Source organism: Pleurodeles waltl, chromosome 9, assembly GCF_031143425.1.
Source record: "Pleurodeles waltl isolate 20211129_DDA chromosome 9, aPleWal1.hap1.20221129, whole genome shotgun sequence".
Taxonomy (NCBI): domain Eukaryota; kingdom Metazoa; phylum Chordata; class Amphibia; order Caudata; family Salamandridae; genus Pleurodeles; species Pleurodeles waltl.
The window spans coordinates 777501902-777768893 of record NC_090448.1 but is presented as its reverse complement, the minus strand read 5'-3'; the positions used below and the strand labels follow the sequence as shown (position 1 = coordinate 777768893).

General features: G+C 47.2%; 1 protein-coding gene across 1 annotated transcript; it reads right to left on the bottom strand.

Annotated features, from left to right (window-relative positions):
* Window positions 1-27924: 27924 nt before the first annotated feature.
* LOC138258720 (Bardet-Biedl syndrome 1 protein-like) lies at window positions 27925-262980 on the bottom strand. The gene is made up of 6 exons (XM_069206001.1): window positions 262870-262980; window positions 157327-157461; window positions 118576-118662; window positions 103764-103805; window positions 88498-88539; window positions 27925-30417 (listed from the first exon to the last, which is right to left on the bottom strand). Exons 2-6 carry the CDS (start codon window positions 157345-157347, stop codon window positions 30331-30333), a joined length of 279 nt encoding a protein of 92 aa, XP_069062102.1. The 5' UTR covers window positions 157348-157461; window positions 262870-262980; the 3' UTR covers window positions 27925-30330.
* Between the last annotated feature and the right edge of the window lie 4012 nt (window positions 262981-266992).

The following is a 266992-nucleotide window of genomic DNA, read 5'->3' as shown; positions in this document are numbered from 1 at the left end:
TGTCAGCGGTGGCAAAGATCGTGGCTACTTAAGGAATCTCGAGATTACCAACCTACACTTGCCTCAAATGTAATGGTATGTAAAATGCTCCAGGATGAAGCCAGATAATGTTCCCATAAAATCTATTAAGGAGAGGAAGAATCCCTCCCAGGATAGATTACCCCAATGCTTTTGCCTCTTCTGCTGGAGCTGGCATGAAGGGGTGATTGCTCAGAGGGAGATGTGGGAGTAAATGAACCCTGAGCTCACTTTCTTGCACAGCACCTGTCAAGCCCCAATTGTGCAATCAGGCATGGGTTGGACACCTTCACATTTAGTAGAGGGAGTGCCAATGAAAGAGGAAGGAGGTATTGGTGCCATGGAGTCCACTTCCACCACCAGATGGAGCAGAAAGGGCGTTGGTGGATGCCAGTCTATATAGCAAAATGAGCTTGAGTGCATAAATAGTATGTCCGGGGCCTCAAATCCCCCTCGATGGAATGGCAACACAAGAGTCTCACATTTCATTCAAGGAGCCAAGTGAGTCCTGGGAGAGGAGAAAAAGGCTGATGTGAGGTGGGAAGGCATGTTAAGGAATATGCAAAGCAGGTTGGGGACTACTACCATCTTAATAAGAGTAATACGACATGTGAGCGACACTGGAACTGATATCCATCACGTGACTTGATCTGTGATGGTTCTAAGTGCAGAGTCGTAGTTCGCCCATGTGACCGCTTCCTTATCTCTATGAATTCGAGGCCACTCTCTTGAGAGAAGTGCTTCCCCCTGGGGTGGGCTCATCTGGATACAACTATGGCTTTTATGGTGAAACCTCATCACCACACCTAGCTACAGCCCACTGTTTTGTCGGAGGATATTCAATCTTCATTGATTAACATGCCCTTCTATGGCTCTTGCTTATTTGGCAATAAGGCTGAGGCAGCACTCAAGTACTTTTCCAATAGCAGGGTCACTGCCAGATGCACTGGCCTTTCCCTCTTGACTTGGCAACAACAGCAGTTGTTTTGCCCCTAGAGTGGACATGGAAGGGGCAACTTTGGGCATCCGCAGTAGTAGCCATACTCAGTCCAGCAGTCTGGCGATGCCTTTCAAGGACCGGGCCACAGAGCCCAAAAAGGACACTGCAGCCAGTCCCAGCATGCTGTCCATCCCCCGCTCCTCTGGCTGCTGCAGCAGCTTCCAAGCCTGTTAAGCATGTCTTCTACCCAGCTCATCTACAATTTTGACCGCGTAATAAGGCACCACCTGCCCCAGTCTTTGAGGATTACCTCACACAAATGGGTGCTTCAGATCATGCAGAATCGATAAGTCCTACCATTTGAGAAAACACTACAACCTCTCCCACCATCCCCAGAATGGTTGAGAGGGGCCCATACCTCTTTGCTCTGCTGGGAAGTGTAGGCTCTTTTGGCCAAAGGAGTCATTGAAAGGGTGCCTGCACCGAAAGTAGAACGTGTTTGTTACTCCATCTACTTTATGATGCCGAAGAAAGAAGGATTTTCCATCCTATATTAGATCTACACTGTCTCAGTGCCTTCCTGAGAAAAGATGAATTCAAGATCCTCATGTTGGCTCTGGTTCTGTGTGCCATGGATCCTGGAGACCGGAGGGTAGCATTGGACCTGCTGGATGCATATTGCCACATCGTCATCCTTCCAGTCCAGAGGCATTACCTGCAGTTCACACTGTGCCGCAAACATTTCCAGTTCGCTGTGCTCCCCTTTGGCCTTTGTGCCCCTTGAATGTTCACGAAAGTGACGGGTGTGGATGCAGTCCATTTGCCGAGATTCCCCTCAGTTACTGGCTGTTGAAGGTGGGCTTGACAAAGAAAGTCATCTTCCACCGCCAGATGATGGCGAACCTTCTGCATTTGCTGGGGTTCACTTTCAACATGTCGAAGTCAAACCGGACTCCCTCTCAGACTCTCCCTTTCATCAGAGTCATTCTGGACAGAGTGCAAATCCATGCCTATCCTTAGGAATGTCTAGTCTGGGGTAGTCAGGCTGTGATTCCAATGTTTCAGCCTCTATCTTGGAGTTCGGTAAGGATTCTGGTTCTCATGCCTTCCGCAACCTGCTGGTACAACATGCCCAATGGCATATGTGGGTCCTGTAGTGGGACATGAGTCCCAGTGGGTGCAGGCAAATCTTTCTGACTTGATCCAGATATCGGAGTGAACTGCAAAAGATCTGCAGGTGTGGCTGACAAACTGTGATTGTGTCAGCTGCAGACCCCCCTACGTTGCCCACCCTGAGCTCACAATGGTGACAGATCTCCTGGGTTGCAGCGGTCAATTTATTTCTAGGTCAACTGTAGCATTATAATCCTGGAGGGTCTGAGCATGTTTCCTTGTGGCTAATCTTTGTATCTGTTGCTCTGTGTTGTGCAACTGAGTACCTAGTGCTTTAAGGATACCTGCTTGTTTACCAATGTATTTTGTCCTAGAAGTATGCTGGACTGTATTTGATACCGAAATAGAGGGTCTGTCATCTCCACTGCCTGAAACCTCCACAGGAATTGGGTGGGCGGTTGATGTCTATAAATCGAACTTAAAAATCTGGGTACCAGAGGTTAAGGTAGTGCTAAAAAGTGCAATTTGTGGGCTCTTAGAACAAACTTGGGAGGAGTCCACAATAGTCCCAATCTTTAAAAAGAGGGATAATAGGCAACCCAAATGCTATTGATCATTTGTGCTTTTGGATAGCACAGTAAAGATCTTCGGAAGGGTGCTTTTGGCGAAACCGGAAAGTTGGGAACGGTAGAGAATCATGGGTTTTCTGATGTGGGGTTTGATTTCGGTCCATGTCCTGTCACAGTTGAACAGGCTTTAAATTTGTCCTTAATAATAAGTATACCAAGGTGGGGACAGGTAGCCTACACTTAGCTTTTATGGATCTGACTTGTGCGTTTGACTCGTTGATCATGCTAAACTCAGGGGGATAATGTCACAGATGGGCATCGATAGTGTTATCATTGCTCTACATGCACATACCTCAGCTAGAGTAAGGTCTTCCAGGCAGGGAGATCTTACGGAAAATTTCCCAACAGTAACTGGAGTGAGACAAGGTTGTGTTCTGGCCCCATTTCTCTTCCTGCTTTATATCAAGAGACTGGATGGTCATTTGGTTGGGTCTGGAGCAAGACATTCCTAAACTTGGTGCCCGGGAAATACCAGTTTTACTCTATGCACATGACACTGTTTTTTTGGCACATACAGGCAATGGTCTACAGGTCCTGTTAAATGCCTTTCACTCCTTTATGGACAATCTAGGCCTAGCAGTCAATCATACTAAGTCGTTCATCATGAGATCCGGTCCCAGCTTGACTAAGACAAAGAGAATTTGATCGCAGGGGAAGAAATTTAGAAAATCCTCATTTTACTTACTTACTTACTTAGGGATTCAGTTTGATAATGGCCTTAACTGGAGGTTTCTTATGAAGATAAGGGTTTTGCAACTTCAGAGGTCTATTGACGCTGTCTTTAGGTTTTCGAACAGACTTTGTCACAAGCCCATAACAGAGCTATTATCTGTATATAGGAGTAAATGTGTGTCCATCAGTTCATTTGGAGCTGGTATATGGGGACACGTTAATTGCACTTCATTCCAGACCACACAAAATAAGATTATACGCAGGCTACTGTTGATCCCCCAGTTTACAGCTATTTCTTTGTGCCATCAGGGGGTGAATATGTTACATTTGATTATCTATAAGGCTTGGTCAATGTAAATGTGATTAAGACAGTATTGAACTTAATTTTAAGCATTTAAAAAGCTTGATCTATTTATCCATAACTTAAAGCAACCTCTTCTTTTAAATGGTACATTTTATTGGTTGATATTTATACTTTATTTAACTATCGCAGCTTTGAGGGAAGCCAGTTTTAATCCCCCTTTTGTGATATTTGAGCATTTATTAGGTCTGTGAGCAACTCAAAATGTAATTTCATTCCAAGCACTTTAAAAACCTGTTTTATTTATTGGCAATTTAATGTAACATTTCCTTATTTATATTTGGTAAATGTTATTGTCTGATATTCATATTGTATGTAATTTTTATGGTTCGTTGCAGCCGAATAAAGCATTTACTGACAAGATGAGTGCATGTGTGGGGATCACTATCGTGAGTAGGAAAGGTGCGTGGTCTGATAGTGTTCTGGGAAGGTGTGTGTGATAGCCCGTGTCCATTCATTTAAATTTCAAGTCACCAGCCAGCAATCCAGAAGAGACCATGTGTTATGAACAGAGGACATGAATGTGCCTTCATGCTTGGTGGGATATTTCGTTCTCCACAAACCTACCATTCCATGATCTACCATGCTGGACAGTAAAGCTTTAACAACACACAAGGATGATGGATGGAGTGTTTAAACTTTTCAAACACTCACCCCAGTCACAGATCTGGGTTTATTCCATCGTTCTTTTGCTCACCATGCCACCCCAGTTTGGACCCAGCCATATGCAAATCAGTCTTGACCCTGTCCCCCATGGGAACAATCCAGCCCGAACTGCCAGACCAGGTCCTCCCTGGACTGGAAACAAGCATCCTAGGACCGGTTTCAGGGTATCACCCTTCATCAGCTAGGCTAGCTTGAACCCAGTGGCACAGTGAGCAAGGGACCCACGTGTGCATACCCTTGAGTAAAGCTTGAGCAGACTGTTTATCGTTCCAGTGCATGGAAGCTGATCTATTAAGAGTGTGGTACATGCAAGTATTGAGGTCCCTCCCATAGAACGGTACATGTCGTTTTTGTTTGTTGCTAGTTCCACACCACCTTGTAGACTGCTGCGTCATCAGTATTCGGGCCGTATGTGTTCACTAGAGCTATTTGGATACCATGAATTGCACATTGTACAATCACATAGCAGCTCTGGTCATCAAAGCATGCATATATGGGCTGGAAAGGGACCCCTTTTCTGACTAAGAACAAGACGTCCCGTGAGTTGGAAAAATACGACGAAGCGTATCTATATGTTGCCCATTTGTCTGCCACCCTTTTCTTGTTGTCTGAGGCCAGGTGCATTTCCTGCAGCTAGGCACAATCAATTTTCCGGCAGTCTAGGTAGCCTATTACGTGTCTTATTTTCCATGGATCATTAAGGCCCCTAACATTCCAAGACTGGAACGATATATGATTACGTCCCACGTCTGTTCCCATTGCCACGTGTTATTTGGTGAGAGAATACTGTATGAGTGTGCATGTGTGTTCCTAGCTTAGATGTTGTGGATTGTTGTGTGTCAACAGTGTGTGACATCCGTGTTAGTATGTCTTGTGAAACATCCCATTACCCCTACCCTCACCCCTCCCACATCAGCGTTCCAATCATGCCAACAACGTTCCTTTGTCTGCAAACATAGGTACATTGAGAAGAAAATAAAAAACAATAACTTAACATCGAATGAATCATCATGAAAGTCAAAAAAGGTTATGGGGAACACTGGGGTGACTAGGTTACTGGTGGGTACTTTCTATAGCGGCAGAGTTGGTCGAGATGTACAATATAAGACGTCATGGGGATTTCTGAGTACTTAGGCCTTCTTTTGGTGAAGGTGAGCGAATGTTTCAATAAAGGCAGGGGCCTGGTGTTGCGTTAGTCTGAATCGCTGTTCTGTGAACACCTCCCTGACCTCGCAGGGCCAGGCTTGGGCACTCTCTGCAGCTGGGCCTTTTCTCAGGAGACAAGCAGCCTTCGTGGGGTCTTGAAAAATGTGTTGCTTGCTCTCCAATAAGAACCTGAGCCTAGCCAGATATAGCATTGCACATTTTATACAGGTGTGCTTAAGCACCTTTTTCACTGGCAAGAACTCCTGTCACGCCTTTTGCGGTGCCAGCGTGAAGTCAGGGAAGAAATTGATGCTGTTGTCTTTGTGTTATGGCTCCTTTTTCCCCGCATGAGTCTGAGGATCGTGTCCCTGTCTTGAAAGTTCATGTGATGTGCTATTGTGGGTTGGGAGGGGGCTGTAGGGCCAGCAATCTGTGTGCTATCTCTATAGCAAAGAGAAGTACAAACTGGTCTGCATCAAATACTGCCTGGAAGTGGTTCTCCATTACGTTTTCCAGCTTCCCCTTGTTATTCGTTTACGACATTCCAAGAATACGCACGTTGTTTCTCCATGACCTGGCCTCCAGGTCCTTTGATTTTGCTTTAAGTGACATCAGTTCCTTTTCAACATCATCCAGTCTGTGTGCCTTACTTTGCACTTCATTCTCGACATCCGAAATGTGTTGTCCTGCAGTTGTGACGGTAGAGCCTGTTTGTCCTGCTTGGCCATATGGTCCATTCTGATGGTGAGCAAATCTAGTTTGGTGCTGATAGATGACAGGCTTTGCTGCGTGGTGTGCAGCAGTGTTTTGAGATATGTAGAGACATCCTGGAGGCAGTCCAAGATCGTGGGCTCAGTGTAGTCTTGAAGCATTTGTTCTCCCATCCAAGATCCACGCTTAGACTCAAGGTGCAGTGTTGACTGCCTGTGGTCAGCTTTCGTCATGGTAGCCATGTAGCCCTGCGGCGTATTGCCCAGTCCAGTCACTGTGCGGTGAGGCTTAAATTAGCACGTTCATGTTGTATAGGCTCCTCAGGGTGTCAGAAGTGCTGCCGCAGTAGGAGTATGGCAGGAGGCAGATAGAGCCAATGCTGGTCGTTTGCCCCTATCTCCCTCTAGAAACCACCCGCATCCACTGCTGCAGGGTTGTGGGCCCCTCCTCCCTTTTCCAGGGTTGCAGACAAAGCGTCACATGCAGACCCAGGTGTTTAATGCAGGGTGTCCCAGTATAGTGCATTCCAGCTAGTACTGTTCTGCGGCATCAGCACTTCTATCTTAAGGTGGTAGTTCAGCCAGTGTGGGTGAAGGACAGCGCTGCTGTAGTATCTAATATCAGAAATGTCAGTGGTCAGTCCTTCAGCCCCATCAGAAAAAATGGCATCTGTGCCCCCACAGCAGTGTTGTGGGTCCCGCCTACAACCCCAGAGACGCAAGTGGAGTGGCACAAGCAGACCCAGGTTATCAAGAGAAAGGCATTCTGGGGAGGATGGGAAGGGGATTTGCGACAAGCCCCCACCCTACAGGTAATCCAGCTCTACCGTAGCCCCCGGCTATTAACGGTCACGAGGGAGGAGGCCAAGCAAAAGGGCAGCTGCCAGCCAAGTCTGCAGCAAATATATGTTGGTTGCTGGCTCTCAAATCCACCAGCCCAGCGTCCCAATTCGGCACAAGTTTTCACAAGCTCTGGTTCCAACATCTCACCGGGTGCTCTCATTTTGCCATCCTGGCTCCTCTGCCGTTAATTGTTCTCTCTGATCGCAGAGCCCCACTAAAGTGAGGGCATCTTGTGCACGGGCTCTCTGGTGTCCCCTCTAATTTGGTATCTTTTTAGATGGAGAAGGGTTCATTCCACATAATGGAGAGGCCTCCTTATGTAGTGAGGAATCTGCAGGTAAATACAATATTCACCACAAGGATTGCTATCGAAGGTAAGAAGCTTGTTCTTCTAATCTAAACTCATAACTGCAACTTCCTCATATTTGAAATATATACCAGAGCTGTACCTATACCATTGGTGGGTCTGTGGAGTGACTAAGACCAAATTGTCCTGAAGGATCGCAAGGCTAAAATGCCCTTCACCTCAAACCTTGTTGCCTAGGCAGTTGAGCTTCACAAGTGCATGCACGGCTGTCTAACTGACAGGTGTCAAGGACAGGCACTCTACAAGAGAACACAGTGGTAGCTGCCTTGGCCCAGGTGTAGAATGCCCTCAACCCTGGAGGTTGCTTCTTGGTCATCATGTGGCAGTTCCTAAAACAGAGCACTGTCCCTCTGGACAAAGTCAGTTTCTGCACCGATTCACCTTTCTTTGCTCCAGAGAAACCCACAAAGAACTGATCGCCCAGATCATGTTCTTTGGTGTGAACGATGTAAAAGCTGAGTGCCCTTTTAGGGTCCAAACAGTAGAGTTTCTCCTCTTTTGAGGAATGAGAAGGAGCAAAGAATGTCAGGAGAGTGACAGACTGACCCATGTGAAAGGAACTCAAAACTTTCAGAAGAAAGGACACTCTATTCATCAGCACCACTTTGTTCAGAAAGAAGGTGGTGAAATGGGGTAGGACTGGCATCACAAAAGGTTTGGGGTAAAACATGTGGCCCAAGCCTTTTAGAACATGCATAACAGGTGATGTGAGCAAGGATAGTTGATCAGTAAACACAAAATGGATGAAAAGGCTGACAAATAACCTTTAACAGTGCCTGCTGCAAGTCCTTGATGGGCCAAAGACAGAGCAAACTGTAACAGTTCAGATAGTTTAGCCTTCTATAGGTCCGTGTTATGGGTGTCACACCAAACCTCACACTTGTCCCAGGTTCCATCGTACACACATTTCATAAATGGAAACCTGATTACAAGTATTACATCCATTATGTCATCACATAGATTGAATACAGTCTACTGCTGCTGTTCAATTTCCACACATAAAGGTGAAGATTGCGCAAGCCAGTGTGCAGGACCAAGTCCTGCTGCTGGGACAGAGATCCCCCTCAAGTGGCAGCCTGAATGGAGAGCAGAAGCTTATGCTCAAAAGAACAAGTTGCTTACCGGCGGTTACACATTATCTGGTAGAGACTCTAGCTGAAGATTCCTTGCCTTTGATTTTCCCCAGGTCTTAGACTGGATCCAGAAATGTTTTCTTGAGCAGAATCCCTTGTGTGTGCCGCCAGGTGGTTCCATTCAGATCCGCGTGGCGTCGTTGGCGGAAGTGATGTCGCTGTCACCTATATAGGTGCCACAGAGGCATGATAAGAACTGGCTCATATGTGTGTCCAAACTAGGGCCCTGAAAAAGGGATCACCCTAACCCTAGTAAACAAGTCCACAGAGTGGGGAGGCATTGGTGGGTGTTAGGAATGTGCAGCGAGATTCTCTACCAGATAATGTGTTACTAAAAGGTAAGTAACTTGTTGATCTGATAGAGACTTCTAGCTGCAGATTCCTTACCTTTGATTAGATACCCAAGTCATATCCTCATGGCGGTGGGCTGCAGACAAATGTTTTCATACTAGAAATTCCTGCAGGACTGACTGGGAAAAATGCCCCTCCCTGTGGACCTGAATGCCCTTGCAGTAATTTTGGGCAAACTTGTGCAGTGACACCTACATGAGCCTGACAGATGTCCAGAACTGACACTCCACGAGCTAACACAGTGGTCGCAGCTTTTCCCGTGATTGAATGGGCTCGCAAGCCCACAGGAGGCTGCTTCTTAGCCAGGACGTAGGAGATCTTTATACAGAAAATGAACCACCCCGAAAAGGTTTGTTTCTCTACTGCCTGACCCTTCTTTGCTCCCACATACCCCACAAAGAGTTGGTTGTCCACCCAGAACTCTTTTGTGCGGTCAAGTTAGAACAACACCACTCTTTCTGGGATAGTTGAGGGTGTTGCTACTCTACCTTAGGTGGATGTGGGGGAGCAAAGAAGGTGGGCAGGTTGATAGTTTGACCCAGATGGAATGGGGTCACCACCTTTGGAAGGAAAGAGGCACATGTGTGCAGCACTACTTTGACTTGAAATATCGTGAAATATGGGGGCCTGGATGACAAGGCCTGTATTTTACTTACCCTCCGGGCAGATGTTATTGTTACTAAGAAGGCTGTCTTGATGTTAAGTAGCCAGAGGGGACAATTGTGCAGTGACACAAAGGGAGCACACTTGAGGTAAGTGAGAACTAGGTTAAAATCCCACTGAGGAGTTATAAAGGGTGTAGGAGGAACCATATGTACTAGACCTTTTAGAAACCTATTCACAACAGGGGACTTAAACAGAGAGGGTTGGTCAGGCAGCTGCAGAAAGGCAGACAGAGCAGAGGGATAGGCCTTAAAAGTGCCCAGAGTAGAGCCCTGCTGCGCATGAAAAAGAATCAAAAGAAGAATATCTGATAGAGGAGCAGCAAGAGGATCTATAGACTTATCTATACAACATTTTACAAATCTTTGCCAATGGCAGGCATGTACCGTTTTTGTGGAGGACCATCTGGCTGCCAAGATAACGTTAAGGACTTAGGGAGGAAGGTTGAAAGCTGTCAACTGTCGCCACTCAATCTCCATGCATGAAGGCAGAGTTGATAGGTTCAAGTGGGGAACCCTCCCCTTCTGCATCGACAGAAGATCCTCCAGAGGAGCAGCCTGATCGGAGGACTGAGGCTCATTTTCAGAAGCTCGCGATACCAGACTCTCTGTGCCCAGTCCGGAGCCACAAGTATAATATGGGCCCGGTCGTTCTCGATCTTCTTGAGTACTCTGGGCAGGAGTATTATGGGTGGAAAGGCGTACAGGAGGCCTTAGATCCACTCACGACGAAAAGCATCACCGAACAATTGCCGCCATGGAAACTCCAACGTTCAATACTGCTGACATTGCACGTTCTCTTCTGAAGCGAACAGAACTAACCAAGACTCTCCCCACTGCTGAAAGAGACCTTGCACCACCTCCGAATGGAGGCACCACCCGTGATAAGCTAGGCATTGAAGGCTCAGTTCATCCACCCTGGCAATTGGATGCCTTAACATTATTGACACTTAAGTGGGAACCTCACTTTGTAAATGGGGGACTAACGTCCATTTCCCCCGGTTTAAGTTCCCATGTCTATCCAGCGAACTGGCATTCTGTACGGGAAGTAATATAACTGGACCCTTACTTACCTTGAACTTACCTTGAACCACAAGGGTTATGCCCTGCTGCTTCAGCTATGTCCAGAGACGCAGGGCCTCTTGACAAAGGGTCCACGACCCCATCCCGCCCTGCTTGTTCAAGTACCACATGGCAGCAGTGTTGTCCATGAACATCTGCACCAATTTCCCCTTAACAGAGGGACGAAATGCCTTCAATACTAGTCGGATCGCACAGAGCTTCAACATGTTGAAGTGGAGTCTGGAGGTGGAAGACGACAGCCTGGGGCGAGCCACCTTCAACAGCCAGTCGTCGAGGTAGGGGAAGACTGAAACCCCTGACCTGCGCAGATGAGCTGCGACCACCACCATCACCTTCGTGAACATCCAAGCGGCACTTGTAAGGCCAAACGGCACCACAGTGAACTTTAAGTGTTCGTGACTGACCTTGAACTGTAGGTAATGCCTGTGGTCCAACACAATGGGAATATGAAAATATGCATCCTGTAAGTCCAGCGCTTCTTACTAGTCTTCTAGGTCTAGGGCAGACAAGACCTGAGCTAACGTGAGCATCTTGAACTTCTCCTCCTTGATGAATAGATTTACAGTCGATAGGTCTAGAATAGGGTGAAGTCCATTGTTCTTTTTGGGCATCAGAAGCAGGAATAACTATCACTGCCTATTTCTGATATCGGGACCCTTTTAATTGCTCCCTTGGCCAAGGGAGCCATAACTTCTTCTTGAAGCAGTGACAAATGATCCTCCGCCAGCCGTCTGAACATTGGCGGTGTGGAGGGGAGGAAAGGTTTAGAAAGGTAGGGCATAGCCCTTTCTGATGATCTGCAGTACCCAGATGTCTAATGTTATAAACTGCAAGTGGAGGAAATGATGTTGTATTCTCCCTCCAACTGGGCCAGCATGGCCCTATAGAACCAAAGTAGGAAGGTTTGAGGCTGCAGCTGCCGGGTGCTCTGTGGCAGATGACTTCTGGTCTGCAGACCCTCTAGGTCTGAAGGAACTGCACCCACACCCTTGCAAAGCCTGGGTTGGTTGCAGAGGACAGTGACCAGCATAGGGCTGGCACGGTACCATGCCCCTTCCGCAGCGACAAAAGGGGTGCCTGTGTTGGTGCTAAGCTGCCGAAACAGTGCCAGAGCAGAGGAAAGGACAGGAAACTATATTGCATAAACGCACTGCATTCCAGCCCTTTCACTTTGGCATAGGGAAGAACATAGGGCAGCACAGCAAGGTGACTTGCTGCACTGTACAATGGCAAATCCCCATAAATGAGGGCCTACACTCTTAATTCCAGTAAGAGATATAGGATGAGTAGTGGGAGTCATAGGCAACTCAAATTTGCTTTATTGTGGCAAACGTGTGAATCTTACTGAAAGTCTGATGACACCTAGGCCCATATTTATGAGAGGTTTGACCCACCATAGCATCATTTTTAGTGACGCAGCGGTGGCGCAAACCTCTCAACCATATCCATGAGGCTACACAAAGCCACATTGCGTGACTCTGAATGGCTGTGAATGGCCTCATAGATATGGAGTAAGGCAAGGCAGTGCAAATCGCTATGTTGCCTTACTCCGCACCAGGGAGGAATTCCATGAGCACTGAAGTGGATTTTCGCACGCAACACCCATGGATTTTGACACATTCCCAGATTCCCAGATTTACAAGAAGCCTGTAAAACTGAGGATGCGCCAAACCCTTACAATTCTCCTGGGGAGGCACAAAGAGGATACATATCATTATTTCTCCTCGTTTTTTCTTCTTTCTATATGTGCTGCATTCTGTAGCACACGTAGAATGAGGAAAAATCTTTGTAGGATTGTTTTTGTGCCGGAAGTTGCAGCTTCCTGCACAAAAACAATCCCGTCAACAATGCAGACACCCTTGCATCAAGATGACTTGCTGCACTGCCCTGCGCCAAATTCTTGTAAATGTGTCCCTTTGTGAGTTACTGGTTCTAAATTACTCAAAAATAAACTTAGGGACAAATTTATTAAACAGTCATGCAGAGCAGTAAGTCATATTTCTGTGCTGCACGAAAGGGAAAGGATAGGAATACTGTAGAATGCAGCAAACAGAAAGAAGGAAAGAGGAGAAATAAACAAATTTCTTCTCGCTATGCCTTACCTGGGAAGGCGTAGCAGTTATGGCGCATTACCATGTCTACCAATTATGGTAATTCTGGGTATGCATCAAAATCCATGGTTGTTGCAAGGGAACACCCATGCACTGCCCATGGAACACCTCTCTGGGGCAGAGTAACGCAATGCAGCGATTTGCACTGCATTGGGTTACTCTGGATCTATCAAGCTAGTCAGGGCCACACGTGCATCACTTTTGCGTCCTGTTGCATGCTGGAAACGCAATGCAACCCTTTGATAAATATGCCCCTTAGTGTGTTGGGCTAAGATTAAAGATATTTTATGACCAAAAATCAAAATTACGCTTTATACAAAGCAAATGAGATACTTCCTGTGTGTCAGTGGCCCAGAGGGAGTAATGTTAATCTCACAAAACACCTGTGGACTTGATGTTCTACACAACTCAAAAATATAGAATTATATAAAGTAATAGGAAACAAAGACTTTAATTATCTTGGATTTTCAACAAAGAACTTATTAATGAACTTCCAACTCGAGACCCTTTAATTTGATGTCTGTTTTTGATTTGAGTACATGAGTATACAAGGTGGGCCAATTTATTGGGTTATATTAATAGTCAAGGCATTAATTGACCTAAGTAACATCAAAACACCACTTAGAACTCAGACTGTACCCTAGATGTTCACCACACTAGGGAGTTTTTGGCCTGGGCTCCTGCAGCTAATACAACCTAATCACCTGCCAGAGTTTCAGAACTGACCCTCCCTGATCTTAGTACGGCTGCTGCATATTGGAGACTAAAGCAGTCATTACAACATTGGCGGTAAAAGCCGCTTACCGCCGTGCACAAGACCGCCAACACACCGCCGCGGAAATCCGCCACAGCTATTATGACCCACAGCATGGAATCTGCCAAAATTCAGACACCCACACAAGTCCGCCACACCAAAGGTCAGTGATAAACTGGCGAAAACAAAACCTCCACCGTCACGCCAACAGAAATACGCCCACACTATCACGACACATGAATCCACCCGGCGGTCTTTCAACCGTGGTATTCCATTGGCGGTACACACCGCTGCGCTCAAAATACACACACATACAAAACACAGCCACATTGGACAAATCGAAATACACACACCTGATACACATACACACACCACTCCCACACACCCAAAATAATATAAAACACACACCCACATCGCCCACAAACCCCTACGACCACAATTACTGAGAGAAGGCCAGAGAGAGACACCACCATCAACAATACTAGCATCCACAGGCACACAACACCATCACCCACATAACTTCTACACACCTCACACTACACACCTCACACTACACACCACTACATATCAGCACACTTATCACCCCACACACCACCCCACACATCACCTACACCACCCCATGGCACGGCAAAGACACCCCAGGTTCTCGGAGGAGGAGCTCAGGGTCATGGTGGAGGAAATCGTCTGGGTAGAGCCACAGCTATTCGGATCACAGGTGCTGCACACCTCCATTGCAAGGAAGATGGAACTATGGCGAAGAACAGTGGACAGGGTCAACGCAGTGGGACAGCACCCAAGAAATCGGGAAGACATCAGGAAAAGGTGGAGTGACCTACGGGGGAAGGTGCGTTCCGTGGTCTCAAGCCATCACCTTGCAGTTCAGGGGACAACATGGGAGGAGCAGGTCTTGGCGATTCTGCATCCTGAGGGCCTCGCAGGAGTAGGTGGAGGAATCGACTCTGGTAAGTTACATCTTAACTATTACATCCCCCACCCTACCTGCATGCCAGCACATACCCCCACCTTCACCCTCACCCCCATCACTCTAACTCCTCACAAATGTCCCAACATCACAAACCACACATCCTAACACCAAGCCCTGCATGCAAAAAACAAAGCATGGACACCCATCACTAAAGCATGGCCACTGCACATACCCATACACCCCCCTAAACCATCATCACACAAGGTCCCACACAGGAATGCAAGCACTGGGGTACACGGCCACCCCCCATTGCACACCATGGCACACACAGATGTAATAAACATCCTTTTGTACCCCTGCAGGACCCCCACCCAACATCATTGGACAGGAGGGTCCACACATGTCCACACCACCAACAGAAGAGGCCCAGAGTGATGACAGCACCTCTGTCCAACTGTTCTAGATGACCAGCCCGGCCCATCGGGGACCTCAGGACAGTCGGTTCTCCTCACCCAGTCACAGGCCACCACAGAGCTTCCCCCCTCTGGAAACACCAGCACAGCACCCACGCAGCAGGACCATACCTCCGTCTCCAGGACATGTCAACCAGCAGTGTGTCCACCACTACAGGGAACCCAGGCTAACTCACCACCCCAACAACAACAGGGCCCTGGGGGCAGTGGTAGTGGGCACACGGTCCAGGGGACGGAGGCCCAGGAACACAGGGGAAATGGGAGGGCTGCTGTGCGACAGGGGGCGGACAGGCCCAGGGAACCCACTCTCCACGAGGCCCTCTCCAACATCATGGGAGCCTACCACCACTCCCAGGAGACGATGGCAATGGTACTGTCCAAGTTTCAGGAGACCCAGCGCCTGCAGGAGAAACAGTATTTGGCCTTCAGGGAGGAACTCAGAGCCCTCAATTCCACCCTGGGCACCATCGTAAGGGTGCTGAAGGAAGTACTCAACACTAGGAGGGACACTGTGGCACTACAAGGGGCCCCTGACACTAACCTGGACGATGAACTGCCCACCACCTCCGCCGGCGCTAGTGGACAGGAGGCACCGCCACAGGACCACCACACCAGCACCCCACCCCCTGCAGAGGGAGAACCACCTCGCAAACGGTCCCTGAGATCCAGGACAAAGACAGAGAACGATGCCAAGACCCCCGCCAAGAAAAGAATGTCATCCTTCTCTCCCACTTTGTCACCCTGTCCATCCTTAAACTGCCCGAGCTCCACTACCTATGCCCATTTGGGCAATGCACCTGTGAGACTAATAGACTGGACTCTTCCATGGACATTGCTCCGCCATCACCCCTCACCATTTTGCTACCCCCACCAATATTGAGCACTAAAATAAACACCCTTAAAGCACAAAACAATCTGGAGTCAGTCTGTGATTTCGGAATACTGTATTAGCAATTACTGTGGCAAAAAGCTCTTTCATTTGTAATGTCAACATACCTATGTCACACAGCTCTAGTCCATGAGGAATCAAAGCAGATGTCACACATTGGGACCCACATCTGTGAAATCGTAAGGGAAAGTGACAACTCAGTGACCATACACTGGGTGAAAATGACAGACAGTAGAGAGGTAGTAGTGTTGAAGTACATGTAGTAGGCAGGTTTGTATTCTTACCTTTCTTACCTGTGTTTTACTGGAAATATTGCTGGATCACTGAGTCCCTGTTGTCCATGTCTTCTTCTTCTGCTTCCTCGTCTTCACTGTCCACAGGCTCCACAGCTGCAACAACACCGCCATCTGTACCATCCTCCTGCAGAAAAGGCACCTGTCATCGCAAAGCCAAGTTGTGAAGCATCCAGCAGGCCACGATGATCTGGCACACCTTCTTTGGTGAGTAGAATAGGGATCCACCTGTCATATGGAGGCACCTGAACCTGGCCTTCAGGGGGCCGGAGGTCCATTCGATCACCCTCCTAGTTCGCCCGTTGGACCTCATTGTAGCGTTCTTCTGCCCTTGTCCTGGGATTCCTCACTGGGGTCAGTAGCCATGACAGGTTGGGTTAACCAGAGTCACCTGCAAATGGCGAGGGACAACTGTTAGACATACACTAACCTGTAGGGATATCCCCAGACCGAGACAACCATTCCCTCTGTCTTGCTTCCAGGTGCTCACCTAATAGCCACACACGGTTCCTCTGGAGTTGACCCATCACATAAGATATGCTGCTATTGCACAGGATGCAAGCGTCATGCACTGAGCCAGGGAACTTGGCATTCACATGGGAGATGTACTGGTCGGCCAAACATACCATCTGTACATTCATCGAATGATAACTCTTCCGGTTTCTGTACACCTGTTCACTCTTGTGGGGGGGGGACCAAAGCCACATGTGTCGTATCAATAGCACCTATGATGTTGGGGATATGTCCCAGGGCATAGAAATCACCTTCCACTATAGGCAAATCCTCCACCTTAGGGAAAACGATGTAGCTCCGCATGTGTTTCAGCAGGGCAGACAACACTCTGGACAACACGTTGGAAAACACAGGCTGGGACATCCCTGATGCTATGGCCACTGTTGTTTGAAATGGCCCACTTGCACAGAAATGGAGCACTGACAGGGGGGATTCCTGTGGGATGGCGGATAGCTGAAATCAGGTCAGGCCCCAGTTGGGTACACAGTTCCTGGATTGTGGCACGGTCAAGGTGTAGGTGATGATCACATGTCTTTCCTCCATTGTTGACAGGTCCACCAACGGTCGGTACACCGGAGGATGCCGCCATCTCCTCACATGTCCCAGCGGACGGTGCCTATGAAGGACAACAGCGAGCACAGAGTCAACCAACTCAGAGGTACCTACCCACAGCTTACACAGAACACGATTCCCAATCCAAAAAGTGGCCTTTATGTGTGTTGAGTCCAGGCCTAGGTATGTGTGACGCAGTTAAAAATGAAGCCATGTGGGTCCCTGAAATGGCGGCTGCCTGACCTGTAAAGTGGGACAATTGGATGTGAGGTAACTGCGCTGGCGTTGTACACCGTTGCGGTAGGCGGTCGAAGACCGCGCCGCAATGCTGCATTGGTTAACATTGGACCCTATGGGTCCCAGGAGCCAATGACAATGTACGCCGGCGGTGACGGTACGCACCGCCGCAGACGTGACCGCCATTTTCTATCTGTTCAATCACTCGATACCTGATCTTCGACAGGAGAGGACCTACACTGCAAGTGCTGCTGTGACCTCGGTCTGGAAGAGACAATGGCTCGAGTGTCTGGGGAAAGGGCCCCTGCATTCACATCGGAGGAGTTGGAGAAACTCGTGAATGGGGTCCTCCCCCAGTACACGCTACTCTACTGTCCTCCAGTCAAACAGGTAAGTACACTGGGAGCATGCTGTATGGGCTATTCCTGTGTGGAGAGGGGTGGATGTAAGAAGGAAGGGGGGAGAGTGTAGCGTGCCTGAAACGACGGTGAGTGCATGTGCCACATGCCAATGGTAGGGATGGGGGCCAATGACTGTGACGGTGCAGTTGGTAATAAGTTTCTCTTCCCCCTGTACAAATCATGTAGGTCAGCACCCACCAGAAAAAATATATTTGGCGTGCCATCGCCAAGGACGTCCGGACCCTGGGGGTCTACCACAGACGGAGCACCCACTGCCGGAAAAGATGGGAGGACATTCGCCGCTGGAGCAATAAGACGGCGGAGGCTCAGCTGGGGATGGCCTCCCAACGTGGGAGGGGTGCCCGTCGCACCATGACCCCCCTGATGTTCAGGATCCGGGTGGTGGCGTACCCGGAGTTGGATGTGCGCTTGAGGGCATCACAGCAGCCACAAGGGGGTGAGTACACTCTCATCCAGCTGATTTTGCATGCAGTGGAGGGGTCTGGGTGGGGGAGGTGGGCTGTGGGTTTCCCTAGGCCAGGGCGGTTTTAGTAGGCAAGGTCCCTCCGTAAGGCAGGCCATGTGGCACCCCACCCCACCTCTGTAGAGTGCCAAGTACACCTAGTCATGCCCCTGTGTCATCCATGTGTGCAGATGTCGTCCATAGCCTAGTAGGCCATTTCCCAGGAATTGAACAGTGTAGCCCAAGAGCGCGGCGTAACGCAGGGGGCTTCTGTGTCTGTCGTGTCCGCCAACGGTAGCGGTAATGCATGCACTCAACATGTCTTGCTTCTGTCACCCCCCCCCTTTTTATGGTCTCCCTATTCTTGTGTGCATTAGCATCATCAGGCGGAGGAGCAGTGGCACCGGAGAAGGAGGGAGCTGCATCCCACATGGCCCTGGAGGGCGAAACTACGGACTCGGAGTTCACCAGTGGGACGGAGGGCGAGGAGAGCTCCACGGCGGGGACAGGAGCTGAGACCAGTGATACGGACTCATCCTCTGATGGGAGCTCCCTTGTGGTGACGGCCACATTTGTGCCCCCCGCATCTACAGGTACAGCTGCCACCCCCCCCACCATCATACGTCCCATGTGTCTTCTCCCTGTGTGTCTGTGACGACACCTCCCAAGATACACAAAGGCAGGCACACACCCACCCAACAGCCATCCACCTCACGACAGCCTCCAGCGCATGCATCTTCACCCAAAGTCACCAAACGAACACCTCCTACAACAACAACCTCTTCCTCCACTCCCAAACCTCCTCCAGCTACCCGTCCCAGTGTCTCCAAAAAACTTTTCCTGTACAACCTTGACCTCTTTCCCACACCTTCCCCACCCCGTCAGTCTCCTAGGTCCCAACTAGCATCTCAGCCACAACATCTCCGGGACCAGTGGTGCCTGTAGTCACCGGAATCTGGAGTGCACCGGCCACCATGGCAGCCAGTGTGGCACGGAGCCACAGCACAGACAGTGCACCACCTGTGAAGCATCAGAAGTTGGCCAGTGCTGGGCGGGAGAGGGGGAAGACTCCAGCAACCAAATCCGCTCCCAGGGGTCCCAGTGGGAGTGTGGAGTCAGCAGCGACACCTTCTAAGGTGGGGAAGGGCCACAAGAAAGCAGGAAAGTCTGGGAAGAGCAGCACGGCGGAAGAGACCGCCATCATCCCCGCTGCCCAGGAGGCCACAGCCATCATCCCCGCTGCCCAGGAGGCCACAGCCATGATCCCCGATGGGCCAGAGATTACCACCAGCACTAGCCCCGCTGGGCTAGAGGGGACCGCCAGCACAAGGCCCGCTGGGCCAGAGAGGACCGCCAGCACAAGCCCCGCTGGGCTAGAGAGGACCGCCAGCACAAGCCCCGCTGGGCTAGAGAGGACTGCCAGCACAAGCCCCGCCGGACCAGAGAGGACCACCAGCACAAGCCCCACTGGACCAGAGAGGACCGCCAGCACAAGCCCTGCTGGGCCGGAGAGGGCCGCTAGCATAAGCCTTGCTGGGCTAGAGAGGACCGTTAGCACCAGCCCCGCTGGGACATGAAGGACCGCCAGCACAAGCCCCGCTGGGCCAGAGAGGACCACTAGCACAAGCCCGCTGGGCTAGAGAGGACCGTTAGCACCATCCCCGCTGGGCTAGAGAGGACCGCCAGCACAAGCCCCGCTGGTCTAGAGAGGACCACCAGCACAAGCCCCGCTGGGCTAGGGAGGACCGCTCGCACCAGCCTTGCTGGGCCATGAAGGAACGCCAGCAGCTGAGTCACTGCAAAGGAGCCCGCTGCTCCAAGCACCGCTGAACAGGGCACCGCCGCTCCAAGCACCGCTGAACAGGGCAGCGCCATCTCAAGCACCGCTGAACATGGCACCGCTGTCTCAAGCACCGCTGAGCAGGGCACCACCGCTCCAAGCACCGCTGAAAAGGGCACCGGCGTCTCAAGCACCGCTGAACAGGGCACCGCCGTCTCAAGCACCGCTGAACAGGGCACCACTGTCTCAAGCACCGCTGGCCCATGAGCGCCGAGGGCACTGATGCTACTGAGTCACGAGCAGAATGAAGCCCTCTGGGCACAAAGACCCCTCCCGAACCAGTGGAGAGATACATCCACTACCTCCGTCCTTAGCAGGATGAAGCACTCTGGGCACAAAGCCCCCTCCAGAAACAGTGGAGAGATACATCCACTACCTCTGTCCTTAGCAGGATGAATCACTCTGGGCACAAAGCCCCCTCCAGAACCAGTGGAGAGATACAGCCACTACCTCTGTCCTTAGCAGGATGAAGCACTCTGGGCACAATGCCTCCTCCAGAAACAGTGGAGAGATACATCCACTACCTCTGTCCTTAGCAGGATGAAGCACTCTGGGCACAATTCCTCCTCCAGAACAAGTGGAGACTGATATCCACTTGAGAGACTGTGGCTTTGCACTCCCCAGGATATGGCAGTGGGCAACCCACTCACTGTAGAGACTTGAGAGACTGTGGCTTTGCACTCCCCGGGATATGGCAGTGTGCAGCCCACCCACTGTAGAGACTTGAGAGACTGTGGCTTTGCACTCCCCAGGATATGGCCGTGGTTAACCCACCCACTGTAGAGACTTGAGAGACTGTGGCTTTGTACTCCCCAGGATTGACCAGTGGGCAACCCACCCACTGTAGAGACTTGAGAGACTGTGGCTTTGCACTCCCCATGATATGGCAGGGGGCAACCCACCCACTGTAGAGACTTGAGAGACTGTGGCTTTGCACTCCCCAGGATTGAACAGTGGGTGTAAGGAAATGGCACCCTGTTGCAGTTACCCCCCACTTTTTGCCTGATACTGATGCTGACTTGACTGAGAAGTGTGCTGGGACCCTGCTAACCAGGCCCCAGCACCAGTGTTCTTTCACCTAAAATGTACCATTGTTTCCACAATTGGCACACCCCTGGCACACAGATAAGTCCCTTGTAGAAGGTACCAGTGGTACCAAGGGCCCTGTGACCAGGGAAGGTCCCTAAGGGCTGCAGCATATGTTTTGCCACCCTAAGGGACCCCTCACCTAACACATGTACACTGCCATTACAGATTGTGTGTGTTGGTGGGGAGAAAAAGGCAAAGTCGACATGGCATCCCCCTCAGGATGCAATGCACACAAAATGCTGCCTGTGGCATAGGTAAGTCACCCCTCTAGCAGGCCTTACAGCCCTAAGGCAGGGTGCACTATACCACAGGTGAGGGCATAGCTGCATGAACAATATGCCCCTACAGTGTCTAAGTCTATTCTTAGATATTGTAAGTACAGTTGTGGCCATATTAAGTATATGGTCTGGGAGTTTGTCAAAAACGAACTCCACAGCTCCATAATGGCTACACTGAATACTGGGAAGTTTGGTATCAAACTTCTCAGAATAATAAACCCACACTGACTGATGTAACTATCATGTATAAATATGTATTAGTGTGTGTTATAGTTGGTGAGGGTGGGGGTGTTGCGTGTGTGTGTCCCTGTTTTTTCCCTCCGCCCTCCCCTGTGTCGTAGGTGCATTACTCACCGTGGTCTTCGCCGCCCACGTCCGTGCTCCTGGTAGAGGAGCAGAAAGACTATCGCCGGGAGAATTTGGAGTTCCGGCTCCATGGTGTCCTAGTTCCTCGTGGGATGTGTAGAGGTGAGCGTTTTCCCTTCGGAATACTGTTTCCGCAGTGTTTTTATCCGCAGTGAATCCGCCCCGGAAAAGGTGGCGGATTGGCCTGTTGTGATACTGTGGGCGGTACTTTATTCTCCGCCTGTCTGTTGGCGGTGTCCGCCAAGCTGTTTGTCTGTACCGCCGTGGCGGTCGGAGTGTTAAAGTGGCTGTCTTTGTTGGCGGTTTCTGCCACGGTCAGAATTGCAAATATTTTACCGCCGGTCTGTTGGCGGTCTTACCGCCGCTTTAACACCGACCGCCAGGGTTGTAATGACCACCTAAATCTCCATACAGCACATCCTCGTTGATGAAAGGCTCTATGATTGAGGCCAACAGTCTCGAGTGTAGAAATCTGCTGTTATAAACCACTATTTCTTCAATGAGCCTTGTAAAGAGAACAGCCCTGTCAGCTCCTAGACAGATTTCTTTCAGTGTTTTCCGCTTCCTCAGGACAATGGGGGTCATTATGAACATGGCGGTAAAGACCGCCGACCACCTTGGCGGCGGTGAACAGAATCCCGCCGCCGGCGGCGAATGGAAACCCGCCATATAATGAACAAAAAACCCAACACCGCCAAACATTCCCACACCACGACTCCCCCGCCAGGACCCTGTCGGTGGGAATCACGGCCCACCCCACCCCGCCACCGCCAAGCACACCTACATCCCACCCTCCAAATAAAGATGCACAAATCACCTCGGCGGACAGTGGAGGCCGGATGACCATTGGCAGCTGCAACCGCCACAGGCAGCATGTGGGCCCAACAGCAACCACTGCACACATAGGCTAGGCTTAGCACCCACACACCTGACACACATTCAGAACACCATAGAACACCCCCAGACACACCCCACAATCCCTTGCAACGAAACCAGGACCAGAAGACAGAGAGCACCAGAGCTAGACAGAGAACACCAGCAGACAGGACACGCATAGTGACCCACACAGGAGCACCCAAACACCGTCCCCAGTCCCGACGCCATCCACCACCCTCACAATGTCCCCCTAAAAAGGGAGCTAAGGACAAGATCCTAAAAGTTGAGCCACAAATATTCGGCTCCGAGGTGCAGCACACACCCATCGCCTGGAAAATGGAGCTGTGGCAGACCATTGTCAACAGGGTGAATTCAGTGGGACACCATCCACGCACCAGGGACATCCGCAAGAGATGAAACGACCTGCGGGGGAAGATCTGGGCCATGGCATCCAGGCACCACATCGCAGTGCAGAAGACTGGGGGAGGGCCGCCACCAACACCACCCGACTACACCAACTGGGAGGAGAAGGTACTCGCCATCCTGCACCCAGAGGGACTCACTGGACGAATGGACTCGGATAAGTCATATACATTTACCTCATATACACCATACCTGTAATGCATGCACCACCCCACCCCACCCACACCCACCTAGACCCACACCCCTCCCAGCCATTACCCACCACCCTGCATCACCCACAACTCACTACCAGGCCCACATCACTCCAGCTGTGCACAGCCACCCACCCCTGCACGTTCCCACAATGGAATAATAACCCCCACCACAATGTAACCCCACCACTGCCGCTAGATGCTATGTCCACCTCACAAAGGCACCCGAAGGCCACTGAAAGGCACACCAGCACTAAATTGTACAGTACTGCCCACCTCAAACCTTCATGCATATATAAAAAACAATTCTATGTCCCCCAACAGGCACCACCACCCATGCAACCCCAATGGAGGGGACAAGGAGTGCCACAGCATTCCAGGGAGACAGAGGCACATCACAGGACACTGGTGAAGGATCCCTGGACACTGATGAGCAGGCAGGCCCTTCACACAGCCCTGGATCCTCACCATGCAGCAGCCCCACCCAGGAAAACACTGGCACCCCTAACTCCCAGTCAAGACCAGCAGGCCAGGGGAGGCGTGCTCACACCAGTGGACCCAGGGCACAAACAGGTGGAACACAGCAACAGAGGCCACAGTCTCCCACCCCCAACATGCAGGAAGATGAGGGCCCCAGTACTAGTGGCACGTCCAGACCTGAGCAGGGGACACAGGCACAGGGGGCCAGGGCAAGGTCAAGTGCTCCAGTGGGTCAGGGGGTAGGGCACCGGATAGATGCAGCAGCCTAGGATGTCATTGCAGAGGTGTTGGGGCATACTAACATACCCAAGACAGGTTGGCACAGATTGCAACCACCCTGGAGAAAAGTCAGAGAATGCAGCTGGAACACCACCAACAGGCCATCGAGCAGTGGAAAGAACACAATGCCACAATGGCCACCATTGCTGGAACACTGCTGCAGTTGGTCAACACACTCTGAGACACCCACACCGGACAAAAGGCCCCCACAACAGCCCTGGACAACCAGCAACAGTTGTCCCAAGCAGCTGAAACTGCACAGGAAAAACCCTCCCAGGAATCACAAGGGCCGACCGTGTCACCCCAAGTAGCTCCACAGCAGGCACCCAAACGTAGCCTCAGGCCAAGATATGGCACTAGAAACCCAGCAAAGAACAAGCCCCCTACCAACAATTGACACTGCTGCAACTGCCAAGCAACCAACACACCCATTCATAAACTGCACTTCGCTGAAGGCTAAATGATGAGCAGCACTACGAATAGGACCCACCTATGAAACCAAACAGGCCTGCCACCAAGTCGGTTTTGAGGACAACCAACTATAACGACTTCCAACACTGTACATAGCACATTTCAGTGTATTCCACCAATAAACAACATATCTCACCTGTAATACTGTCCACTGTCTTCAATGTTGAACAAAGTGGAGTAATGATGCAACAGGCAGGGATACACTTTATTGTCAAATTGTGCATGCTGCTGGTACAGTGTGTTTCTAAAAAGTCAAGAAGGGAATGCTCATGTTGCCTGTCTGTACCATGCTGAAGAGGTCCATGACTCGCATATCATGACCAATTCCCCCTAGTTGACATGGCACACTTACAGTATCAGTCACTAACCACATATACAGGCTGAAGTCCCAGACAGTTATTGGAAGTTGTATCAGTTAGTTTCTGGAATTTACATCTTCCCCTTTCTCATCCTCACCATCACTCTCCTCACCTCTCTGAGGTAACAGATCAGGACCTATAGCACCCTCCACCTCCAAGAGGGGGATTGAATGTCTCACTGCCACGTTGTGCAGCATGCAGAAGGCCACCACTATCCTACACACCTTATCAGGCCCATAGGCCAGGGAACCCCCAGAGATATGTAGGGACCGAAATCTAGCCTTCAGGAGACCTATGGTACGCTCTATCACCCTCCTAATACGTCCATGGGCCTCTTTGTATTTCCTCTCTGCATCCGTCCTGGGATTCCTCACTGGTGTCAGGAGCCAACGCAAGTTTGCATAGCCAGAATCACCTAGAGAAATGGTCAATACGGAGTCGTCATTAGAATGTCCTTAGTCTGACAGGCTGTTTTCCAGCAATGTGTCAGTTAGTGACAGGCACACTTACCTATGATCCACCCTCTGTCCTCTTGGAGTTGTTCCATCTTTTGTGGCACACTACTGTTCCTCAAAACAAATGAATCATGGACTGAACCAGGAAACATGGCATTCACATGGGATATGTACTGGTCTGCTGTACATACCAATTGGATGTTCATGAAGTGAAAGTTCTTCCTGTTTCTGTACACCTGTTCACTCACTCTTGGGGGGGTGATGGGTATGTGGGTTCCATAGATGGCACCAATAACATGGGGAATGTTTGCAAAGGCGTAGAAGTCAGACTTGATGGCAGGGAGCTCAGCACTTTGGGGGAATCGCACATAGGATTGCAGATGTTGTACAAATGCATTTAGAAATCTTGTTAAGTACCTGGCTAAACATTGGCTGTGAGAAATCAGCACCCATGCCCACTGTCACTTGAAAGGAGCCTGTGGCCAGGAAATGGAGTGCGGAGAGCATCTGCACCTCAGTTGGAATGGCATGCTGATTACGATTTCCGGGAGTCAGTGCAGGATCTAGTAATGCACATAGGTCCTGAATAGGTGCACGTGTGAGTCTGTAAGTGATAATGATCTGACCCTCCACCATGGTCCCCATATCCCCAAGTGGTCTGTACACAGAAGGTGCCCTTCCTCGCCAAAAGGGTCTGTACCTGTGAGGAGTAAGAACAAGGAGTCATGTGCACACATACACAGGAATATTTGCTAAACACATTCACTGCATTCTTCATAGTAGTGTCTGTACAATTTCTGCTCCTCTTCCTGCCCTCACCACAATAGCAGACAGCCATACATGCACCGCATACACCACACCTGCACTCACCACCTCCACTGTAGTTGACACATGCAGCACACTCACCCGACTTGCAGACACACACCCAACATACATCCACACTAGCTGTCTGTCTTCTCCCACTGTGTCCACCCCCACCTCCCAAAACACTCAAACGCAGCAAGACACCCACCCATCAGACATCCACCACACCACAGCATACTGAGCAGTCACCGGCACCCACTACACGCACACCTACACCCCATACATCAACTAACTCTGCCTCCACTCCCATGCCCTCATCCACGCCCACCCCACCTGCTCCCAAGAAACCTTTCCTCTCCTGTGTAGACCTGCTCGAACCCACTGGCCCACCGCCTCTTGTCCCGAAACGTGCCCACCTCCTTGCCCTTTCTGCACCTTCCACATCGCAGCCCACCCCGGTCCAGCCTTCCCCTTCCCGTAACCCTTCTCCAGTGAAGAAGAAGGCCCGCTCGGAGCCTAAGGCATCCAGCTCCACCCGAGCCAAAAAGCCCCCACCCCCTTCAAAGGAGAAGCCCACCCCCTCCAACCTCCTCCCGCAAGTCTAACTCCCAACCCCGTCGTATATCCCCACCCTCACCCCCACCCCCATTCTGTGAGGTGCCTGGATCCCCCTATGGTGCCCCGTTTTGTGGAGTACCCAGCACTTGTGGGAGTCAGGTGTGGCCAGTTGTGGCCAGGGACAATTGAATCTTGTTGGACTGGCCATTGGCCCTGTTTTCATAAATTTTCTCAGTGAGCTTACTAATAAAGTTTCGGTGTGGCCTGTGTTTGGGCTGCACGCAGTTCCACTAATTTATGGCTGTGGTGCTATTGTATGTCCTGTGGGCACGTTGCAGTGGCCTTCGGTCGGGTACGTCCCTCTTGATGTGGGGTTTCTGACTATTGCTGCTGGGAAGGGTTGGGGGGGCGTTGCAGGGTGGGTGGAGTGGGTGGGTATGTAAGTTTGCCCTTTCCTCCCTTGTTTTGTAGGTTGCGGTACCTACCGTCGTCGTCTTCGTCGGCGGTTTCAGTCGTGTAGATATATGACAAGGAGCAAGGCTGGCATGATCTGCAGCTCTCTGTCCATGGCTGCTGCTGCACGTTTTGTTGAGCTCCGGTGAGTGTTTCCTTCTATTTGTTTAATTTCCGCCTGGCTTTGTGTGGCGGTGGTTTCCGCCACAGAACTGGCGGCGGAATGGTGGTTCATAATTTGATGGGCGGGTTGGGCATTTCCGACAGCCTGTGGGCGGCCTCTGCCGTTGTCAGCGGGAATCCTTTCTTGGCGGTGGGAGGTGCGCGGGATACGCGAGTTTCGTTTGGTTCATTATTTGGCGGTCCGGACCCTTCCTCCTTTGGCAGTTTCTGCCACCACCGCCGGCGGTGCGGAACGGACCGCCATGTTCATAATGAGGGCCAATGTGTTTTGCAAAGAGCAGAGAGAATAGTCCAGGAATGGAGTTTGTGGCATTAAAACCGTTATCAAGGTTAGTAGTCATAGTGAAACACTCTGACATCCATGCATCCCCAGAGAAAAGTATTCTCAAGTATTGCAACGAGACGGAGGGAACAAAGCTGTTAATTTCTGTATATTTCGGCCAGAAAGCCCAGGGTACCGTTTAATAAGATTCAGAAGACTGGGCTCTGATTGTCACAGAGCTAAAATACAGAATGGTTTCTCTGTATGTTAAAATGATGGTTACAGATACAGAAAACTGATAAAATTGACACACTAGATTAATTTAATGTTAAACATTTCCTACGTTTCTTCTAAATAGAACTCGAGGATTGTTCCTTTCATAGAATTTTTGTTTTTAACTTAATTGGTTTAGTTAAAAAGCTGCAGATTCTTGTGAAAGGAGAGATGAACTAATGCAAGACATTCTATGACACAGGTAGCTTCCTGTCACAAATCGTGCCTTGCCATGTAGCACCTTTGATTTACCAGCAGAGCTCTAGGTTTACTTACAATATTCACTATTTCAATTTTGGTACTTCACACACAACCTTGCCACAATAACTTTATTCTACTCCACCCAACTGCTCCTGCACTGGTAACTCCCATATATTTTATTTATGCACCACTTCTGACATTTAGTACCTCTCCCAACACCCACTTGTTTCAATACTGGGATATCACACATAGCTCTGCAGTGCAGTTCCCCTTCCCTTCATTCTAATTTGCAGACTGCAGAGTTCCATGATGGTTGCCTAGTCGGTAGGTCGCCCAAGTGCATTGCTCTTCCAGTCATTTTCAGTAATGATCTGCACCAGCTGGCCATGACATGCCTCCAGAGAACATCTGCACCCCTTTGGTGGTCTCCACCCTTGGTGCTGTGATCGGTGTTATGCCCGTCTTCATGCGATAGATGGCATATTGTTCTAGGGTGGCATCTGCTGTGGTGGTGCAGAAAAGATGTTGCCAGATGGTGAGGGACAGCTGGTGGACAGAGTAGGGGTACATCAATGCACAATCCGAGGACTGACTGTCTTCTGCCTGAGCTCTGCTGTTTTTCTGAACCCCATGTTTCAGTTTTGTTGCCTCTTACAGGAAATTCTGGTCACTACGGCTTGCTCCATTAGATATGGAGGGACAGTTTGCTTGCAGTAGTTTGATCCCTATTCTGCTAGCTGTCTTAGAATCTAAGGTCTACGTCTTTGGCGTGTTCTCTGCATTTTACTTGAGAGCTAAAATTGAAGGTGACTGGATATACTTTTGGCCTAGAGACCTTAGCCATACATTACTGGCTGTGCTGGCACAGATTGGTCTTCCTGGATGGCTCGACAGGGTAGAACAGACACAATGACATGATCGATGCTTCAAGGGTCCACATATTTACTGGGGACTACTCCATTGCCATAGTGTAAAGAGGTACACTATGCTGTGCAGACATTTTTGGACAGTATGCTTTAGAACAGTTTTCCTGATTCTCTGTGGCCATTATTTCTCCCATACTCATGTCACTCCCTGGCTTATGTCTGTGCTATGATGCTGGTACCTGGTCCTCTTCCTAGGGAAGTTCTTCTGCAGCCATTTTCGTCAGCGCATTTTTCAGTTTGGATGCCTGACGTCTGCTCCTAAGTTCTTGCAACTGTTAGCCTCTTAGGGATGCCAGCCAAGAGCAAAAAGACGTCCAAGAGAACTTATAAGAGAATTGTAAGCAATTTCTCCCACTGGCAGCAGAGATCCATCCAAAACCCTTGATTTGACACAGAAACTAGGATTTCAGAAATGCGAGTTATCAACAGCTTTGCTAGTGCCCCTCAATAATGCTATATAAATCCGAAAGCAGCTCCAACAACACACCAACATACCTGTGATGATGTTTCTTAATTCTGAGCTGCAAGAATCCATGTTCAGTCACTTGTTGACAAAATGTCTTTTGTGTCCACTACCATCTTCACTGCTACTATTGCTGGAAAAGTTCCGAAATAGCTTTGCTAATGCAAGAAACTTACTGATTCACGTGCTAATCTGAAATTAAGGAAGTGCACACATATGTGTAAATCGGCTAATGTTCTCAGGTTCTAATATTCAACAACATCCGCTGTTATAGCAACAGACCCTCCTTGCTCCATACACATACGCTCATGCACGCAAAATGAACACATCTGCCACTGTACCTAAACACGTAAGCCTACAGCATGTGGTATTCTTGTCTCTTCCTTCAGTACTAGTGCCCCACAACTTTAACAATCCTGTTCTATCTTGACCTGCTACAGGTCTTCCTAATCTTGTAATGTACCTCACTCAAAGCATTTCTGTTCATTTTGAGCCAATAGACGACTGAGTAAAAGAGGGAGTGACTTTAAACATTTCTATAACTTTGATCTCCAGATACAGGCTAAACGGCATCATAGGGCATCTATTCCATCTAGCTTTCTGTATTAAATTGAGTGCTTCTAAACAGGTCCAGACCAGTCTCAACTGAGCCGCAGTGCCCCAAGGATGTTAAGGCATGCTCTTCAGGGCTGAAAGAGACGGGAAACGTCTGGTTGCTGGTACTATAATGGCTCCATGTGATCCAACTGGCCTTCTCTGGTGTCCCACGTCGGGTTCCACTTAGACTCTACTCAATCATGCTGCGATGAGTCCTTCACTCACAGGCATGCTAATGTGGGTGGTGAGAAGAGGGGTACTCTTTCCTTCTCTCAGAACAAATACCTGCAACAAATTAAAAGATACAATTAACCTACTGCATAATATGGTTCTCCATGGCTGCATATTAGTGGCCCTTTTCTACAGCTTAGACTCTCGGCAGCACCACACCTCATTTTAGCTCTCAAGCTCCTGGAACCAGGTGACAACAGATCTCTGCTACTTCTCTTCCTTTATGCTTTGCCAGCATATGCTGCAATGTATTTATGTAGGGTGTGATTGCTGAGATGTTTCATGCTCTAAAATGTATTTCTGGTTGGCATGTAAATCTGGCATAAAAGAACAAGTTACTTACCTTCAGTAATGTAATATCTGATAGAGACAGGATCTAGCTGCAGATTGCTTACTTTGGAATCCTCCTCAGGGAAGAGACTGGATCTGGAAACTTTTTTCCCACACCACGTCCACGTGTCGGAAGAGGGCGTTGCACGACCAAATGTGATGTCAACAGAGTTCACATACCCCCTCGCCAACACCAGTTTCTTCTGTGACCATTTTCCATGCTCAAAATGTGGCGTCACATATAGAAACTGACAGGGTGCTAAGATAAGAGACACCCTTGCGTCAAATAGTCACTGAATTCTCAATTCAGGATATGAATTTTCACAATGAAATCTTGGAGATAAAGAAGGACTCACTTCGCAGAGCGGGGAGAATGGAAAGGTGGATAAGGAGTCTGGGGCTAGATCCTGTCTCTACCAGATAACGCGTTACCAAAGGTAAATAACTTGTTCATCTGATTGAGACATCTAGCCACAGTTTCCTTACTTTAGAATCAGATACCAAAGTCATACCATCCGCAGAGGATGATGGTATGTGAACTGATTTCATTGGGAGCCTGTAATCAGAACAAAACCGGTCTAGAACCGGAGAAATAGAGCATACGTTCATAAGAGTTCATATGAGTAAACACAAATTCTTTACTAAAAGAACTGTGTAAAGAAAAATCATAAACACATTGAAAACAAGGAGATAACATCACCCATGACGAGACCATTAAAAATCTCTCACTAGAACAAAACTGGTGGAGCAAAATTCAAAATGTCTGGACATTCATAATCATGTAGGTGAGCCATACCATATTCCACAACAGAAAAACTTGTGGAATGGACAACAGGTAACGATGTCGTAAGGCTTTTAAAAAACATGAACATAGAATATCCACGTTACTATGACCAATCTGTGTCAGGGGCAAACTAGCAATATGAATATAAAACTTTCACACCCACAATGGGATACAAACCCATGCATGAACAACCCATAAGTACTGTGGAAAGGACCACGGCAATGAAAGTCTAAAAAGACAAATTAAAAATGGAGGGAAAATAAAAAAAACTCTACCCATGCCAGAACGACAATTTTGCCAAATGACCTAATGAAGATAAATCTATTTCTTCTTTTATATATATATATATATATATATATATATATATATATATATATATATATAGACCCAAACTGAATGTTCTACACCAGTGGTTCCCAACCTGTGGGCCAGGGACCCCTAGGGGTCCGCGAAGACTCCTCAGGGGGTCCGTGACTGCTCAGAAAATATAATAATAACAGGTTCCAACTAGCAGTAATGACTCAGTGGGGGTCCCCGGATTCCAATAATGATTCAGTGGGGGTCCCGGGGCTCCAGTATTGATGAAATGGGGGTCCACAGAAGTCAAAAAGTTGGGAACCACTGTTCTACACTTTTGAAACATGGAGCAGCACAACATGCCGTTGAGCAATACCTTCTTGCCATATAAATGTATATCCTAACTAGGCTTACTCTATAATAAACAGAGTGTCTATCTCTTGTGAAGAAAACAACAAATTGCCCTCTTTAAAAAGAAGTTGAAGACAACAATAGTGACCATTTGGCATAGGAATAGACTTTTCCTCGGGAAAAGTAACTAGAGCTGATAAAAATATCTTTAAGATATCCTTAATATATACTGACGTAGGAGAAAACAGTCACCTATGTAGTAACAAACTATATATATATATATATATATATATATATCATTGATAAGAAAAAGCAGAATAACATAGCAAGTATGAAAAATAAACCTTGGTGGTGTGGCGGAAACCAAGGTGACCAAGGTGAGTATATGACCCACACATGAATAAGACCCATCGATAGATAAAATAGAAGATTACTCAAATACTTACAAATTTAAAATGTAAAAGATTCTGAAATAAAAAACAATTTGATCGATTTTGTATATTCCGTTTAAAGACAACACTTCACAAAGTGTGAGCACAACCTATGACAACTAGAATCAGATTAACGATGAAAACAGATATGAGCATCTTAATAGGGCAGAAAAATTAGTCTGCAAGAGGGTAAAACCCTTCAGAAAAGAAGTAAATATTAAATACAAACGCAAAAACGCAGAACAACTATGAAACAGTCCATAATATTAATGAATCTATACAAAAGAGTGAACAGAATCTACAGAGAGATACTTCTCAATGGAGACTCATGATAACATGGCATATAGCGTGAAAATGAAAGAATAATGTTCAAAGAACATATCGAAACCATACAAATGCGTACACAAAAGTGTAGAATATCCACCACAATGTGGTGTCTAAAGAAAACCTTTAAGACCAAAACAAAGAAAGTCTTAAAGTCCCAAAGATAATACTTTCTGGTTTCTAAAGTATCAAATCTAGCAGAAGTAAAAAAACTGATAATACCATATCAGGGTTAAAAGTAGAACACACATAGCAAACAGAGTAGATCAACATCTACTTTTTTGAGAAGTACAAGAAGGACTTAGTAACAGACCCCCTTACTGCTGTATAAACCCATAAAAAACATAAGGTCACCAATTACCAATTAGAAGAAGAATAAACATGTCTTTGCAAGGACCATGATTAATAAGATTATCTTAAACAACTCTGTAAGGAAATGCCTCCTTGGCATGGTTACCCCCTGAATTTTTGCCTTTTCTGATGCCAAGTTATTATTTGAAAGTGTGCTGAGGCCTGCTAATCAGGCCCCAGCACCAGTGTTCTTTCCCTAAAACTGTACCTTTGTCTATACAATTGGCACACCCTGGCATCCAGGTAAGTCCCTTGTAACTGGTACCCCTGGAACTAAGGGTCCTGATGCCAGGGAAGGTCTCTAAGGGGCTGCAGCATGTCTTATGCCACCCTGGGGACCCCTCACTCAGCACAGCACACTGCTTGCCAGCTTGTGTGTGCTGGTGGGGAGAAAATGACTAAGTCGACATGACACTCCCCTCAGGGTGCCATGCCAACTCACATTGCCCATGGCATAGATAAGTCACCCCTCTAGCAGGTCTTACAGCCCTAAGACAGGGTGCACTATACCATAGGTGAGGGCATAGGTGCATGAGCCCTATGCGACTACAGTGTCTAAGCAAAACCTTAGACATTGTAAGTGCAGGGTAGCCATAAGAGTATATAGTCTGAGAGTCTGTCATACACGAACACCACAGCACCATAATGGCTACACTGAAAACTGGGAAGTTTGATATCCAACTTCTCAGCACAATAAATGCACACTGATGCCAGTGTACATTGTATTGTGAAATACACCCCAGAGGGCATCTTAGAGATGCCCCCTGAAAACATACCCGACTTCCAGTGTGGGCTGACTAGTTTTGCCAGCCTGCCACACACCAGACATGTTGTTGGCCACAGGGGGAGAGTGCCTTTGTCACTCTGTGGGTAGTAACAAAGCCTGTACTGGGTGGAGGTACTTCTCACCACCTCCTGCAGGAACTGTAACACCTGGCGGTGAGCCTCAAAGGCTCACCCCCTTTGTTTTACTGCGCCACAGGGCATCCCAGCTAGTGGAGATGCCCGCCCCCTCCGGCCACGGCCCCACTTTTGGCGGCAAGGCTGGAGGAGATAATGAGAAAAACAAGGAGGAGTCACTGGCCATTCAGGACAACCCCTAAGGTGTCCTGAGCTGAGGTGACTCTGACTTTTAGAAATCCTCCATCTTGCAGATGGAGGATTCCCCCAATAGGATTAGGGATGTGCCCCCCTCCCGTCAGGGAGGAGGCACAAAGAGGGTGTAGCCACCCTCAGGGCTAGTAGCCATTGGCTACTAACCTCCCAGAACTAAACACACCCCTAAAGTGAGTATTTAAGGGCCCCCAGAACCTAGGAAAGGAGATTCCTGCAACCTAAGACGAAGAAGGACTGCAGACCTGAAGCCCTGCAGAGAAGACAGCGACACCAACTGCTTCGGCCCCAGCCCTACCGGCCTGTCTCCCCACTTCGAGAAAAACTGCAACAGCAACGCGTCCCCCAGGGTCCATCGACCTCTGAAGCCTCAGAGGACTACCCTGCATCTAAAAGGACCAAGAACTCCTGAGGACACCGGCCCTGTTCCAAAGAAACTGCAACTTTGCAACAAAGAAGCAACTTTTAAAGAAAACACGTTTCCCGCCGGAAGCGTGAGACTTTCCACTCTGCACCCGACGCCCCCAGCTCGACCTGCGGAGAACCAACACTACAGGGAGGACGCCCCGGCGACTACGACCCTGTGAGTAGCCAGAGTTGACCCCCCTGAGCCCCCACAGCGACGCCTGCAGAGGGAATCCAGAGGCTCCGTCTGACCGCGACTGCCTGCTTCCAAGAACCCGACGCCTGGTAAAGACCCTGCACCCGCAGCCCCCAGGACCTGAAGGATCCACCCTCCAGTGCAGAAGCGACCCCCATGTGGCCCTCTCCCTTGCCCAGGTGGTGGCTACCCCGAGGAGCCCCCCCCCTTGCCTGCCTGCTTCGCTGAAGAGAGACCTGGCTCTCCCATTGAAACTAATTGTAAACGCGACGCCTGTTTGCACTCTGCACCCGGCCGCCTCTGTGCCGCTGAGGGTGTACTTTTTGTGCTGACTTGTGTCCCCGCCGGTGCCCTACAAAACCCCCCTGGTCTGCTCTCCAAAGTCGCGGGTTCTTACCTGCTGGCAGACTGGAACCGGGGCACCCCCTTCTCCATTGAAGCCTATGCGTTTTGGGCACCACTTTGAACTCTGCACCTGACCTGCCCTGAGCTGCTGGTGTGGTAACTTTGGGGTTGCCCTGAACCCCCAACGGTGGGCTACCTTGGACCCAACTTTAAACCCTGTAGGTGCTTTACTTACCTACAAAACTAACCAATACTTACTTCCCCCAGGAACTGTTGAAAATTGCGCTGTCTAGTTTTAAAATAGCTTATTGCCATTTTTGCTAAAACTGTGCATGATATTGTCTTGATTCAAAGTTCCTAAGATACCTGAGTGAAATACCTTTCATTTAAAGTATTGTTTGTAAATCTTGAACCTGTGGTTCTTAAAAGAAACTAAGAAAATATATTTTTCTATATAAAAACCTATCGGCCTGGAATTGTCTTTGAGTGTGTGTTCCTTATTTATTGCCTGTGTGTGTACAACAAATGCTTAACACTACCCTCTGATGAGCCTACTGCTCGACCACACTACCACAAAATAGAGCATTAGAATTATCTCTTTTTGCCACTATCTTACCTCTAAGGGGAACCCTTGGACTCTGTGCATGCTATTTCATACTTTGAAATAGTACATACAGAGCCAACTTCCTACATTGGTGGATCAGCGGTGGGGTACAAGACTTTGCATTTGCTGGACTACTCAGCCAATACCTGATCACACGACTTAGGGCCAGATGTAGGAAGGAAGCAATTTGCGAGTTGCAAATTGCGAGTCCTTCCGACTCGCAATTTGCAACTCGCAAATTGCTATGCAGTACGGTGTCTCAGACACCGACTGCGACTCGCAATGGGGTCGCAATGACCCACCTCATGAATATTCATGAGGTGGGTCGCAAATTGCGGCCCCATTGCGAGTATAGGCACTCGCTAACATGGAGGCCTGCTGTAGTCAGCAGGCCTCCATGTTAGCGACCTGCTTTTCAATAAAGCAGTTTTTTTTTTTTTTTTAAATGTAGCCCGCTTTCCCTAAGGGAAAACGAGCTGCATTTAAAAAAAATCCGAAACCTTTTGTTTCGGTTTTTTCAGGGCAGGTAGTGGTCCCTTGGACCACTCCCTGCCCTGAAAAAATATTTTGGGGTCCAGTCTCAAACTGGAAGGGGTCCCATGGGGACCCCTTCCAATTTGCGAGTGGGTTACCATCCACTTGAAGTGGATGGTAACTGCGACTCCATTTGCGACCGCGTACGCGGTCGCAAATGGAGTTGCATACCACTGCGACTCGCAAATAGGAAGGGAACACCCCTTCCTATTTGCGATTCGGAAATGCATTTTGCGAGTCGGTAACGACTCGCAAAATGCATTTCTGCATAGGAAACACGCATTTGCGAGTCGCAAACGGCAGATTTTGCCGTTTGCGACTCGCAAAGTGTTTCCTACATCTGGCCCTAAATTCCAAAAATTGTCATTAGAAACTGATTTTTGAAATTTGAGCTATTTTTCTACATTTTTAAAAGTGCTGCTAGGGCTTTGTGTTAGTCCCTGTTAGCATTTCTTTTAGAGTTTAAAAGTTTTTGCAAAGTTTGAATTAAGTTCTAGAGATAGTTTTAGATTCTTAAAAAGTATTCCAACTTTTAGAAACAAAATGTCTACAGAAGAGTTAGTGATGGAACACAACCTCACCCCTTACCTGCATCTTAGGATGTCAGAGTTAAGGTCTCTCTGTAAAATCAAAAAGATAAAGACTGGTTCAAACCCTACCAAAGTACAGCTCCAGGAGCTCTTGGCAGAGTTTGCTAAAAACAACCCTCTGATGATGCCTTCACAGAGGGGGACACTAGTGAGTTGGAGGAACTCCCACCTCCAACCCTAGGTAGGGAGACCAGGGTTCCTCCGATCCTGACTCCAAGTGTGAAAGTCAGAGATGCTGCTTCTCTCACAGGAGAGTCCAGCAACTCTGGAAGCATTGAGGACAGCCTCAATGAAGATGACCTCCTGCTAGCCAGGTTGGCCAAAAGATTGGCTCTGGAAAGACAGATCCTAGCCATAGAAAGGGAAAGACAAGAGATGGGCTTAGGTCCCATCAATGGTGGCAGCAATATAAATAGGTTCAGAGATTCTCCTGACATGCTAAAAATCCCTAAATGGATTGTAACTAAATATGAAGATGGTGATGACATCACCAAATGGTTCACAGCTTTTGAGAGGGCTTGTGCAACCAGAAAAGTAAACAAATCTCACTGGGGAGCTCTCCTTTGGGAAATGTTCACTGGAAAGTGTAGGGATAGACCCCTCACACTCTCTGGAAACGATGCAGAATCCTATGACCTCATGAAGGCTATCCTGATTGAGGGCTTTGGATTCTCAACTGAGGAGTACAGGATTAGGTTCAGGGGGGCTCAAAAATCCTCGAGCCAGACCTGGGTTGATTTTGTTAACTTCTCAGTCAAAACACTGGATGGTTGGATTAATGGCAGTGGTGTAAGTGATTATGATGGGATTACAATCTGTTTATGAAAGAACACCTGTTAAGTAATTGTTTCAATGATAAACTGCATCAACATCTGGTAGACCTAGGACCAATTTCTCCCCAAGAATTGGGAAAGAAGGCGGACCATTGGGTGAAGACTAGGGTGACTAAGACTTCCATAGGGGGTGACCAAAGAAAGGGGTCACAAAGACTCCCCAGGGAAAGAGTGTTGAGACATCCAAGGGAAAAAGTAAAGAGTCTTCTACAGGGCCCCAAAAACCTGCTCAGGAGGGAGGGTCCAAAGCCTCTTCACAATCCAATTTTGGGTACAAGGGTAAAAACTTTGATCCCAAGAAGGCCTGGTGTTATAGCTGTAATCAGCAGGGACACCAAACTGGAGACAAGGCCTGTCCCAAGAAAGGTTCCACTTCAAACTCTACTCCAGTTAGCACTGGAATAGCCAGTCTCCAGGTGGGATCAACAGTGTGCCCAGAGCAAATCAGGGTTCACACTGAGGCTACATTAGTCTCTGAGGGTGGGGTGGACTTAGCCACACTGGCTGCCTGGCCCCCTAATATGCAAAACTCCAGGCAGCAACTCTTAATTAATGGGATTAGTGTAGGAGGCCTGCGGGATACAGGTGCCAGTGTCACCATGGTGACAGAGAAACTGGTTTCCCCTGGTCAATACCTGGCTGGACAAACTTATCCAGTCACCATCGCTGACAATCAGACTAAAGTACATCCCATGGCTACGGTAACTTTAGAATGGGGAGGGATCAATGGCCTGAAACAGGTGGTGGTCTCCTCAAATATCCCTGTAGACTGTTTGCTTGGAAATGACCTGGAGTCCTCAGCATGGGCTGAGGTAGAACTCAAAACCCATGCAGCCATGCTGGGTATCCCTGAACTGGTGTGTGTCAAAACAAGGGCGCAGTGCAAGACTCAGGGTGAAAAAGTGGTGTTGAAGCCTGGAAAAATGGCCCAACCCTCCAAGAGGAAATGAAAGAAGACTGGAGAACCAGCTTCAACACAACAACAGAAAGGGAACATCTCTTCCCAGGAAGAAGTTCTGCCCTCTGAGGGAACTGAGCCCATGGAGTTAGAACCTTATCAGGTTGAGCTCCTAGGCCCAGGGGACCCACAAGGGAACAGTTGTGTAAGGGGCAAGAAACATGTCCCTCTCTTGAAGGCCTTAGGCAGCAAGCTGCTGAAGAGACCAAAGGGAAAATCACTGGAAAACATAGAGTCTATTGGGAAGATGGACTCCTCTACACTGAGGCAAGAGATCCCAAACCTGGTGCCACTAGGAGAGTGGTAGTGCCTCAGGAGTTTAGGAAGTTCATTCTGACCTTAGCTCATGATATTCCACTTGCTGGGCATTAGGGACAAACCAAGACTTGGGAAAGGTTAGTTAACCATTTCTATTGGCCCAACATGTCCCAGAAAGTAAAGGAGTTTTGTGTCTCCTGTGCCACCTGTCAAGCCAGTGGTAAGATAGGTGGACACCCAAAGGTCCCCCTCATTCCACTCCCAGTGGTGGGGGGTCCCCTTTGAAAGAGTGGGTGTGGACATAGTGGGTCCACTTGAACCTCACACAGCCTCAGGGAACCAGTATATCCTAGTGGTAGTGGATCATGCCACTAGGTACCCTGAAGCAATTTCCCTTAGGTCCACTACTGCCCCTGCAGTAGCTAAAGCACACATAGGTATCTTTACCAGAGTGGGATTTCCTAAGGAGGTGGTGTCTGACAGAGGTACCAACTTCATGTCAGCATACCTGAAGCACATGTGGAATGAGTGTGGGGTGACTTACAAATTCACCACATCATATCATCCACAAAGCAATGGTCTTGTAGAAAGATTTAACAAGACATTGAAAGGCATGGTCATGGGGCTCCCTAAAAAACTCAAAAGAAGATGGGATGTCCTCTTGCCATGTCTGATTTTCGCCTACAGAGTGATGCCTCAGAAGGGAGTAGGGTTTTCCCCCTTTGAACTTCTGTTTGGCCATCCTGTAGGGGGACCACTAGCTCTTGTAAAAGAAGGCTGAGAGAGACCTCTTCATGAGCCTAAACAAGATATAGTGGACTATGCCCTAGGCCTACGTTCCAGGATGGCAGAGTACATGGAAAAGGCAAGCAAAAACCTTGAGGCCTGCCAACAACTCCAGAAGATGTGGTATGACCAAAAGGCTGCTATGGTCGAGTTTCAGCCAGGGCAGAAAGTCTGGGTTTTGGAGCCTGTGGCTCCCAGGGCACTTCCGGACAGATGGAGTGGCCCTTACCCAGTACTAGAGAAGAAGAGTCAGGTCACCTACCTGGTAGACCTAGGCACTAGCAGAACCCCCAAAAGGGTGATCCATGTGAACCGCCTCAAACTCTTTCATGACAGGGCAGATGTGAATCTGCTGATGGTGACAGATGAGGACCAGGAAGCTGAGAGTGAACCTCTCCCTGATCTCCTCTCCACAGACCCTAAAGATGGCTCAGTAGATGGAGTGGTCTATTCAGACACCCTCTCTGGCCAACAGCAATCTGACTGTAGGAAAGTCTTACAACAGTTTGCTGAGCTCTTTCCCTAACCCCTGGTTAGACACACCTGTGTACCCATGATGTGGTCACAGGAGACAGCATGCCTGTCAAAAACAAAATTTTCAGACAGTCTGACCAAGTTAAGGAAAGCATCAAAGTGGAAGTCCACAAGATGCTGGAATTGGGAGTCATTGAGCACTCTGACTGTCCCTGGGCTAGCCCAGTGGTCTTAGTCCCCAAACCTCACACCCAGGATGGTAAGAGAGAGATGAGGTTTAGTGTGGATTACAGAGGACTTAATTCTGTCACCAAGACAGATGCCCATCCCATTCCAAGGGCAAATGAATTAATTGACAAACTAGGTGCTGCCAGATACTTAAGTACCTTTGACTTGACAGCAGGGTACTGGCAAATCAAAATGGCACCAGGAGCAAAAGAAAAGACAGCATTCTCTGCACCTGATGGGCATTATCAGTGTACTGTTATGCCCTTTGGCTTAAAAAAAAAGCCCCTGCCACCTTCCAAAGGTTGGTGAATCAAGTGCTTGCTGGCTTGATGTCCTTTAGTGCAGCTTATCTTCTCGATATTGCTGTCTTTAGCTCCAGCTGGCAGGATCACCTGGTCCAACTGAAGAAGGTTTTGAAGGCCCTGCAAGCAGCAGGCCTCTCTATCAAGGCATCCAAATGTCATATAGGGCAGGGAACTGTGGTTTACTTGGGACACCTTGTAGGTGGAGGCCAAGTTCAGCCACTCCAACCCAAGATCCAGATTATTCTGGACTGGGTAGCTCCAAAAACCCAGACTCAAGTCAGGGCATTCCTTGGCTTGACTGGGTACTACAGGAGGTTTGTGAAGGGATATGGATCAATAGTGACACCCCTCACAGAACTTACCTTCAAGAAAATGCCTAAGAAGGTAAACTGGACTGTAGAATACCAACAGGCCTTTGACACCCTGAAACAAGCTATGTGCACAGCACCAGTTCTAAAAGCTCCAGATTATTCCAAGCAGTTAATTGTGCAGACTGATGCCACTGAACATGGGATAGGGGCAATTTTGTCCCAAACAAATGATGATGGCCTTGACCAGCCTGTTGCTTTCATTAGCAGGAGGTTACTCCCCAGGGAGCAGCGTTGGAGTGCCATTGAGAGGGAGGTCTTTGCTGTGGTTTGGTCCCTGAAGACGCTGAGACCATACCTCTTTGGTACTCACTTTGTAGTTCAAACTGACCACAGACCTCTCAGGTGGCTAATGCAAATGAAAGGTGAAAATCCAAAACTGTTGAGGTGGTCCATCTCCCTACACTGAATGGACTTTATAGTGGAACACAGACCTAGAACTGCCCATGCCAATGCTGATGGCCTTTCCAGGTTCTTCCACTTAGAAAATGAAGACTCTCTTGGGAAAGGTTAGTCTCATCCTTTTTCGTTTGGGGGGGTTGTGTAAGGAAATGCCTCCTTGGCATGGTTACCCCCTGACTTTTTGCCTTTGCTGATGCCAAGTTATGATTTGAAAGTGTGCTGAGGCCTGCTAACCAGGCCCCAGCACCTGTGTTCTTTCCCTAAATCTGTACCTTTGTCTCCACAATTGGCACACCCTGGCATCCAGGTAAGTCCCTTGTAACTGGTACCCCTGGTACCAAGGACCCTGATGCCAGGGAAGGTCTATAAGGGCTGCAGCATGTCTTATGCCACTCTGGGGACCCCTCACTCAGCACAGACACACTGCTTGCCAGCTTGTGTGTGCTGGTGGGGAGAAAATGACTAAGTCGACATGGTACTCCCCTCAGGGTGCCATGCCTACCTCACACTGACCATGGCATAGATAAGTCACCCCTCTAGCAGGCCTTACAGCCCTAAGGCAGGGTGCACTATACCATAGGTGAAGGCATAGGTGCATGAGCCCTATGCCTCTACAGTGTCTAAGCAAAACCTTAGACATTGTAAGTGCAGGGTAGCCATAAGAGTATATGGTCTGAGAGTCTGTCATACACGAACTCCACAGCACCATAATGGCTACACTGAAAACTGGGAAGTTTGGTATCAAACTTCTCAGCACAATAAATGCACGCTGATGCCAGTGTACATTTTATTGTGAAATACACCCCAGAGGGCATCTTAGAGATGCCCCCTGAAAACATACCCGACTTCCAGTGTGGGCTAACTAGTTTTGCCTGCGTGCCACACACCAGACATGTTTCTGGCTACATGGGGAGAGTGCCTTTGTCACTCTGTGGCTAGTAGCAAAGCCTGTACTGGGTGGAGGTGCTTCTCTCCCCCTGCAGGAACTGTAACACCTGGCAGTGAGCCTCAAAGGCTCACCCCCTTTGTTACAGCACCACAGGGCATCCCAGCTAGGGGAGATGCCCGCCCCCTCCGGCCACGGCCCCACTTTTGGCGGCAAGGCCTGAGGAGATAATGAGAAAAACAAGGAGGAGTCACTGGCCATTCAGGACAACCCCTAAGGTGTCCTGAGCTGAGGTGACTGAGTTTTAGAAATCCTCCATCTTGCAGATGGAGGATTCCCCCAATAGGATTAGGGATGTGCCCCCCTCCCCTCAGGGAGGAGGCACAAAGAGGATGTAGCCACCCTCAGGGCTAGTAGTGATGACACAGTAAAAGAAAGACTAACATATATTCATATATCATGTAATCAAAATCGTATAAGGTAGTGTGATTTTAGCAAAGAAAATGACGTACGTGGGAAATTGTGCCCACGGGGTAGTTCGCCATTATTGTAAATGAGCTTAATTAATCATGAAGAATCGACAAATGTAGTAATCCGTCATATTTGCAAATGTATTCTATGATTTTCTTGTCGAAACTGTTTTATGCTTAGCTTAAATTTAGCAGAGGCTTTGGCCTAGTTGCCTGGTCTCAAATTTAACTGTGTGGTTTTCACTTGTATTAACAAAGACATATTCTTTTACTTTAAGGTTTTATTTTTCCAGTAGAAATGACCAATACACTTATCTCAAGGTTTCGTGCTAGGCTAATTTCATCCCTTTTTAAAGCAAGGTCAGTTTCTGCAGGTGCGGACAATAAAAGCACTGATACCGAAATAATTGGCAAACCTTGTTGCAACTTGTGTTCCAAGGCTCCAAGGACACCTTATGCAAAAATGAGTACTAGGAGAAAGACACTATTCATTGGTCAAAAGGAAGCCACCCTATGAACCCTCCAATGGAAGACCCTGAAGAACTTGGAATGTTTCTTACTTAAACCCACAGGACAAAGTGAAGTCAGGCATTTTCTACGATGCCATTTTGAAGCCTGATTCAAGACGCCATTTTGGAATGAGCCCTTTGATACCTTTCTCTGTCGCAGAGAAAGAGACTTTAAGAATTCTCACCCTAGAGACTTTAACTTTAATTTTGCCCCGTCTTGCCCATGCAGTAACTTTGCCCCGTTTTCCTTGCTGCAGCAAGGAAAACTTGCCTTAACTGTGCCCCTTTGAAACCTGCCCCATGCTGATCGAACCAGTACCTGAAGGACGAAGACTTTTCCTTGAATGCTGATTGTATTTGGTGAATATGAAAGGATAATTGTATTATGCATTGTGTTTTCCTTCTTAGGTACCAACTGCTTATTTTGATAGGGCCCAAGCTAGAAGTTTTCTAAATTTGTGTTGACTAAATTCGTTTTGCATGAAGGCCCACATGCCAATGCTAATTAGAGGCTAGTTGAGGTATTCATCTGATGCACCATGCTGAATTGAAATCTTGTTATGCTGACCGATGTATGCAATTAGTCAAATTCAATTGCTTATATTAGTGATTTGCATTGCTATAACCGAGTGCATTATAATCCAGATGTTGCGTAGATTGCGTTTCTTCCGTTGCTATGGACAGCTAGTAATGTTCGTATACATATACCAGTTGATTTTGAGACTTACTTATATTGTGCTAGCTTTGTTAATATAGGGAAATAAACTCATTAACTTTTAATAAACTGGTGTGGTTATTCATGACTGAAAGGTCATGGTGTGTCTAATTACTGATTTTCTGTTTCACTAAATTGTTGATTGATTATTAATTGATTATTGGTTATTGATTATAAATGGTTATTGATGATTGATTTGAGTGATCCGAATATTCTTGGATGAGGAGAACCCAACTCGGTTAAAAGGTTCACCGACCACCAGCGTGTCCAAGTACAAGTAATTTATTAAGACTGGACGCGCTATCAGTGGTCATTGGCTATTAACCTCCCAGACCTAGACACACCCCTAAATTGAGTATTTAGGGGCCCCCAGAACCTAGGAAAGGAGATTCCTGCAACCTAAGATAAAGAAGGACTGCTGACCTGAAGCCCTGCAGAGAAGACGGAGACACCAACTGCTTTGGCCCCAGCCCTACCGGCCTGTCTCCCCACTTCGAGAAAAACTGCAACAGCAACGCGTCCCCCAGGGTCCAGCCACCTCTGAAGCCTCAGAGGACTACCCTGCATCTAAAAGGACCAAGAACTCCCGAGGACAGCGGCCCTGTTCCAAAGAAACTGCAACTTTGCAACAAAGAAGCAACTTTTAAAGACAACACGTTTCCCGCCGGAAGCGTGAGACTTTCCACTCTGCACCCGGCGCCCCCAGCTCGACCTGCGGAGAACCAACACTACAGGGAGGACTCCCCGGCGACTACGACCCTGTGAGTATCCAGAGTTGACCCCCCTGAGCCCCCACAGCGACGCCTGCAGAGGGAATCCAGAGGCTCCCCCTGACCGTGACTGCCTGCTTCCAAGAACCCGACACCTGGTAAAGACCCTGCACCCCCAGCCCCCAGGACCTGAAGGATCCGACCTCCAGTGCAGAAGCGACCCCCAGGTGGCCCTCTCCCTTGCCCAGGTGGTGGCTTCCCCGAGGAGCCCCCCCCTTGCCTGCCTGCTTCGCTGAAGAGACCCCTGGGTCTCCCATTGAAACCAATCGTAAACCCGACGCCTGTTTTCACTCTGCACCCGGCCGCCCCTGTGCCGCTGAGGGTGTACTTTTTGTGCTGACTTGTGCCCCCCCCGGTGCCCTACAAAACCCCCCTGGTCTGCCCTCCGAAGTCACCTGCTGGCAGACTGGAACCGGGGCACCCCCTTCTCCATTGAAGCCTATGCGTTTTAGGCACCACTTTGACCTCTGCGCCTGACTGGCCCTGAGCTGCTGGTGTGGTAACTTTGGGGTTGCCCTGAACCCCCAACGGTGGGCTACCTTGGACCCAACTTTGAACCCTGTAGGTGCTTTACTTACCTGCAAAACTAACCAATACTTACTTCCCCCAGGAACTGTTGAAAATTGAAGTCTAGTTTTAAAATAGCTTATTGCCATTTTTGCTAAAACTGTGCATGATATTGTGTTGATTCAAAGTTCCTAAGATACCTGAGTGAAATACCTTTCATTTAAAGTATTGTTTGTAAATCTTGAACCTGTGGTTCTTAAAATAAACTAAGAAAACATATTTTTCTATATAAAAACCTATTGGCCTGGAATTGTCTTTGAGTGTGTGTTCCCCCATTTATTGCCTGTGTGTGTACAACAAATGCTTAACACTACCCTCTGATAAGCCTACTGCTCGACCACACTACCACAAAATAGAGCATTAGAATGATCTCTTTTTGACACTATCTTTACCTCTAAGGGGAACCCTTGGACTCTGTGCATGCTATTTCTTACTTTGAAATAGTGCATACCGAGCCAACGTCCTACAAACTCCCTCAACAGAAATCAAATAATATATTGAGACTACCACGGAGCTGTTAATATCACCTGTTCCCTACACGGGGTACTAAATCTTATAATTTTATGAACTAACAAGTTAGAAAAATAAATTTCAGCAGAGGAAGCAACTGTGCACCCTCAAATGAAGGTGTAATAGCTCACAAGCTAAGGAATCCCAACGTACAAGTTACTTACCTTCGGTAACGAACTATCTGGTAGAGACATGTTCTAGTTGCAGATTCCTTACCTTAGAATTTCCCCCCAGGTGTCAGACTGGATCCGGAGATTTTTTCTTTGAGCAATACCCTTGAGTGTCGGTAGGTGGCGTCAGTCGACTCCACAGGCGTCGTAGGCATCGTGGTCACCATGATGACATCGGTAGTAGTACATAGACGCCGCCCTCGCGCAGTGACATCAGTTATTTTCTTTCCGTGCCACGCGCTAATCTGAGGGAGAGCTACCCTCAGCTATTTTTTGGCCAAATTCAACCATTTTGTCGATATTTTTTGGTGCGACCTTTGGTGCGTCGAGGATGTCCCCGAAGACAGGGTTCAAGCCGTGCGAAGACTGCCACCGCATGATGTCGGTGATGGACCCTCATCATGTCTGCCTGTGGTGCCTCGAGCGCAACCGCGACCCGAAGTCGTGCTCCGAGTGCTGGGCAATGCATCCGAAGGCTTTGAGGGAGCGGTCCCTAAAGCTGATGGCGGCCTGGCACTCGACTCCGCGTAGATCCCGATCTCGCTCGAGAGGAAGTTCTCGAGATCGGTCGCAGAGCCACCACCACTCATCTTCTTCGAAATCTTCGGATCAAGGTAAGAAGAAGAAGAAGTCGATGAAGTTCCATCGCTCTCTGACTTCGCCCCGTCGCTCGGCTGACTCGACGCGGGACAAGCGTCCACGAACTAGGCCTCCATCCTCGGAGCCTACGTCTGGGTCGACTCCGCGCTTACCTGAGTTTCCCTGAGCCGGAGCGACCCCCTCCCAACTCAAAGAGTTCTACGAGGCTGTTAGAATTGGGGTCTTTGGTTGACAGTCAGGTTACCCCCTGTTCAAGCAAGGACCCTCACTCTAGTCAGGGTAAAAGAGAATCACCCTCAGCTAACCCCTGCTTACCCCCTTGGTAGCTTGGCAGAGCTGTAGGCTAAACTTCAGAGCGCTAGGTGTAAAGTGTTTGTACCAACACACACAGGGGGTCATTCTGGGTCGGCGGGAGCACCGCCGACAGACCGGCGGTGCCCCGCAGGGCATTCTGACCGCGGCGGTTCGGCCGCGGTCAGACAAGGAAAACCGGCGGTCTCCCACCGGTTTTCCGCTGCCCTTGGAATCCCCCATGGCAGTGCAGCTTGCTGCGCCGCCATGGGGGATTCTGACACCCCCTACCGCCATCCTATTCCTGGCGGTTCGCCCGCCAGGATCAGGATGGCGGTAGGGGGTGCCACGGGGCCCCTGGGGGCCCCTGCAGTGCCCATGCCAATGGCATGGGCACTGCAGGGGCCCCCGTAAGAGGGCCCCACTGTGTATTTCAGTGTCTGCAATGCAGACACTGAAATACGCGACGGGTGCAAACTGCACCCGTCGCACCCCTGCAACTACGCCGGCTCAATTCTGAGCCGGCGTCCTCGTTGCAGGGGCATTTCCTCTGGGCCGGCGGGCGCTCTTTTGGAGAGCGCCCGCCGGCCCAGAGAAAATGTCTGAATGGCCGCCGCGGTCTTTTGACCGCGGTGCGGTCATTTGGCGGCTCCCTCCAGGCGGGCGGCTCCCGCCGCCCGCCGGGCTCAGAATGAGCCCCACAGTAACTTAATGAAAACACTACAAAATGACACAACACCGGTTTAGAAAAATAGGAAATATTTATCTAAACAAAACAAGACCAAAACGACAAAAATCCGACATACACAAGTCAAGTTATGAATTTTTAAAGATTAAACTAAAAAAAAACGCTTAGAAACAAAAATGCTTCGATGAGATGTTAACACGCCATCGTGACGGAGTCGTTCCCAACAAGCCAACACCAGTGGCGCCGGACACGGAGTCGTTTAGACCCCCAAGTACAGTACCTTTGGTGAAGAGTGAAAACAAGCCGATGCGCGAAGTCGGGGATCGCGGCGTCTGTGCGAAACATTGAATCCACGCGCTTCGAGCGGCGTCAGTCACGACGGGGTGGGGTGACTTCCACGGAGCTGTGGACTTCAGCGGGGCTGCAGCGGCGGCGGGCCTGCGAAGAGCGTTGCGTTCCAGCGAAGGTCACGGCGTCAGGTGCAGGCGGCGTTACCGGATTCAGCAGCGGCGTCGGTCCGGAGTCGTCCTAAGTCGATTTTCTTGGATTTCTACCAGCTTTCCTTTCAAGGGCCCTGGGACTGGATAGGGCACCACTTGTCGTGGCAGGAGTCTCTCCAGAGACTCCAGGTGCTGGCAGAGAGAAGTCTTTGCTGTCCCTGAGACTTCAAACAACAGGAGACAAGCTCTAACTCAAGCCTTGGAGATTTCTTCACAAGATGGAAGGCATACAAAGTCCAGTCTTTGGCCTCTTACTCTGGCAGAAGCAGCACTGCAGGAAAGCTCCACAAAGCACAGTCACAGGCAGGGCAGCACTTCTTCCTCAGCTATCAGCTCTTCTCCAGGCAGAGGTTCCTCTTGGTTCCAGAAGTGTTTCTAAAGTCTGTAGATTTGGGTGCCCTTCTTATACCCATTTTAGTCTTTGAAGTCACCTTTCTTCAAAGGGGACTCACACCTACTTGTGAAATCCTGCTTTGCCGAGGCAAGGCCTCAGACCCACACCAGGGGGTTGGAGCCGGCATTGTCAGAGGCAGGCACAGTCCTTTCAGATGAGAGTGACCACTCCACCCCTCCCTCCTAGCAAAGATGGCTAATCAGGAAATGCAGGTTACACCCCAGCTCCTTTTGTGTCACTGTCTAGTGCGAGGTAAAAAACAACCCAACTGTCAAACTGACCCAGACAGGAAATCCACAAACAAGACAGAGTCACAGAATGGTTTAAGCAAGAAAATGCTCACTTTCTAAAAGTGGCATTTTCAACCGCACAATCTTAAAATCAACTTTACTAAAAGATATATTTTTAAATTGTGAGTTCAGGGACCCCAAACTCCACATGTCCATCTACTCTCTAGGGGAATCTACACTTTAATCATATTTAAAGGTAGCCCCCCATGTTATCCTATGAGAGAGACAGGCCTTGCAACAGTGAAAAACGAAGTTGGCAGTATTTCACTGTCAGGACATATAAACCACATTACTATATGTCCTACCTTATCCATACACTGCACCCTGCCCTTGGGGCTACCTAGGGCCTACCTTAGGGGTGTCTGACATGTAAGAAAAGGGAAGGTTTAGGCCTGGCAAGTGGGTACACTTGCCAAATCGAATTTACAGTTAAAACTACACACACAGACACTGCAGTGGCAGGTCTGAGACATGATTACAGAGGTACTTATGTGGGTGGCACAACCAGTGCTGCAGGCCCACTAGTAGCATTTCATTTACAGGCCCTGGCACCTCTAGTGCACCTTACTAGGGACTTACTAGTAAATCAAATATGCCAATCATGGATAAACCAATTACATACAATTTACACGGAGAGCATATGCACTTTAGCACTGGTTAGCAGTGGTAAAGTGCTCAGAGTTCAAAAGCCAACAGCAACAGGTCAGAAAAAAATAGGAGGTGGAGGCAAAAAGATTGGGGATGACCCTGCATAAGCAAAAAAGTCCAACAGAGGCTATGCGGATTACAAACCAAACACTCCACTCAGAGTAAGGTACATACCATTAAGGTATCAACTCTTGCGCTCATGCTCCTCTTCACAGTAAGGAAACAGTATCACCTTTAGATCAGGCATTGTTAAGAATCAAAAGGAGATCAACAGCTAAAAGCTGCCATTGACAAACCTGCAGTGAAGAACTACCACTTTCACACTATGGCCCTCATTAGAATCCTGGCGGTCAGCAGAGAAGCGGCGGTCTTACCGCCAACAGGGTGGGGGTAAAAATGTTGGAATTATGACCATGGCGGTTACGGCCATGGTCATCCGCCACTTCTCCGATCCGACCGCCAGGGCGGAGACGACCGCTGGGCTGGAGACCTTGGTCTCCAGCCCAGCGGTTGTCACAATACCGCCGGTGGTATCATGACCCGGCTGACCGCCATGGATGTCATGGGGTTTGGAACCGCCATAAAATCCATGGCGGTGAGCAGTATCAGTGCCAGGGAATTCCTTCCCTGGCACTGATAGGGGTCTCCCCCACCCCGAGTCCTTCCCCTACACCCCCCACCACCCCTGCCACCCCCAAAGGTGGCAGGACCCCCCTCCCCACCCCTACCCCTAACATTACATTACACATTCACACCCGACATGCACACAGGCACCACCAACACACATACCCGCACACACACCAACATACATGCCAACAGCCACACACACAGTCATACGCACACACCCACATTCAGACATACACGCACACTTCCATACAGACATACATACAGACAGACACGCACTCATTTCCAAACACACAACACCCCCGCATACATACACACACTCACACACCCCCTCTACATACACACACGCACACCCCCATGCACGCACACAACACACAACATCTCCCCACCCCCTCCCCTAACGGACGATCAACTTACCTGGTCCGTTGATCCTCCGGGAGTGGACGGGATCCATGGGGGCTGCTCCGCCGCCACCACACCGTCAACAGAACACCGCCACTCCGAATCACAGAATGTGATACGGTGGGCGGTGTTCTGTTGACGTGGCGGTGGAGGTGGAGCAACCTCCACTTCCCCGGTGCCCGCCAGTATGGCTGCTGGTGGCTCTCCGTCCGAAAAAGGACGGAGGGCTGCCAGCAATCATAATATGCAGAGCGGAAAACCGCCACCACTGGTGGTCTTCAGCACGGCGGTCCCTCAGCGGTCTTGTCAAAAGACCGCCAAGGTCAAAATGACCCCCTATGTAATAAACAATAATAATAATGAAAGTAGCCTTGAAGCAGCAGGTATGACAACCTTCATTGGGTCTCTGGATAATAAATACCCCAATAATCTATGCTTGACAGTTTAAGGAAAAATAACACCTGCTGAAAGCAGGAACACCCCACCAGGTGCCACCATTAGGTGGCACAAACATAGAACAGAAAAGCCTCACGGCACTGCCAAAGCACAGCTCATCTATGAAGTATGTAAAGAATAATAAAAGCCCTACAAGCCAATACAGGAGGTATTAACTAGGCAAAGGGTAGAGAGGAACAAAGCTAATTCTCGGTTCCACGCCTACTTTTGTGAAAATGCCTTAAAGCAGAGTCATCCTGTGCACCAAATAAATGGGCACCATCAATAGGCATGTCAATCAATGTGGTCTGAACTGCCTCTGAAAATCCGGAGGTACAGAACCAGGCACGGCAACGTAGGACAATTAAGGAAACCATGTTCCGACCCACAGAATCAGTAGTATTCATACCACAGCGAATGATTAATTTAGCTGCCTGCTAGCCATCTTGAATCATAGGGGTAAGAGTGTTCTGAAGATCATCCAAAAGAGTAGGCAAGATGCTTTCAAATGAGTCCCATAATGAATGTGAAAAACGTCCAAGAATGCAAGACATATTAACAGAGCGTACAGCAGAACTTGTAGAGGAAAAATATACCTGCCACAAACGTCCATACTCCTGGAATCTTTGCCAGATGGGACATGTGGGAGAGACTCAATAGCATGGGTCTAAAGCAGCCTGTACCTCCAAACTACAATGAGTAGGTTGTCCACGTAGACAAGTCGGATCACTTAAGCAGGTCGGTGCCTGTGAGATATAGCCCAATCAACAGAAGCCCCTGTATCAGTCTTAGTCCAAGCCCCCAACAAAATGTCATAAAGGGTTACCCTGTAAGGAACCACTGGCTCAACCCCTGTTTGGCCTTGATGGAGAACGTCAATCAGAGGATCACAAGTTAATTCCACTGAAGGAAGTGTTAGATCCAAAACCACAGCAACCCGTCCCAGCATGTCAGCCAGAGTGGAACTCTGCTCTGTAGCAAGGCCAGGAGGTAAAAGTACGCCTGAGGCTGGGGAAGAGTCCAAACCACTAGCTGTAGCTAGGGCAGCTATCCAGCTGTCCTCTATATGAGGCTGAGTCACATGTGAAATGTGTGGTTTATCTTCATCAGCCTCTTCACTACATCCTTCAGAAATACAAATATGAGGTGACTCTCCAGAATGTGGAGGGAGGATAGGGATAACCAGCATGACTGGCGCCGTAACTGACGTAGACCGGTGCCAAGAAGAGGAATCCTCGATGTTGACTTCAGACAGGGAGAGGGATGCATTTCGATCGGCGCCACCAATGGCGTCGCCGGAGTTGCCTGATCGGATACAGGTGCTGTAGGAGGAACCCCTGGAGGGCTGTGCTCTGGCACTGTAACAGCTTTGTTAACAGAAACCGAAGGTCTAACTGAAGCCGAGGACGAACCTGCCGGTGTGGACTTAGTCAAGACCTCTTGCACCTCCTTGGGACCCACAGGCACTCCAGGAAAATGTGATTTCTCGAAGATAGCATTAAGTGAATCATAACATTCACACCTCTTGGTCACCGTCGGTCCGGCCTCAGGAAAGGCTTGGTGGAAAGGCTGGGTAACTCGGAAAGATTCCCTCAACCGAGGAATGGTGGGAGGCCGTATGTGGGGAAGTCAGCAACTTCCACGACTTTGACTGCTTACGCAGTGACTTACCTTGTGACGTCAATGGAGATGATGTCCAAAAGAACGACTCCTTGAACGGGCCCGAGAACAGACCTCAGTGCAAGAAGGAGAACATGATCGGTGTGAAGACTGGGACAGCTCTGACATCCGTGCATCTAAAAGCTTCATACAGTGCTCCTGCAGCACCTTCAGCCGGAGACGATGACAGGAGTTGTACTCTCCAGCATCGTGGTGCTCACCCAAGCACCACATATAAATCGAGTGGGGGGTTTGTAGCTCACATTTGTCGTCCACAGGACCCACAAGGTTTGAACCCTGAAAACATGGACAGGAAAAAGCACACTGTTCCTTTGACGAAAATATCGAAGTAGGCCGAAAATGGCAGAACTAACCATTACGGGATCAGCATTGCAAGGGCGGAAAAGAAGGAACTGACGTCAGCACATCTGCAAGGGGGTTATATGGACTGCATTGATGTCACATCCAGTGGTTGATATCAATACGAAGTAGTGCGACACCCTCCTACGACACACAAACGTGCAATGGGAACGAAGATTCCAGATCCAGTCACGGTCCAGGGGAGGATTCTAAAGTATGGAATCTGAGGCTAGATGTCTTTATCAGATAGTCATTTCACTAACAACCAAACACCAACTCCCACAGACATAAATTCAGTAACCCATTATAATTACCAACCTGTCACTTGCTGCTACGGTCATCACCCGACGCAAGGTACATGCACTGAACAGCAGCCATAAAAGTATATCTTTTGTTTTCTTAAATTCTTTTAACATTTGTGTAATCAATTCTAATATAAGCAAGCGCAATGATTATGTGCACCTTCTAAAAAGATTGCACAGACAATTCTCAATTATTGTACCTTTTTACAGTGTAGGCTACCATCCAGTCGCCTGGTGCATATTCAAGGCAGACAGAATCTGGGCCAGCATGGGGATTTTTAATCTGCCCTTCCGTAGGAATGCATTCAGGGGGTGAAGATCTAAGACAGAGTGAAAGCCTCTATCCTTCCGCACTCGGAAATAGCGAGTGTCACCTGTCCCCATCTCCTAGTACAGAACCTCCTCCATGTCTTCTTTGGAGAGTAAAGCTCACACTTCCTGCATTAGAATGGATAGATACTCCTCTGATAGCCATTATGGTGTGGGAGGAGGTGCTTTGGGGCACAAAGAAATGGCAGGACAATCCTGATGAATGATCTGGACGACACATCTTTTGGATGTGATGGATCACAATCGTGGGAGAAAGTCTATGATTCTGCCTCCCAAAGGGTGGTTGTGCGCTGCAAATGGCAAGATAAACTGGCCTGGCGTCTGTTGCCACAGCAGAGGGGGATTGGGAGGATTTATGCCCAAGACTACCTGTGTGCTGTCTTCCACATCCAAGTCTCCAGCCTTGAAAGGACTGGGGTGACTCAGTAAGGCTGAGGAGACTGGCGATTCCTGCACACCAACCCGCTAGTGGAGCCTCAGACTTCCTAAATTTGTCAGGAAAATGTTTGGTGGGGGCCAAAAGGCCCTGGGAATGTGCCATAGCTCTACTCTCCTTGAAAACGTCCGAGGCAGAATAAACTTTCTCGCCACATAGGTATGAGACAGCAAAGGCATATCCACAAGGGAAGCCTGTACATTTTCTTAAAAACCCCTGTGGAACACATCCACGCATGGCGACAGCACACTGCACTGGTGCCAGCTGCCAGTCCCAAACAATTAGCAGTTTCAGGGTCAGCACTAATCACACATTTGGCTGCATCCTGACCATCTTAAAAGGTTTAAGCCTAGGAGGCCTAAAGTTCCTTTGGGACTGCCAGCAATATCTCCCAGAGCATGTCCGAGAGGGTGTGCTTATATAAGCACAATAAACAAACAGCACTGCCTGACCTCAGTCTTATGGTAGCTGCAGAGAACATTCATTTTCCAAATGCCTCAAGCCTCTTTGACTCACTGTCCAGGGGAGTTGCAGTGAATGAACTGGGGTTCACCTTGCTGGTTGGAGCCTGGACCATTAGACTCTCTGGAATATGTTATGTATAAAAAAAAGAAAAAAAGGAGAAAAAAAAGAAAGAAATCTGGGTCACCAAGTACCGGTCTGTGGCAGCTGGTCGCCTGCCTATGCCCTAGGGATCAAAAATAGGGCTTAGACCACGTGCCCATTAAGGTGTCAGTCAGGACTTCATTAAAAAGGGCTCAGATGAGCTAGGCCCAAGTTGCAAAATTTCGGTGGGGACATTTGCCTTGACTTCCACATAAGGCAGTTGTAGGTCCAGGACCTCTGCTGCTAGTCGAATTACCACACCAAAGGAAGCACTCTCTTCCGTTGGAGGTCCGAAGGTTGAATGTAACCCTGTATCAAGGGAGCAGCCAAGCTCACTGGCCTCCTGCAGGTTCCAGAAACAAGTATTGGCAAGGCCAATCGGTCTCACCTACGCAAGAGTTATTGACTTGGCAATGTGTTTTTGCCATGTTGTACACCAGTGTGACTGCTGTTCAGCATGGCTAAAGGTTGGTGGCGTGGAGTGTCAGAGTGGAGTGGAAGAGAGTGTCAGAGTGGATTTTTTGGAGTACAGTGTCGTAGAGTGAAGTAGGGGGAGTAAAGTGTTGCAGAGTTGAGGAGAGTAGAGTTCAGTGGTTCAGAGGCAGAGAGTGTTGTAGAAAGCGTGTCAGGGTGTGGTGTAGAGTGAAGTGGAGTGAGATGGAATAGGGTGGAGTGTTTGGAGTGGATTGAGGTAGTAGGCTGCATTGGATTGGAGTAGGGTGAGATGGACTGGATTGGGGTAGAGTGGGGTGGATTGAGTGGACTGGCATGGATTGGAGTGGGGTGGATTGAAATGGGGTGAGGTGGACTGGACTGAGGTGGCTTGGAGTGGGGTGGATTGGATTGGGGTGGATTGGAGTGGAGTGGATTAGATTGGGGTGGGGTGGGGTGGGTGCGCTGAACTGGAGTGTGGTGGACTGGGTTGGGGTGAGGTGGATTGGAGTGGGCTGCTTTGGAGTGGAGTGGATTTGAGTGAGGTGAATTAGACTGGAGTGGGGTTGATTGGACTGGAGTGGGATGGATTGGAGTGAGGTGGATTGAACTGGGGACGGGTTGACTGAACTGGGATGGGGTGGATTGGATATAGGTAGAGTGGGGTAGATTGGAGTGGGGTGGGGTGGAGTGGAGTGAGGTGTCCTGGAGTGGAATGAAATGGGATGGGGTGGACTGGACTGGAGTGGGGTGGGGTGATTGGATTGGGGTGAATTTAATTGGAGTGGGGTGAACTGGATTGAGTGGGATAGATTAGATGGGGTGGATTGGATTGCAGTGGGGTGTACTGAAGTGGGGTGGAATAGATTTGAGTGAGGTGGACTATGCTGGATTAGACTGGAGTAAGGTGAATTGCTTGAAGTGGGGTGGATTGAATTGGAGAGGGGTAGACTTTTTGCAGTGGGGTGGACTGGGTTGGGGACGTGAACTGTATTGGTGTGGGGTGGATTGGACTGGAGTGGACAAGATTAAGGTTGTTTGACTGGGGTGGATTGGTTTGAAGTGGGGTGGATTAAGGTGGACTGGAGTAGGGTGGATTAAGACGAACTGGATTGGAGTGGGGGTGGATTGGGATGCAGTGGACTGGATTAGAGTGGGGTGGAAAGGATTTAAGTGGGTGGGTTGGATTGGACTGGAGTAAATTGGATTGAAATGGGATGGATTGGACTGGAGTCGGGTGCACTGGTGTGGAGTGGAGTGGATTGGGATGAGGTGAGGTGGATTGGGGTGGGAAGGATTGAAGTCAGAAGATCGTAGTGGGGCAGATTAGGATGGGGCTAATTAGAGTGGGGCAGACTGGAATGTACCACCATGGAGTTGGGCAGATGTTTTGGATTGGAGTGGGGGAGATTGGGGTGGGGTGGACTGGAGTGGGGGAGAGTGTTTTGGATTGGAGTGGGGGTGATTGGGGTGGCGTGGACTGGAGAGGGGAAGATTGTTTTGGATTGGAGTGGGGCAGATTGTTTTGGATTGGGATTTTGGATTGGAGTTGGACAGATTGCAGAAAAGCCGACTAGAGTGGGGCAGATTGTTTTGGACTGGAGTGGGGCAGGTGGTTTTGGATTGGAGTAGGGCAAATTGTTTTGGATGTGATAGTGGCAGAGTGTTTTGCATTGGAGTGGGGCAGATTGTAGTGGAGTAAGGCAGAAAGGAGTGGGGTAGATTGGTTTAAATTGGAGTGGTGCAGATTGTTTTTACTGGAGTGGGGCAGATGGTTTTTGATTTAAGTGGGCAGATTATTTTGGATTGGGGTGTGACAGTGTTTTTCACTGGAGTGGGACAGATTATAGTGGGGTAGGTTGTTATGTATTGGAGTAAGGGCAGATTATTTTAGATTAAAGTGGGGAAGGTTGTTTTTAATTAGCGTGAGGCGGATAGGCATGAGCAGATTGGAGTGGGGCAGAATGTTTTGGAATGGAGTAGGGCAGACTGGAGAGGGGCAGATTGTTTTGGATTGCAGTGTGGCAGATGGGAGTGGGGCAGATAGTTTTGGATTGGAGTGGGGTAGCTTTTTTTAGATTTGATGAACAAGTTACTTACCTTCGGTAACGCTTTTTCTGGTGGATACACTAGCTACCTGCGGATTCCTCACCTTATGAATTCTCCCAATGTGCCAGCATTCAACGTTAAATCTTCTTCCCAGCTCTCCACGTCGACGAGGATGTCACAATTGCATGGCTCTGCACAAGACACTGTCTGATGTCACCGTGATAATAAGATGTCCTTGCCGGCATGCTGACGTCAGTTTCACCCATTTTTGACGTGCCTTTGAGGCGAACAGGTAAAAAACCTGACCTCACGATAGTTCAAATTGAATACATACATAAAACCATATTGATGTAACACAATTACAACAATCATTTATATATAAAATTATCAAAACATATATACACTTGTAATACAAAAGTCTTGGTATGACCAGACAGGCAATGTGGAGGCAGGTGGGACTGTGAGGAATCCACAGGTAGCTAGTTTATACACCAGAAAAAGCATTACCGAAGATAAGTAACTTATGAGTAGAGTCCCAAAGCAGTACCGCATTCGAAGGTAGGTGGGTGCCTGACAGGTCAGACCGAGAAATCCTGCAACACAGAACGTGCAAAATGGCCATCCCTCCTAACTTCTGAGTCCAAGCAATAATGCTTTGCGAAAGTGTGGAGGGATGCCCAAGTTGCTGCCTTGCAAATATCCACCACCGGAACACCTCTAGCCAAGGCCAAAGTGGCACACTTAGCCCTGGTCAAATTGGGCTCTAATACCCTCACGAGGAAGCCTTCTTGGCCAACGAGTAACAGATCTTAATTCTAAGAATGACCCACCTGGATATAGTTCTTTTATGGACCGCTCTGCCCTTCCTCTTTCCTACATATCCAACGAAGAGCTGGTCCTCCAACCGAAAGTCCTTTGTTCTCTCAATATAAAAACAGAGAGCCCTTCTGGGGTTAAAACGATGGAGTTTCTCTTCCTCCTTTGAAGGATGAGGAGGAGGGTAGAAAGATGGAAGGGTAAGAGACTGCCCCATATGGACAGGAGTGACAACTTTAGGGAGAAAAGACGCCATGGTTTTCAACACCACTTTGTCAGCAAAGAACGAAGTAAAGTGAGGTTTAACACTAAGGGCCTGAAGCTCACTCACACGCCTAGCAGACGTAATAGCTATCAGGAAAACTGTCTTAAGAACTAATAATCTTAACAGACAAGAGTGCATGGGTTCAAACGGTGAACACATTAAAAAAAGTCAAAACCAGATTTAAATCCCACTGAGGCATAAGAAACGGAGTAGGAGGAAATGTATTTGTCAAACCTTTTAAGAACCTAATAACAATAGGCGATTTAAACAAGGAGGGTTGATCTGGAAGGCAAAGAAAGCTGACAGTGCCGACAAATAGTCTTCAACAGTAGCAACTGCACAACCCTTCTGTGTTAAAGCTAATGCAAACAACAGAACATCAGACAGATGGGCCCTCAAGGGGTCAATTTGTTTCTCTCCACACCAAGCCATGAATTTTGCCCACCTGCCGGCATAAACAGTCTTAGTGGAGTGTAGCCTGGCTGATAAAATATAATTTACTACCTCTGGTGGGAGAGAGAAAAAACTCAGATTGCCCAGTTCGATCTCCAGGCATGAAGGTGCAGGCTCTAGAGGTGGGGGTGTAGAACCTGCCCCTGCGACTGCGAGAGGAGATCTGCCATGAGAGAGCGACGGAGCGGAGGGCACAGTGAGAGTTGGAAAAGGTCCATGTAACACACCCTTCTCTGCCAATCTGGAGCTATTAAAATGACTTGAACCCGATCTTGGCGAATCTTCCTCAGAACCTGAGGAATCAAGGGTATGGGAGGAAACGCGTAAAGCAACTGGTCGCACCAAGACATCTGGTACGCACCCCCCAAAGCTCCTTGCACCCGATACTGTAGGCTGCAGAACGTCAGGCAGTGTGCGTTCTCCAGAGTGGCAAACAGGTCCACCTGCGGAGAACCCCACATCCGAAAGATGTGAAGGAGCACATCCGGATAGAGACGCCACTCGTGATCAGCCAAGACATGCTGACTGAGACTGACCGCAAGTATGTTGAGAACTCTGCCAAATGATTCGCTATCAAGCAAACCCGATGGTCCTGAGCCCAGGCTCAGAGCCGCAGAGCCTCTCTGCAGAGAAGGTATGACCCCACTCCTCCTAGCTTGTTTATATACCACTTTGCGGTAGAGTTGTCCGTCAAGGCTTGAACTGACTGACCACAAAGGGACGGGAGGAAGGCCTTAAGTGGCAGACGTATCGCCCGCAATTCTAACAGATTGATACAAAATGTTTGTTGTACTGGAGACCAAAGACCTTGGATCTCCAGGTCCCCCAGATGAGCTCCCCAACCTAGAGTAGAAGCATCCGTTATGACCGTGGCCACCGGAGGAGGCAGTGAAAACGGCCTTCCTTGGGAAAGGTTGCCATCCACAGCCCACCATCGTAGATCTGCTGCAGCGTCTCTGGAGATCAATATTGACTCCTCGAGATCCCCTTTGTGTTGAAACCACTGCTTGTGGAGGCACCAATGGACAGCCCTCATGTGCAAATGAGCATGAGTGACCAACAGGATGCAAGAAGCGAACAGACCAATCAGGCGCAGGACCTTGAGGACTGGAACAACCGCTCCATTTTGAAACATTGGAATCAACCCCTGAATGTCCTGAATCCGCTGAGGCGGGGGATAGGCCCGATTCAATGTTGTATCCAGTACTGCCCCTATAAACAGGAGGCGCTGAGAGGGCTCCAGGTGAGACTTGAGACTGAGTTGTCATCTGCAAGTGATGCAGCACGAGCTCTGGAGACTTGACTTTGATCAACTAATCGACAAGGTAGGGGAATACCGATATTCCCTTTCTTCTGAGACTTGCTGCAACCACCGGCATCACCTTTGTGAAGACTCGAGGTGCTGAGGTAAGACCAAATGGAAGGACCACAAACTGGTTGTGTTGCGACCCCTTCACAAACCGGAGATACTTCCTGTGCAACTTGAGAATAGGGATATGAAAGTAAGCATCCTTCAAGTCGACAGACACCATCCAATCCTCTTTGTTCAAGGCCAGAAGTATCTGCGCTAGAGTCAGCATCTTGAATTTCTCCTGTTTGAGGAACCAATTCAAAATCCTCAGATCCAGGACAGGTCTCAATCGACCATCCTTCTTGGGGATCAGGAAATATCTTGAATAACAACCCTGATCCCTTTCCTGCTCTGGAACCAACTCCACTGCACCTTTTAGTAACAGGATTTGAACCTCCTGCTGCAACAACAGGAGATGGTATTCTGAACAAAATGAGGGACGGGGAGGGAATGGAAGGGGGGAACTCATGAAAAGGAAAAGCATATCCTTTCCTCACAATATTTAGAGCCCAGGAGTCTGATGTGGTTAACTCCCACTCGCGGGGAAAAAGATGTAACCTTCCCTCTACCAGAGAATTGTGGCTCAATATGGGCAGAAAACTAGGGCTGCTTCCCTTGTTGCTGTCAGAGGAAGAGGATGATGCAGGGTGCTGCAGGGTGGCCCCTCTTGTCCGAACCCTCCCCACCCTCTAAAGGATCTATATGGGGAGCTGGTCGGCTGTTGGACTGAGGACGGGGTCTCCCACGGTAAATGGTTCCATGCCCAAACCCCCTGAACATCCGAAAAGACCTGAAAGGGGTAGTAGTGGAAGCCTGCAGACCTCAAGACTTTGCTGTGGCCCTACTGTGCTTGAAGTGCTCTAAGGCAGAGTCAGCTTTAGCTCCAAACAGCTTATTTCCATTGAGAGACAAGTCCAATAGAGTGGTCTGGACATCCGTAGAAAAGCCAGAGGACCTCAACTATGCATGCCTCCTGGTAGCGATTGAGGTACCTATCGCCCTGGCCACTGAGTCTGTAGAATCCATACCAGACTGGATAATCTGCTTCGCCACAGCTTGAGCATCTGACAGGAGCTCACAAAATTATCCTTACATCTCCTGCGCCTCCTCTGTAAACTGCCCTGGAGATGAAAGATCCCACTCCGGGGAAGTGTCTAGCCCACTGGCAGAGTCTAAGCCCTAATATTCCCCCAAGGGCTCAGCAATCTCTCCTTCTTCCAGTAGCTGTCTGATACTCCAGTTCCTCTAAAAGCCTCAGTGCTTTTCTGCGTGACCTCAACCTAGCCTCCAACCTCAGTGTCGACATAGAGTTAGCGGACGTTGATGACACCGGCTTCAAGACTGATAGACGCGGACCAGTAGAAGAAGGAGACACACTACGATCCAGCCGGGATCCATCCGGCGCCGGTGCTGATCCCATCGGCGCCGTAGGCACCTGAGGCTCCGTCTTCAGCGTTGACTGATAAGGCAATGTCATCGGCGCCGCAGATCTATAAGGCGATGTCATCGGCGACGTAGGCCTTTGAGGCAAAATCATCGGTGCCCAACCGGCACCCTCAGCCGAATAAAAGGGCATAAACGGCACTGCCTTGTAAGGGGCCAGGGAGCCCAATGTAAATGCCAAAGGACCCGTGGGACTAGCCGGTGCACCAGCAGGGGCCATAGCATTAAACATGTTAAACATGGCATTTAAAAATGCTGCTGGATCCGCTCCCGGAGCCGGGAAGGCAGGATACCGTTGATCTTCATGTGGCACTTGTGCCGGCTGGGCATCAGAATCCTGCACACCAGGGAAAAGCGAGGACTCTCGAGGCGCAACCACCTCGAAGACAGATGGCGCTGGAGAAGCCTGAGGGCTTTGAGGCTGTGGAGTCACTGTAATACTAACCTCCTGCGTCACATGGCGCCATCTAGATGGAGACCTGGACCTTGATCAGCTTTGAGCCGATCAACGCCAAGAGTTGTTTTGGCACCGCTTCTTATGTTTCTTCGAAGAAGTGTGAGAAGAAGATCTACAATGACTTCTGTGCCCTTTCTTCGCTTTAGCCAACAAGAGCTTGGCTTCTCTCTCCTTCAGCACCTTTGGAGTCATGCTTTGGCAGGACACACACTGCTCGACGTCATGCTCCGAACTTAAGCACCAAAGACAATCATTGTGAGGGTCCATAACCGACATGCAACCCCCGAACTCCCGACAAGGCTTAAACCCTGAGTCCTTAGGAGGAGACATAACTAGAGACACAACGGAACACCTTCGAAACAGTAACAAGAGCTAGGAGAAAAACATTAGCGTCGAAGGCACGGAAAAAAGGGAACTGATGTCAGCGAGGACCTCTTACTGTCACAGTGACGTCAGACAAAGTCGCATGTGGAGCCGTGCAATTGTGATGTCCTCGTCGACGTGGAGAGCCAGGAAGAAGATTTTCTGATGAATGCTGGCGCATTGGGAGAATTCATAAGGTGAGGAATTCACAGGTAGTTGTATCCATCAGAAAGTGGCAGAGTGTTTTGCCCTGGAGTGGGGCAGATTGTTTTGGTGTGGGGCTGACTGTTTTGGACTGGAGTGGGGAGGATTGTTTTGGATTGACATGAGGCAGATAGGAGTGTGGTAGATTGCTTTGAATTGGAGTGGTTCAGATTGTTTTTATTGGAGTGGGGTGGGGTAGATGGTTTTTGATTGAAGCGAGGCAGATTGTTTTGGATTGGAGAGTGATATAGGGGGTCATTCCAACCCTGGCGGTCTGTGTTAAAGCGGCGGCCAACCCGCCAACAGGCAGGCTGTCAAAAAAATGGAATTCTGACCCTGGCGGGAACCGCCAACACAGAACGCCACTTTAACACTCCAACCGCCACGGTGGGACAAACAAACAGCGCGGCGGTCACCGCCAACAGGCAGGCGGCAGACAATGTACCGCCCACCCTATCACAACTCACCAATCCGCCACCTTTTCCGGGGCGGGAGCCCCGCCAATAAAAACACGGCAGAAACAGACTACGAACGGGAAAACGCTCACCTCTATACACTCCACGAGGATTCTGGACAGCATGGAACCCGAATTAAACATCCTACCAGCTATTGTCTACCTGCTCCTCTACCAGGAGCAGGAACGCCGGCGCAGACGACAACGGTGAGTACTGCACCTAGGACACAGGGCAGGGGGGAGGAGAAAAGGTTACGGGCACACACATACGCGACACACCCATCCCCCCACCCCCGCAAATACCTACACACCAATGCAGAGCGACAAGTCAGAGTGACACCCCCCAAACCCACTGGAAGAATGCAAAGACAAAATAAAATGATCATTAAAATTGAAGTATATTATAGCATATTTGAAGTTAAGTGAAATATTAAATATATAAATAAAATATATTACAACATGAACAATATATGCATAGCTCAAAAGTCCGGCACATATTGGCTACCTTCCATTGTTCGTGGGCCAATGTGCATAAACACATGGGCAAAGACCACACACGAGACCCGATTCCATTGGAGAGAACACTGCTGGGGCATCAGATAATAAAACTACAGGCACCTCAGGGGGAAGGGGGGGCACCTCAGCCACATGAGTCCACGACGCCAGATCCACGAGGGGCCTTCATGCCCACTGTACCATCCAGGGGAGTGCAAAGCCACAGTCTCTCAAGTCTCTACAGTGGGTGGATTGCCCACTGCTGCATCCTGGGGAGTGCAAAGCCACAGTCTCTCAAGTCTCTACAGTGGGTGGATTGCCCACTGTTACATCCTGGGGAGTGCAAAGCCACAGTCCATCAAGTGGATTACAGACTCCACTGGTTATGGAGGAGGCATGTTGCCCAGAGTGCTTCGTGAAGCCCTGCCCGACACAGATCCGGCCCTGCCAATGGGCCAGCGGTGCTTGAGATGAAGGGCCCAGCGGAGCGGTGCTTGACAGGAATGGCCCAGCGGAGCAGTTCAGAGACGGCGGTGCCCGGCGGTGCCCAGGGGAGCGGTGCTTGACAGGAAGGGGCCAGCGGAGCGGTGCTTGACAGGAAGGGCCCAGCGGAGCGGTGCTTGACAGGAAGGGCCCAGCGAAGCAGTTCAGAGACGCGGTGCCCAGCGGAGCGGTGCTTGACAGGAAGGGCCCAGCGGAGCAGTTCAGAGACGACGGTGCCCAGCAGAGCGGTGCTTGACAGGAAGGGCCTAGCGGAGAAGTTCAGAGACGGCGGTGCCCAGCGGAGCGGTGCTTGACAGGAAGGGGCCAGCAGAGCGGTGCTTGACAGGAAGGGCCCAGCGGAGCGGTGCTTGACAGGAAGGGCCCAGCGGAGCAGTTCAGAGACGGCGGTGCCCAGCGGAGCGGTGATTGACAGGAAGGGCCCAGCGGAGCGGTGCTTGAGATGAAGGGCCCAGCGGAGCAGTTCAGAGACGGCGGTGCCCAGCGGAGCGGGCTTGACAGGAAGTGCCCAGCGGAGCGGTGCTTGACAGGAAGTGGCCAGCGGAGCGGTGCTTGTCAGGAAGGGCCCAGCGGAGCGGTGCTTGACAGGAAGGGCCCAGCGGAGCAGTTCAGAGACGGCGGTGCCCAGCGGAGCGGTGCCAGACAGGAAGGGCCCAGCGGAGCGGTGCTTGAGATGAAGGGCCCAGCGGAGCAGTTCAGAGACGGCGGTGCCCAGCGGAGCGGTGCTTGACAGGAAGGGCCCAGCGGAGCAGTTCAGAGACGGCGGTGCCCAGCGGAGCGGTGCTTGACAGGAAGGGCCCAGCGGAGCAGTTCAGAGACGGCGGTGCCCAGCGGAGCGGTGCTTGACAGGAAGGGCCCAGCGGAACGGTGCTTGACAGGAAGGGCCCAGCGGAGCAGTTCAGAGACGGCGGTGCCCAGCGGAGCGGTGCTTGACAGGAAGGGCCCAGCGGAGCGGTGCTTGAGATGAAGGGCCCAGCAGAGCAATTGAGAGACGGCGGTGCCCAGCGGAGCGGTGCTTGACAGGAAGGGCCCAGTGGAGCAGTTCAGAGACGGCGGTGCCCAGCGGAGCGGTGCTTAACAGGAAGGGCCCAGAGGAGCAGTTCAGAGACAGCGGTGCCCAGTGGAGCGGTGCTTGACAGGAAGGGCCCAGCGGAGCGGTGCTTGACAGGAAGGGCCCAGCGGAGCGGTGCTTGAGATGAAGGGCCCAGCGGAGCAGTTGAGAGACGGCGGTGCCCAGCGGAGCGGTGCTTGACAGGAAGGGCCCAGCGGAGCGGTGCTTCAGATGAAGGGCCCAGCCAGGCGGGGCTTGTCTTGGCGGGGCCCTGTTCAGCGGTGCTTGTCTTAGCGGGGCCCTGTTCAGCGGTGCTTGTCTTGGCGGGGCCCTGTTCAGCGGTGCTTGTCTTGAAGGGCCCTGTTCAGCGGTGCTTGTCTTGGCGGGGCCTGTTCAGCGGTGCTTGTCTTGGCGGGGCCCTGTTCAGCGGTGCTTGTCTTGAAGGGCCCTGTTCAGCGGTGCTTGTCTTGGCGGGGCCCTGTTCAGCGGTGCTTGTCTTGGCGGGGCCCTGTTCAGCGGTGCTTGTCTTGGCGGGGCCTGTTTAGCGGTGCTTGTCTTGGCGGGGCCCTGTTCAGCGGTGCTTGTCTTGGCGGGGCCCTGTTCAGCGGTGGCTGTCACGGCGGGCACTGTTCAGCGGTGCTTGTCTTGTGTTCCTAGGGAACCAGATCTGGCCAATATTTCCCGCTCAGTCGCCATCCGACCTTTCGCTTGCGGGGCCCTCCTGTGCTGGAGTCCTGGGCCCGTGGGTGTCCTCCGTCACACCCGAAATGGGGCTGGTGGGGCCCTCCTGGGCAGCTCGCCTGCTGCCGGACTTGTCCGCCCTGCTGCCCTTGCCCTCCTTCGGCGAATCTCTGGGGCCCTTGCCTCCCTTTGTGGATGTGCCAGGTGACGGTGAAAGGGTAGTGTCCTTGGGGGCAGCCGTCTCAGGCCTGTCACGCCGGCCCTTCCCTTTTTTGGTTCTTTTCCCAGGGGGTGGGCTGCCTGTCCCCTTGCTGCTGGCCGATGTTCCTGCCCTAGGAGCTGGTGGACTCCAATAGCCCTGAACTATGGTCCTATTAGGTGCAGGGCTTGTGGTGGCTGAGGTGCTGTTTGGACTCTTACGAGATGGAGGGGGTGGGTCAGGTGATGCAAAGAGGTTAAGCTTGGAGAGGAAAAACTTTTTAGGAGCAATGGGAAGGGTAGGTGCAGTGGGTATGGGAGTGGAGGAAGAGGATGTGGTTGTAGGAGAGTCAAGTGTGCTGTCTTTGGGTGCAGGTGCTTGTGACGGAGGCTGTCATGAGGTGGATGGCTGTTGGGTGGGTGGCTGCCTGCGTTTGTGTGGTTTGGAAGAGGGGGTGACAGACACAGTGGGAGAGAACACAGGGGACGTGTAAATGGCAGTGGGGGTGGTGACTGCACGTGTGCGGAGTGTTCTGGTGGGTGTGCTGGTGATGGACGTACTGGCTGATGGTGGTGTGCATGCAGGTATGAGTGGAGACGTCACACGGAGGAAGGAGGGAGACAAGGAGGAGGGGGACACAGAGGAGGCAGTGGCTGTTGGCATGTCTGCATGTGGATGTTGCTTGGGTGAATGCTTGTGTGATCTGTGGTGCTTATGTCTGAATGAGCTGCCCTTGGGTGTTGAGGTGTGTGCAGGCTGGTCTGTAGGTGTGTCTGGGATAGGCAGAGGAACAGGGGAGTGGGACTGGGTGGAGGGAGTTGGAGGAGGGAGGCTGGAGACAGGGACAATGGCTGCCGTCAGTGCTGAGGCCAGAGCGTTGAACGATCGCTGATGGGCAGCCTGACCCGAATGAATGCCCTCCAGGTATGCATTGCTCCGGTGCACCTCCCTTTCTACACCCTGGATGGCATTCAAAAGGGTAGACTGCCCAACAATGAGCGTCTGGAGGAGGTCCATGATCTCCGCACTGAGGGCAGCAGGGGTAACTGGGGCAGGGCCTGAGGTGCCTGGGGCGAAGGAGATGCCCGCCTTCCTGGGTGTGCGGGCACGGGGCGAACGCTGAGGGGCTGCTGGGAGGGCGGTGCTGGTGCGCTGGGTGGTGGCTGTACCTGTTGTTGCTGTGGGCACGGATGTTGCCGCCACCACAAGGGAGCTCCCATCCGAGGACGTGTCTGTGTCGCTGACGTCCCACGGGTCCCCGTTGTGGAGCTCCCCTCGCCCTCCGTCTCACTGGTGAACTCGGAGTCGGTTGCATGGCCCTCCGGGGCCATGTGAGATGCAGCTCCCTCGTGCGCCGATGCCACTTCTCCTCCGCCTGATGATGCTAATGCACACATGAACAGGAAGACAAAAAAAAAAAGGGGGGGAGAAATAAAGACATGTTGAGTGCATGCATTGGCGACACCGTTGGCGGAGAGGACAGACACAGAAGCCCCCTGCACTACGCCGGGCACTCGGGGTACACTACTCAATTATTGTGACTTGGCCTACAAGTCTATGGACGAGAAATGCACACATAGGTGAGCCCGGGCCATGGATAGCTGTACTTAGCACCCTACAGAGGTGGGGTGCGGGGGCACAGGGCCATGCCTTACGGAGGGGCCTAGCCTACAGAAACCGCCCTGGCCTAGAGATAGCCACAGCCCTCCTCCCCCACCCAGACACCTCCACTGTGCGCTAATATAGCAGAATGTGTTGATACTCACCCCCTTGTGTCTGCTGTGATGTCCTCACGCGCCCATCCAAATCGGGGTAGGCCACCGCCAGGATCCTGGACATCAGGGGGGTCAATTGCCGTGTGGCACCCCTCCTAGGTTGGGAGGTCATCCCCAGCAGAGCCTCCGCGGTCTTTCTGCTCCCGCGGCGGATGTCCTCCCACCTCTTGCGGCAGTGGGTGCCCCGTCTGTTGTGGACCCCCAGGGCCCGGACGTCCTTGGCGATGGCACGCCAAATGTCGATCTTCTGATGGGCGCTGACCTATGTGACATGTACAGGGTGGGAAAAGAAATATCATCACTTTTCTGCATGGTCGATGTGAGTGGCCCCCCCTCCCCAACCTTGCCATGTGGCACATGCTCTAATCTGTCGTGCGATGCATTCCTCATTCGCTCCCCTCACCACTATCGTTCATTCACCCACTCAACCCAGGCATTGCCCACTAAGCATGGTCCCAGTGTACTTACCTGTTGGTCTGGAGGACCGTAGAGTAGCGCATACTGGGGGAGGACCCCATCCACGAGTGTCTCCAACTCTTCTGAAGTGAAGGCAGGGGCCCTTTCCCCAGTCGCAGCAGCCATTGTCACTTCCAGACCGAGGTCACAGCAGCACTTGCAGTATAGGTCCTCTCCTGTGGATGATCAGGTCTCGAGTGATTAAGCAGATAGAAAATGGCGGTCACGCCCGCGGCGGTGCGTACCGCGGCGGTGTGTACCGCGACCGCCGGCGCACACCCTCATTGGCTCCTGAAACCCATAGGGTTCAATGTTAACCAATGCGGCTTTGCACCGCGGTCTTCGACCGCCTACCGCCACGGTGTGCCACGCCATCGCAATGAGCTCACATCCCATTGTCACACTTCACAGGTCAGGCACCCCCCATTTCAAAGGCCCACATGGCTTAATTTCTACTGCGTCACACAGGCCTAGGCCTTGCATTGCCACTCATACAAGCCATTCAATGCATTGAGAATTGTGTACTATGCAAGCTGTGTGAACGTACCTGTGGGTTGATTGACTCTGTGCTCCATGTTGTCCTTCCTAGGCACCGTCCGCTGGGACTTGAGAGGAGATGGAGGAATGTTCCAGTGTACAGACCGCTGGTGGACCTGTCGACAATGGAAGAACGACATGTCATACTCACATACAGACTTGACTGTGCCACTATACAGGAACTGTGTGCCCAGCTGGAGCCAGACCTGATGTCACCCATCCACCAACCCACAGGGATTCCCCCTCTAGTGCAGGTTCTGTCAGTACTCCATTTTTTGGCAAGTGGATCATTCCAAACAACAGTGGCCATTTCATCTGGGATGTCTCAGCCTATGTTTTCTAAGGTTTTGTCCAGAGTGTTGTCTGCCCTGATGAAATACATGCGGAGCTACATTGTTTTCCCTGAGGTGGAGGATTTGGCTACAGTGAAGGGTGATTTCTATGCCCTTGGACATATTCCCAACATCATAGGTGCCATTGATGGGACCCATGTGGCTTTTGTTCCCCCCAGAGGAAGTGAACAGGTGTACAGGAACAGAAAAAGTTATCATTCGATGAATGTCCAGGTGGTCTGTTTGGCAGACCAGTACATCTCCCATGTAAATGCCAAATTCCCTGGGTCAGTGCATGACGCGTACATCATGCGAAATAGCAGCATCCCTTATGTGATGGAACAGCTACAGAGACACCGTGTGTGGCTAATAGGTGACTCTGGTTACCCCAACCTGTCATGGCTACTGACCCCAGTGAGGAATCCCAGGACCAGGGCAGAGGAACGGTACAATGAGGCCCATGGGCGTACTAGGAGGGTGATCAAGCGGACCTTTGGCCTCTTGAAGGCCAGGTTTAGGTGCCTGCAGATGACAGGTGGATCCCTAATGTACTCACAAAAGAAGGTGTGTCATATCATTGTGGCCTGCTGTATGCTTCACAACCTGGCTTTGCGACGCCAGGTGCCTTTCCTGCAGGAGGATGGTCCAGATGGTGGTCTTGTGGCAGCTGTGGAGCCTGTGGAGAGTGAAGAGGAGGAAGACGACGGGGACGACACAGACAACAGGGACAGAGTGATACTACAGTATTTTCAATAACACACAGGTAAAATACAACACCAGCATTTTACAATTACTTACAGTCTCCTGCCTCTCTACTGTCTGTCCTATTCCCCCAGTGTATGTTAACTGAATTGTGACTTTCCCTTCCAATTTCAGAGATGTGGCCCCCACTGCGTGACCTCTGCTTTGTTTCCCCATGGACTACAGCTGTGTGACAGTGGTATGTTTTCATCACTGTGTAACTGGACATTTTGGCAGCATTATCTTTAATACATTTGTTCACAATACAGGCAGACTCCAGATTGTTTTTGTGCAATACGTGTTTTTATTAAAATGCTGAATTTAGGGACATGGTGGGAAATCGGTGATGGGTGATGGTGGAGGAATGTCCATGGCAGAGTCCAGCTTTTCAGTCTCACAGGTGCATTGTCCATATGCCTGTGGAAGGTGGAGCAGGGGCAGTTAAAGGATGGACAGGGTGACAATGTGGGACAGTGGGATAACATCAGGGGGTATCCTTTTCTGGCGGGGGTCTTGACATCCTACTCTGTCTTCTTACGAGATCTCAGGCCCCGCTTGCGGGGTGGTTCTTCTTCTGCAGGAGGTGGGGTTCTGGTGGCCTGTTGTTGTGTGGGGGCCTCCTGTCCACTAGCGCCGCCGGAGGTGGTTGCCTGTTCTTGGTCCATGCTAGTGACAGGGGCCCTTTGTGGTGCCACATGGTCCAGCAATGTGGGGACAATCTGGTTGAGTGCCCCTACGATGGTGCCCATTGCGGAACTGATGCTTCTAAGTTCTTCCCTGAACCCCATGTACTGTTGCTCCTGCATGACCTGGATCTCCTGGAACCTGGCCAGTACCGTCGCCATTGTCTCCTGGGAGTGGTGGTATGCTCCCATGATGGAGGAGAGGGCCTCGTGGAGAGTGGGTTCCCTGGGCCTGCCCCCCCCTGTCGCACAGCAGCCCTCCCAGTTCCCCTGTTTCCCTGGGCCTCTGTCCCCTGGACCGTGTGCCCACTACCACTGCCCCCAGGTCCCTGTTGTTGTTGGGGTGGTGGGTTAACCTGGGTGCCCTGTAGTGGTGGACACACCGCTGATTGATGTGTCCTGGAGACAGAGGCATGGGCCCGCTGGGTGGGAGCTGTGCTGGTGTTCCCAGAGGGGGTTGGGTCTGCTGTGGCCAGTGGCTGTGTGAGGGGAACCGACTGTCCAGAGGTCCCCGATGGTCCGGGCTGGGCATCTGTGTCCAGGGAGACAGAGCTGCTGTCATCACTGGTGGCCTCTTCTGGGGGTGGGATGGACATTTCTGGACCCTCCTGGGCGATGTGGTGGTGTTCGGGTCCTGCAGGGGTATAGAGGTATAGTTATTGCTTCAGTGTGTGCCATATCGGTCAATGGGTGGGTGCCTGTGTACCCCAGGGCTGGCATTCCTGTGTGGGGGCTTTTGTGAGGGTGGCTTGTGGGGGAGATTTGTATGTGCAGTGGGCATGCTTTGGTGATGGGTGTCCATGCTTTGTGGACGCATGCAGGTCTAGGTGTTGGGATGGGTGGGTTGTGATGGTGAGACATTTGCAGGGAGTGTGAGTGATGGGTGTGGGGGTGAGGGTGGGGGTATGATTTGGGATGCAGGTGGGGTGGGGGTGGGAAGAAGTAGTTAAGATTTGACTTACCAGAGTCCATTCCTCCAGATACTCCGGCGAGGCCTTCAGGATGCAGGATGTGCAAGACTTCCTCCTCCCATGCTGTAAATTCGGGGGGAGTAGGTGGGGGTCCGCCGCCAGTCTTCTGCACCGCGATGTTGTGCCTTGATACCATGGAACGCACCTTCCCCCCGTAGGTCGTTCCACCGCTTCCTGATGTCATCCCGATTTCGTGGATGCTGTCCCACAGCGTTGACCCTGTCGACTATCCTTTGCCATAGCTCCATCTTCCTGGCAATTGTGGTGTGCTGCACCTGTGTACCAAAGAGCTGGGGCTCTACCCGAACTATTTCCTCCACCATGACCCGGAGTTTGGCGTCTGAGAACCGGGGGTGTCTTTGGGGTGCCATAGGGTGGTGTGGATGAGGTGTGGGGTGGTGTATGTGTTGTAGAGTGTGGTGAGTGTGGTGATGTGTGGTGTTTTGTGCGTGGATATTGTGTGGGTGATGGTGTGGTTTGCCTCTGTGTGATGGTGTTGTCTAAGCAGTTCTGTCTATCTCTGGCTTTCTGTCGTTTTTTTTTGTCGTAGGGGTTTGTGGGTGATGTGGGTGTGTGTTTTATATTGTATTGGGTGTGTGGGTGTGTTGTTTGTATGTGTATCAGGTGTGTGTATTTCAAATTGTCCAATGTGGTTGTGTTTTGTAAGGGTGTGAGTATTTTGACCGCGGCGGTGTGTACCGCCAATGGAATACCGCGGTTGAAAAACCGCCGCGTGGATTCGTGGGTCGGAATGGCATGGGCGCATTTCTGTTGGCGTGACGGTGGAGGTTTGGTCATCGCCAGTTTTTCGCTGGCCGTTGGTGTGGCGGACTTTTGTGGATGTCGGGTTTTTGGCGGTTTGCCAGTTGCGGGTCAGAATGACCGTGGCGGTTTACCGCGGGCGCGGCGGTGTTATGGCGGTCTTCTGACCGGCGGTAAGCGCCTTTTACCGCCGAGGTCAGAATGACCCCCATAGTGTTTTTCACTGGAATGGGACAGATTGTAGTGGGGTAGATTGCCCTTACTCCAGTATAAAACAGATTATTTTAGATTAGAGTGGGGCAGGTTGTTTTGAATTAGCGTGAGGCGGATAGGCATGGGCAGACTGGAGCGGGCCGAATGCTCTGGATTAGAATAGGGCAGATTGTTTTGGTTTGGAGTATTGCAGATTGATTTTGCTGGAGTGGGAAAGACTGGTTTGGATTGGAATTTGGCAGATTGTCTTGGATTGGAGTAGGGCAAAAGGTTTTTGGTTGGAGTGGGGCAGATTGTTTTGGTTTGGAGTGGGGAGACTGGAGAAGGACGGGGTGTCTTGGATTGGAGTGGGCAGGTTGTTTTGGATTGGAGTGGTGCAGATTGTTCTTACTGGATTGGAATGGGGAAGATTGTTTTGGACTGGAGTGGGGGAGGATGTTTTGCACTGAAGTGGGGCAGATTGTTTTGTATTTGAGTGGGGCAGATTGGAGTGGGACAGACTGCTTTAGGTTGAAGTGGAGCAGATTGTTTTGGATAGGAGTGGGGCAGATTGTATTTGATTGGAATGGGGCAGATTGGAGTGGGGTAGATTGTTTTAGATTGGAGTGGGTAGATTGGTGTGGGGCAGACTGATGTATGGCAGATTGCTTTGGATTGGAGTGGTGATGATTGTTTTAATTGGAATGGGGCACATTGTTTTGGATTGGAGTGGGGCAGATTGTTTTGTATGGGAGTGGGGCAGATGGTTTTGGAGCGAGGTAGATTGTTTTGGATTGATGTGGGCTCACTGGAGTGGGGCAGACTGTTTTGGATGGGAGTGGGGTAGACTGTTTTAGACTTCAATGCTGAAGATTATATTAGATTAGAGGGAGCAGATTGTTTTCGATTGGCGTGGGGCAGACTGGGGTAGGGCAGACTTTTTTGGACTGGATTGGGGAAGATTTTCTTCTTTATTGGAGTAGGGGCAATTGTTTTGGACTGGAGTGGAGCAGATTGTTTTGGACATGAGTAATGTTTTGGATTGGAGTTGGGCAGAGTGTTTCAGATTGTAGAAGGGCAGTGAGGCAGAATGTTTTGAGTTGGAGTGGGACAGACTCTTTTGGAGTGAGGTAGAATGAGTAGGGCAGATTGTTGTGGTTTGGAGTGCGGCAGATTGGAGTGGTGTAGACTGTGTTGGATTGGTGTGGGGCAGATTGTTTTCGATTGGAGTGGGGCATATTGTTTAGATTGGATTGGGGCAGATAAATTTGGACTGGTGGGGACCAGATTGGATTGGGCAGATTATTTTGGATTGCAGTGGGACAGATTGTTTTGGACTGGAGTAGGGCAGATGGTAGTGGGGCAGATTTGAATGGGGTAGGTTGAGAGGGTTGGATTGTGGATTGGAGTGGATTGGGGTGAGTGGTGTAGACTGGAGTGAAGCGGATGATTTGGTCTGGGGTAGATGGCATTGGTCTAAGGTGGATTGGATTGAGTGGGGTCGAATGGAGTGAGTGGGGTGGATTGGTTGGGGTGAGGTGAGGTGGACTGGAGTGAGGCGGATTGGACTGGAGTGTGGTGGATTACAGTGTACTGCACCATTATGTGTTAAAGCATAATTTTTTAAATTACACGTAAGAAATAAACAATGCCGCTTTCCAATACCTATAACAAGATATTCTTAATCATTTGAGAACAGTGCTCACGAGCAAAAGCATAACGTGTGCAAAGTGATAAAAGAAGACTTGGCAAAATTAAAGTAACAAGTTAACTATAGAAAATAAAACTTTGCTATTTTGGTGGTTCTGCTGGACACATTTGTAACAGTCACTCACCTTCTTTTTGCTGGGCCTTAGAAGTTAAAAAGAAGTACATCAAACAAGTCAGGAGCAGCAGAAAGCCACTGATTAAGTTGAATCAATCAGTGCTTGGCCCTTGTTCCACTTCTCTAGTAGAGACTCTATCTAGCTGCAGATTCCTTAACTTAGAATATTCCCCAAGCATCAGACTGGATCTCAAAAATCTTGAGCAGTAGCTCTGGGTGCTGGTAGGTGGCGCCGAATGGCTCCACATCAGCAGAACCAGATGTGACGTGTACAGTGCCTATATAGCCGTCTCCTCAGCACCCTGACCTCAGTTTCTATGTAACTGTTTCTGTTCCAGAATCATGGAGTCACATCAAGGTGTTCTGTCTAGTGTGCTAGAACTACGGGCCAACAAGGACCTTGCAGGCAAAGAATTACAGTTCAAAGAATGGGGAAGATAGGAGGATCAGTAAGGAATCTGAGGCTAGATAAAGTCCCTACCAGAAAAGGCGTCACCAAAGGTAAGTAACTTGTTCATCTGATTTAGTCTTCTAGATGTAGTCTCCTTCTCTTAGAATAGATACCAAAGCAATCCATTCTGGGACATGGGTCTGCGAATTAAGTCATACCAAAAAGTCCTGGAGGACCAAATTGGCAAACTGCCTGTCACAATGGATCTCACTGCCAAGTCAGTAGTGTTGAGTGAATGTGTGCAAAGAAGCCAACATAGCAGATGTCAAGGACAGGGACTCCATGAGCTAACACAGTGGGCACAGCTTTGTTTCTGGTAGAATAAACCCACAAGCCCTCAGGAGGCTGTTTCTTGGCTTAGCGATTTTTAATGCAGAGTACAATCCATTTGGAGATGGTCCACATCTGCACTAAATTCCCTTTCTTTGTACCAGTGAACCCCACAAAGGCTGGATGTCTACTAGATGTTCTTTTGTGCATTCAAGATAAAAGATAGAAGGAGAATGCTCTATTCAGGTCTAGATGGTGGAGTCTCTCCCACTGCATGGAGAGGTGTGGCAGAGAGAAGCATGTCAGCGGTATGATGCTTTGGCCGACATGGAAAGGCATTACCAGCTTCCGTAGGAAAGAGGCACGGGTACTGAGAAGCAGTTTATATGTGAAGAAGCTGGTGTATAGAGTTTGCACAGACCAAGCCTGTTACTTGCTGAACCTCCTAGCGGATTTGATGGCCACAAAGAAAACAGTCTTGAGTGTCAGGAGTTGGAAAGGACAACTATGTATGGGTTCGAGGGGGTAACGCATGAAATGAATCAAAAACAAGGTAAGGTCCCACTGGGGCTTGGGAGGAAACATTTGTTGAAGACCTTTCAGGAAACATGTCAAAACAAGTGACATGACTAGGGAGGGTTGATCCGGCAACAGCAAGAAAGCAGCTATGGCCGAAAGATACCCGTTTGTGCCCAGTGCAAGGGCTTGCAGCGCTAAAGACAAAACAAAAAACACTTCCAGATAGTGGATCAATATGTTTGTCAGCGCATCAAGCTACAAACTTGTTCCAAAAGCAGGCTTATACAGTCTTTTTCGATAGCTGCCTGGTGGCCAGGATGACATCACAAATCTTAGTATGGAGGATGGATACCCTGAACTGTCACCACTCAATCTACATTCATGAAGTGCTGACTGTGCATTCTATTCTGTGGCAAATAGCCACGGTTCTTCCCCAGTTCTGAAAGAGACCTTGAGCCACCTCTGGATGCAGTCGCCATTTGTGGTTGGCAAAACATGTACAGCAGATTTTGTCCACACTGGCATTTAGAGATCCGACCTGGTGTTGTACGACCAGGAAAATGTTCTGACTTCCAGCCATGTCCGGAGGCGCAGAGCCTCCTGACACAGGGTCCATGACCCCACTCCACCCTGCTTGCTGCAGTACCGCATGGAAGTAGTACTGTCTGCGAACACCTGGACTAGCTTCCCTTCATGGAGGGCAAGAAAGCTTTCAATGCCAAGCAAGTTGCCCTTAGCTCCAGAAGACTGATGTGGAGCGGAGTCTCCACCAGAGACCAGAGGTATCTGATCTCCCCCTCTCCCAGATGGCTGCCCCAGCCCAGAAGCAGTGCATCGGTCACTACTGTCAGCTCCAGATTGGGAAAGGAGAGGAGGGGGTCTACCCCTGACTCAGTCACTGCCCATTACCACTGCAGATCTTTCACAGTCACCTTCAAAATCTGGACCAGGTCGAAGAGATTCCCCTGGTGTTGTGCCAACTGGGACTTCAGATCCCACTTCAGTGCTTGCATATACCATTGAGCGTACTTCACCAGAAGGAGGCCATCAGATCCAACAGTCTCAAAATCAGTCTCATCAAAATCCAGGATTTAGGTTGAAACATCAGGATCATAGCCTGAATGTCCTGGTCTCCTCGCTCCGGAGGGTAGGTGCAGAATTGCATTGTGCCCAGAATGGCTCAGTTAAAAAGGAGCATCCAAGGAGTCAGGTGGGACTTTCGCAAGATGATAGTGAACCCCAGTGAAGGCAGGCCTGCAGTGTTGTGCAGGTAAGAGATGGCTGCCTGGGACAAGCCCGCCTTCAGCAGCCAGTTATTGAGGTAGGGAAGCTTGGAACCTCTGACCTCTGCAGATGTGCTGCAGCCATCGTCTTGGTAAACACCCGAGAGACACTGGTGAGACCCAAGTGGAGAATAGCGAACTATAAACATCTGTCCCACTGAACTCTGCAGGTAACACCAAAGGGTCTGGAGGATGGGGTTATGAAAACAGGTGTCCTGCAGGTCCAGCTCTGCCAAACAGTCTCCAGGGTCGAGAGCAGGCAGGACCTGAGCAAAAGCAAATATCTTGAATTTTTCCTTTCTCTGGAAGGCATTGAGTGGGCGCAGGTGTAAGATAGGGCAGAAGCCTTCGTCCTTCGTGGGCACCAGAAAGCAATGGGAATAGCAACCACAACCTACTTCTGACTGTGGCACCCTCTCATTGGCTTCTTTGGCCAAGAGAGCCTGTACTTCCTGGTTTAACAGAGAGAGGTTGTCTCTGTCATTTGATCTGACGACAGTGGTGGGAATGGTAGGGTTTCTGTAACTGCCACTACCAGACAATTTGAAATACACACTTATACAAAGTTTTCAATGTGGTACTTGATCCTGCCAACAGGGGGCCTGTGTAAGTGCAGTTCATACTAAAGAGGTTTGGAGGCAGCACCTGTCAGGGGGAGGGGAAGCATATTGGGCAGATATCTGGCTTTGAGTCTAGTGGGAACAGCAGCCATGAAAACGATGGGAAGCCTGTTGGCTGGAGTGGTTGGGTTGGAAGGGATGCAGGTGGTAGCCCATACTGTAGCCACGGAAGGAGAGAAAAGAAGAGTGTGGCTAGTGTGGGATCATGGTGAGCCCTAATGACCGTACAGTGACCCTACTCTCCCTTAAGGTGCTCAAGCGCTGAATCAGCCTTATGGCTGACCTGGACATCCCCTGAGAAGCCAGTTGATCTCAGCCAGGTACCGCAGAGAAGCTCCACTGATGAAGCAATAGCCCTGCCCAATAAGTTTGTGTATCGAACCCGCATCTGATGGTCAACATGGCGGCATCACTGCCGTCTGCAATAGCCTGGGTCAGTACGGCTAAGGCCTTCCTCCGAGACCATGGGCAGCGCTTGCGCACGAGTCCCACACAGTGGCCCAAGAGGCACACAGTGTTCACTGACCGCAGTACAAGGTTTATGGAAGAGAAAATTCTCTTCCCAAAGATATACAGCCTCTTGGACTCCCTATCTGGCGGATTGGTAGGTAGCACGCTGGGATTAACCTTAGAAGTAGAGGCCTGCACCACCAGGCTTTCAGGGGGTGGGATGCTGGGTGAGAAAAGCGGAGTCCGAAGGAGAGGGGTGGCATCCAGTTCTCCTATGCACAAGAGTGCCCGTGCAAGTAGGACATCACAGAGAGCTTTAGTGAAGGTCAGAAGGGGTTCTGTGTGGGACACCCGAGGCTGAAGCACTTCTGCCACCCAGAGTGGCATGAGGTCGAGGACTTCGGCCTCACTCTGCAGCACCATAGAAAAGGAGGACCCTTCCTCCGTGGCCACTATAGGAGGAGCGACCAGGCCAGTGTCTGGAGAAGTGTCCAAACCACTGGCATCCGCCAGGTCCTCATACCAGTTGTTATCGGTCAACTGAGGTGTCAGGGTAGCAGCAAACATCCTCAGATCCACCCCAGTCATAGTCCTCACAGGTCCTGTGAGGGAAAGGAGTCACTGTCCTTGACCCTGAATGTCATGGTCTGGTGGGCACCAGGGTCGACGTCAGAGTACGCCAGTCCGGCTCGGTATCAGAGTCGAGAATGACTATTGGATCAGTGCCACCAAAGGGTGTCAATAGTGCCAGGAACACCATCGTGCCACTGAACCGAACCCTGGCAAAGGTTGTGGATTCACATCTGGAGTTGATAGGGATTCAGGAATGGATCAAGGGGGCCTGACTTGCGCAAAGGCAAACCTGCCAGCGGTAACGCAGTCGGGGGACCTTTTGAACCTTTGGGGCCCAATGGCAAAGATGAGGTGCATGGCCTTACAGAACTCTTAGGATTCTGCAGGAATTGCTCTGGCTCCAGGAAATGCAGGGAGGCATGGAGCAGACCCAGACTGTGGCTCTGCAGGGGACGTGTGGGAGTGGGGGCTAGACCTTTGATGTTGTTCCCATGTCTCGTCTGAAGACTTGGACCTTGAACCTGGCAAAGTCGAAGAGTATTTCGACTTCTACGTTTTCTTTTTTCTTGTGGGACTAACCTGATGACTACTTCAACCTCGACGACAACCAGCCAGAACAGCTCTGACAGGGGATCTGGGACCTTCCAAGCGCCCAGGACCTGGAGAAGTGTTGAGACCTCCGGTATCGAGCGGCCAGGAGCTTGAATGCCCATTCCTGGATTGCTTTGGGGTTCATTATATGGCAGTCTGGGCAAGAGCTGGAGTCATGATCTGGCTTCAGGCACAACAAGCAAACCAGTTTGGGGTCTGTCACAGACATCTGTCTGTGACAGGCTCCACAGGATTTTAAACCTAAAGGTTTCTTGACGGACATCCCCAAGGCACACAATGAGCAAAAAGGCTCTAAAAGGTTGACAAACCATCAACAAAATGGTAAAAAATTGACCGAGTTAGCTATTCTGGACAGAAAAGGAACTGAGGTCAGTGAACTGTCTTAGCACCTATATAGGCACAATGCACGTCACATCTAGTGATGAAAATGTTGACACAGAGTCATTCAGAGCAACCTACCAACGTGCAGAGGTATTTATCACGATTTTACAGATCCAGTCTGATGCCTGAGGAATATTCTCAGCTAAGGAATATGCTGCTAGAGTTATCTATCAGACCTAAGCAGCACAGCCTTCCTAAAGTTCTTAACCTACTAAGGCATCCATGGGCCATCAGTGACATCAGGTCACATCTTCCTCAACTTTTGAATAGATTCCACAGCAGTACCTCCCAGATGGTAGGTCTGTGAACTGGTTCAAATATCTTGCTTGACTGAGCTGGCAAAGTTCCTTTCTCGTTGGACCTGGCTGTCCAGACAGAAGTGCTTCATGAAGGTGAGGAGCAACGTCTATATAGCAGCCTGACAAATATCCAGAAGATGCACTCCAACTTAATGCTAGGAGCCTTAGGTCTAGTGGAATGAGCCAGCAGGCTTTCTTGAGGTTGCTTCTTGGACAGTGCATAGCAGATTTGGATGCAGAGAACAGTCCAGCAAGAAATAGTTGTTTTCTGCCTTGCCCTTCGTTGCTCTAGTGCAAAAAACAAAGAGCTGGTCTTCCACACAATGTCCCCTGGTACAATCAATATAGAAGCTAAGAGCTCTTTAGGGATCCAGCTGATGTAGTATCTTCTCCCCTTAGAGGGGTGAGGTAAAGCAAAGAAAGCTGAGGGTGATGCTTTACCCGACCATAAAAAGTAGTAACCCCTTTTGGGACGAACAAGGCTTTGGTCCTCAACACCAGCTTGTCTGTAAAGAGTGTTTTGTATGGTAGGTTGACAGAGAGAGTCTGTAGCTCACAGACCCACCACACCACTGTTATGGCCATGAGAAAAACAGTCTTTAGAGTGAGGAGCTGCAACTGACACCTGTGTAGCGGTTCAAAGGAAGTACACATTAGGAATGTGCAGACTTCGTTCAGGTCCCACCAAGGCATATGGAAGGTGTCGGGTGGAAACTTATTCTAAAATGCTCACAATAGGTTACTTAAAGAGGGCTGGCTGGGCAACCACAAAAACATAACTTGTAACTGTCCCTAAAGCAGGTTTCTTGCTGGGCTGGAGACACCACAAAAAGCAACACTTCAAATAGTATCAATATGCTGAGTACCGCATTTAAGCCACAAACTTGCCCTAACAACACGCGTAGACTAATTTAGTGGAGGAATGTAGGAGGCTTGCTCTCCATGATGTACACCAATAGGTGATGCACCCTGTACTGAGTCCAGCAAACCCTTAGTGATCATATAGGAGGTTCTAGATAACCAGAGCTCTCAGAGGGGTAGCTGTGGTGAGCAGCTAAGGCTTATATAGGAGGGTGTAAAGCAGCTGCAAATACCATACAGGTCAGTCAGTGATGTACACACAGGAAAGAACCACACCAGTGTTAGATAAATAGTCTATGTTTATTGTAACACACACACACTAGAACTAACTTTGGTATATCTTCTAACCCATGATATGATGATCATACAAAAATATTCTTTGAAAATGGTATGTATAGGCATATAATGACATGTGCCCCTACTGGAGGATGGCGGGAGGGGGGGAGCAAACCATGTACTAAGTAAATTGAATGCAAGAATCACTTCGACCCCAAACTACCACCCAAGGAGCCTTAGGAGCACAGGAACACCGAAGGTAAGTAGACAGGATTCCTCAGGCACCAGTGTGCAGAGTTGTAACCCTGGGTCAGTGTCCATAGGATAGCAAGGGGAAGTGGTAGTTGGAGTTTTCAAGTTCTAGGATCTTTCCCAGAGGAACCAGAGGAAACCCGTTGGAACAAGGGAGGTTAGACAGTGCCCCACCCATGGATATCCAGAACAATTGAGTACCTACATCAGGGAGCCCAGGTGCATAGGAGTGAAGTAGTGTTGGAACCTCTCGTTCAAGTCACTGGGGACCTCTGTGATCCTGCTACTGTTGTGTCCCATGGACCAGATAGGAGGAATCCAGGTGTAGATTCCGGAAGAAGAGGACCTAAGGAAAGAGTCCATACCACCCAGAGGTGCCGAGGTCGTGCAGGAGGGCAATGCCCACCCTAGCAGAAGATGCTTTCCTGTGGGACAGTGGACGAAGAAGTGCAGCTGTAGAGTCCAGGCGATGCAGGAAGAACCCTGAGTTGACTAAGAGCTATCTGACGCCAGTCGTCGGATTGCAAAGGGGTCAGTGGTCAGCACGACCACCAACAAGCCTTGGCAAATGCAGGGAAGCATTGCCGAGGTTTGCAGGATTTGTGGGGACCAGCAAGGTGACCTAACCTTTTCAGGTAGGTCTGGGCCAGCCCTCAGCAAGCAGGAGAACCAGCAGGAATCATTGGAGCCCCAAGCAGGACCCTCTGGCAGCAGGCACAGGGAGGTCTCACCTGCACAACAAAGAGGGCTGCCCATGTCACAGTAGTTGCAGAGAGGACATCGTTCCTGGATCTGGAGAGTGCTGGAGGCCGGTGCTCGTTGGAGCTAGGAGGTCTTCGGACTGAAGAGCCAACAAGCCTTGGTAACGACAAGCAGACCAGGTGCACAGGGGTTCCAGCCAAGCAGCTCCATCGAGGGACCATAGACTTCTCAGGTGCAAGGAAGATGGGTCAGACCTCTGGAGAGCCACAGAACCACCACCTGTGTTGCAGAGCCTTGAAGAGTCCATGGAACAGCAGGGTGCAGGGGAGGGACTCCTTCACTCCAAGGGAGATTCCTTCTTGGTTCCTAAATGCAGAGAGAGTCCTTGTGACTCTGAAGGATGCACGGCCATGGAGCCCTAAGTAACCCAGGAGGGGGTTGGACACTTACTGCAGTGGCTCACCTATCAGGGATGCCAGCCTGTAACCAGTCGATGCTCCCAGGGGCCTCTGCTCTTCTTATTTCCAAGATGGAAGAATCAAGTGGCCACCTGGCAGAGCTCTGTGCAACTCCGTAGGGGAGGAGCTGGACGGGGGGGTGGTCACTCCCCTGTCCATTCTGTGGTTTCGTGCTAGAGCAGAAACTGGGGGTTCCTGCACTGGTGCAAACTTGTTTATGAGAGGAGGGCACCAAATGTGCTCTTCAAAGCAGTCTGGTGGCGTTCAGTTGCACTTTCACCCCAGCTCAGACACCTATTTCTAAAGAAGAGGTGGTCACACCTCTATCCTACAGGAAATCCTTTGACCTACTTTTCCCTGCCCAAGTTAACCTCAGTAGTAGGAAGGCAGAACAGTGTCTGGGCTCGGCAGCAGCACAGGCTGGCATGCAGACCCTGCAAGGCTGTACAGGTAGACTTAAGGGGAACCCCTAGGGAACCCCCAGAGTACATGGTATCATGTAACTAACACTGGAATCGGTGTAGTTGCGTGATTCCAACATGTTTGATCCCAAACATGCCTTGGTTCAGTGACACCATTATTGAGTTGGACAACTCATGTTGACGAGTGTCCACTATATACCTTAAGATGGCTTCCCCGCACTTACAAATCCCAGGAAATGGAGTCTGGGGTTTGTAGAGGCACCTTTGCTCATGCACGGGTGCCCTCACACCTAGAACCATGCATCCTGCCCTTGGGCTGAAGGGCCTTCATTAGGGGTGACTTACAGGGTCAGAGTACAGTGGCCATGATATAAAGTAAACCATATAGTTTTACTGAAAGGTGCATGCACTATTTCCACAGGCTGCAATGGCAGACCTGCAGTCCCAGTTTGCACGGGCCCCTATGGGTGGTACAATACATGCTGAAGCCCATGGGGGACCCCAGATGTACCAATAGCCTGGGTACCTAAGAACCATATATTAGGGACTTACATGGGTGCACCAGTATGCCAAGTGTGGGATGCAAAAGTTACCATACAACTAAATTTAGAGGAGAGAACACTGCCACTGGAGTCCTGGTTACCAGGATCCCATTGCACTAGTCTAAACGTACTGACACTAGTCAAAAAGTTGGGGTAACTATGTCCGGAAGGTGGTACTTCCCTACATGGAACCCTTTGGTGCCAGAATGACATCAATTACTTCCAGAGGAAGGTCGAATTAGGTCAATTAGCATTGTTCAATCTCCAAGCATGGAAATAAGGATTGGGTAAGTCCGGGCGCAGGACATCGCCTTGCTGCTGAGACAGAATGTCCTCCCAATACTACACCCTTATCAAAGGAGTGATGTTCATGTCCAAATGTACACAATCCCCTCGCCCAATATGGTGCCATGAGGATAACTTGGTTGTGGTCGTTCCTGCTCTTTTTCAAACCTCGGGCTGGAAAGGTAACACTGTAAAGGCATACAAGAGCCCTGAGCTGACTCTAGGCAGAATGCATCTCAAAGAAAGTTCTGACTTGGGAACTCCAATGTGAAAAGCTGTGCACACGGTGCATTCTCTGCAGTTGCAAAGAGATCGAGCCAAGGTTGACCCCATTCGCTGAAGGGACCATACAACACTTCCGGGTGTAGCTGCCATTAATGATCCATTAGTTCTGTTTGGCAGCTGAGTTTGTCCGCCCTACCGTTCAAAGATCCTGCAAGGTATTGTGCCACCACGAGAATTCAATGGTGGCCGCTGATACAGGGTCCACCGCCCCAGCCTGCCCTGCTTGGTGCAGTACAACATGGCGATGGTGTTGCCCACTAGCACCTGCATTATCCGCCATTTGATGGATGGCAGGAAGGATTTCAACATCAAGCGAATAGCCCACAACTACAGGAGACTGATGTGAAGCCAGGCCTCCACCAGAGACCAGATGTCTCTGATCGCCACCTCACCCAGATGGCCTCGCCAACACAGAATTGATGCATCGGTCACCACTCTGATCTCCGGGTGGGGAAAGGAGAGGGGTTTGCCACGGCTCCAATCACATCCAAGAGCGACCACTGCAGGTCTCCTCCGAAATCTACACATACTCAGAGAGACTCACCTGATGCTGTGCCCACTAGCACTTCAGATTCCACTACAGAGCTTGCCTATGCCCCCCAGAATGTTGACCAGCAGGATGCAGGCAGTCATCAGCTCAGTAGCCTCGATGACATCCTCACTGGTATCTAGGATAGAGGTTAAATCATCGGTATCACAGATCAAATGTCCTGGATTCTCTGCTCTGGGTGAAAAGCATGTCACTGCACTGTGTCCAGAATAGGTTGATGAAAGGAGTACATGTGAAGTACTCAGGTGTGACTATGGCATGTTAACAGTGAACACCAAGGATGTCAAGAGGTTTGCTGCAGTCTGTAGGTGGGTGACTACTGCCTAGGGTGAGCTGGCTGTAATAGCCAGTTATCGAGGTAGGGGAAAACTGGAACCCTGCCCTCCATATATGCAGTGCAACCACCAACATCACTTTTGTGAACACCTGAGGGCCACTGGTGAGACCAAAGGGGAGTACAGTGAACTGAAAGTACTCTATTGCCCGAACAAGGCATCCATGGTATCAAGCCCAAAGCCAACACTGCTGCATCACTACCATTGTGAATGGCTACAGTAAGAGTGGGGACCAAGTCCTCTAGTAATGCAGAAAGTACCTGAGCGTCAGAGTCCCAAATGGCAGGAGCATAGTGGCCAAACAGGCAGTTGAGGTTGATGGACGTTAGAAGTAGACATGGGGAAGTGAACACGTGTTTTTCAAGTGTATTAAGCTGCTTTAATTCTCTATCCATATGAAGTGGTAGGGAAGGCGTTTGGATTTCCTCTGCTTGCGGACGCTTGCACCACTAAACTTTCTGGGGTCGGGTGCTGAGAATCTGGGCAAGGTGGTGTGCCTTCTTATGTGCCTATTTACCTGCAGTCAGGAAAACAGCTTTGCCCACATCCTGGAAAGGTGTCCTTAAGGGTTCTGTTAAAAACGAAATAGTGACTCTGTAGTGTCCTGTCCGGCTTGAAGGACGGCAGTAAATACATTCGTTTTCATCTCCATAGTATGAAATTAGAGGACAAGGACCTCAGCCACACCTCCTTCCGTATCACTACACGAAGTAGGCACTTTCCTCAATAGGTGGCCCAGGTGTGGAGATCAGTCCACTGAGTGGAGAACTGTATAGCCCTCTGGCATCTTGAAGCTCATCATACCAGCTGTCCTGAGATCATTGTTGAGCAAACTCATCACCTTCATCGTAGCGATCACTAAGATATTATAAGAGTCAATGCTGAAAAGATTGTGAATGATCACAGTGCTTCCATGGAGTAAGGGCAAAGTGTCTGACTCTGAGTTGATTTCGATCAAGGCCGTAGTCTGATTTCTCTAGGCCACAGCATTTGGGTAACCCATCAGACACTGTGAGCACTACAGGTTGCACTTTGTTGTCCGGCGTTGATGCTCTGAGGTCTGGTGTGGTTGTGGTGCCAAGACCAATGTCAGACCCGAAACAGGTCCAGAGGTTCCAACTGGTGCTGGAGGTGGGTCCGCCAGTGGAGTCCCAGTTGGAGGTCCTCACCTGACGAGCACCAGTGGGAGCCGGCAGCATGCCAAAGAGGAACAGCATGCCGTCACAGAGCTGCGGTGTAGTTGAAGGCCATGGAAACTAGTGTTGCTCTTGGATGAGTTGGAATTGGCTCCAAAGAAGACTAAGAGCCTGATTATGACCCTGGCGGACGGCGGAGGCCGTCCGCCAAGGTACCGCCGCTGAATGACCGCACCGCGGTCAAAAGACCACGGCGGCCATTTAGACATTTCCTCTGGGCCGGCGGGCGCTCTCCAAAAGAGCGCCCGCCGGCCCAGAGGAAATGCCCCTGCAACGAGGACGCCAGCTCAGAATTGAGCCGGCGGAGTTGCAGGGGTGCGACGGGTGCAGTTGCACCCGTCGCGTATTTCAGTGTCTGCTTAGCAGACACTGAAATACTTTGCGGGGCCCTCTTACGGGGGCCCCGCGGCACCCCCTACCGCCATCCTGTTCCTGGCGGGCGAACCGCCAGGAACAGGATGGCGGTAGGGGGTGTCAGAATCCCCCATGGCGGCGCAGCAAGCTGCGCCGCCATGGGGGATTCTAAGGGCAGCGGTAAACCGGCGGGAGACCGCCGGTTTGCCTCTTCTGACCGCGGCCGAACCGCCGCGGTCAGAATGCCCTGCGGGGCACCGCCGGCCTGTCGGCGGTGCTCCCGCCGACCCTGGCCCCGGCGGTCTTAGACCGCCGGGGTCAGAATGACCCCCTAAGTTCTGGAGCCAGTCGTAATGGTATGTTACACCCTAGAGCCTTCTCAGGAGCTTGCGAGTGGTAGGAAGGGGTAGAGTCCTGCATGGACTTTAAGAGTTTCTTTTTGGACTTGCCTGATGGCTTTGATAAAGATCTGTGGCATGAACAGGACTTTCCGTTCGACCAGTCACTGTATTGACAATGTCTGACAGCTTCATCTCGCAGTTCCAGATGGCATTAGATTAATCAAAGCACAGTCACAACAGACCTTAGAGTTGTGGTCCAACTCCAAGCACCAAGGAGGAATCTAGTGCGGATAGGTCTTAGAAAGGAACTGATGTCAGTGCATTTGGGTGGCTTTTAGATGCATTTCCACAAGTCATTTCTGGAGTGAAACAACATTGGGACGGAGCAACCACATGCCATTTATGGGTGCACAGTTATACTGCTTGATCATTTCCAAATCCAGTCTCACACCGAGGAGAATATTAAAAAAGTGGGGGATCTGGTATTAGAAGTATCGATCAGAATTACTAGAAGATTTTGACCACGCAGAGGTCTTCATGGAACAACGACCTCGGGCGCAAGAGCGGTTCCGTGCCCTCAACTTGGAGCTGAAACATGATCTACACAAAGCTTATGGCTCAGTCTTTTGTTTAGTGAAATAAAGCTTCACTTTCCAGTCCCAGTAGCACTTCAATTGCAAGAGGAGTCGTGCTGGGAACCCAAACACCAACGACACACCTAATGTGAGACCTTGACCAACATCTATTTTGTGCAGTCACAACATGGTTGAAAGACTTTGATTTGAGGAGCGGACATTGTTGGCCCTCTAGCTCAACCCTGGGTAGCCGTGGTTCTGAGCAGCACGGCCCACAAAAAGGAACAAGGGTTAGGCATTTAAACAGCACCAAGATAACTGAACTAGAAATAGCCGAAACACTAAGGAAATCCAACACCAATTTATAAAAGTAAAGTGTATTTTTAGGCACTACAACGGAAAAGCTCCACCGGAGGGTTCCAGATATATAGGTTTTACAAAGTACAGTAAACATTCAAATTTAACCTAACTGTGAACATGCACTGGCAATTTTAATGAATATAACATTTAAAAAAAAAATTGAGCAAAAACTTTGGCTAGTTGTATTACGACTGTGTGACGGGCTAGCTGTGGATCGCCCGCACATCGAACTGACTGGTGCTGGCGCTGCCTGCGCCTTTTCCAGACCTCCCCGGCTTCCCTTCCCGTGATTGGCTGACGGGACCTTCGGCGCGGGAAGCCGGGAGGTCAAAAGACCCAGTAGCAGAACGAGAAGGGATCAGAGGAGACGGAAAGAAAGGCAGAGACGGAGACGGAACCGGAGTTGGAGGAGAAGACGGAGAGGACGACGTGGAGGAGGACAAAGAAGATTGGAGACGCGAAATGCGCCTGGAGACGGAAGAGCGGTGTTCATCCCAGCGACGGGACCGGACACCACAGACGGGACCCCTACCAGCAGGAATCAGGGAAGACGGAACGCTGCACCCCGCCACGCTTCCGGAGAAGTGTGGCAGTTCCAGGTGCATGAGGGCACTGCCCTGAGGGAGAGGGAGGGTGGAGAGAAGGGGTGGAGCACTATCGCATGAAATCACTGAAACATCGAGCACAAAGCATAGAGGCAGCACCAAGGCACCGCGCACAGAGATTCACCAGCCAAGAAGGCTAATAGGAGACTACTAGATTGGTACAATTCGTTATAAAGGAAGAAAAGGGAAAAGGATAGATCTAGGAAGAATCCCAGTCGAAGGAGATAGAACAGAGTTATAGAAAACAAATACAAAGAAGAAAAGATACCAAAGTGGAGAGGAACCAAAAGAAGGAAAGACAAGAAAGGAGACAGAAAAGGGAATAACAAAACCCCAGAGTATTTTAAATAAATCGCTTACCTCTGTTCCTCTCTTTCTCTCCACATACGCTTCCCGGGGAACCTGTGAGACGAGGAGACAAAGGAGAAGTGTGAAGAACATAATCCGATACCTAAAACATCCATAACAAGCCAGAAGAAAGAAACACAAAAGAAGAAAGACCTAAAACTACCCTGGCTCTAACCCACAATATCTAAAATAAACACCTTGTACATAGAACAACCGGTTCATGTGTGATTACTACACGCCAATACGGTTACAAGTGGTGTCAGAAGTGAGATTTTGAAGAACCGCCGCCATGGAAGAGAAGGCATCGATGGCCGTCATGATAGCCCAGTTGGCAGAGGGTCAGCAACACCTCCAGCTGGTTTGGGAGCAACAAATGAAAGAAGCCAAAGAGGAACGTGAGGCGTTGCAGACAGCTCTCAAGAGCCAGGCAACACTTATGGCCAACAACCAGCTGGTACATGAAACAGCCCTGGGGAAGCTCACAGACACCATCGCCCATACAAAGGTACACCCTAATGTATCAAGTAGTGTACTGCAGCGCTATCAGGAACAGGAGGACCCAGACTCTTTCTTCACAAACTTTGAGAGAGTTGCCAGCACAGCCAACTGGCCAGAGGAAAAATGGGGCCAGTATATAGCCCCACTACTCACAGGCCACTTGCAGGCAACTTACCAAGCTATTAATCCCGGTGGCACTCTACCCTACAGGGAGATCAAGAAAACTATTTTGGAAAGGGTTGGATAGTGAAAGTTACCACACTAGGTTCAGATAAGTGAAATGGCAGCATCAGGAGAACCCTCACACTTTATACTATAGAGTCCAGCATGCAGCAGGGAGGTGGTTACATCCAACAGAGAAAACCAGGGAAGAAATGTTTGACGTTATAGTCCTGTAACAGTATTTGGATGCTTTGCCTTCTACCACACGAAACTGGGTAAGACAACGTCCCGGGCTCACTAACGAAACAGCTGTGGATCTTGCCTGTGCATCTCATAGGGGCCCGGACTTCCGTGCTACAGCTAGCAGACCCCCTCCTCTCCCTCCTGTCAGACCCATCATGACTAGGAATACCACTCATCGGCCAGTACTAATCCATGGTCCGGGAACGTACACAACCAGCCGCCCCGGTGACTCCCGGTTGCCCAGGCACAGGGCCCCAGTGTTATAACTGCTCGGAGTGGGGTCATATCGCCAGACATTGCCCCCATAGAAAAGACGCTGAGGAACCCATGGAGATTGGATTGACGAGAGGGAGGGTATTCTGGTCTGGAGGGGAGAAACCAAAATATACCCTGTCCATCATCATCAATGAGGTGGAAAGAACAGCTTTAATAGATTCAAGGTGTAGCCAGAGCGTGATTAGGGGGGATCTAGTATTGCCTGGTCAAGAGGATTCGGAAACCCAGGTCCTAATCGCATGTGTGCATGGCGATCAACTGTATTATCCACTGGCTACCATATGGTTGAAGTGGAGGGATAGGACTGAGACCCTACGGGTGGGGGTGCTTCCCCGATTGGACGAGGATATAATCCTCGGAACCGATTAGGAGGACTTCCCCTCTCTGTTAGATAAAGCAAGGCAAGAACATCTCTTGAGAACCTGGGGGGAGGAGGCACCCAGTGGATCGGAAAAGGAGGAACCCAAAGAAGCCCGGGTTACCCTCAGTAGGAGACAGAAACTGGAGTAGTGACATTATTATGCACAGAAATCCCTACCACGAGACGGACCAGAGGTTGCTAGAAAAGTCTGTACAGTCACGGGAGACTTTCGGCGGAATCAAAACGAGGACCCCGCTTTGAAACACGCATGGCAGCAAGCATTGTCTCCAGAGGAACAAGGGGTATGTCCCAGAGTCCTGATCCATGATAACCTACTGTATAGGAGACCCACCACGAAGGGGGGAAAAGAATTACAGTTGGTTGTACCTAGGAGTCACCGTCAGCAGGTGTTACACCTAGCCCATGGGGATAACGGGAAAGGTCATCTGGGAAGGGAAAAGACAGAGGAAGCAGTGCTCAGACCGTTCTATTGGCCTGGGGTATTCGGGGAAATTCATAAACATTGTGCAGTGTGTCCCAAATGCCAACTGCATAATCCCTCTCCACATAAACCCGTTCCCCTCCAACCCCTTCCTATTATAGACATCCCGTTTTCCAGAGTTGGGATGGGTATTATTGGACCTCTCACACCTTCAGTCCGGGGCTGGCAATATGTCTTAGTATTGGTGGATTGTGCCACCCGGTATCCGGAAGCGATCCCCATACCCAGTATGCACACAAAAGCCATTTCACAGGCAATGATAGAGTTCTTTTCAAGGGTGGGTTTCCCAAAAGAAATATTGACTGACCAAGGGACCCCCTTCATGTCCAGACTAATGACAGAGGTACGCCGATCTCTAGGGGTGAAACAAATCCAGACCTCTGTATATCGGTATATCGCCCACAAACAGACGGGCTAGTAGAGAGGTACAATAGGACCATTAAAACTCTTCTGAAAAAAAGCATATCAGAGGCGGGTAAAGACCGGGAGAAAGAACTACCTCTTGTATTATACGCTATTCGTACCCACGTTCAGACCTCCTTAGAACATAGTCCCTTTGAGATGTTGTTTGGCCGACAGCCCCGTACCCTGCTTGATATGTTAGCCGAACAATGGGAAGACACAGAGGAGAAAATAAAGGACCTCTTAACCTATACACGAGATTTGAGAGAAAATCTTCATACAGTGTGGGAAAAAGCCCACGCTGCTTTACGTGGTGCTCAGACAAAGCAGAAGCAGGTGTATGATGCCAGAAGTGTAGTTCGTAGTTTAACCGTAAGAGACAAGGCGTTGGTCCTACTCCCTAGAACTGAAAACAAACTGTTGGCCCGATGGCAGGGACCATTTGACGTTATTACACCAATTAACCCCACCACATATAAACTGGCCATTCCCCAAGGTAGAGAAAGGGAACAGATATACCATAACAATCACCTTAAAAAATGGTTAGAACCCACCTGTGGGCAGCCCGTCCGTTACATCACCCATGATGTTACCGAAGAAATCCCGTATCCCTCCCTCCCTACCCAAGATCTTTCTGACATGTCCAGACCATGGCTCAATCCCGCTCTCACAGGACCCTGTCATAGGCAACTTGTCCAATTGATAGGTGTAAATCAGGACGTCTTCTCTAAGTGTTCGGGAAGAACCACCCTAGTACAACACCCCATTCGGCTCAAAATAGATAAAGTTTCCCGGCAGAGGCCATATCGCATCCCGGAGGCAAAAAAAGGATTATGGAACAGGAAGTCTAGTCCATGTTAGCAACTGGCATTATTGAGCCATCAGCCAGTCCTTGGTGCTCTCTGGTTGTACTGGTTCCCAAGCCAGACGGAAGTACCAGGTTTTGTGTGGACTAACGTGGGGTCAATAACCTAACCCACTTTAATGCATATCCCGTTCCACGGATTGATGAACTTATTGAGAGATTGGGCCAAGCCAGATACTTATCCACCCTTGATCCCACAAAGGGATATTGGCAAATACCCATGAGAATAGAGGACAAAGAAAAAACAGCCTTTGCCACTCCCTCAGGACTATGGGGGTGATTCTAACCCTGGCAGTCGGTGATAAAGCGGCGGCCAACCCGCCAACAGGCCGGCGGTCAAAAAAATGCAATTCTGACCCTGGCGGGAACCACCAACACAGGCCGCCGCTTTAACACTCCGACCACCACGGCGGAACAAACAAACAGCGCGGCGGTCACCGCCAACAGCCAGGCGGCAGACAATGTACCGCCCACCCTATCACGACCCACCAATCCGCCACCTTTTCCGGGGCGGGAGCACCGCCGATAAAAACACGGCGGAAACAGACATTTTCAATGGAAAACGCTCACCTCGAGACACTCCACGCGGAAGGAGGACAGCATGGAACCCGAATTGAACATCATACCTGCTCTCGTCTACCTGCTCATCTACCACGAGTACGAACTCCGGCGCAGACGTCAACGGTGAGTACTGCACCTACGACACACGGGAGGGGGGAGGACGAAAGGTTACGGGCACACACATATGCGACCCCCCCAATATGTACACACCAATGCAGAGCAACAAGTCACAGTGACACCACCCAAACACCCGTAAAAAATACAATGACATAACCAAATTTGGGATAAATATTTATGTACAAAAAAAGCTCCTGAAAATTATTGTCCAACCGTGAAAAATATTTACAATAAAAAAAAATATATACACATCAGTGTATAACTGAAGTAACAAGTCCTGCACATCCTACGAATTTAACATGTCCGTGGGCCAAAGTTTTGCAAAACAAGGGCAAAGCCCACACAGGAGACCTGAGTCCTTTGGAGAGAACACTGCAGGGGCATCTGATGTAAAAACTACAGGCACCTCAGGGGGAAGGGAAGGGAGGAGCACCACAGCCACATGAGTCCACGACGCCAGATCCACGAGGAGCCACCATGCCCAGTCTCTCAAGTCTCTACAGTGGGTGGGCTGCCCACTGTACCATCCTGGGGAGTGCAAAGCCACAGTCTCTCAAGTCTCTACAGTGGGTGGGCTGCCCACTGTACCATCCTGGGGAGTGCAAAGCCACAGTCTCTCAAGTCTCTACAGTGGGTGGGCTGCCCACTGTACCATCCTGGGGAGTGCAAAGCCACAGTCACTCAAGTCTCTACAGTGGGTGGCTGCCCACTGTACCATCCTGGGGAGTGCAAAGCCACAGTCTCTCAAGTCTCTACAGTGGGTGGGTTGCCCACTGTACCATCCTGGGGAGTGCAAAGCCACAGTCTCTCAAGTCTCTACAGTGGGTGGGCTGCCCACTGTACCATCCTGGGGAGTGCAAAGCCACAGTCCATCAGGTGGATGACAGTCTCCACTGGTCAAGGAGGAGGCATGGTGGGCACAGTGAACCACAAACAGTGCTTGAGACGGCGGTGCCCAGCAGAGCGGTGCTTGACAGGAAGGGCCCAGCGGAGCGGTGCTTGAGATGAAGGGCCCAGCGGAGCGGTGCTTGACATGAAGGGCCCAGCGGAGCGGTGCTTGACAGGAAGGGCCCAGCGGAGCGGTGCTTGACAGGAAGGGCCCAGCGGAGCGGTGCTTGAGATGAAGGGCCCAGCGGAGCGGTGCTTGAGATGAAGGGCCCAGCGGAGCGGTGCTTGAGATGGCGATGCCCAGCGGAGCGGTGCTTGACAGGAAGGGCCCAGCGGAGCGGTGCTTGAGATGAAGGGCCCAGCGGAGCGGTGCTTGAGATGAAGGGCCCAGCGGAGCGGTGCTTGAGATGAAGGGCCCAGCGGAGCAGTGCTTGAGATGAAGGGCCCAGCGGAGCGGTGCTTGAGATGGCGATGCCCAGCGGAGCGGTGCTTGAGATGGCAATGCCCAGCGGAGCGGTGCTTGACAGGAAGGGCCCAGCGGAGCGGTGCTTGAGATGAAGGGCCCAGCAGAGCGGTGCTTGAGATGAAGGGCCCAGCGGAGCGGTGCTTGAGATGGCGATGCCCAGTGGAGCGGTGCTTGAGAAGAAGGGCCCAGCGGAGCGGTGCTTGAGATGAAGGGCCCAGCGGAGCGGTGCTTGACATGAAGGGCCCAGCGGAGCGGTGCTTGAGATGAAGGGCCCAGCGGAGCGGTGCTTGAGATGAAGGGCCCAGCGGAGCGGTGCTTGAGATGAAGGGCCCAGCGGAGCGGTGCTTGAGATGGCGATGCCCAGCGGAGCGGTGCTTGACAGGAAGGGCCCAGCGGAGCGGTGCTTGACATGAAGGGCCCAGCGGAGCGGTGCTTGAGATGAAGGGCCCAGCGGAGCGGTGCTTGAGATGAAGGGCCCAGCGGAGCGGTGCTTGCGATGGCGATGCCCAGCGGAGCGGTGCTTGAGAGGAAGGGCCCAGCGGAGCAGTGCTCTTCTGCACGGCGGGCCCTGTTCAGCGGTACCTGTCTTCACGGCGGGCCCTGTTCGGCGGTACCTGTCTTCACGGCGGGCCCTGTTCAGCGGTACCTGTCTTCACGGCGGGGCCCTGTTCAGCGGTACCTGTCTTCACGGCGGGGCCCTGTTCAGCGGTACCTGTCTTCACGGCGGGGCCCTGTTCAGCGGTACCTGTCTTCACGGCGGGGCCCTGTTCAGCGGTACCTGTCTTCACGGCGGGCCCTGTTCAGCGGTACCTGTCTTCACGGCGGGCCCTGTTCAGCGGTACCTGTCTTCACGGCGGGGCCCTGTTCAGCAGTGCCTATCTTCACGGCGGGCCCTGTTCAGCGGTACCTGTCTTCACGGCGGGGCCCTGTTCAGCGGTACCTGTCTTCACGGAGGGCCCTGTTCAGCGGTGCTCTTCTGCACGGCGGGCCCTGTTCAGCGGTACCTGTCTTCACGGCGGGGCCCTGTTCAGCGGTGCTCTTCTGCACGGCGGGCCCTGTTCAGCGGTACCTGTCTTCACGGCGGGGCCCTGTTCAGCGGTACCTGTCTTCACGGCGGGGCCCTGTTCAGCGGTACCTGTCTTCACGGCGGGGCCCTTTCAGCGGTGCTCTTCTGCACGGCGGGCCCTGTTCAGCGGTACCTGTCTTCACGGCGGGGCCCTGTTCAGCGGTGCTCTTCTGCACGGCGGGGCCCTGTTCAGCGGTACCTGTCTTCACGGCGGGCCCTGTTCAGCGGTACCTGTCTTCACGGCGGGGCCCTGTTCAGCGGTGCTCTTCTGCACGGCGGGCCCTGTTCAGCGGTACCTGTCTTCACGGCGGGACCCTGTTCAGCGGTGCTCTTCTGCACGGCGGGCCCTGTTCAGCGGTACCTGTCTTCACGGCGGGGCCCTGTTCAGCGGTACCTGTCTTCACGGCGGGGCCCTGTTCAGCGGTACCTGTCTTCACGGCGGGGCCCTGTTCAGCGGTACCCATCCAGTCGGTCAAGGGAGCTAGACCTGGGCTGGACTCCCTGCTCAGTCGCCCTCGGACCGTGACGTTTCTGGACCCTTCGGGGACGGAGTCCTGGGCTCTTTAGTGTCCTCCTTCGCTGCTGGGATGTGACATGTGGGGCCCACCTGCTCCGGGCTCCTGCTGCCCTTCCGCTCCTTAGATGGGGCTCTCGGGCCCTTGCCTCCCCTAGATGTTGTGGCTGGTGAAGTGGGCGCACATTGCTCCTTGGGGGCAGCCGTGTCAGTCCTCGCACGGCGGCCCTTGTGTTTGCGGGTCCTCTTGCCGGGGGGGGGGGCTGGAGGTGTCCTTGCTGCTGATCGAAGTGTCACTGCTGGCAAAGGGTGGACTCCAGTACCCATGCACAACAGTGACACTCGAAGCTAGGCTGGTGGTGGCTGTGGTGCTCTTGGGACTCTTTGCAGATGGAGGGGGTAGGTCATCGGAGGGAAAGAGGTTAAGATTAGACAGCAAAAGTTTTTTAGGTCCAAGGTAAAGGGTAGGAGAAGTGGTGATGGGAGTGGAGGAAGAGGATGTGGTTGTAGGAGAGTCAGGTGTGCTGTCATTGGGTGAAGGTGCTGGTGCTGTAGGCTGTTGTGAGGTGGATGGCTGTTGGGTGGGTGTCTGCCTGCGTTTGTGTGTCTTGGAAGAGGGGGTGACAGACACAGTGGGAGAGGACACAGGGGACGTGTAAATGCCAGTGGGGGTGGTGACTGCACGTGTGAGGACTGTAGTGGAGGGTGAGGTGGTGATGGAAGCACTAGCTGATGTTGGGGTGCATGCAGGTGTGAGTGTAGACGTCACAGGGAGGGAGGAGGAAGACGAGGAGGAGGGGGACACAGAGGTGGTAGTGACTGTTGGAGTGTCTGCATCTGTGTGTTGCTTGGGTGAGTGTTTGTGGGATCTGTGGTGCTTGTGTCTGGATGAGCTGCCCTTGGGTGTTGAGGTGTGTGCAGGCTGGTCTGATGGTGTGGATGGGATAGGCTGAGGAACAGGAGACAGAGACAGGCTGGAGGCAGACAGAAGAGGGAGGCTGGAAACAGGGACAATGGCTGCCGTCAGTGCTGAGGCCAGAGCAGTGAACGCTCATTGTTGGGCAGCCTGACCCGAATGAATGCCCTCCAGGTACGCATTGCTCTGTTGCACCTCCCTTTGCACACCCTGGATGGCATTAAAAAGGGTAGTCTGCCCAACAATGAGCGTCCTCACGAGGTCAATGAGCTCCGCACTGAGGGCAGCAGGGGTAACAGAGGCAGGGGCTGAGGTGCCTGGGGCGAAGGAGACGCGCGCCTTCCTGGGCGAACGGGCACGGAGCGAAGACTGAGGGGCTGCTGGGAGGGCGGTGCTGGTGCGCTGGGTGGCGGCTGTACCTGTAGAGGCGGGGGGCACGGATGTTGCCGCCACCGCTGGGGAGCACCCATCCGAGGATGTGTCTGTGTCGCTTGTCTCACCACCGGTCCCCGTTGTGGTGCTCCCCTCGCCCTCTGGGTCACTGGTGCCCTCGGTGTCTGTTCCTGGGCCCACCGGGGCCTTGTGACCTGCAGCTCCCTCGTGCTCCGATGCCAGATCTCCTCCGCCTGATGATGCTAATGCACACATGCACAAGAAGATGAAGAAAAAGGGTGGGGGGAGAAAAAAGAAGACCAGGTTGAGTGCATGCAATGTCAACACCGTTGGCGGAGAGGACAGACACAGGAGCCTCATGCACTAAGCCGCGCATTCGGGGTACACTACTCAGTACTACTGACTAGGACAACAGGTCAAGAGACGTCAAACGCGCACATGGGTGATGCTGGACCATCAATGGCTGTACTTGTCAGCCTACAGAGGTGGGGGCCGGGGGCACAGGGCCATGCCTAAGGGAGAGGACTACACTACAGAAAGCGCCCTGGCCTAATGTCACCCACAGCCCTCCTCCCCCACCCAGACGCCTCCACTGCGCATAAAGATAGGAGAATGTGCTGATACTCACCCCCTTGTGTCTGCTGTGATGTCTTCAAGCGCCCATCCAAATCAGGGTAGGCCACCGCCAGGATCCGGGACATCAGGGCGGGTCATGGTGCGACTGGCACCCCTCCTAGGTTGGGAGGCCATCCCCAGCAGTGATTCTGCGGTCTTCCTTGTTCCGCGGCGGATGTCCTCCCACCTCTTGCGGCAGTGGGTGCCCCGTCTGTTGTGGACCCCCAAGTTCCGGACTTCCTTCGCGATGGCACGCCAAATATCGATTTTCTGGTGGGCGCTCACCTGTTTGACATGTACAGGGTGGGAAAGAGAAAACGTCACATTTCTGCATGTTTGGAGTACATGCCCCCCCCTCCCCAACCTTGCCATGTGTCCCATTCTCTCATCTGTCGTGCGTTGCACTCCTCATTTCCTCCCCACCCCACCAACTTACATCCCCCCCACTCCACACAGGCATAACCCATTCAATGTGCACTCAGTGTACTCACCTGTTGGTCTGGAGGACCGTAGAGTAGCGCATACTGGGGGAGGACCCCATCGACAAGTTTGTCCAACTCTTCAGACGTGAAGGCAGGGGCCCTTTCCCCAGTCGCAGCAGCCATTGTCACTTCCAGACCGAGTTCACAGCAGCACTTGCAGTATAGGTCCTCTCCTGTGGATGATCAGGTCTCGAGTGATTAAGCAGATAGGAAATGGCGGTCACGCCCGCGGCGGTGCGTACCGCGGCGGTGCGTACCGCGACCGCCGGCGCACATCGTCATTGGCTCCTGAATCCCATAGGCTTCAATGTTAACCAATGCGTCTTCGCACAGCGGTCTTCGACCGCCTACCGCCACGGTGTGCCCCGCCAGCGCAGTGACCTCACATCCCATTGTCCCACTTCACAGGTCAGGCAGCCGCCATTTCAAGGGCCCACATGGCTTAATTTCTAATGCGTCACACAGGGCTAGGCCTTGCTTTGGCACACATACAAACATAGCAACCCATACATTTACCTGTACTGTGCAAGCTGTGTTGTACCTACCTGTGAGTGGATTGACTCTGTACTCCATATTGTCCTTCCTAGGCACCGTCCGCTGGGACTTGCGATGAGAAGGAGGAATCCTCGCGTGTACCGGCCGCTGGTGGACCTGTCGACAATGGAAGAACGCCATATAATACTACGATACCGACTTGACCGAGCCACCATCCATGAACTGTGTGCCCAGCTGGAGCCAGCCCTGATGTCCCCCATCCGCCAACCCACAGGAATTCCCCCTCTGGTGCAGGTTCTGTCTGTCCTCCATTTTTTTGCAAGTGGCTCATTCCAGACAACAGTGGCCATGTCATCTGGAATGTCTCAGCCTATGTTTTCCAAGATCTTGTCCAGAGTGTTGTCTGCCCTGATGAAACTCATGCGGAGCTACATCATTTTCCCAGAGGAGGGTGATTTGCCTACAGTGAAAGCTGATTTCTATGCCCTTGGACACATCCCCAACATCATTGGTGCAATTGATGGGACCCATGTGGCTTTAGTCCCCCCAAATGACGATGAACAGGTGTACAGGAACAGGAAGAATTATCATTCTATGAATGTGCAGGTGGTCTGTTTGGCTGACCAGTACATCTCCCATGTAAATGCCAAGTTCCCTGGGTCAGTGCATGACGCGTATGTTATGCGAAATAGCAGCATTCCTTATGTGATGGAACAGCTACAGAGACAGCGTGTGTGGCTAATAGGTGACTCTGGTTACCCCACCCTGCCGTGGCTATTGACCCCAGTGAGGAATCCCAGGACCAGGGCAGAGGAACGGTACAATGAGGCCCATGGGCGTACTAGGAGGGTGTTTGAGCGAACCTTTGGCCTCCTGAAGGCCAGATTTAGGTGCCTGCATATGACTGGTGGATCCCTAATGTACTCACCAAAGAAGGTGTGCCATATCATCGTGGCGTGCTGTATGCTTCACAACCTGGCTTTGCGACGCCAGGTGCCTTTCCTGCAGGAGGATGGTCCAGATGGTGGTGTTGTAGAAGCCGTGGAGCCTGTGGAGAGTGAAGAGGAGGAAGACGAAGAGGACGACACAGACAATAGGGACAGAGTGATACAACAGTATTTCCAGTAGCCCACAGGTAAGAATCACCCACGCCATTTCACAATTGCTAATAGCCTCCTGCATCTGTACTTTCTGTATTTCCCCCCAGTTCTTTTTAACTAATTTTTGGTTTTCCCTTCCCTTCTCAGTGCTGTATGACTCAGTGCGTGACTTCTGCTTGGTTTGCCCATGAACTACATCTTATTGACATTGGTATGTTGTCATCACTAATTGACAGATCAGATATTGAACAGTAATGTGTAATACATTTGTTAATAATACAGCATGACTCCAAACTGATTTGTGTGCAATATGTGATTTATTTACAGTGCTAGATATTGGTACATGTGATTATAAGGGTGATGGGTGGGGGTGGAGTAATGTCCATGGCAGAGTCCAGTTCTCAGTCTCACAGGTGCATTGTCCTTTTGCCTGTGGAAGGATGGAGCAGAGGCAGTTCATGGTTGGACAGGGTGGCAATGTGGGACAGTGGGAAGACTTCAGGGGGTATGTCCTGCTGGCGGGGGTCTTGACATCCTACTCTGTCGTTTTTTTGGATCTCAGGCTCCTCTTACGGGGTGGTTGTTCTTCAGCAGGAGGTGGGGTTCTGGTGGGCTGTCGTGGTGTTGGGGCCTCCTGTCCACTAGCGCCGGTGGAGGTGGTAGGCTGTTCCTGGTCCGGGCTAGTGACAGGGGCCCTGTGTGGTGCCACATGGTCCCGCAACGTGTCTTCGATCCTGTTGATGGCCAGGACTATGGTCCCCATTGCGGTCCCGATGTTTCTCAGCTCGTCCCTGAACCCCATGTAGCGTTCCTCCTGCTGTGCCTGGATCTCAGTGAACCTGGCCAGTACCGTCGCCATCGTCTCTTGGGAGTGGTGGTAGGCCCCCATGATGGTGGTCAGGGCCTCGTGGAGAGTGGGTTCCCTGGGCCTGCCCCCCCCTGTCGCACAGCAGCCCTCCCAGTTCCCCTGTTTCCCTGGGCCTCTGTCCCCTGGACGGTGTGCCCACTACCACTGCCCCCAGGTCCCTGTTGTTGTTGGGGTGTTGGGTTAGCCTGGGTGCCCTGTAGTGGCAGACACACCGCTGATTGACCTGTCCTAGAGACAGAGGCATGGGCCCGCTGGGTGGGAGCTGTGCTGGTGTTGGCAGAGGGGGTCGGGTCTGGTGTGGCCTGTGGCTGCCTGAGGGGAACCGACTGCCCAGAGGTCCCCGATGGTCCGGGCTGGTCATCAGGTTCAGTGTCGACAGAGCTGCTGTCCTCACTGTGGGCCTGTTCCGGGGGTGGGATGGACATTTCTGGACCCTCCTGAGCGGTGTGTTGGCGTTCGGGTCCTGCATGGGGTAAGAGAGTTTGGTTATTGTTTCTGTGTGTGCAATAGCGTGCGTGTTATGGGTGCCCTTGTCCCCCAGTGCAGGCATTCCCTTGAGGGAGGTGTTGTGAAGGTAGTTAGTGGGGGGGGGATGGGTAAGTGCAGTGGTCATGCTTAGGTGATGGGTGTCCATGGTTTGTGTTGGCATGCAGGGGTTGGTGTTGGGATGGGTGGGTTGTGCTGGTGAGACATTGTCAGGGAGGATGTGTGCTGGGGGGTTGGGGGTGAGGGTGGGGGTGTGGGTTGGCATGCTGGTGGGGTGGGGGGGATATAGTAGTTGAGATTGGACTTACCAGAGTCCATTCCTCCGGCTACTCCAGCGAGGCCCTGAGGATGCAGGATGTTCAAGACCTCTTGCTCCCATGATGTAAATTCGGGAGGGGTGGGTGGGGGTCCGCCGCCAGTCTTCTGGACCGCGATGTTGTGCCTGGAGACCATCGAGCGGACCTTCCCCCGTAGGTCGTTCCATCGTTTGCGGATGTCCTCCCTATTTCTGGGATGCTGTCCCACCGCGTTGACCCTGTCCACGATCCGCTGCCATAGCTCCGCCTTCCTGGCTATACTGGTGTGCTGCACCTGTGAGACGAAGAGCTGGGGTTCCACTCTTAGGATTTCCTCCACCATGACCCGGAGTTCTTGGTCCGAAAAGCGTGGGTGCCTTTGGGGTGCCATGGGGTGGTGTGGGTGAGGTGTGGGGTGGTGTATGTGATGATGAGTATGTTGGTGTGTGGTGCTTTGTGCTACTATGTGGTGTGTGTGATGGTGTAGTGTGCCTCAGTGTGTATTGCTATATATTGTTTGCTGTGTCTCTCTCTCCTACGTCAAAATTTGGGTTGTAGGGGTTTGTGGGTGATGTGGGTGTGTGTTTTATAGTTGGTTGATTGTGTGGGAGTGGTGTGTGTATGTGTATCAGGTGTGTGTATTTCGAATTGTCCAATGTGGCTGTGTTTTGGTGCTGTGTGTGTATTTTGACCGCGGCGGTGTGTAGCGCCAATGGAATACCGCGTTTGAAAGACCGCCGCGTGGATTCGTGGGTCAGAATGGCATGGGCGTATTTCTGTTGGCGTGACGGTGGAGGTTTGGTCATCTCCAGTTTATCGCTGCCCGCTGATGTGGCGGGCTGCAGTGGAGGTCGGATTTTTGGAGGTTTAGCCGTTGTGGGTCAGAATGACCGTGGCGGCTTACCGCGGGCACGGCGGTGTTATGGCGGTCTTCTGACCGGCGGTAAGCGCCTTTTACAGCCGAGGTCAGAATGACCCCCTATATCACTTCACGGTCCCCCCCTTTGGGCTCTACAGGGCCCCTGCCACCATCCAAAGACTCATGGATAAAATCTTACGGCCATATAGTCAATACGCAGCGGAATATCTTGATGATATTGTTATACATAGCAAAACATGGGGTGATCACATGTCCCATTTAGACGATGTTATGCGGGCCCTAAGGGAAGCCCAGCTAACTACAAATCCAGAGAAATGTCGATTAGGCCAAACCAGTATCAAATACTTGGATTACATAGTGGGGGGAGGTCAGATTAGCCCGTAGGTGGAGAAAATAGAAGCCATCAAGAATATGACATTCCCAAAGAAAAAGAAAGACATTAGGGCCTTCCTGGGATTAATAGGCTATTATAGACGGTTTATTCCCCAATTCTCCACTATGGCGGAACCCCTTACTAACCTGTTACAGAAATCGTGTCCTAATACCCTATTCCCTCCTATGTTGTCTGAGCTACACAGCTTTGACAGACTAAAGGCTGCACTCACTTCAGGGCCAGTGTTATGTTGCCCGGACTTCCATAAGCCTTTTGTTTTACTGACCGATGCCTCCAATGTGGGACTTGGGGCTGTAGTGTCCCACCTACAGGATGATGGAACACCACATCCCATACTATATATCAGCAGGAAACTCCTCCCAAGGAAAAAACATTATCTCGCTATAGAAAAGGAATGTTTGGCAATAAAATGGGCTATAGAATCTCTCAGATATTATCTGTCTGGAAGGACCTTTACCCTGGTTACCGATCACGCTCCTCTTACCTGGCTCGCTCATAATAAGGACACAAATTCCCGTTTTCTGAACTGGTTCCTTTCCTTACAGCCTTTTTCCTTTCAGATTCAACATCTCCCGGGCAAACAAATGGTGACTGCCGATTTCCTCTCCCATTATCCTGTTTCCAAGCATCCAGACCGGCTGCTCTCTAAGGGGAGTGTATGTGACGGGCTAGATGTGGATCGCCCACACATCGAACTGACTGGTGCTGGCGCTGCCTGCGCTGTTCCAGACCTCCCCGGCTTCCCTTCCCGTGATTGGCTGACGGGACCTTCGGCGCGGGAAGCCGGGAGGTCAAAAGACCCAGTAGCAGAACGAGAAGGGATCGGAGGAGACGGAAAGAAAGGCAGAGGCGGAGACGGAACCGGAGTTGGAGGAGAAGAAAGCGAGGACGACGTGGAGGAGGACAAAGAAGGTTGGAGATGCGAGAGGCGCCTGGAGACAGAAGAGCGGTGTTCATCCTAGCGACAGGACCAGACACCACAGACGGGACCCCTACCGGCAGGAATCTGGGAAGACGGAACACTGCACCCCGCTACGCTTCCAGAGAAGCGTGGCAGTTCCAGGTGTGTGAGGGCCCTGCCCTGAGGATGCGGTAGGGCAAAGAGAAGGGGGGGGGGAGCACTATTGCATGAAATCACTGAAACATCGAGCACAAAGCATAGAGGCAGCACCAAGGCACCGCACACAGAGAATCACCAGCCAAGTAGGCTAATAGGAGACTACTAGATTGGTACAATTCGTTAAAAAGGAAGAAAAGGGAAAAGGATAGATCTAGGAAGAATCCCAGTCGAAGGATATAGAACAGAGTTATAGAAAACAAATACAAAGAAGAAAAGATACCAAAGTAGAGAGGAACCAAAAGAAGGAAAGTCAAGAAAGGAGACAGAAAAGGGAATAACAAAACCCCAGAGTATTTTAAATAAATCACTTACCTCTGTTCCTCTCTTTCTCTCCACATACGCTTCCCGGGGAACCTGTGATACGAGGAGACAAAGGAGAAGTGTGAAGAACATAATACGATACCTAAAACATCCATAACAAGCCAGAAGAAAGAAACACAAAAGAAGAAAGACCTAAAACTAGCCTGGCTCTAACCCACAATATCTAAAATAAATACATAGTGTGATTACTACGCGCCAATACGGTTACAGACTGGTTAGAGTTACTTTGGGCGACCAACTCCGACATGTAGCTAGAGAAGGGGACCAGCAACATCCTCTGGAATGGTAACTTCAGCAAGAATGAGTCCTCAGTCAGTTCCAGGCACTTTTCCTCCTTTGGTGTAGGTTTCTATGGAAGTGATCCTCATGCAAGGGATCCAGGATGCTGAAGTTGTTCAAGGAGGCTGTGGGTGCAATACAGCCAACAGGGTTTTCCTGCGGCTACTACTGGTCCATGGAGGAAGTGAGGCGGTCCTGACCATGTGGTTGATGTCCCTCTGAGTTCTCTTTCTTGGTCCTGGTAGACGTCCAGTCGCCCGGTGCCACAGTCACTACCAAATCTTTGCCTGGGTGATAACTCATCTTTTTTGACAGTAAACTGCACTCAAATGATTCTCTGAGGTCCAGGGGACTTGGGTGCAACTTTGAGCATCAGGTCCTCATCTCTGGTTGGCAGGGGAGTGAAGATTCTGGGCTATCAACTTGCCCCTGCAGGCTTCTTCAAAGGAAGTTGCCCTGTGCTGCAAACAGGTCAGCCAACTGCACCTTGAAGTCTCTTGCTTCAGCTGGGCTCCAAAGATGATTTCTCCATGAGCAGGACACTGCAGACACAGTTCCTTCTGCTTTGCTAGCCACCAGGTTCAGCAGGTGCAGTCCAAGCTAGTGCACCCACCCTTTGCTGGGTCCTTGGTGCAGCAGGGCAGTCCAGATCTGAGTTTGGGGCACCAGGGGTGCCCTTTTATGTTCAGAAAATGCACCAGCTGAGGGGTCAGCATGTAGCTCTGTAATTGGCAAAGGGGCGGCCAAGTCTTTCCACAGTAAAAACCACAGTTTTTTGTTTTACTGACATATCACACAAAATACATGTTCTGCCCTTGAAATATGCTGCACCCTTACTTAGGGCTCGGTAGGTCTGCCATATGTGTGGCTTACACATATTGCTGAGGAAGGTTTGGCTTTGCCATTGCTTTAAATTGAGGTAGTAGCTTAAAACTGCTCTTCCAGTCTGCAATGGTGGACAGTGAGACTCATTTTACCTGTGTCACACTCAGAGTGGCACAACCGGTGTTGAGATCTCTGTGGTGACTAACTCCTATGCCCTGGGTAACATATACTAAAGATTTATCGGTAAATTAGCCTAAGCCAAAGGGGCGTGACCAATGTAACAGTCACGTTTTAGGGCTGGGGCACTAGCACCGAGGACTGGTTAGCAGGCCTCAGTGCACTCTGAGTAGAAAAACCAACAACATCAGTCCAAAAACGTGGGGGTAAACATACAAAAAGAAGTATTTCCTTACAGTTATGGTTAAAGTATTTACAGGGCTGGCTTTAGGGCGGTGCGGCTGCACCAGGTGCTGACCTGGACTGGGAGGTGCTGATCTTAGGGGGGTGCTGTTGTTAGCAATGACTTACGAAACTTACGTTTTAAAAGCACCTGCTAAAAAGTTCCTGGTGCATCCAACCTTCAGGAAACAATTAAAATATCAAGAAACCTCTTGTGATTAATGTTCCTACTAGGAAGAGAGATGGGAGGTTTGTCTAGTGGCAGTTTTGACTCACCATAGAGAAGCGTGGAGGGTTAATATGCCTGTTTTAAAGAACAGAACTATATTTTATGTGGATTAGTAAAGCCAGCCTTTACCAGCATTTAAAAAACAAAAAAAGTATGTGAAAGAGGGGCTATGGAGAGATGAGGGGCACATTTGCCGGGTGGTAGTAAATTAATCCGAGTAGGTGGTCATGGGGTCGGGGGCACCAAAAAAGACGGTCACACAGAGCAACATCAGCGCTAAAGCCAGGTCTGAGTATTTATATATTGTACAATTATTAAATAAATGTGAGTCACACCATTTAGTGATACGGTGCATTCAGCAAATCTATGGAAGGCTAACTGGGCTTTCCTTCATCTCTACAGCCCCAGTTATGACCCCTTGGAAATACTTCCAAAAGGCTTATGGGCTATCTCTGCAGTCCCTACCAAGAAAGATCAGGTCCTCTATGATATACTAATTCATAGTTAGTATTATTCTTTAACAGCCTATGCTACATCAATGAATGCTACTCAAACATGGGTAGATGAAAATGAGATTTCACGTTCTTACATGCTATGGAGCGCATGTCATGTAATCCTCTCTCACAACATCTGGTTGGCCACAAGATCTCTTATTCTATTAGCATATGATCTCATTGTAAAACAAAATATCTGACTCTAGGAGAATATCCAGCAATCAGTACACAATCATGGAAATCTGTACACTAACTGTCCCATCCACACAGGGCCAACATATCAATGCAATGTATGTCTTTCAAAACCCTGTTTTAGACCAGCCAGCTTGTCATAAAATGTTAGAACTTGAAGTATCATAGAACAATCAGATTATTCAGAATCTAGCAAGAGAGCCGGGTAGAAATGATTTAGTGAGCTCTGGTTTACCCCCACCAACTTAAGAAAGTCATTGAGGTAGCACAAAAAGTGCAATACGTATTTGCATATGGTTGGTCCCTGTCTGCAATCGCACAGATGTGTTAAAATGCAACAGAATGAAATGTGTCACAGATTAATAATCAGTGGCTAAGATTCAAGCCTACCATTTATCACTTTTTGTATTCTACGAGTTCACAGAGAACACCACATAGCGGGTGTCATTTGCACATACAGGTACCCAAACATAAGCATGGATAAGTTACTTACCTGTAAATCCTAGTTCTCTTCCAGGGGTCTCCTCATCAAAGTCATAAACACTGAATATTCCCGCCCACATGCAGGGACCCCGGAGCACATATAAACACACATGTATATGTATCAAATGTATATAAAAAATAATCATTCTCATAGAGAATATGAGTTCAAATATATTATATACATGTGTAAGCAATAATGCAGTCTATGGTGAGAAAACAGGCTAAAAATGCTTTATTGTTGTGATTTTTTAAATTAATTAAACTCTTCAATTATAGGAAAAAACCTTTCTGCACTCAAAGTAGAATGCATAGAACGTTTAAACAGATCACTATAAAAGAAAAAAGTATGTTGAAAATAAAGGAGCATTATTAGCCAATAGGCTGTATGCAGGTTAACACAGCAGAACTAAAAAAACTGGCACTGTGCCTTTAAGGCCTTGAGCACCTCCAGTATCCCACCATGCCTCAGGGGTGAATGTGAGGTGACAGTTGGTTCACAGTTAGGTCAGTACCTTTTTTACTGTGCTAAGAAGAGATAGATTAGACAAATGAGTACTGCTGTAACTCTAAAATCACGTCCGGGGAGTAGGGTGGGTTTGTTTATGACTTTGATGAGGATTCCCCTAGAAGAGAACTAGAATTTACAGGTAAGTAACTTATCCTTCTCTTCCAGGGGATCCTCATCAATAGTCAAACATTGAATAGATTAGCAAGCCCATCCCATACCCCTGCGGACGGAGAGATAGAAGCACAAGCAGTCTATTTCTCTTAGTTAAATACATTTCTTAATGAAGCCTGACCCACTTGAGTGTCTGTTTTAGCATCTGAATCCAGACAGTAATGTCTTGTGAAGGTATGCACCGATCTCCACGTTGCAGCCTTGCAAATTTTGGAGATGGGTACATGCCTAAGAAGTGCTATTGTCACTGCCTTGCCTCTTGTAGAAAGAGCTTTAGGCTTGGCAACCAATTGTATGTTAGCCAACTGGAATGCAGTCACAATACATGAAACTATCCATCTGGAAATCATTTGTTTTGATGCCGCCCGGCATGTTCCCATGGGTCCGTAGTTTACAAACAAGCGATCAAATTGTCTGATGCACTTAGTCTTATCAAGGTAAAATTTTGGCATCCTTTTCAAGTCCAGGGAGTGCAATGTTCTCTCTGACGGAGTAGTCGGTTTGGGAAAGAAAGTTGGAAGCGATATGGTTTGATTAATATGGAAGTCCGAAACCACCTTAGGTAAAAACCCCGGGTGGGTCCGTAGAATTACTCTGTTATCGTGAAAAACTGAATAGAGTTCTTTTGAACAGAGAGCCTGAATTTCGCTGACCCTTCTAGCCGAAGTAATGGCAACACAGAAAAGCTGTCTTCCATGTAAGGTGTTGCAAAGAAGCTTTGTGAATGGGCTCAAAGGGAGCGGCCATAAGTCTAGACAAGACCACATTCAATTCCCATGAGGTGAAGGTGGACGAATTGGGGGAAAAACGTTTTTGAAACCCTCTAAAAAAATCCTTAAACACCGGCATGGTAAAGAATGACTTTTGTGAGGTTGATTTACAATAAGCCGTAATGGCAGACAAATGTACCTTAGCCCGTTCTGTGCCCAGGACGTAATGGTTACGTCCTGAGGCACAGTGCTGCTGTGCCCAGGACGTAACCATTATGTCCTGTGCACAGAGCCCAGAGGGAGCACTAGCTCTCCCTCTGTGGGGTTCCCCCACCCCCACCCCCCAAATCAGGGATGGAAGGGGAAGCCCTTCCCCTTCCACCCCGACCCCCCCAACCCCTCCTGTGACATCAGCGCGCGAGCGCAGGCTGATTAGGCACAGGGTCTCCCCCATCGCGCTGGAAGCTCTGCTTCCAGCGCGATTGAAAGAGAAATGCAAAGCATTTCTCTTTCAATCCCATGGGGGAGGCCCCGAGGGGCTTCAAAGGGAAATAAATGTATTTCCTTCCCTTTGAAGTCTCTCACAGGGTTTGAAAAGCCGGATTGCTTGCAATCCGGCTTTTGAAACCCCACTAGACACCAGGGATTTTTTTTTTTTTACTGAAACTGTCAAAAGGGAGCGTCCGCTTGGGCAAGGGTCGCTCCCAGGGGGGGGCATTTTTTTGGGAAGGCCTTTTCTGCCCCCCCTGGGGGGTAGATCAGCCTATTTTGATTAGGCTGATCTGCCCCCAAGGGGGGCAGAAACCACTAGGCACCAGGGATTTTTTGTTTTTTTTTGTTTTACAGATGGGGAGCGACCCCTTTGACAAGGGTCGCTCCCAGGGGGGGGGCATTTTGTTTGGGAAGGCCTTTTCTGCCCCCCCTGGGGGCAGATGGGCGTATTATTAGGCCGATTTGCCCCCAGGGGGGGCAGAAACCTCTAGGCACCCGGGATCATTTTTTTTTTTCTTTTTGTTATGTTTTCTTTTTTTTTTTTTGGGTGGGGAGCGACCCCTTAGGCAAGGGTCGCTCCCCCAGGGGGCAAATTATATGTAGACCATTTCTGCCCCCCTTGGGGGCAGATTGGCCTATTTTGATGAGGCCAATCTGCCCCCAAGGGGGGCAGAAACCATTAGAAACCAGGGAGGTTTTTTTTTTGCGTGAATTTCACGCAAGGGGAGCGACCCCTTAGGCAAGGGTCGCTCCCTAGGGGGGGAATTATTTTAGGCCATTTCTGCCCCCCTGGGGGGTAGATCAGCCTATTTTGATCAGGCTGATCTGCCCCCAAGGGGGGCAGAAACCACTAGGCACCAGGGATTTTTTGTTTTTTTTTGTTTTACAGATGGGGAGCGACCCCTTCGACAAGGGTCTCTCCCCTGGAGGGGCAAATTGTATTTAGGCCATTTCTGCCCGTTTTGGGGGCAGATCAGCCGATTTTAGGTCAATCTGCCCCCAAGGGGGGCAGTAACCACTAGGCACCAGGGATCTTTTTTTTTGCGCCGTCACGCAAGAGGAGCGACCTTGTAGGCAAGGGTCGCTCACCGGAAGGGGTGGGGGGGCAAATTTATTTTAGGCCATTTCTGCCCCCCCTGGGGCAGATCGGCCTATTGGTATTAGGCCGATCTGCCCGTGGGGGGCAGAAATCTCTAGGCGCCAGGGCAAATAGATTTTTGTGTTTTTTTTTGTTTGTTTGTTTTTTTTAGAGATGGGGAGCGACCCATCAGCCAAGGGTCGCTCCCCTGGGGGGCACATTGTATTTAGACCATTTCTGCCCCCCTTGGGGACAGATTGGCCGATTGTAGGTCCCCAAGGGGGGCAGATACCACTAGGCACCAGGGATCTTTTTTTGTGCCGTCACGCAAGGGGAGCGACCTTGTAGGCAAGTGTCGCTCCCCAGGGAGGGAGTGGGGGGGGGCAAATTTATTTTAGGCCATTTCTGCCCCCCTAGGGGCAGATCGGCCTATTGGTATTAGGCCGATCTGCCCCCGGGGGGGGCAGAAACCTCTAGGGGCTAGGGCAAATAGTTTTTTTGTGTTTTTTCTTTGTTTGTTTGTTTTTTCAGAGATGGGGAGCGACCCATCAGGCAAGGGTCGCTCCCCTGGGGGGCAAATTGTATTTAGACCATTTCTGCCCCCCTTGGGGGCAGATTGGCCGATTGTAGGTCAATCTGCCCCCAAGGGGGGCAGAAACCACTAGGCACCAGAGGGGGGTGGGGGGGGTGCAAATTTATTTTAGGCCATTTCTGCCCCCCTGGGGGCAGATCGGCCTATTGGAATAAGGCCGATCTGCCCCCAGTGGGGGCAGAAACCTCTAGGCGCCAGGGCAAATAGTTTTGTGGCTCCTCTCAGATTCCAGAACTTTCTGCCACAGAAATGTGAGGAACATGTGTTTTTTTAGCCAAATTTTGAGGTTTGCAAAGGATTCTGGGTAACAGAACCTGGTCTGAGCCACACAAGTCACCCCATATTGGATTCCCCTAGGTCTCTAGTTTTCAGAAATGCACAGGTTTGGTAGGTTTCCCTAGGTGCTGGCTGAGCTAGAGGCCAAAATCTACAGTTAGGCACTTTGCAAAAAACACCTCTGTTTTCTTTCAAAAAATTGGATGTGTCCACGTTGCGCTTTGGGGCGTTTCCTGTCGCTGGTGCTAGGCCTACCCACACAAGTGATTTTTATCGGGAGACTTGGGGGAACGCTGGGTGGAAGGAAATTTGTGGCTCCTCTCAGATTCCAGAACTTTCTGCCACAGAAATGTGAGGAACATGTGTTTTTTTAGCAAAATTTTGAGGTTTGCAAAGGATTCTGGGTAACAGAACCTGGTCCGAGCCACACAAGTAACCCCATCTTGGATTCCCCTAGGTCTCTAGTTTTCAGAAATGCACAGGTTTGGTAGGTTTCCCTAGGTGCCGGCTGAGCTAGAGGCTAAAATCTACAGGTAGGCACTTTGCAAAAAACACATCTGTTTTCTTTAAAAAAATTGGATGTGTCCACGTTGCGATTTGGGGCGTTTCCTGTCGCGGGCGCTAGGCCTACCCACACAAGTGAGGTATCATTTTTATCGGGAGACTTGGGGGAACGCTGGGTGGAAGGAAATGTGTGGCTCCTCTCAGATTTTAGAACTTTCTGCCACAGAAATGTGAGGAACATGTGTTTTTTTAGCCAAATTTTGAGGTTTGCAAAGGATTCTGGGTAACAGAACCTGGTCCGAGCCACACAAGTCACCCCATCTTGGATTCCCCTAGGTCTCTAGTTTTCAGAAATGCACAGGTTTGGTAGGTTTCCCTAGGTGCCGGCTGAGCTAGAGGCCAAAATCTACAGGTAGGCACTTTGCAAAAAACACCTCTGTTTTCTTTAAAAAATGTGGATGTGTCCACGTTGCGCTTTGGGGCGTTTCCTGTTGCGGGCGCTAGGCCTACCCACACAAGTGACGTACCATTTTTATCGGGTGACTTGGGGGAACGCTGGGTGGAAGGAAATTTGTGGCTCCTCTCAGATTCCAGAACTTTCTGCCACAGAAATGTGAGGAACATGTGTTTTTTTAGCCAAATTTTGAGGTTTGCAAAGGATTCTGGGTAACAGAACCTGGTCCGAGCCACACAAGTCACCCCATCTTGGATTCCCCTAGGTCTCTAGTTTTCAGAAATGAACAGGTTTGGTAGGTTTCCCTAGGTGCCGGCTAAGCTAGAGTCCAAAATCTACAGGTAGGCACTTTGCTAAAAACAGCTCTGTTTTCTGTGATGTGTCCAAGTTGTGTTTTGGGGCATATCCTGTTGCGGGCGCTAGGCCTACCCACACAAGTGAGGTATCATTTTTATCGGGAGACTTGGGGGAGCGCTAGGTGGAAGGAAATTTGGGGCTCCTCTCAGATTCCAGAACTTTCTGTCACCGAAATGTGAGGAACATGTGTTTTTTTAGCCACATTTTGAGGTTTGCAAAGGATTCTGGGTAACAGAACCTGGTCAGAGCCCCACAAGTCACCCCATCTTGGATTCCCCTAGGTCTCTAGTTTTTAAAAATGCACAGGTTTGGTAGGTTTCCCTAAGTGCCGGCTGAGCTAGAGGCCAAAATCTACAGGTAGGCACTTTGCTAAAAACAGCTCTGTGATGTGTCCACATTGTGTTTTGGAGCATATCCTGTCGCGGGCGCTAGGCCTACCCACACAAGTGAGGTATCATTTTTATCAGGAGACTTGGGGGAACATAGAATAGCAAAACAAGTGTTATTGCCCCTTGTCTTTCTCTACATTTTTCCCTTCCAAATGTAAGACAGTGTGTAAAAAAGACGTCTATTTGAGAAATGCCCTGTAATTCACATGCTAGTATAGGCACCCCGGAATTCAGAGATGTGCAAATAACCACTGCTTCTCAACACCTTATCTTGTGCCCATTTTGGAAATACAAAGGTTTTCTGGATAGCTATTTTTTACTCTTTATATTTCAGCAAATGAATTGTGGTATACCCAGCATAGAATGATAACCCACTGCAGGGTGCAGGTCATTTATTGGCTCTGAGTACCTAGAGTTCTTGAAGAACCTACAAGCCCTATATATCCCCGCAACCAGAAGAGTCCAGCAGACGTAACGGTATATTGCTTTTGAAAATCTGACATTGCAGGAAAAAGTTACAGAGTAAAACGTAGAGAAAAATTGATGTTTTTTTCACCTCAATTTCAATATTTTTCTTTTTCAGATGTTATTTTCTGTAGGAAACCCTTGTAGGATCTACACAAATTACCCCTTGCTGAATTCAGAATTTTGTCTACTTTTCAGAAATGTTGCAGGTTTCTGGGATCCAGCGTTGGTTTCATGCCCATTTCTGTCACTGACTGGAAGGAGGCTGAAAGCACAAAAAAATCGTAAAAATGGGGTATGTCCCAGTAAAATGCCAAAATTGTGTTGAAAAATTGGGTTTTCTGATTCAAGTCTGCTGTTCCTGAAAGCTGGTGATTTTAGCACCGCAAACCCTTTGTTGATACCCTTTTCAGGGAAAAAACCACAAGCCTTCTTCTGCAGCCCCTTTTTCCCATTTTTTTGAAAAAAACGAAATTTTCACTGTATTTTGGCTGATTTCTTGGCCTCCTTCTGGGGAACCCACAAAGTCTGGGTACCTCTAGAATCCCTAGGATGTTGGAAAAAAGGACGCAAATTTGGCGTGGGTAGCTTATGTGAACAAAAAGTTATGAGGGCCTAAGCGCGAACTTCTCCAAATAGCCAAAAAAGGCTCGGCACAGGAGGGGGAAAAGGCCTGGCAGCGAAGGGGTTAGAAAAACTGCAGTCCTGACTTCACAAGGTGAAGGAGGTAGGACAGAATAACCTCCTCTTGAGCCAGGATAGGATTGAAATCATTCTGTCTGCACCGTATGTAGAATCTTTTTCATTTGAAAGCATAGGAATGTCGCGTCGAGGGCCTTTTGGACTCCTTCAAAATATCCATGCATTCCTGTGAGAGGCCTAGATGCCTGTACTGCAGGAATTCAGGAGCCATGCCATCAAGCTCAGCGAGGGAAGATTGGGATGTAGAACTTTCCCCTCTAGTATGTGGAGAAGATCTCGTATGCACGGCAACCTCTTGTGAGGTTTTTCTGACAACTGGAGGAGATCTGTGTACCATTATTGGCGAGGCCATTCCAGGGCTATTAGTATCATCCTTGTTCTGGACCTGTATAGTTTGTTTATCACGGTGGGAGTTATGGTAATGGGTGGAAAAGCATAAAGAAATGTCTCTGACCAATCTATCAACTGGGCATTCTCCTTCATCCCTAGTCGGTAAAACCTGGATGCGAAGTCTGGGCATTTTTTGTTGGTTTCGTCAGCAAACAGATCTAATTGAGGATGCCCCCATAGCCAGAAAATGTCTTCCACGGTGTCGTTGTGAAGCATCCAGTCGTGCGAGTCTGGTAGATTTCGGCTTAGGGAATCCACTTTTGTATTTTGTTCCCCTGGCAGGTGAACTGCTGTGATTGACAGCCTCTTCGCTACTTTGTGATTCTCGAGTCAGAGGGCGAGATGTGATTCCCCCTTTGCATGTTTAAATAGTACATTGTGGTCATGTTGTCTGTTTGAACTAAAATGCATTGGCCCTTGGTGGATGGGTAAAACGATTTGAGAGCCAGATGAACTGCCCTCAGCTCCAGCAGATTGATGTGGTATTGCTGTTCCTTTTTTGACCAGAGGCTTTGGGCTTGGAGAGGACCCATGTGAGCTCCCTAACCCTGCAGTGATGCATCCGTTACAAGGGTCTTGGTAGGAGTGCTCTGATAAAAAGGAACCCCTATTAGCAGATATTGTTGGCGAGTCCACCACTGTAGCAATGTTTTTGCCACAGGTGAGAGGATTATTCTATCTTCCCATCTGGCTGTGAGTTGACTCCACTGATCTTTCAGGTTCTCCTGAAGAGTCCTCATGTATAATCTGGCATCCGGGACAATGAAAATGCAGGAGGCCATGGAGCCCAGTAGCCATGCTATTTGCCTGACTGTAGGTAGTAGAGTGTGAAGAATGGTGTGACACTTCTGTGCTACTGATAATAGTCTCTCCTCCAAAGGATACACTTTTTCTAGATTGGTGTCCAGTACTGCCCCTAAGTAATGGAGCCTCTGGGTTGGAGTTAGTATGGACTTTTGAAGGGTGACCTGCAGACCTAGAGTGTTGAAGGTGCCCAAAACGATCTTGAGGTGGTTAAAAGTTTGCTCTGCAGTGCTGCCTTTTAGTAACCAATCGTCGAGATCGGGTAAATGAAGATATTCTTCTTTCTCAAGTGTGCTGCTATTGTTGCTACACATTTGGAGAATGTTCGAGGAGCTGATTTTAGCCTGAAGGGCAGTACCCTGAATTGGTAATGTTGGGATGCAACTACGAAGCGAAGAAATTTGCAGTGTTTCACTATAACCGTGATGTGAAAATATGCATCCTGTAGATCTATGGAGCACATCCAATCCCCTTGATGGAGCTGAGGAAAAATCTGATGTAGGGCCAACATTCTGAACTTTTCTTTTTGAATGTACTTGTTCAGATGTCTCAGATCCAAAAGGGGTCTGAAAACCCCGTCTTGACCTTTCTTTTGTGCTAAGAAATAGCAGGAGTACACTCCTTTTCCTCTGTGCGAAGGTGGAACTTTTTCGATAGCTCGTTTTTGCAGCAGAATGATAACCTCTTTTTTATAGCAAAGACTGGTGGAGATACTTTGTTTTTGTTGGTGGCACCGGAGGAGGAGGAGACTTGAAACGTAGAGAATACCCATTCTTGACAATATTTAGCACCCATTTGTCATGTGTTATGGCGTGCCACTCGTTTACATAATTTGCAATACTTCCCCATACTGGAGTGGTTGACAGAATCAGGGGAAGCAAATTCTCATTGTTTGCCCGATGTTTTGGGGGTAGACTGATTTTGCCTACTTGAACCACGTTCTCTTGTTGTCTTGCGGGGCTGATAGAACGGTCGTCCTTGTCTTTGCTGTGGCCTTTGGGGCCAATGAGGAGTTTGAACCCTCTGCTGATAAGGACGTCTATCATGTGCCCCATACCTTCTTCGGTATTCCTTACGTATGTCTAGCCCTACTGCTTTCAGAGTGTCCAACTCCGACTTCATTTTGGCCATCTCATCCGTATGGGTCCCAAACAAAGAATTCCCAGTGAATGGCAGGTTGAGGCTGCAATGTTGAACCTCCTGTTTTAAACCTGTGAGGCGCAGCCAAGATGACCTCCTTGCACATATGCCATGTGCATATCCATGAGCCGCTAAGTCCGAGCCATCCGCAGCCACACTGATCACCTGGTCAGCTACCAGACCTCCTTCCTGAAGGATCTCTTAGAAATCCTGTCTGTCTTCTCTGCAATTTTTCTACGAACCTGTTCAGAGAGTCCCACAAAGAATGGTTGTATCTTCCTAAAAGTGCAGAGGCACTAGAGACTTTCATAAAAGCTGCCGAGGTACCACACATTTTCCTACCCAACGAAGCCAGAGGCTTGCTCTCCTTATCTGGAGGGACTGTTGATGAGGAGGCCACCAAATAGGTTTTTCGGGCGGAAGCTAGAATGACCGAGTCCGGTGGAGGATCAGCTCTGAGAAATAAAGGATCCTGGTCTGGGGCCTTATATTTCTTTAGGATCCGCTGCGGCGCTGCACGCAGGGTTGCTGGTGTCAGAAAATGGTCCATGGCTGGCTGCAGAAGACCAGGAACTAATCGCAGCAGCTGCCTGGAAGAAGTATGATGGTGTAGCATCTCAAAAATTACCGACAATGATGTTGTCGGTTCCGGAAGGTCTATATTGAGTTTCTGGGCGCCTCTAACCAACACTTTATTGAAAGTGGTTATATCGTCCACTGGAGAAACTCTTGCCGGAGGAGTATTTGTCAGAGTAGGTGAATCGTCTCTAATTGAAGACTCAGAAGCCGTGGACCATGAAGGGGATCTGCGTCTCTGGTGACAGGATCTAGAGACCGGGGATCTTGATCTTCGCCTGGGATGTGATCTACTCCTTGTGCGTGACCGTAAAGTGAAGGACTGCGCCGTTGTCGTGGATCGGGCTGGTCATTTGTGATGCCACCCTCAAAGGTGAGGAGTGTCTCGAAGTCGAACGATGATGTAATGTCGCCGACGGAGATCGTTGAACTTTTGACGTCGAATGTGACCTTCCTGACTTCTCTAGTCTCGATGTCGAATGCCTCGACGGCGACTGATGACTCAATGGCAGGATATGTCTCGATGTTGACCGCCTCGACGTTGAGCGATGGCCCAACGGAGGCGAGTGCCTTGACCTCGAGTGGCGTTTTGTTGCCAGCGGAGACCTCGACCTTGCCCCTGAGGTCGACTTTGATATTGGATGTTTCGACGTCAGAGGATCTTGGTCTGCCTTTGATGCCGTATGTGCACTTCTGTGCTTACTCGATGCTGATCGGTGGGTGGCCGTCGACGGAGATCTATCCGGTGAGGAAGTTGTTTTCTCGACGTCATGTTGTCCCTCGACGTTGTCTGAATCACTGTCGACTGAGGAGTACTCCTTGATGTCGGGTGACGATGTTGATGTGACTACAGAAGCGATGAAGTCGACAGCTAACAAACAGGAATTTTCCTACCAGCCGACGTTGATCTTGCTCGCTGCTTGTCAGAAGAGTCTTTGTCTCTGGAGATCATCTTATGAAGAGAGGAGGATGATGTTTTCTCCCTCTCATGTAGCCCATGCAGACAAATCCTTTCTCTTTCTTTCAAAATTCTCTTAGACGGATGTTCACAGTGTTTGCAGGTGTCAGGACAGTGACTCTGTGGCAAACACACTTTGCACACTGAGTGTGGATCTGACTGGGCCTTCTTTTTGCCACAAGCATGGCATTTCACAAAAAGTGAAGGCATTTTTTTGAGATTTTTTTTTACTTTACTCAGGTAGTAAGGTAAAATGTCGAGTAAAGCAGAGAAATAATGTTTACAAAGGATTTTTCTGGTATAAAAAACTCAGAAGAAATGAGAGCTCAGTGCTCTGGGATCCTCACAGAAGGAGCCAGAAAAAAGAACTGACCTAACTGTGAACCAACTGTCACCTCACTTTCACCCCTGAGGCATGGTGGGATACTGGAGGTGCTCAGAGCCTTTAAGGCACTGCGCCAGTTTTTTTGGTTCTGCTGTGTCAATCTGCCTGCAGTTATTGGCTAATAATGCTCCTTTATTTTCAATGTAGTTTTTTCTTTTACAGTGAATTGTTTAAACTTGCTATACTTTCTACTTTGAGTGCAGAAAGGTGTTTTCCTATAATTGAAGAGTTTAACAAATTTAAAAAAAAAGAAACTTCACAAAAAAAAGCATTTTTAGCCTGCTTTCTCAACATAGACTGCATTACTGCTTGTACATGTATATAATACATTTGTACTAATATTCTCTACTAGAATTATTATTTTATATATACATTTGATACATATACTTGTGTGTTTATGTAAGGGGACCCCGCACTTGGGCGGGAATATTCAGTGTTTATGACTATTGATGAAGATCCCCTGGAAGAGAATGTGACCATCTTCTAAGTCTTTTGCAATTAAACCTCTACCACGGAGTATCAGAAAAATTCTCACTTTGTACACTTTCTCAATCTACTCCTTGATGTTAAGATGTATGGTCTGACCACTAAGAAAAGGAAGCACAATATCCATACTGGCTCTTTAAAGCATCAACTATTTTCAACTGGTGGACATAAAATGCAGTTGTTACATTTTATTTCCATGAATTTTTTGGCAGACACATTACTTCTGTATTAAAAACAGCCTGATGAATGCTAAGCTAGGCATGCAAGGGTGCTGCTCGAAGAAAATTCTCCAGACTCAGTCTGACGCCTGGAGGAAATTCTAAGGTAAGGAATCTCCAGCTAGAAGTCCCTATCAGATATTGAGCATCCGTTTTTTCGTTCACAGCACAAACGTATTTCAATGCAAAGTAGGTTATAACTTTTGCACCCCTGACGTGTAGCACATAAGTGTTCTTGTGTACAAACCTTGATAATGGCGGAGATCCCTTTGTCGCTGAGGCAGTCCACAAATGTTTCAATCGGATAATTGAGTCCTGGGACCAGTAGTGGCACCTGGTAGGAAATTGGAGAGAAAAGGAAGGGAAACATGTTGCCATTAGAATAAAGGAATGAACAAGCGGGGAAATCAAATGGTGAGAGTGTTAGAAAAAGAAAAATGGTAACAAGAGTTTATTGAGTATGCTGATGAGCAAGTGAAAGAGGCAGGGATAAGGAGGAAAGAGATATAGGGAAAGACTGGGAGAGGGAGATGAGATCAACATATTGAAATAAGGGTAGATAGAAAGGGACAGGGAGAGAGAAAGAGAGGGAAAAGTGGGGATCAAAGAGGATGAGAGAATTATAGAAAAAATAAAATGAGAATGCAAGGGAAAGAAAAGAGGAAGGGGCATTCACAGAGAGAAAGTAATGGTAGAGGCAGCAAAAAAACGTGTGAAAGGGAGGAAGACAATTGGCGGAAGAAAACAGACATGAAGGATGAGTGAGATTGAGGGTTGGAACAGAACTATTTAGTTGACGAGAGATTTAGTGTCATGAAGAGGGATGTGAAAAACAAAGACAAGAATGACAAAAGGGAAAAAGTAGTAACAAGTGAGATGGAGAGCTAGAACACAAGGTGCAAGTTAAAAGAAAGGGGATATTCAGGAGGTGTGAGAGGGAAAAATTGAGCACCACAGATCATTACAAGAATTTAACACAGTAAATGATTCAATATCTCTCCCACCCACAGAAGAAAAGACTCACCATGGGAATAGGATAGGCATACTCAATGAGTACTGTAGATACAAGCAAGTGTTAAAGGTGGAGAAGGACCAATCTAACAATTTATATGAGACACATCTCCTCTTTGACTGACTCTTCTCTAAACTCCAGTAGTAGGCTTGCTGTAATCTGCATGTCCTACAGATTCCCCAAAAATCCAGAGTGAGAGTGGCAAAGTGCGAAGAACTCCCAGTACATAATTATTAGGTGCAGTTCATCTTACACAAAGTATTGGTGCTTATTAGAGGTAATGAAAAAGTTACTTACCTTCTGTAACAATCTGTATAGTGAATAGTCTATAAACCTGCAGATTCTTCAACCTTTAACGCCACAGGTGCCAAATTAGAACCCCAAAAAGTTTCATAGTACTTCCATGCTGGTAGGGGGTGTTGGCTCAGTCTTGGCACCAGAGGAGATTCCAGCATGAAGCCCCTGGCTAAATATATCACCCACCTTGGTACACTGGCATCAGTTCTATTTTCCATGTTTCTATTGCCTTAGGGGCAGAGACAAGGAAGTGACTGAAAAGTTACTTACCTGTGGTAGGAATCTTTCTGCTGGATATTCTATATACCTACAGATTCCTCATCTGTAGGATGCTCCCAGACATCAGAATGGATCTGTACATTTTTCCCATCCTTCAAGGCGAGCAGACTGATTGACACCAATAGGAGTAGTGCAGTACCAAAACATAATTTGAGGTCTAATTAACTTTCTCAATAAGAATCCATTAAATGTGGAAGTGGGCTGGTGAGTGAGGAATCTACACATAGATAAGAGTATCCACTTGAAAGATTATTACTTCATGAAAATAATTTTTCCTTCTGATTATGCTTCTACCTGCAGTTTCCTCACCTGCCTTACAGAGCAATACCCCACTTAGAAGGAAGGTTGATGAACGCTTATACAAGGACATCCTATAAGATGGATCTGGTGAAGTGACCATCTCTGCTGAATTCCGAATTTAGGCAGTAATGCTAGGTGAAGGAGTGCAGAGATGTCCATATAGCTACCTTGAATATCTCTGCAATTGGTATTCCATTTGCAAGAGCAGAAGTGGTGGGTTTGACCCAGGTGGAATGGGCCCTGAACCCCTGTGGTGGTTCGTTTTTGGCAAAACTGTAGCAGGTCTTGATGTGGAGGATAATTCACCTTAATAGGGTCCTTTTTTGCAAGCTTTGCCATTCTTGGCTCTACATTAGCCCACGAAAAGCATCCAGTCGTGTGTCCTTGGTGTGATGTAGATAGTAGTTTACCACCTGCCTGGGAATCTACTTTTTGCAACCGCTCTTCCTCCTTAGTGAGACAGGGTGGGGGATATGGGGTCAGGAAGATGACAGACTGATTCAAATGGAAGGGAGTCACCACCTTTGGCAGGAAAGCAGCCCTGGTTTGCAACACTAAGCTGGCTAAAAGGAGGTAAAAAGAGGACAGGAACTCATAGCTTGTACCCCACTCACCTGTTTGGCTGAATTGATAGCCACCAACTGTGTTTTTAGAGTCAACATCATTAAAGGACCACACTATGCAGGGGCTCAAATGGAGTCCCTGTGAGAAAAGTAAAAACCAAATTAAAGTCCCATTGGGCACAACAAAGGGGGCTCGAGGATACATATTTGTTAACTTCTTCAGAAATTGCATTAAAATGTGGGATTTAAAAAAGATGACTGGTCTGGCTGACACATACGCCTTGACAGCGTCAGTCGCATAACCTTCCTGGGCAAGCTGAAGTGTAAATTGCAGTACCTGTGAGAACTAGGTCTTCAAGGAGTCTATGTTATTGAGTAAGAAGATTTGGTGGAGGGTGGGCACACCAATAGGGTGACATCAACTACCTCAGGTGGCAGCTGTAAGGAACCTCGATGTCCCCACTCAATCTCCAAGCATGTAGGTGGAGGCCTCAGAAATTGTGGTGCAGAAACATTTCTCCTGATTAGCAGAGAAGGTCCAGTCTCAATGGCAGCTTGAGTACAGCACACGTGGAGAAGTGCAGATGGTCTGTGTACCACACCCTCCTTGGACAATCCTGAGCAATGAGAATGACTTGGGCTTGGGTGTGGCAAATCTTCGTTAGAACTTGAGAAATCAAGGGTATGGTTGGCGAAACGCATAATGAGGCCAAAAGGACCACATCAACTAAGACGTATCCCCAAAGACTCCCCTCAATGGATACTAGAAGACAAGGAACTGCTGGCTTTGAACATGTTCCAATAGGGTGAACAAGTCAGCCTGAGGAGTGACCCACTGGTTGAAGATGTCCTGGACCACCTCTGGTAGAATGAACCACTCATGACCCGCAAGATAACAATGGCTCAGGCATTCCAAGATTGGCGGTAAGACAGGTCCATGGTAGTGTCCCAAAGACCACAGTTTCAATGCTTCCAGTAAAAGGAGGTGAAACCCTACAACCTCTTGCTAGTTGACTACATATGTACCACATCGCTGTTGTGTTGTCCATTAAGATATGGATGGACTGACCATGGATTGATTGGAGGAAGGACTTCAGCCTTAGCCAAATCACCCGTAGTTCCAAAAGGTTGATGTGAAGAACCTATTCTTCTGGAGACCAAAGGCCTTTGATCTCCAGATCCTAGATGAGTTCTGCACCCTGAAGTGGGACATCCTTCACTACCAGAGCCACGGTTGGTGGGAAGGGGAAGGCTATCCCGCAAGACAGGTTCACCTCATTTCTCCCTCTCCCCCGAAGGTCTACTGCAGCAGAGCTGGAGATAACCACTGTAGAATCTAAAAGGTCTCCTCCATACTGTAGTCACTGAGTGTGCAGACACCCCTGTTGGGCTCTCATGTATCAATGTGCGTGCATGACTAGGAGAATGCAGGAAGCAAGCAAACCTATGAATCTCACCACCATCAAAAATGGAAATTGTGTGGCTTGTTGGAAGGATGGGACCAATTCCTTGATGGAGGTAATCATCTGTGGAGATGGAAAGGCGCTGAATACTGATCCTATGAACTAGAAACATTGAGAGGGCCACATGTGAGATTGGTCTTGTTAATCGAAAAATCACAGTTCGAACTGCAGGAATACTGTTGACCATCTCTGGGGACCTGGCTTTGATAAGAGAGTCATCATGGTACAGGAAGATTAGGATGCTTGACCTTCTGAGATAGACTGCAGCCACTGCCATCAACTTTGCGAAAACCTGAGGTACTGATGTTAAGCCAAATGGAAGCACTACAAATTGTTTGTGCGTAGAAACAACTACAAATTGTGAGTACTGCAAGTTGTGACAGTAGGACAGGGATGTGTAAGTACACACTCTGTAGGTTGAGTGAGACCATTTTCTGAGTTCATTCTGGAGCACTGTATTGCCTGATTGGATTTTGTTGCTGCTGCTGGGTCTGTGGTTGGTCGGCCTTGCATTGTCTTTAAGAGAAGCCTTTTGAAAAGCCATGATAAAGCTTTAGATGGTGTTCATCCCTCATAATAGGTGGCAGTTGCAAGCCCAAGGAGTGGGCTGTGGCCTTGCTGGTCTTAAACCACTCTAATACCGAATCTGCCTTGTCCCAAAAAGGCGAGAATCATGAAATGGAAGGTCCATATAGTTTGGCTTGAATGTTGGATGAAAACTTGGACATGCGCAGCCGGGCATGCCGCTGAATTGAGACAGATGCTCATAGCCTGGGCCACAGAGTCTGCAGTATCCAGCCCAGACTTAATGATATGCCAGGAGACATTCAGTCCATCATGGATCACTTTCTGGAAGTGTGCCTACATATCTTCTGGTACATAAGGCACAATCATCTGGGACATGTCATAAATGTCTGGTTGAAGTGAGCTAGCAGCCAATAGGCATGCTGTGACATAACTGACATACTCCCTGCAGAGAAAGTCTGCAGGGGACTGACAGGAAAGTACCTTCTGACTGACTGGAATAACGTGATGACTGGATTACTAAGCTTTCAGATAAAGGTGGATAGAAGGAAATGGTGGATCGTCTGGAACAAGTGGTAATGTCTAGCTCCAAATCTGTTGCAAGCAGGAGGCTATGTAGGCTTGTCCCATGCTTCCAAGGCTGGGTCTAGGAGGGCACTATAGTTGGGGAGTAATGGATCAGTTGTAGGAGCTGACGTAGGAGAACGTCAGTGAGGAAGCAGGTTTTTGCCCCTACTGTACACTTCTGCCTCTTTCTTGACAATTCTATAAAAAGGCAACACCCCTGGAGTTGGGTGCACAGTAGGAAGGTATCCACCTGCGAAAGATAGGCCTTACAGCTCATGGCTTTGGTCGGTCCCATTGTCATCTCTGTATGGCTAAAGGTCTAAGGGTTCTGAATCTGTTCTAAACAGGTCCTGTTTCTACACTCTTCCTCCTGGATCCTCTGCCCCTCTCTTCTTGGGCTGTTCTGTGGCACAATTTTAGAGAGTTGAGCCCAAGGTGGAAGTAGTAGTGGCACTGCTAGAGGCAGTGACAACCTTTGCTTAGGGGTTGGTTTTTATTGTGGTGTACCTCAAAGCTGGTTCAAAGGGAGAAGGAGCCAGTGTCAGTCCAGGTGGGATGGCACTGAGCAGCATCTGGCCAGAGGCATAAACACTGGGAAGCCCTATGACACCATAGGGCCTGAAGGCACGGCAGATGGTGCCAATGTTTTGACAAAGACCTGAGAATTCAGGATGAGTCTGTGTCAGCATCGGATTCTGCACCAAAGGAAAGGGAAAGGTAAATGGTGGCGCCAGTAGAGATGGCTCACAAACCAGATCCAGCAGGGTCAATGGTGCAGGGTCCCTCAGAGGAGGTTGGACACGTTTCATGACGACTAACTCTGACTTTGAAGATCCAGATCATGAGGGAGTCCGAGGGTGTCTGGGTGACTTACTTTTTTATTTCTTGTGTTTTTTGTTTTTCCTGCACTTTGTAACTGAAGGATGTGAAGATGGGAAACTGGAAGGAGGTCTCCAACATAGACGGCTTCACCTATGTGCAATCCAGAAAGAACATGGCCTCAGCTATGATGGCCTTAGGGTGCATGCACTGACAGGATTCACAGAAGCAAGAATCCTGATCCAACCCAAGGCAACAGAAGCAAATGGAGGGGGGATCAGTAGTCAAGATCTGTCCTTCACAACCCCTGCAGGACTTAAAACGTGAGGGCTTGAGTGACAACACTGTACTGCACTAAATACATTTTCTGTGAGGAAAACTCAAAGTTCTGAAGAGCAAGCTCTGGATCCATGTCAAAGGTGCAGAAAAAAGAGATTTGAGATTATTGTACAAGGGTGGGTGCTATAAGACTATAGTGATGCCATTTGACGCCACTTCCAGCGTTTACACGAAGCAAGCACCCCTACCAGTGACATAAGAGCTTTTAAATTTCCAGACCCAGTCTGACACTTGGGCTTATTCCACAGATGAGGAATCTGAAGATAAAAGCATCCATTTAAAACATCACTTTTGAAGCAGTTCAATGTGACAAATTAACTTGTAACTACTGCTTTCTACCTTCTGAATGGGGAGGGTGGATGCATCTGTCACTAACATGGCCAAAGTATGTGAAAAGACATCCCTTCAGCCGGGTGCTCCTCCACAAATCACCAATCCAGGTCAGCCACAGTGTCACAGGAAATCTTGATGGAATCCAACAAATCTCTCTTGTGCTGAAGCCACTGGCAATGCAGGCACCTCCGCAGAGCCCTCATGTACCATGGACCAGAAGGATGCAGAAAGTCATTAGACCTAGCAGACAAAGTACCATAAGGGATGGAACTAGCGCTTCCTCCTGAAACATTAGATTCATATCCAAACACCTCAGATTCCATGAGGGGGGAAGAAGACTCAGAAAGATTTTGTGTCCATTACTTTCCGTATGAACAGGAAGCACTGGCAGTGCTTTCGGTGAGACTTGGGCACATTGCTGGAAAAGCCAAAATACAACAGCAGGGAAGTTGTTGCCAACAGTTAGTATGACACCATCCCAGAAGAACTGGTCTTCAGCAGCCAGATATCAAGGTACAGCAAAAGAGATACCCAGCATTGCCAGATGAACTGCACCATGGCCATCACCTCTGTGAAGGCTTGAGCTGCTGATGATAGTCTGAATGGAATGATTTAAAGCTGATAGTGAGTGGCCCATTCCAGGAAAACTCAGGTACCTTCTGTATAAACGCATCCTACAAGTGGAGGGACACAAGCCAGCTATCCTTTTTGGAAGTCATTAGGAAGAGAACTTCTGCCTGATTTCCTACACTGGGAACAAAGCACCAACTTTTTTCTGCGGCATAGCAGCCAGCTCCTGCTGCAGAATTTGCACATGATCATCTAACTGAAGGAATGGTGGGGAACTGCTGAGATCTGGAGGTGATCATGTTGAAAAGTGTGGGGCATACCTCGATTCTGCAATCTACAGGACATGTTGGGCCAATGTTATGGCCATTCAAGTGGGCGCAAGTGCTTCTTCAAGGGGAACCCAAAGTGGCTTTCCAGGTGGAGTTTAGATGGGAAGACTAGGTAGAGGAGTACAAGAAAGGCTGCTGGCCCTGGTGGCCTTTTTCCCCTCCCTCTGTCACTGACTGCCAAAGCAGCTGGTTTTCTTGTTAGACTGGCTGGACAGGCTGGGAATAGCATAAGTTTGAATCTCTCAAGAAGCTATTAGGAAACCATCTGAAATTATGTGTTGTCTTGGGTTGGAGATCGAAGTCCCACAGACTTAGTTATTGCTCTGCCAATATATCTCCAAACCAACATTCAAAATGATATTTCCCATTATATGGCATTTCGATCAATGCTGCTTTAACATCACTGGGAAATCTGAATGACCTGTGCCACACATGGTTATGCCTGGTCACCAAAAAACCAATGGCTGTGGCCACTCAGTCCACTATGCCCACCCTGCTCTAATGACCAGCCTAGAGGCATCCAGGCCACCTTTCACCAACTCTGAAAAGTGGTCTCTGAGTTGGGCCTACAAATTTGGCACCACAATAGATGCCATACCCAACAAAGCATATGTACACCTGCCCAACAGGCAAATTACATTTAGGGATTGGAGGGCCAAACCACCAGGAATACCGTTTTGCCTACAGCCTACAGCTTTTTTGATTGCCTGTCTAGGAGTGCCGGAAGGAAAGTTTCAGGATTATGTTTGGTGCTTTAAGATGCTTGACCCACAAGCCTTTCTAGTGATGTGTGAACTGTAAGAAAATCCAGGTCTCCAGGTGCAGGCCTGTAACCCTCTGGCTATCAAGCGGTTTACAGCTGAGGCCGATGTGGCTTGTCCCCAACTGCGCTTACTGGATATAGGAATGTCTCATTATCTAGCTGTAAAGGTTCTGTTGCAGCAGTAGGCAACTGCATGACGTCCTTCAAGATGTTAGACCTCAACTCCACTGTTGGCAGTGATAATTCTAACACATCTGCCACCTTCTTAAAAACTGCACTGAAAAATCAGAGAGAGCAGTTCCAGATTCTAGTCGAAGTGCACTGAATAAAGGTAATTGATGTCAATGGCCTGTGGTAGGCGCAATATGGCTCCTGTGATGTCATCGTGGCATTGCTTCTTATGTCAAGTTGAACCTACCTGTATGGAAGAGGTGAAAAGGTTCCAGACCCAGTATGGCACCTGGGGCTATTCAACAAGTGAGATATTTGCAGGTAGAAGTATCCATTAGAAGTAATTTTGCAATGCCCATACATATAAGCCAAGTTATAGCCTGACTCATCTTCCATGTCCCCACTAATACATTTTAAACTGTTACTCTGCAGATAGGCTTGCAATATTATTGTGCTACAACACATTTACTGTTCCTGTGGCTGGCTAAGGGTCTCTGTCGAGATAACGCAACAAACATTTAGCAAGCAAGAGTTCACACAACTACTTCAATTCTTTCTAGTCATTCAAGAAGAGTCAACAGATGATAGTATTGTGCGGTATCTAGTCTACCTGACACTGGGTGTGCTAAACTGTGCAGTTAGTTGGTCACACATGTACCTGAACAATTGTTTTTTTAAGAGATTCCAGAGTAAAACATGGGTTAGTTCAGATGTCAGATTGGTGTTCAAGGTGTTTCATAATCTTGGGTTAAGCGTTCCAAAACATTTGCTGATAACCCCATGTTTCATTCGGATTGCGAAAGACCCTCTAAACAGCCAATAGAGGGATTTATAAACATTGGCAAATTTCTTATTTTTACTCCACAGTGTGGAGTCAACAGAGATCTTGGTAGATAGTCAGTCATCCATAAATATTCTTATAGTGCAATACTGTACAATATTCCACAGTGGATATCAACTGCAGCTTATCTACCCATCCCACAGAAATGACTGTCACCAAAAAAGCTTCTATCTCACCACTATAATGTCAACTGTGGCAAAGGCTCAGAAAACATATATGCCAGCACTCATAATGCTAGTTTCATACACCAAACAGAGGGGGCATTTTTACTAGAGGATGAAGATTAAGAAGAATCTTGAAAAGCCATTCAACTGCTGAACCTTTTAGAAAATCATTCTGAGAATATCTGTAATTACGCTTAGCGGTTCGATGGACATAGGCAACTAGACAATAGACATAAATAAAACAAATATGTCTACCTGACAAGAGCAGAACAGCAAATAGGTCACAACATTTCTATTTACTGTTGTCTAATGGCGAACCCGGGCAAAGAAAATGCAGAAAGACTTGTACATGCAGGTAAACAACTCCCTAGGCATGTTGGTCATTTGTTTTTTGAGTTTGTTTTCTCAAAAAATAAAAAGGTTTGCTCAGTTGCTGAGCGCGCCCTGTAAAAATGGTAAAAAAATGGCACCTGTGTGGCATAGCTATAGGGCTCTAAAGAGAGTCACCGTGGGCTAAGCTTCTTTTTTAGAGAAATTCGAATGATACCCTCCAGACAGGCAAGGATCTATAAAGAGGGCAGGGGATCCATCACCCTTGCCCCCAAAGAAGATTGATGTACTATCCACCAGAGTCTAAGTGAGGCTCTTAGCCCTTTAAAAAGTCCTGAGAACTGCATTATAATTATGAATATTATTGGCTGGGACCAGTGAGCATGTCAAGTAGAGGCTATTTTTCAATCACTTGAGGAAGGATTTTTTTTGTCACTGAACAGCTTCTCACCAACTAAGACCAATTAGGCAGCCTGAACATCTTATAATTGTGTGGAATGCGACATGGGATGCCTGTGGATAATAAGAACTCTAGCAATGGATCGGGCCACCCTGTCGGTGTAATCCAGTCACATTCAAGAGTTTTTGCTTTGAAGCTTCAAATTGTCACGCTACAGATCAAAAAGCCTTTTTGTTTTTCAAGTGGTTTGGAAGGCTTACTACAGCCTTACTAACCAATTACCACAATGCATGGACATGCTATCGAAGAAGGCATGTAGCAATGGCAGTGGAGAGGGCTACGATGCCAGAAGCAAAAAGAGTTTGGCCCATGGAATGTGGACACACTGTCTAGAGGAGACAATGAGAAAACGTTGGAATACAGCTTTGCTGATGATGACTGACACCTTAACCACCAAGCTCTCAGTAGAGGCATATGCTGATAGTGCTGGACGAGAGAAGGGCTTTTCTCAGAAAATCAGAGCTAGTTGGCGCAATGCTCCATTAATCGGCAAAAATGTTTCTGGTATTCCAGAAGACAACCGCAGTATTTCCTTCAGGATGTTAGACTTAGGTTCTGCGGTTAGCAAAGGCAACTCACGTGGCTCCCCTGCATTAGCTGCTACAGAGATGAATGAACAGACTGTCTTAGGGATAAAAGGATAAGAGATATTGGCGGTCATTCTGACCCTGGCGGTCAAAGACCGCCAGGGCGGAGGACCGCGGGAGCACCGCCGACAGGCCGGCGGTGCTCCAATGGGGATTCCGACCGCGGCGGTAAAGCCGCGGTCGGACCGGCACCACTGGCGGGCTCCCGCCAGTGTACCGCCGCCCCATTGAATCCTCCAAGGCGGCGCAGCTTGCTGCGCCGCCGAGGGGATTCCGACCCCCCCTACCGCCATCCAGATCCCGGCGGTCCGACCGCCGGGATCCGGATGGCGGTAGGGGGGGTCACGGGGCCCCTGGGGGCCCCTGCAGTGCCCATGCCACTGGCATGGGCATTGCAGGGGCCCCCGTAAGAGGGCCCCTAAATGTATTTCACTGTCTGCTGCGCAGACAGTGAAATACGCGACGGGTGCAACTGCACCCGTCGCACAGCTTCCACTCCGCCGCCTCGATTCCGAGCCGGCTTCATCGTGGAAGCCTCTTTCCCGCTGGGCTGGCGGGCGGCCTGAAGGCGACCGCCCGCCAGCCCAGCGGGAAAGTCAGAATTACCGCCACGGTCTTTCGACCGCGGAACGGTAACCTGACGGCGGGACTTTGGCGGGCGGCCTCCGCCGCCCGCCAAGGTCAGAATGAGGGCCATTATCTTCTGGTGATGTATCACCACTAACATTTTGGAGGTCTAGGCAGTATGTAGCATATGTGCAACAAGGAGGGAGGGGGTAATCAGCCAAATGATATTCCCCTGTACATCCATAATCCTAGTTAGGCATATCTAGAAAATGAGAATCCAAGCTGAAGAGTACTTCTGTTCGAGCAAATCAATGCGCTCTTGAGAGATGCTTAGAAGGGGTGCTGGCTCTTGAAAGAAGCTCTAACTTATTTCTTGCCTCTCAAATAATCTCTTCCAACTTCAAGGGTGGGATGGTGCCAAGACAGTTCTGTTGGTGGTACCTGGGACTTCAGGGTTGGTGTCAAAGGCACTTGCGTTGACACCCATTCGAGCAACTGCATTTTTTCTGATGCAGACCCAAGGATGAAGCCTGTGGGAGTTGGGTGGTATCAGTGTCAGGGCCCATGAAATTGTTGAACATACAGCAGCAGGCTCACCTGTGGAGACTGCACTAGAAAGATGCAGGCACTCTTTAATATAACCGGTATGACCCAATATAAGGGCTTTGACCAGGAATGACTGGGTGAAGAAAAGCAACAACTTAGATTTACATTTTTTGAGACCCCAGACCAGTGATGGGACACAATGTCCTATTTGTCTGGGGAGCAGAAATGTTTCTTCCAGGAAGGAGACATCTCCTTCTCACAACATTTTTGTCTTTCTTATGGGAAGACTCACTGGGGGAACCTTTTCTTGTTATGAGATGTGCCTGCAGCAAAGAGACACTATTTAAGGATGTCCTTTGGAGCCCATGTCAAGAATAACTTGGGACTGGCGTTGGCTGACGAAGTCAAGTAATCAGGCTCCCTTATCTCTCCTGAAGTGTTGTCAGGATGGGCTCAGAGGGCAGTAATATTTTTGAGCCAACCTAACTGCGCCCTTTACTGAGTTCTAAGCTAGGAGACCTGGTATCTTCAGAGACAGGAGAAATTGCACAAGGTGAAAATAATCTTTGTAAAAGCTCTTCTGTAATTGGTAAGTTATATCAACAATTAGAAAATCTTAATATCAGATTCCTGGTCCTATATACAACAAAGGAGATTTTACGTAGAATTCTATTGAACCCCTTTTCACCCACAAAGGCCAGACACCTCTCCTTTTTGAATCAAGAAGCTTCTCTCGTTGATAGAGAAGTGGCAGAACTGCTGCTAAAAGAGGCTATTGCCCCAACCAGCATTCATCCAAACAGGTTTGTAAGCAATCTCTTTCTGGTGAAGAAAAATGACTGAGCTCAATGGGCAGTCATAAACTTACGATAGTCCAACAAGTGGCTGACCTATCGCCACTTCAAGATGGAGGACATCCAGCTCCTCAGATATCTTCTGAGACCACACAACTGGTTAGTTCTACTGAACTTCAAGGACACGTGTCTCCCAGTTCCTATCTATCTTCTGCACCACAGATTCCTGCAGTTTGTCTGGAGACAACAGACTTTGAAATCCAGATGCTTCCACTTGGCCTGACATTAGCACCATGGTGCTTTACAAAGGTTATGAGGCCAGCCATGGTCCCAAGGAGTTTGCCTCATTGTCTATGAGGATGACATCCTTCTGATGGTTGAATGCCCAAACTTGTGACAGGAGTATCTTCAGGTGACGGTGCACATCTCAGAGGGATTGGGTTTTGTTAATCAACCAAGGAGAAGGTGGGTGCAATGCTGCATCCTGCTGAAGATCAACTATATTTCATTGGTGTGTACATCAGCCACCTAGGGGGATACCGAACAAAGATGGTGTCAGATCTAGCAAAAGAGTTACGGCACTTCTGCCTGGACAACTAAATTTGGTGATGGCGGAATACTTACCAGACAAAGCCAACAATGTGGTGGACTGGCACTCACAACACTCACTGGACATAAATGTATGCAAGTTAGATCTAGCAGTCTTCAGGGAAATAGCACGCAGATGGGGTACCTTTTTGTTAGACCTGTTTACCTCAAGACTGGATCAACAGGTAAACAAGTACTTCAGCCAGAGTCTGGATCCACAAGCGGCGGTGGCAGATGCTTTTCTCCAGTAATAGGGTCAGAAGAAGAGGTAGGTATTTCCACCCTTTGTGATGATCACAAGGCTCAGGTCAGGAGATAGAAGACAATTTTGGTAACGATCACACTGATGAGGAGGGAACAAGTTTGGTTTCCAGTGCTGATGGAACTTTCTTGGGATTCTCCAATCTGTCTTCTCAAATCTCAAGAACTTCTCCTGGACCAAAGAGAGAGTTTCCATTATTTAGTGGTAAAAGGGAAACTATGGCTAATGGCATACAGGAATATAGGGAACAATGGAAAATCTCAGGAGTTTCGCAGGATGATGAAAGACTCTTGTCAAAGGCATGGGCAGATGAAATGGCTGAGCGGTATAGGTTAGCCTGACCAACAATGGATGCGTTCATGTTCACAGAGGGGTGTGGATCCTGTAAGGTCCAAAGTTATCCAAATATGTATATTTTTTTATCCCCTACGGCTTCGGAGTGCATGGCTTACAGGTTTTAAATGCATTCAGATTGGCCATTTCAATGGGACATATCCTGATGAATGGATTTTTAGTAGGGGACCATCCTCTATTAAGCAAATTGATAATGGGACGTTGTATACCTTTTTTACAAGAACCCGGATTTTCATCTTTGTTGGATGTCAATAAAGTTCTTTATCTCTTCCTCTCTTGGAGGAACAATGAACACGTTATTTACCTAAGGTAATGCATTATCTGTTAGAGACTATATCTAGCTGCAGACTCCTTACCATTGAATTTCCCAGACATCAGAATGGATCTAGAAACTTTTGCCTTCGGTGGCTTTGTTTGGTTCCGCCCGGCACCGCCAGAATTGACGTCATAGTCACCTATATAGGAGCTACCCAAGAGCGTGGACATCAGTTACTTTTCACGACTTTCTACACCAGGAGCGCAGAGCCTTGAAGTAAACTGACGAATGACTGAGAGTCCCAAGGACTAAGCCTTAGCCTGCGAATCCTGGAAGCGCTCCAGCGCCAAGTCTGCCTTCACTCCGAAGAGACGAGACTCGTTGAAGAGCAGGTCCATGAGGTTGGCTTGGACATCCTTTGGAAAGCCAGGTGTTCTCAGCCAGGAGTAGCACCTCAAGGTCACTGTTAAGGAAACCTCTCTGCCCAGCGAGTCACTCGTGTCCAAACCACACCTAATGGTGAAGTTCGCTGCATCTCTCGTCTTTCGCTGCTTGGGAGAGGATGGCCCGGGCCTCCTCCGGGACCTGTGGCAGCAATTTTGTGTCCATATTCCCACAAGGTATGGAAATAACAACATCCCTATAGGCATGTGTTCACTGACCGCAATGCTAGGCTGGTGGACGAAAACATGTTCTTGCCTAAGCTATCCAGCCTCTTGGATTCCCTGTCTGGGGGAACAGCAGGCAACGCGCCATGGGAAATTGAGGCTTGTACTACCAAGCTCTTAGGGGTGGGGTGTTGGGTGAGAAAACTAGGATAACCTGGGGCCGGGAGATGGTGACAGGCAATTGTCCTGTTTACAGGAGCCCCTGTGCTGGGCTTGAACCAAGTTCCCAGCAGGACATCAGTCAGTGCCTCATTAAATGGCAATTGGGGTTTGGATGAAGAAGCCCCAAGTAGAAAGTTAGTCTTGACTGTCACAGAGAGAAGTTCGAGGTCAAGGACCTCCGCTGCCCTCTTCACCACCATTGCAGAAGACGCTTCCTCGTCGGTAGCCATGGTAGGCGGAGAGAGCAAGCCAGTATCTGGAGAGGTGTCCAGTCCACTGGCATCTCGTAGTTCCTCATACCAGTACAATGAAGTTGGGGTATCTAACTGGTATTCTAAAGGGTCCAATTACCCCTCCCACTCTTCCCCATGCCTGGATGCTCCTGAAAATGCCCAGACAAATGACCTAGGACCAATGGGTCCAGCTGGTGCCGGAATCGGCGTCGAGGAACGCCGTTCCGAGTCATTGGGTTGTGAATGGAGCCTGCACCGGCGGGAGCATCGGTGTTGGGATCGGTGCCAGAGAAGGTCACGTTGGCATGACCAGCACCGATCCCGATCCGAGATCAGATCCATGAGACCCCATCAGAGTCAAGGCCAGAGTTGTCAACGCAGAACCTGATGGGGCCTCCTCTGACCCCGCGAAGCTGAAAGCGCTCCAGAGGGGTCGGCCTGCTCAAATACGTGGCACATGGCCTTGTAAAAGTCCTTTATTTGAGTGGGGGTCACTCCAGCTCCCGGAGACAGGGGAAGGCATGGAGTCGGACCAGGCAATGGCTCTGCAGAACTGTGCCTGGAACGCTGATGTTCCTCACGCGTCGCATCGGCCAACTGACCAGGTTAAATCAAAGACTGCTTTGACTTCTTTTTCTTCTTGTGCCTCTTCCCTGAGTGTCCCGAGGACCGTAAGCGCAAGAAATAGGGTGTGGGGCTACTGAAGCACTACCGCAAGCTTTTTCTTAATCGGGACAAGGGTCTCCTAGGAAATGCGCTAACTTGTGTGGACTGCGGGCCACAAGCAAGTTTAGAGACTGCTGCCTCAAAGCTTTCGGTGCCATGGCCCGGCAGTCCAAGCATAACTTCAAGTTGTGGTCGCACTCGAGACACCATAAGTACACCAAGTGCAGGTCCATTATCCACATGGTGTTGTGACAGGCACCACATGGCTTGAAACCTGCATTCCTAGAAGACATCCTTCGACACACACTTCGAAAAACAGCTGACAAAAAGTTTTAAAAAATAATAATAAAAAAAAACTGTCAAAAAAGAGGCAGATGGGTATCTCTTCTCTGGATCAGTGCTAATTGGCACGAAAAGAAAAGAACTGACATCCGGGCACCTGGGTGAATCCTATATAGGTGACTGTTATATCAATTCCGGCACTACTGACGCTGCCATGCAGAGCCGAACAAAGCCATCCAATGGCACCCAAGAGTAATGCTCACTCAAAAGTTTCTGGATTCAGTCTTTCCGCAAAATTCAGAGTTAAGGAATCTGCAGCCAGAAGTCTCTACGAGATACATATCGTTCTCAAAAGGAGTTATTCGGTAAGCTGACCATGCTGCTAATCTTACCATCCAGCAAGGGTGTGTCGGATGTTAGGGCCCTGGTTATTACAGGAAGAGTATTCACCCCAGATCAATCAATCACTGCATTTGTAAAGCGCACTACATACCCGCAAGGGTCTCAAGGCGCTGGGGAGGAGGGGTGCTACTGGTCGAAGAGCCAGGTCTTGAGGAGTCTTCTGAAGGCCAGCAGGTCCTGGGTCTGTCGTAGGATGGTGGGAAGAGTGTTCCAGGTCTTGGCGGCGAGGTAGGAGAAGGATCTGCCGCCGGCGGTGGTTTTTCGGATGCGGGGCACTGTGGCGAGGGCGAGGTTGGCTGAGCGGAGGCTTCGGGTGGGGGTGTGGAAGCTGAGTCGGTTGTTGAGGTAGGTGGGTCCGGTGTTGTGCAGTGCTTTGTGTGCGTGGATCAGGAGCTTGAAGGTGATCCAGATGGGGTAACTCTCCATATCTCTAGAAAATGAAATGTAATACTTGGTTGGTTTCATATCCAGCTTTTGATAACATAACAAAGTAACATGTGGCCGTAAGTATTAAAGTTATGAGAATGTCTGACGAGCTTTGCAACACAGGTGAACAACCCCTGGTTTCTATACGCCAACTTCTTGAGGCAGTCTTTTCTCCCAATATTGCAACATGAGTAAGGTGGATTATGCAGGAGGCAGGCATGGATATATCAAGATTTGCTACTCATTCGACCGGGGGAGCTATGGCTTCCAAACCCTTTGTACTCGGGGCTCAGTTAGATGGCATGCGAAATGCCGCAGAGTGTTCTTCGGATTCTATGTTTAAGTGGTTTTTCTTTAAACCAGTTCTAGATATGACATCTTTCGTGGTAAATAAGCTTAGAATTAGCATAATCCTAGCCTCCAGTTCCAACATAAAATGTAAAACTTCCTAGCTTTCATAAAAGGAATGGAGGTGAGGGTTATCCCTCCCGACGGTCAAAAGGATTGCATTCCCGACCACATAGGAAGGATGAATAACAGTTATGGGAACAATAATATTGTAAGTTTTCTAATATGATAAATAGTAATTCTGAATGAATTGTCAGTTTGTTTTACTGTTTTAATAAAACTATGAACAATGCTGGTCAGGGGAGCTAACGTCAGAATTTCCCGTGTGTGTGTGTGGGGGGGGGGGGGGGGGGGGGGAGGGAGCTGTGTTTAATTGAATTGTCCATTTGCGCAGGCCTGCAGGGAGATTCAAGGGTTCTTACTGTTCAGCAAAGAGGAAGGTCTTGAATCTCTTTCAGAATAGTGCTTCAGATTTGAGCATTCTATGATCAGTAAGTAGCCAATTCCACAGCTTGGCACCTGCTATAAGACATGATATCTGACCTCTGTGGCATCACCTGAAGTGTTCCAATGGTAGATATAAGGCACTCAGTAAACAAAAAGGACAGGTAAAAAAAAAGAGTTTAAAAATCTTTAGTGTAAAAAAGCAAAGCTCCTACAACACTTTTTATGATCATGACAGAGTATTTAAGCAGCAGTTATTAACTTATCACTAATGGATACACACAACTTATTTGCGTGTAGCATTTAGTGCCTCATTTTTGCGTTCATGTAAGAGGGCACCAATATTCAGTGTAGTAACTCAGGAAAATGAAAATATAAATGATGCTCTTGCTCACTGAAATGCATCAGTTGCTCGCTGAAATGACGTAACAACAACTCCTCTCTGCCTATCATCTATTTCAACCCATACGATTTAGTGTAACCAATCATCACATACTTGTCCAGGCAAAGTGTGTTTCTCAAGGTGCGCCACAAGGCCAGAGCTACAAGCTGTAACATACTCAACAGCATGGTATGGAACGAGTTAAAAAGTACTCCAGGAACATCTGCCCATACTTGGAAACATGTTTAGAGGATACGCATATCGGGGAAGTATGTAGATTGAACACCAGGCAGAGAGTTTAAAGAGTGTTTACTATTGACATTCAGACCATGAGTAGACTCTTGGATAAAAATAAGCTGGCTCAGCGGGCCCATGCTTGGATGGTTCTAACGTCTCATAACGTCCTGGACGAGGAATCATCCCTGGCATTTCTTAATTTGTACATAAAAAACTTGATGGTACACAAAGTAATAATTAAAAAAAAAAAAAAAACGCTTACCTACAGCGTTGCTTGGCCACCGCCGCCTCGCTGCTTCTGCCTTCCTCCCCTCCCCACCCAATCCATACGAGTCTTTAATGCTGTTACACAGCACACAGCATGAAGGAAGCGCCAGGATTGCCCTGAGCAGGCTGAAATGCTGCTCAGGGAGGGAGTGGGAGCCTGAACTTGGTGTCCACCTGGCTGTGAATCACTGTTGGGTGGAGTGTTTCTAAATGTGCATGTCAGTGTGGCCACCCTTGAATGTCGGGCCAAACCGACACGCGCAATTGGAGTGTACCTAGCATTTTTTCCCTCCACCCCCGTGGAGAATGCTGCCTCCTCCCTACCTAAGCGGAAAAATAAAATGATAATAAAAATGCTTTTAATATCTTTATTTTCTGCTGCCCTGCTTCCTCCTTTAAGCAGGGGGGCAACGCTACTCCACCATAGCGGAGGGGCCACCCCTGATATTAGGGCCTGTTTTTCTTTTTATGACTGATCTTTAGCATATATAGTTTTAATGAACCAACACATGCAGTAAACGGAAACTGAAAGTGTTTTAGGATAGGATGAACACAATTTGTATCCACAAACGGGCACTGACCAGCCAGTACAGCACTTTCTTACCGCACTGGATCACTGGCACTTTTAAGAACATATTGTGTTCTAAAGTAAATTAAGGATTGCAATGAAATCTTTTTAGTTTATTGCATTTTTATCTGTATTATGTTTCCCCGCTATGTATTGCTTTTAAAATTTGTTTGTTAGTCTGATAAAGGTTCTAATTAACCATGCAACAAAAAATTTAAAAAAACTCCATCACATGCTTGTTTCACGGAAGAACGGCTTTAGCTGTTGGCTGTGCTCCTGGAGTGCAGAAGAGGACCTGCATGTATGAGCCTCATTATCTCACTCACATTAAAACATGTTTCCCAATAGTATGTTAGTATACTTATTTGAGGTAGCCTAAACCACCCACAATTGCAGACTCCCTTGAAATACTTTACCTAATAATATGTTAGTCTGCTCATTTGAAGTAGGCAAGAACGCCCAGAGTAGATGAACATCCTGCTCGATACTTTCTGCGAGCCCTAGCTGGATATTTTAAAGCATGTTACATACCAAGGCATGCAATGTTGTTTTTCCCACTGTGATATGGGCTCAAAAAGCTGTGCTTGCAAAGTGCCAAGACTGGTTGATGGTGTCACATATGTTAAGAGCCCATTTGGCAACTATGAACAACACCTGCAGGAAAGTACCCTATACACAGTTCTAGATCTAGAGTTTTAAATAGTTCCAGTTTAGCAGTGATATGACTGCAAATGGAGCCCAGTGAAGTGAGTAAGAGTTAATAACAAGTGTCTAAAAATCTGGAACATGGTAGCCTTATCTCAGCCAGTGTCTCCAGATTTTGAACCCTGTTTTAGGCCACTGGAGACCAATAATATTCATAAATCCAAAGCTGTATGATTCAATTGGCACTAATCTAGCCTCCAGGAAACCTTTCATAAGTATACTACTATTTGGTAACTTAAGAACAATGACCAAAATAATTACAGTATTTCTGATTTGTAAGGAAAAAATTAACAAACATAAATCAAATCAAATCATTAGCATTTATAAAGCGCGCTACTCACCCGTGCGGGTCTCAAGGCGCTAGGGACAAAGGGGGTGGTTATCGCTGCTCGAACAGCCAGGTCTTTAGGAGTCTCCGGAAAGCAGAGTGGTCCTGGGTGGTCCTGAGGCTGGTGGGGAGGGAGTTCCAGGTCTTGGCCGCCAGGAAGGAGAAAGATCTCCCACCCCCCGTGGAGCGTCGGATGCGAGGGACGGCAGCGAGTGCGAGGCCAGAGGAGCGGAGGGGGCGGGTGGGGACGTAGAAGTTGAGGCGTCTGTTGAGGTATTCCGGTCCCTTGTCGTGGAGGGCTTTGTGTGCGTGGGTGAGAAGTCGGAAGGTGATCCTTTTGCTGACTGGGAGCCAATGCAGGTGTCTCAGGTGTGCAGAGATGTGGCTGCTGCGGGGTACGTCAAGGATGAGGCGGGCCGAGGCGTTTTGAATGCGTTGTAGGCGATTTTGGAGTTTGGCTGTGGTCCCGGCGTAGAGGGTGTTGCCGTAGTCCAGGCGGCTCGTGACAAGGGCGTGGGTCACGGTTTTTCTGGTGTCGGTGGGGATCCAGCGGAAGATCTTGCGGAGCATGCGGAGGGTGAGGAAGCAGGCGCAGGACACGGCGTTGACTTGCTTGGTCATGGTGAGATGAGGGTCCAAGATGAAGCCGAGGTTGCGGGCGTGGTCTGTGGGGGTCGGTGAGGTGCCGAGGGCAGTGTATGAACTCTTTACAATGAAAACCCTTCCTTTGTGTATGAATGGTTTAATAAGCAGACAAGAAAGACTTACTATATAGTGCCACACATTAGCGATACCTGTATGCCAATAAAGTAGGTTTAAACAAACTCTTTTTCGATAGAACTTGGTATGATAGGTCTTTTAGGCCCCTACACATAATGAAAAAGTGAAACTATATGTCCCAGAATATAATGTTGTATTGGCTTAAGTGTCATAAGAGCCTCAAGTTGTTACACGTGACATCGGTAGTTGAGAGATTAATACCAATGGGCAGGGGTAGATAACATCTATGTATTGTGAAGTATTACTTCTGTCAACTATGCTGCTATTTACCAATTTGCGTACCAACTGTGTAAAAACAAATTTACACCATAACAGACAAACGTGCAAAAACAAATTAGAAGCAGGGCCCCCAAATATGCAAAAACAAATGCACAGCTATATCCCCCAAATCAGTAGTTCTTAATCCCATTTTTTACTCCTGTCGATCCTCACTTTATTATTACTGGAACCCGGGGACCCCACCACTGAATAATTATTGGAAGCCAGGAACCTCGACATAAACGCTGTTGATGATTTGAAGCGCAATACAATACAGAAAAAATACAGAAACAAGCATTCCATCAAACACATGCACAAATAACAAGCTAATTAATTTGCAAACAAATATAAATAAAAAAACAAACATTTTAATGGGAAGGTTGGAACTTTTCTAAATTTAACTGAAGCCACGAATCATCCATACTATATTCGGTTTGATGCATCTGCACTAGTCCCACGATTCAATCTGAGGATATTAATTAAATTTTTAGCCTCCAATTTCAAATTCCTTGACACTCACAGTACGTTTTTTGAAATTTTCAATTGTACTTTTGGGCACTTTATTTATATACACTTTTTAAATCTGTTAATATTAATTATTTTTCTAAGCAGTCACTGGTCCCCCGAGGAGGCTTAGCGCACCCCCACGGGTCCCCAGACCACAGGTTTGGAACCACTGCCCCAAATAGTAATACAGAATAAGAGCTTCTTTCCAACATCACCAAAAATGAAATCGCACTCATGGAAAATAAGTCTGTAATAATAATAATAAAAAGACCTGCCTCGATTTTTTTTTTATAAGAAAAATAAACGAATCCTTCCGCTATTACAAACCACTATGAAAGCAAAAGTGGTAAATCACAAAAAAAGCCTAGTCTTTGGGAAAAATTCAATGTGTACTGACAACTTTTTTCTTGGACATGTTCCTGTGTTACTGGTACATGCTTGCTGCTAGCCTGTAATGCCTTTATTCATGCAGCTGATTCTTTTAAAGAGCACATTGAATTGCCTCAACACACTCATAATAAGACATGGGATTTAAAGTATAGGAAGACTGTTACTTGCCCAGAATCACAGGTTCCAGGTAAGTGGGGTAGCTGCGATTACAAACACATGCTTTCTGATGAAAAGGCTGCTACCGGGACAATATGGTACTGTCCAGGTAGGACCGCCTCCCACCTTTTCCTCCCAGCTTCAGGCCTGCCAGTCAACCACCAGATGAGAATCCACCCACCAAATGTAATCAAAGTCATAGCCCACTGCACAAAATAAAACACGAATTCATTAGGAAACGAATCTGAGCACCCTCACAAATCAATTATGTTTTTCACACATTGCAAAACGTAGCTCAGTGGTGCAAGAAATAGCCAAATCTGACAACAGTTACCTCAGCCTACACACTTTCTGTGCCCGGAGAACTTTGGCGTCGGTCACAGCCTCAAGGAATCTGGCAGGATTCTTCATATAGCACTTTTTATTGGAATGTCCTTGCTTGTCAGCCCACCTGTCTTCCCCTCCTCCTGGCAAAGAAATAGACCATAGCCCTAGCACAAATGTCCAGACTCAGAACAAAATGCATGGAACGTGCTTTTATCTATCACAGGCCTGGACTACTCTTGAGTAAACACCAATGAGTATCTGCAGTGCTAGTCTTTATCTTCATGCTCCCATCACTTTATTTCCGGGGGTACTGGTAACTGTTAACATTTAACAGAAGATAATTATAAAAACGCAGATCAGTGATGGTATTGTGTTTTATCATTGTAGGAAACAAGCGTTCCAAACAGGAATGAGATGCCAGTTTGGATTGGCTCCTGTTGCACAAAGAAAGAGGGGCCATAAGGGATGACAACTGACTATAAAGCACCATGGAGACTGTGATTGGTTGAACGTTTTCCACTTCCTTTCACTGTAGTTTCTGGGAAAGATAGTTCTGAAAGCTTGTGTTAAGACTGGTCAATCAAATAAATTGAAGAAAGAACAGGATAATCTGTGCCTCCGTGTCCTTAACAGAATTTAAACTTTCTATTACAAAAGCTAGGAAATTTTGCATTATTAATTGGGGTGGGTGGCTACCCTCCTATAGGAATAATCACAGTCCTTGCCAGGGTAAACCATGAAAGTCATTAGATAAACCTGAGCTCAACCCCTGGTATCTGTGGCATTGAGGAGACAGGATTAACTTGGGCAATGTATATAGTATTTATACTATACTAGAACAATAATGAAGTAAAAATACAAAACATGTCCTTGGCCTAATCACACAAATAGATTAATATTTAATAAACAAAACGGCATCAAATGACAAAAATCCTATAAGGGGAACTGGCGATACAAGTTTATAACGTTTTGAGTAGAAATGGGGAGAGGAGCTTAACTGGTGTCCAAGATGGAAACAAAGACCCAGCCTTCCTCAGACTGAGGAAAAGAACTAAGGGAAAGAACACAGCCGAGGGGGTGAAAACATGCCACGGGCACATGTCAATAACTCCTCTCATGGAATACGATGATGCCAATACTGACTAACAGAGCTACAGAACAGAGTGTCAGGAACTCTGGCTGCAGTGCTTAATTTGTAAAAAGTCAAAAAATAAAATAAAAAAGTAAGTGCCAGAGCCCTTGTCAGGAGGCAACTGCAGCTTGCACCATCCATTGCCCTAGCCAGCGCTGCCAATAACTGTACCAACAGAACTACTAACCATGGCACTTCTACAAATGTGTCAGTTCCAGGTAACCTAAAGTACAAGAATGGCTTAGGGAGGGAGGTATTTTTATTGTACATAGAGTTACTAGACAACTGTTGTGCTCATTCCAAAATTAGATAGCACCACCATGTGGCAGAATGTCATAAGTGCTGGTGCCAACAATTAAGTGCTGGTGCCCTGCACCGGAAACCACCAACTCAAATTAAGCACTAACTGGCCAACTAGCCGGGCTGGAGATCTTAAGGTGGCAGCAGACACTTGCTGGAGCCTGAAGCCTAAGGCATGCTGAACAGGAATCCAAGGTGTGCCAGGAGACGATTAGCACTGCTTACAGTCATGAGTGCTTGGACAGTATTGTGGATGATGCCGCACCTCCTGGGGGAAGAGGAGGAGAAATGTTTCAGGGCCCTGCAGAGGCATGCACTGTACTCCGGTGCCTGAACGGGCAGAGAACAGCTAGGGCTTATCCTTGCGGCCTGCTAAATATAACTGCGCTCTGCGTCACAAGGGTGGGGAGTAGATATGAGTTGGGAAATCCCTGGGGCCACTTGGGTGCTAATGGTAGCCTGCTAGGCCTCAGTGAAACAAAAAAAAGAGTGTGAAAGGCCCTCCAGTAATAAAAAAAAATGGAGATCCCAAGTCAGCAACCGGGAACATCTGTGTCCAAGAGAGAGAGAGCAAACCATCAGAGCAGGTAGACTAGATCACCCTTTCTGATACGCAAAAGCAGCACTCAAAAATAGTGGTCTCAATCGTAACCTGTGAACAAACAGCAAATGACAAATATTGGTCAGTCAGTCAGGACACGCAAATGAGACACTGACCCCTCCTAAGTAAAAATTGAGGGGGATGCAGTGGAAGTGTGACAGTAAAGAAGAGGGCATGTGGAGGTAGATGCTTTTTGTTCCACATCAGTGAAAGGTGGGACATCACCAAGGTCTGCATCACAATCAATAAGGTCCTACATTGGGGTGGCTGGACTGCTCGTTCTCCCCCACGTGTGCAGGGGAGAGGCGGGTCTGGCTGAGCAAAGTACACAACATACCTTGCACAACATAAAGTGACTGGTACGTCATGACAGGCTAGGACATAATAGAGATGCCAACAAAACGTGAGCAAATACCTCCCCCAAGAGTGTAAGTTGACTCAGAGGCCCAGAGCTCTCACCAGCAATCCTGGGGGTGCGGAACGGGGAAAGCCACAGACCCTTAAAAGCCCCGGCTCCCTTTTGAATCACGGTGCACTGGCAAGCAGCAGGATCCTGGCCTGCCCTTAGTCAAGGAGACCCAACAGAAATAAAAAATATAAAATATGAAACTGAGTCTCTCCTCCATTGATATAAAGACCAATCCACTTAATTTTCGGATTACTACTATGGCCACCCGAATTAACAGAAGTGGAAAACAGAGTCTTCATGTTGAAGAGGACACAAAGAGCGATAGAGAGAAGTTGCTGAAAGTGGGAAAAATACTCTCACTAATAAAGGGCAGAAACGAGAACTTACAGCCCAGATCAAGGAGCAATAACGTACGAATTCTGGAAATCTCAGAAACAACGGACCCAGGGAAAAATGAATCCTTTGTTATAGACATGCTGGTACTGCTCTTTGGCACAGGAGGTGTTTTGAGCTGTTCGTGGTGGAGAGTGCTCATGGTTGCCTGGTGGATCAACCACCACTGGGGGGCCCAGCTACAGCTATCACTGCAGGACACGACTTTTGTGATTCCAGGTTTTGGACCCAAATCCTCCAGATGCCCGAGAAGTGAAAGACCTCCCGTACAGAGGATGCGTTCTGTCATGCTATCCATACTTTACACTGGCTGTGCGGGAGGCTGCAGCAAAAAACTGCAGCAGCTGTAGATCCCCTACCAAATATTGTACTCTGCAAGAGTTCAGATTACTGATATAGGAGACCTAGAACCGCTACAAGCAACACAGTTTCTTAATACTCTTAGGGAGCATTGCAGATGATTAAAGGATGCTAACAACGACGGCTCATCTTCGCCATCTGGGGATGAGTCCACTTAGAGCAGCAGCAGAACGCTACATGGTGACAAATGACAATAATTTGTCTGTTGTAAATATAACGAGTGACACACTACAGAGTGGTCCTTTGCAAGAGTATTAAAATGTGGCATGAGTGACTGTTCACTGATTTGCAGGGTGGGACTCCACTACTTTCGTTTATCATAATATGCCTCTCAGCCTTTAAAAGGATAAAAGACCCTGAGATACGTGAGGATGGCCATCAACCCCCTGATGGCACACTCCTGGGTATATTTCGGTTAAGTAGTCATTGCAACATTCATCTGAGTTGTTAGAACTGATGGGAAATTGCAGGGGAGGGTACAGAGGGAGGAATTTGCAATTTGCTGGCTATGTTGGGGGGTTGGTGTGGAAAGCGGAAGGTATTTGCTTTAAATGTACCATTCTTTTCCATGATATTGGTGCTGTAATCTGTCAACTCTATGTCATAACTATTACTGCATATACTAGTCTATGCACCGACACACACCCACCACAAAGACTAAAGGCGGCCTAATGACTGATGGGCTTGATAACCCTAAACACTATCATTTAGTAACTTGGAATGTAAGGGGCATTAATATTCCCAGGAAAGAAAGGCACGTGTCAGCCTTCCTATCACGCAGATAGATGTAGCCCAACTCCAAGAAATCTGCTAGACTGCCACACATGACAAGAACTTGCAAAAAAAATGGACAGGCTTCAGTGTCACCTCCTCATATTCGATGTATGCTAGAGAGTGATCGCCCTACTCGTCATAAGGGGAATACAACTACGGGTATTACACACAATAATAGACGCTGCAGGGAGCTATGCCATATTGCAGGTGCTCTTGGAAGGGAAACACTTACCACTAATTACCATATATGGTCTGAAAAATGATGACCCCGAATTTGATTTTTTTTTAAAATACATTGTGGGGTACAACAAGGAAACTAAACAGTAAAACAATAATATCGGAAGATGACTTTGGTACTATATTCGAGCCCCACATGGACCACTGAAACTATGAGCAACTCTGCGGTGTGTGACACCACTGCCGGATTTGTGTTGGAGGGTGAACTACTGAATATTTGGAGGAACAGTAATAAGCTCCGGAAGGAATGTACATATTACTGTTCCACCTACAATACGTGGTTAAGGTTAGAGTATTGGCTGACCACTCAGGAAGTCTTTCCATGGGTAACAGCCGAAGAATACCTTGACCGCACATATTCTGGACAACTCCGTAGCATTATTACGAGATAACATGTCAGATTCTATTTGTCAAGGTTACTTAACTTTGCCAGCACTTTTTCTGCAGTTAGAGTCCGCAGACTTCTGAAGGCAGAATCCTCACCTTAGAATTTTCCCCAGGAGACAGACTGGATATGGAAAATTTTGATCAGTACTTCTGTGCCCCGGTAGATGGCATCGTTTGGGTCCGAGTCAGCTTTGACCTTGTCGTGATATTCCAGTGCCCATTTAGGTGACACCCTGGCGCGTTGACATTAGTTCCTTTCTGCTTCGGCCAACAGCGTGGATCCAGAGAGCTAAACCGGTCAATTTATGGCCAACTTTTTTCGAATTTTTGTCGACAATTTTTAAGCTTTTGCTCCCAGTGTGTGATGGACATGTTCTCTGTGAAGCCTTCAGGGTTTAAGCTTTGTGGGGATTGTCAAAGGTAGATGTCTGTGCCCAATCATCACTTGGTCTGCCTCTGGTGCCTTAGTGCGGGACACACGCGGAAGGCCTGCTCCAACTGTAAGTCGATGAACCTGAAGGCAATTCACAAGTGGCAATGAAGCTCCTGGTGGTGTGGTAAAAGAAGGCTCTGTGCAGTTTCCATTCCCAAGGAAGATCTCCCCAGGTCGTCCGTTTTTTTTTTTTTTTTTTTAAGGGAGATGGGGGCCTTGTTATACCCCTCCCTAATCCTATTTTGGCCCCGGGGGCATCCATTAGAGCACTCACCAAGTCCCAGGCCCCCATCTACCCCAGCCAGCTCTCCACATGGTGTGGAAGCCGGCATTGTTCCACAAGCTGAGAGCAGCTAAATGAAACCTAAGATCTGAGTCTCGATGCACATGTTGTGGAGATGAGTTTGCAGAGTTTATCTACTTAGTGTGGTCATGCTAGAAAACATATGAATACTGGCAGGAGGTAATGGGCACATTGCAGGAAATAATAAACTTCCCCGTAAAGTTCATTACAGAGCTTCATACAGTATTACATACTCCACAGAGCTTACCTCACCCCACTTAGACTACGAGATCACTTTGGAATAAGGGAAGCGAAATGCCCCCGTTGTAATATGGGGGAGGCGAATTTCCTCCACATGCTTTGGTCCTGTCCCTGACTAGAGTCTTATTGGGACACAGTGATTGCAGAAGTGGCTAGCATCACAGAGACTGAAATTACGCGCACACCCGCTAGATGCATACTTCACTGGTTACCACACACACCCAAGAATAAGGCCACTAGTAGATTTCAAGAACTTGCGTACGTATTAGCCAAAAGGGAACTGACGAGGAATTGGAAGTCCCCGGGGTGCCCGCGGCTCCGGAACTGGTGAAGGGAGCTTAAGAAATGGGCCGAAAGTGAGGGGACATAGCATTTCAAAGGGAGGACTTGGACTGGGGCAGGGACGCCCCCACGCAGGCTGACACACTGGAGGACTGATGCCCTCCCTTTCAGGGGGCAAACCACGCAATACTTAAGAGGAATAGAACAAGTCACCTACGGCTAGCACGACCGGGGAGTATCTAGCATGACCAGACGGGATATACCTTCAACACAGGTCATAAGCAGAGCGGGGGAGGGAGGGGATTAGTTATATGTTGTTTGAACATTTTACACTCTCCATAAATATGCATAGTTCCAGATATCAGGCGCATTTAAATATTACAGTATCCAGCACACCACTTTGTCGATCGGATGCCCTAGGTCGTCAGGGCCCACGCACTGGTGGAGGGGATACGATCTCTAATAAGAACCTACTGAAGAAGATGGAAAACGCTGTGTTTAAACAAATACACTAACACCAATTATAACTAATGTTCTGTAATGAGGTGAATAACTGCTAATATTACTACTAAGCAAGTTGAGAATTTATGATCTATTCCACTCACTGATGTCAATGTGTATCATTATTGCCTATCACGAATAATAAAATATGTTTGCAAAAAAAAGGTGATTACAGAGCTTCCTGGCTACGTCAAAAAAGTGCCTTACTCCAAATGTAGGCTCGACCTGAAATTGCTTCTGGCAAAACAGTTATCTGCAAAGCAATGGGGCCGTAAATGATGTCTCACTACAAAGATGTGCCTATCTGAGCTAACATACTGCACTGAACAACTTGAATTTTATGATGAATCCATACCCTTGCCCCAAAGACATTAGGACCTGGTTCAGGTATTAAATACTTTTAACTTCCGAAGCAATGGAAGCAAAATCCGAAGCGCCATTGGACATTCAGCAGGTGGGAGTGGAGGGGATTGATCCAATCAACTATCTGTGAAGAGCACAAATTGAACTGTTGACATGATTACTGACATGATTTTATGGCATGATGGTACAAATTGTAAATTCCTTTTGAATCTGCTGTAAGCAGTTAAGAAAATATAGTAAAACATTTATAAGTAGATAGAGCACCAAAAAGCATCAACTGTTAATGATAGTCGATAGTCGCAGTAGACCAGGATCTAGGTGCAATTTGAGGCCAATCGCAATGGTCGGAAACACCATGTGTGTCCAAGTCAAAGATTTTATCTTCTGCCTTGGACTTTTAAGTCGCTATCAAACACAGGAGTAAACTACTTCTAAGGCCCCAAGAACCTCAGGGGAGACACTTATAGATTCACAGGATGTCAGGCAGAGCCCAACAGCAGGGTCCAATGATCAGCTAGGTGTTTCCAGGAGAAGGCCTCTTGCAGCTCACTGTCTCCCTGTAGACACACAGGAGGTCTGCTAACTCACCCTTGGAGACCCCTTTGAATATTGGCTACAACAGTGACAGACAGGTCCAGAGCTCCTTTGAGATCACCAACAGCAGGTTAAGTCCTCTCCTGACCTTCTGCATCCACTTCAGAAAGACTTCTGAAGTGGATGCCTGGAGAAGCCATATTTTGCCAGGCACTACTAGCTAGGGGGTAGGGGTGACTCCTGGACCCCACCTAACCAATGGGTTAAAGTTCCCCAGTCTTGGCCTACCTACCTTTTTAATAGTTCCTGTTTGCCTTGTTGCAAATAGGCCTCAAAACCATATGCTGAGGCATTTTCAAAGTCTACAGCCACACTAAAAGTGGGCTCTGAGGCTGGAGGCAAGAGTGAGAAATGTACTGTGGTAATCCTAGCCTCCTCACACATCTAACACTAAAATCCAGTTTGAAGGAGGCAGTGAACCGACAGCAAACGCAGAGTCAGAAATCTGGCCGAACAAAAGCAGGGTCCTTCAGACAGGCAATACACAGGAATTGCCTTGGCATCTTATTCTCTCCCCTTCAAGTGTGTCCAAAGTGACACATGTGGCAACAGGCCTGTCACGCAAAATATGCCGATGAGCTGTCAAAAGGAAGCTTACAGCCCCCACCCTGCATATTTTACCAGTTCAGATCAGCCTACTGTTTGCTTCTAGAAGGCATTTCACACCTATTCAAGGCTAATCAGTGACATGGAGTTGGATGAGACTTATGCTAATTAGCCTTCTGACAGTGCAGACAGGTCAAGAGCAACTTTCTAAAAGTTACTTTTCCTTAACATTTATTAAAAACCCAACTTCACATTTTAATTATTAATACCTATTAAAATAGTTCTTTAATTATTTTTCTAGTTGCCCACTTTCCTAAGTTAGCAGTATACCGCATTTATCGGCGTATAACACGCACTTTTTCTCCCTGAAAATAGGGGGCAAATGATGTGTGCGTGTTATACGCCGATAAAATGTAATGGGTTTTTTTTCTGAAATTTCCTCTTAAAATGAGGTGCGTGTTATACGCCGGTGCGTGTTATACGCCGATAAATACGGTAATTATTTTAAGCTCCACTCTGGATTTCTACACACAACATCTAAGCCTGCCACAATGAAAACAGCTTTTTGGGCCTAGTCAGCCTAGGGACAAGGTAATATTATTTTCTACATGTCCCACTTTTTAAAACCATGCGGCATATTTTGTAGACTACAAGATGAACACTGGGGTCGTACTAATATTTAAAACAGGTTTTTGCCTGTAAAAGAGGGATATTTTAACAAGCTGTATTGCGGGTTAAACTGCAGCAGTCAGGCAACACAGGTTAGACCTGAAGCTATGTTTGCACTGCCACCATAGTGGATGAAAAAACAGCTGCTGCAGTCCACCAGAGGCATTTTAACTTTCAGGCCATAGGTCCACGTTCTACATCTATACTAGGGACTTATAGACAAGTTTAGGGTTGCCATTAGGAATAAGTTAATTCAAACATATTTCAAGGGGGAGCACAGACACTTCACTACTGGTTAGCAGGTGTAAAGATCAGAGTTCTAAAGCCAGCAAAAATATAGGGTCCAGCAAGATGCGAAAAATCCCTGTTGACCACTCAAAAAGGTATATTTCCAACAAATACCAATTAAGAAAGGACTGGAACTATGAGACGGATGAGCTGGAGACATTTGACACTGTAGAAAGTCTCTATAGGAGGGAATATGTGGTTTAAGGCAATTGTGCCTGAAGACGAAACAATTGTGTAAAATGAAGTGAATCAAATTTAAAAAGGAAAGTTACTTATCTATAATCTTAGTTCTCATAATTGTTTTCTTTGAGTCATAAACACAATATATCCACATGTGCAGAGCACCAGAACATATTTTCAAATATGCTGCATTGCCATTTATATAAACTATTTAATTAAGAAATATGCCAAATATGTTGAACCATTTTCTGTATTTCAAAAACTTAAACCTCCATATAAAGTATATTCAACTGAACACTCTAAAACCTTCCTGAAAAAAATAGTGCCTTGTTCTTTGAGGAATACGTTTTCACATGGATGATTTTAAACTCTGCCACTTGATTCCAGTAGGTGCTCTGACCCAAAATGCACAGCAAGGCTAGATAATTTTTGATGGCCTTCATCGAGTAAGTATTACTCACCAATGAGAACGATACTTCTTATGAATTCAAGGACAAATAGCATTAGAGAGAAGTATCTTTTACTGTCATACTCAAACAGTACATTAGACCTGGTCTCCAACCAGTCGATCGTGAGCTACCAGTAGCTAGCCAACTCCCTTTAAGTAGTTCGCAGACTTACATCTCTTTTTAAGTCTGTCTTCTTTTGGCTCTTAATATTTTTTCCAGTGCTTGCCGCCCTTACCAAAAGCAGCTGCTCAGATTGGCTGGACTGAGCTTAGCTGGAGGAGGTGGTAACGTCGTTCATAGAGCAGTAAGCCACTGGGGACAGTGCTGCTTGCCTTCTGCAGCCCAGCACCACACTTCCACCCCCATGACCTGTGCGGCAGACCAGCAGCCTTGAAACCAGAGCTCGGGACTCTGGCATGGTTTTCTAATTTAACTGCATACTGCAGAGCAGGTAGTGCAGTGCTATTCCAATCGAGGTAAGGGCTGAGTATTGTATATTGATAAAAAAAAGATCCCTGTGTCACAAGAGGTACTTATATTAAAACAAATCCCTGTGAAATGCTGCTTTAATGTAATAATTACATTTGCTCATTGAAATAAAGCCAAAAAGAAGAGATGATGGACGGAATGCTGAACAATGCAAACACTCACCCCCAGTCACAAAGATCTGGGTTTAATCCATTGTTTTCTTGACCACAACGCCACCCCAGTTTGGACCCAGCCATATGGAAACCAGTCTTGACCCTGCTCCCCTTGGAACAGTTCAGCCAGAACTGCAAGGCCAGGTCCTCACTGGACCAGAAACAAGCATCCTGGGACCGGTTTCGGGGTATCACCCCTCATTAGCCAGGATAGCTTGAATCCAGTGGCACAGTGAGCATGGGACCCACGTCTGGGCATACTTTTCCCACTTAGGGCGACAAAGGCAAGAACAGATGATGGACGGAATGATGAACAATATAAACATTCACCCCCAGTCACAAAGATCTGGGTTTGATCCATCATTTATTTGCCCACCACGCCACGCCAGTTTGAGCCTAGCAATATGAAATATGTCTTGACCCTGCTCTCCATGCATTCTGTTGTAAATGTGACTAGGATATGAAATGAACAAGGAGAGATGAACTAAGGACAAACCTAGCCCTATGACCCCTTGCACAAACAGTCATGAAAATGCTCTGCGTTTAAAATAATGCAAAAAGTGAAACCAATGCCTTGCATACAAAATATGATCTTTTCAATTCAGAAAGTGTATTTCTCTAACACGCAGAAGTGTTTACACTCAGAACACCATATTATATCACTGCTCTGAGAGACAATTTTAGAAATGGGAGTTTTTAAACGTCATGGACTCCCTCCACACCTGATGACAATGCTACATTAAACAAAAGGCAAGTCGTTTGTCATGCATACTATATAAGTGGCCTAGGTTGTTGGTAGCATGTTGAGTTGTTCTTTTCATTGTTTTGATGTTCTCATTAACCTTGGTGGTGTTCTTTTTGTGGCCAACCCTGGATGTGGTTTTTGTTGGTATCTTTTTAGCCTGTGTTGTGGAAAGCCAGTTGTATGTCTTTCGACAGCATGTTTATTGGGATTCTTTAAAGATGGGTTTTGAGTTAGTATATGTCTACTTTCTATCATTGCCTGTACATGCATTTGTTTTTGTTGTTTTTTGATGCCTCTGAAGTATTGTTGTTCATTGGGGTTTGATCTTGTGGTCGTTCCTGCCTAAAGGGGGTTGTCTATAACTATAGCTTGTCTTAAGGTTGAGAATACAAATATGACATATAGAGTTAGTTGAATGCTTCAAGATTTCTTGTGTTATCTGATGTTGTGGCTGGATTTGCCTTATCAAACTATATGTTGCGGTGTCCTAGAATGTAATAGTTGGGTCATCCAGATGGGTGTGGGTCACTGTATCCAGTAAGACATCTTTTAAGTTGGCATTGGTGGTTGGTGGTCTATATATGAAGAGGGAGGAATAAGTTATAGTTGGAGATGGGTGACATCCCATCAGCAAGGATTCACAGCCATCCATGGTGAGATTTTCATTAAGTGGTTATTTGTAGTGATTTTTCAACGCTGATAACAGTCATCCTCCAATACTGCCATTGAGATTTTATGTTTAAAATGAGAAATCATGTGGGATGGCTTTATGGCATTTGGAGAAGCATGCGCTGCACGGTATCTGAGCAGGAATTAGCACAGCTGCAAGCCACTTCTGTAGCCACTAAAGGCAGATTTGGGGATGGAAGGCTACTGCCAGGCCCAAGGGCCTGGCTGTAGCCTAAGAATCCTTAAAGCGCTTGAGCACTGAATATGCCTTGCCTCCAAAGAGATGGGTGCCATCGAAGGGCTTGTCCATAAGGGAAGCTTGGACATCACCCAAAAAGCCAGACGTTCTCAGCAAGGCATGTCGCATTACGCCCACTGTTGAGGAGACCGCGCTGCCTAGTGAGTCAGTCATGTCAAGTCTGCAACGAATTGTGAACTTTTCTGCATCCCTCCCATCAGCAACAACCTGAGAGAGTACAGCCTGAGCCTCCGCTGTGTCAGCACTTGTGCAACCATGTCCCAGAGTATGTGGGAATAGCAGCCCAAAAGGCCTGCGGTGCTCAAGGACCACAATGCCAGGCTGCCATTAGAAAAAGTCTTCTTCCCATATGAGTCTAGCCTCTTGGATTCCCTATCCCGGGGCAGAGTAGGAAAAGCGCCTTTTGGAACTTGAGGCTTGGACCACCACGCTCTCACGGGGAGGGTGTTGCGTGAGGAAGGTTGGATCCCAGTTGTGGGGAGATGGCGGTGTGCGTCTTATTCACAGGAACCCCTGTACTGGGTTTGATCCAGGTACCCAGAGGCCGTCAGTCAATGCATTATTGAAAGGGAGCAGGGGTTCGGATGCGGAAACTCCTGGTTGCAGCACTTCTTTCAAAAGATTAGTCTTGACTGCCACAGAGGGCACTTGAAGGTCTAGGCTGCCCTCCTCACCAGCACTGTGTAGGAACCCCTCTCCTCCATAGCCATGATAGAGGGAAAAAGCATACCAGTATCAGGAGAGGTGGCCAGTCCACTGACTTGACCCTTATCCTCACGCCATTCCAGGTCATCCTCATAAGGCTGGTATTCTAAAAGGTCCATTCTTTCCGAGGCCTAGCACGAATGAATAGAGTTCAGGCTCCGATCTAGAAGGCAAGGCTCATGCCGGCATCAGAGTTGGCTTCGAGGAACACCCACCTGGCTCTACATTGGAGTTGGGAATGGCGATGGAGATGGCACTGCCGGGGGCGTCAGGGAAGGTCGAGATGGTATGACCGGGGTTGGTCTGGATCCATGATTGGATTTTTGAGGGTCCATGGGAGCCTAGGCTGAAGCTGCCGGTGCAGAACCAAACGGTTCCCCCTCTGACTCCGTGGGGCCCGCAGGCGCACTGACTGGGTCGGACTGCCCAAAAGTAAGGCACATGGCCTCATAAAACTTATTAAGTTTGCAGGGGTCGCCCTGGCTCCCATAATGTCAGGAAGGCACAGAGCCAGCCTAAGTGCAAGTTCAGAAGAACAAGACTTAGAATGCAGATGCTTCCTCGTCCAGTCAGCCGACAGACAAGGAGAAGTAGAAGACCGCTTTGGGTGATGGTTATTCTCCAAACAAAGAGAAATGAGATGCGGATCCGTCACCGACATTGCCTGGTGACAGGATCCGCAGGGCTTAAAACCAGTCTTGCGTGACGTCAACCACAACACACCAAGAGGCAAAATCTCAAAAACTGTCAACAAAAAGTCGGAAAGGTCCTGTCAAAAACGTACTGAAGGGTAGCTCTTCTCTCGGATCGGCGCAGACTGGAACAAAATAAAAGAACTGACCCCAGCGTACCTGGGTGGTGCCTACGTAGGTACTGCAACGTCACTTCCACCACAGACGACACTGAAGACGGACGCGGAGCCGATCGACGCCACCTACCGGCAGGCAGGGGTACTGTTCAAGAAAAATCTTCTGGATCCAGTCTGACACCTGGGGAGAATACAAAGGACAGGAATATGCAGCTAGAAGTAGCTATCAGATAGAAAGATTTTGTAAGTGGAGTGGTTGTTTCCTGAAATCTTTAAGGTGGAGGTGCAGAGTTTCTGGCCTTTAATGATCCCTAACACGCAACACCTTTAACCTGCTGTCATTTACCTGGACGCCCTAGGTTTCAATAGCTCTATTGATCAGGTAACCTTCGGCCAATAGCAGCCCTAGAGCCAATGGGAGTTCCAGCTGCCAATCACAACCCTAGCCCTAACAACCAATCCGAACGCAAGCCCTAGGTCCAATAGTAACAGATGAATAGGCCTTTAAAAAGGCTGTTTCTTTGAACATCTTGGTGCTATGTTTTCAAAATCCTCTTGCATAGAAAACCACTACGGGCCATGAAGTACAGCCTTTATGTTCCTTCAGATCTACTCTTAAAACCTATAGATATGTGGCCAATTCTTTTATACAAAGTATGCTCTACTTACCTTCAGCAGCAATCTCCTTAACTTCAGTAGCAATCTTTCTGGTGGACACTTTGTCTACCTGCATGACTTGGAGAAAGAGAACAAGCATGACGATATGCACCATAAAAAGTTTGGCTTCCTGTTCCTTAAACACCTTGGTGTCTATAAGGTCATGATTATCACAGGATTTCAAGTCATGCTTCAGCCCCAAGCAAAGAAGACAGGCCCTTGTGGGGATCTGAAATTAGTGTGAGGCATCCATATACACTGAAAAAAGTAGAAATATGTTTGTGATAATATTCACTTAGTAACTCTGGATCTGAGTTGAAGGGTTCGGAAAAAAGGGAACAGTAGTCAGGGCATCAAGAAATGTGATCTTAGAAAGATAGCCACCCCCTTTTCAAGGTACTTTCCAAATTGAAAACGAAATTCCAGCCAGGAACATGGAAACTACTCTGGAGACAATGGATCACAAGAAATCCCAAGATGACTGCTGAAGAGACTGAAGCAGTTGTGTCTCACAGGTGGGAGTTTGAGTATATCTGCTGTTGAAATCAAAGATTTAAACACTTTTAATTATCATTAAAACTTTTATCTTCAAACACAATATCTAAACTATTGTTGATAATGTTCAATAATCCACATACATGCTGAAGAGTACATAATTACAATCTAGAACCAAAAGCGAATGTGGGATTGATGCATACTATTATAGCATGGAGATTGGTACATGAAAGTGTCAGTAGAAGAGGGGCTGTCAACTGGGAAAGCATAGGTAGTAACAGAAAAAAAAACTGTAGAAGGGAGTTATTGTGTTAGATTTAAATAGTGTTAGAGTACCAATACTAATAAAATTGTCGTAAATTATCATTGCAAACTCAGCATAGTGACCACAACAAGATGACCAACAAGAGTAGAAGACCTCCAACTTGAATATTACTAGGCAGGTCTTTAGAACAGCTATGCACACCCGGAGGTAGTCTCTTACAATCCCATTCCCCTTTCCCCTGGCTTGTATTGTACTCTCTCCTGCAAGGAAGAGGTACGGTTGAAAAGTGCTGGAAACAAGGTATTTGCACCTATGGAGAGTTCTAGGTGAAAGTAAGGCAAATATTTATTAAGACTTTCGTTGATTTATTTATTGGTAACAAAGTACAACTGATACTTGCCATGACTGCGGCATGGCACTATGATGGCGAGATGGATTCAGCATCACCTAACAGCAAAGGAGAGCTACTGCAAAGTTTCTGGATACAATATGGCACCTGGGGATAGTAAAGATGTGAGAAATCTTCAGGCAGAAGTTGCCATTAGAACACACCATTTTCATTAGCTCACTTGGGAGAACTACTACCCTCCATCGAGTCCTTTTGAAGGGACAGATTTGCTAACTTCTTTTGTCTGATGTGTGCAATCTGGCTAGGGAATTATTGTAGAGGCATGAAGCGGTTTGCTACTACCATGTGTGAGGAGGCTGTTGCTATCCATGTTTTATTTGCTCTGTTTGAGGGATGCGCTCCTGCAGTCTGTACATACGTCTGTGTTTGCAGGATACATTCAGCGTGGATGCCCATGCCACACCTGTTCTATGTGGATTGAAAGCCTGAATTTCAGCTGTCTGTGATAAATCTATTTTATATTTACATTAGATTACATATTTATTATGATATTATTATTTATTTATATTTAAAAATACATGAGTCTTTGAGAATCATGACTGGAAGACTCATTGAAAATGGGCAGGCATGGTGGACAAAAGGTATGACATGCTAACATAGTTTTGTGTGCCATTGCAGATCTTGACCTGCTTAGCTGCAGAAACATTTTGGGCCTGATTATGACCCTGGCGGACGGCAGAGGCCGTCCGCCAAGGTACCGCCGTTGAATGACCGCACTGCGGTCAAAAGACCTCGGCGGCCATTTAAACATTTCCTCTGGGCCGGCGGGCGCTCTCCAAAAGAGCGCCCGCCGGCCCAGAGGAAATGCCCCTGCAACGAGGACGCCGGCTCAGAATTGAGCCGGCGGAGTTGCAGGGGTGCGACGGGTGCAGTTGCACCCGTCGCGTATTTCAGTGTCTGCTTAGCAGACACTGAAATACTTTGCGGGGCCCTCTTACGGGGGCCCCGCGGCACCCCCTACCGCCATCCTGTTCCTGGCGGGCGAACCGCCAGGAACAGGATGGCGGTAGGGGGTGTCAGAATCCCCCATGGCGGCGCAGCAAGCTGCGCCGCCATGGGGGATTCTAAGGGCAACGGTAAACCGGCGGGAGACCGCCGGTTTGCCTCTTCTGACCGCGGCCGAACCGCCGCGGTCAGAATGCCCTGCGGGGCACCGCCGGCCTGTCGGCGGTGCTCCCGCCGACCCTGGCCCCGGCGGTCTTAGACCGCCGGGGTCAGAATGACCCCCTTTGCTCCTTAACTATAAACCATCAGCTGTGACGTACTTACATTGCAGGCAGAGTCCTACCTTGATAAAGGTGCGTTTCATGGCATACAGCCTCTCATCGTACAGGAAACTGATTAGCAGATTAATTGAGGGTCGATTTGCTGACGTGTTCTGAATGTGAAGGGTTAGCTTGAAGGTCGGACAAATTCCTTGTACCTACGAATGAGAGAAATAGTGACTTTGGCTTTAGTGTTATTGGTCAGTTTCAAACAAATCTCTGGCAAACGGCCTACAAATCTCTACTCTTCTTTTTTGATTAATTGAGTTTTTTCAAAGGACTGGCACAAAGAATATAAAAAAAATGATTGGTTCAGGACAAAAAAGCACCTTCATACAACTTACAATTAACTTAAGCTGAAATTCCAGCCTGAAGCTTTAGGTTAAATTCTGACAAGTTTTTTAGTGATTTTTATTGCTAACCGAAAAACACCGAAAGACCCTGAACAGAAACCTTAGTATTGTACGGCAAAGCAAACCACTTTTTCAGACTTGTTGATGGTGCACGACTGAGCAATGTGGCTTAAGACACATGTTCAGATTTGTCTATATAACACAGTGGCAGTTGCAAATATTTATCTGTGGGTAAGCCCCAATTTAAATTGAAAAGGGATGTTTGATTTGCATACAACTTTGCCCCCATCAGTGGATCTGTGTAGGAAAGTACCTTCTTTTTGGCATGGTTACCCCCACTTTTTCCTGCTGTCAGTGCGTTTTGACTGTGTTCACTGAATCCTGCTAACCAGGACCCCAGTGACTGTGCTCTCTCCCTCTAAATTTGGTTATTCCTGACTTAGTCCACCCTACAGCTGGTACACTGGTGCCCCCATGTAAGTCCCTAGTATATGGTACCTAGATACTCAGGGCATTGGGTCACCAGGGGTTCCCCATGGGCTGTAGCATGTATTGTGCCACCCATGGGAGCGCAAGCAAAATGTGTCTGCAGGCCTCACAGCCTGTGTGAAAAGATGCATGCACCCTTTCAATTCAGGTCACTGCACCATGTCACTTTAAGTCACCCCGATGGCAGGTCCCTCTAGCCCAGAGGGCAGGGCGCAAGTACCTGCATGTGAGGGCACCCCTGCATAAACAGAGATGTCCCTACGGACTCCAGCTCAGTTCTCCTGGACTTCGTAATTGCAGGGAAGCCATTTTACCCATGTACTGGACATAGGTCACTAGCTATGTCCAGCTACATAATGTTAACTCCGAACCTGGGCATGTTTGGTATCAAACATGTCAGAATCATACCCCAACACTGTTCCCAGTATTGGTTTTATAATCCAATGCACTCTGGGGGGCTCTTTAGAGGACCCCCAGCTTTGCTCCTACCAGTTAGCAGGGTTTTCCCAGGCAGCCCACATTGTCGCCATCCTACAGACAGGTTTCTGACCTCCTGCTGCTTGACCAGCTCAAGACCAGGAAGGCAGAACAAAGTATTCCTTTGGGAGTAGGAGGCAACCTTCCTGTGCTGCACAGCCAACTTCTTGTCTTCACTGTCAACCTGGTCCTGCATCTCCAGAAGGGTGGGTAGTGGCTCCTGCCCCAACCGGACCCTCCAACTCAACTTGGACCCCTTCATATGCAGGTCCTCTTCTGTCAGCATCCACCTTTTGTACCTTCCAGGCTTGCTTGGGCCTTGCACAGTCCTTTTCCAAAGGTTATCTGTGGGTTTGGGAAAAAACAGGTACTTACCTCTTCGCTCCTGGTCGCTGGGGGGCACCCTGGTACTTACCTTTTGGGGTTCCTAGTTCCTCCAGCTTCCCTCTACAGATTCCACTTCCTTGGGTGGGGGACTGACTTTCGCATTCCACTTACTAAGTACATGGTTTGGTCTCCCCCTAGGTTCTCCATTACATTCTGCTATTTCACTGTTTTCTATTGCTTTTTATGCCAATTCCTGACTGCTAATGTGTATATAATAGTGTGTTTACTCACCTGTTAGTAGAGTATTGCCTATACATTATTTTAGTATTTGTATTACCATAATAAAGTACCTTTATTTTTGTAACACTGTGTGGTTCTTTCATGTGTGTCAATGCTGTGTAACTACAGTTGTATTGCATAAGCTTTGTATGTCTCCTAGATACGTCTTGGCAGCTCATCCACAGCTACCTCTAGAGAGCACTGAGTTCCTAGACACTGCCTACACTTCACTAATAGGGGATACCTGGACCTGGTATAAGGTGATAATCCCATAGGTGTTCACCACACACCAAGCCGGCTTCCCACAATCTGCATCCAATTTGGCACCCTATTAGCGTAGTTAACTAAGGTACAGCATGCCACATTTCATACAACTCCATATCTCCCAATTCGGCACCCAATTAGCGTGGTTAACTAAGGTGCAGCATGGCAAATTTCATGCAACTCCATACAGTGCAGAAAAAATAAGCAAAGGTTCAAAGGGATGTTTTTTCCCATTTTAGTCCCCAAAGAAAATTCTGGTCATTCTAACACTCCAAACCCCAGGGATGGCTCCTGCTATGTCCCAGGTTGCCCACCCCGGGACATAGATGTTTGCTTTTGCTTGGTGGGAGCTGACAGTTCCCACCAAGCAAAAGCAAACAAAGTCTGGTTTCTGAAAGAGAGAGCTGTCAAACAGCTCTAACTTGCAGAAAGCGGAATTTCCATCTGTCTTCCCTGCACACAAATATGTGTGCAGGGAAGATAGATGAAAACATTGCTCCCACAACCAGGTAGTTGCTATAAAAAGAAGCTCCATGCTTGTGGGAGCAATGCCTCGGGCCTTGCGTTTCCCCAGCAGTCCTGTCACTCTCTCTCTCTCTTCTATACCATAATGGGATGGGAGAGAGCGAGAGAGATAGATAGTCATTGCAAAGGTCTTTCCATGCAATAACTATAAAAAAAATTACCCATGTCATAATAGTTAAGGTCACAGCCCCTCACACTGAAAGTTGAGAGTTCCAGTTCAGGTGTGTCTGTGGTAATTTTCATTTGTTTCCTAAGGCAGACTAGCAGCGGTTCTGGAGATCAGGTTGTAGAAGCGTCTTGCAGAGAGTTCCTAGTGGAGTCTTCCTTGACAAATCTAGGGCCCCACCCTCAGAGAAGCCCTTAAGTAACCCTAAAAGGGGGGTTGGACACTATGTGCGGTGACCCACTATCAGAGGAGGTCGGGGACATCACCTAACTGGCCTAACCAGTCAGATGCTCACAGGGCCCTTTGCCCACTTTGTTTTCAAGATGGTAGAATCAACCGGCCACCTGGCAGAGCTCTGGGCACCTCCCTAGGGGTGGAGCTGGTTAGAGGGGTGGTCAATCGCCTGTCCTTTGTGTAGTTTCACACCAGAGCGGGAACCAATGGTTCCTGTACTGGTTCAAACTGGTTTATGCAAGGAGGGCACCAAATGTGCCCTTCAAAGCAGTCTGGTGGCATTCAGAGGTAAAACCCACCCTAGTCCAGAGACACCTATTTCAAAGGGAGAGGTGATCACACCTCTCCACTACAGGAAATCATTTGTTCTGCCTTCCTCTGCTTGAGTTACGCTCACCAGCAGGAGGGCAGAGCAGTGTCTAAGGTCAGCAATAGTGCAGGCTGGCATGCTGGCCCCGCAAGGCTGTATAGGCAGATATGGGGGATCCTCTAGGGAACCCTCATAGCACATGATATCATGCAGCTTACACTGTAATCAGTATAGTTGCATGATTCCAACATGTTTGACACCAAACATGCCTAGGTTTGAAGAAGCCATTATGTAGTTGGACATCTCGTGTTGATCAGTGTCCACTACATACCTTAAGATGGCTTCCCCATACTTACAAAGCCCAGAGAATGGGTTCTGGGGTTTGAAGGGGTATGACTGCTCATGCAGGCGTATTTTTACACTTAGGACCATGCACCCTAGGGCTGAAGGGGCTATCATAAGGGTGACTTACAAGGTCCAAGTGCAGTGACCGTGATATAAGGCAAGCCTTACATCTAAAGTGAAAAGTGCATGCACCATTTCACACAGGCTTCAATGGCAGGCCTGCAGACACAGTTTGCATGGGTTCCCATGGGTGACATAATACATGCTGAAGCTCATGGGATACCCCTAGTGCACCAGTGCCCTGGGCACCTAAATATAATTTACTAGGACCTTACAGGGGTGCACCGGTATGCCAATTGTGGGTGAAAGAATCACTTATCGAGTCAGTTTTAGGGAAGACAGTACAGTCACTGGGATCCTGGTTACCAGGATCGCAGCGTACTACAGTCTAAACACAGTGACACCTGGCAAAAACTGGGGGTAAGTATGTCAGAACAATCCTACTTTCCTACAGTACCCATAAAAATAAGCATCGAGCGATGCTGCCCCATGTCAGAGTTGCCAATGAGTATAGGATCTATGCTGCCAGCGGGGCCAGGCAACACCAGGAGCGTCAACACCTTAACTGTCAGCAGGGAAGGTCGCAATGGTACGACCAACCCTGGCTCTGATCCGGAAGCAGATCCTTGGGTACCCCAATGAGCCGAGGCCGCCGGTGTGGTACCCAAAGGGGCCCCTTCCAAACCTTTGGGGCCCAAAGGCTCTCTGACAGAGTCAGACTGCACAAAGATGAAGCGCATGGCCTCGTAAAATTCCTTAAATTGTGCTGGGGTGGCTCTGGCTCCCAGAAACTAAGGGAGACGTGGAGCCGACACAGAAGTAGGCTCTAAAGACAGAGTCCTAGAGTGAGGACGCTCCTTCTACTTCTACTTCTTCGTGTGCTTACCAGAATGTCCCAACAAATTCGAATGGGATGAGGAGGTGTAGTGATGGTTCTGCAAGCAGTCTCGCGACCTTCCTCTTGGCCAAGATTGGGAGCGGTGGGGACTCAGACACTGGCCCGTGAGCAGCTTTACGGACTGCTCCCTCAAAGCCTTCGATTAGTTTGGGTAGTGGTCGCGCTCCTAGCACCACAGACACACCAGGTGCGGATCCATCACGACATCTTGCGGTGACAGGAGTCACAGGGCTTGAAGCCAGTCTGCCTTGACGACATCCCGACCTCCCAGAAGTCAAAAAACGTACACAACAAGTCGAAAAGCCACTCAGAAAGGGACTAGAAGGGTAACTCTCTCCAGATCTATGCTAGGCTGGCACGGAAAGAAAAGAACTGCTCGTTGGGGTGGTGCCTATATATGACCCGTGAAGTCAAATCCAGTGAACATGATTCCAACGACGGACACAGAGTCACCCAATGCCACCTAACGGCGCACAGGGATACTGCTCAAAGAAAAATCTCTAGATCCAGTTTGACGACTGGGGGAAATTCTAAGGTAAGGAATCTGCAACTTTAAGTCTCCATGAGATTTTTTGTGTATAGACATAGATATTTATAGGAGTTTTCAGCCACACTTTCATCATTCATTCATTCATCTGTGGTCGTGTCACCCAAATGTTTCTTTCACGCTGTCAAGCATGCATCCACTGGTAATGGGTCAGTCAACTTTACCATTGGCTGACTTCACTATGACTTATGGCATGCTGCCCATTCACAAGGAGCACATCCACACACAAAGTACACTCAGTACCAAGGAGTAGATTAGTAATGTGTGCATGTTTGAGACCAAAAAACATTTTAGTCATTAGTCATATTTGTTTTTTATTTTTAGATTGACGAACGACTGGGAGCTTCCAAAACGAAGTTTTGCAAAAACCATGACCAAATAAAACAAGAATTGCCAAAAGGTTGGTGGTCAATGCCAGACCTATTGGTTTTGCCAATGCTTCTTAATGTAAGAACAGCATATATGACTATGGAAGTTGAAATGAAAAAAACGAACTCCCACTATTTTTTGTTCCGTATCTCCCACCCAAGAACACCTTGTTTCCCTTTTACAGATAACTTGCATGCCAAGCTAATAAGAAAAGAAAATATAGCTTTTCAATGGAAATTCAGACCTAACAGTAACTATAGGGCTGCTATCGCTAACTCTGTAAAATATGGAGCGAGAGAAAGGGGGAATTTCTAAGTAGATAGATCCAGCGCTTGTATAGGATTGCATTCTTCAACACCAAATTGCAAAATGGGGATGCACAGCATTTTAGAAAGTTATAATCAATTAGTACACAACATGGATATAAGTTTTTAAGATATTTATTCTTATATCTTGAACATAAAGGGCCTGATTTAGATATGAGCGGACAAGTTTCTTCGTCACAGCAGTGATGGATATCCCATCCGTCAATATCTAAATCCCATAGGATATAATGGGATTTAGATATTGGCGGACAAGATATCCGTCACCGTTGTGATGAAGTAACTCATCTGCCAATATCTAAATCAAACCCATAGTCTCAAATGTATTACAGTAAATGAGATTTTCATTCCACATTTATTCTTATGTCTTGAGCACATACTTAAAGCGTATATCAGTAAATCACAGACCTTCAGACAACATGCCTAAGTGAATGTCCTGAAAGTAGCTAGCCCGAGTGATACTTCTGATAATTCCAGTCCCTTCCAAGGACTTACACAGTTTTCAGCATAAAAACAGTCTTATTAACAGCCATGAGTATTAAGTTACTGATTCACTGGCAGTTTGGGTACCTTTGCAGTACTTGGAAAATCAGCTAGGTCACTTGGACTAGATAATGTTAGCACATTCACTTAGACGTATGGGTGCTCCTAAATGGAGATACAATATAAGCCATGAAAAGCAAATATCCACAAAAGACCACAGCATATAATACAATGAAGGGGAAAAAGTTCTTAAAGGAAACAGAAAAAACTGTGAAGAAAAAATAACATGGCAACTTAAAAAAAAGTCTATGAAAACGCAATTACAAGCACTACTACTGGATTTGGAAATTACACATTTTTGTAAGTACTAAACATTAAGCTTTTAAAACACAAGGATGATATTTCTGCCTGTAAAACAAAGACAATTAGAAAAAAACAGTAATGATTATGAAACAGAAAGCAAATACATATAAACACTTCAACAAAGATTGCAAAATTGTGGAAAAGGTAGCGCAGGCAGAGTTCCTCAGAGAATGCATCAAAGGCAGGGGAACAGAACACTGTGCCAGAACCTCAAGGAAGATGTAATTTTAAGGCCAAATTAAAGTAGTGTTAGCAGGAAGATTCTCTAAAGGAGATAAAAGAAAATGAGAAGGAGGCGGTCAAGAAAAGAAAAACAGAGAAAATCCTCAGAATCAAGTGAGGAAGGGAAAATCAATATTGGATTTGTAAGCAACCGGCTACCCACAAATAGGGCATCTATCAAACAAATGCCTTTGATGCATAATTTAAGTAAAGAAGGAAGGATTTCATTAAAACCTCTGAGTGCAGATCCCACTAGAGTGATAAAGCCCTGAGGCAAGGGTGTGAACAAAACTGTCTGGCTGGTTTATACAATACCTTGAGGAAGCAAATTGTCAATTCATTCGCAAATAGGAATTGTTATGATGGATTAAAACCAGAACCCACCTTTAAGTTTAATTGCAATATTTGGAAAAGTATTAATTGAGGGGTAGACACTCAATACAATGTCTTTAAAAGATGTAAAATATCTTAAGAGGAACATCTGATATCCCTGACTTGTCAGCTTGTGTCTAAGGATCACAAATCATCTCACATTAAAAAGGCAATTTGTCACTTACCAAACATATTGCTAACTACTGAGTACATTCTTTTTTCTCAAACTTGTGGTTTGGCATCCTATTTTGTAGATGTACAGTAGAATGAATCACATACTTTGAAAAAATAATATTGTACAGTGACTCTTGATGTTAGCTCTTATACATTTATACAACGTGAACATGGACTTGATGCTGTGCAGTATTTTCTGAAGGCTAGATGTGCCTCCTATTCACATAATCTTATGTCATTCAAAATGAAGAAGTTCAATTTGCTAAACAACTATTTCACCTGTAACAGGGACTGTTATCTGCAGAAACGTGGTGTAGATATAGGTTCCTTTATGGCCCCTATACTTACGAACACCAGGTTGAGCTATTGAGAAGGGAATGTAGCATTATTTCATAAGTATGAGAAATGGCAAGATCACACAATAATGTGGCTGAAGTATATTGATGACTGTCTCCTCCTTTTTGATGGAGACTGAGTTTATAAAAGATTATATTGCTACATTAAAAGAATAGGAATGCAACATGCAATACAATTACTCTTACATATATGAACAAGTTGATTTCTTGATCTACTACATCAAGAATTCTTTATGCACTGAGTTGGCATCCTTGAGGATTGATCATTAGCATCGAATATGGAGAGATATTCTGCAAAACTCCAATGACCAAACTATACAGAAGCTATTAGGATAGGACATCAGTTCTACAAGAGAGGCTAGACATCAGATATTGTTAAAGGAAAAATGAATGCAAACCAGAATGTGAGAAACAACCAGTTGGTACTAACACAAGAACTAAGAATGCCATTCAGTTTAGATATATAATGATATATTATCCTGAGAGAAAGAGAATCTTGGGTATATTTTGGAAACATGGGATACATTGAGAGGAGAATCAGATTTATTAAAGTATATTTCCAGTTTTCCTAACATCATACACAAAAAAATAACTTCTCCAACATACAAAATAAGTCACCTAAGCTAGTAAACAGTAAGTAGATTCAAAACAGTAATTGAAATAAAGTCTGAATCAAAACTATGATATATAGTCAATCTTATCTAGTATTTGCTGAGCACACACAGAAAATTAGGTTCAATATGTTTTTATAACTATGCACAAGTCCAGGTACAAAGTTTGTGTGTACAAAATGCCCAGTCAGGAGCTAGATGTTAGTGCAACTCGGCACTTCCATTAAGTAGCTCCCTAAATGATCCAAGGTGGAACTCTCACACATCTGTACACTCTGACGCATACACCCCATCTTCTAGTCAAACTAGTCATGAATTCTATACTTGTACAACAAATATCTAGGCTGTCCACTTTTCAGTTTTTTTTTTTTGTGGATTTCAGTGGTGTGTAGTCAGAGATTTCCAAACTGTTTGAAATCAGTGCTTATCAATCTTTATCCAGCTGCCTACACTCCCCCAAAAATGACAAAACTATGTTTTTTTAAGTGCTACAAAGCATGTTTTTTACAGTGATTGTAATACAGCATATTTAACGGAGAAGGAAGGCTTAGAATGCTTGTCTTCCAATTGGCAGTGTGCCCAATGAACTTATGTTAGACTGTTCTAACCATAAAAAGGATATCTATTGCACTCTTACTCTCATCTCTTTGCTCTCTCTCACATCTCATTACCTCTCACACTCTGATGGGTTTACAGGTCTATTAATGGATTTAAAAAGTAAGAGTGCTACATTCAAATGTTCTAATAAACACATTTCTGGACACAATTGGGCGTCATTCTCATACAATTTACTGCATATTGTGACATTTTAGAGGGTAAGGGAGGTCATCCCTGTCAAAGTACTGCATGAATACAATTTTGAATTACACCAGAATAATTTATACCCCTGCATCCACTGCAGGTGAAATTTAATGCTTTACGCATGCAGGCCACTGCTTTTCAGAACTTTTGCCTGATTATATTAAACTGGTGCTCCTGCTGTGTGCACATTCACAGGTGCATCATGTCCCAATAGCAAATGATTTACTAAAAGTCAGTACTGACCTTTTAGCAGACATCACATTGTTTTATGGGACTTAAAATGTTGCTGTTAACACCATAACTATGGGCTTAAAAGACCTGAAGTTGGGTTTAAAAGCCAGGATAGATGAAGGACCACCTTAAGAATGGGGAACCTTGCAGCTATGAATTTTGTTGACGTGGAAAGTCTTGTATCATTTTCCATCACTATTGCAAGAGTAGAGTGCCAGCACTCTTTTCACAGGTACCTCTGACTACACCTTGCATTAAATGTTTAAAGCCTGTATTATTTGGCAGGTGATCTGCTATCTGCTATCAATGCTGACTTGTTAGACAAGGGGACTGGTGTATAAAAGGTTTTTACCCATTCTGTGTCTGTGGGTAAATCAGATAGCACATACCAGACAAAATCGTTATTATCCAGCCTCTTCACCAATGAGTGAAAGAATTAAACACAAATATTTTGGATCCAGGCACATACTTTGAAATTTCCTTCTAAACATATATGCGTTACTAGTGTGGAGAGGGAGAACACGATTAGAGTGTTGTGTGAACGTCAGTTATCCGATAGCACTACCCACTGAGGATAAGGACATCAGTGAAGGAATGATTTACTTGTACACTATACAATGTACTGCTCGCCAAAACCAACAGAAGATACAAAAGTAAGGGAAACTTAGGAAGCAATTTGTGGAGCTAAAAAGAAAAGAAATATATGTTGTATATAAAAATTCAAACTCTTCTGGAATGGAAACATGGGATGAGCTAACTGTAGGAAGCTGGCTCCCTAGATAGTGCACTAAAGAACAAGCTACTTACCTTCTGTGATGCATTACCTGGTAGAGACTCTATCTAGCTGCAGATTCCTTACCCTAGAATTTCCTGGCATCAGCTTGGAATACGGAACTCTGAAAGAGCAATAACCTGGTGTGTGCTGTCAGGTGGCTCATTCGGATCCACGTGGTTTCGTCGGCGTTGCTGGAGTTCTCTAGGACGTCACTGTCACCTATAAAGGCACCTCACAGGCTCCCGTAAGGTGGTTCCTTTTCCACAAACTTCCATGCCAGAAGCGCAGAGCCATGGAAAGAACCAACATTTTGTCTGTGCCAAAAATAAGGGCAGCTAGCTAGAGTCTCTACCAAATAATGCGTTATTGAAGGTAAGTAACTTGTTCATCTGATAGAGGTCCCACTGCAGAGCCCTCATATGCCATCAGGCAAGTTTTACTAACAGGATGTAGGAAGCCATGAGGTCCAGCACGTCTCACCGAAATCCAGGATAGAGGCGGAAACATCGGAATCTTAACCTGAATATCCTAGGCTCGCTGCTCGGGAGGATAGGATTGCACTGTGTCCAGAACAGCTCCAATGAAAGGGAGCAGCTGAGAGGGAATCAGGTATGACTTCGGCACATTTATAGTAAACAGCGAATGCAAAAGGTTCACCGTAGTCTGAAGGGTAGAGACGACAGCCTGGGGTGAAGGAGCCTTCAACAACCAGTCGTCTAGGTAGGGGAAGACTGAAAACCTTAACCTGCGCAGATGAGCTGCGACCACCTGTCATCCCTTTGGTGAATACCCGAGGGATGCTGGTTAGGCCGAAGGAGAGCACGATAAACTGAAAGTGCTCGTAGCCTACATTGAACCGCAGGTAACAACTGTGGACAAGCAGGATGGGGATATGGAAATATGCACCCTGCAACTCAAACGCTACCATCCAGTCTCCTTGGTCTAGTGCAAATAAGACCTGAGCTAGAGTGAGCATGTTGCATTCATCCTTTTTAAGGAAGAGACAGACATCCCGCAAGTCCAGAATAGGATACAGACCTTTGTTCTTTCTGGGTATCAGAAAATAGTAGGAATAACAACCACTGCCTACTTCTGATATCGGGACCCTTTCTATGGCTCACTTGGCCAAGAGAGGAATAGCACATCTGTATGATATGCAAGATACATTTGTCCGATGTTATGGGCCGCCAGTGAGGGAGATTATATTGAATCCTCCCTCCAACTGGACGCACATGGCAGAATCACACTAGGAGGGCTTGGACGCTGTGGAGGAGGTGGGCTGAGTGGTGGACGACTTCTGGCCAAACTCTCTGGGTCTGAATGTACTACGTCCGCATCCCTGCGCAAGTTGTTGGCCTGGCAGAGGATGGTGGTTGGTCTGTAGGTGGCGTGGTACACTGCCTGCCTGAAGCCTCGAAAGAGGCGATAGACATATAGTTGGCAAGGGGTCACCGAGAGGCCCAAGGATTTGGCCGTAGCCCAGGAGTCCTTGAAGCACTCCTGTGCTGAGCCTGCCTTTTTGCCAAATAGGCAGGACCCATTTAAGGGCATGTCCATGAGGTTTGTCTGGACATCCCCAGAAAAGCCAAATGTACGGAGCCAGGTGTGGTATCGTAGGGCCACAGTCAACTAAATCGCTCTACCCAGTGACTCAGTAATGTCCAATCCACACCCAATGGTAAACTTGGCTGCATCTCTCCCATCTGTAACTGCTTGTGAGAGAGTGGCCCACATGTCCTATGGGACCTGAGGCAGCACCTGCACCACTGTATCCCATAAAGTATGGGAAAAATGGCTCAATTGGCATGAAGTGTTAACTGACCTCAACGGCAGGCTGGAGGAAGAGAACATCATCTTCTTTAACTGGTCCAGCCTCTTGGATTCCTTATCTGGGGGAGTGGATCGGAAGGCAACATGGTAGGTGGAGGCTTGGACCACCAAGCTCTCCGGGGTGGGATGTTGTGTGAGGAAGATAGGATCACCCGGAGCAGGGCGATGGCGGCTGTCAATTATCCTGTTTACAGGTGCCCCTGTGCTGGGTTTGAACCACGTTCATAGAAGAAACATCTGTGAGGGCTTCATTAAAGGGTAACATTGGTTCCGCCGTAGAAACCCCTGGCTGAACCACCTCCATCAGGAGGTTAGTCCTTACCCCCACCGTAGGCAGATCTAGGCCCAAGCCCTCAGCTGCCCTACGCACCACCAGTGCATATGATGCTCCCTCTTCCGTAGCCACAGTAGGAGGTGAGAGCATGCAGGTATCTGGATAAGTGTCCAGTTCACTGGCCTCTCCTAACTCCTCATACTAGTCGATTGGTTTCAACTGGGTCTCCAGAGGGTCCTGAGACCCCTCCCATTCCTCACCAGTGTCTGGCTGATCATGAAAAATGCTCAGGCAATGTTCTGGCACCTGTGGGCGCTGTCAACATTTGAATCTGCGTTGTGTGGCGCAGTTCCGGCTCAGGACCATAGGTTATTAGAATGGAACTTGCGCCACCGGTGTGCGCCGGTGATGCCAGGAGAATCGATGTTTGGAGTGACGTCGGAGGAGGACAACTGAGTGCACCCAACGTCGTTCTGGATCAGATATCGGATCCAAGAGACCCCATCAGTGCCAAGGCCGCCAGCGTGGCAGCTGATGGAGCCTCTGCTGACCCTGCGGGCCCAAAAAAGGCACGTCGGCGTGGCCAGCCTGCTCAAATACAAGATGCATGGCCTTGTAAAACTGAGCGGGGGTCGCTTCGGCTCCCGGAAAGGGGGGGGGAGACTTGGAGTCACCCCTGGCAATGGTTCCGTGGAATAATGCCTGGAATGTCGACATTCCCGACTTGCCTTGTCGGCCAACGGGCAAGCTGAAGTCGAAGTCTGCTTGGACTTCTTATTCTTGTGCCTCTTCCCCCTGTGCCTGGAGGACTTCGAGTGGAGCGACGAGGACTTCGGGCTCCTGGATCAGTCCACGACCTCCTCCTCGACAGGGACCGTGACCTCCGTGGAGTCATGTCCACCAACGTCGACTGCCGGGATGCCATTAGCTTCAGGGACCACTCCCTCAAAGCTTTCGAATCCAGGGCCTGGCAGTCGGAACACAACTTCAAGTTGTGGTCTCGGTAAAGGCACAGAGACATTCCTGATGGGGGTCCGTCACCGACAAGGCACATCGGCAGGAGATGCACGGCTTGAACCACGTGTTTCTCTATGTCATCCCTGCAGACACTAAAAAAGCCTCAGCAAAAGTCGAAAAAAAGGCCTGTCATAAAAGACAGAGGGTGGCTCTATCCCGTATCTGCGCTTTAACTGGTACAGATGAAAAAGAACTGACGTACCGGCACCAGGGTGGTGCCTTTATAGATGATCATGACATCATAGATGGCTTCCACAATGCTGAGATGCCAAGCAGATCTGAACAACGTCACCCAACGGCACACGCAAGCTGGGGCCAGAAAATTCTAAGGTAAGGCATCGGCAGCTAGAAGTCTCTATCAGATGTAAAGTGCACTGTGCAGAGAGTTCAGATGATCCCCAAAGGCTTGCAGAGGCAGAGATAGATATGTCTTGCACTCTTTATGTGGTAGATTGGGCAAGCCATTGGGCTTATCAAGGAGACATGTTAAGCATTTGTTGAACTCACAGACAGCACACATTCAAAGAATAGATCTGAGACCAATTAGAAATATGACAGTTGTTTTCATATATGCTTTGAACCAAAGAACTTCGTTTTAAGGTAAACAGTTTTAAAATGAAAAATACTTAGCCGTTTCAAAAATCAACACAGTTCAATTTGCAGAATCTTCAATGTTAACCTATAGGAGTAAAATAAGGATGCAGTTTCACAGATAAGTACACAACTTACAGTCCCAGTCTTTAGACTAGCATCAGGCAAGGTTCAGGCTGGTACCCAGGGTGCGCCCACAGCGACACAGGGGTAGCCGGGTGCAGAGGTCAGAGTCGGAGTCATTGCCCAATGTTAATCAATGGAGACCGAGGGGGATGAAGATGCACTGCTCCCAGGTAAGTACAAGTGGTGTCAGTCTCTGGGAGTTAAGACGAGCACCCCAGGGGCCATAAGGCAGAACCAAACGTACACCCTCAGCGGCACAAGGGGGGCCCAGTGCAGAGTGCCAACACAGTGTTGGGCTCCCAATGCTACACGATGGAGACAGGGGGTCTCTGCCTAAGCACTGCTTACAAGTGAGTAAAGCAGATATGGGGTTGATCTCCTGGAGCTGAGGTAACTACAAGGGGGGGCCACACAGTAGCACCAAACTTATACCCTCAGTGGCACTGGGGCGGCCTGGTGCAGAGTGCCAACACAGAGTCAGACGCGTAATGTTATTCAATAGAGGAGATCAATTTCAGAAACAGACTGCAGGCTCTGGATAGGAAGTCGCAAGAGGTCAACCCACAGCTGCCCAGGTAAGCGGAGATGCCAGGGGCCATATGGACACTGATGGTTCAGCTCTCCAAGACCCAGGGGCTCTGGATGCAGGGGTGACTTTTGGCATCAGAGTAAGCTTTCCAGGATGGTCGTGGTCAGAAGGAGTCCTCGGATTTAGGATGCAGGCATCACTGAGGAGTCCAGTAGGGGTCAGCCCATGGTGAACTCTTAGTTAGAAGCGTTGGGGAACCTTCACTGGACTTGTAGGCCACTTGGATTCAGGCCAGGGGCGTTAGGTGCAGTGGTCACTTCTGGCATCAGGCTTTGTGGCTTCTCAGGCAGGCTTCTTCTTTGGAGATGGTTTCTTCTGCACAAATCCGCTGTCCACAGGAGTTCTTGGTCTTTATCGACTGCAGGCAATCCTTCCAAGGCTTTGGAGGTCACTGGGCTGCAGGACAGTCATCTTATGGGTGCAGGTTTCTTTGAAAGCTGCAGACAGACCGGTAGGGCTGGGGCCAAGTCACTTGGTTCTTCAGTCTTTTTTGCTGGGCGATTTGTCCGGCTCTTCTTAGGTCGACAGGAATCTGATTCTAGGGTTCAGGGGTACCCTTTAAATACTGAATTAATGGGTGTTACGGGGAGTGAACAGTGGTAGCCAATGGGCTACTCACCTTAAGCATGAGTACACCCTTTATATGATCACTTCCTTTGGGAAGTGGTATAGCTCTAACTATATAGGTCTAATTCCTTCCATGCAAGATGGAAGAATTTAAAAAGTAGCGTCCAATTCAGCTCATCCACCCTAGGCGTAGGACTGACATGAAGTGGCCACACATCCTAATTTACTTAATTTTCCAGCCAGCCCTGCTGGCAAAAGTGGCATCAGGAACTGGTGGTTGGCCTCCTTCACCATCTAGAGAGGCCTGGGTCGCATTTCAAAGACGTCAAGGCCTTTGAAGCTCCGTGCCCTGAAATGTACATCCTGCCTGGGAGAGGAAGTCTTTTGTTCTGGGCCCTTGAGAGCTCAGGAGGCCAGAACTCTGTCTAAGGTGGCTTTACTGATTTTGACCAGCCAGTGCCCATACTAGGAGTAGGTAGGTTTGCAGGGGGAACCTCTAAGGTGCCCTCTGAGAGCATGTATTAATAAATCCATCACTGGATTAAGTGAGGGTTTATTAACACAAGATATTTGATACAAAACATCCTATTGTCAGTGAAGCCATTGTGTAGCTGGGGAACTCATAATGACCAGTGTCCAGCACATGATGTTAAAATGGCTTCACTGTTTACCTACTATGTCTGGGAATCGACAAAGACATAGTAGGGACATATCTGCTCATGCAGATATGCCCTCACACAGAATATATTGCACCCTGCCTTTAGAACTGGAAGGCCTGTCAGAGGGGTGACTTGCATATATTGCATGCAGTGGAAAGAGGACAGGGCACACAGGCTGTGTGCCAAGTTGTGTTTTAATTTTAGGTCTGCACCAAGACACGCAGCCTGCAAAAGCAGCACTGTGTGCTCTTAGTGAGGGGGGTCACTGAGGGTGGCACAATTTGTGCTGCAGGGACCTTCCTTTAGTACCCCAAACCCTAGGTACCAGGGATATCATTTACTAGGGACTTATAGTGGTGGCTAAAGGTCTGCCATTTGGATAAAATGACTGTGCAGTTTTAGGGAAAGAGATCTGGCACGAGGGACCTGTTTAGCAGGGGCCCACTGCATCTTCAGTCGAAATTGCAGCAGAAACCATTCAAAAAGTGTGGTGGGGGGATGACCACATCAAAAGAGGCACTTTCCTACACTAACATCTGTAAGATCACTTATAAAATCAATGTACATGTCTAAATTTGCTCAACTGCTAAAAAACAATAGGCATCACAGATATGTATTCCGAGATCACTCTGGAGCTTTTTTAGTGCCACAGCTGGGGGAGAGCAAGGCCACTCAAGAGACACAAAACAGGTGAACTATGTCTTGTGTTTCAATCGCAAAAACATTTTCTGAATATTACAGACCTTAATAGAAAACGGACATTGAGCAACCAACACAATTACACGGACAAGAGCAATTTTTGGATCAAATTAATCTACTGAATCTTTCATTGGAGCAAATAGAAGAATTAATAACACATGAAGAGGTTCAGGAAATCATTAAAACATCTCCCATAGGAAAAGTGGCCAGGCTAGATGCAGTACCATTCAAAATAGATTCATTGTGTCAACATTTATTTGGGGCCATAAGCAACCGAGATCAACTGGAAAACTGCAGCTACCACTGACAAGAGGAGGTTGGACCATTCCTAAGATGCCATTTTATTACTGGGTTTGGCTAAAAGAATGGCTACATTATTATGGGTATTTTCAAAGGAATTTTCACACATAAATATCAATTTCTTTATTGTACCTTCATGTTATTTATTTCGTTTTCCTATTTCCCAATGTAAACCTAGACATGTTACGTTCAAGGGCATTTTGGCACATACACAGACTTGGCAGGAGATCTGTATGTTTTTTTTTTTAAAATACTTGCTTTTACATAGTTACCATCTGATATGAAATGATCCATTATTGATTGAACCAGCTGGAATTAGCAATAAATCAGTATGGGCAGGTACCAATCTAAATGTTTACATCAGTTCTACTCACATGGGGCATTGAAAGGCTTTGACAAAATAGGAAAGGAATTTAATGTTCCACAGAAGGAGTTTTATAAATACTACACAAGAGACCATGAGGGCTCGTTGTCTATCAATATAGCTGTTAGGTGTCTCAAATGTATGCCTTCTGTGGGTGCCCTTTTTAACTTGGTTCCAAAGGTTAGAGGTAAACCCATTGTACCATTTCTCAAAATTTATCACACGCAATGTGTTCCCATTGCATCCTACAGTGCAGGCATCTGGGGCTCCTGCCCCCTTCGACAAATTGAAAAGAACCACTTTTGCCAAAGACTGCGGTCTCTGCCTCATGGCTTCCCACACTTTGCATGCCAGGAGGAATTATGCCTTACATGCATTGAGGATTTTATTAACTCCTTCAGTACTCATGACAGAATGGTTTCGTCATAAGCATTGGTGGGCAGCCTACTTTCACGCACCCACAGGGGATGGCAGTGGGAGTGCTTTCACTACCACCAACCAACCACCTCCATGGCAGCGATCAGATAACGCTGGTGAACTTGTGGCCCGCTGTCATCACATGCAGCTGGGGAAGCACTAGAAGCCATTTGTTTCCAGCGCTTCCAGGGAGAGGACGTATTATGATAAGCCCTTCTCCGGGGGAGTGGAAGGTTTGTTTGGGTTTTTACAGATGCTATGCCTGTAAAGAGTGGATTCCTGATCCACAATCGCAGGTGGTGCCATGGGTGATGTTGGGATCAGAGCAGGAATCCACACCATGGGGCCACCAGGGATTTCCTGCAGGATTGTTGGGGGAGCAACCCCTTAGGCAACAGTCACTTCCTAGGGGCATAACTTACCCATGTTTCGGTCCCCCAGGGGGTGACTGGGTCATTTTAGGGCCGATTAGCCCACAAGAGGGTAGGGGTTTAAATCCATCAGAAGCCAGAGAACTTTTATATGATGATGATTGCAGGGTATGACCCCTTGGACAAGTGTTGCTCCCCTTGGGGCATTTTTGTATGCATTCTACAGCCCACCCATCCCCAGAGGATAGATCAGCTGTTTTTCCATCAGGAGGGGTGGGGCAGTAGGCCTCTAGACACCAGGAATTTCATTGTTGTATGTCAGGAAGTGGTCTAATGGGCAAGAGTCGCTTCCCTTTAATGGGGAAATGTTTTGAACAGTTTCTGCCCCCTCGGGCCATATTGGCCATATTATTAGGCCCACCTACCCCCATGGGGTGGGGGCAGAAAGCCACGAGACACCAGGAATGTTATTGTTTTCTGTCAGGTAGTGGGCCTTTGGGCAAGGTTCTCTCCCCTTTATTGGGAAAATGGTCTGGCTGATTTCTACCCCCCACCCGAGAAGATTGGCCATATTTTTAGGCCCAGAAAGCCAGTAGACACCAGGGATTTTATTTATTTATATGCTGGGGTGCGGCCCCTTTAGCAAAGGTTGCTCTCCTTGTTTAGGGCATGTATTTTAAACGTTTCTGTCCCCTTGGGGGCAGATTGACCATTTCTTAGCGTGGCAGAAAACCACTAGACCAGGGAACGTTTTTGTGTATGTGTGTGTGTGTGTGTGAACTATAGTTCGGCTGATGGTCTGTGTGTATGGTCTGGCGCTTGGTTGGCGATGTGCATGAATTGCCACTTGGCTGGGAGTATGCATGGACTGGCACTGAGCGTGGACTGACGTTTGGCTGATGATGTGTGAGGTTGGCATTTGAATGGTGATGGGCAGACTTCATAGTGATTTATATATTGTTAACTGTTCTATTTCTTGTCATAATGTGTAATTGTAATGTGTAATTTCTCCTTTTTTCTAGTGCAAAGCTTTTCTTTTCCTTTGCTGCATCTCCTGCTTGTAGTTTTGGCACTGGTTGATCTGCAGTTGCATGTGTTTGGTGAGAAACATTTTTTGGACTGATTGTTCCAAATGAGAATCACTGCCCTTAATAATGTGTTTTTTGTAAATGCTGTAATAATAGCAGCATATTTAGCATCTGTTTGATTGTGTATGGAATTCTCCTTCGACTTGTGCATGATGTACATTGTGTTGTCCATTGTGTAATGTTTTTATTTTTCCTTCCTAGTGGGATATCATTGGTGCTTGCTGTGTCTGTGCAGAGTAGGTGCTGGTGAGTCTAGCTGTCTCTGGCGAAGTGAGGGGTATTGATTTTGAATATATAAGTCTTTGTAATAAACTCACACTTTATTACTTATTTTACATAGTGGTGGCTGCTATAGAAGTATTTGTCAAGTTACTTTTATTAGTAAGTATTATGGCTAGCTGCAGGATTACCGCTCAGCAGATTGTTGGTATGCTTTTTTAATCTTTCTCTGACCATGATTGTGAGACTGACTCTGACTTCTGAGGCAGAGGAGGAAGTTCAAGATTTTGGCAGTTCATTTTCTGTCCAAGAGGAATCATCTGTTGATGAAGCCACTCACAGTGCGGAAGAAGTGCCTCTTTTAGAGGAGGACACTTTAGTGCAGCGCGAGGGATCTGGATTGCAGCCTGGGGCTGCAAGGCTTCTGTAGTAATCACGAAGATGAATACTGGAAAATCTTCTTTATATCCATAGGTATCTTGAACAGCTTACATAACTCCCAGCTTCTCTCCAGATCCCAACCTCCAGTCTCCCACATTCCAATCTCCAGTCTTCCACATTCCAAGACCCCTACCTAGAATCCTGTCCCTCCTACATTCCATTCCATTTCATGAACAAGACTCTACAGCTTCCCATGGAAGAGATTAACTCAGGGTTGCAGCGTGTGTTGCCTGCCTTTACTGGTGTCACAGAGTGTAGGGTGAATACCCCCACTCTACAGCTACCCAGTGGACTCCCACAAAGTTGGATGAGTTCAGTAAGTTCTTGGGTTTAACTTTTTTGAATGGCTTGATAAGGAAGCCGTCACTATCTTCATACTGGTCTACTACTAACTTGATGGCAGCGGCTATATTTTCTGAAATCATAAGGCATGATCGGTATTTGCTTCTGCTTCAGATGCTGCATTTTGTTGATAATGCTTTAGTGTTGCCACAAGATCACCCGGATTGTAACAGTCTTTTTAAGATTCGGTCTATCCTCGCTCACTTTGTAGATCAGTTTTCAGAGATCTATGTTCCAGGGGAAGAAATAGCTGTGGATGAGTCTTTGGACCTAATCAAGGGAAGTTTGGTTTTTAGGCAGTACATTCCTAGCATGGGGGCATATCATGGAATTAAGATGTATATGCTGTCTGAGAGTAGGAAATTGTGTAGGTACTTGGCAGAGGACTGGTGTGCAATTGTTCAAAGTGGAAACTGTGGCTTGTGGTACAACCCACTCTAACCGTAAAGAGTATCCAAAAGAGCTTGTTTGTAAAAAAACTGTAGTAGGGGCAGTTCAATGCTTTCCATAGTGTTGAACGTCTAGCTGTGAAATTTGCAGATAGGAGAGATGTCTACATTCTGACTACCATCCACATTGAAAGTACTTCACCTGTGACTGTTTGCAGTCGGGTTGCTGAAGCGCGCAAACCTGTGGGGATTTTAGACTACAATAGGCACATAGGTGGTTTGAAACAGTGAATCAAAGGTTGGAACCTTACACTGTTGTTTGTAAGACTTAACATTCGATATAAGAAGTTGCTATCGGTCTTTTCCACTCAGCAAACTTTAATGCTTTTGTTGTAGTTAAGGATTGTTCTCCAGAGTCAAAGATGACATTTGTTCAGTTTCAGGAGTCTGTGATAGGCAGCCTTTTTGTAGTGTAACAGGCAACTGTTCCTAGAGTTGGAATGGTGGAGGATGTGGCTAGATTGAAAAATTGCCTCTTTCTTGATTACATTCCACCCTCGCCCAAAAAAGACTTTCCCAGTAGGTGATGTAGAGTCTGTATGAGAAGAGGTGCGCGAAAGGAGAGTGATATGCACTGCCTACACTATCCTAAATCTGGGCTATGTGTGTTCGCTTGTTTTATCATGTACCTCATGCAAAATAATTTTTGGGAGAAACTGTGAGGGTAAAAGAGAATTGCCTGTTCTATGTTGTTTTATATTTTTTGTTCAATTTCATGGTTGGCATTAGTGGATTGTATTTAGTTGAAACTTTTGTGTTTGTAGTTTTGTATTTACTTACAATTGGTTTATGTTTTCTTTTTTTGTTAAAAAAAATGTGATGGTGGTGTGCGTTGACTGGCGTTGGCTGGCTGCATGTACTTGCACTTGGCTGACGCTGTGCGTGGACTGGTGGTTGGCTGGAGGTGAGCATGGACTGGCGCTTGGCTGATGGTGCACGTGGATTGGCGCTTGGTTGGCAATGTGCATGAGCTGGCGCTTAGCTGGCAGTGTATGAGTAGTGACATGCTCTGGTCACTACAGACACTGCTAGCCAAATGCCAGTCCACACACTCCATCAGCTGGTGTGATTGCTGTGTCAGGCATGTGGGCGTATGAACGTGATGGACCCATTTATGGTGATGTCTGTTGATGTGAGTTTTGTAATATGCTGGGCCTGCAGCTCTTGGCGTGAATGGTCTTGTGTGTACAGGTATGAAAGGAGTGTGAATGGCCTGTAAAGCGGTTGGTGTCTTGTCGAGGCTTTATACCTCACGAGCTATGAATCATTGGTTCCATTTTTTGATCTTTCAATTATTAACAGTGCCTTTACATTTTTTGTGCAATCTCTTCTTAATAAGGGAATGCTATGTGGTAGAAAATGTGTAACGCCCCTCTGATTCCAGAACTTTCTAGCACAGAATGTGAGGAAAATGAGTATTTTAGACACATTTTGATGTTCACAAGGGATTCTGGGAAAGTAATGTGGTGACAGACACACACGTCACCCCATTCTGGATTCGCTTAGGTGTCTAGTTTTAAAAAATGTACAGGGATGTTAGGTTTCCATAGGTGCCGGCTGAGTTAGTGCCCTAATCCACACCTAGGGACATTGCAAAAAACAAGTCAGTTTTCTTGGGAAAAATGTGATGTGTCCATGTTGCGTTTTGGCCCGTTTCCTGTCGCGGGCACTAGACCTACCCATACAAGTGAGGTACCAGTTTTATCGGGACACTTGGGGGAATGCTGGGCGGAAGATGGTTTGTGGCTCCCCTCAGATTCCAGAACTTTCCATCACAGAAATGTGAGGAAAATGTGTTTTAAAGACAAACTTAGAGGTTTGCAAGGGATTTGGGGTAAAACAAATATGATGAGAGCCACACAAGTCACACCATCTTGGATTCCCCTAGGTGCACTTCTCCTCTCGGGGATTCAATTCACAAAAAAAAAAACACTCCACTGTAATCAGGCATCGAAGCACACCCCTGACACTCCTATTGTCTCGGGTAGGACCCCAATGATGAAGCATGCCACCAGCTAGCTTGGTGGGTGAGGGGTCTTTTTAACAGAACCTGAGTGTGTTTTTTAGCAATCTGATTTTTTGGGATATCACAGAAGTAAGAGACTTGGTAGCGTGCTAGCTTCTTGTCTAGGGAAAATGTACCAACTCTAGATATGTTTGAAAGCTAGACACCCAAGGGAGTACAGAGTGGAGTGCCCCTCATAGATCCCAACAAGTTGTTTACCCACAAAGCCCTGCAAACCTCACAATGTTACTAAAATCAAATATTTTCCTTGTATTTCTGTGACCTGTTCTTCTATAATCAGAAATAAACCACAAATTTCCTATCACTCAGCGTTCATCTCGGTTTCCCAATAAAAAATGATACCTCACTTGTGTGGGTGCTCACAGCAGAGTCATCACAAAAAAGTATAAAATAAACTAATCTTTTGGACCCGCTTTGGTTCCCCCTCAAACTGTCCATGTATTTGGCCCTTTCCTGTATCACTTTTACTGGGAGACTGAGGGGAATGGTGAGTGGTAGGAAATGTATGGCTCCCCTCACTTGCCTTTCATGAGGACAGACGTTGAAGAGGGATGTAGTCGAACTTGAGAAGCCACTCAGCAGCTCACTGTGCAACAAGCCAGCGCTGGTATTGAGTCTTACCTGCAGGTTGCAGCTAATCATTACAAAAGGGCTCTGCTGTTTAGGTTTAGATTAGGCACCACCTGTAGCCTGTTTTGTTTGCCCCTGGGGCAATATGAGGGGAGATGGTTCACTAATGTGTCTGTGCGCCGATGTTTCTCCCCAATCTTTACTTAATTTTATATTTTTTTGTATACATTATGCTATGTATACTAGAAGTTTTTAGGTCTTGCCTAGGCAGCGCATTCACTCTCTCAAGATATGCTGTATCAACTGTATAAGCTTTCAGCACACCTATTGCTTTTGATTGCTTCCTTCTTGTGCTTTTCAAAATTCCTTTGTTTTCGTTGGTGAATGGTTTATATTTGTCCCTCCTTTTGCTGTTAAGGTCACACCCTGGAAACTGGACCTGTTACATGTATTTTTTCACAATCGGCCATATATGTTAGTGTCGCCGCACTACTTTTTTCTTTTGCCTCAGCTTGGGGTTTAGGATAGTTATCTTTATTGGTGGTCTCGAGCCCAGGACCCTATGTGCATGTGCCATTGTTAATGCACACTGTGTGTGGGCTTCCCCACACCTCAACACCTGGCACGCGCCCCTTCTGGACTGTGATCTTCATTTAGGCACCCCATGTGTAGGTATTGTCTTCTCAAACCAAATCTCGGCTTGTGGACAGCACTTCATGCGATTTTAATACGCTCCCCCCATGGACTTTCATACCTAACACTACTTTTCAGGCACCCTGTAGTTCTCTCCATGAAGCCACTGTTACATGCATCCGGACAATGGCTCACATTAGCTTGCGTACGTCACTTGGTCGGACACAGCGCTCCATTCAGCAGTCTAGTCCTTCTTACCTCAGCTGCTTCCAGGTACGTGACCCGTGCAGGCACATCTGCCGTTAATTACCAAACTCCCTGCTCGACTATCTGCATGCAAGGACTCATGCTGATGCTTCCGACAATGGATTCCTTCCACTACTATGCTCCCATTTCACTCTGTGCCTCTGCGTGCTACTGTTCATCCCCCAGTGAACGAGCGACTCTCCTGTTTGGCGCTTGTACCTGTCACTTTTGTAACCGCTTGTTTGTGAACCTGCAGCAGTAGTGCCCAAACAATGCACTGCAACTCTTGTTACACTTTGCTCTAGTAATTTCTACTCTTCATCCTACGTACCTTGCTGGTTATTTTGGAAGGCGCAAATGAAACAAAGCAGTTTTAGTGATATTTTCGAACAGTGTGCATGTACAGATTTTCTACACTGCAAAATGTACCTGTTTGTTTTTCTTCTGCAGCTCCACTGCACACCTCGGTATTCCTTCCTTGTTTTGCCTCAACCCTTTTGCCTCTGCAGCCGCATGGCTCCCATCGATGTGAGCCAAGCTATGGGGTTGGAAGACAGGATGGACAAGAGCAACGTGGGCACCATGTCCGGCACTGCTGACTACCTGATCTGTCCCACATCACAGAAAACGCAGCAGCGGGAGGTGTGAGAGGCTTAGACAGCCAATAGCAAACAAACTTCCCCTCCACTGAGCCCGCATTGTCTTACATTACTGCCATACGAACCGTCCTTTAACTGTTATTGGGTGTCACCTCCTAACGATTGTGTTTGAAAGATAAGCTGAAGCCTGGCCTGTGTTTCCCTGTCTCGTCCCTTTGCTTTTATCCCTCTCTGCCTTGTTGTTTCAGCAGACAGTTTTTTCTGCACCCCCTCCACTGCCCCAAATGTTTTGACGTGCACTCCCTCCACTCACAGCTAACTTGCTGGGACGGTTTTGTTTTCTCGCTGCGCTGCCTCTGCACAGCCTCAGTTATTGCCTTTGGTTCACTCAGGTGGACATACCTCACCATTTTTCTCTAATACATGATCTTTTCGGTGCCTGTCTAATCACAAACTCTCCAAGGCTAAAACTGTAACTTGCTTCATTTTCTGATAAAGCGTTCCAATGCCCTATGTACGTTTGCCCTAAATGCCAGCTCAGCAGTGCTTGCCTTCTGTAATTCCATTTCCATTAATTCCACTACATATAATTACTCTGCAACCTACATTTCACACCACATATTTACACTTCACATATCTCCAATAAATTCCAAAACACATAATTACAGTCCACAAAATAAATTCAATGTTGCCACATGCCACATAATTTCACACCTTCTTATACCACTCCAACCCATGCCACATAATAAGACTCTAAACTATCTAACATAATTCTAGACAACACTGCACAATACCACACAATTCTGCAGCACACAACATAATTACACTTTACATAATACACTCATTGCCACATAATTATCCTCCACATAATTACACTCTGCTCAATACAACATGAATACACCCCACATAAATTCACTACATGCCACATACCAGCAATCCATATAAATGCACTTCGCACCATGATACATCAGCATAATTTCACTAAACGCCACACAGTTCCATGTCACACAGTACAACTCCACACATTTCTAATACACACCACATAATTCCAAACCACATATTTCAACTACACAACACAATGCCACAACACACCACTGACCTCCAGTCCACACCACAGATTTCCAAATCACGCCACAAATTTTAACAGCACACTCAACTCCACAACATGCCACTCCACAACACCATTCCACATAATTAACTCCATAACACACAATCTCACTCTACATAATTCCAGTACAGTTAATAGATCCCCATCAGATTCAAACAAGGAAGAATCAAAGGAGAAGAAGGACTGCACTGCTGGACCTCTGGGCTGCACCTGGAACCTGCACTCAGAAGGACTGCACCAGCTTCACACTTGGGCTTCACCACAAGAAGGACTTTGCCTGGCTTCAACTGGTTCAAGGAGGGACTCCCTGTTTGGTACAGGTGAAAAATTGCTAACCAGAGTCCCCTGCACCAACTCCTGAAGAAATCAACCAGCTGGCCACTGCCCAGTGGCCAAACAGGAGTTTGCGCCAGGTGTATTCTGGTAGTTGTAGTCCGCACCCCCCACGGATCATCTCAGAGCTTCTGGACCATTGGGGTAAGCTGTGGACCCCAAAAGAACCTTAAAAGGACGTCTGGGAGAAGCCCAAGATGTTTGGAGATGTTTTGAGAACTTTTGAAAAAAAACTCCATAGAGGGACCGACCCACCGCGGCAACTCTAGCCGGCTTGCCTCAGCCGCGACCCGGCCTGATTTGCAGGTTCGTCCCTGTAAAGAAAATCTCCAAAAAAGAGAATAAGTCCGAAGGTAAAAAGTTGACCGGGACCTCCCAGCCAGTGGGGGCGAGAAGGGTTCCAGGGACGTTGGATCAAGATCCAGGTTTACCGCGGTCAAAGGATTTTCACCTCGAAAAAACGACTACGTCCGAAGGTAAAAATCTCCACCGAGGATTCCCGCGACGCGTATCCAGAGAAGGGCTCCAGGAGGTCAGATTGGACTGGCAGGTTCGTCCCGCTGAAGAAAATCTTCAGAAAAACAACTAAGTGTGAAGGTAAACTTTTGACCGAGGCCTTCTGCGGCCTGTAGCCGAGCCGGGCTCCATCGCGGTCGGCCTGAAACTTTGGCTTTGCCCCGGTCGAGGTGCAACCAGATGACCCAATTGCCACTTTTTGCTTCTAGGCGCTAAAAAAACAATAATTCCTTAAAAATTCTCTGGTTCTCCTTATCCGATGGAATTCTAATAGCCCGACTCCCAGGACATATTGTTTGGGGTCAAAGACAACAAGTTTTCATTTTTATTTTGTCCTTGGTACAAGTAGGATCAATCCCCTACATCTCAAACACCATACCATATTATAGATCGGGGAAGGGCATTATCTGCAGTTAAGATGATATTTGTGGCCATGTCAATGCTGTTCGAACTTGTATGTATATTTCATTAATGCAAAGTCTTTATTAGCTCTATAAGGAAATGATGTAAGTTCAGACTACACTGCTGACAGTGGTCCCAGTATAAAAATGTGTACAAACGTTTGCAAGGTTTAACAATATGAGGCTACTTATAATGCTCCCAGAATGCCCTCTGATTAAATGCAGATATTTGCAGAAGCTTAATTTGAAAGTAAATGCTCATCAATCTTTCTTTCAAATGTTCACAAAAAACACAACCAGGAAAAAAACGATTTGCTAAACTACTGTGACATTTTAGGTTCCATTTCTTTGTGCATAATCTACTAAAATGTGTTGATGCATGCTAGCCCAAAAAAAAATTATAATGGAAAATGAGGTTACCCAGTTTCAACAAGATTATGGGAAACATGAAAATAAACAATCATTGGCAAAGCCAATGGGTCTGGCACTGATGGTGAGCCTTTTAGTTTAGTCAATGTCTTTCTTGTTTTGACATGGTATCTATAAAACTGTATTATTGTTGGAGCTGCCAAGCCCTCGCCATTATAACAAACATTGGCAAAAAATAATAGTATTTTTGGGTCTCATATAGCCTTTTGGCCCACTTCTGAGAGCTATACTGGTTGTTAAAGGCCCTGGACCCGAGTGATAGGCTAGAGCTGCCGTTGAGGGCCTATAACAAGGGAGAGGGCCTTTCTCAACCGGTACAGCCCGGGGCATAGGGGCTATAAGGTTATTAGAACATTCCACCCACTAAGGGTAGAATGATCTACATTAAAAAGGGAGCATCATGAAGACAAACATTGGAATGTTGGCGCTCCAGGCTTATACCAGCCATTAATAAGGGTCTCCAATGAGCCATTATCCATTAGTCATATTCAAAAAATGGTACATAAGTTACTGTGAAAGCTGCATGGAAAAAGAAAAGGACTATTAGAAGTGAGCTCTTAAGTTCCCCCTTAACTTCGACACCCAGAGTTACTGATATTGGGAATACCGTACGGGTCTACAAATAAAAAATGGAATTGGTGGGTGAATCAGAAATACCAAATCCAGTTCCCTGCTACCCCATTTAGTTCCCCACTTTCATCCAGTTTTACTCCTTGGAGAAAAGAGCAGGTGAAATATGTGGCAGAAATAAAAAGAGGGGCATATTTATGAAATTGTCACGCAGTGAAGCAAATCACTTGGTGCACTACGCTTCGTGATAGAGAAAGGGCAGAGATATGACATATTTAAAATAATACTGCACATTCCTGCCTTTTCACAGCACTGACACATTTTTGCCTGCCTAGCACCAACGCAGGAACTCTTGCTCCATTGCGCAAAGGTGCCTGTGATGCAGACAGGATTATTTTTGTGCAGGAAGGGACTCCTTCCTGCACAAAAACAATCACCTCAAGCACTTTCCTCTTTTCATGTGTGCTGCACAAAGCAGCACACATGGAAAGAGGGAATAACGAGGAGAAAAAAAGATACTTCTCCTCGTTACGCCTCACCTGGAGAGGTGTAGCAGTTTTGGCACAATCCTTGAGCTACCACTAAAGGTAAATCTGGAAATCCATTTGTGTTGCATGGGAACACCCACGCACCAGGCATGGAACGCCTCCCTAGGGGAGAGTAACGCAGTGCAGCGCTTTGCACTGCGTTACTCCAGATTTATCAAGCCACTTGGGCCTCGCAAGCTGACCCTGAGTGGCTTGATAAATCACATTTTAAGGATTGAATCGCTTTTAAAACCCATTGCGTTGGGCAAAAGCAACTCAACCCTTTCATAAATATGGCTCAGAGTTTGCTGTTAAACCTCATAATTTTACATTTGTATGGGACCAGTTAGAGGACTACCTGACAACATCCGAATTAAGGGTCAACTCGTAATGAGGGCCTCATGTGTAAGAGGTGCATACAGTATAACAGAAAGGCCCCACTCAGAAACTGGCCATAACTTTCCACCTGCTGTGCTTGGTAGGAATTCCGAGTACTCTTGATTTTACCACACCTAGTTATTATCACGTGCTATAAACTCTGCATCTTCACAGCTTCCCATGAACAATTTCTGGACATAAAAGCAGCCAAATGTATTGGAATAAAAGTTCGGTAGTTAGTTATATGCGGTATTCCATGCAGTATGTGTCAAATTCCACATCTAATGTTCCAATTCAGAGTTTGAACTCAGAACAGGAGGTATTTACAGAACCCAGTAAATATTTCACCCCACAGTATTGGTGTTTATCAGTTCCGGTAAATACCGCATTTTCCGACTATAAAGGTTCAGAAAACTACTGGAGAACAATTCACGGAAAGGAAGCTATACTTCAGATTAAACAGGGGGGTATGTCGTCTCGTGGATAAATTGTAATCAGTGGGACTAGAAGGCTTGAATTCTAACATTGGCTTCACTTCACATTCACCCAAATGTGTGATCCTGGGGCAACCAATACCCACCATCGCCACTGTTGTGTTATCTTTGTACACTGACGGTGCTTACAAACAAAAATTCCCTTGGTAGGAGCTGCATTAAAGCTGACCATACGAGTTTGTACTGTACCAAATGAGATTGTATGCAGTGTTGATATAACACGACTTACGGCAATGGAAGGAGAAATTGGGCACAAAACAGATCTTAAGAGATACACGTGAGGGTACTCGCCCACCTTAAACCAAGGCCTGCTTCCAGCTTTATCCAGTGCCAAGCGTTGGCAGCTGAATTATTTGATTAACACAAACACGCTTGTTGCCATTGCCGAGGGGCACCGCGCACATCTGCCAGATTAAAGGAAAGTAAAACTACAAAAGTTACCTAATAAATAGCTATGTCCGCGTGATGACTTAAATATCCCGTTTCTCCCTTGGCAAGCCGACTCCCTGCTCCTGAATAAGCAGGATGTGTTGTCCTATTCTACATAAAAAGTCTTTGTTATCAAAAAGGAGTGAAAATCCTAAAAATAGATACCCCCTCTGCACTACAATTTGTCAGACATACAACCTACCGCACTTCCAGGCTCCGGATATTGAAATTGCAATGTATGGGTGTACCGACGACAGACCAGATTGAGAGGAGAGGGGAGGCAAAACTTTCGGGATGAATGTTGACATTTCAAGATCAGGTGCTTTACATAGGCTTCAGCGTCTGATCTTCACACGGCTGGCCGGAGCTGCAGAAAGCAGAGCAGCCATCACAGCCCACAGCTCTCACACCTGGAACTGTAGCCTCCTTCAAGGGATGTAGGTTAGTCCGCGAGATTCGGGGGCTGTGAATCTCAAATTTACCAATTTAAAAAAACAGTGTGCAGCAGGGTGGAGGGGTGAGAGTACTAAGGATCGGGATGGACTGTTTCCACGAGGAACAGGTTCAGTACAGACTTGCATTAGGTGGGTCTCTAATTAGAGTGGCACAGAGGGTGAAAAACGATGGGCTGGATAGCTTCCCTGACCGATTCCACTGGATAGACTATTTGTAAGCATTCATCTAATCACCTTTGGGGTGTTTGACTGCCACTAGTATGCCTGGCCTGCTGCTACCAATGTTTGTGAATTCCAAAAAATAGTACATTTGCACCCTTTTAAGGAATACTTCTATGGCTGCAGATTTACTACCTTTAGGTAATTCAGTTACTATATATATTTAAGATTCCGCTAAAAAAATAAAATTATAAGCTCTTAGTGAAATGAGAAAGATGAGACAAAATGACACGGGCATAGAAGATCTTACTCGGGGCCTCCCCAGGCCAAAATACCAAGCCAAGAATACATTTGGGGGTACCACAACAAAACATCCCCACACACCCAACTTACGCCCTTCCCTATCCCTGCAGCTACATCCCTACCCGTCCCACTGGGGCCTGATTTTTCTCTCTAGGAACTCATGACCGCAGCCACGCACAACTCAGCAGCTGCCTGGAGTCCCCGCCTTGGCATTGCTGATTTTAAATCTAGGTTCATTGCATGCACTTTTCTTCGTCTCTGCTATCAGACGTTTTAATAGTAGAGCTGTCACATCTGTGCATGTAGACAGACCTCCATGTTTCCTGTCCTCGCTTTTTACAAATCATTTTATCAAATCATTGATGGCCCCTTGTGCTAAGCCCAAGTCAGAAATAGAGGTGGGCACGCCAGACAATTATTAGGGCAAGCCGAGCCAGAGCCGAGCCACAGGTCTGGTTTGGCTTCAAGAGTGTGCATGAGTCAAGCCATGAAACCGTTTGGCATGTATATGGTGCAACAAACATAAAAATATGGTACAGTTTCTTAAAAATTCAAAAAAGTGTACTTCTTTAATGTGCGGATGTATTTCACGTTAGTACATCAAATTATACCACTGCATAGACAGGTATTTATTAAAAGCTATAGTTTTTAAATATGAACTTAGAAACATTAATGGCTCTTCCCCCAACAACAATGCTATTAGTGAACTTTAAGGCAAGTCAATAGTCATGTAATCCCTAAACATGACCTAGATTCTCATAATAGGTTTACGAACATTATAGCCTATTAAATCAACCATAAAAAGCCCTTGTACAGCTCACATCATAAACTAGAGTATTTAAAAGTGCTCTTGTATGTGGTATGAAAAAGGAGGTCCTGTGAATTTTTTTTTTTCCTAGGATCATACAATTTGGACAAGCAAGCAGGGCAGATGATACTTATTCCAGGTTATCTGGTTTCGCATTTTGAAATTCAGCCACCAGATATGTATAGCTTTGTTTTCCTCTTCTGTTTTACGTCAGAGGTCAATGTTTTGTCTTTTATTCTTCACACACGACAAGAAATAAACCGGGACACAGCAGACCCAACTCAGTGTCCCCAGACCCAAATACCAACCCAAGAAAGCATTTATTTAGTGGATGTCATACCCCAAACATCTCCCGTGAAGCTACACCCATGTCTTCACCCAAGAAATAGAGTGGTCTTCACGTCCCGTATTGTGGGGATTGTGAGAGAGGCCTGCAGGATTGTGCGGGTCACTACATGTCAGCTTTAGAACTTCTACTTCCTAACCCAAGGCTATCATAGGATGGGTCTCAAAGAGCTCCCATTAACAACACCCAGATGATGAATTATGCAGCTCAACTGACATCACATGTTTAATGCAAGCATCATCAGGACAGGTGTAAAACCCAAGAGCAAGCTTGCCCACTTTCAAGATTGGGGTGCTTTTGAATGGGAATTTGGAACAATTGTATCCCTTTTAGGAACATATAGCACAAACTGTCTAATCCAGAGTGCTATTTTAATTGTGGAGATTAGGTTAGACTTGCTGTCCACTCATAGTGCCACTTGCAAAGCTTCCCCTAAGAAAACAAGCAAGGGTCACTGGACTCATTTAGTATGCCCACTACCTTCCTTGGTGCCTGACTCAGTGTGGGCTACGTGATAGTTTTGTTGCAGGAGGCCACTTGACACTAATGCCCTCATTCAGACCTGATAAAGTATTGAAAAAAAAGTGATGAATGTAATTCTTGAAATAATCTAATTTCGGTTAATTACTTGTGGCGGCACACATCCCAATCTACTGTTATTTTGCACATCATGTCACCTCAGTGTAGACCAAGCTCTATGCAAATCAGCCTTGACCCTGCTCCAATCAGAACAGTCCATCCCAAACTGCCAAGCCAGGTCGCCTGTGAACCAGAACATAAGCAACCCAGGACTGTTTCTTCCTAGTTATGGGCTCATCAGCTGGGTACCTCTTGGTTCTAGTGGCACAGTGTGCATGGAGCCCACATCTGGGTGTACACATCCTACTTAGGATGACACACTTAACTATACAAAAAAGTGATGGATGAAATGCATGAAATAATCTCAGCAGCTGGTATTTACTAGGAGTCGCACCCAATCCATTGTTATTTTGCACACATCACATCAGTTTGGACCCAGCTATGTGCAAATCAGTCTTGACCCTGCCCCAATCAGAGCAGTCCAGCCCGAACTGCCAAGCCAGGTCCTCCGTGAACCAGAACACAAGCAACCAAGGATGGTTTCATTCTAATTAAGGGTTGAGCAGCTGGGGAAAATGTTGGTTCCAGTGAGACAGTGTGCACAGGACCCACATCTGGGCATACCTATCCCACTTAGGGTGTGTATACAAAAAAAAGTGATGGATGGATTGTTCTGGTTCGGAGAGGACCTGGCCTGACCGTTTGGGCTGGACTTTTCTCACGAGGAGTAGAGTCAAGACCGTTGTATATAGCTCGGTCCAAACTGAGGTGAGCAAAAATTGATAGATTGGGCTGCGGCCAGAGCAATGGCAAGTGACTGAGATTAATTCAAGTATTCCATCCATCACCTTGTTTTTGCATTTGACACCCTTAGTATGCCAGGTATGCCTAGACCGGGGTCCCGGGCTAACTGTGCCACTGGAACCAAGCAATACCAGGCTGAGAAGCCTTAACAAGGGCGAAACCGGTCCTAGGTTGCTTGTGTTCTGGATCAGGGAAAACCTGGCCTGGCAGTTCAGGCTGAACTGTACCCATGAGAAGTAGGGTCAAGACTAATTTGCATATGGCTGGGACTAAACTGAGGTAGGATGGTGGGCAAAAAATGATGGATTGGGATGCAGCCCAAGCAACGGCCAGTGGTTAAGATTAATTCAAGCATTCCATCCATCACCTTGTTGTTTTTGCATTTGACACCCTAAGTGTGCTTAGTGGGCCCAGACGTGGGTCTTGAGCTCGCTGTGCCAACAGAACCAAGGTATACCTGGCTGAAGAACTCTAACCAGGGCAAAACAGGTTCTGCATTGCTTGTGTTCCGATTCTTGGAGGACTTGGCCTGGCAGTTCAGGCTAGACCGTTCGCATGAGGTGCAGGGTCAAGAGAGATTTACATATAGGTGGGTCCAAACTGAGGTGGCATGGGGGCAAGAAACAGTGAATTGGGATGTGACCCTGAGTGATTGCCAGTGGTTGATATTAATTGAAGCATTCTATCCATCACATTGTTCTTGTTTTTGCATTTGACTTATTTAAACCTGGACACCGAAACTATCTCCAGCCATGCCTAATTTCTATCAGCAGCCTGCCATGTCCTCTCAACAGCCGATAGCAATTGCCCTTGGGGAAGATCAAATGGACTGTAGCAGACAAGTTGGTCATCAGCACAGATGTACAAGCACCACTAAGCAGATGTTACAGGTCTGTCTGTTGGTCACTGGGTGGAACTCTCTTCTTATAAAAACCATTGTGCCCTAGGGAAACCTTAAGGCCCACGGAACCTCAGGCTGCACAGCAATCTCTAGGAGTATCTACCTTGGAGTGTACAAACACCCATGACAAAAATAGGCATGTATGTATATGGTATTTCTATAGCGTGCACCTAGCCAAAAGGCAATGGAGTGCTGTACTTGCTCGTAGATGAGCATAAAGTCAAAGAGTAACAGAAGATGGTGCTGGGCTGAGGATGATTAATACATTGTGAAGTAGTGTGCTATAAATAGGTGAGTCTTCAACTCTTTCCTAAACAGAAGTAGCGTTGAGGCGGTCCTGATGGATACGGGGAAGTTCCAGTGCTTAATTTAAAAAGGTGGCTGCAGATGCGGCCCATTGACACTTATTTGTGTTATAGCATACAACTAAATGTAAAAGTCTGTAAATGAACTGCACAAATATGTCAGCATATAACAGAATTAGGATAGCACTAACGAAGCACATTTGTTTGTAAGTATACAGTGTGGTGTAAACAAATATTTTAATATGATCTAAATAAATCAATACACTAGGTGATGTCATTTCCTTTCCACACATTATCGTTTGTGCGCTGCATAGTTTTATCAGTAAGACCATATGTTTGTGCAAATATAATGGTAATTTCAATTGAAAATGTTTTGTCTCTAATGGCAGTGTGTCACGCAACCCTTTATGCCACACTAGTCTACTCCACCCTACGCTATTCCACTCCACTATATGCCACTCCACACTATTCTACTCCATGACACTGTACACTGCTCAACACTCTACGTCACTTCACAACATTCTACGCCACCACACAACACTCTGCGCTGCTCCATACTACCACACTGTGCCACTCTGCAGCATTCTATGCCATTTACCTGCCACTCCACTCTTTGGCACTCCACTCTCTGACACCTTACTCCACTATAGGCTGTGCCACTTCACCTTACTTCACAATACTCCACTCTATGCCACTCAACTACCCTCAACGCCACTCCACCCTATTCTAATCTATGCTGCAACACTCTATGACACTGTAGTCCACTATGTCCCTCCACTCTATGCCACTCTACTCCTCAACACTCAACTCCACTCTATTCCACGACACTCTAGTCGACTGTATATTCCTCCAGTGTACTCCTTGCCACGCTATGCACTTCCACGACACTCCACATCACTCCCCTCTAACATACTCCATTCTACAGCACTGCACAATGCTCTACGTTACTCTATGACACTCCACACCCCTCTTCTCGACACCACTAACTTTTAGCCATGCTGAACAGCAACCACGCTGGTGTACAACATGGCTAGAAATACATTGACAAAACCAATAGCTCTTGCATAGTTGAGACCTACTGGCTTTGCCAATGCTTTTTTACACTTCCAAGTCTGCAGCTCAATAGTGTCCTGGCTGGGGCATGCCAAAATCCTCCAGAGAAAATGGAGAATCAAATACATTGCTATTACATGGTGGTTACACTAAATGCACCTTATACAGGTAAGACTGAAGGGCTTTTATTCATAACATCTCATCCATCCACAGGCAGCAGCAACTGCCACCAGCTCCAAATCATAAGATTTTCTATTACCTCATACATTCTGATATGGAATACAGTAAGATGGTTCACTGTAGATTCCACACTTTTCCCTCCTTAACAAGAAATTAACATTCTACTGGTAAATTGCAGATTAACCGCTTGGGTGCCTAAGACGAGCTGGTCTCGCCCTTGGCCACAGTTGCAATGTGCAGAGGACGAGACCAGCTCGTCCTGCACTCAGCCTACGGGGGAGCGCTAGTGCTCCCCCAGTGGGCGTTCCACCCCTTCCTCCCTTGGGCAGGGATGGAGGGGAATTGCTTCTCCTTCTACTCCAGAACCTCCTCCAACCCCCACGGACTCCCCAGTGACGTCTGATAACACCAGTGCGCGATCACACGAAAGAAAAGGATTTTGCATTTGATCATTTTGATGTGTCCATGTACTGTTTTGGGGTATTTCCTGTCATGGGCGCTAGGCCTACCCACACAAGTGAGGTACCATTTGTATCGGGAGACTTTGGGGAATGCTGGGTGGAATGAAATTTATGGCTCCTCTCAGATTCCAGAACTTTCTATCACCGAAATGTGAGGAAAAAGTGTTTTTTTTGGCCAAATTGTGAAAGGATTCTGGGTAACAGAACCTGGTGAGAGCCCAACACATCACCCAATCCTGGATTCCCCTAGGTGTCTAGTTTTAAAAAATGCACAGGTTTGGTAGGTTTCCCTAGCTGCCAGCTGAGCTAGAGGCCAAAATTCACAGCTACTCACTTTCCAAAAAACACGTCGGATTTCAATGTAAAAATCTTATGTGTCAATGTTGCGTTTCCTGTCGTGGCCATTAGGCCTACCCATACAATTGAGGTACCATTTTTATTATCGGGAGACTTGGGGAAACACAGAATAGAAGAACAAGTGTTATTGCCCCCTTGTCTTCTCTACATTTTTTCCTTCCAAATGTAAGACAGAGTGTTGAAAAAAGACGTCTATTTGAGAAATGCCCTGTAACTCACATGCTAGTATGGGGTCCTTGGAATTCGGAGATGTGCAAATAACCACTGCTTCTCAACACCTTATCTTGTGCCCATTTTGTAAATACAAAGGTTTCCTTGATACCTATTTTTCACTCTTTATATTACACCAAATTAATTGCTGTATACCCGGTATACAATGAAAACCCATTGCAAGGTACAGCTCCTTTAGTGGCTCTGGGTACTAGGCTTCTTGATGAACCTACAAGCCCTGTCCAGCAGATGTAACGTTATATTGCTTTAAAAAATCTGCCATAGCTGGAAAAAGTCATAGAAGAAAATGGCTTTTTTTCATCTAAATTTCAATATTTTTTTTATTTTAGCTGTTACTTTCTGTAGGGAAAACCTTGAAGGATCTACACAAATGACCCCTTGCTGAATTCAGAATTTTGTCTACTTTTCGGAAATGTTTAGCTGTCCAGCATTGTTTTCACACCCATTTCTGTCACTAGCTGGAAAGAGGCTGAAAGCACAAAAATAGTAAAAATTGGGTATGTCCCAGTAAAATGTCGAAATTGTGTTGAAAAATGTGGTTTTCTGGTTCAAATCTGCCTGTTCCTGAAAGCTGGGAAGATGGTGATTTTAGCTCCGCAAACCCTTTGTTGATGCCATTTCAGGGATAAAAACACAGGCTTTTTTCTGCAGCCCTTTGTTCCCATTTAAAAAAAAATGAAAAAAATGTAGCTGTATTTTGGCTAATTTCTTGGTCTTCTTCAGGGGAACCCACAAACTACGGGTACCTCTAGAATCCATAGGATGTTGTAAAAAAAGGATGCAAATTTGGTGTGGGTAGCTTATGTGGACAAAAAGTTAGGAGGGCCTAAAAGTGAACTGCCGCAAATAGCCAAAAAAAAGCTCTTATTTTCACCCAATCTCCTACATTAACAAGCACATTTTTTCATATCAAAATGCAACTTTCTATTCCTTGTGCTTCTACTTCATGATCCTTGTAACTGCCTATACCATTAAATTCCACTCCTTAGTCCCAATTCATCCACCTGAGGCACTGTGCTGTATTAGGCGACCTTCCTTTAAAAACTTAAAAGGAGATTGCCCTATAGAGGAATGTCTCCACATACGATAGGCTGTTATCCTTTGTTGCAATTCAAATTTCCAATCTGAACAATTTGCCTTTGACAATTCTCTCTTTTGACGTAACAAACCTCTCCACTGCACTACTGCCTCCTGGATGATATATAGTGCTTTTTTATGTCACACGTCTCAAGAATCAAAATATTCTTCTATTTCTTTAGAACATAATTGTTGACCATTATCTGAAAGAATAAATCCCTGAAAACTCTCTCTCTTGAATACATCTAACAAAAACTTGGTAGCCCTTGAAGAATAAATCATGAACACACACAACTTCCACTCATCTTGAATACGAATCTCGCAAAACCAAAAGATAAGGTCTGATGAACAAGTTACTTACCTTTGGTAACACCTTATCTGGTAGAGACATAGGGCCTGATTACAACCTTGGCTGAGGGGATTACTCTGTTCCAATTGTGACGGATATCCTGCCCGCGTATTACAAGTTCCATTATATCCTATGGAACTTGTAATATGGCGGGCGGGATATCCATCACATTGGGGACGGAGTAATCCCCTCCGCCAAGGTTGTAATCAGGTCCTTAATCTAGTTGCAGATTCCTTACCTCAGAATTTCCCCCAGACAACAGCCTGGTTCCGGAGATTTTTCTCAAGCAGTACCCCTGCCAGTCGTCGGGTGGCGGTCTGCTCTGCATCAGTTGTCAGCATCATGCACACCAAATAGGACGTCGCAGACCTATACAGGCGCCACCCTGGCGCGCTGACATCAGTTTCTTTTCACGATTTTCCACACCAGAAGCGCAGAGCCATGAAGAATACTGACCACTGGTGCGTCAAAAACTAGGGCCCTGAAAGGGAAGTCTCTGTCCCTAGAAAAGAGTTTGCGCGGGGGTTGGGGAGGATGGGTGGGTCAGTAAGGAATCTGCAACTAGAATATGTCTCTATCAGATAAGGCGTTACCAAGGGAAAGTAACTTCATCTGATAAAGACTTTTAGTTGCAGATTACTTACCTCAGAATAGATACCCAAGCAATACCATTCCCAGACGAGGGTCTACGAACCAAGATCATACTAGGAAGTACTACAGGACCGAATGGGCGAAATACCCGTCCCTTCACACCCAACTGTCTAGGCAGTAGTGTTTGGTGAACATGTGCAAAGAAGTCCATGCTGCTGCCTGACAGATGTCCAGGATTGGAACTCCGCAAGATAATGCAGCGGTTGCAGCTGTTGCTCTGGTAGAGTGAGCACACAAACCTCTGGAGGTTCCTTTTTAGCCAATGTGTAGCACATTTTAATGCAGCAAATGACCCATCTAGAGATGGCTCTCATCTGCATTGTCCAACCTTTCTTTGCACCCACATACTCAATATAGACTTAATTATCTACCCAGTACTCTTTGGTACGATCAAGGTAGCACACCAACGCTCTTTTTTGGCTCCAGCCGGTGGTGTCTTTCCTCTTCCTTAGAAGAATGTGGGGGTTGTAAAAAGTAAGCAGAGTTTTGGGTTGGCCTACATGAAAGGACATGAACACTTTTGGCAAAAAGGAAGTCCTGGTGCGAAGCATCACTTTGTCAAGATAGATGGAAAGGTAGAGTGGGTTAGATGACAATACCTGCATCTCGCTCAACCTGCGGGCAGATTTAATGACCATAAGGAAGGCTATTTTTAATATTAGAAACCTGAGAGGACAATTGTGAAGAGACTCAAAAGGAGCACACATTAGAAATGTCAGAACCAAATTCAACTCCCGCTGGGGCATGATAAATGGCGATGGAGGAAACATGTGGGTATGACCCTTAAGGATCATACTAATTATAGGAGACTTAAAGAGGGTTGGTCAGGTAATCTCAGAAATGCAGAGACAGCAGACAATAACCTTTGGGGGTGCCCAAAACAGAACCCTGCTGGGCCTAAGAAATTATAAACAAGAGTACCTAGGAAAGAGGAGCAGAAAGGGGGTCAACAGGCATGTCTATGCACCATGCCACAAATTTGTACCAATGACAGGCATATGCCGTTTTGGTGGAAGGATGCCTACCTGCCAAGATAACAATACACACTACGGGAGGAAGGTCAAAAGCTGTCAACTGCAGCGGATCAATCTTAATGCAAGAAGGCATAGAATGGACAGGTTTGGGTGAAGAACGCTCCCCTCATGCTGCAACAGAAGATCCTCCCGAAGGGGTAGTCTGATCGGAGGATTGATGGCCGTGCTCAATAGCTCGGGATACCAGACTCTTCATGCCCAGTCTGGCACCTTAAGGATTACTTGGTCCCAGTCGTTATTGATCTTCTTGAGGGCAGACATTCTATAAGCAGAAAGATGTACGGGAGGCCTGAGCTCAACTCAAGATGAAAAGCGTCACAGAGCGAGTTCCACCTTGGAAACTCTAATGCGCGAAACTGCTGACATTGCACATTCTCTGCAAAGCCGAACAGATTTTACCAAGACTCTTCCCACTGCTGAAAGAGACCATGCCCCACCTCCGGATGGAGACGCTATTTGTGATCAACCAGGCACTGTGGGCTGAGCTTGTCCGCTCTGGAATTCAGAGAGTCCTTTAGGTGTTGAGCCACCATGGAAAAACACTGATGTTCCAGCCATGTCGAGAGGCACAGAGCCTCCTGAAAAAAGGGTCCACAACCCAACTCTGCTGTGCTTGTTGCAGTACCACAAGGTGGTGGTGTTGTCCATGAACACCTGTGCTACCTTCCCTTTGAAAGAGGGAAGGAATGCTTTCAATGCCAATCAGATCATCCTGAACTCTAAAAGACTGATGTGGAGCCTGCACTTAGCCGGAGACCAGACGCCTCTGATCTCCGCCTCTCCCATGTGGTCGCCCCATCCCAGGGGTGACACATCTGTCAGTACTGTCAGATCTGATTGAGGAAGGGAGAGGGATCTGCCTTTGACCCAATTGCTGTTCAAGAGCCACCACTGCAGATCTTGCATAGTTCCCTCCAAGATCTGGACTATGTCGTAGAGATTCCCCTGATGCTGCGCCCACTGGAACTTGAGGTCCCACGGCAGAGCCCGCATATGCCTTCTGGCATGTGTCACCAGCATGATGCAGGAGACCATCAGGCCCAGCAGCCTCAGAGTCATTCTCACCAAAATCCAGGCTACAGGCTGAAATATAGGTATCAGAGCCTGCTTATCTTGGACTCACCACTAGGGAGGATAAGCCCGAAACTGCACCTTGTCCAAAACAGCTCAGATGAAAGGGAACATCTGAGAGGGAGCCAGGGGAGACTGCTGCACGTTTATAGTGAACCCCAGCGAATGCAGGAGGTCTGCCGTAGTCTGAAGGTGAGAGACGAGGTTTGCAAGGAATGCTGGGTAAAACGTGTGGTGAGAGCCATGCAAGTCAGCCCACCCTGGATATTCATAGATGTCTAGTTTAAAAAAATGTACAAGTTAGCTAGGTTTTCCTAAGTACTAGCTGAGCTAGGGTCCAAAATCTAGAGCTACCCACAATATAAAAAGAGGGTCACAATTCTGTGGACAATTGTGCATTGTCCATGCTGCATTTTGGACCATTTGATGTCGCAAGTACTAAACCAACCCACACAAGTGAGGTACCTTTATTTGTCAGGGAGTTGCGGGAACATGGAATAGTAGAACATTTGTTATTGCCAATTGGATTTCGCTGAATTTGTGCCTTTCAAATGTAAGCCAGTGTATAAGAAAGATAACATTTTCAAAAATACCTGCCAGATTATATGCTAGTAAAATAAGTTTCCTTGATAGCCATTTTTCACTCTGCCTATTTCGGTTTAAGAAATGGTCTATACGCGGTACTCAATGAAAAACCACTGTACAGTGCAGCACAGTTGCTTGCTCTAGGTACCTTGGGTTTTTAGAGAACCTACAAACCCTATATAGCCCCGCAACCAGAAGGTCTGGCAAATGTAATGGTAAATTGCTTTTGTCAATCAGCAATCATGCCCATTGTTTCCTACTCATTTTCAATATTTATTTCAACAGTTATTTTCCTTGTGAAAACCCTTGAGGGATAAACACATATGACTCCTTGCTGAATTTGGACTTTTGTCTAGTTTTCAGAAATGTATAGGTTTTCTAGATCACTAATGGTTTTCATACTGGTTTCCACCAGAAACTGGAAGTAGGCTGAGAGCAAAACACATATGGAAAATAGTCTATCTCTTAGAAAAATACCACAACTGTGGTACAAAATTAGGTTTTTTAATTCAGCACTGCATGTTCCTAAAAGACGGGAAGATTGTGCCTTTAGTATAGTAAACGGTTTGTGGACACTTTTATTTGGAGCATTTTTTCAAAACAAAATCAACATTTTGCTTTATTTTGCCTATTTCTCGGTCCACTCCAGGGGAATCCTGATTATCTTTAGAATCCCCAGGATACTGGAAAAAAAATGCAAACTTGGCATGGATACCTTATATGGAAAAAAGTTATCGAGCCCTAAGCGCAAACTACCCTTAAATAGCCAAAAAAGCATTGGTAAAACCAATAGGCATCGCCTATACAGGAGTTATTGGATTGGCAATGTGTTTTTGCCATGCTGTATACCACTCTGGCTACTGTTTAGTATGGCTAAAAGTTATTGGCATGGAGTGTTGGGGGGGGATTGTGGGGGGGAGGAGTGTTGTACAGTGGATTTGTTGGAATAGAGTGCAGTAGAATGGAGTAGGGGAGTACAATGCAGTAGAGTTGAGTAAAAAGAAGTAGAGTTCAGTGTTTCAGTGGCAGAGAATATCGTAGAGTGCAGTGCTGTAAAGTGGATTGGTGTAAAGTGGAGTGGTGTAGAGTGGAGTAGTGTGAGGTGGAATAGGGTGGAGAGGATTGGAGTAGACTAAGGTGGTATGGTGGTTTTGACTGTAGAGTGAGGTGGATCGGACTGGGCTAGAGTTGGGTGGACTGGATGTGGTGGGTTGGAAAGGGGTGGATTAAAATGGGGTAAAGTGAATTGGATTGGCCTGGATTGGAGTTCGAGTTCGGTGGATTGGAGTGGAGTGGATCAGATTGTATTGGGGTGGGTGAACTGAATTAGAGTGATAGGACTGGGGTGGGCTGGATTGTATTGTGGTGGGGTGGGCTGGATTGGACTTGGGTAAGGTGGACTGGAGTGACTGAGTGAAGTGAAGTGGATTAGACTGAAATGGAGGAATGGACTGGTCTGGAGTGGAGTGGCGTGAGGTGCATTAGATCGGAGTGGGGTGAATTGGATTCATTGGAATGGAGTGGGTTGGACTGTACTAGAGTGATGTGAATTAGGGAGAGGTGGATTGGACTGGACTAGAGTGGGGTGGACTGGATGGACGTGGACTGAACTGGGGGGGTGGATTGGATTGGGGTAGAGTGGGGTTGACCGGAGTAGACTGGAGAGGAGTGGAGTGGAGCGGGATGGATTGGCGTGGAGTGGACTGAAATGGGATGGACTGCATAAGGGTGAAGTGGAGTGGATTGGGGTGGGTTAAATTAGGGGGGACTGGTGTGGTATGGAATGGAGTGTGGTGGCTTGGCCTGGGGTGGGGTGGATTGGAGTGCAGTGGATTGTCCGGGAATGAGGTGGATTGGACTGTGAGGGGTGGATTGGATTAAGGTGGACAGGAGTTCGCTGGGGTGGATTGGAGAGTGTTGTATTAGAGGGGGCAGGATTTGAGTGGGGTGGATTGGACTGAAGTGGAGTGGGGTGGGTGGATTGGCCTGGGGTGAACTGGATAGGTGTGGAGTAGATTGTTGTGGGTGGGTTGGATTGGAATGGGATGGACCTTCTGTAGTGGGGTGGATTTCTGGAGTGGGATGGATTAGAGTGAGGTAAACTGGAGTGGGGTGAATGGGATTGGGGTGGGATGGATTGGACTGGAGCGGGGTGGATTAAGGTGGACTGGATTGGACTAGAGTGGGCTGGATTAAGGTGAATTGGATTGGATGGGACTGGATTGGCCTGAAGTGGACTAGACTAAGGTGAACTGGATTGGATGGGACTGGATTGGCCTGAAGTGGACTAGACTAAGGTGAACTGGATTGGAGTGGTATGGATTGGATTGTAGTGGATTGGATTTGAGTGGGGTGAACTGAAGTGGGGTAGAACTGATTTGAGTAGGTGGACTTGATTGCACTGGATTAGAGTGTGTTGGAGTGATGTGAGGTGGACTGGAATGGGGTGGATTAGAATGCAGTTGGGTGGATTGGTGTGGGGTGGATTGAGGTGGAGCGGGTGGGTGGACTGGATTTGTGTCAGGTAGATTGGATTGGAGTGGGTTAAACTGGATTGCACTGAACTGGATTGGAGTAAGGTGGATTGTGGTGGGGTGGATTGGAGTAGGGTTGATTTGATTTGGGTGAGGTGGACTGGTTTGGAGTGGGGCAGATTGTTTTGGATTGGAGTAGGGGGATTGGACTGCAGTGTGGTGGATTAAGGTGTTTTGGAGTGGGGTGAATTGGATTGGAGTGGGATGGACTGGAGTGGGTGGCTTGGAGTGCGGTAGAATCGATTTGAGTAGGGTGATTGGGTTGCACTGGATTGGAGTGGGTTGGATTGAAGTGGGGTGGATTGGACTGCAGTGTGGTGGATTAAGGTGTTTTGGAGTGGGGTGAATTGGATTGGAGTGGGATGGACTGGAGTGGGTGGCTTGGAGTGCGGTAGAATCGATTTGAGTAGGGTGATTGGGTTGCACTGGATTGGAGTGGGTTGGATTGAAGTGGGGTGGATTGGACTGGAGTTTGGTGGATTGTATTGGGATGGTCTAGATTGTAGTGGACTAGAGTGGGGTCGCATGGATAGCAGTGGGTTAGATAGGATTACGCTGTACTGGATTGGTGTGGGGTGGATTGAAGTAGGGTGGACAGTGGTGGATTGGAGTGTGGTGAAATAGGATGGAGTGGGGTGGATTGGATTGTATTGCAGGGGGTGTATTGTATTGGGGTGAGGTGGACTGGACTTGGGCGAGGTGGGTTGGATTGGAGTGTGGCTGATTGGAGTGGGGAAGATTGTTTTGGATTGAGTGGGCAGGTTGGCGTGGGGCAGATTGTTTTGAAGTGGAGCAGACTGTTGTGTACTGCGGTGAGGAAAATTGGAGTGGGGCAGATTGTTTTGGATTGGAGTACGGCAGATTGGAGATGTGCAAACTGTTTGGTTTGAGGTGGGGTGGATTGTTTTGGATTGGAGAGGAGCAGATTGGAGTGGAGTAGATTGTTTTGGATTGGAGGGGGTTGATTGTGGTGGACTGAATTGGAGTGGGGTAGATTGGACTGGAGGAGGTAGATTGGATTTCGGCGGATTGTTTTGGAATGGGGTGGATTGAAATGGGGCAGATTGCTTTGGATTTGAGTGGGCCAGATTAAAGTGGAGTGGGCTGGAGTTAGTCAGATTGTTTTGGATTTGAGTGGGGCAGATTGTTTTGGATTGGAGTGGGGCAGATTGAAGTGGGGAGGAATGGAGTGTGACAGATGGTTTTGGACTGGAGTGGAGCAGATTGGAGTGGGGTAGACTGCTTTGGATTGAGTGGGACAGATCAGAGTGGGGCAAGTTGTTTTGGATTGGAGTAGGGCAGACTGGATTGGGGCACATTGTTTTGGATTGGTGTCGAGCAGAATGGGGACAGGGACAGACTGTTTTGGGTTGAAGTAGGGCAGATTGAAGGGAGCAGATTGTGTTGGATTGGAGTGGGGCAGTTTGGAGTGGGGCAAATTGTTCTGGAATGGAGTGAGGCAGACTGTTTTGGTCTGGAGTGGGGCATACTGTTTTGGATTGCAGTGGGCAGATTGGAGTGGAGCAGATTGTTTCAGATTGGGGTGAGGAAATTGGTGAAGGGCAGACTGGAGTAGGGTAGATTTTTTGGGATTGGTGTGGGGCAGACTAGAGTAGGTCAGATTGTTTTGGATTGAAGTGGGGCAAATTGGAGTGGGGCAGACTGGAGTGGGGCAGATTGTTTTGGATTACAGCGGAGCAGACTGAAGTGGAACAGCTTGTTTTGGATTGTAGTGGGGCAAATTGTAACGGGGCTGATTGTTTTGGTTTGGAATGGGGCAACATGTTTTGGATTGGAGTGGGGCAGATTGGCACTGGAGTGGGGAAGATTGTTTTTAATAGGAGTGGGGCAGATAGCTGTGGATTGCAGTAGGGAAGATTTATTTGGATTAGAGTGGGGAAGATTGTTTTCGATTGGAGTGGGGCACATAGGAGGGTGGCAGTTTGGATTGGGGTAGATTGTTTTTTTTATAGGAGTGGGGCAGATAGTTATGGATTGGAGTGGGGCAGATTCTTTTGGATTGGTGTGGGGAAGATTGGAGTAGGGAAGATTGTTAGGGATTGGAGTGGGGCACATTGTTTTGGAATACAGGAGATTGGTGTGGGACAGACTGGAATAGGGTAGATTTTTTGGGATTTGCATGGGGTAGATTGTTATTTATTTAAGTGGGGCAGATTTTTTGGAATAGGAGTGGGGCCGATTGGAGTGGGCTGGGTTGAGAGGATTGAAGTGTGGTGGATTGGAATGGATTCAGGTGAGTGGTTTGGTTTGGAGTGGGGGTGGACTGGACTGTTCTGGCATCACATGGATTGTGTGGGGTGGATTGTTGTGGGTGGGGTGGATTGGTCTGGATTGGAGTGGGATGGACTGGAATGGACTGGAATGGAGCCAGGTGGATTGGGGTGTACTGTACAATTGTATGTTAAAGCATGATTTTGGAAATTACATATAAGAAAGAAACAATGTTGCTTTGCAATATTTAGAACAAGATAATAGAACTCTTAGGAACAGTGGTCACGAGCAAAAACAAAATGAGTGCAAAGCGAGCAAAGAAGATTTGGCAAAATAAAAGAAAAGAGTTAGCTATAGAAAATAAAACTTTGCACATTGTTTGTCCTGCTAGACACGTTTTTGCCATCCACATGCGGGTTTGCAGGGCCCTGGAAGTTAAAAAGAAGCACCTCAATCACATAGGGGGGCAGTGGACGGGCACTGAACCACTGATGAAGTTGAATCAATCAGAGCTTGGACCCTGCTGCACAGACAGGAACTGAAATGATGCTTCGCCTCCAGTAACATATTACTTGGCTTTCAAGAAGAGTGCCACGCAAGCCAACGCTAGTGCATGCTCTTGCAGGCTCAACTCTAACTGCAGAGATTCATTTGCTAGTGCATGCTCTCACAGTTTCGACCCTAAAAAGGGCTCAGCCCTGCAGGGGTGGAGGGGGCCTTGCAGCAGAGGGCTTAAATTCTATTTCAGGACCGAAGGCGAGGATTATGCTTTCTCTTTCTTTACTGAGAAAATACAGCAGCCAATCAACATTAACCAAAACAAAAAACTACATATCCCAACAATCCTGGTAGTCCATAGTGCCCAATCCCAGGCCTCCATTCCATAAAAATGTCTCTGTCCCTTTAGTCCTCCCTCTTTCTTTGCTGTTTGCAGCCAAAAGCTAAGTACTCCTTCATTTCTTATTGTGTTTTTACCTTTGATTATTGGCTTCAGCTGTGGAGCGGGGATTGAGTGGTGCTCATTTGGGGAATTCCCCTCTTTTCTCCAAACGCCTCCGCACTCGCACGTCGGCCGCCTCCTTTTCCAAAAATAACCCAGACCGGCCGCGTCCAGTGACGATTATAGTTCTTTGGTCAGATGGAAACAGGGCGTCTGTGCTGAGCGCTCCATTTTTTCGTCCCCTGTTTTGCGTGTGTGTTGCTGTCCTCTGATGGAGGACAGCCGAGCGCTGCCATTGGAGGACTTTTGTTCACTTTCTATTTCCGTGTTCGCGCATGCAAGCATGGCATTCTCCGACTTTGTTCAGATTGAAGATTCCCTCGTGAGCAACGCAACGCGGAGAACTTTGTAGTTCCCCATTTGACGGGGAGCATAAACGGTGCAAGGCTTTGCCCTAGGGAGAAATTGAGCAGGTGCTCCTTATTGGGCCGCTTTCTGAGAGATAACTCTCATAGTTATCAGGAGTTTCTGCTGTTTTTGGACCTGCTTTGAACTCCTTCATCTCCTCTTGTCTGCTGACATGGCGTACTACGCTGATGAGGAAGAATATTTTCAGGAAGAGGCAGAAGTGCCCTATGAACACCAAACGGAGGAGAGATTGGTTCAGGCCTTGGGTCACCATGTGCAAGATTCCGTTAACCAGGCCTTGATTAAGGCTTTGAAGCCTTTTACTCATTCTATGAGAAGGTTTGGAAAGAGAGAATTGATGGGCCGTTCCCCCCTCTGAGACGCTGACTAGAGAAAGTAAGATTTCTGATGTGGGCTTTGCCCCAAGAGCCTCAGTTGGCACTTTTTCCTCTGCAAAACTTTTTTTTCACAAATGGCTTCTTCGGTCCTCAAGGATCATGAGTACGGCCCTGGAGTTTATTCCGACCCCCCCTGGCCCCTTTTTGGCTTCTGCCCCTCCGTTTTGGATTGAAGTGGGGCAAATTGGAGTGGGGCAGACTGGAGTGGGGCAGATTGTTTTGGATTACAGCGGAGCAGACTGAAGTGGGACAGCTTGTTTTGGATTGTAGTGGGGCAAATTGTAGCGGGCTGATTGTTTTGGTTTGGAATGGGGCAACATGTTTTGGATTGGAGTGGGGCAGATTGGCACTGGAGTGGGGAAGATTGTTTTTAATAGGAGTGGGGCAGATAGCTGTGGATTGCAGTAGGGAAGATTTATTTGGATTAGAGTGGGGAAGATTGTTTTCGATTGGAGTGGGGCACATAGGAGGGTGGCAGTTTGGATTGGGGTAGATTGTTTTTTTTATAGCAGTGGGGCAGATAGTTATGGATTGGAGTGGGGCAGATTCTTTTGGATTGGTGTGGGGAAGATTGGAGTAGGGAAGATTGTTAGGGATTGGAGTGGGGAACATTGTTTTGGAATAAAGGAGATTGGTGTGGGACAGACTGGAATAGGGTAGAATTTTTGGAATTTGCATGGGGTAGATTGTTATTTATTTAAGTGGGGCAGATTTTTTGGAATAGGAGTGGGGCCGATTGGAGTGGGCTGGGTTGAGAGGATTGAAGTGTGGTGGATTGGAATGGATTCAGGTGAGTGGTTTGGTTTGGAGTGGGGGTGGACTGGACTGTTCTGGCATCACATGGATTGTGTGGGGTGGATTGTTGTGGGTGGGGTGGATTGGTCTGGATTGGAGTGGGATGGACTGGAATGGACTGGAATGGAGCCAGGTGGATTGGGGTGTACTGTACAATTGTATGTTAAAGCATGATTTTGGAAATTACATATAAGAAAGAAACAATGTTGCTTTGCAATATTTAGAACAAGATAATAGAACTCTTAGGAACAGTGGTCACGAGCAAAAACAAAATGAGTGCAAAGCGAGCAAAGAAGATTTGGCAAAATAAAAGAAAAGAGTTAGCTATAGAAAATAAAACTTTGCACATTGTTTGTCCTGCTAGACACGTTTTTGCCATCCACATGCGGGTTTGCAGGGCCCTGGAAGTTAAAAAGAAGCACCTCAATCACATAGGGGGGCAGTGGACGGGCACTGAACCACTGATGAAGTTGAATCAATCAGAGCTTGGACCCTGCTGCACAGACAGGAACTGAAATGATGCTTCGCCTCCAGTAACATATTACTTGGCTTTCAAGAAGAGTGCCACGCAAGCCAACGCTAGTGCATGCTCTTGCAGGCTCAACTCTAACTGCAGAGATTCATTTGCTAGTGCATGCTCTCACAGTTTCGACCCTAAAAAGGGCTCAGCCCTGCAGGGGTGGAGGGGGCCTTGCAGCAGAGGGCTTAAATTCTATTTCAGGACCGAAGGCGAGGATTATGCTTTCTCTTTCTTTACTGAGAAAATACAGCAGCCAATCAACATTAACCAAAACAAAAAACTACATATCCCAACAATCCTGGTAGTCCATAGTGCCCAATCCCAGGCCTCCATTCCATAAAAATGTCTCTGTCCCTTTAGTCCTCCCTCTTTCTTTGCTGTTTGCAGCCAAAAGCTAAGTACTCCTTCATTTCTTATTGTGTTTTTACCTTTGATTATTGGCTTCAGCTGTGGAGCGGGGATTGAGTGGCGCTCATTTGGGGAATTCCCCTCTTTTCTCCAAACGCCTCCGCACTCGCACGTCGGCCGCCTCCTTTTCCAAAAATAACCCAGACCGGCCGCGTCCAGTGACGATTATAGTTCTTTGGTCAGATGGAAACAGGGCGTCTGTGCTGAGCGCTCCATTTTTTCGTCCCCTGTTTTGCGTGTGTGTTGCTGTCCTCTGATGGAGGACAGCCGAGCGCTGCCATTGGAGGACTTTTGTTCACTTTCTATTTCCGTGTTCGCGCATGCAAGCATGGCATTCTCCGACTTTGTTCAGATTGAAGATTCCCTCGTGAGCAACGCAACGCGGAGAACTTTGTAGTTCCCCATTTGACGGGGAGCATAAACGGTGCAAGGCTTTGCCCTAGGGAGAAATTGAGCAGGTGCTCCTTATTGGGCCGCTTTCTGAGAGATAACTCTCATAGTTATCAGGAGTTTCTGCTGTTTTTGGACCTGCTTTGAACTCCTTCATCTCCTCTTGTCTGCTGACATGGCGTACTACGCTGATGAGGAAGAATATTTTCAGGAAGAGGCAGAAGTGCCCTATGAACACCAAACGGAGGAGAGATTGGTTCAGGCCTTGGGTCACCATGTGCAAGATTCCGTTAACCAGGCCTTGATTAAGGCTTTGAAGCCTTTTACTCATTCTATGAGAAGGTTTGGAAAGAGAGAATTGATGGGCCGTTTCCCCCCTCTGAGACGCTGACTAGAGAAAGTAAGATTTCTGATGTGGGCTTTGCCCCAAGAGCCTCAGTTGGCACTTTTTCCTCTGCAAAACTTTTTTTTCACAAATGGCTTCTTCGGTCCTCAAGGATCATGAGTACGGCCCTGGAGTTTATTCCGACCCTCCTGGCCCCTTTTTGGCTTCTGCCCCTCCGTTTTGGATTGAAGTGGGGCAAATTGGAGTGGGGCAGACTGGAGTGGGGCAGATTGTTTTGGATTACAGCGGAGCAGACTGAAGTGGGACAGCTTGTTTTGGATTGTAGTGGGGCAAATTGTAGCGGGCTGATTGTTTTGGTTTGGAATGGGGCAACATGTTTTGGATTGGAGTGGGGCAGATTGGCACTGGAGTGGGGAAGATTGTTTTTAATAGGAGTGGGGCAGATAGCTGTGGATTGCAGTAGGGAAGATTTATTTGGATTAGAGTGGGGAAGATTGTTTTCGATTGGAGTGGGGCACATAGGAGGGTGGCAGTTTGGATTGGGGTAGATTGTTTTTTTTATAGGAGTGGGGCAGATAGTTATGGATTGGGGTGGGGCAGATTGTTTTGGATTGGTGTGGGGAAGATTGGAGTAGGGAAGATTGTTAGGGATTGGAGTGGGGCACATTGTTTTGGAATACAGGAGATTGGTGTGGGACAGACTGGAATAGGGTAGATTTTTTGGGATTTGCGTGGGGTAGATTGTTATTTATTTAAGTGGGGCAGATTTTTGGAATAGGAGTGGGGCCGATTGGAGTGGGCTGGGTTGAGAGGATTGAAGTGTGGTGGATTGGAATGGATTCAGGTGAGTGGTTTGGTTTGGAGTGGGGGTGGACTGGACTGTTCTGGCATCACATGGATTGTGTGGGGTGGATTGTTGTGGGTGGGGTGGATTGGTCTGGATTGGAGTGGGATGGACTGGAATTGACTGGAATGGAGCCAGGTGGATTGGGGTGTACTGTACAATTGTATGTTAAAGCATGATTTTGGAAATTACATATAAGAAAGAAACAATGTTGCTTTGCAATATTTAGAACAAGATAATAGAACTCTTAGGAACAGTGGTCACGAGCAAAAACAAAATGAGTGCAAAGCGAGCAAAGAAGATTTGGCAAAATAAAAGAAAAGAGTTAGCTATAGAAAATAAAACTTTGCACATTGTTTGTCCTGCTAGACACGTTTTTGCTATCCACATGCGGGTTTGCAGGGCCCTGGAAGTTAAAAAGAAGCACCTCAATCACATAGGGGGGCAGTGGACGGGCACTGAACCACTGATGAAGTTGAATCAATCAGAGCTTGGACCCTGCTGCACAGACAGGAACTGAAATGATGCTTCGCCTCCAGTAACGTATTACTTGGCTTTCAAGAAGAGTGCCACGCAAGCCAACGCTAGTGCATGCTCTTGCAGGCTCAACTCTAACTGCAGAGATTCATTTGCTACTGCATGCTCTCACAGTTTCGACCCTAAAAAGGGCTCAGCCCTGCAGGGGTGGAGGGGGCCTTGCAGCAGAGGGCTTAAATTCTATTTCAGGACCGGAGGCGAGGATTATGCTTTCTCTTTCTTTACTGAGAAAATACAGCAGCCAATCAACATTAACCAAAACAAAAAACTACATATCCCAACAATCCTGGTAGTCCATAGTGCCCAATCCCAGGCCTCCATTCCATAAAAATGTCCCTGTCCCTTTAGTCCTCCCTCTTTCTTTGCTGTTTGCAGCCAAAAGCTAAGTACTCCTTCATTTCTTATTGTGTTTTTACCTTTGATTATTGGCTTCAGCTGTGGAGCGGGATTGAGTGGCGCTCATTTGGGGAATTCCCCTCTTTTCTCCAAACGCCTCCGCACTCGCACGTCGGCCGCCTCCTTTTCCAAAAATAACCCGGACCGGCCGCGTCCAGTGACGATTATAGTTCTTTGGTCAGATGGAAACAGGGCGTCTGTGCTGAGTGCTCCATTTTTTCGTCCCCTGTTTTGCGTGTGTTGCTGTCCTCTGATGGAGGACAGCCGAGCGCTGCCATTGGAGGACTTTTGTTCACTTTCTATTTCCGTGTTCGCGCATGCAAGCATGGCATTCTCCGACTTTGTTCAGATTGAAGATTCCCTCGTGAGCAACGCAACGCGGAGAACTTTGTAGTTCCCCATTTGACGGGGAGCATAAACGGTGCAAGGCTTTGCCCTAGGGAGAAATTGAGCAGGTGCTCCTTATTGGGCCGCTTTCTGAGAGATAACTCTCATAGTTATCAGGAGTTTCTGCTGTTTTTGGACCTGCTTTGAACTCCTTCATCTCCTCTTGTCTGCTAACATGGCGTACTACGCTGATGAGGGAGAATATTTTCAGGAAGAGGCAGAAGTGCCCTATGAACACCAAACGGAGGAGAGATTGGTTCAGGCCTTGGGTCACCATGTGCAAGATTCCGTTAACCAGGCCTTGATTAAGGCTTTGAAGCCTTTTACTCATTCTATGAGAAGGTTTGGAAAGAGAGAATTGATGGGCCGTTCCCCCCTCTGAGACGCTGACTAGAGAAAGTCAGATTTCTGATGTGGGCTTTGCCCCAAGAGCCTCAGTTGGCACTTTTTCCTCTGCAAAACTTTTTTTTCACAAATGGCTTCTTCGGTCCTCAAGGATCATGAGTACGGCCCTGGAGTTTCTTCTGACCCTCCTGGCCCCTTTTTGGCTTCTGCCCCTCCGTGCACGGAGGTTTCTCACTCCTCTGCTTCGCAGTCTTCGGACTCGGACCAAGAGTTAAGCAATGCCAAACTGTCTCGCAAACGTAAGCGTAAAACTCATCATACCGCACCTGACACTGTAATCCAAAAGAACCTGTTTTTTGCTCCTGAAAATATAATTCACCTGAGATCTAGAGAATTGGTTCCCTCTGTTGAGGTAGCGCATTATGTGCAAGAACTTTTACGCAAGAGCTTTGACAAGAACATGCGTAACACTTTGCATTCGGAATGTCCTCGACCATCATTGTTGGGTAAGGTGGCGGAACCCTGAAACTGGACTCTAGTATGGCCACATTCCTTAAGAAGTATGCAAAAGAGCCCAAGAAAGTTCTGGACAGAACCTGTACGGGCTGCCAGGAAAAGCTCATCGATATCTCGGGCCCCTCATGAAGATCTTGGAACTGGCGGTGCAGGCCAATGAATCCAGTACTCTGTTGGACCCGGAGGCCACTCTAGAGTGGGCACAGAGAGCTATATGCCTTTTATAGGGAACACACACTGTGCCATATCCACAGAACTGGGAAAATCCTTTCTGAGGAGGATAGACCCTAAATTGGCCGAGCTGGCTCCTTCTAAACCTGGAACCCTGGCGAATGGTCTGCTCTTCACGGACAAATTCGTGAAGGAATTGGGCAAATACGTCTCTACATTCTCCGCGCTTGACAAAGCCCGGAACTCCATGAGAAAGATGTTTAGCCGGGGCCTTTTTACTCAGGCCAGATGCTATAGAGGCCAAGCGCCAGGCTGAGGTTTTTATCAGGCCTCAACAAGCTACTCTCACAGAGGACGCAGCTCTTATCAAGCCAACTCAGGATTCTACCCTGCTCGAAACCGGAGAGGCCGTGGTCGTGCCAATAGAGACATTGGGAGAGGTGGTTTCAGTTCCACAGATGTCAATGCATCAGGTGATAGTGATCCCCTTTTCAGAAGTTGCTCTTGGGGGGGGGGGGAGTTACAATGGCATTTAGCCACCTGGGAAAGGATTTCACAGGACCCATGGGTTTTGCAAACTGTCCAAGGTTACAGGATGGAGTTTCACTCCCCTCCCAAACAAGATATTGCCCCTCTTCTGCTTCGTTTTTCCCAGTCAGAGAGCAATTTCATAGACGACGAGGTATTTTCTTTGATTCGCAAGCTAGCAGTAGTCAGGACGGTTCTCCACTCAACAGGTTTTGTCAGCACAATCTTTTTGGTGCAGAAAAAAGGTGGGGGTTATCATCTAGTCCTAAATCTGAAGACATTCAATTTTTGTACAGTGAACCCCCATTTCAAGATGGAGGGTGTCCACCTTCTAAGAGACCTTTTACAGGAAAAGGATTGGGTTGTTCGGCTAGACCTCAAAGATGCCTATCTAACAGTGCTGATTTACGCTCCCCATTGTCATTTTCTTCAATTTTGTTGGTGAGACCATTGGTATGAGTTCACAGTCCTTCGTATCGGACTGTCCTCTGCCCCTTGGTGTGTCACCGGTGGTGCAATTTCTTCGAGAAACATGCGTTCACCTTATCATTTATCTCAATGACATTTTAATTATGGCCCATACCAAAGACCTGGTTTTAGTGCATCTCTAGTGGACTTTTTCAGCTTTTGCATGATCTGGGGTGTCTAATAAATTCTGACAAATCGATAATGACTCAATCTATAGAATTCTTAGGCTTCCAAGTAGATTCTATCAAAGCACAGTTGAAATTACCGCTAACGAAACAAGCCTCGATCAAGAGAGATTTTTGGAGAGCTCTTGCCTCTCCGACTAAATCCTTGAGAACCCTGGCTCGCCTAGTAGGGCTTCTAGCTTCTTTTACTCAAGCGATTTTTCTGGGTCCACTTCATTACCGAGCCCTTTCAACGTCCGAAAATATTGCATCTACACAAGGGGTTATCCTACTTGGAGCAGATTCTGTTGTCAGAAGAGGCCAGGACGGAAATAGTTTGGTGGTTATACCATATGGATGCTTGGAATGGAAAAGCCATTTTTGCATCCTCTCTAGAGGTTATCATAGAATCGGATGCCAGCCAATGGGGCTGGGTAGCTCCGTGCAAACGGGAGGCAGATGGTCTCCAGAGGAACGGACACTTCAAATCAATTGTTTGGAGCTTCTAGAGGGAGCATTTGCGATTCGATCCCTGTCTCCCCGCAGAGCCAGTTGTTGCATACTCTTGTGCATAGACAGCATACTGGTGGTGTGGTACATAAACCATCTAGGTAGGACCAAATCTCGGGTCTTAGTGGAGATTGCCAAGGAATTTTGCCATTATTGCTTGCAGCATCAAATCTCGGTGACCGCGGAGTACATTCCGGGTCACTCCAATGTAATAGCAGACTAGAACTCAAGTTTATTTGAGGGACAGCAGCAACTGGATGCTTCATCAGTCGATTTTTCAAATTCTGATCAGTCGGTGGGGAGAGTGTTCGATAGACCTTTTTGCGTCTCGGCTCAATGCTCAGCTCCCTCGGTTTTACAGTTGGAGACCGGACCCGCTGGCTCTGGGGTCAGATGCTTTTCTCCAGGATTGGACCAGGGGTCTTCTGTATGCCTTCCCTCTGTTCTCCATGATTCGGAGAGTACTCTTTCATGAAGAGACAGAAGGCGGAGCTCGTTTTGGTGACATTGCTCTGGAGAGCTTAGTCGTGGTTTCCAGTAGCGATGGCACTCTCCTGCGCCTCCCCTGTTCTAATTCCATTGTTCCTATCCTTGCTTCTGGGTCCGGCAGGTTCCCCACACCCACTAATACTTCAGGGACTGTTGTCCCTCACGGCATGGAGACTTTCAGGAAACGTTGGCAGATGCCAGGAATTTCGAGAGACACAATGTTTTTCTTATCCCAATCGGGGGCTCCTTTCACCCTTAAAGGCAATGAGACTTCCTGGAAGCGATGGCTGGGTTGGTGCAGTGAGCGGAGTGTGGATCCCTTGGGGGCTCACATCAGTGTGATCGTTAATTTCCTTTTGGATCTAGCCTCTCAGGGTCTTGCTTATAGGACCAATAATGATTTTAGGTCAGCTATTTCAGCTGGACACCCTCATATTGAGGGTAGACCAGTTAGTGAACATCCTTAAGTTTGTAAACTCTTACGATGCATCCGCTCGGTTAGACCTCCTTAATCTAAATATTCTTCTTTGTGTGATGTTGATATTGTTCTGAGTTGTCTCAGAAACTGGCCATGTAACGAGGATCTTTCGCGTAAGCAGTTATCTACCAAACTCACGGTCCTCTTGTGTTTAATTTCATGCTGACACGTGTCATGGTCCTCTTTTGTTTAATTTTATGCCGGAGCGTGTCTGATGTGCGCACACTAGATTTATGAGGTTGAGTATTTACTCCTTCAGGAGTTTCTTTTTCTATTACCGATGTACGAAAACAGCAACTAAGTATTTCTTATCCAGTATTTCCCCATAATCAAAAATTATGTGTTGGAAAATGTTTAAAGGCATATGAGGACTGCACCAGAGAGATTCATGGGCTCATGGGCAGCTGCTTACATCTATACAAAGTCCCTTTGCGCCTGTCTCATCAGCCACTTTGGCCAGATGGGTTAAATGGGTTTTGGGGGAAGCTGGTATAGATACCTCCCAGTTTGGTGCACATTCAGTGTGCTGCGCCACTATCGCAGCACACTGAATGTGCCCCAAACTGGGAGGTATCTCGATTAGAGGATATCATGGCAGCTGCGGATTGGTCTTCTGACACTACGTTTAAGGTTTTCTATCACAAACCTATTGTGGATGTAGCACCTACCATGATGGATCAGCTTTGAACTTGCATAATCCGAAGCCTCTGGTCCTGACATAGAATAAAAAACATTCTAGCTACCGCATAAAGAATTTTCAGTTCTATCAAGGACACGGAGGAGAGGATTATCCCACCCCTATTGTTATTATGATGAGATTGTGATATTTACTGCAATTTTGTGTAATTACAATATATCTGTTGTGATTTTATAATATGCATAATATATTTCTGATATACTTTTGTTCCCTCCTGTAATTTTTCTTGAATCATTGCCAGATTATTGGTATATTTTCTTTTGTTTTAGGATCAGATAATAAAGGAACATGAATTCTTCAGAGTTTTGTGGGGGACAAATGATTGCGCCAGTTTGAACAATGGCTTCAGTTTTTGGTTTCGTTGGGACCTTGGAGAATCCACTTGGAGATCATGTTGTTTTGGTCTGATTATTAGCAATGAAAGAGGAAGGACTAAAGGGACAGAAACATTTATATGGAGTGCAGGCCTGAGATTGGTCACTATGGACTACCAGGATTGTTGGGATATGTATTTTTTTATTTTGGTTAATGTTGATTGGCTGCTGTATTTTCTCAGTAAAGAAAGAGAAAGCATAATCCTCGCCTCCGTGTCCTTAATAGAATTGAAAATTCTTTACGCGATAGCTAGAAATTGTTTTACTCAGGGATAGTTCGTCACCACCGTGAAGAAAAGATCAACACACTTCATTGGATATTAAAAGCATATGAGAAAAGCTCTCTTTAATGGCTGTTTAGATGTCACGTTGCGTCCATTTTCCTGAGGCGTTAGAGCTTGTTTCTGACACAACACAAAGTCGCTCAATGCCTGTTTTTTATTGGCAAGGAGCTTGTTTTTTCTCTCTGCAAGACACATATGCTGTTCACCCGCAGTAGCTTGTCCGTAGGTAGCATTTCAGCTTCAAATGCAAATGCGTTTTACAGTCAGAATCACATTGCTGCCAAATTCAAAATATACTGTCACCTGACTACGCCAAAGGTAATATGCTTACACCCTGCAAGGCATGTAAAACAAGCATTAGAAATGCAGTAGGTCTCGCATTTGAGTTGGAGCTATTGGCGTAGTAAATGGCAATGTCTTTTACCTTTGTATAATTGAGTGGATGTATGTGGTTTGAGTGGAATTATGTAGGTTGGCTTGGAATTGTTAGTTGTGTAATTGTGTGGATTGGATTTGTGTAGTGGAAATATGTGGCATGGTGTCCAGTCGAATTATGTGTATAGCAAGTGGTTTTTAATATGATGCAAAATAAATAGACTAATTTGTTGTATGTGAATATATATATACTTTTTGAAGTATAAGCTAACAAATAAGCCAAGACATTATTTAAATGCCGCAACAGGATAGAGACAGATAGATTACTGCAGCAGTGCAAGCTTGCCCCACACATAGCGTAGATACAGCACAGTAGCACTGCAAGCTTCCCTAACACACACCAGATATAACACAGGCAGCAGCAGTGCAAGTTTCCCTCACACACAGCAGATACAGCAAAGGCAGCAGCAGTGCAAGCTTTCCTCACACACAGCAGATACAGCAAAGGCAGCAGCAGTGCAAGCTTCCCTCACACACAGCCAATACAGCACAGCAGCAGAGCAAGCTTCCCCCACACACAGCTCAAATACAGCACAGCAGCAGTGCAAGCTTTCCTCTCTGAGAAAGTAGAATGCAAGATTCCCTTACACAAGGAACAGATGTAGTGCAGGCAGATGCAAGCTTCCCTCACACACACCAGATACAGCATATCAGCAGTGCAAACCTCTCTCACAGAGAAGGTACAGTGCAAGCTTCTCTCAAGGAGAATGTACCCTGCAAGCTTTCTTCACAGCTGGTCTGCTCCTCAGATATAGAAGAATACTGCTCAAAACAGCAGCAGGTCAGGTGTGAACAGTGATACTCAAAAAGCAAACTGTAGGACCCATCTCACAGACTCAATTGTCTGCCCAGGGTACCAAAGCTGCTATTCAATGTACTGGGACCAGTACACATCACCCAGTATACAGGCCTAGGCATCATACATTAGTGGTATGCACTAGATCATAAGCACTGCCACAATATCAGTGTCCGTGCTGCCCCAGTGCAGAGGTTTCTTCCATGCCCAACTACATAAAACCTTCCATTCCAGAAACCACATTGTGGAGGTACGTAAAGCGCCACCAGTGTCAGGCCAGAATCTATATGTTCTAAGCTCACATAGGCAATCAGCCATTTCTTCCTCATTTAGACTTAGATTGTATATCAATAGTATTCAAGGAAGCCAAGATTAATCTGGTATTGTTCAGCAATTGATTTGGATAATTTATAGTGCCTAAATCTGGACTGTATGCGCTTTATAATTTAACATTTTCTGGTCACAGTAGCGGAGGGAGGATGTGGTTATGAAACACTGCAGACAATGATGTGGCACACACTCACACTAAGATTTTTTTGGGACATTTCATATGTTACTTGTGTTTTACTCTGCAATACCAGTGTGGCAATTAGGACACTGCAAGAGTGGGAACCTGCAGACATGAATTTACGAAATATTTCTTGCTAAGGTCATATCAGTTTCATGTGAGTTGAAACAAAAATACAGAGGGCCAGGAGAGAATTTCAGGCAAATGTAGAAACACAAATTGGCAAAACAAACCGTCTGGCTTTTTGTTAGGTGCATGTTTGGCCAGAGCTGGGCAACTCTGTTTACGTTGCCGTCATACAAAAAAAAAAGAAAAAATGACAACATCTTGGACTGCAATAATATGGAGTCTGAGAATACTGCAGAAGAGTCTGCTTTAGCATATTTAAACTGTACACTCAAAAATGAGTGATATGAAAAGGAGTCAGAAGATGGAGTTTGCATTGTAAGCAGAGATCTTAAAAGGCATACAGAGCAAAATATTGCATAGTAGAAACGTTTGACAAAGCATCAGCATGTTTGTTGCATCTTTAATAGAACCTACCCATGCTCATGTCTTCGCTGTGTGAGAAAAAGCTCTACATATGACATGTTACAGTAACAGTGAAGTGAAACACATGAATGTACAAGGGTGATTTGTGAATTGCGAAGTATCTTTGTGGTAGGCTAAGGCACCCAAAAAGCATGCCATTTGTAGCCAAAAGCCGTAAATCATCATTAAAATGTTGGAGAGTCAGTAAAGTGAATACATACTTGTAGCAATTATAAGCTACATTTCTCATCTGTAATGAAAAAATCACTTCTTTATGCCCCACCTACAAAACCAAATGGGAGCATAAATTGGACAATCTACCCATCCTGGTAATGCCATGGACTTGATAGTGATCCAAGCAATGGCAAATCATGAAGAACAGATTAAAGCCAATAACTAAACTGCAATGACCCAAAGTTCAGTTTCTCTGTATTTATTCCTATATTAGTTCCCGAAGCATTAATAACATGAGATCCTCCTAAAGACCAAAGCTGTCTTTAGTCAGTTGTAAAAACAGTAAAATAAAGAGCATTCATTATCCGGCTTCTGCATCCCAAAAAAAGAAAAAGAAAAACCGTGGCATGTAAGCAGATACTACAAGTCACAGGTGGATCAGGAGAAGAATTCTCCAACTGCTGTGACAGGTCTTTGGAGTAAGCAAAAAAACTGTGGCAATTACTGATATTACTCCTGAAAACTTGCACTACAACTACTCCTAAAAAATTAAGAGGTAGCCGAGGACTGCTTGAATTATTTAACCATGCCATGGCAAATTCGGCCTTTTATCTTTCAAAGGTTGATAAACAGAGTAACAGTAAGTTAGGTGGCTGTAGCATCTTTAGTTTATCACAACTAGAAGTGTAACTTGTGTTCATGTAAAGCACTCCAATGCATTCAGTTTGAGGTATGGCAATAAAAAAACTGCAAAAAAATAATTAGAAACAAAATCAGACAGTAAAAAGAATGGACTAAATTATCTCACTTTAGCTGTTACTGGGGAGCTGACGGCCTCCCTCCATGTTATCAGAGACAGTGTTTCCAACTGCTGTGTCGTTATAACGAGGGGTGCGGGAGGTGCTGCAGCACCCCTCCCCCTAAACTCCACTGCTGAGCCCTCTAGCTGCAGCAAGGAAACCAAGACTACGACGCCCACAATGCACCAGGCTGACAAACAAAACCTAAGGACTGGTAACTGTGCCCCCTAATGACATGAAGTAAGGTGTTCACCAGTGGTGAGGCAGCAATTGTATTACTATCTTTAATTAATACATGGCGTGGAAATGCCTCAGTAGGGACTCAATGCGTTCAAAACAAACCAATATTCATTTTGCTGACACACTGGGAAAGCTGCTGCTCTGCCACGGCCATGCCCAGGATAGTGAAAAATAACAGATAAGGGTTTCCAAACTGGAGTGTTAGTCCTAAACGGTGCTTAATTTGTGCTGGCGGTAGCAGGTACTGGGCATATGTAGCTTTTCCGTAGACTGGGCTTTTTGGTCAGAGCAAAAGAGAGCAAGGCAGAAAAAAAGAAGAAATAAGGAGGAAATGATGGGGAAGCAGTTATAGGAGCGTGAGAACAGATTAAAATTAAACCTGCACAATTCTGACAAAGAGAGAAGGAGTGTAGGGAGGTGGAAGGAAGAGTTATGAGGTGGCATCAACACTAGGCATCATTCGCATGCTCTTTGAAAAAACAAACAAAAAACAACACACTTTGGCCAGTCGGTACGGGACAATGGTCTCCCAAGGCTTCGTTTTAACAGTCACCGAGAGGCGGCCACAGTGCGCACGATGACTTCAGACAAGCTTGGGGTTCTGTTTAATCATTACACCCCCTAACCGAAAACTGTAAGATGTCTCGGGCACATACTTTTTTTCACAGAAGCTGATAACGATGGCCTCACGTTGGTCTTGTATTAAAAAAAGCAGATTTGGTTTCAAGCCCTGGAGGGGCGGCTGACTGAGCGGTAGCACTTCACAATAATCGGCTGCCTGTGCTCTGCAGACCGACAGAAGCAGATGGAGAATAAGCTAATTCTAATCTTTTGACAACAGCGCCCGGGAGCAAAACAAAAGAAAACATGAGAAGAAAATGAGAAAAGACGACTTAGCAAAAATAAAATAAAGTTAACTTTAAAAAATAAATGTGGCCCTTTTGTGCCTGCTGAGCACGTTTTTGACAGTCACAAACCTGTTTGCGGGGCACTCGAGGTGGAAAAAAATAGCAAATAGTACCTCGATCAGGTCGGGATTCATATCCTGGAGCCTGCATGTTTGCTTGCAGTTGGGGGACACTTCACTGCCTCTTTCAGCCAGACGCAGTGTAAAATCATTAAAAAGCATTTTGTCGACTGAACTCAGCTGGTTTGTGTGATTAATCTCCAGCTGTGTTGTGGGAGATTTTCTAATATATGTTACGCTACCTCGAGAAGCGTGATACTAGCAGAGTTGAAGCTACTTGATTCAAAAACACTATCTTGCACCAGTAGATGATGTGGGGATTTTAAAAAGCTCACCAGGCCCCCAGTGCACCACGCAAGACCCCAGACATCACAGAGGATGTAACAAATGATCTAGAGAATGCCATCACTGGTGACAAATTATAGGGCAGGCAGATGTGGCAAATCCATTACTCTGCAAAGAACACTTTAGCTGCAGAATCACACAATCCCTGTGCCCCTACCTGTTCACTGGCCTCAACAATGAATCCATGCGCAATGATGACTGAATAATTAAAATCTAAATCATGTAGCCCTGAAAAATTGTGCAACTCTTGTGGCTCTCTTTTAAACGCTCAACCTAAAAAGGTAGGACAAAGATTCAGATTAACCAATAGCAAGCAAGGATTTTTAAAGGACACTGGCAAGCCCAAATCTCAATCAGTGGGGTGAGCTGAACTTCACAAACCATCTATAACGGGTCTCTAAGCGACAGCACAGTCTAGGCTCAACCTACAAATGGGCTGAAAATCTGGTCACCCGACTCGCACATCAGCGTGTCCGCAGGGGCTGGGAATAATCACCATCTGATTGGTGGTATCTTTGCCTTGGCCACGCCTGGTAACTGGCAGTTGGGAAGCAGGTACAATACCTTGGCAAAGGCAATCTCTCATCTAAAACGACAGAATCTGAGGGAAGGAGGAAAAATGTAATCACCAAAAGATGGATTTAAAGGATAAAGAGGAAGGAAACCTGGGTGTGTTTTTTGCATGTGCACTGGGGAGATTGTAATCCGTGTTTCTGGAGTGGACTGTTTATGTAGTCCATCCATTAGATGCTTGCACACAAAATACATGATGTCCCCAGCACATCATCAGAAACCGAGAGACTAAGATAGTGTACTAGGACCATAAACAACATAAAGTGGCTTAAACTTGGTCTTTTCATGAATAGGCAGTCAAGTCAGGAATCCGATCCCAGGGTCACAATGTCTGCGATCACACAGGGTAGAGTGCCACAGCAGGCCACAACACTCCACAGCCCATACCTATCGGCAACTAAGTATTCAGGAAAGCCGAGTACATCGCTGACCGTGTCGGTGCCATGACCAATTGTGCTTATCAGTGTAGACACCAGAACTATCCTTCGCTTGTCAAAGGTAGAAGTTAGCCCGCGAGTTGCTAATTCTAAATTACTCACTGGCTTCAACAGAGTTACTTCCCAATCGGAGCAGGAACAGATAGCAGAAAAGTCCTTGATCAAATTATTTATTTCTTGCTCAGTACGTACAGCAGCGCTATCTCCGCTGAGACAGTCAGAAGAGAAAAAGCTTAATGAGCAGATTCATCCTTCAATCAGCTGAGATATCCCCTGTCCAATACAGATAGCAGCGCTAAGCCTTAGGATACACGCATCACACAGTACAGATTAGCAAAGTAACTGCTCCTTTAATGACTCCGACAGTCTCAGTGCACAGGGGACATACATTTTCTATCGTTTCTCAAGAACTGTACTTCATCTTCAGCCAAAAATAAGAAAATAGACGTGGATTCAACAGTACACTGTTACAATACAAAAGAGGACTGCATAATCTGTGGTCAGATGCACATAACAGAAGACCTGGTTATGGCCTAGAATAGCATCAATGTCTACTGAAGACTAGACACCCATAGTTCTCAAGTTTACCTGGTTCATGTTTGAGTAACTCGACTAGCCCAGGTTCTTGCTTTGCATTCTGGGGCTTGTAGTCATGTTTATTACAATACCAGGACACATGTCCCAGAATTGAAAGTAAAACCTGAACTTATTAAGCTTCTCACTCTGGATCTGGGAAACTGGAGAGTTGTAAGCCCTGCAAGAGTCCTTTCATGATAGCAGTGGAGACCGTACAAACGGTGGTGGCTGGTTAAGTTTGAAAGTAGTTGGGATGGAGGAAGACAGCGTATGGTGGGGGCACGGTGGGGGTTGGGAATTCCCCTCTGCTTTTTTTTTTTAAATATGATAAAAGGATGCATTTTGCTGCGCAGTCTTAAAATGAAGAGAGCAAAAGGCAAAACTTTTCATAGGATTTTTCACAAAAACTGTCAAATGTATGGAGAAGTCCTGGCTTCCCAAACACAATTGCCTTCCTTACAACGGGCAACAGGGCTTGTGGTTGGTATCTCCCTCACCAAAAAATAGTTCTTACTTCCATGTGAATACACTTTAGGCTGAGATATTGAGGATAATGAAAGAAAAAAAAACTTGGTCTGCAGAGCCCGAAAGATTGAAAACACACCTCTCTCGACATCTATGAGAGATACACCCACTTCTCTCTTCAACTGCAAAATAAATTCTGACCCATCTTCTCTTCATTTTAGCGAAGCAGTTCACACCCTGTGCCTCTCAGATCAGGCAAAAACAGGCAGATATTTTACATGTCAGAATGGTTACTTCTCTTTGTTTATTTTGTTTTTCATTTGCGCTCATAGCGGCCATGGCGCTTTCAAGTTTTACACAGCACAAACTTGTTCTGCAGTATTGGAGCACTTTGCATGACTACCAGTTACTTATCATTGTTTACTTTTTTTTTCATGCACATTAATGGCGGCCATGGTGCTTTCAAGTTTTACACAGTGCAAAGGGCAGTATTGGAGCGCTTTGCATGACTATCAGTTACATCTCGTTGTTTACTTTTTCATTCCCGCTCATAACGGACATGACGCTTTCAAATTTAACACAGAGCAATGGCCAGTATTGGAGCACTTTGCATGACTATCAGTTAATTGTCATTGTTTACTTTGTTTTTCATTCGTGCTCATGGCGGCCATGGAGCTTTCATGTATTACACAGCACAATGGGCAGTATTGGAGCGGTTTGCATGACTACCAGTTACTTCTCATGGTTTATTTTCTGTTTGTCATTCGCGCTCATGGCAGCCATATCGCTTTTACGTTTTACACAGTGCAATGGGCAGTATTGCAGCGCTTTGCATGACTACCAGTTACTTCACATTGTTTCTTAGTTACCTCACGTCACTGTTACGGAGAGGGCAGTGCATCCCGTTTGCACACAGCTAACAAAATGGCAGCACAAAGCTTGCTTAACTAAAGTTAATCACTTTCATTTTCTTCATCATTGTATCAGTGTATAGTGCTGTGATACCCCCTCCTTGACAATTATTGTTTCACTGTTTCTCATTAAAAGTTCCTTTTTGTCACCCATGGTTTTGCGGAGCTGCTTGCTTAGTGGAATTATGTGGGAGGAAAGGACAAAATTTTGAGGCAGGGTTGACTAATTTATGTGGCAAAAAAAGTCCAGGTATGCATTAACAACGCCAGTAGCCCTAACTCTCATAACTGTGAGACCTACTGAATTCCTCTTGTGTTCAATTCTATGTCTATGTTCTAAATTAGCACTGCACACAAGTATGCTCCAGGCGGTGGCTCTTATTGCTTTGTTTGCTCAAAGGAAAGTTTCCCCCGTAGCATACTGCAGCCAGATGTTTCACTCTACTGCTCTACGGAAACTGACGTACCGGCCGCCGGGGTAGAGATGTACAGAGCACATTCACAATTGTGCGTGGTCTGTGGACCACATCACGCACAAGACCATGCAAGCGGGAGAGCGGCCACGAAAGGAGCATTTAGAATGTTTCTGAGGCCGTGCTGCAAGATTAAAACCAGATATCAATTTAAACAGAAAATTAAAACTGTATACAAGTAAAGCTGCGTATACCACAGCAGAAAGGGGGGCTCCCGTACTGTGTATAGTCGTGATGCAATAAGCGTATTGACGACAAGATGAAGAGAGCACTTATCTGAGGCTGCTGGAGCAGCGAAGAAAGAGTAGTATAGAGGGTCTAGAGTGAACAATATTGGTGGTGCACCGTTTTAATTGGATGGACTGTTTTGTTTTTCTTTCCCAAGGCTTTATCGGAAATGTGATTTACTGTTATCTGCATAAAGTTAATGGCTGCTGGAGAATAAAGTGGAGAAAATGAATCCTAATCCTCGCTCCGTGTCCCTAATAGAATTGAAACTTTCCGTTATGATAGCTAGACATTTTTTCATTCTGCCTTACTGTTATTGGCAATACTACATTACTATAAATACAAATATGCATCTATGTTAACTTGCCCTGGGGAAATATAATGGGGGCGGAGCCCCTATGCCCATGACTAGAAGCCGGCCATGCATACACATAGAAAGGAAGACATGTTCCTATTAGAAAGCCCAACAGTGCACTGGGCGGTGTGCTTTCAAAACTTGAAGACATTTGTTTAGAGGGAGCGACAGGGTGGGTGCGAAGCTGCTCTGTATGCATCCACAATGACAGCTGTTAAGGGGGCAGTCAGTTAGCAGCATTCTTGAAGATGCTTTTCTAGGGGGCAGTTGTCGTGGAAGTGCATCTGTGGTGTCCGGGCGATGCAAGAAGATCCCAGAAGTCGTCTACGAGCTGTCCCACGCGGCACTCGAATTGCAACGGGAGGATCCAGTGGTCAGCAGGACCACCAGCAATCCTTGGCAAATGCAAGAAACACTGCATAAAGTGTTGCAGGATTTGGGGAGCAGCAAGGTCCAAGGGACTCAACCTTTGTAGGTAAGTCCAGGCCAGCTCTCAGCAAGTAGGAGAGCCAGGTGGAATCGTTCGAGACCCAAGAAGGCAGCAGGCAGACGGAGGCAAGGAGAGGCCTCAGCAGCACAACAAAGCTGGATGTCACGTCGCAGGAGTTGCAATGGGGACGTCGTTCACCCTCAGAGGAGCCCTTGGGTAACTCAGGAAGGGGGTTAGACAGCCTCTGCAGTGACCCACCTATCAGGAAGGGGGGAACCGGGAGGGCGGTCAGGGACACTATTCAGCTGGACTGACCAGGCAGATGCTCCCATGGGCCTCTTGTCATCTTGTTTCCAAGATGGCAGAATCAAGTGGCCACCTGGAAGTGCCTTGGGTACCTCCCTAGGGGAGCAGCTAGACAGGGCAGTGATCACCCCCTGTACTTTGTGTGGTTTCGAGCAGTAATAGAGTTTATGTGAGGAGCAGTAATCTGGTTTATGTGAGGAGGACACCAAATGTGCCCTTCAAAGCAGTCTGGTGCTCAGGCGCACCCCCACCCTAGCCAAGAGACACCTATTTCTAAAGGAGAGGTGGTAACACCTCTTCTCTACATGGAATCCTTTGTTAAGATGCTACTTTCACACACCATCACAAAATGAAAAAAACACAAAACATCACAGCTAAAAGATTGACAACCAATTCCATCATTACTGGGTTTGCCAATGCTTGTTTTAAACAGGTGGCCTAACTGAAAATTTAAAAATAAACCTATTCGTAGCAGGAGGCTTAATTTGTCGTTAAAGATGAGCCCAGGCAGTGACCTGGAGGTATCAGCTAAAAATATAAAGGATGTCACCTCATGATTTGCTCTGGTCTTTATACGAACAGTTTTCACAGAGTTGCCATTAACATTGCAATCTGAAAAATGAGTTATTGGCTTTGGCAATGTGTTTTAGCCATTATGTACACCAGTGTTGCTGCTGTCCAGCATGGCTAAAAGTTAGTGGGGTAGGGTAGATTGGAGTGGGGTACATTGGAGTAGAGTGCAGTGGGGGTTGAGTGGGATAGAATGGAATGGGGTGGATTGGGGTAAACTGGAGTGGGGTTGATTGGGGCAGTTTGAAATGAGAAGGACTGTGGTAGACCAGAGTGGGGTAGATTAGAGTGGGGCAGTTGGGTAGATTAACGTGGTAGATTGGAGGGGGTAGATTGAATCAGGATAGATTGGGTTGGAGTGGCGTAGACTGGGGTGGAGTGGGGTAGATTAGAGTACAGTAGATTGGGGTAGATTAGAGGGGAATATATAGGAGTTGGGTAGATTGGGATAGAGGAGGGATATTAGGGTAGATTGGGGTGGGATAGATTGGGGGTGAGAGGAGTGGGTTGGATTGGAGTACATTGGAGTCGAGTGGGGTAGACTGGCGTGGGGTGAATTGGGTGGACTATAGTAGGATAGATGGGAATGAAATGGGGGTAGATTGGGGTAGTTTGGTGTGGGGTAGATTGAAGTGGTGTGGGGTAGATTTGGATGCAGTAGGTAGATTTGATTGGGGTAGAGTGCAGTAGATTGGAATTGATTGGATGAGATTGGGGTGGAATGGGGTGGGGAGCGGCAGAGAGTGAGGTAGATTAGAGTGGAGTGGGGTAGATTTGGGTAGAGTGGGACATATTGGGGTAGTTTGAGGAGAGTGTAGTGCAGTGAAGTGGATAGACTGAAGTGGATTGATGTAGACTGGTGTCAGGTAGACTGGAATGAAGTGGAGTAGATTGCAGTGGGTAGATTGAAATAGGGTAGATTGGGACGAGGTGGGTTAGACTGGCGGTGTGTGGTAGATTGAACTGTGGTAGGTTGGAGTGGAGTGGAATATGTTGGGGTAGACTGGAGTGGACTGTGGTAGTTTGGGAAAGAGTGGTGTGCTGTGGACTGGTGTAGAATGGAGTGGACTGGGGAAGACTGAAGTGGAGTGGAGTGGGGTAGGCAGGAGTGGAGAGTAGTAGATGAAAGTGGAGAGGAGTACATTGGAATGGAGTGGGGTAGATTAGGGTGGAGTGGAGTAGATTGGGTGGATTATGGTAGGGTATATTGGAGTAAAGTGGGATAGACTGCAATGGAGTATATTAGAGCTTAGTTGGATAGAGTGGCGTGGGGTAGACTGGGATGGGTGAGGGTAGATTTGAGTGAGGCAGATTGGATTAGGGTGGGTAGATTGGAGTGGGCAGATTGGTTGGGGTAGAATAGAGTAAGGTACTTCAGAATGGGGTAAAAAAGACTTGGGTGAGGTGGAGTGGGGTGGATTTGGGTGGGGTGGGTTAGATTGGACTTGAATGGTGTAGAGTTGGGGGCATGTGGTAGATTGCAGTGAAGTGGAGTGGGGATTAGAATGGAGTGTGGCAGATTGGAGTGTAGTGGGGTAGACTGGGTGGATTTGGTTTGGAAGACTGAAGTGGGGTAGATTGTGGTGGAGTGAAGTTGGAGTGCAGCGAGACAGAAAGGGGAATAGCAGAGTTGGGTAGATTAAAGTCGGGTAGATTGAATTTGAGTGGGGTAGATTGGAGTGGGGTAGACTGGAGTAGGGTAGATTGTAGCGGGGTAGACTGAAATGGATGACTAGCGTGGGGGAGATTGGAGTAGGGTAAATTGAAGAGGAGGTAGACTGAAAAGGAATAATTGGAGTGGGGCAGCGTGGGCTGGAGTAGATCAGAGTTTAGTGGGTTGCATTGGAGTAGAGTAGGGTAGGATGGGGTAGATTGCAGTGGGGTGGGGTACAGTGGGGTAGACTGGAGGTGAGTGGGATACACTGGAGTGGAGTAGATAGAGGTAGATTGGAGTGGGGTAGATTAGGGTAGGGTAGACTGGGGTGGGGTAGATTGAAGTAGGGTGGATTGGGTGGAGTGGGGTGGGATAGACTGGGGTGGGGCAGATTGGCGCAGAGTGGGGCAGATTGTGTTAAGGTAGACTTGAGCAGGGTAGATTGGAGTGAATCAGAGTGGAGTAGAATTGGGTAAAATGGAGTGGAGTGTGATAGAGTGGAGCAGGGGTAGATTGTGGTTGATCTGAGTGTGGTAGATTGTAGTAGATTGGATTGGGGTGGCGTGGGGTAGATTGTGGTGGAGTGAGGTATATTGTAGTGGAGTAGGGTAGATTAGAGGGGAACAGGCTGGATAGATTGCAGTGGGATTTGGTGTGGATTGGGGTATATTGAATGTGATGAGGTAAATTGGATTGGGGTAGGTTGCAGCGGAGTGGGGCAGAGTGGAGTAGGTTGAATTGGGGTACACTGGAGTGGGGTGGATTGGAGTGGATTGGTGTACACTGAGGTAGATTGGAGCAGAGTGGGGTAGATTTGAGTGGAATGCAGTAACTCTAGGGTTGCAATAAATTACCTATCCAGGCTGGGCCTGCACCAAGGGTGTTTTTTCACTTGACAGGGCTGCTCCCTCCACGTCCTATTCGAAGAATATTAGTTTTTTGCCCTGTTTCACTGGTATTATTGATACTGCTCCTTGGGGGCTCATCTGCTGTATTACAGTATGGCTGGCTATGATGACCAAGCCGAAGATTTATACTATCTGGGTGAATCAGTTAATTCCTTTGAACAAGACTTGGTATATGCTCTTGACGCAGGAGTGCGCCAGTCTGTTAATCAAGCTTTAGCTCAAGCTATTCAGCCCATCAAGCACCAGCTTTTGGGTTTTGTGGAGCAACAAGGCTGGGTAGCCCCGTCGGGCATCCAACCCATTGGGGAACCCCCACTTCCGGCGAACACCCAAGCCTCTAAGCATAGTACTAATCCGCATTCTGCGGACTTTGAATCCCTTATCAGGAATATGGAAAGGGAGCACGATTATAATTCTGAGTCTCTTAAGAAAGCTGTAAGTGTCCCAGCTTCTTCTTCTTCTGATCAGTCCTCCGAGCAGGGAGATGATCCCCCTCGCAAACGGAAGAAGAAGGTTCATCATCAGGAGGCACCTGCCCCCAAGGTCCTGACGTTCGAACCAGAGGACATTGTCCATCCCAGATCTTCACTTTGGTTACCACCTCCTGAAGTGGCGGATTATGTTGAATCCCACATTAGGCATAGTTTCGACAAGGAGGTTCGCTCTAGGCTGAGGTCTGAATGCCCCAGACTGGATTTTCCTTCAAAGGTGACTGAGACACCAGAATTAGACCCTACTCTAGTCACTTTTCACAAAAAAATGCAAAAGATCCTAAGAAGGGTATAGATCGTGCCTGGCGCGGATGTCAGGATAAGCTGTTGGGCGTTTCCGGTCCTTTAACAAAGATCTTGGAGTTGGCCTTTCAGGCCAAGGAATCAGGTCAGCCCATCAACCCGGACATTCTTGTGGGTTGGGCTCAAAGAGCTCTTTGTTTCTTGGGCAATGCCAATTGCGCCATATCTTCTGAACGTCGCAGATCTGTGTTGATGAAGTTAGACCCCAAATTGGCAGACCTCGCTCCCTCTGAATCGGGCCGGCGGCCCAGGGTTTGCTGTTTGGTTCTCCTTTCCTAAAGGAGCTCTCTAAAGTTGTTTCCACTTACACCAGTTTGGACAAGGCACAAGGATCAATCAGAAGAGTGCTACGTCCACTTTTTTGAGGGGCCGGACGCTACAGAGGGCGTGCCATCAGCCGCTTCAACCAACAAGGCCCTCAACGTGGTTACTACCATCAGGGAAGAGGCGGATTTCAGGAGTATGACTCCTCCTCTTCTACCTTCTATCCATCGAGAAAGGCCATCAATCTTTCTCCCGGGACTCGGGAGCCACAGGTGAGCTTAATTGTAAGTTCAGATGTAATGCTGGGGGGCAGAACTCAGAAATGTCTGCAAGCATGGCGTCTTATTTCTTCAGATGCATGGGTCCTAGAGAACTTGCAGGGGTTCAAACTAGAATTTTACGAATGCCCGGCTCAACTGCGCCCTCCCAGGCCAGCATATTATTCCCATCAAAATCGCAGTCTCATTTCTGCAGAAATATTGGATTTGGTAAAGAAGGGTGCCGTCGTCAAGGTACTGTTTCACCCTTCAGGGTTTGTCAGTCCAGTGTTTCTAGTGGACAAGAAGGGAGGCGGGTCTCGCCTGGTGCTAAACTTAAAAGACTTCAACGGTTTTTTACTGTATCGTCACTTCAAAATGGAGGGCATTAATTTGTTGAGAGACGTTCTCCAAGAGGGAGACTGGATGGTCCGTTTAGACTTAAAGGATGCCTACTTGACCATTCCTATTTTTCCTCCTCATCAGCGGTTTCTTCAATTCCAGTGGGAGACCGAGTATTACGATTACAGGGTTCTTCCGTTTGGCCTGTCTTCTGCCTCTGGTGCTTCACGAAGGTGATGCATCCAGTGGCGGAATTCCTGCGTTCTCAAGGGGTTCATCTAATAATTTATCTAGACGATATCCTAATCATGGCCCAGAATCAAGACCTGCTCCTTTCTCATCTAGAATGCACAGTGTCTCTTCTTCAGAGTCTGGGTTTTATAATCAGTTCCCAGAAGTCTATCCTGACTCCATTTCAACAGATGTATTTTCTAGGCTACCAGATAGACTCGATACAATCTGAGCTACTTCTTCCCACAAGCAAGATTCATTCAATCAAGAGAGAGTTGAGGTCTCTATTATCCAGACAGACTGTATCATTGAGGGCGATTGCCCACATGGTGGACCTGCTTTCTTCTTCAATTCAAGCGATATTTCCGGGCCCTTTACATTACCGAGCCCTTCAACGTTTAAAGATCTCCCATCTTCAAAGAGGTCTCAGTTATGCGGATCAGGTACTCCTCTCTGAGGAATCTCGTGTAGAGATGAATTGGTGGGTGGATCATATGGAAGCCTGGAACGGCAGAGCTATTTTCAGTTCTCTCCCGGATGTAGTAATAGAGTCCGACGCCAGTCGTTGGGGCAGGGGAGCCCGTTGCGGATCTCTGTCCATGGGGGTCAGATGGTCCCACACAGAGCTGAACCTTCACATCAATTGTTTGGAACTCCTAGCGGGTTCCTTTGCGATCAGGAGTCTCTCTCCTCTCAGAGCGAACTGTTGTGTTCACCTTTGCATGGACAATATCTCGGCAGTGAGATATGTCAACACGTTGGGGGGAACTCGCTCCCGCATTTTGGCAGAGATAGCCAAGGAATTCTGGCACTTTTGCCTTCAGCACAGGCTATCAGTTGTCGCGGAGTATCTCCCAGGGGTCAACAATTTGGTGGCGGACTGGAACTCGCAACACTTGAGAGATTACAGCGATTGGAGGCTTCACCCCAGAGTTTTCCGGGCACTGTCTGCTCGGTGGGGTCAATTCTCGATAGACCTGTTTGCGTCTCGCCTCAATCGGTAGACCAAACGTTTTTTCAGTTGGAGGCCAGATCCGGAAGCAGCGAACACGGACGCCTTCCTTCAGGACTGGTCTCAGGAACAGAATTATGCTTTTCCCCCATTCTTGATGATACCCAGGGTATTGGGTCAGATCAAACGTCAGCATGCTGAGATGGTTCTGGTGGCACCTCTTTGGAGATCTCAGGCATGGTTTCCGTTGGCAATGGAATTGAGTTGCGATCATCCGATTCTACTTCCCTTCCGGGAGAATCTTCTCCAGGACCCTCTGGGTCTATTACATCTATTGATCCTGTAGGGCCAACTATCCTTGGTGGCTTGGTGGCTTTCAGGGAAAGATGGAGTATCCCAGGTCTTTCGCAAGAATCTTCCGATTTCATTGCAGGTTCCTGGTCCTCCAGTACTCACAAGAGATACGCTTCGGCTTGGAAGCGATGGAGTTCTTGGTGTAGTAGTAGGGGTGTGGATCCTTCTTCAGCAGATTGCTGTCTGGTCTTAAACTTCCTATCTTCCTTAGCTGCGTCAGGTCTAGCTTATAGATCCATTAATAATTATTGGTCTGCTATTTCAGCAGGGCATTTACCCGTGGAGGGCAAACCTATTGGAGAGTCTCCCATTGTTTGTAAATTAATGAGAGGTATCAGATTGGCTAATCCACCTCGTCCTCTGTATTCTTCCCTTTGGGATGTGAACATTGTTTTTCGTTTTTCGGAATCTTGGCATTCCAATAGATTTTTATCTAGGAAACAACTTTCAGCTAAACTCACGATGTTGTTGTGCTTGATTTCATGTAAGAGAGTTTCAGATGTTAGAGCTCTGGATTTGGCTGGGAGAGTTTTTTTCTCCCGATGGGGTTACGTTTTCAATTTCACGTAGAACAAAATGCAATCTGAAGTCCATTTCTTATCCCTGTTTTGTGGACAACCCCAATCTCTGTGTTGTGCAATGCCTTAGAACTTACGAGGTGAGTACAGAAGAGTTTCGTTCTGATATGGTGGCCAATTTCTTATTTCTTTGGTTAAGCCATATCATCCTGTTTCATCGGCCACCCTCGCTAGATGGATGCGATGGTTGCTGAAAGAAGCAGGCATTGATGTTTCTAAATTTCTGGCTCATTCATCTAGAGGCATCAAAGTCTTTTGCTTTGGGTTCTTGTTTAGAGGACATTCTAAAGGCAGCAGACTGGTCCTCTCCTTCGACTTTTAAATCCTTTTATTGTAAACCTATTGTTGATATTGCATTGGTGGTTGTGAATCAGCTTTGAACAAGCATAATCTGAGCCTCCGGTCCTGACATAGAATAAAAACATTTCTAGCATTCGTGTTAAGAATCTTTCAATTCTATTAAGGACACGGAGGCGAGGATTATCCCACTGCACTTTTGAATAATGTTATATTGTGGTACTTGTTGTCATTTTGAAGTTCAGTTATAAATTTACTGTAATTCAGTGCTAACCCACCCTATTTGGTAAAGGATATAAGTATCACTTTATGATGTTCAGTTTTTATCGTCTGAATTTTCTTTTCCCCCTAGGAAATGGCAAGAAGTAACTTCCAGTCTCTGCTATCACCGTTCAAGTTCCGGATGTGTTGGACCCATTTTATTTCATTCCAGTTCGCCTCTTTCCAGGATTGTGTTTGCAGGTTTCAAGTTTAAGACAGACTTTTTCTGTTGCGAATATTGGACAAAGAAAGAGGAGTGGCTATGTGTGAAGCAACACTTTATAGGCTTCCTCCTCTATGGTTATCACGTGACATATCTGTTCTTGGGATATGTAGTTTTTGTTTTTCCATGGTTTTCATTGGCTGCTGTTAAAAAATAAAGCATGGAAAGAGAAGCATAATCCTCGCCTCCGTGTCCTTAATAGAATTGAAAAAATCTTAGCGCGAATGCTAGAAATATTTTTATTGTTTGGAGGTTATACATGCAATTTACACATTTCTAACTGAACAATGGTTGAATTTAGCTGAGGAGGCATTATAATTACTGTTTCGTGAGTGTTAAAGCTCTGCTCAGAGGATGTTCACCATTATATTGGTTTAAAGCTGACAATTTTAATTCTCTTCCCCTATCTTGTCCCTCCTCTCCCAGGCTTTAAATGTGGCTGGCCTGCCAGACCCCAGGCCGTGCAGTAATTAACAAGGATTGGCAAAGCCAATAGATCTTGTCCCTGCAAAAGTTATTGGCTTTGCCAATTTGTTTTAGCCATGGTGTACACCAGCATTGCTGCTGTTCAGCTTGTTGAGTAGAGTGGACTTGTGTAGTCAATTGGTGGCCTAGACTGGAGTGCTGTAGAGTGTAGTGGTGAAAATTGCAGTGGTGTAAAGTAAGAGAGGCAAGGAGTGCCCTGGCATAGAGTGGTGGAGGGTAGAGTAGAGAGGCGTAGCGTGAAGTGCAATAGAGTGCAGTGGCGTAGATTGGAGTGGAATGGCATAGAGTGGAATTGTGCAGAGTGCAGTGAAGTGGTGCAGAGTAGAGTGCAGTGGTGTGGAGTGGGGGAGAGTAGAGTGGACTGGCGTAGAGTAGTCATGGTGTGGTAGTGCACTGCCATTACAGACAACATAATTTTTTATTTTCAATTAAAATGACCATTCCATTTGCAAAGACATACAGTTTTCTTTATATAACTCTACAGCGCACAGACAAAAATGTATGGAAATAGCATCGTCTAGTTTAATGATTCATTTTGATCCCTTTAAAGTATTTGTTTCCAACACTCTTCAAAAATAACAAAAATTTGCTTCATTTGTGCGTTCATAATTCTGATATATTTTGAAATACTTACACAGTTCATTTAAATGTTGTAATGTGCTAGAAAAATCTCTTTTGTACTCCCACTGTCCAGCAAGAATATCAAAAAAATTCTCTCACTTTGAAGTTAAGAAAATAAATGAAACAAGTGCCATTTAAAGACAGTGGCTGGCATTTGACCTACGCCTCTGAATACATAGCGAGATAAGAACAAGATTTATAGCCCTGTTTACAGAAAAGGAGAACTCGGAAGGAATCTGTTAATAAGGTTTTGACATGGGAAGGACCAATCTCAAGCTGGTCAGTCTAAAACAAGTAAAGCCAGCAAATGGAAAGAAAGAAAATGTGAGATACAAACCACAGAGCCAAAGGCACATAACAGGCAGAATGCATTCCTAGGTCAACTTTCTGAATGTCCCCAAGATGTCTTTAGTAAACCAGACAGCTCTGCTGTCTGGTAGGATGTGACCTAAAAACAGACTTTAAAACATGTCCATACGAGGTCCTATGTTCAAGTCCTTGAAAAATGACTGTAAAAGTAATTAACGAAATCCATACCAGAGCAACAGTTCCTGTTTACATTTCAGATTTTACTTCATCTTGCTTTCCTTGTGATCATTTGTTTTATTTCTATAAGTTGTGTTTCTGTCATTTATTTAAATATGGCATAGGACCCTTGTATAGTGCACATTGTGAACAGAGTCATCTTTAGGTGCCTGTTTAAGATCTGGTTGTGGAGGGGTGTTCATGCGGGAATACACTTGATAGCTCCTGAGGTCAGGTTGAAGTCTGCAATTTACTGACCAGCCTGTCAGTTCAGCGGCTCTTAAAGATGTTCAGACTGCATGTTGATCCAATTCTTGGCCTCTCTGCAGAGCACACACTATGATGGTTGAATAATGAGACCCGCATCTCCTTAAGCGATTGATGTCGCGATGGGGCCGTCTCTGTGGTATTTTTCTTAGATCTTCTGCGTTTCCTCTCGGTTGTACGGAAAGTCCGATTGTGGAGAACCCGGCTGGTGATGTTCAAAGATTCCAGCCAGTCCTCAGCCAGCTGAGGGGTGAGGAAGAAGTGGGTCTTGTTATTGTATTCCACTCGGAGCTTAGCCGGGAAAAGCATGGCATATTTTATGCTATCTTCACGCAGGGTACACTAAACTGCTATGTAGGATACTCTCTGTGCCTGAGTCTCCTTAGTGAAATCAGGAAATATCATAATCCTTTGGCCATCCATCAGTACCTCACCCCGTTGACGTGACTGCCACAGTATATGGTCTCTGTCTTTATAGTGTAGCAATTTGTCGACTATTGGTCGTGGTCCGGTTCCCGGTGGGGGGAGTCTGCTGGGGACCCTGTGGGCTCTCTCAACCGCGAAAGATGCTGATAGACCCTCCGGGGCTACCGTGTCTTTGAGCCATTGTTCCATAAACGTTTCCATGTTAGCTGCGATTGATTCTGCCCCCTCTGGGACCCCCACCAGTCGGCTGTTGTTCCGTCGGGCACGACTTTCAGCATCCTCAGCCCTCGCTTCAAGTGTTTTCATCCGGGTTGTTAAGTCTATAAGTTCTGAGGTCGAGGCTTTCTGTGCTGTGGAGACATCTGCCAGCGTACTCGCGTGGGATCCTACTGTCTCCTTTAATTTACGGTGGTCGTCGCGCAATAGGGAGAGATCTGCGGCAAGGCCGTCGATTTTACGTTCCAGTGCTTCGCGGGATTCTTTAATGGCGTGCAGTACTGTATCCAGAGTTGTCCCGAGTTGGGCATGGCCAACTTGTGAGTCTGTGGCGAAGGTTCGGGGAGGGTTTGCAGTGAGTAAGGAGTCCTCAAGCGGCTGACCATCGCGTCTTTTGGTCTTTACCATCGTGATAAGAATGCAACTCGCAGCATGCAGGAAGTGTTCGCCCAGAGGGGTAAGAGGCAACTTTGTCCGCTAACTCCGTCTTATTTGAGCTCTGTGTGATCGCAGTCTCAGCATTCACTCAGGATGGTCTCTCCCAGGTAGCTGCGGCGTCGCGTGGTCCACACCCTCGAGAGTGTCCCACAACATGCGGTAATATGCTGTCTGTCGGTGGGAGGAAACGGGAAACACGGGGAAGCAGAGCAAAGGCCAAGGAGTCCCGCCTACGGTTCAGGCGGCAGAGGGTGAGTATGTCTCCAGTGGCAGCGCTCCCCTCCGCGAGCAGGACAATTGCAGTGGGGAAATGCTGCTCCCGGGCAATGAAGGCCCCCTAGGGGCGCACGATGGTGGGGTCCGAAGTCTTCCAATGTTCGCCGGATGCAGCACCCGGACCAGTAGGGTGCACCCACAGTCTGTTAAGCCCCCCGGTATGTAGAGAGTATGCTGGTGGGGGAGCCTCTCTGTCCCGCCTCGGCGTGTCAGGAGCTCTGCCCCTCCCCCTCTTACTGCTGTGCCCCTCAGGCTCCGTGCGGGCTCCGGAACTCACCGACGCACATCCAGCCGGTAGGAAGGTCCGCAGCTCCCCCGGGGTACCCCAGCAAACCGCGCGGGGCTCCTCTCCGTATGTGGCGTGTTGAGGCCCACAGGCGCGATGGGTTCAGTGCTCGATTGCGGCCGCCATTTTGGATCGCGGCAACCGCGGAGCACTCATGCCGATCCCAGGCAAAGCACACGTTAAAGTGGTGGCGCGGCGGTTCTGTTCGGGCCCGGCTGACCTCCGATCACCCATCCCCGATTTTCGGGACTTCCGAGCTCGTATTTAGCAGGATGTATGTGTTGGGCCCAGTTCACGGCCCGGGAGCGTCGCACTATAAGTGCAGCTCCATCGGTCGCAGGCCACGCCCCCCCAGTGGTGCTGTTCATATACCACACGTGACCTATTTGTCAAAATGTACCTCCAGTACACGAAGGTCAGCAGTCTCCTAGATGCATCTTGTCTATTCCTTCCTTCCTCTTTCTGACATATTTGCACTTTCTTATTCCGAGGGTCACCTCCAATATGTAGTGCCAGAGAGAATTTTGCCATAGTTGCCAATTTACCAATAATTACCTCCACTGGCGTGTTACCAGGGAAGTGGAAAATATGCAGGTGGAGTATTTCAGAAAGCTGTCAAGCTAAAAAGGTTGTGTCTAAGAGCGCAGGATCCCAGAGGAAAGTGTGATGGGGAACAAGAGTAACTGAGACACTACAAAGCCACTATCCCTTGCACAGTCTCATATTTTCAGAAATAAAACACTTTAAAATCTAATTATTCCCAACAAAATCATTCTTGTGACTAATTTGTCTAATAACGCTAAAAGGTATTGGCAAAGTTAATAATTCTAGTTTGTTGGAGGGATATATACCCGCTGGTCTGTAACCTCTCTGGAGGCAATGACAGACACTCACAAACAGGCACCCAAATAACTTTTAGGAGGCATGCAGTGTAAAGCACAGGATTTTATTTCACATGTTTTAAGCCACAACAAGAAAAGGGACCTAGCTACGTCTCCCACCACTTCCTGGACTCTATTTTCACAAACGTCTGCAACATCTGAGTTGACAAGCCCACGCCAGTTCCTTGGACAGACCACACTCTTGTCAAGTTCCCCATCCCGGTCCAACACACACACGCACCACCACAGATCAGCCCACGGAAACTGACACAGCATCACTGACAAAGACTGGAACACCATTCTCAACACCCACTGACCCAAACACAGCAACAGCCTCCCCGAAACTACCAAGAATTTCAGCAATTGGATCACCTCCTAAGCCGACACCCTGGCACCCCTCAAACACAACATACAAGAAGATCCAGAACCCAGGCCAGCTGGTACATGGAGGAACTCAGACTGTTGAAAAGCCATTGCAAACAACTGAGGCACAAATGGTGAAGGATCCAAGAAAATGCAGACAGAGACAGATTCTAATCCGCCCCTGGACTCTACCACCAAATGGTCTCTGGCCACCAAATGCGCTGCTGTGGCAGACAGCATCAATGTCAGCATCGACAGCAGCAAAGAAATCTTTACCATTGTGAAAGATTTCACCTCGCGATCAGCCACCTCCAACTCAATCGCTCCCTCACAGGACTGCTGTAATAATCTTTCTCAACAAAATCGCTGCCATTTACAACAACTTCAGCCAGGAGCTGGACCTGACAGACCTTGCCAAATGCCTCCCGATTTTATCCAAAGAACCAACACTGACCACACTGCCTGTCATCACTCCAGAAGAAATCACCGCCACCATAATGTCCATCTACTCAGGGGCCCCATTGGACCCCGCCCTTACCACATCTCTTCCAGAGGACTGCAACAAATCAGCATCATGCGCACACCGATTGTGAGTGCCTCCACCTCTTCTGCAACCTTCACAGATGCTTGGAAACACACAACTGTCTTCCTATTGCTGAAAAAAACCCTCTGTAATCCTTCAAAACTCCCCAACTACAGGCCTATCTCCCAGCTACCATTCACAGCCAAGGTCTTAGAGAAAATTATCAACAGACACATCACCAAATACCTCAATGTCCAACAACTCCTCAACACCACTCAGTCTAGTTTCAGACCCAACCACAGCACGAAAACTGCCCTCATTGCAACCACAACTGATATCTGCATGGCTGTGGACTGAAGACATGGCAGCCATCATCTTCCTGGACCTCTCCTCAGCCTTTGACACAGTGTCCCACCACATCCCTATCCTCATCCAACACCCACACGGCATCAGAATCAAAGGATATGCACTCTGATAAATCTGCTCCTTCATGAATTGAAGGACCCAGTCAGTCAGCCTGGCACTGTACACCTCGGACTCCCACGGTCTCATCTGTGGAGTTCAGCAAGGATCCTCCCCAAGCCCAATAATCTTCAAGCCATACATCATTTGTTTAGCCAGCGTGATCCGCTCTCATGGTATCAAATGCCTCTCCCATATAGATATGACGCCCATGACCTGGATCAAGTTCAATGCCTGCATGACTGAAATCACCCACTGAATGAAGATCAACTGACTAAAGCTGAACACCACCTCCACCTGGTAGCAAACAGAGCAAGACCGCCATCCACGGCAAGAACCTCAACAATCGCAGCTGCCTTAACAAACCTTGCAGACTACTCTGCTCATCTGGACTCCTACTTCGACAAATCCCACTCATACATAAACCAGTTCTGGTGGTCCAGCCTTCGCCTACATCGCTCCTAAAGCGTGGAGCGGCCTACAGCTACACAGAAGAGACTCCTCCTTCTTGAATTCCGTAGGAAGCTGAACACCTGGCTTTTGAGTAGTCAGAATAGGCCCTAGTTGTCTCTAGACTCACACCTTCTCAGCACCAGGATACCTTCGGAAGTGATAGTGCATTCTACAAATCTGCATAAGATACACAACATAACAACCTCCATTTAATGAATGCCTCTTGGAAAATATTCCTAGTAACACTCCTTTGGCCACACCATGTTCAGGGACTCTCCTACCTCACTTTTCTCATCTCGCATAAGCCAGTGTCAGCTCCTCTTTCAATATGTACTCTTTTGGGCTCGAGATTTTTCCTCTTGCTCTGTTGAGTACAAGAAAAGAGCAGGGCAGGAGAGGAACAGAAAGGTAAGGAGAACCACATTGTGAGACAGATGGAGCGGAGAAAAAAGAGAGGTGAGGTAGAGAGAGAAATTTAAGGAAAAGAGAGAAAGATCGTTATTAAGAAAGATGAAGGTAAAAAGTGGAAGAGGTAGATCGAGAATGAGAGGCAGAGAGGTATGTTTTTAAAGTTCGGTAGAGTTAAGTTAGAGATGGGGAGAAGGTAATGTGGAGGGAGGAAAAAGGGCGTGACATTCTGAAGACGGTGGTATGGGTAAACAGAGTTGATGCTAGAGAAGTGAGGTACTGAGAAGTTTAGACTGATGCAATTTAGAGAAAGGGCCCAAATAAAATGATGTATAGGAAAATAGTTATTGGTAAAGAGAGTAGTGAGACAGACAGAAATTAGGTGGAATAGAAGAACAGAGGAGAGATACAGGGAAGTGAGATGGAAACAGGGCAGTGAGGTAGACTAAGAGGGGTCAGGAAGAGAGAGGGTGTAGAGTTGTACAGGAAGGCACATAGTGAGGCAGAGAGGTGTGTTTGTGAAAGAAGCAGAGAGAGGTGGAGTAGTGATAAAGAGGGAAAGGAGGTAGATATAGGAGAGGTATATGGTTGAGACTGTGAACTGAGAGGTTACTTAAAGATGTAGCAATTGGTCGATGGAGGCTGAGGTAGGAGGGACAGTGACTTAAGGAGAGACAGGAGGCAGTACTTTTTAAGTCGAGCGCACAAGCGCTTTGACCTGTTGTAATTATTTTGGCTTTTAATCACGGCCACCTTACGCCCATCACACTTACTCGTTTGTGGTCTTGCCTTTCAAAAACCCTTTGTTATCATTGGTAAATGCTTTACGTTTGTCCCTCCTTGGGGAGCGTTTTGTTACCGCCTTGCAGACTGCCCCTGTTACATGGATAATTGCACGATTGCTGATAGGTTTAACTGCGAGCAAACAACTTTTGCTTTTTGAGTCTCTCCTTCGCGCTCATGGCCATGGCACTTTAAATCGGCTCGCTTATGCCAACTGTTTTACTTTTCGTTTTAAATTTAAGTGGCAAGAAAAGTCCAGTTACAAATTTAAAATGCTAATAGCTCTAACTTGAGCAAACACGTGACCCGTTGCATTGCAAATGCTTGTTTTCTATGTAATTCCTGCAAGTCCCTCCACTGCGCACAGGTTAAGGGTGGGCAGGCTTGGTATTCACTCTATGCTTTTGTGAATTAGGCTGTCCATCTATCAAATGACAAAATAACCTTTCTTATTGCGTCTATGATGGAAAGAATTCTGACTGACTCAATCATTTTCCTGAGGGTCCTCTTGGAAGGTGGAGACTATAGACAAATGTTCACTTTGCTCGCCCGCTTGAAAGGGCTGCCTGCGCAACTTTGAGAGCATGGACATCTTAAAACCTGTGTAAACTACGACACAAATCAGAACAAAAATGGTGGGTGGACAAATTAGCATATGAAATAAACTTCACGTGATGACATAACAGAAAGTGACTTCACATCACTATAATCCCGCTAATGTGAAAAGGAGCAGGCCTATTTTACAGTAAAATCTGAGGCACTGACGTTGCTAAATATGTAAAAACAACAAATTATACAATGTATATATTCATATTCAAATCAATTTACATACATAAATATACTGTCTGTGAATATTTTAGACATTTACTCTACTTGTAAAGCATATGTGTATTTATAAACATGTAAGCATTTGTAGAGATGTGTGCTCCTAATTCTTTAAAAGCAGGGTTAGCGCTGGTAAGAACTATGGTCCACCATCGACATTTTGTGGAGTCCACAGTGCCGGAATTTCAGGGGGTATTGTAGAACAAATCCAGGGTGCAGTAGATTCAAGTGTTCAAACAGTGGGTAGGTTCTCAGGCCAGGTCTGAAGTTCATTGCCAGAGATCTTCCCAAGTACGTACATCTACTGCCACACCAAGGTTGGAAAGCTATATGTGGGCCTGGTAATGGTGTAACTTAGGTACTCCAGATAGGAGTGAGGAGCATTGGCTGAGCTATATGTGGATCTCTGGTTTGGAGCAGTAAGGAAACACCGGTCCCCAGCAATAAGGTGCATTTGCAAAGTTATTTGTGTTTCTTAAAATGGGAAAAGCAATTGGTGCCAAAAATCAATTCAGGGGTGCCTTAAAAAGGTGTGTCAACAAGCACTGAACCAGCTGGAATGCTGCAAGTCAGGATTTGGAAAAACTTGCTGATTGGTGTTTGATTCAAAGTACAGTAAGACAGTTGCAGCTCCCTGCGCAGTAAAGGGGCGGGGCATCATGCGAGGGGGGAAAAAAACCCTTAAATTAAAAAAAAACACTTACCTGCTCCACCACCGCTCCTCTTTCCTGGTCACTGCAGGCAGGCACAGGCTCCCAGCATGCCCTGCGCTAATCCTGACGCTGCTCAAAGCAGCATTAGGATTGGCAGGAGTGCCCAGCCAGGGTGCTCCCAGGCAGACTGGGAGCCTGTACCTGCATTCTGCGGCCGAACAACAAAGTGCCGGGCTGGAGACAGCACAGTGAGCATGTGTGTTTTGCCGGCCCGAGACGGCCGGCCAAACACACACGAACACAGAGGGCAGTGCACAGTGGCCCCCCCCTCACCCCGTCATTCTCCATGGCCCATGGCCCGCCCCTTTAACAACAAAATAATAATAATAAACACAGTTTTTTATCATTTTGTTGTTAATGGTTTGCAGCTGCTGTTGCTCGTGGGAGTGGGTCACCGTTCAACCGCCATAGCGGAGGAGTTGCCACTACAGAAAGATGAGGCGTAGTCAGGGCACAGTCGGGGGATTCTTTCTTGTGTAGGTTTCAGACACCAGGACACTTTCAGCAGCTCCTGCTCATTATCTGCTTTTGCTCTGAGCAGCATCGTGCAGGTGGAAAGGGGGCTTTCTTTTTTAAATTCAAGCTGGCCCAAAACAAAGCCTGAAGTTAAGGAGCTATCAGGGCTCTTTTCTTTGAGTATCCTGGCTGAAGCTAAATGGAGCCTAACACCTACATGCAGTGAAGGGGAAACATGGGCTCCAAGCTTATCACTTCACAGGTACTTAAGAGAGGCATGTTTCTGACTTTGTTCAGTCCCCGTATATAAGCAATATGCATGCACTGTAAAAACGTTGGATGAGTTGGTCTGCCCCAGTATTTACACAAATAACAATTTAAATACCACTATTTTGTTTTATTTCTTTTGTAGCACTACTCATTTCAATGCAGGGTATCAGAGCGCTTTACATCACACCTAAACATTATTTATTGACAATAAATGATATGCATGTAAGTAGATATATAGGATGTGTTACATAAGACACTGAGGGTTATAAGTTTTAGGAGTCACATGCCCTTCACAGGTCCCTGTGCTATATGAGAAGAATTACAATTCTTTATGTTAAAAACAGTAATAAAACTGTATTCTGCCTGCTACATGTGCTTTGCAGGAGATATATTGACCTCTATGCTACCTTAATTCAAAACTGGAAGTAAACACAACAGAGATCTGGCCAGCAAATGTGTGAACCTCCAGAGTTAGGTTGCCATTATTATTATTATTCCCTGAGATTTAATGGGCACCCAAACTCTCTGCAGCATATATTTTAAAATGCAGGCTATGCAACCAGCTAAGCAGAACAGATTTAATGCCACATTTTTCCTTGCTTCCTATTTCTTTGTGGCAAACTTAAAATTTTTATGTCAGGGTTGCGACAAACCAGCCACAAAATCTCACTTGTTAAATCTCGTAATGTGTTCAAATGTACTCATGACAGAACTGCTAAACATATGTCTGAGGTGTTGAGATGTGATGGTACTTCTTGTCATGTCATGGGTTGTGATGCCACTTTCTGTGATGTCATGTTCCATGATGTCATCTAAAAACTGCCTAACTTGGTTAGTACCCAACTTATTTTTTTAGGACTTGTACCCTGGGCACAGTGATCAGGATACAACCAGAGCTGACCTTTGGGGGCCTAACACTCCAAGCAGTACAGCAGAGCTAACGTGCTAAAGGGTGGAATGGGGCTAACGTGCCAAGCAATGGTTAGGGGACAAAGACATTGTCAATCTAATAAGGAGTAAAAATACATCCATTCATCCACTGCTGCGTCATTCTTGCATTCACCCACTTATGCTTCTGCAATAAAACAGACATAAACTCAGCAAGCATGGGCAGTATACATGGTGAGAAGCCCCGTAGGACTGCCTGGGGATCTGCCAAACACCAAAATTCTTGTCTATTACAGTAATCTGGAGATTTTGTGTAACAAAAAGCTTGTCTACATGCTGTAATGCAGTCTAATAAGAATTTACCCTTAAAGGTCTATTGGCTTTAATATATGATTCTCACAATAAATTACAACTATTGCATCTAAACTCATTTTTCATAATAAACAGACTGAACCCTTGGCATTGGACATTACTTTTTCTTAATGCACAAATCAGGCATGTAACCCTTATCAGTGGCCTTCTCAGAAGGCAGCCATCAGTCACAAATCCCTATAAAATTTATGTTGGCAAAGCTCCTCTTAGGAAGGACTACCAAGGACGATCACATTGCAAATCTTCTACCCCAATGGATAGTTCCTGGGGGTAACCAATATCGAAACATTTGTATACTTGGGTAATCTGTGGGATTCCTTGCAACAAAATACCCCTCTAAAGCATCAACAGAGTGCAATAACAATCCACCCTCAAAGCTATCCCCGTGAATATGCTCTGGGTTCTCATGAGTTACTCTTAGTATTTAGGAGTAGTTTTGGAGTATTTACCTCTCTCTGAACCCCCCTGAGGGGACTGTTATGACTTATTTTTTTGTGTGCTGCCTTCTCTCAGGGTACTACTCCCTGTGGAACACCTCTGCGAAAGCACCCCTTTGTCATAGTGCCTATCCATCCTAGGGCCAGTCCTCAGTGCACTGATACTTGAGGTGATGCTGTCTCAGGGCGCTGCTGTCCCCTTGAGTTTGTGTTATTTATCAGAGAGCTTCCACCCCCCTCTGGCTTAGGATGATTCACTTGCCCTGAGTCCTACACCCTCTGTTACCTTGCAGATCGCTGTCCTTCATGTCTTTAACTCTCATGTTTCTGTTCCTCTCATGACGCTGCTGGTTTCTTAAATGCACCCAGCTGGCTGGCCCATCCAATCAGGCCGCTCTGCCTTTGTACCTTTCTCTTTGGCATGTTCTCCACTTTGTTCTTGCTTGTCCATCTATAACACTTTCACACTGTTTCATTTTCATGGAGTGGGCTTTTTGTCACAAAACTGTGTCTGCTCTGTCCATGCACCTAACAAGGAGGACCCATTTATTGTTATTCTGAGCCATTCCTAATCGCAATTAGCTTTTTATATGAGAAAAACAAGCATGTGTTTTACAAAAATCGAACACGTTCTTTTCACAGTTCATGTGTGATTTTGTTTATTTTATGTGTTGTTTTGGGCAGTGTAATTCTCCATCTCTTAACATTGTCTTCCTCTTTCAGTTCACTGGCTTTGTGTATCTCCTTGCTTCTACTGCTCCAATTTCTATCCACCCTTGGCATTTTCTCTTTGCCTATCCCTTGTCTCTCCACCCAATGCTCGCCTGACCACCCATCCCTTGTTCTTGCCTGCCCATTCATCCATTCACCTTGTCATCCATCCATCCCTATGTCCTAGCCCCTCCATCTTTCCTTTTTACCTCACTTTCCATCTTTGGCCTGTCTTTCCATTCATGCCTTGATCTTGTCTCCGAAAGCATCCCCCCGTCTTGGTCTCAGCACCAGTGTATCAGCTATGCCCAGTTTCTCCCCTAATCCCTGTCTCACCACATATCGCAGGCCATGATTCTCACCGCTCCCGCCTTACGTCAGCTCATACTTTGAATATGGTTTTCCACCCACATGTTAAGCATATCTGTCTACCCGTTCCTTAACCATGGTTTCTCTACTCGTTGCTGGTCTCTTCACAACGCCCCTGCCCCTCTGTCCTCATCCATCCAGTACCCCCAACTCCTTACCTCCCTTGTCTCCACCCATACCACGCCCCTCCATCCATTCCCGTTCCTCCACCCGGTCCTTGCATCTAACCATTCCATGCCCCATGGTCTACACCGTTCCTCGGTCTCCTGCCTGTCCCTTTCCGTCCACCCACCCGCTGGTCTGGTATTTTGAGATCATCCACATTTTAAATTACAGACAGCTGATTTTGTTGCCAAGTTTAAGAGACTTGTACAGCAATAGCCGATATCCAATAACAAGATGGCACGTGAGTGAACCGACCTGCAGAAAAACACTTTAGCTCCTGAGCCAGCACAGTTGGTTAGTGCGCTAGCTGCAGTGACCACCACGTAGCCTGCTGCTTATGTTAACATCTTGTCATGGTCGGCCTGGCTAAGTATTTCATCTTTCTGAGGTCGACGAAAGGAGCCTAAACGATGGAGAATAAGACATCCATCTGCTTAAACTCAGAACTTCGCTCAAGGAGTCGGCGGAAGCACTTTAGCCCCATGGGCTGAGGATGCATGTGAAGAATGAGGTGCAGCGCCAGAGCTGTCTGTGGCTCTGACTTCTAGAACAGAAAGGGATCCTGCAGGTCCTCAGTGACTGATGCTGGGCTATGCCAAGGATGCTAGTCTTGAAAAGGAGCTATGCAGCATTTCTGTATTGAAGCGCATTGATGGAGCAGCGTATGAAGACAGGTACCGAAGGCGCACCCGAGGCTGAGTGTGCACGTGGAGATGTGACAGCTGCAAAAGGAATTTAAAAAAAATTAAAATGATGAAACCCTGCCACGCATGTGCGCTCAGATGGGTCAGACGGGCCCCATCACATTCTCCACCCTGGGGCCCGTGAGTGCACGTGCTAGCCCTGATGCCAAAGTACCACCATCAGTACCTGCAGAAGCCCGATAGTCAGTACCAGAATAAAAACCTTTAGTCCTGGCAACCAGGCGCCATCCACTGCGAATAATTATGTATGTATGGTACACGCAGTCTGTCCCTCGCAGAGAACCCTGGGTGGGGGGGGCGGGGCAAGTTATGGATGAGCGGTACCTAATTACTCGCGGAGAGGCCTGAGAGGGGATGGGACTGGAGCGGCACCTCTCTCGACCCCGAGGTGACCTGGGTCTGGAAGGCCTTGGACTTTGAGGCTTTTTTGTTGTCAGACAGAAATTGATATTTTATTAGAGGAGTTGAATGGGAAAACTGCAACTCTGTGTCAGGAAAGGCAGACAGCCTTCTATGCTTCTCCCAGCCGCGTGCTAATGAGCAAACACAAATGCAAAGCCGGACATGAGTTTGTGGCACTATCTGCCCATTAAAAAAAAAAAAAAAAAAACGTTCCACGCACCCTGCTAAAGACTTACCTGCTATTGAGGAACACGATACTGACTTCTGCCCTCACTGTCGAGCCTGCGTCGGCTGGTGGTGGTGTGGAGGGGACTGGCGCTCCCAGGGCCTGTAGAACCAGGCAGACCAGGAGGCCGGTGACAAGCAAGGACTTCATTGGCCGATCCAGAGGTGACCGGAAGAGCTGTGTCGTCAATGCAATCTATGGGTCTCTGTGGATAGTGTGGGCAGGGGTCCTCCGGCGGCCAGAGAGTGCGCAAGCTGTAGGTCCTCACACGGGTAAGTGCGCAAGATTGGTTGCAGGACTGTCTGCGGAGGGAGAGTGCACCAGCCTGGTCTGCCGGGGGTCCTCTTATGATGAAATAGGTCAAAAGTCCTGTTGCTCGCGTTTGGAGAATTGACAAAGTTGGTTTGGGGGGAATTCTTCCTGCCGCCTGGATGAACGCAAGACTGGCTTAAAGGTTTCCCTCACGAGAGAATCTGCTTTGGGGGTCTCGCAGGACACCTTGTGGGGTATTTTGATCCCTAGCTCCCTCCACCTGTCCTGTGGTGGGCGTGTGTCCGCACCGCCTGGGAACCCTCTTTATCTCTCTGGCCCAAGCAGGCTGACCTTGGCGATGTTTCACATGGTCTCAGCCAACGGAGAGGACACTTTGTTGTGTGTGTACGTGTGTATGTTCGTGCTTTAACAAGGAAGCAAATTACATAAGATGTTGCCAAGTGATTGAACAAAGGGGATGCCACAGGCTGTGCTTCAATAGAGGGCACACATTCCACCACTGGCCCCTTTTGTCATCCTCACCCATCGGCCTACGGGCGTCTCGGGTCTCGTGGTGGCAGTCAGGAGTCTGTTCAAAGAAAAGCCAGAGACATCACGATCAAAGTAATGCTTAGTGTTGGGAGTTTAGCAAAGTTTTCATGGCCTGTCACCTTCACAGCCGACTGGATTCCAGGGAATAGCACAGACATACAATGCCTGGCACCTCTAGCTCATGAGTATTTTGGGACTTACTGGTCCATCAAAGTTCACTCTTGATGAGATCTTACTCATTGCCTGAATGTAGGTAGGCTGTAGCATGCTCCCAACTGCCAGAGCTTCTGTACCATATAAAAGCAATTGCGAATCGGCGCAAAAAACAAAACCCAGCGTGCTTAGTATTGTATGATATTGCAGCATTTATATAGTGCTTACTAACCTAATGTGGGGCACTGATGCACTCGCCTAGATGGGCAGCAAGCTACACCGTGTAGGCTGTGTGGCTGGAAGGGTGTTGTCTTTGTTTTGATTCTGTGTGGGAAGTGTTTACATATCTTGCATGATGATCACCAAGGTGCGGGTATTGTGCTTTATTTAGGATGCAGTGTTTAGCATTGTGGTGGATGATGAGGCGTGAGCGATATATGCACAGTTTATGGGTTCCAGTAGGCTGACAACTCTACAGCCACTTTGTTGTATTTCTGATGATTATAGTCTACTTAGCTGGTTACTGCAATGTGTTGCTCGTCCTGATTTCGAATTTTATTACTGGGCGGGTCAGCTTCAATGGCTGGCGCGCTTGCTTAAAGAACCCCCGAAGGTGGAGGAATTGGGGACCCACCTTCACTGCCCCCGAGATAGAGTTCTGGGTATACTACTAACTCCCAAAAAACAGAAACAGCCACTACCTATAGAACGGGAGTCCTTAAGACACTGCTGGAAACAATACTTGAAGCGAACGGGAACTAAAGCTCCGTACTCACCAGAGGCCCCCATAGACTGCCTGACGTACATCGCGGGTGATCATACGACGGGGGATATCGCTCGACTCAAGTCATTTCAGATCGCAACGATAGGGGCTCTTTATAACCACGGGAAGCTCTGTACATATGCAGAGCTACAAGAAACGGTTCAGCTCCCACCGGGGCTGTTCCTTACCTATAACATAATATTCAGAACTCTTCGTAAACTATGGGAAATGGGATTAGTGGAACCCCCCTTACATTCCACCTGTGACCTACTATGCACCATTGGGGACCGGGGTAGAATGATGTCAGGGATATCTAACTCTCTACTGAACAGCGCATGCCTCCCCTTAGGTAAACTTCAAACTAAATGGCAGCAGGAATTGAACACCACGTTAGATGAATCGCAGTGGACCAGAATTACCTCTCATATTTATACAGTTTCCAGGAATGCAAGGTTTAAATTGATAAACTTATATGTCTTTTATAGGGCCTATTTAACCCTGCACATGATATCGAAGATTTATGGTGTACCTAATTATTGTTGTCCTCGTTGCTCTGAAGCAGCAGTGGGACTGTTGCATATGCTTTGGAGTTGCCCTCAGGTGGGGGGATATAGTTCGGAGATATTTGAGACGCTTTCTTCCTGCACAGATAGAACACTGCCCCATTCTGCCATAGTGGCAGTTTTGGGGGTCTTCCCCCGCCCATGGATGCATAAAATTACTAATAAGTTCATTGACCTGGCCCTGATATTAGCCAGGAGAGAAATTACCTCGCACTGGAAAGATCCGAAGGGTCCACAAGTGCAGCGATGGAGAAACGCATTGGACAAATGGGCGGAGGTCGAGGGAACAGTACTATTGAGAGAGGCTCTCAGGGGTCTAAGACCTAGAGACAGTGTTATGCAGTGGAATGCAATACTAGACGCCCTGAGGACACCAGACTGTTCAACCTCTGATGAAGAACTTACAGCCCCAGAACAGATCCTTGCATAACCCCCTATATCATTGTGTAAGATGTTTTACGACGTAAAAGTACTGATGTATCTATGAGAACATGTCTAATTAATTCTTCATATAATTGGTTGAATGTGCTGCGGGGTGGGGGGGTTTCAGTTGATCGTGGAACTGTTAAATTGTATGATACAGTTCTTGACGTGGTGTCTTACAGTTATAAAGTAATAAAGGATATTTAAAAAAAAAAAAAAACAGCACCACTGGTAATTCTTGGCTTAAAGAAGGTACCTATGAATTGTGGGGGGGGATGCGTTGAATGCAACAGAGTTGCCTCCCCTCTTGTTTTGCCTAAGCCCAGAGTCCTTTGCCACCTCAATAAAGAATGGTATGGATATATTAGGAGTCCCCTTTGGGCCAGACATTTATAAAACATTCCTATTTGATGATGAAGTACTGCTAATCCTGTTGTTGTGGCCTAGTCCCTAGGCCTTCTTTGTAGTAAAGGTATGACAAGGGCATTGAGTGCAGTTGCTGAGGGCATGAACAGCCAGCTCCTCTTAGTAATGGGGCCACTAGACTGGTGACGCCTCTTAGGGGTGGGTGTGTGTTTGTGCCTTGATAGGTCAGCCCTTTTAGGAGAGCGGGCAGTACAATGTCTGTCCTTAGGATACCACACCTGCCTCCCCTCAGTCCTTCCTCCTCTACTTCCTTCACTCCCTGCTTGATGAGACAGCTAACAGCAGAGCGATTCTGCAGCCATGGTGTTATCCACACAAACATACACTTGCCACATTCATCCCATAATCCATTACCTGCTGCATAATCTTCAGAATTTAACAAAAACAAAAAACTATTTTGTTTCTAGCTCAAATAGATCAAAGTTGATAAAAATGTGATGATGAGACGTGTTGTGAGGGGAGCAACTAGACTCAAACTTTAGGGGGGGGTAACACGTCAAGTAGTGGAGGTGGAGTCATCATAAGAGCAGAATCATAATGCCTTGCGGGTTGCTCCCTTTGCTTTTCTGGTGCAGCACATAAAACGCAGTCATTCTTAGAGACTACATTAGGCAAATAGTGCATTTTAAATCACAGTGGGTCAGTAACCTTGTTCTTGGCATAAGAGGATTCTGGGGCTCTCCCTCAAGGAATTTTAGCCTGGTCAAAGATATGGTTTAAGAACATTTCTTTAGTTATTGTTCTGTTCATGCTTTGTTTACCTTCACACAATACTTTTATGCTGCTTGCCAAAAATGCTGTTAGTATAGTAAACAACGTTGTAGCTGTTTGGTGGAGGCTGCCTCATGTCCTACCTTTACAACCCATAAAATGTTCAAAATATATTCTTTGGTACTTTGCGACAACTCTCAACAAATATTTTTGGGTATGAAATGATTGAGTTCTCATGTAGCCTGAAACACAACCTATGTGTTATTTGATTTTAACATGCATTAAAGATAGAAACGGAACACACAGGTGTGATTATCTGGAATACCGCCACATCACACATGGGTGTCAATATGGGATTTCCAAGGGTAAAAGATGTTGACCTAGTTTTCCATTTTGTACTAATTTCGCTGTGCTGGGTACAGGATTAGGATTAGAAAATAAACAGAGCTTTAAAAGTCTTACTTATTTTCTTCAAACTACATTACGGCCCTTCTACAGCCACTGGGCAGCAAATAAATAGCCATTGTGGACCTAAGCATATGTGAATTGATCAACTTGTGACTCCACTTCTATTATTCTGCCATTTTTGTGAATACATGCTATGGCAGCTCAGGGTTGATATGCAAACCTGCAACATGCCCCTGAAAACAAATGGGAGCAGATTATTGAATTGTAATAACATTGTTGAAAATTATTTGCAGCAGTGCTTGGAGAATGACAATGTATTTACTGATAACAAAATTTGCATATTTTTATTGAATTCTTCTGTGAAGCAAATGGCATACGAAATACGATTTCTTGGGTGGACGCTTAGAAGCAGAATGACAAAGTAATCCCATAAAGAACTTTGGATGCATAAGTATGTTTTACAGTAAGAATGATGGGGCTAAATTAAAACAATTGTAAAACATTTTGAAATAATCAGACTGTGAGAAAAAGACTGGGTTGCAGACAAACTAGTCTCTAATTAGTTGTGGGAAGCAGGAAATTAGACACAATCGATAGGCCTTGCAAATCTAATCCCAACCTCATTTGAGGTAACATATTGGCGTATCTGAGCAGAAAAAAATGACTCCAGAGACAGAAGATACCCTCCCTTAGTATTATCCATTTTAAGTCTCCACCCCTATAAACCACTGCTGAAGACACATCTCTACCCAAGCTGGCCCCTGTCCTCAAAGGAATTCCTCCTACTGTCTCCTCAGGTATATGTAAGTACTACAAGGTGGATCATACAAGGTCTTACTGGAGGCCCTGTGTAGCAGGTGGGCAGCTCCAGCTTCCAAGGGGCTCTCCTTGACCTGCCCTAGTATCTCTTGAACAGCCCATATTTATTCCTAATGCTATTCTATGCCCATTCTTCTGACTGTCTCCCTTCATACTGAAAACACACCCCCTTTCCTCTTCCGATGCTGCCTTCTTTTATCAATTCCAATTTTACTTTGCTCTGTATCTTTTGCCAGATGTCCATGTGACATATGTAAAACATTATTGAACAGCAGACTTGAAAATGCCAGTGTCCTGACGAAGCCCTGCTCTATTCAAAAGGCTCCTTCTCCATTTGTAAGTCTTGTGTCCTACCTTTCTTCCTCCATTTTTCTCTTTTCAAGTCTCCCTTTCATCAGTGTTCAACAAGAATACTAGAAAACAGCACACCATATAAAGTTCCTCTGTACAAATGTTGTAACATTCTCTCAAAGTCCAAATATCTCAAACTGCATCAAATTTCCCCAAATCTTATACAAACATAATCTCCATGTAGTTCAGAAAATAGAGGTCTTATGTGACCGTTATATGCCGAGGGCTAGATTCCTTTAATTGTGTCAGTTACCTCTCAGGCACTGGTAAATTAATGCAAAGGCAAAAGAAAACATATTTGAGGCACCATCAGATATGATTTAAAATGTAGTAACAAAATCTGCAGTTAATTATGGAGTCTTTATTTTTTAATTCAGGTTTAAAGTAGGATAATCCCACAGTATTTACAAAATTATGATCCTACTCTAGATATAAACAAGTTCTTGATAAGTAACACAGTGAATTAACATTGGTAGTTGCATCGGACAATGCACATTTCATGACCCCGTCACTTTTTGAAAGCTCTTAGCTGAACGAACGGCTTGTAGCAGTCCTAATCAAAAGGTCTGCTGCCAATAATCATCAAGGATCATCAAGGATAATGAGTAATTATTCAGGTAAGCAATACGAATACCTCCAAGGTGACAAGAAACAACCAGCCTTTCAATTTTTACTGTCATAAAGGTGCTCTTTAGGTAGTCTCTAGAAACTGAATTGGTCAGTTAAACAGTCAGATTTGCAGCTGGTTGTAGATCTAGAAGGTGCATCCTACTAAAACATGTTCAGTTAAATACTAAGTTAAAGGCACATGATAAGGACTAAAGCAGCAGGCTTCACAGTTAAGTTTGTCAGTAGGCTGACCCACTGATGAACTTCATGGTAAGCACCAGGTATAGTAGGATAGAGATCCTAGGCTGTAACCTGATATAATCAGCATGAAATGTTATCAGTATTTGTATACTTAATTTTACCATTGGTATGACACTAAGATTCTTCTTTATTCCAGGCGCCCTTTTGTGTGGTTTACAAACTCTTCCCGCTACTGAATATTGATCTCTTCCCACCTGCTTCTTACCTATCCCTGTCTTCGCTCGCTTTTTCCTGCTGCTATAGATGGCCCTACCAATGATCACTGACAAAATATCCAGGACAATAGTATCGTGTGAACGGAATATTGTGTCAAACATATTGAGGATCAAGAATCTAAGTGCATATAGGTAAATATAGATTTATAATTGTTAACTCCACATCTATGGACCTTGAAACTATATGTCATCAGGGTACATATATGTGGAGTTTCGTGTAGTAAAACTTTGCATGCCTATAGAAACTGACCTTCATGATATTCTCGTCTTCAATATTAGGGGCACAATATTTTGTCCACACAATATTTTGGACTCAATATTTTGGCCAAACACTGACTAGCAAACAACTCCATTTACAGGAGTGGCATTCCTCTACATCACTGAATACAACAGCCTCTGCAGCCTGAGTAATTTGAGGATCTGGAATGTCCAGCTCAAATTAGACTCTTTGGGTCAGCCCAAAGACCCACCATCTTCCATTGGACTTTAGAACAACAGATTGTACTGCACAAACACTGGACATAATTGTTTCCACACTAAAACTCATTGACTGGACAGTAACTCTTCCCATCATCTGGAGAAACCACCAACTCATCTCATTCAACATTAACCTGGCCACCATTACAATATTAAAGTGCAACAATACCTTCTGCATACTAGTTCAAAATAATCACACTTGACTCTCACCTCACTACATCCTTGGCATCACATTTGCATAACAGAAGAGAAGGCTATCCTGTAGCTCTAACAGAAACCACTCCTGGCCTCCTCATTTCCTGAAAAAACAAAGGTACTGCTGCTCAATACCAATGCAAAAAATGTAAAATAAGGAAAGTAAAACTGATTTGAAGAACCAATATCATGGAACATTGCCTCAGACATGTCACCCAGTAACCTCCATCCTCAGTTCACAAAGCACAAGCCAAGCTCCCCATCCAGTCCTAAGAACTCCTCAATACCAACCACCCAGATATCTCCCTCATCAGAAACTTGTGCTCCTGTAGTGGGCATCCAACTTTCAACTAACACCCTTATCCAGGCCGGAACATTTACTCCTAATCCAGACATCTTCCTCACAACACCTCTTAAACAAAGCCATCCGTATAAAAGAATCACCTTAATCTAGTTGATTTAGCAAGCTACTAATGAAACCTAAATAGCGTACTCCTGTGCAAACTGGAAGAAAGAGCTGTTTTTACTTAAATGTCCAACCTCACTTGTCTCTAATTGTCACATTGACTTCCGTTCTGTCAGAGGATCATAATACGCCCCCATATCTACCAGAAAATCACAACTGATATGGATGTAGTTGCCATGTACTGGCTCTGGGGCTATCTGCCATCTTTGATATAATCTGCCGCTCCAACCTACTATAGGGCTATGAGAACTTGCAAGTAATAATTTTAGACTGAACATCCTCCTACTTTTGTGGCAGTTAAAGCATCATATTGTACCCACCATACTTAGTAAATTTATTCTGCACTTACTCAGGAATGCCTCAAGGTTCTATTATCTTGCAACGCCTCTTGAACTATTTCCTCAGCCCATTAACAGGCCTCATCAAGTCCTTTAAATGACATCCAGATAATCCTCAAGCTGGAAAACCTAGAGGCATAGGCCATTCTATTAGCCAAGGACCACTGAATGCTAATAAATCTCCCGAAACAACATATTTGAAACCAAGATACTTACAGGTGGAAAATGGATGTTTGTATTCACAAGACTACAAAAAAACAGCAGCAAGGCAATTACTTCACCTCTACTTCGGAGACCACTTTACTCCTGCTCTCAAAATAATTGGTCAGGTGTGCCTCTTTCAAAGCACTTATTGTTACCCATAGGGGAATCTAAACAAAGCTCCCGTCATGCACACAGACTAGAATGTTGGCCTAAAGGCTGGCATTCCAGCCCTCCAACCTTCCTTCAGCAAGATACACATTGAAGGAACTTCTTTCTCTATCCGTTAAACAAAATTGTAAAACTCACTCCCAACAAAGATAAGAAACATACAAAACCACCTCATATTCAGGGGTGCAATAAAGACCTGGTAATTTTGTAAAGCAAAGCAGTCCCAGATCCAAGCAATCCTACAAAGTTGAGCCAGTCAGCTATTAACATCTCTCACTCCTTTTGGCTCCAATCCAAGCTTGAGTACATCTGAAATATTGTTTGCATTATAGAAACCCTCCAGTCAACATGCCCCACACCAAAATGCCTCCTTGTAAGGGAAAAGTACAATACTTTAATCTATAAGCATTGCCAAATGTATGTCTTACTGATCTTTTCTTCACTGAACATACATATAAGCTGAGTCACAGAAGGAGCATCGAAGGAATCTCTATGGCTAACACCACTACTCTTTCCATTATGGTCATACTATAAGCCAACAGTTTTCCAACAAAGCACAACCAACTGAGTAATTTGCTTCCGGTCCACAAAGATGTACATTGGATCTCAATACAGTGTAATTTGTCAATTAATTGTTGATCTGAACATAACTGAATGTGTGTTTCTGCAAACGAATGTACATTCAGAAAGGTAAATGTAGATTCATTCAAAATGATGACCCTGTGAACCAACAAAGTAGATTGGAACCTATGACAATACAATTGTGTCAAGGAACAAACATTTAGATCAGTGAATCTCCATTCAAAGTAAAATATGCTTTTAGAAAATACTGGCACAGCATCACAAATGTATGAGGCAACTAAACAAGTACGAAGTGAGCAGGGCATGAAAAAGCTATGGTCATTCAGGAAAAACAATATTGCATTGAAACTTTCCCCAAACAGACATGAAATTAAGCTCATTAGGACTGCACAATTTTGTACTGCACACTATGTCATTTTGATTAGGCCCGAATTACAAAAGCTCTGGAAGAGAGTGTGATATCTATGTCACATGTTAAAATAGATACTAAGGAGGTCTGAATTTATATTCATTTAGTATCAATTATGATTTTTGTCTGCAAAAAGGAACACACATTACAGATCTTAGTGCTCTCTGCCACAAGGCACTTATCCCCCAGTAAAGTTTTTCCCATGTAGGTTTTGGAAAGTAAAACCTGTTGAAATTTACCTGGGAAAAAATGTCGGTTGTTGGGTTTGCGATTTCAATATGTGCTGTAGCAGAAGTTACCATAAGTTTTCTAAATTAACTGGGCCAAACCACTTAAGTTGACATAACTTAGGGGCATATTTACTCGAAAGTGGTCCTGATGCTCCACTTTTCTTGTATCTTCCCTGCCCTATTTAACGACACCATGGTTGCGCAATATTTACTATATGGCCCACCATGGCAGTCATTAGGACAACAGAATCAAGATTTTTTCCGCTACTGTGGCACTTTGCTGCACTAGCGTAAAAAATATTGATGCTAGTGCAGCAAAGCACCGGGAGGCCCACGGACTAAAACGGGTGCGTCACTTTGACGCCTGCTCTGAACAGGCATTAAAAAATACTGAAAAAATGGTGCAGTGATCTGTTGTAAATTTCACTGTGCCATTTTTTCAGGGCTCCCTGCGTCGGAATGCCCCCTTGCATACATTATGCCTGGTGCAGACATAATGTGTCACATGGGTTTACATTGCGCCACTTTGTAAATACGGCGCTGGATAAAGGCTTTCTTAACGCCACCTCAATGTAAAACAAAAATGATGCTAGGGCGGCGCAAGGTGACTCTAGGGACTTGTAAATATTCCCCTTAAAGTTTTAAGCATGGTACAAAGGTGTACACTACAACCTACCAATATATCTCAACAGATTTTGAAATGCATCAATGATCGTGCATTGAAGCCGTAACTAATTTTAAATGACTACCATGACCCAACAGCAAACAACATATTTAAGATATTTCTCAAATGTTGTGATTTTAAAAGAACAACATAACTGACGACCTTTTGTACTTTTGAGGCTTTTATTTATAGAGGCTATATTATGCAACACAGTTTGTAACTTTAGCATTTCTTGAAAACTGCTTAAAATAAACAATTCGTATTATATGTTAGACAGGCTACACAATTTGTTATAGTTTTGCAGTATTGTAAATGTTCTGAGAATGTAACCATTTTATCAGTCCCGAAAGGATAAGATGTCCTTGCTGGAATGCAAATTTAAATCCATGTCTGGTTGGCTTTAGGACACTGTAAAAGTACAGTTGTTTGAGAGACTGAAGGTTCAAGCCAGGCTTGAGCCAGATGCCTTGCTTGGGCAGAGATTGAGGTCCTCTTAGATTTTTATGCCCAAAACAGGCCAAGCTTGCATAAGGTCCTCACTGTCACCCACTCTAACTTCATGCAGGAAGAATTAAAACCAAAGCATTAACCTGTGATGTAAACGAGGAGAAAGTAATAGCCAGCTAGTGGCTGAAATTCACAATGTGAAACCAGAAAAACAGGGATCTATCCCGCTTCCCCGCTTGACCAAATGGTGTGATCTTGGGCAATATTTAATTAAACCATACCTCCTTGTATTTCATTATTGCATATGACAGCACCTTGAAATGCGTGAGTTCAGGGAGTATACTATAGAAAAACATCTTAAAATTGATTTAACAGACTATAATATTTCTACCTGTGTAGTACAAATCTAAGCCACATTTAGTATGCACATGACAACTGTCTTGTCTCTTAGTTCACTAATGGGATTCCTGCTAGGATGGAGGGGGCATGAATGGTTTCTGAATTCATGCTAAAAACATGAATCTTTTCTGAGTTCATGATAAGAACTGTCACTTGCAATAAACACCCAGCGCAGTGATATAATCTGACCTACCAAAGTGAAAAACTTTTGCATTTCAAAGAATTGCACTATTTTCAATTTTGGACGACTTTATCATCATTTTTGCATGATGTTTTGTTGCACGATCTAAATGTCAATCATTTTCTTTGCTTGTCTCATGCATGTGATCTAAGAGCCAGACCACACTCTTGGCTCTGCTCTCCCAATTAACTTGCTGCCTCTCCCACCTTTATGTAAAAGCCATCTACATGTTTGGCATACTTTGTCATTGCATTTAGATAGCACTCCAGGTCCCTGTTGTCAGGGTGCCATCTATCTTTTTAACTTGTATCCCACAGCACTTTCTGATCTTTTGCCTCTAAGGAAATACAACAAACTAATGCAAATATTTATGTTGTAAGGTCAAGCACAATTATAATTTCCTGCAGGTTTTCTTCTCAAGGGAAAATCCTTCAGGCATGTCACTGTGTCTGCCTAAAAATAGACCTGAGATGGACACTGATTGTGCAGCAATGAGTGTATTGCAGAGCACCCCTGTTGTGTATTTGGGGATGGTGGCAGTATCTGTTATCATAAGCCATCATCCCTGCTGCTTGCACACCTCCTCCATGGACCTATCAAGTGTTGCTTAGGCAGAGCAGGGAGAGTGACAAGCAGACACCTGAAATGGGAAAGCACAAAAGAAATGTCAAAAGTCTGTCTTTAAGCACACAGGTATTAAGGTGAAGTAAAAGCTCTGCTGTGCCAGACTTATAGGTAGCCTGCCAAGTGTCTGTGCATGATGTGCTGTTCCATTGCAGGATTTTCCTTTGACTTCTGGGACTTGTAGCCATGTTTATTCCATTATAAAACAGGAATACAAGTCCCATAATAAAAACTAAAAATCTTGGACTGAAGCAGCACATTACGCATGGGCCTGGGAAACTTGGCAGCTATTTTTACACCACTCTGGCAGGCAACAACCCCAACCCAGGCAGCTCAGCCTATGGCTTCTGAGGGGTGGGGGGTGGAGAGTGACTAAGCCCGTTCAGCCTAATAGGTGTTGCACGCCTGTGCGTCGTTGTGCAGTGGAAGGCAGTTCACAAAGCTAACTGGTCACCTTTCAGTTGGTATTGCTTTACTTTGGGGTTAAGCTGGTACTAATGAGGTGAATCCTTTGCACAAATGGGAAAATATTAATTTAATCTATTACAAAATCTGCCACATTGCGCCACATAATTTGCCTTTTCTTGCTGCATAATTTAGTAAACACTACTGCATAATTAGGTCCTCTGCTGCTGCATCATTCCAGTTGACCTAAGTAACTGCCTCTGAGAAAGTTGCAAGGCATAAGTGACTGGACCCAAGTGAAACGTGTATACACATATTATGATCACTTTAAATAGCATACGTGAGAATCCCCTCCTTTTTCCTTGGGTACGTGCAGGTACTTCATATGCTCCAGCGGGAATGCTGCCATTCTTCAAAGTATTGAATGAAAACTTCTATCTAGTTATACAGTATTTGGAATGAAGTGGGCATCCAGTTTCTGCAAATGTTTTCAAGCTGAGCGATTGCCACATAAACGAATTAAAAAAAGATCCCACACAATGCCTAAAACAGCAACATTTATGTTGTAGACAATTGGAAAGGAAATGGTGCAAAGCCTACAAGTATGTAGAATTGCTGAATTTTAAAACTGCTCTCAAAATGTATCATAATCAAATCAAAACAGTAAAAAAAAAAAAATATTCCACTTAAATAGCTGATTTACATGGATATTCCAAATTGATCTTCAAGACTGCCAACTCTTTTTTAACATCTTGGACTCTGGATTGCCAGATTCCCCCCTCCCAAGCACTTTGCAATCGAATCTCCTCTTTTGTTGAAGAAAAGATTAATCTTATCCAACGTAATTTTAATTTCCCCACCTCTACTTCAGTAGTCTTAAGAAATGATGGATGCTCCACTGCTGAAATTGAAACATTATAGACCAGTGGTTCCCAACCTGTGGTCTGGGGACCCCTGGGGGTCCGCGAAGCCTTCTCAGGGGGTCCGCGAGAGCCTAGAAAATTAAAAAACATTAACAAATATTGACACATTAAGTCCCCAGCTTCCAGTAATGACTCAGGCGGGGGTCCCCGGATTCCAATGATGATTCAGAGGGGGTCCCTGGGTTCCATTAATGTTAAAGTGGGGGTCCACAGAAATCAAAAGGTTGGGAACCACTGTTATAGACCTTCTAAGAAATGTCTTTACCTCAATCTCCCCAGGCCATTTTGAGTTACAGATCTGGATTTCCCATTGACCCGCATCCACCTCGGGTCCTTCATAAGGTGGTGGACCTTGTCAACTCCCTTTTGAACCAGATTATGAATACTTCATTAGCCACTAGTACTGTGCCAGCAGAATGGAAGCTGGTTATCATCAAACCTTTAAAAAAAGAAACCCCTGGCCCATTCTACCATGCTATCAAATCTGCGCCCTATTTTGCTATTACAAGCTATGAGAAAGATCCTGAAAAATCTTATAAATGGCCAGCTAACTGCTTTTTTAGAAAAGGCGAGATGTTCCATCCTCGACAATCTGTTTTTTTCCCAAAACACTCTACTGAGACAGCTATTTTGAATGTATCAGATTCTCTTAAACGTACTTTCCATGCTGGGATGAATGCGGTGTTGATCTTTTTGGATCTTTCTGCTGCATTTGATAACTTGTCTCATGATATCCTGCTCCAGCGCATTAAAGAGTGTGGTATCATTGGGCATGCCTATGGTCTTATTTGACTGATCGCAGAAATAAGTAATGTTAGGCCCTTATGTTTCAGCTGAAACAGCAGACACATCTGGGGTGCCACAGGGCTCCTCTTTGAGCAATGTTCTTTTTAATATATATGGCCCCACTTATCTCTCTAATTTCATAGTTTGGTATCAAGACACTTTCTTACGCAGATGACACCCTGTTTAATACTTTCTCTAGATAAAATACCACTGGGTTCAGAGCTAAATTTTAAAAACTGTTTGATTGCTGTTATCCAGCGGGTGCAAGACAATCACCTAAAATGCAATACTGAAAAAACAGAAATTATGTTGTCGGGGAAGGAAAATGTTTTTGACCCGACCCAACCCAACGGTGGCCGGAATCTGCTCCCACCCCTCCAGCCACAGTTGAGATGGCTAAGAATCTGGGTATAAAATTTGACTCCCAAATGACTTTCCGGTCCTGGCCCTGGCAGGTAACTGTTTTAACCTGATAAAATCTCTTAAGAAATGTTTTGATCTCCCTGCCTCTAAGAGCCAGGAAAACAGTTGCCTATGCGCTTATTTCTGCCATGCTGGATTATTGCAACAGCTTTCATGCTGGATCTACAAAGCAAACTTAAGGAAAATTACAGATTGTCCAGCATGCAGCAGCCAGGTTGGTCCTTTGACTACCTAGGCAGTCATCTGCTTCGGCAGCCTTAAAACTATTACATTGGCTTCCAGTTCGTAAGTGGGTCCTATTTAAAATCTTGTTAATGACGTTTAGAGCATTTAAAGGAATGGAACCAACATTTGTAACTGCTAGATTTACTCATTATACCACTAGTAGGACTCTCCAGTCCTCCTCTTTAAACTTCCTTAAACGTGTGCGATTCAGACTTCGGTCTTGAGGAGGCAAATCCTTTACAGTTTTAGGTACTTAGGCCCAGTGCTTAATTTGTAAATAAAATGGTGCCGGTGCTAAAGGCCCTCCTCCTAAACACGCGACTGCTGCAATTAAAAGTGTGAGCACATAATACTGAGGCAGAATAATCCTGAAGTCACCTCGGGCCTCTTCAATCCATTAACAGCCACTCCCCGCCCCTTCAGCTCACTCTTGCAGCTTCCTGCTTTTCCCCTTTCTGACTCTTCTTATTTTTTCTCTTCCTCCGTCTTTCCCACGTGTCTTTTGCTCAGAGTAAATGCCTGAGACACAAAACTAAGCGCCGGCCCTCAGAAATAAGTGCCGGTGCTCAGCACCCAGTGCTTAATTTGTGCTTGCTGTTTCCGGTGCTGAGTACCGGCACTTATTTTTGAGGGCCGGGGCTTATTCTTCTGCCTCAAGCGTTTTCTGGGAGCAAACGACAAATATGGGAAAGACAGACGAAGGGAAAAACGAAAAAGGTTCACAAAGGGAGAAAGTAGAAAGCTGCAAGAATGAGCTGAAGGGGCGGGGAGTCGCTTTATATGGATTGAAGAGGCCCCAGATGGCTTCAGGATTACACCGCCTCAGTATTCCGTGTTCATTTAGTTGCAGCAGCCGCGTGTTTAAGAGGAAAACTTTGGGCACCAGAACCTTTTTATTTACAAATTAAGCAATGTCAGCACCGGAAACAACAAGCACATATTAAGCACTACTTAGGCCTGGAATCATGTCCCCACCAAATTAAGATTTTTAGACTCTGAGCTTTCCTTTAGGAAACAGCTATAAACCTGGATCTTTGGCATCTCAAAATCACTCTGCTACTTTCTTATTCTCTAAGCCTGTGACCACGTGTCACATTCATTTTTTTTGCCTCTTCAGTGCTAGGACACTCCTTGGAGGAGTAGCAGCTTGCACTTTATAAATGCCTAATTACATTACATTACAATGACATATTTTCACAATTATTGTGTCAAATGCTAAATATTGCCAGTGAGCTAAATCGGTGAATTTTGGTTTTCGTGAATTTACACCGGAAATATAGAGAATACATAGTTAACACCAGACCAATGTTCGTGTGCTATGTATGTTTGTAAATATTATGAAATGAAATATTATTGCGGTAGCCAGAACATCAAAAAGACTTTGGGAGACGCCCAAGAGTTAAAAATCATTGTTTATACGGTATATTTAGCATATTTAAAATCCACGATGAGTTTTGCTTACCTCTTCTTAAAAGTACATTTTCGACAAATACATTAACAAAAATGTAATTGGTTTTCAGAGCCTTAGAAGGAGCTTAATCATCCTCTTTCAACAGTCTCGCGCCTCCCTTAACGTTCCCTTTGAGCCCCGGGTGGGGCAGCCCATAGCCTGATAACTACCGGTGTGGAGGGAGATGGCTCGTGCGAGGTAGGAAGGGTGAAGCTACAGACGGCAGTGGCGTAACGAAACTTAAGCCCTCCCCCCCTGCAAAGTACCAGCAGGGGCCCCCTTCCCACTGCACCCAGTCAGGGGCCTGCCGCCTGTGCGCAGTGTACTGAGCTGAGGGGGGCCGGACCGCGGGGGCTGCCTGGGGCTTTGTTACTCCCATGTTGACGGGCTTCAGTAGCAGGCCTCGGTCCCAGCTGTGCTGGGACAGAGAGCAGGAGCCGGACTCGGACCCACCTGGCCTTTCGCGTGCTTTGTAGCTTGACAAGGCTGCCTGACTGTAGTGGAAGGCTCTCCAACCAACCGGATGCAGCAGGTGCGCAGCCTGATAAACGAAAACAACAGAGAAGGCTGACAGAGCAGTGGAGTGGACGCCTACCATGGAACACAGCTCCCTCACAAAATCCAATGCAGGGGGTGGGAGGCGTTGTACTGCTGCTTGCTATGACAACTGCGTGATGCACAGCATGGCAAACTGTAGCTTAATATGTGTGATAAAGGTCTCTAATATTGTAGGTAGCTTGTAGAGTAACATGCTACCCTCCCTAAACTGATTTACTGCCTCACCAGGAGGCTGAAAATAACTTAGCATATATCTTTGTCCAGCTCATAGTCACCTCGCGGGGAATCCAGACCTGCATGACAGGTGTTTATTATCAAATCCAGTTCAGTAGTACTCGTTTTACCGACCCAGCAAGGGTGAAAGCCGATAGGCCTCTCTTTGGCTGTCAGCTATTTCACTTGGCCAATGCTTCTTTTATTTTGCTGCTGTTTTTGTAAAACTTAATTGTTGGTGGGATCAGCGAGGCTCCAAACAATTTATTAAAAAAAACCATCAGCATATTCAGTTGGTTTGGGGGTTGATTGACAGTCTGAGATTGGTTGATGCTTTGTTTATCATTATTTCTTTCAAACTTTATTGTTTGGGGGAAGATGCCAGGCACTTGCCAACATAAAAAAACTAGGCTAAAAAGTAAAAATACTTTTGTGGCCTCAATAAACACACATCACAATAGCAGTCTCTAGCACTGAAGGCAATTACTTTTGTGCGTGAATGTGCTTGTGAAAGATCAGAATTCTGTCATTTATCAGTGAATTTTACCACTGGCAGCATTGGGCTGACCTGTCACTTGCTGTATTGTGTGGAAGTACTATGTGCATGAAGAATGACTCAACAGACCAATTGATGATTAGTGCTAACTCCCTCCCCCATGTAAAAATATATATTATTAGGAGTCTTGGTTCCAGCTCAAAGATACACCGGCATCAAATGACTCATTGCAGCAATCTTTTAATTTCACACAATTTTGTAGTGACATTCCAAAATTGCGGCAGTAATGTGTTTCGGTCTCAGAAAGAGCTTCGGCTGACCAAAGTATCCACTGAATAACACCTATTTTTCTCAAATGAGGATTCTGAAGAAAAAAACACTTCCTTTTATTTCCTCTCATTTTAAAAGCCTTTAGTCAATGTTCCATTCAACTTTAGACTGCACTATGACAATGCATTTTACCCAGGCATTTTATCTTGCGCTTAATTCAGATTGCAAGTGGTGCAAAATATGGCTGTCCGGGTGGTACGCAATTTACGGAGGTACGACTCAGTCTCTGACATCCATCGATCCCTTCACTGGCTTCAGGCTCTTCCAATTCAAGGCTTTCAGCTTTTGCCAGAAAGTGTTTTTTTTTAAAGACAAACTGCGTTTTTTCAGGAAATTTCTAACCAAGTACTCTCCCTTGCATTGCTTTGGGTCTAGTTCCTCATTTCTTTTGACTGTTTCACGTTGTGTATGAGCCAAAATGAGAGCGAGGGTTGTACCTCTTCTGTTGCTGCTCCCATCCTTGGCAATTCTCTTCTTCTCCATCTTTGTTGGTTAAATAATCATCTTTTCTGATCAGCATCGAAGACACCTCTTTTCTGTTGACTCTCCCACTTTTAGAATCCATTCTAGTACCACGGTGTCCTAGGGTGACTGGATTTGAGCTTTATAAATGTTTCATTGATTGATTAATAAATGCATGCACTCAGCACCGAGGGGGATAACAACATTACAAATCCTGCCAACATAATGATACATATCTCATTTAGGAATCCTAACTAGATGTATCTAATAATAATATAGAACCTTTTCACACACATCCCACCGAATCCTTGATCCAACTTCCCATGCCACTTATATCTTCCTTATCTACGTCACTGACAATCCACCATGTTTTTGGAGTAATCAGGATTTTCTTTCCTCATTTATCTTTAACTACAAGTCAGCCGCATTAAAGAATAAGTCGACATTCTTGACACTTGTAATGCTTTATATCAACAGCTCCCTCACCTCCCAGATTGTCCTCAAGTAATTCAAAAATCGCTCTTCACGCTCACTCTTACTTTTTCGGCCACCCATGTCACCATTTAACTACAACATCCATGGTTGTCATGCAATAAAGTTCAAATTTCTTGATCCAGCTGTGGTTTTCAATATGGACTAAGACGTTCTAGCTAGAGAAATCTGTCTCCACCATCCTACCCCCATACTTCACAGGGGCAATCCTCCCATCTCCAAATATTTAATAACAAAACAAGAGGTACACCTGCAACCATCGGAGTTCTTCACATCGCACCCACTGTATCCTTAGGGACTAGGATGCACACAGTGTAAATGCCTTGAGACACTCCAGTCTGGAGTGTCCACTGTGTAAAATCACTGAAATAAAATGGACACACTTATGATAATGATGCTTATTTTCCAGGGTTAATTTGGTGTTTAGGTTGAGCCTACTAGACAGTGCATAAGCTGTCCGTTGTGAGACATATTGTGGGCTTACCAAGAAAATACAGGGCCTTGGAGTCTGTTAATTTCTTACAATTAGGTTGGCTTTCCTGTCATTCATTCGCTTGCTTCTTATTCGTGTCCCTGCTTGTCAATCTTGTGTTTACCCCTCCCATGGAAAATAGCCTCTTTCCCATCTCTTTTGATTGGCTAGCTTTATGCTTCCACTACTTACATTTCAAGCACTACGTTTTTTTGTTTGGTGAAGCACTCCATTGGAGAGAATGTGTTTTCCATTTGTCTTCCTTGTGTACTTCTGCCCCACTGCACTCTGTGTTGCCATCTCTCGCAAATGTGCCTATCCTCGACCCAACTCCATTTTGCCTTCGCATTTGTGCACTCCCTTGTTGCTTTCTCACCTGTGTCCTACTCCCCACCCTCTCCACGTTGCTCTCTCATTCTCCCCCTGCCCTGCCCTTTATGTTGCTTCCATCCCATCTGCGCCCTTCTCTCTCGCCCATTGCTTCTCCTCCTTGACCCTCCTTGCTCCTTTCAGCATCCACCTGCGCCCTCCATGTTACTGCCCTCAACCCCAGTCTTCCGTGTCCCTTCCCTGACCTGTGCTAAAAAAAAACACCTTTGCACTACTTTGTTTTATTTACCAATCCAACTTTGTAAATAAAACCCTTTGCATCATTTTGTAGGCGAATACACGTGTGGTGCACACACCTCCAAAATGATCCAAACACAGCATATTGTTTTTTTAAATTTTTTATTTGCATGCTTTAGTTATACTGCACAGCATATGAGATGCTGTACAGCAAGGCTAAAAACAATGACAAATCAGTGGGCCCAAGGGTGAGACCTATTGGCTTTGCCATATGTTTTTCTAAAACCCTCAGCTCAGCCATCCCTAAGCGTTGCAGATTTCATTAAATATAGAACATGATGCTCTAGGACTGAATAACCCTTTCGCAAACCATTGCAACTGGTATTTTAGTTAGTCTATCAGTTGCAATTATGGGTATCAAGGCTCTGACGAGCTGGGAATAGTTGTGCTGGAAGTGCTGCAGCACCCATAGACAACCCTGCAGAAGTTTAAAAGAGGATTTATCTAAGGAGTCCCCTAAGTTTAGTTTATATATTCTTGCATTTGCTGTGAGTCTCATTACAGAGGCAATGTGTCATGCAATGTCTACTGACAAACTGCTACTTTTCAAAATTAAGATGCCAGTTTTCATTGTCTTTACTTAACTGCACAGTGAGGGAATTTTATAATGTGAACCAAGTGACAATCTTGGTGGGCTACATCAGGTATAGAAGGAAAGGCTGCAGGATGTCAAATGTTCTCTATCGTACCAGCAGCTGGAAATCCTCAAATGAGGAACATAGCTTTTTTGTAATTCTGAGGTGTGATGGTGCAAAGATTTTAATATGATCAAATAACACTTTACTTGTGTTATGCAGAAATTATGAATTTGCACTGACACTCTACTTCTGCATGTTATTGTCAGTGCTCAACATAGGTTTAGTAGTAAAAGTGCATGGCTGATGAAATATAGTGGCTAATTCAAGAGGCCATTTCAATGGAAAATG

Excerpts from the sequence above, each read along its gene's own strand:
- LOC138258720 (XM_069206001.1), bottom strand. The coding sequence starts at position 157,347 with ATGAAACGCACCTTTATCAAG. Across the intron at positions 118,663-157,326 it reads TGAAACGCACCTTTATCAAG|GTGCCACTACTGGTCCCAGG; the intron begins GTAGGACTCTGC and ends ATTTCCTACCAG. Across the intron at positions 88,540-103,763 it reads AGAGAAAGAGAGGAACAGAG|GTTCCCCGGGAAGCGTATGT; the intron begins GTAAGTGATTTA and ends CTCGTCTCACAG.